The 234,279-nt window shown below is 31.7% G+C and overlaps 1 protein-coding gene and 4 long non-coding RNA genes across 7 annotated transcripts; all 5 read left to right on the top strand.

Moving 5' to 3' along the window:
- The first annotated feature begins 7,902 nt into the window (after positions 1–7,902).
- LOC127706906 (low-density lipoprotein receptor-related protein 6-like) lies at positions 7,903–180,310 on the top strand. 2 transcript variants are annotated; one of them, XM_052211636.1, is made up of 5 exons: positions 7,903–8,025; positions 135,799–135,973; positions 159,505–159,717; positions 173,574–173,686; positions 179,409–180,310. In XM_052211636.1, the coding sequence occupies exons 1-5, from the start codon at positions 7,965–7,967 to the stop codon at positions 179,684–179,686; spliced, it is 840 nt and encodes a 279-aa protein (XP_052067596.1). In that variant the 5' UTR covers positions 7,903–7,964; the 3' UTR covers positions 179,687–180,310. The 2 variants fall into 2 exon arrangements, with proteins under 2 accessions (XP_052067596.1, XP_052067597.1); XM_052211637.1 differs by lacking the exons at positions 173,574–173,686; positions 179,409–180,310 and adding an exon at positions 167,706–167,757.
- Positions 35,714–41,463, top strand: LOC127706933 (uncharacterized). The gene is made up of 3 exons (XR_007984649.1): positions 35,714–35,865; positions 39,717–39,829; positions 40,911–41,463. It is a non-coding gene; the product is annotated as an uncharacterized LOC127706933 (long non-coding RNA).
- Positions 180,311–181,023: 713 nt separating the features above from the next.
- On the top strand, positions 181,024–186,659 carry LOC127706918 (uncharacterized). The gene is made up of 4 exons (XR_007984632.1): positions 181,024–181,131; positions 184,381–184,451; positions 184,900–184,985; positions 186,063–186,659. It is a non-coding gene; the product is annotated as an uncharacterized LOC127706918 (long non-coding RNA).
- A 17,199-nt stretch (positions 186,660–203,858) lies between these two features.
- Positions 203,859–207,226, top strand: LOC127706920 (uncharacterized). 2 transcript variants are annotated; one of them, XR_007984635.1, is made up of 3 exons: positions 203,859–204,098; positions 205,003–205,089; positions 205,618–207,226. It is a non-coding gene; the product is annotated as an uncharacterized LOC127706920 (long non-coding RNA). The 2 variants fall into 2 exon arrangements; XR_007984634.1 differs by lacking the exon at positions 203,859–204,098 and having other exon boundaries at positions 204,577–205,089.
- Positions 207,227–219,657: 12,431 nt separating this feature from the next.
- On the top strand, positions 219,658–226,244 carry LOC127706916 (uncharacterized). The gene is made up of 3 exons (XR_007984629.1): positions 219,658–220,066; positions 223,560–223,660; positions 225,542–226,244. It is a non-coding gene; the product is annotated as an uncharacterized LOC127706916 (long non-coding RNA).
- The last annotated feature ends 8,035 nt before the right edge of the window (positions 226,245–234,279 follow it).

The raw sequence follows: 234,279 nt of genomic DNA, 5'->3' as shown, positions 1-234,279 counted from the left end.
CATTAGACTTAAATATATTTGTTGTCGACGCATGCGCTCTATGTTTCCTTTCCAAACAATCAACGTAAATTTAACTGTTTTCATTGAATTTTCGCGGAAAATCAAAATGAGTGTTATTTGTGACGTCATAAATAGAACGCAAAAACATAAATTTTCAACAAAATGATGTTTTCCAATCTAGTCATTATATTAACTATGATTCCTTGTGACATTGGTCAATAAATCCTAATTGCAATTTTCAGCTAGAATAAGGGACCATTTTAGGACCTTATCGAACCTACTCCTTTATGATTTGATGCTATTTTGGACGAAAGATAACAAATAAAAATGCACTTGTAATGTTTAACGGATATAGGCATTCCATAATGATTAAATCTAATGCAGATGTGTTTGTCACAAGGTCGTATCTAGTGATAAGAGGTATACGCTCTGAGGTATATCATATTTTAAATTGTGTTTGATAAACATCATTGCATTTACAAGCGATAAGAGATTGTGAAATTTGAAATATGAATAAATATAACTGTACTATGAACGATATATTAATTTAACAATTATATACATACACATAACGTAATAAAACATTGTTAAGAGGAAACAAAAGATGATGCAAAGCAATACAGTACATAAAGAAATTATGGAAAGTGGATGTAACTATACAGAAATACATACACATATTTGAAAACTCTTATAATTTACTTCTTGTCAAACTAAAAAAATATCATTTAATTCGCACATTCCTAAAGCAATAAGAGAAGGTTAAAACATTTCAGAAATGAAAGATATGTCATTGTCTTTATAATACTTGTTTGACCTTAATAACACATAATATAATTGAATCAGACTATCTACACAAAGACCTTGGATTGATGAATTTATTATGTGAAATATTATGTATTGAATCTTAAAGACAAAACAAAACGATGAATTGTATCAAAGTTCCAAAAGAAAATTGTGTGTAATGGATGTGTTTCACAAACGAATATACAGTAACCCAAAATAAGATTGAAATCATAATTTAACATGTTTATTGGTTTTTTTTTAAATCATTAATATAATTTTGCTCGCAAGTAGGAAAAATTACTAATTTAGACTTTCCTTTCAGAATAGTTCTTTTCCCCAAAAATTAACCAATATAAAAAAGAAGATGTGGTATGATTGTTTATGAAACAACTCTTCACAAGGGACCAAATGACACAGAAATTAACAACTATACTTTAGGTCGCCATACGGTCTTCAACAATGAGCAAAGCCCATACCGCATAGTCAGCTATAAAAGGCCCCGAAACGACAATTGTAGAGAAAACTAACGGCCTAATTAAAATACAAAAAATGAACGAAAAACAAATATGTAACACAGCAACAAATGACAACCACTGAATTACAGACTTGGGACAGGCACATACATACAGAATGTGGCAGGGTTAAACATGTTGGCGGGATCCCAACCCTCCCCTAACCTTGGACAGTGGTGTAACAGTACAACATAAGAACGAACTATAAAAATCAGTTGAAAAAGGCTTAACTCATCAGTTGGATAAAAATAGAAATACATCTACCAAAAACAGGAATGGACGAAGTTCTCTTGATTATTATCTGTTTATATTATATGATTGTCTGTAAGAATAGACTTAAAAACTTACATACTGCACTATGATATACCATGGCAGAATTTTTTTAATTTACTAAAAAAAATAATAAAATACAAAATACAAATATGTAATACGGTATTTGGGTATATGCTATAAAAGGAGCAAGTCTCAATATAACTTAAGGTTTTATCATATCTGATAAATCCTCATATGCATGAGCATTGTTAGATGTTGTTTTTCAATGTCAACTGATGTAGTATTCTTCCTAAATCATTTTACTTTTTTCGGAGTCAATTTCATCAACCACAAAATCTGGACCAGGGTGTTAGTCAAGTGTTTTGTTGTCAGACAGTAATCCTATGTAGAAGCTAAGGTACTGTCTTGGATTAACACCTCAAGTAAAAAGTAAAACCTTCTTCCTAGCAGCTGGTACAGTCTGTTTAGCTTTGCATTATATTGGCCTGTGCCTCCAGCAAATTGCTGGATGAGTTATCTAGTGTTTTCTGTAACGGTCATCTTTACGAATAGGGTCATAAAATTTATATTTGAAGGATATGTGATTCGGGTCTTTTCAAATCTCCACTATTTCAGCCATTTTATTGTCTTCTTTTAATGTTTCGCACGAATATTTTAAATAGATACAATATAATTGCTGATCTTTTAATAATAATATTCAGAATTTGGAAATGAAAAAATATTATTAGCTTGAAAATTGTATGTTGATATAAATAAATGTTCTCGTTTTAAGATTTCTCTAATGTGAATGAAATAAACATTAAAGATATTTTGTGTATTCGAAGCGCCAAACTTTTCGAAAGCCGTGAATGTTTAAAATGGAATGTTAGGAACTATATGATAATGAGCAAAAAGGAACAAGACCGAAATGACCAAATATTTCTAGGTCGTGCATATCTTTAGAAGTGTTGTTTTTGTAAAAGTAATACATTTTAATGAAACCTCTTTAATTTTTCGTTTGCTGTTAGTCTATTATGAGTTGAGATTTCGTTTTTTATTCTAAATTTTGAAATCTTTTTTATATATAATTAAATTATCTTTTATACAATAGAAACACATTTTGTGTTTTGAAAAAAACCCAACCTTAATTTGTTTGAAGTTTTGTATGTTTAAAATATTATTTGGATACTTCATTTGTAAATTATAAAAATCATAATTGAATCATGATCATTGATCTCTTAACTAAAAAAAACATCTATGTAACAGCAAAAAAAAACAAAAACGATGAAATCATGATATTACTGCAACTTAATTGATTGAATTTATACTAAACTAGAAAAAAAGGTTTAATTTTCAAAAATAAATTTTATATTTCTTGAATGTTTTGTAGCATTACACATTCATATTACCATGATTACAGACATATCTAACGATAACATTGTTATTATATCATGTACATAATTCAGAATAAATTCTTTTAATTATAATATTCATATATAAACCTTAATTTACATACACTTTTCTAAATTAGCTTAATATAAAAAATTCCATATCAAAAACCATTAAAAATTATACAAATTACTTGTTTTATTCTCTATTGATGTTTATCTTATATACTATGAGGTCATGCCAGATACACTTGATTGACTTTACTTGGTTGATGACCTGCTGATATTCACTTCTCTTTTACAGCTGTAACCCATATTGTGATGTTGTATGGGATGTGGTATAAGGTGTTAAGATAAATCAATTAAAATGTTAAATGCAATAAGCAAGTATTTCGAGATGCTGTGTTATGGCATACGATTTTGCAGACGTTATTTGTTATTAGGAATGCAACACAAATTATCTACAGATACTGTGTTGTGGTTCTCAGGGCAAGCTTTTTAATTAGGGACTCTGTGGGAATTGTTTTTAATGAAAAAAATACACAAAAAACATTAATTATTTGAAATATATATGAGGTAGAAATATACTAGGACAAGAGTTTTCATTTTTATGTTTGACCTTTGACCCCAAGCATCTGCCTGATATTCTTGAATATATACCTTTTGTCTGCCAACATTCCAATTTACAATAAAACACACTTAAAAACATAGTAATATAACTACCGCAGCACACATCATACAAAAAATGAGCAGAAAGGATGCAAAAACTAACTACTTTTTATAGCGTATGACCATTGTACGTGGAAATCTTATTTCGCACAGGAAAATACGGGAAACTGTACTAGTTAGCACAAAACATTAAAAAATTATTCCGCCGTTTTTGGATCGTTCTTCTGAATCGATAAATTATAGTTCTTTGCTGCAAATCCTCATCTTCAAAGGCATTGACAGTTTGTTTGAAAGTGATAGTCTTCTCGCATTTCTATGTTTAATTACTTGTGACGTGTGAACGAAAAAGATAATAGATAACTGCATACGAAAGTCCAATGATCCAACTATTTTCTCCATAATTTTGCAGTGTGTGATTGTCCGCGCGAAATGCACTCGTTATTATTCAATTCTTTTTGAACGATTATTTGTTTACGAAATGTAAAGTAATCAGGTCAGACTGGTTCTGTTTATGTTGCAGTGTAAACGCGCTAGATTAAATAAGATCGATCTCGATCGATCTTGCTTGTGCAAATGTAAACGCGAACTGGTCTTTTTAAGATCGATTTAAATAAAGATCAGTTCAATTTCGTACAAGTGTAATATTTTAAAGAAGACGTGTCTCATGTAGTATGTGTTCCGTGACACAAATTCAATTTGAATCAAATGCTTATCATAAATGTTTCCTTCAAATTTAATCAATACTGAATGGTAATAACTGAAGACAATCAATAAAAAGCTTTTATAGCCGACCATAGGTTATCATTTTTTCTCATTGTTGAAGGCAGTACGTTTGCTTATAATTGCTTACATCCACTTCATTTGAACGTTGATGGATAGTTGTCTCTTAGGCAATCATATCACATCTCTTTATTTTTATTTTGTTTGTATCCATACCATTTTAAGATAAAACATGATGTTGTTAATTCTTTTTTGCTTGTTTTGCTTATTTTCATTTTAATTTTTCGTTAAATGATTTGAACTTTTCTTTTTCGTCTTGTTTTATGTTTGCATTGTTTTGTTTTTGTTTTGTTTTTTTTGGGGGGGAAAAGGGGGTGAGGATAGTTATTTTTTTCAACATTTTTGACGAAACCTAGACAATTACAAGTTTTATTAAATTGTGTGAATTCAAGTTTACAGAATATCCTGCACAGTACCTCAAACTATTGTTTTATAAACAAATGGAATTAACCCTTATCAGGTATCTATAATGACAACATTTCATGAAGTTGAAACGAGCGAATCTTTGTCGTATTTGTGCAAGTAAATATGTATTCGAATTTCTAATCTGACGAATTGACAACAATGGATCGTGAATAACGCAACCATTACGTTCGTCAGTGTAATTTTTTTAGCAGCAATTAAATGTTTAACTGACTGCATGAAGATGTGAACAGTGAATAAATCTAACGTTACGGTGCTTTTATGGTTCTTTTAATGTTGGACCTTGCCGCCGTTGACGCACTGGCGCCTCGTCATTTCGTAACACATTTACATAAACTGAACATTGTTTTAAAGATAATATGTTGTAGATTGCGGGGAGCGATGGATCATTGAAAAATATGTGAACACGGAGTATCTTTTCGGGGGAAAACTCAAAATTTTGTTGATCAGAATTAGACACCTTATTGACGAAATTGGATTAGGATATCTACAAAATTTCACTGTTCTCAACTTCAGGATGATGCATGCAACATTTTGATGTCTGTTTACGTTTCTATAAATAGCGTAGGTCCCGATAGGATATTAAATTGTTGCATATGAAAGCGAAAAATAAACGTTGTGGATAATATTACCATTTTTCACATTGCTGTGAAATAAAGATACAAAAGGTACAGTCTACAACTTTCAGCCTAGTTTGAAGAGCTAACATTCAAGTTTCCTGTGATATTTTATTTTTAACTGACATCGAATGAAAAAGTCCCTAATTTAATAATGAGTAGTTAACTTGCATCTACAAAGTAATAAGAGATAAGTCTTTCATGCTGGCAGACTTTCTATATTGAACTGATAATAGATTGATGAACATGTCGATTAAAATTTTACATTGTATCCAATTGCCCTAAAAAAATTTGAGAATATTCTTTAATACCATTATGTTTAAAAAATCAATAAATCTCAAAACTGCTAATTTTTCAGTTCAGTAGTTGTTGCATTAATCCCTCGAAAAACTAATGACTTTCATGGAACAGATATTAAATTTTGTTCGCATTGTTTAAAAATGACAATAATTCAATTTTAGGTACTTAAATCAACGGAAATTGACGTCTGGAATGTACGCAAATTTATATTCATTTGAAAAAACCTCATTACATGATTTTGTAATAAAACATAACTTGAATACTTCTCTTCCTCGATATATATGCAGCAGTAGATAGTTCCAAAATAATTACATCTTATCTGCAGATGACAAATTGAAATAAATTTGTGTAATTTCATTAATCCTGTTTAATATAACAAGTATTGCCAATATACCAAGAGGTACAAAATGTATAAGTGGTTCGCCTGGGTTAAATGTCTGTTGATTGCTAGTTAACAAGACAATTAACATTGTTGTTTAAAATTTCAAAATGTGATTATTCAATATTCATTCTTTGAGTGACCTCATAAGTATCCGAATAATTCACAGTAAAATGAAAAAAAAAAATATATATACAATCAGGATTTAAAATATAATGAAGCATCAAAAGTACTTAAGAAATTACAGATTTATTCTTATCTCATGTGCAGATATGAATACTAATTCTATATGGCTCAAACCCTTATAGTACAGCAGGAAAATTATAGATTTAGCATTTTTTTTGGTTGTGAATGCACGTTTAAATGCCATAGATACATCAAATAATGAAGGTAATACATGAAAAATTGAAACTTGATGAAATGACATGGTTCAAAATGTGTCTGTGCTCATGGTTATTAAATTTCAAGTATGGAAATGTAATAGCCGAATTATTCAATGATCCAAGAGTAAATCGTTATCTGCATATTTTTTTCAAAGATGATAATAACACTATTAACTTCGTGCTTTTGAAGCCGTTCCTGGTTTTACTTTCACCAGGAGCGTTCAAATAGAAAATTAGTAAAGCTAAGGATAAAGAAGACGAGAACAAATTCAGAGCTGTATGGCCAAAAGGAACATAAAAGTAACATAACTTATGAAAGGTCAAATTTGTTGCAGGGAGTCACAACCTTTTTATTGTCCTAATTTCTTAATGTTTCAACGGAAAGTCATGTCATTACGGAAGCACTGACAACTGAGTTGATGACATTCACAATTCTCAAGCAGTGGAATCGACCAAGTGGTAGTTAATGAATATAACATTATTAATGTCATGCGTCCGATTTACTTTCATGACGAACACTCAAACCCAAACTTTTAAAAACGGAGGATTAAACTACCACAATACGTGATTACCGGTATGATTGAAACGGATCTACAAATGGCCAAAATAAATTGAAGCTCAGCTTTGCCTGAGGTAGTAAAAACCTTAGTTTATCTCACATTATATTTTTTGTTAAATAAGGAAAGACAAACAAAATTGTTACAAATAAGAACGTTTTTATTTTCTTTCCTTTATAAATGTATGCTTGTTTTTCCCATTTCTTTTGGGAATTTATGCACGCAACATTGTGAAAAGCCAAACACCATGAAATGGGAATTTCCTGAGGAGTATATATGTTAATATGGGCCTTAGCTGTTTGGGTGTAATTGAAATAAGAAGATAATATTTTGAATTGATATCGTATTTTCTCATGAATTAAACATGTTAAACACACTGCTATTCTTCTTTCGGACAAAAGACACATTTGTTCGTAGGATATAATGCACGAGTACGTAGAATCAAATAAATAAAAAGATTGTTATTCATGATAAGATACGTTGTGAAATTCTAGCATGCATGCATGTTTTAGCAATCTGTAAATGTCAAAACGATTATTTTTTCTTTTTTTATTTAGCTTTAATGTGACTGATTATATCAATATCACTAATCATTTTGTGTTATCTTATTTGATTTAATATACAGGTTTACTTGCATTTAATTTAAGATAAAATATACCCGATTAACGTAAAATAATAATGCATCTGTTGTTAACATGGGGAAACAGGAAAATATGAAGAAAACTAACATGAGTTAATATAAATAAGGTCCTTTTTACACTACTTACAGATTAAATTTCATCATGATTATTATTACACATCACAAAATTCATCCGGAAGAAATGTACGCTTAGGTAAACACACTATTGTGTTGGTTTAAAAACCTAAGATTCGCGTTTACAGGTCTCACTAGTCAAATAAAATCATTGCACTGACAAAAAAATGGAAGTAAAAGTCTGGTTTTGTATGTGTATTTTTCTCAATTGGATTCTGCTGGCATCATGTAAGTATTAATGTTTGATGTATTTTATTCGTAAGCGTAATAGAATTAAAAGATATTGTCTACATTAACTTTTTCTTATTAAATCCACTGTTATTTGGACTCTGGTGGATAGTAGTAGTTGCAAACATACCACATCTTCTTATTTGATATCTGGCGAATTTAATAAGTAAATAATTAAATTAAATACAAATGCGACTAGTTTATAATAAGTGTATAGTGAGATATGGCTATATAATAAATAGATTCAAATTACATTACGTTTGTATGTTGCCTGACATTATTGTTTATGAAATCAGAAAATAAAATATTTATGCATAACGAGGGCGGATATGTTCTGAACAAGAGGGGCACATTTACATGCTTTACACATCTGCTGATTTTTTTTTAATATCAAATATTTATCTAAATTTGACGACGTAGATTATTACATAACTGAAATAACATATCGTTTGGGATTTCAATCTATAGGGAATAAATTTCTAAAATATGTTATAGAAGTTTGACATTTGAAACCGAGACACAGGACAGTGTCATAATTTTGTTTCATTTTGTATTATTCTGATTTGTGTTGCTTTGTTTTGGTTTTGCTTTATCTTTAAAATTTTAACAAGTATAAGTTTAATTGAAATAAAGACACCTCTATCAGCTACTTTATGATCATGTTCTGACACCACAACAATAACAATGCAGTTTATTTATCCATAATTTGTCTTATCGACTACAGTAGTCATTATGTATTTGCAGTAACCGCTGCAATCTTAAAGTTTACGAAAAAAAATATGACCAGAAGAAATATGTGTTAAAATTTAAAACAGACAGGCTGTGAATAAAGCAATGAAATGATCACAATAAATTTAACATCATTTACAACATCTGATACGATTGACGAGAACACTTGTTCCAGCAGTAGTGTTTACACTATCTACCCAACATTATGTTTATAAACAAGTCACAGATAAACGTTGTTCGACAGGAAAGATCAAGTTTTAATTACATGTTCTGTTAATACAATCAATACATTTATTTCTGGCGAATATGATATAAGTTGTTGTCATGTTGAACATAGTACCATGCAAAACGGAAAATCTTAAAACTGTAGTTGTTGTCATACAGAGGAATTATTTATGAAAAGTTTATTCGCCATCTTGTTCTTTTTTAAATTGGTAAGTCCTTTTAAACCTATCTCGTTTCAATAAAACTTTATCAAGTATATACACCTTAAATTATACTGGCAAATACAAGAATAAAATTGATATACGAATTGAATTAAATACCCCTTTTTTTCGTTTTATTACACTTTAACATTTTACTTAACTTTTTAAATGCAGTTAAACGTCCAAGGTACTCGAACTACTTCAAAGATAGACAAGTATCAATATGTATATTTCAAATAAGTAGAGTACTTTTACATCAATTTCATAGTGTTTTTTTGTACCATCAAAAACCCATTCTAGATTGTTTAGTCAACTATTCAGCGTATTCAGTTACATAGAAGATTGTAGACGACGTTATCTAAAACATATAAGTCAAAAAAAAAAAAAAATCAAGAAATTTTAATGGAAGTATAGCTGATGTTTGAAAAAAAAGAAGATTTTGTGCATTAGGAAGCTTGATTTTTCTCTTTTTTAAAATTATGTGATTAACATTTTGAACTGATTTTTTTAAAAAGTAAACACCCTTAAATGTTCTGTAACCTTTAACTAACAGAAAGAAATGCAAAATGTAACGTCGTTGCAGATCTTCAAGCTGAACGATTCAAGTATGATCCCATTACCGGGGTTGAAAGACGAAAGTGATTAAACAATAAATTCCATTTGTTTGTCGCTGACGCTCTTTAAACAGTTAGAAGAAGACACCAAAGGGATATTCAAACTCATAAGTCGAACACAAAATAAAAATGACATAGCGAAAAAAGAAAAATACTAACAGACAAACAACTGTACACAAAACACAACATAGAAAACTAAAGACCGAGCAACAAAAACCCAACCAAAAACCAGAGGTGATCTAAGCTGCTCCGGAAAGGTGAGCAGATTATGCTCCACATGTGGCACCCGTCTTGTTTCTCATGTAAGTTCAAACCCGATGTCAAGTCTTATTCGGTAGGTCACATTCGGGGAAAAAAGGACGGGATTATGGTTACAATAATTTGAACATATCCGTCGTCATCTGTGATACAGATATGTTAAAACATTCAATTACCGTGTGATGGTGTCCGTAAAATTAACGAATAGATAAATTCAACTTCACCAGTTGAAAGTCTGCCTTTAACAGCTTCCTTGTGGGCAACAACCTTATGTCAATGAAATTATGATATGAAATTTAAGCCCTGAACTCTTCTATATTTTCATTTTAGAATGTGTACAATTGAAATAACCGAAACAAAGTCAGCTATATATTGAGTTGTGCATGTATATGGTATTCAGCTGAATATTAAGTAACAATTATACTCCATTTATTCCAGATGAAACCAAATCAATCTTGATTTATATGTACACAAATTATATGTTCCATATATAGGAACTTCTTTTAAAGAAGTCTTTGAACTCATCCATGTAAAAGTAAATGTACACTAGTCTTGTCAAATTTACTTACACTCTCGCTTAGAAATCAGTCATCTAAAAACTGGCAATCTTGGTTAAAGACTACAGATTAAAAACTGTTCAGGTCAACAAATGCATCTGACTAATTCATTTCTCCCTTAGCATCCAGCGGCTTATATGTCGTACATATGCAGGACCCTGTGCAAATGTGGTCGGCCCGGATCAACGTAAAGATAAGTAGAGTGACACATGAATAAGATCATTGTATTTTGAAAATGCAAAACATATGTCTTACAAGAATATAATTGCACCATTACCCATATCGTAAGGTAACCGATATAAGCGTTCCTTTTATCTCCACGGGATACGAATGCCGAAACCATAAAACAACAATAAATCAAAAGGCAATAAAGGCCATCTAGAAATAAATACTATATGTATTGCTTATGTATATACATTCCCATTATACATGCAGCTAGAATGTTCAGTTTTCGAACATGTATACATTTCAACTCTAATAATTCTTCAATGATTTTTTTTGTATAGATTATCAACCCAATGTACATTTATTGCTGGTGCCTTTTGGTTATCATAATTTGAACCCCTACTTCTAAGGGTATGTGTCTAATGAGTCAAACCCTAGTATTTAGAACCTCAATTTAAAGTTATACATGGTTAATAACAACGGGTTACAATAAGTAAACAAAAGAAATACTGTATGAAATGTAATCGTCTTAGGTGTCTTGTATGATTATTTTGTGTTGAATAACAATGAAAGGTTGTTACAAGTGATACTTAATATACCGGAAATAATACACTCGGTAGTTACTGAACTACAGCGCACGTTTTATATGATTTTTACAAGGTCATTGAATTGTTTTTTAAAAATGTCAAATATGTTTATAAATTTGACGACGAAGTTTATTTCATACAGATAATAAATCACCACGTGGAAACACAATCTACTTGTTTTGAATTTTCATAATTCAAACCCTCGATACGAGAATGCGTCATACATTTGTTTCGCTTTATTTGATCTGATTTGTTTTGCTTTGTTTTTGTTACGATTTGTCGTTAAACTTTTAATAAATATATTTTCAATTAAGAAGGAATACTGCCTTATCAGCTTCTTTTATAATTGTATCTGACATCGTAACGGTATACATGTAGTTCAGTCATCGGTAATAAGTATTCATTGTCTTATTATTAAGCTCAATCCAAAAATAGGTTCAGGAATAAATGTTGACATTTGAAATATGCTGGACATGAATGCATCAATGAAACGATTACAAGGAATGTAACACAATATGCAGCGCATGATACGACCGACAAGACCATTTGTTCATGGACTAACTACCTAACATGCATATGAATACATAAGGCATAGATAAACGTTGTTGCATGGATCAGTTATTGATCATCAGTACCATTACTATTCCGCATATTTCGTTTCTGTGAAATATGATGTATGTAGTTGTCATGTTAAACAAAGCGCGATACAAAACGTAAAATCCAATACTTAAGTTGTTGTCATATAGAACCTTTTTTGGCAAAATGATTATTCCTCAACTTATTTTCATATCGTTTAATACATTGCAATTCTATTTCGTTTCAATTAAACGTTAGTAAGAAAGTACACATTGAATGATTTGTCTTCGAACCTTTAAATAAATACCACACTATTATTGCATTGCTCTGACTTTACATCTTTACAAATTGACTGACATTTGCAAAGGTTCACCATGAGGTTCACCATGTAATAATGCCAGGAACACTTGTTATGACTTTTCTGTTTATTCTGTTATTTCTTTAACTTATCCTTTAAGTCTGATTCCAATCATGTTATATTCGTCGTGTGTCATTACCGTCCGGAAACATATAGTGATATGTTATGTTTTATTATATCGGTAATTAAAGTCCCGATGTTGAGATATATTTTCTCTGTTCATGGTTTGTAAATAACTGTTTTTTGTTTTCTTTTCATCGTTTTCCGTTTAATAACATTGCAATATCAGGTTCGTTTCGATTTATGATTTTATGAACTTTTTCATCGTATGGCTCTTTTTGTTTGTTATTTTTTTGAACTTCATGATCTTCTATTTAACATTAAGTTGTTTTTTTCTTTTTCTCATTGAATTTCTATTTATAAGTACAATAACGATATATTATCAAAATATCCATAAACAGGGCAAACTTTTTCTTTGTCTGTGAATAAGGAGTTCCAAATGTACTTAGGAGCTAATGCTATATAGCCACTTCTGATGACAAAATGTTACTTATGGTTCGTTGCAGTAGAAATTGATGATTTTTAATTTTTAAACATACCTAAATGGCCATTACACTTAAGACCGTCAATGTTTGATGTGGTTTTCTGCATAAAGTGTCATATCAATGAACTCATTAATTGTTTGTTCAATGTTGATGGATAGCAGACACGCCATGAAGCGTTGGGAAAGTTGTACGTTCTTGAAATGCGGTCATGTGAAATATCATACGAAATATTGCGTTAGAATTAATCAGAAGGAGTAATGTCGAATTTTGGTTAAAAATTATTAATTACTACTACGAGTTCAAATGGGTATCATATCTGAGTTAATTGTGTTGACAGGTACAATAAAAAATGGTCTCACAGGTACTTCCAAAATAATCTCGAATGTAACAAATGATGAACAATTCGAGAAATTTTCTAATTAAAAGTGTTGCTACATTCATCTGAAATAATAACATGAATAATTTCATGCAACATGAGAGCTGTAGTTTTTTCTGTAAACAGGAAAATATTCGTTTATATAGAATGAACAAGCATAACTCTACAAACATAATGGCTTTTATCAGCACTTGGCCTAAGATACATTTAAGAACCCCTCGTGTATATATAGATTATTAAATGCCAATAAAATAATATTGCAATTATAAACATTCGGTTATTTGTAAAAAAAGTGTTGATAACGTAAATGCAAAGTTCATTCGATTTTCCCTTTAAACGAAATATTTCGTGCAGATCGATTTAAATTTCAATTGTCGTAGGTATATTCATCAGATTCATCACATACTGTTTCTCTGTTTTGTTTCTATTGTTGTAATATTAAAATGACTATTAGTATAGGAAAAAAAAATGCAGAGTATATTCTAACTATAATTAATGAAGATCTGTACGATTTGTACTCGTCATCATGAGCTGTCAAACCAAATTTTGTGCTGTATTCATTCGTGTTGGCTTTGAACTTAAAATGCTTTTTATCAAATATAGCTAAAACTACGTATTTTACAAGAACTCAGGATACGATTTCATAGATTAAATTTGAATGGGAAAAGAACATATTTTCATAACATTTAATTTTGTTTGCAAAAACGGATGCCATTAATTCATTAGTTATTTGTATGTCAATGAGACATACACCCAATGACAGGTAAACAAAAGAAAAAAAATCGTCTACTACAAAACGTGTTTTTCATAAAAAGAACACAACAAAAAACAGGTGTCAGTTTATATTTCTTCCTCAAGTTAAACCGAGTCGGAAAAGTCAAACGTAACATAAATTTCAATAATTTATCGACCATTCGAAAGAGCAAAAAAGAGATTATTTTCAGATGAATCACTTATCAAGAAATGTCCATTGAAGACATAAACATTGGACTCTCGAAAACGTTTCTTACTTAAAAAATATGTCATCTTAATTTATAAATCGGTAATGCAGAAAAATATCATGTTTGTTGGTTTATTTTATAGAAATGATTGATTGATTGTTTGCAATAGACGACATGTGACCCGAATTATGCCCTTTTTTACGTCAATAATCAAGGCATTTAGTTGTAGCCAACGTTATAATATAATGTTTTCACATACCAAATCCTATCACCAAACGCTAGTAAGACATAAATTAGAAACCGGAAAAACCACTCGCTTATATGACAAATGAAATGACCGCCTCACAAGAACAAGAAATAACCCCTAAAACACCACATGACGTCACAATGCAATTATAAGCATTGTACATACAATACATCCCCGCCCTGATACTACGCAATATTTAGTATATCACATTAAACATTGACGTCATACATATTAATACCAAATTTTGGATTTCTTTTTTGTCTTTTAAAAAATATCAATTTCTACTAAAACAGACGCTGATTTACTTTTTTCTCCAGAGTGTCTATATATAATTGTATCTATAGTACTGTCTTTGTTTAAATTCAAATGCAACAAAGAAGAAAATATGTCGTGTTACATAATATGTTGATCAGTATATCGTTAGTGCATTTAAATATTTGTATATCAATCAGAGAACAAAAACTTCCTGTTAAAAGAAATTCACATGATATCTCCTTTCATCTTTTGATTTGAAATAAAACGAATAGATAATGCAAACAGCAATGGATACAACAAAAATAGTATCACTGTTGTTGTTAACACATTTTAAACATAGTTAAATTATGTAAAAAAAAAACAGAACAACATTGCGTTGTTTGTGTCCATTTATATGACAAAAGTATTGCATAAGTCATAAATAGAGCTGCAAGGAAATAATCATAAAATACAGTTTCAAGTGTCAATATACAATACCATTAGAAAATTCTGATTTTTTTTTAATAAAAAAAGAATTGTACTACACCATATCAATGATTACACATGTCGGCAAACATCTCAAAAGCTAACCAAACCTTTAAACAGACTTATTCGGAAAGGATATAGTTACGATACTGTTGTCAAGTCATTAAGGTTTGCATATTTTGGTATTAATATTGATTCACTCATAGGGTCTTTGCATCGGAAATAAACACATTTATTCTAAAACCAGTTGTTGGCATGATACGGGTTATGTTCTTCTCATATTATTTAATGATGGTATGATACTTAACCTCTAACGGGAGGGATTGTACTTGATTTCCATATGATGAAGACATAATCTTTCAATCAGTTTAAATGAGGTCTGGAGCTGGCATGTCAGTAACTGTCAGTAGTCCTTTGTTCAGTTATGTATCATTGTCATTTTGCTTAGTTTCTTTTGTTACCTTTTCTGACATCGGAGTCGGACTTCTTTTAAACTGAGTTTACTGTGCGTATTGCTATGTGTTTCTTTATTCTACATTGACTAGAGGTATAGGGGGAGGGTTGAGATCTCACAAAACATGTTTAACCCCGCCGCATTTTTGCGCCTGTCCCAAATCAGGAGCCTCTGGTCTTTGTTAGTCTTGTGTGTTTATTAATTTTAGTTCATTTGTTTGTTTTAGAGTTTAGTGTGACGTCCATTTTCACTGAACTAGTACACAATTTCATTTCGAGTCCAGCTGAGGACCACCTCCGGGTGCAGGATTTTCTCGCTGCGTTGAAGACCCATTGGTGGTCTTCGGCTGTTGTCTGCTCTTTGGTCGGGTTGTTGTCTCTTTGACATATTCCCCATTTCCATTCTCAATTTTATATTTGTTATTTTTGTTAAATTTGATGATACTGCACAAAAATCGTAAAAAATACAATGTATTATACAAAAACACTTAAAAAAAACAAGACGAACCACATCTAAATGCTTTTTGAACTCACATACTCCAATAACATGTTCTAAAAAAGTCTAACCGACCAAAACATTTCAACAAAGACCAATTCGAAGACTACCTAGCATGCATCGTTAACTCTATCTGCATGTTCGTATTTCTTTTCTAAATTTTTTGTTGATGGATTTAGCTATATTAAAAAAGTGAGGCTCAAGTACATCTGGGAAATATCACCTTAAATTGATTTCGCAAATTATTTTAGATCTCTGTTGGTCATATAGCTTCTTCAGTATCAGAGTATTTACACATCCTTGGATGTCTCTCTGTTTAACATATAGATTCTCAAGACCTGTTAGTTTAGACATAAATGTGTGCATTTTTTTTAGCGAATCTTTGATAAAAATGCGTATCTAATTATAATGCTATCTTAAAAGTGTATAAAGGAAAATTAGTACTGAAATAATGAATGCGATTTTTTTTTATTATTGCGAACATGATACAGTTGCATTTTTTTGCAATAATAAAAAAATCTAGATTATTTTTGAATTAACAGTATTCAAGTATTTACACCTCCTTGGTTTTATCTCTTTTAGTCATATAGCTTCTCAAGTATTCAAGTACTGAATTATCTTCGGTTTTCTCTTGTTTTGTCATATAGCTTTTCCAAATATTAGATATTTACATGTCCTAGGCATTTTCTCTCTTCGAAAAATAACATCTAAAGTAGTCGAGTATTTACACATCTCTGGAAAAATGTCATGATATTTTTTATAATTAGGTCATACTTCAACTTGTTTTATTAATTAATAAATATCTTAGGGCGTATTGTTCCTTTTTTTAAAATGTTCTTATTCATTTATATTTTCGATATGACAAAAGCGTAAAAAAGAATAAAATATTTAATAGTTAACGCTGTTCACTTTTCTAAGTTTTATTCAAACGTTCAGCTTTTAAACTACATGTATACACCTGAAATAAAATATATAACATAGGTATCAAAGTGGTACCATGCTGTGACTAGGTGTAATGCATAAGGGTATTCAAAATACACGTGCGTAACCCTGTTGGGTTAAGTTTGATAGTTATAGCGCATCTGGATTTTCAAACAAATGAATAAAACTAAATAGAATAAATAAATGAATATATACATAAATAAATAAATAAATAAATAAATAAATAAATAAATAAATAGATAAATGATATAAGCAAATACATTAATTTGATAGATATATAAATGAATAGATAGATAAATAAATTAATACATAAATTAAAATATAAATAAACAAATAAAATATCAATAAATAAATAAATGAATCAATGAATAAATGAATAAATGAATAAATGAATAAATGAATAAATGAATAAATAAATAAATAATTAATAAATATCAATAGATATATATTCATATCAATAAATAAATGATAAAAATAAATAAATAAGTTAATTAATTTAAAATTAATTAATAAGAAAATAGATATATAAATGAATAAATACATAAATTAACAAACAAAATGTTATTCTTTTTCCTAAAAATGTTTTAATACAAGTACATGTCATATAATAGTACACAGGATTTGTTGGTCAGTAATATAAATATTTCATCTTTTTCTCTACGACTTGGTTAAAGAATCTGTCCTTTGACGATAAATGATACTGTCTGTATTTTATAATGAGTAATAAAAAGGGTCCTTACAGCTCACATCCTTGGATTGTAGATCGTAACCCGTCTTGGATCGATTAAACTTTTCCAATTGCTACGTTTTAGTGGTCTGATACATACAAAACATGAGCCTATGTTGACTATAAAGCCTGAAGACACACCGAGCAAGGTTTTCAATGCGCTATTTATAAGGTATCTCTCCGCAGGAAGACATGTGATGCTACCCAGACACATTATTCTGGCTCCGTGGCGAACAGTCTTTGTTTTTATTCTTAAATTCCGCGTGCTTAGCGGAAAAGAAGCAAATGAAATTTGCATAGTCTTTTATTTGATACGATGACTGGGGATAAAACCCATGACTTCTCGCATTCTAGTTTGCAAACTGAACTCAACTTTAAGAGATCACTTATTTTGTTTTTAATTGATAATATTAAAACTTGATTATACAAGTTCTAAACCTCTTTTCAAGCTAAAAATAATTTCAAATCCTGAATCGGACTTATGACAGCAGTTGGTGACTTTATAAAGCTATCTAAAGAGTAGCGAAAATGAGGTCCATGTCCATCTAAAGTTACATTATCATAACTATATTTTGTTTAGTTTTATGTGTATACATAATATAAAGTGGACAATAATTTCAGGTCTAAAGGATTTGGCATTTATTTTTGCGGGCATTCGGGATTTACACTTATTGGGACTCGGGAATGGATGATTTCATTTTTGATAATTCTGAATTCACTGTTTATTTTTGAAGAATCATACAAATCTATTGATTGTTGTCAGAACCCGAACATTTTGTATTTAGTGTAAAAATTAAATTTAAATTAATTATTTATATGTAATCAATTATCTGTAAGTCATTCATATTTATAGTTTATATCTTTAACAATACAATACGGTGATTTTTTCGCGTGTATTTCCCATTCGGCAAAAACTATACACAGCGAAAGTTCAACCTGCCCATTTTGCCATCAAATCGCCAAAAAAGCCGACGCGAAAAAAACACAATTAACGGTATTTTTTGTAAAATTCGTGGTATGTTTTATCATGATAAAACGAAACATAGTTATATGATAATGTAACTTTAGATGGACATGGGAAATACCAAATGTATATAAAGATACAATTGTGCTAGAGAAATAGAAAAAAGATACACTTCTCTATATATAATTCAATCTAGAATAATTGAAAATCATCATAAAGGTATTTCTCTAACATGATAACCCCGAGCCGAATTATGTATGTATACATTACATGCTTACACTATTTGGATTGAGGTATCAATCAGAAGGTAGAATAGAAAGTCACAATTGCTTTTTGCCCTTTTTGGCAGAGATTTAAAAAATCATAATCCCTTACATATCAAATACATTTGAAGCAAACATTGAGATTTCCTTTATACATTCTTAGTAAAGAAACATGCTTCCAATGATACTTCTGAACTGACTAGCTCCATAGCACCAATAAATATATATCCTTGTCAAATTAATTTAACCTTTTTTCAACATTGCAAAGGAATAGGTCGAACTTATGAGTATTATTGATTTTTGATATCGTTCGCCTCTATTTCAGGAGCTTAGTGAACTCATAGACATCTATATTTCTGTTGCACTGAGGTGGGCTTGGTGTTTAAACACATCACTGTATGAAGTAAATTATTTTATCTGATAATATTTCAAAGCTACGAAAATAGACGCTTTATAACCAAAAACTTCCACGACTGTTACGAATAAATGCCCACAGGTAATTATTTGCTGTAAGAAGAAAGTATCGACAAATAACGAAATGAATCCTCTTACATAAATCATATTACATTCGGTGTTGAGCATTCCCCATGAAGGTTAATCCTGAAAAGTGCTTCGGACCAAGGATTTATGAGTAATATACGTAGCAATTTATAAAGTATTTATTTTCATTTTTTTTTCTGTTACGTTTAAAATTTGCAATTTGTTTTCAACCAAAAGAAATAACAATACATATTTAATTTAGAATAAGGACTACCTTTTTCCTACTAATTTCTAAAATTCACACAATACCCGTTTCTTTCAAATCTGTTATGTCAAATTAACGTTTATAACCTTTAGTAAATATGACCTACAGTTGTTAATTTCTGTGTTATTTGGTCCATTGTGAAGTGTTTTCTCATTGGCAATCATACCACATCTTTTTATTTTTATAAGTATAAATTCTTTATCATAAAATACAGGCGTCAGAAATTATTTGGGGAATTATCAAATATTTCAATATACGATTGATAAGTAAATACATAAATAGATTATAAACATTAAATATCAATTAGAAAAATAAAACAAGAAACATTTATAGACGCATACATTATTGACATGGTCATAGAGTATCTTATAGTGTATGTTAATGTGTATGATTTTATTGGATACGAGATGTTGTATTCAATTATCTGTTTCTCCAATATATTTAGTTAAAGCAGGGATTTGTTTGGACGTCTTATATGCCAAAATAATATTCTGGAAGGGTTGCAAGCCCGCTCCCCCAAACCTGAATCCATCTCTTAACAGCCACATCAACTTTTATGAAATTGAATGTATATAACATTTGTACGACGAATATATACCTTGTTCAATTATGTTTGAGTCGGACTTATTGGGTGACTTCGAACTACATACAAGTGTACGTGTCTGGCTTCAATTGTAAAAACTGTTAAAAATAGAGCTCAATTTTTAACTACAAAACTGGTCAACTAGATCTGCAAATAAGTCACTTGGCTGAAAGTGTCTGTCGCCTTCAAAGACTGTGTATACTCATGTTTTGCTTTTTTTGGCAAAGAAAATTGTAGGTATAGAGACATTTTAAACAGGAAAAAAGCCAGTAAGATAAGGTATGCATACTGGTAAAAGGGTTCAAATCGTCAGATGAAGCATTATAGAATGTGTTGCCCTGAAATAGTACGACAAGTGCTGCAAATAAGTCAACCTAACTGTCTGAATGCAGTTTTGGGTAAACGTCAAAAGTGGTACTTAAATAATCGAACAACACTATCAACAGATATAGAGATCAATAAACGGTCTCCGATGATTGGCAAGAGTCAATAAGTTCAAATGAGTGAACTGCTTGTACATGAATTGAACAGCTACTGTTGTACAAAATCATTCGAGATTGTTTATTTATATAAGAAGATGTGCTATGAGTGCCAATGAGGCAACTCTCCATCCAAGTCACAATTTGTAAAAGTAAACCATTATAGGTCATAGTACGGCCTCAACACGGACCCTTGGCTCACACCGAACAGCAAGCTATAAAGGGCTCAACAAATGACTTGTGTAAACCATTCAAACAGGAAAACCAACGGTCTAATCTATATAAAAAACGAGAAACGCGAAACACTTATGAACCACATCAACAAACGACAACAGCTGAACATCAGGTTCCTGACTTAGGTCAGGTGCAAACAAATGCAGCGGGTTTAAACGTATTAATAGGCGCCAACCTTTACCCTACCTGAAACAATAGTGTAACATCACAACATAGAAAGACACACTATAAAGTATCAATTGAAATGGCTTAACTCAATTTAAAGACATATTAACAAAAACAAGTGAATATACACTGAACGAATAAATTTGATCTATGACTCAATGTAAATACAAAATTAATAAAACAAGGGGGTTAGATGTAAAACAATATCAAAAAGACATCCATAACCTAGGACAAAATGCCGCCAAATAAAATAACGTACACAGGTAAATACAATAATTTTGTTGTAATGTATACATGGAGTACGGAAATAGTTTTTAAAAAAATAAATAATTTTGTTGTTCCTAGTACGAGAACAAAAGTGAAAATTTATCTTTATACTTAACACTTATCAAAGGTGGTATATATTAAAAATAGTGAGACTAGATATAAAACTGAATAAGTAAACATTAAATAACAAAAATGCATAACAAATTGTATCAACAGGTCAAATTAACATAAAAGTACGATTTGAGAGTACTCGCAGTTACTGAAAGCTAGTTAAAGGCAAAAACAATTAATAATAAAAAATCATGCATCAGAGACTAAAATCAGCTAAAACACATCCCAGGGATTTAGTTTGTTAACGTCATGGACATTCAAAAAAGACATGACTTATGCAATGCCAAAAATAAAAGTATCGACAGGCAGTAAGATAGTTAGGAGTTAACCTGTTAATAAATATGTATAATGCAATATATAGATAGAGTAATCTCTATATAGAAAATAAACGTGGATGTGTACTTATACATCCCAAAAACCGTTTGAAAAGAATACAAATTTAGTTATGTTTTAATTTGCTGATGACAAAATCGCTATTTGTGCCAATGTAAACTATGTTCAAAAATCTAATTACAACATTAGTACGATAACCTTTACTAATAAGTATGTTTAAAGATTCGATGATTTTACACGGATCACATAGTGATTTCCGCGCTTTTAGTAAAATATTACCCTAAAATTTAGGATGTGAAATACCGTAGGTACAGCCAAATTTACTAATCAAATCTTTGTATCTATGAACGAATTTAGTAAAAGTTTTAAGCAATTTAGTCAGCTATACCCAGCGAACTGAGTTACCTGAACAAGTGTAGACGACGTTATCTACAAATTAGATTACTACATATATTTTTTAAGATATATGAGTGAGGAAATGCTAAAATGTACATTTAACTAGCAAAATGAAACGCAAAATGTAATGTCGTTGCAGATCTTTTCAGTCAACGATTTAAGTATAATCCCATTACTTGGTTTGAAACAACTGATAATAAATCAGTCCCATATTTCGTCGGTAACGCTCTTTAGCCCATCCGCATTTTTAGGTCCTTTCTCTTTTATATGAAAAGACTTCTAGATTCTGTTCCTTTTTTTCACCACTTGTTGAGGTTGAAATTTATGTTGTTTTTTTTCGAACAGTTTTTGGCATATTATTTCGAACAGTTAATACGATTTCGCAGTTGATCCTGTTTAACCGTTAACGTTCTCATGCGAGGGTTATCTTCCCGTTCACTGTTGTTCTTGTTATTGTATAGGAGTTATTTCCCTGAATCTTTTGTTTCCTGCTATCATTAATTTCCCTGTAACCGTAAAAGCAATCGACATTTTTTTCCTCCAAATGGTCTATACTTTCTTCAAGACGCTTCTTTCAATATTGTTGAACTAAATACGTGATATACACCATAAGCTATAGAGAGCTAAAGTCTTTTGATATGAAGTCATTTGTTAATTTGGAGGAAATGTCAGTCTGGTCATGTTATTAATCTTGAACTTTGATTGTAATTTTTTTCCACAGAAACTGTAACAGAAAATAATAAAAGGCTTTGTCAAAAAATTTGTTACGACTTAGCACGACTTTGAAGTGGTTCGATGACCCCTTACATATTTGAAATCAGTCAAACTCCTCGATCATTTATCTAAAAGACTTAGGGTCTTTTAATTTGAACCCATGGCATATGGTCTTGACATTGAGATCAAGATCCGCTGTCAATGTTGTGTTCTAGATTTTGACTTTGCTATTACTCCATACTGTTTCAGGATAATATCATTAGGTCTTTTGGATGAAGCTGAAAGGCATACCACCATGAAAAGATGAATCAAAAGTGAGATAATGTAATCATGTTAATACCCCTTGAATGTGAAAGTAACTAGGAACCAAATTTTCTTTGAATCAGTCAGAAGTAACCTATGTACTGAAGTGGCATTTTTTATAGACCTGAAGAATCCAATTACCTCCTTTATCTTAAAAAAAAGTAAACACTTCATATGTCTTAAATTTGTGCAAGACAGGTTATCTTCGAATACCATTTTTTTTTAAATCAAATCTACTTTATAACAGTGCATTTGAACCTCTTTTTATTAAAAAGTGAAGTAGAAAGACCTTCAATTGGTATCTGAACAATTGGATTTTAATTGATTTAGAAAAAGTAAAATTTAAGATTAGAAACAAAATCAACCTCTAGTTGAGTTGTATTTAATATTAATTTGTATCTCAAACAACAATCAGAAACCTTTTTTTCAGGCGAAAACATATCGACCGTCTTGATTTTAGTATACAAACATAATTATTTGTATTTGTTCATATTTAGGAACCCTATTATAGAAGTCTTTGATATCGTTTATATTCAATCAATAACGAAAACATATTTGGGTAATGACGGTGGACAATATTCAACTAGAGGTCATATTTTGTATGCTAACACAGACAGGTCAAATACATATCTAAATTTAAAGACGAAGATAATGACATAAAGATACTGGAATAGGTCGCGGGAATACAACCATTTTATTGGGTTTTCTAAAAAAGATTTGTTTATTTTGATCTGACATCGTTAGCGTTATTTTTGCTGGTCTCCGTCCATAACTTAAAAAAAATCTTTAAAAAAAAACTACAGAACCACTCATCATTGCGTTAAACATAATAATTGCAATTATTTTCCAAACATGATAATAATATTTTCTGTTGTACCGGAACTTATCGACGAATCATTTGGCTTCAAGAGAATATTTTCAACGCGTAGGAACACAATCAAACCAATATTAATTTCGAAACTTGTGTAGATTAGCTTAATATTTTAAACCGATATGAACAATCCGTCATAGGCGTTATTGATAAGTCTTGTGTAGTCGAAACACGCGTCTTGCGTCCAAACACATTAGTTTTATATCTTTAATGAGATTTTACCAGTTTATTTCTATCTTATTATTAGTTGAAGTACAATGAAAAAGGAATGTTGCTGTGTGTATTCTCCCTCTCTGTCGTTGAACAGCACAGAGTAAAACTTATATCGTACAGTTTAAAGAATTAAAACGAACATGTAGAACATTACACGCCGATAAAGTATATAAATAATAACAAATAAGTCAAGGCGACGTATGTTTTCTGTGCTTTTGTTCCTATTCTTTTAACATGAACTTCAAACTAAATATTTTTAAAACATTTTTTTTTCGTGGGATTGCTGTTTCATTGAAACACACATATCATCTCGTAACGCATTTAATGTCTTGTTACATATGATCTGGCTACTTAAAATTGTTGAAAATTTCAAAACAACATATATGTTCCTGTACCAAAGATTCAAAGATTGTTCTGTGTGTTCCTTGTTAATATAAGAAATAGGGGGTGTGGGATGATTGTAAATTACATAACTGTCCACTAAAGTTCAAATGAAGTGAATGTAAGCAGTTATAGACAACCGTATGAAATTCAACAATGAGAAAAACCCATACCGTATACATTGTATAGTCGGCTGTAAAAGGCACCGACATGAACAATATGAAACAATTCAATTGAGGAAACTTACGGCATAATTTATCAGCAACAATTTATGAAAAACAAAAATGTCAGACATGAACCAACGACAACCAATAAACTACAGGCTTTTGACATTGAAGAGACACTCAAAGAAAGTGGCGGGGTTAAACATGTTTGCTGGCTTCAAACCGTCCCTTTAACCTGGGAAACTGGTGTACCAGTACAAAATGAGAACAAACTATACAAAGCACTTGCAAAGGTCTTACCTCAACAGATCGACACAAAACAGAGGTAAGGAATTTATACATCCCTCACAACGTACAGATCTGAAAGTACTCAATTCACAGAAAAAATAGTTATTATTATTTAAGATATGTTCTCCGGTAAATACCTGTACCAAGTCAAACATATGACGGTTGCTTTCTTTTCTGTCTATTGGTTGGTAACATTTGATTTCGGTATTTTTGTAATTGGTTTTTAATTCAATGACTGATTGGTATTTTTCTGACGTTCGATGGCCTGTATATTTTGTTTGCGAAAAAATTGACAATACATAAGCGAAGTCAGGAACAGCTGAACAAGGGTGGACAATTCCTCGCTGCCGTGATAACAAGAACGCTTATTTTCGTAGTGGAGGACATTTAGAAAGCCACATTTGTAGCCTTCAAAAATTTTTTTCGAGAGATTCCTAATGTCAGTGAGTGTGGTACAGAACATTGGTTTTTAAGTTTTCCCTTCGTTTAATTATGTTATGTGTGTATACATCATGCACATCACAACTGCCATGCAATGCCTTTTAATTGAGTAAGAAGGCATAACTTTGTTAAAATCCTCATTACTTGACTCATGCATGTGTAGAAATATTAGAGAGATTAACTGTCTCCAGAAAAAGATATTTGCACATGGTGTGTATTTTGAGTATATCAGTATTTATCATCACTGACATATGTGTTGGTATGATTTTATGATATATAATTAATGTAAATAAATATTTTTGAAATAACTAAACGCAAAAAATTGAATTACCTGAAAAAAAGTTGAAATAAGACGGCTTTAAGTCTCCCTCCTTTTTGAGTTTGAGTCTACTGAAGGAAGTTGTGTCTGTTTAAAACGAGAACAATATAACTTCAATGTGTTCACTTTGTGTTGCAATGTTTACAAATTATCTGGTGGTCTGCATATTGATATTGTCAAATATCAGCTTCGCGCCACACTATGAAGCTTTAATGTCGAGTGAGCACAGCGAAATAGTTCAAAAAGCTTCATATTGTGTCGAGCAGCTGATATTTGTCAATATCAATATGATGACAATCTGATAACAGATTTATTGGAATGTGTTTGTGTTAACATTTTGGATATAGCTATGTACATTACCTGTTAAGAAATTACAACAAATTTTGGAAAATTGCAACACTATTCCATATAGCAGTCCAAAATATGAAGTCGTCCAAATTATAATTGCATATTGTTATTCCAAACTGTTTGTCAATAAAGGTTTTATTTTGTAAATATTGCCGGTATTTGTAATGATCATTCCAGGTTATTTTGATAATACTGAGATCCCTTTAATTTGTTATGTTTATAAAAGATTTACCCGGAAATATGTGTTCAATTATAGCGAGGTGTGTAAAGATGTTAATATCAGTGACAATACACCTACGTCATGAAATTGCAGTAATTCCAAATACATGTATGGCCCCAGTTCTCGTGTTATAACAGGCGACCTCAACATCGTCAAGGACCGAGAGTTGAAATATCTCCTTAGTGAAGGACCTAAATATCGTCCCCGTCAATTTTTAATTGGAGTGAGTGTCGTAACATCATCCACGTATCACTCTGTACTTACTGCACGAAATGAATAAAACGAGAAAAAGCTGACAAAAAATCCTTAGATTCTTTTTTTAATTCAGTAATTAACATAGTCGACATTCGTATTAAACATTTTAAAGAACATTTTAATCCTAACAACAACCATAATAGCCCTATTTCTCGTATCAAACATAAGCTAAAAGAACTCGCCAATGAATTTGTTTTTGTCCCGGCTGAATAGGCTGCTAATACTATTATTATTGTTTGACGTAAATTTTAATCATAATTTCATTAAGAAAACATTCACACATCTAATTACATGGGCATTTAAAAAGTCAGAATGCGAAAATATATGTTCAAACTCTTTTAGGTCATTTTTTTAGTAACAACACACAAATGAACTATGTCAATTGGACCTGCTTTGATATAATAACTGCACTTGAATTTTTACTAGAAAACATTTTTGTTCGCTATGAAATTCCGTATATCGTCAAGGTATCGGAATTCCAATGGTGACTAACTGTGCACCACTTATTGCGGACCTGTTTTTGTACTATTATGAGTTACAATTTATGACTAAAATCAACAAAGACCAATCGAAACAACATCTGATACAAAAATTTAATAACACTTTTAGATATTTGGATGATATATTGGCTCTCAATAATGACGACTTCAGTATGTACACTAGAGAGATTTATCCTGCTGAACTTACTTTAAATAAAGCTAATACTGACAATGAACACTGCCCGTTCCTGGATCTTGATATCTAAATCATTAACGAGAAGCTTAATACCAAAATTTACGATAAAAGAGATGATTTTTCATTTCTTATTGTTAATTATCAATTTCTAGATGGTGACGTTCCCTTGTCACCATCTTATTGTGGGTATACATCTCAGCTTGTTCGATTCGCTCGTGTATGTAACAATGTATTTGATTTTACCGAAAGACATCTCTGTATTACTGAAAAAATTATTACACCAGTGTTTTTGATATCACAAAATAGTCAAAACATTTACTAAATTTTATCATCGGTACAAAGACATCATATAAATCAACATGCAGACATCTCATGCGTTTAGGTATTTCACATCCAATCTTTTATGGTGATATTCTATACAAAGCACAAACAATTCGTCATTCACCTCAAAAGCTAACCAAACCTTTAAACAGACTTACTCAGAAGAGATATAGTTACGATACTGGTGTCAGGTCATTAAAGATGACATATTTTTGAGTTAATATTGATTCACTCATAGAATCTTTGCATCGGAAATAAACACATGTATTATAAAACCAGTTGTTGAAATGCTACGGGTTATGTTCTTCTCATATATTTTATGATGGTATGATACTAAACCTCTAACAGAAGGGATTGTGCTTGATTTTCATATGATGAAAACATAATCTGTCAATCAGTTTAATTGAGGTCTGGAGCTGGCATGTCAGTAACTGATGGTAGTCCTTTGTTAATTTATGTATCATTGTCATTTTGCTTAGTTTCTTCTGTTACCTATTCTGACATCGGACTCGAACTTCTTTTAAACTAAGTTTTACTCTGCGTATTGCTGTATGTTTGTTTATTATACATTGGCTAGAGGTATAGGGGAGGGTTGAGATCTCACAAAACATGTTTAACCCCGCCGCATTTTTGCGCCTGTCCCAAGTCAGGAGCCTCTGGTCATTTTTAGTCTTATATGTTTTTTTTTTTATTTTAGTTCTATTATATATTTCGGAGTTTAGTGTGACGTCCATTTTCACTGAACTAGTAGACATTTTTGTTTAGGGATCAGCTGATGCCCGCCTCCGGGTGCGGGATTTTCTCGCTGTGTTGAAGACCCATTGGTGGCCTTGGGCTGTTTTCTCCTCTTTAATCGGGTTGTTGTCTCTTTGACACATTCCCCATTTCCATTCTCATTTGTATTGTGTATTTTGCATGATATAAACACGTGTTTTTCTTTGGGTCACCAGTAAACAGGAAGATGGCTGGATCAGTTCGGATCAAATGTATAAACGTCGGTTCATTCATTTCGACGTGGTATCATGTCCGCGTCAACGTTATTAGGCCGAATTAGCGTATTTGAAGTGACAAATAATTTTGTATCGTCCATCATCGATAGTTATTTGTAAAGGAGACATAAAAAGTTAAAATCACATTAAACTTTAACTGTGTACGTGAAGTTTATTACATATGTATTGTACATTTTGCCTTTTTATCTATCGTCTTGTTTGAAGGTTCTTTTTCCTTTTTTATCCATGGCGTTGTCAGTTTATTTTCGACTTATGCGTTTGAATGTCCCTAGAGTATCTTTTGCCTCTCTTTAGTCAGGGTGACCAATTTAAAACAAATAATGTGATCTCGAGTTACATAAAACTGTAGGCTTTACACAATTAAGGGCCTTGTAGTTTTGATTTTTATGATAACTGAGTATTATGATCTTTACATTTTTTTCAGTTTTCGCAGAAAAACTGTTGTTTTCAACGGACAATTCTATTATGGAACTTGATGTTGAAACACGCAATGTGACTGTACTGTTTGAGTATGGAATATATTATGTGTATGCCTTGGACTACGATTACAAAAACAGATACGTGTATTTCGCAAGATTCAATGTCTATGACATCGTTCGGTATGTACACTTTTACATAAGGGAGCTATTGAATTAAAATGATAAATCATACATAGAGCAAACAAATGTAATAAGACTTCTTAGGGTGATATACATGTATATGGACATCTACCTTCTGATTTATACCACTGTTAAACGTAAAAAGTAACCTAAAACAGGGACAAGGTTGAGGCTTGTTTTCAACATTTCAAGATTACAGCCTGTTATATACTACTTACAATCCTTATAAAAAAAGTAGGAAAATAAACTCGATTTCAGTTAGCGTAGAATATTTAACCGTTCTTATGTCATGAACTATTTGTTTTCCGGTGAAAAAAAAATAGATTCTGATTGCTTGAAAATCTGTGCTGCACAAGAATTTTTTTCATTGACAACTCGCTGCAATTCATTTGCTAAACAGTCTTTTGGAACAACGTTTTCCTACCATTCATACACGTGGGAGGCTAAGCTAGCTACAAAACCATGTTCAACCTATTATTTTCTTCAAAAATGGCTGTACCAATCCAGGTACATGACGGTTGTTTTCCACTCGTTCAGTTGGTTGATAAAGTTTCACGTTTGATTTTGTCAGTTTTGATGGACTTCCCACTTTTTTAATTTTACCATGGAGTTTGGTACTTGTCTTATGCTTTATTTCCGTTGGCACTAGTTCCTGCATAGACATCAGTCCACGTTATCACTACGGCCAAATATCGATTTGCTGATCAGGATGGTATATTTTAATTGAATATTTTGGTATGAAAATCAAATTGATAAAAAGTGAGTTTGGAAACACATGTCAGTGCCATTGCTACTTAACGAAAAACGTTCGATGCCTTAACATGTTAAGCAGATATTTCATTTACGGCTTAGTTGACAATTCTGAACCCTTAACCATTTTCGCCCAAATACAAAGTTTTTAACTTAGAAAGTAAGTTGTTTCTGTCTTTCGGATTTGATTTAATGTAACTGAACGCAATTTTGTAGATGCAGATGTAGTTGATCATTGAACAATTCATCCGATTTACGTATATTCAAAACTATCATTCTGAATTGGGCCGTTAAGAGTTTTTTTCTTGGGTTACACTTCGACAGACTATGTGGCAGAAACTACTTTTTTAACCTGCGTAAATTAATTTATGTGTATTAATTCTAATTACGTATGAATTATACTAATTAACAGGAACAACATATCCATATACTCTAGTTGACCTCTCCATTTGTCAACGATAATTGTATTTTCATTTTAGTCAACTGGTATTTGCAATTTTATTAAATAGTTAAAATGTCAATTTGTCGACCTGTCAACTTATCAACCTGTCCACTTATTAAGATATAGATAATAAACTAATAAGATGTTACATTTAAATAGAAATGTTACGAAAAGGTATATACTCGACGCTAAGGTTGACAAATTAGACTTTAAATACAGGGACCGAGCCAAAACATTGATTATCGATTCAAAATTTAAATCATATGCGTGATGTTGACCAGCTATCATACACGCGTCTTGGATCATTCGTTTTCATAATTTGGAACGTCGTAGTGTAACATCGAACAGTTCAGTTGATGGCAGGTTGGGACGAAGTCCGAACCCGGCTTAAAGTACGGTGATGTTGGTGCTGGCGGTTGGTCGAGCTGGGTTTCGGAAAAAGGGGTACCAAACTGTCTACTCAATACCTTCTACAGTTTCCAACCAAGATCCTTAAAACTTTACAGGTAGATTGCACATATATTGCAGTTCTGCACATGCTATTATGGAATTGTTCGGGGAATTTTTACAATTCATAATTCACAAATATATAAATATTCAGCATATTTGATTTTATTGTTGTGATTTTCCAGATCATAGGGTACATACAAGCATATCAATCAAGTTACAAATACATACAATACAATATAATCATGATTTTTTATACAATAATAGAACATTCTCTATTGTTTACGAATATTCTGGGCAAAGCGGCCATTTGAGTCTTTGATCTTTTTTTATTAGCTTACTCTTGAGTAGCAACCCTCTATCAAAGAAATCATAATAGGATAAACAAGTCCTGGCATATCGTATTAACTTGGCGATATGTAATTCGTATGCAGGTGCTGTTGGACTGTTAACGTTGCTTCATAGAAGTCAAAACATGGCACACTTTCAATTTGAAAAATATAAGACAAGGAACTGATGGCAATGGAAATTATCGATCCAATTAGAAATTAGACGTTAATATACTGTAAGAGTAGTACACTTTAAATAAAATATAATATTGTTTGTAGATAATTTTCTAAAATTAGACAAATTAGTCATCATCACCAGTCTCATGGTCATGCAGCAATTTTCCCTTTAGTTTATTATGTTTGCGCATTACGATAAAGATAAACAAAAGCAGGTGAAGCCAGGTTTAAGGTAAACGAGAAGGGTAGTTCTTAATAAAGGTAGTAGTATAAGATAATGTCCTATGGAGCTTTTTAAACTTGCATTATAAATGTAGCAGCTCAGACAAAACTATAAAAGGGCTAGAGTAGTTATCAAGTTATGTGTAATATACATGAACATTTTCGTTGAAAAAACGAAGGTTCACGTAAAGCTGATCGTGAATAAGTGACGATGATAACATGTTACTAGTTTATGAGAAAAAAAGATCAACTCTTGACATTACAAAGTATTTTCTAATTCTCTCCTTTACAACGAACGTCCTATTTCTCAACAATGAGAGTGAAACTAATAATCATAACTGCAGTTAAAGATATCCCTAGATGCATATTGAGTACGAATAATTCAGCGGAAATACTTTTATCCTTATTTGAGCAGATGAAAAGAAGATTTTAGTATTTGAGTATTTCAGTTTGAGTACATATAGAAACTATAAAGGGAGCGCTAGTAAAATTTTACTTTTTGCGAGGTTTTCATTTACTGAAAAATTAAACACTTTAGAAAACGGAAGATTTCCATAAAACAAATGAAAACCATTAATTTCCGTAAGTGATATCACATCATGAATAAATCAGTCGAGAACAAAAATCATTCCAACAATTACATGAAAAAAACTTTTTTATTGATAGATATGTTCAGGAATATTTGTTTTCATACTTAGATTAACATGATCCATTTTATTCTGTATTTTCTTCTCTCTGCCCACAAATGAGCTCCAATTTTTAGTTTTTTAAAAGGGAAACTACGATTTTCCTTCAAGCTTGTCTATGAGTTAATGAAAATGACAGAATATGGTTTCTTTGACTTTTTGAACGCTCCCGTAAGGACACAATGACACCGAATGGCCTTACCGTGTCGAACGGAACAGAGGAAATCATCGAAAAACGAAGCGTCAAGCATGTGGAAGGAAAAGTAAGAGACAAAGACAAACCAGGGACACAATACAAACAATAAGAAACTTCACGCTGACACTAGTCACAAACGCTAAACACCTACGGTCTTTTTTAAAACTGGAGCAGACATTCTAAGATCTTATCTGAAACTACAATGCAACTTGTTTCAAATATCTTGATAAACATATATGTATAGTAGTTCTCGATTGGATGAAAAATATTGATCCTAGCAGATATGAAATTAACAATTCTTTCTTCTTTACCATATACATCAGATGTAGTGAAAAGAAACACACATTACCGATATATTCCTGAGTAGGTAATAAACATATATAGATATTTTAGATCATTTGAAAGGTATGCTGAGGGTTTGTGGGGATGTAGAGGTTTCAAATTTGGAAATATGGACACTTTTGCCAAAAAATCAGGAAGCTTAATCCTCGGGACATCTGCAAAATAAATCCGAAAGAAAATAGAAGGTGCATATCTCCTATGTATATGCATATACAGTGTGTAAATTTGAACGCCTTTAGGTTAATATTCTGAGAGTGATAGGAGGCACGAAATGGTACCCATTGTACCACTAACCTGCATGTCAACCTGCCCTCAGTCTGGGGGTACTTTCATCACATTTTATAATAAGCATGTCTTTTACTGTTTGCAACCCATCCATTAGTTATGACCTCGAGTAAACCTTCATGTTAAAAGGTCCGTCGATATTGATTTTGAAAATGCAAAAAATAAAAATACCATGTATATATAGCTTTCATTTATATGGGAGGCCAGGGAATTTGTTTCTCTCATATTTTCTTGCGGTTCCCTTCTCTCCTTTCTTTTGGATCAATTTCCTTTCTGCAATCCCCTTGTACCCTGTTAGTATTTCATTTGGAAAATATTATGGAACTTATAAATTTCATTCCTTAAGTAATCAATTTTATCGAATACTAGTTCCATAAGGAATATTGATACTATAATTGATTATCTATATTCTATGATTGTCTATAATAATGCTTCCAAACAGACATCTGTTAAACAGTTCTATATTCAGTTTAAATGATACACAGGTAATTTAAATCTCTAAACCAATTTTGTGTTTTAAAATACGATTTACCCACATTTAAAGTCTAATATGTCAACCTCAGGGCCGAGTATACACTATTTCGTAACACGTCCAATATAAACATAAAAAAATTAAAACATATTAATTCTATTAACGTGAATACATATTAAATAACCGGAACTACATATCCATATACTTCTGTTGAGCCAGTGTTGCCACTAGTAATAGTAAGATTGTATTATTTTATTAATACTCAGGCCTAAGTGCCTACATCATAATGCAATTGCGTTTTTGCTATGAAAGAGATATTCTAAAATAGAAATAAAGAAAGTCGCAAAACGATTTATTATAAACGAATTTTTTTATTTATGTTATTTTATGTTTTTATAACTGAGACTTCTATCAAGTACAAGTAAAAGTTTTGCCAAGCAATAAATAAGAAGAAATAATGTATTGCTAGGTCATTTTATGATGATGTTGATACTGAATATAATATGCTCTTCACAGGAACAGAAAAAAACGGTGACCGACCTACTAATGAGATTTATATATAGTTTTATAATTGTCTTTCTCCTGGTTAAGCTTAGAAGAAACAATTTATCAAATCATGTCAATTTTTCCTAAATTGATGACGTTCGGATACAAATATTGAAGATTATATTGTCATAGAAACTTCAATACACGTGTGTTAAGTTGACCAAGTTCCAAATGATTATTTTATTTCAGAAATGTTTATATTTAGGTCTTTCCACTTTTCCGTGGAAAGACCTATTGGTTTTGTTCTGATTATTATTATTATTATTTTTTTCTTCCGCTTAATTTTTTTTCCTTCGCTGTTTTTTTGTTTCGCAAGATGTCGCTTAGACATATTGTATATGATATCGAACAGTTAATACGCTTTTGAAACTGACACCGCGTAACCTTCAACTTTTCCATGTAAGAGTTATCTCCCCGAACACTGTTTTTCTTGTTATTACTTATACGTCGCAACCGCAAAAGACACCGACTAATTTATTTTACCAAATTGCTCGTTATATCCTCAGGATGATTTGATAAATTTTGACCGAAGCTATCCAGAGACTCCATATGAGAGTTATTTCCCCTTATGCATTTGATATAAGTGATGTCCATTTGTTACTGAAAACCCATAACTTATAGAGACCTGTGGTCTTTTGATTTGAGGTCATCGGTCCAAAAATAAAAAGAAAATAAGGTCAAGGTCAAAGGTCAAGGTCATATTCTAAATTTTGATATTTTTGCAGAATTGTTAGTTGCGACATGTCGTAACACGTAAATTTTAGTTGAAAGGGTACGTAGACATTCAATCTAATATTAGCTGTATGGTAATATAACTCATTAACAATATGTAGTAGAGACCTAGAGTGTTTTGATTTGAGGTCCTTGTTTCATGACCTTGATATTTGGGTCAAGGTCAAAGTTTGATCTGACGTTCTAAATTTTGACCTTTGCTTTAACTTTTAATGTACGCCTGATAAAGCTATGGTACTTTGTGCATTAAGTTGCAAGCCATATCACCTTGAAAAAATCAACCGGAAATGACCTTTTGTAAACCGGAAGTAGCTTTTTCTTGTCCATATTTAATGTAAAAGTACATAGACCCATATATTTTTGGAATCACTGTCAAGTAAACTATCAAATGATACCGGAAGTGCCTTTTTCAAACCGGAAGTAACAAACTATCTCCCTTATTTCACACAAAAATGTATAGAAACCATATATTTTTAAATTCAACGTATAATAAGCTCTCATTTGGCGCTGAAAATTACATTTCTAACCGAGTTTTAATATTTTTCACATCAAAATATATCGTTTCGGGTGGAAAGACCTTCAATTGTTCTCTGAACAATTGGTTTTTAATTTATACAGATTTCCTTATCCCCTAAAGAATAGAACATTACAGACAGTTGTCCAGAAAGTGTACTATCCCCAGTAGGAATAGCTGTTGATTCAGCCAATGATCATCTCTACTGGGTTGATTATACCGGACACAAACTCTCAAGATGCAATCTAGACGGAACTAATGTAACTGTGTTAACTTCTTCCCTGAGTTATCCATTTGTGGTACGACTTGATGTTACAAACAGGTATTACGTTTTATTTAGAAAATTCAGCAAGACATTTGCTTTTTTTTATAAAAAGTATGAAAAATCGTCCAAGACCAAAAGAGAGGTAAACGATATCAATGGGGCATTCAAACTCATAAGTCGAAAAATAAACTGAAAACACCATGGCTAAATAAAGGCAACATTAATATACCGCTGTACAATAATCATTAATCGATTTAGCAAAAACAAAGCCGGGTTTCAAACCAAAACTGAGGGAAACACATCAACTATAAGAGTAAAACAATGGAACAACAGAAACACTGAACTGCAACAAAAACAAACGCCAACATACATACATAGAATCAGAAAAAGACCAGCAGGCAAATAGCAATACACAAAATACAACATAGAAAACTAATGACATAGAAACACGAACACCACTTAAATATGGGGCGATCTCAAGTGCTCTGGAAGGGTAAGTAGATCCTGCTCCACACGTGTCACCCGTCGTTTTGCTCATGTGAGTACACCCCGGTGATTAGTCTTATTCGGTAGGTCACTTTCGAGGAAAAAGGAAGGGATTGTAGTCACGACAATTGGAACATATCAGTCGTCATCTGTCAAACAGATATTGCATTATGGTCAACTAACCCGTGATGGCGTCCGTAAAGTTTACGAAGGGATGATTTCAACTTAACTCTTTGGAACTCTTGCTTTAATAGCTTACTCTTGAGTAGCAACCCTCTATCAAAGAAATCATAATAGGATAAACAAACCCTGGAATATCGTATAAACTTGGAGATATGTACTTCGTATGCAGGTGCTGTTGGACTGTTAACGATGCTACATAGAAGTCAAAACATGGCACACTTTCAATTTGAAAAATATAAGACAAGGTATTGATGGCAATGGAAAGTATCGATCCAATTAGAAATTAATCGTTAATATACTGTAAGAGTAGTACACTTTAAATAAAATATAATATTGTTTGTAGATAATTTTCAAAAATTAGACAAATTAGTCATCATCACCAGTCTCATGGTCATGCAGCAATTTTTCCTTAAGTTTATTATGTTTGCACATAACGATATAGATAAACAAAAGCAGGTGAAGCCAGGTTTAAGGTAAACGAGTAGGGTAGTTCTTAATAAAGGTAGTAGTATAAGATAATGTCCTATGGAGCTTTTTAAACTTGCATTATAAATGTAGCAGCTCAGCCAAAACTTTAAAAGGGCTAGAGTAGATATAAAGTTATGTATAATATACATGAACATTTTCGTTAAAAAAACGAAGGTTCACGAAAAGGTGATCGTGAATAAGTGACGATGATAACATGTTACTAGTTTATGAGAAAAAAAAGATCAACTCTTGACATTACAAAGTATTTACACATTCTCTTTTTTACAACGAACGTCCTATTTCTCAACAATGAGAGTGAAACTAATAATCATAACTGCAGTTAAAGATATCCCTAGATGCATATTAAGTACGAATAATTCAGCGGAAATACTTTTATCCGTATTTGAGCAGATAAAAAGAAGATTTTAGTATTTGAGTATTTCAGTTTGAGTACATATTCATAACTAGAAAGGGAGCACTAGTAAAATTTAACTTTTTGTGAGGTTTTCATTAACTGAAAAATTAAACACTTTAGAAAACGGAAGATTTTCCATAAAGCAAATGAAAAACCATTAATTTATGTAAGTGATATCACATCATGAATAAATCAGTCGAGAACCAAAATCATTCCAACAATTACATGAATAAAAAACTTTTTTATTGATAGATATGTTCAGGAATATTTGTTTTCATACTGAAATTAACATGTTAATACGCAAATATTTCATGTCTATTTAAAAAAAAAAAAGATTCCAAGCCAGGGGATTTATATAAACAGTATGTATAGGTATTGTTGGGCATGGTCATTTTCAAAAATAGACTTGGAAAATAGCTTAAAATGATATATTCACAATGTATTAATTGCTACTTGCTAAACATTTAATGACATACATACAGATCAAATTTATTCGTTCAGTGTATGTTTACTTGTTTTTGTTAATATTTCTTTTTGATCTAGATAAACCATTTCAATTGATATTTTATAGTGTGTCTTTCTATGTTGTAATGTTATTCTACTGTTTCAGGTTAGGATGAAGGTTGGCGCCTGTTAAAACGTTTAAACCCGCTGCATTTGTTTGCACCTGTCCTGAGTCAGGAACCTGTTGTTCTGTGGTTGTCGTTTGTTGATGTAGTTCATAAGTGTTTCTCGTTTCTCGTTCTTTATATAGATTACACCATTGGTTTTCCTGTTTGAATTGTTTTACACTAGTCATTTTGGGGCCCATTTATATCTTGCTGTTCGGTGTGAACCAAGGCTCCGTGTTGAAGGCCGTACTTTGACCTATAATGGTTTACTTTTTACAAATTGTGGCTTGGATGGAGAGTTGTCTTATTGGTACTCATACCACATCTTCTTATATCTATATACCGCATATTCATGAATAAAACAAACTAAAAAAAAAAAAAACAACAAAAAAACTACAGACAATAGGTACTGCTTAATGAACAAGATGAAGTAGTTTGTTGGGTGTGATCGAATCATCTTATGTCGCCTAACTAGTTGTTGCAATGGTTCTTGAAAAGGCGGAAAGCGTATCGTTTTCTCTACATGAGGCATTCTGATTGAATGTCACCAGTCAGAAAGATTGCGTTTTTATACTTTCCAATTAATTTGATTCTTGTGCAGAACAATAATTAATTATAATGAGTGCATATACAAGAGCTTTTTACCATCTATATGATAAAAGTAAATGATCAAGCTACTGAATCTTTAATACAAAAAAAAAAACGAATATGTTTTAATAGTATACTACATTTCTGCGTTGATTAACAAAGGTTGAAATAAGATTGAAATTGTTATTAGGTAATAACTTATTATCTTGTATTTCTATTGAATAAGTGCTGAGATGTACTATTAAAATAGTATTATCATAAGGAAATGTGGAATTGTTGATAATGAGACAAGTACCCGAAAACTTGGCCAAAAAATTCAACATTAGAGCATATTGAAATTGTTGAAAATGGTTTTACTCCTCAAATCAAAACTGAAACAATTTAGTTTAAGTTAGCATTTAAAAAATTAGTAGTCGATTTCCATTTTGTTCAGTAAATAAACAGTTTACCAAACATATTTGCTGTTTTTCAAGAATTTATCCGGAAAGGGGTTTAATACATGTTATAGTAATGTTTTGAAATGCAGAAAATGTAATATTTTTTTACTGTTTTGATGATAAAAACATCTGCTCCAAACCAGGAATTAAATAGCTAGGGATATAAAAAAAAACATGTATTTTATATCAGTTACGGGCATTAGTATGAACAGCTACTAAAATCATCCCAATCTTTTGTAATGTTGTTTATTTTAATTAACGAAAACACCTTCACACACACCCACACACACATATATATATATATACGTGGGATAATAGAGGTCACAGTGACATAACCAATGATGCGTATACAATTAAATTACCACACCAACAATTTTATCACATTAATGATAGAAATGTTCATAGAAAGCATGACCTGATATATTGAAACATGATCCAGGTGACTTCTATTTGCTAGTTAAACTCATGTTGAGTTAGATCCTGTTTTGACGTGTGGGTTAGCATGAATTCCTCAAACATGAAACTGATAAAACACTTAATTTTGTTACCAATTTAAGGGACAATTTGATATAAAAATAAGCAGTTGTTTTATCATATCCCCCATGTATTATAGTCAGCCTCTCTCGTAATTGTGTATAAAGAAACAACACTAATATACTGAAGCAAAATTGAACTTGCAACTTTGTTTTCGTTAAGTAGTCACTTTGATCTGTTTTCTAGGTGGATGTATATAGTTGAACGCAATTTAGGAATATCGGAGTCTAGATTCGAGTTATTTGAAAAACAGACGATCGTTAGCTTTACATCAATACTTGTTTCTTGTATGGACATAGGTACGTTGTTTCTGGTTATCACTGTTGTGCTATTGCTTATCATGTCACAATGTGTCATGTTTTATTTGTAAGATAATGTTTGTGTTTTAATCCATAGTCAGTCCAATTGTATATCTATCTGTTTAATTATGTTCATGAAAATATGTACCAGCAATAGTCGTGCAAGCTTTCCTATATGTAAACAAAATACAAAACATCAAATGATATAAAAAAAAAGGATGAATAAGCAATTTTTATGAGAAAAAAAAACAATGCCTTCAATCGTGCATTTGAATTTGTAAGAAGATATCATACTAAGCATTTCAGTAACATGCACATAGAATTAAAAAAAAACTGAAGAATATGTTGTATAAAATTTAATTGATGGTTTACAGCATGAACTTTGAAAATATTGTTGGTCTTTTGTTATTAGCGTGTCGCGGATTTGAAAAGACACTGGGTGGGAAATTACTTCATGAACACAATGTTAGTATCATTTTCCATATGAGTTTTACTTTAAATTTATTTGGCTTACATTAGGTTTGACATATATACTCTACAGTATCGATTGGTTTTGAACAATCAAAACGCATACAGCTATCTTATATTAAGATCGATCATTGGACTGCATTTAATGAAATACGACAATAAGTACTAGTATGTCACTTGCTGTAACTATCTTTAATCATTAGATGTAGAAATAACTTGTGAAAATTGAAGAACAAAGACTGTGTGTAGATTAAACTTGATTAAACTTAATATTAAACAGGTCAATGTACCTGTAAGTTTGACGTGAACTTTGTTCACGATCTTATCTTGTCTATGTATCATATAGAGAATCTACAATCAGAGTCAAATAAAATTTAGTTTCTTACAAAAGGTTATTTTTTTCAAAATAAATTTGTTTACGCAACATGATGTTGTGTTCTTTACGATTATAACGTCATGGAACACATGCAGGAAAAAACTGGTTCAACCACTTTTATCCGAGTGCATTTGCCATGCACTTTAGCAACGAATTTTTATCAAAATTAACCTCATGTGGCGCTCGTACATTATTGATTACTTATAATTGTTAGACCTATTGTTCCAAATATTGTAGACCCTGATGAAAAAAGACTGTATTGGATTAATCACGATGGTGACATAAAATCAGCTAAGTATGATGGTTCTGATGTTAAAAAAATTATTTCAACAAATCGTTTTGGATACTATTACTACGCTATTGGTGTCTTTGGTGGCTACATTTACTATGCTAACGAGAACGAGTTGTTAATGCTGGATAAAACACCAGGATCAACGTCGACTGTTTTGTATAATAAAACCAGCCAGATTAACAGTATATTTGTATTTAATCAATTAGGTATGTGAATACTCGTTCAATGACAAGCAATAGCATACACCAACTTGGTTAAAAAAAACCTTGTAATAGCATACTTGAGTATTTTACAAACGATGTTAAGAATGGAAGTAATTCATACATTATCATTATTAGGCTGTATTTAAAATATCCAAACACGTGTAGTAATGCATAAATTAGTTATGTGCTTTGACGATGTGTCAGTTATATGGGATACACGTCTGTGAAAGCAACCCAACATAATAAATGCCATAGACAGCCGTTTTTAATTATTAATCCGTTTGCAATCAGTTGTCATAACTAACACAACAATACTTAGAATTATAATTAAAGTTTATTATTTTTTTTTTAAATTACATTTTGTATTCATCTTCTTAACTCAACTACTGATGCAATATTGTCTTTTATTGTGTTTTTATAATGATTGCTAATTGCTTGTTGCATTTTGAAGCACGAGTTCACGTGTAAGTGCGTTGTGGTCACTTCCTTTTATTATCAGCTCTTGACGTGTTAACTTGTATTTCTTATCAAACAATTTGTGAAAAATTTAAATTTAATGGATAATTTTGGGCTGGAGTGATTTCCTTTTTGCAATTTCGAACTATACGTTTATGTTTAAGCTATTTTATGCTTACATTCTAGACAAACGTACAGTTACCTTTTGACCATTCTTTCATTCGTATAGATTACACGATTTTGTTTTATGCAATGCACGTAGCAGTTGGTCAAATTTATCTTTTTGTGTACGTTTGCGATCAAAATGTACTTATTTACCGTACTTATGGAAAATGATAGCTGAATATAAACCCGATATTGTATTTTCACAAGTTACTGGATGCTTAATAGCATATGACGTGGTACATTTAAAAGCATAAGGCATCCTAATGTTTGCAGAACGCCTTATGTTTCTGAATGAGACATGGTTCATTAAATACAAATACAAAATTTTATTGGCATACGCTCATTAACAAAGAATGGTTAAAACCTATTTCATATATATATATTAATACTACTAATAATAATAATAATGAAAATAATAACGATATAAACATACATTATAGAATGAAAAGTTACATACTTATATATGATATTATTAACTATTCCATACATTTAAACACTCTTATATGAAAAAGGCAGACAGTTTAAGTAATACGCTAAGCTATTGTTTATTGTGTTACACACCAATTTGCCTTACTTGTTTTGGGTAAGGTGGACGATATCTTAATTGGTGCAGACGATGTGGTTGCTTGTACTTATGACCTCTATGTATTTGGTTTTGCAATCATGTTTTTGTGTAGTGTTTATTGTTTTATGCTATGTCATGAAACTCATGCTACTTTTGTAAATCTCGTCACTGTGCTTGGTTTGGAGCAAAAAATTTTGTAAGTTAGCCTATTTGCTATAATGGTCAATATTTTAATGTATGCACGTGTACCTTGTTTGCTTTATGTTAACGGTATAAAAAGGATATGTCTCTTACCTGTATCGCAACCCAATGTTTATTTATTACAAACCAATTTGTCTGTCTTTGCCTGTTTGGGTAATGTGGACGATATTTGATTGTTGCAGAGGTTGTGGTTGCTTGTACTTATGTCCTCTGTGTATTTGTTTTTGCAGAGGTCGTCGTAACTTGGACTTATTACCTTTGTGTATTTGCTTTTGCAAACATGTTATTATGTAGTGGGTATTGTTTTATGCTTCGTCCTGAAACTCATGCTACCTTTTTTGCAGAGGTTGTGGTAGCTTGGACTTATGACCGTTGTGTATTTGCTTTTGCAAATATGTTATTATGTAGTTGGTATTGTTTTACGCTTCGTCATGAAACTCATGCTACTTTTTTTTGCAGAGGTTGTGGTAGCTTGGAATTATGACCTTTGTGTATTTGCTTTTGCAAATATGTTATTATGTAGTGGGTATTGTTTTATGCTTCGTCATGAAACTCATGCCACTTTGTTAATTTTGTCATGGTGATTGGTTTTGAATAAATTATTTTGTAATTAATCCTTTTGCTACATGTATAATTGCCAGTATTTTAAGACATGTAGCTAGTTTCACATGTTTGTCAGTATTTTGATACATGTTTCTAATGTATGTTTACTAGTATAATTCATATAGTTTGGGTTGCGATGAACTTAATTGATAATCTTTATACCAATACTAAAGCATTGTATGGTCGTTTGCTTTTAATTTATAATAGATTTACTATTGCAAGTAACAATGGACAAAACATACGTTATCAATACACCGATAATAGTTTAAAGTTCATACTCTCCATTTAATACCTGATATATACATGATATATGTTTAATGGTTGATTGATTGAAGAAAAAAAAGATTAAAAAAAAATTTAAAAAATTAAATTATCGCATATTATACCTTTACATGTGTTATGTTTGCTGTTCTAGAGTTAGATCGAGTTTGTTACATAATGACAATTTTTGTTTTTCATTATTTTACATTTTAATTTTGTTTATTTCATGTTTTAAGTATGGACGAAGAGAACCGAGTCTGGTATTCATATACGTAAGAACTTTCGCCCATTGAAGGAAATATGCAATAAAGCTTGATATCAACAACGTACATATACTTTTATATATCAGTGGTATGCCATAGTTCCGATAATACAAACATACGAATGTTGATGGGCCGGTGTTTCACTGACGTTTATGAAACATACTTAATTTTGAGATTAGAATTTTGATCTGGATGTGCGAGTCGTATCAACAATAATCCTTGACTGGCCAAAGTCTACGTTGACTGTTTTATCAATACTAAATTTCAAAAGGTGTCTTCGATCAGCATTTGGATACACAACTGGACCCTAGTTTCAATGAAAGTCTGAAGCACCAGTTGCAAGCTCTTATTCTACCACCTCTTTAAAGTTGGCTCTGTCGTTAATTGATTTCGACTCTCGGTACTATACAGCACCTAGTTTTAGAAAAAAAGACTTTTGCTGCAGCTAATGGGTGGAATTCTCGTCTCCGTAATTCAAGGATTGAAGTCGAATGCGTTTATGGAATTTTACAGGATAAAAAGGATTAAGTTAGTAATATAATGTTATGCTTTAGCTGTTTGGGTCAGTATTGCCTGCCAGAACGTTTATGATCTTTATTTCATACAATTACAACTATCTTGTTTTTGGTCAGCATTGCCTGCCGAAACGTTTGATGATCTTTATTTCATACAATTACAACTATCTTGTTTTGGGTCAGCATTACCTGCCAAAACGTTAATGATCTTTTTTTCATACAATTACAACTATATTGTTTTTTGGTTAGCATTGCCTGCCAAAAACGTTTACATGATCTTTAGAAATAAAATGCTATGCTTCTGTTTTGGATCAGTTTTGCCTGCCAAAACGTTTATGATCTTTATTTCATACAATTAAAACTATATTGTTTTGGGTCAGCATTACCTGCCAAAACGTTTATGATCTTTATTTCATACAATTACAACTATCTTGTTTTGGGTCAGCATTGCCTGCCAAAACGTTGATGATTTTTTTTTCATACAATTACAACTATATTGTTTTGGGTCAGCATTGCCTGCCAAAACGTCTATATGATCGTTAGAAATAAAATGCTATGCTTCTGTTTTGGGTCAGTATTGCCTGCCAAAACGTTTATGGTCTTTATTTTCTACAATTACAACTATCTTGTTTTGGGTCAGCATTACCTGCCAAAACGTTAATATGATCTTTAGTAATAAAATGCTATGCTTCTATGTTGGGTCAGTATTGCCTGCCAAAACGTGTATGATCTTTATTTCATACGGATTGGGTCATTATTGCCTGCACTCCTGACGTCTTTACACAGTATTAAGACTGTCAATTTTAAAATTAGATAGGCTACTATTGAATTGATTTTGTTTAATTTTATAGCTCAGTTTAACTTCCTGTATGTATACATGAATTGTTTTTAGATCATGTTATGGTTGTCAGCGTTGCCTATTTAATTTAAAATTGCAATTTTTCAAATTATATAATATATATAAAACGACTTGATGGTTTATCCCAATTTTGTACTAGATGCTATGGTCTTCAGAGGTCAATCTATCAAAAAAAAAAAAAAAAAAGTTATTATATTTACCTAACCTGGTTAATATTTTAAAGAATATTTCTCTTTTGAGAAAGATATAAGGGTATATGTGTCAATAGTTACAAATATTTACTAGGTTTAAAATTTACATCTGATGGACTTTTAGCGCAAGGTAAAGACTAATTATACAAAAAATCACTAAGAGCTCTATTTTGTTTTCAAAGATATTTTTTTATTTTTCAACTTAATTTCAACCATACAATATAAACCTTTTTAAATGTTCGGCAGTGAAATTACAGGTATGTTCAGAACAAGCTCTTCAGCATACCAGGAAGAACATTAATATTTATTTCAATAATTTATAGCAATGATATTTATTATAATTTTTTGTCATTTTTTTTAGAAAAATCAAATTCCCGATATATATGAAGTGTATTTTAAGTGTAAATTAAAAGTCCTCTAGCTTCGCAGTGCTAAGTAAATTTGATAGATTTCCGTTACATTTTATAGTGGTATAATCAATGTGAAATATTACTATTAATATCGAATGCTGGTATTCACCCATTCATTAAAATTCTAAAAAGCTGAATATTCGTAATTATGATGTAAAGCTTAACTTTTGTATCAAGTCATCAGTTAAGCAAAATTTTTCTGAAGTTTCATAACAATTGGGAACACAACAAAACTTTACTGAGAATAAAAAAGTTCTAAATTAGATATTTATTAACTTATTTAAATTTAAAAACTTGTTTTCCTTAAGAAATTTATCTATATTTATACAATTTCGATTGAAAAAAAGCCAAATGTAAATTGAGAATCAGTGCCCATGATCCCATAATAGAAAGAGACAGATATAAAACTTCCTATTTAGAAAAAAGTCAGGGTTTTGTAGACATGTACTTTTATTTTGCTTGAAGATTAAAGATGAACAACATTGTATTATTAGTTGTCCAGGATATAATTGATTATGCAGAAAGATTTAATATAGAGGGGGCACTACTATTTTTAGATTTCTCAAAAGCATTTGACTCTTTAGAATGGGATTTTATGATTTCAGCTTTAAAAAAAATTTGGATTTCAAAATTCTATGCTTAAATGGATTAAGACTTTATACACAGATATTAAAAGCGCAGTAATAAATAATGGATGGATATCTGAACCCATTAACATTCAACGTGGAATCCGACAAGGATGTCCGTGCAGTGCGATAATTTTTGTTATAGCAGTAGAGATATTAGCCTGTAAGATAAGGCAAGACCATAATATTAAAGGCTTTGAAATTAAGATAGATGGGAAAACACATTCATTAAAAATCAGCCAACTTGCAGATGACACGACACTTTTTCTAAAAACACAAAAAGACATTTCAAAAGTTTTAAATATGATTGAAATCTTTGGCACATTATCAGGGCTTAAATTAAACAGATCAAAAACAGAAGGCATTTGGTTGGGAAAACATAAACACTGTAAAGAAAAATATGAAAACATCAACTTTACAGACAAACCAGTGAAATGTTTAGGAGTTTTTTTTGGTTGTAATAAAAATGTGTGTCAAAAACTCAATGCTGAAAAACAATTAGAAAAATCTGAGAAAATAATTAAAAACTGGGAGAAAAGAAATCTAACATTATTGGGAAAAATAACAGTTATCAAATCACTGATTCTACCCAATATTACTTTTTTAGCATCTGTTTCACACATAGAAAAAGAATATATTGATAAATTTAAAAAAATTATTTATCAATTTTTATGGAAAAGCAAAATAGAAAAAGTTAAACGTAAAGTATTAAGCTATGAATTGCTAGATGGTGGTCTAAAAATGATTAACATAGATAAATACATAGAATCCATCAAAATTGGATGGATTAAAAGATTAATATATGGAGATTTAGCCAACTGGAAAGTTATACCATTATTTTATTTTAATAAATTTGGCAAGAACTTCCTTATCTTTCATATGAACATTGATGGCATTAACTCTATTCCAGGTTTAAATAAGTTGCCAGAATTTTATTTGAATGTAGTAAAAGCATGGGTAAAAAACAAAAAAATAGAGCAGCCTAAAAACTTTAAATCTATTCGTCAACAAGTAATTTGGGGAAATCAATTCATTAAGATAAAAAAAAAAAGTCTTTTATTTCAAAACTGGATAAATAGCAATATCATCTATGTAAACGACATTATAGATGAAAATGGTAACATATTGGAGAAACATATTTTGCAAAAGCTCAGGATTAAATATAATTGGATGTCAGAATTTTCTCAATTGAAGAAAGCCTTTCCAAACGAATGGCTTAATATTTTACAACAAGAAAATTCAAAGAAAACTAAAGTAAAAACAAATTATGTTTTATACATTAAGAATAATTGTAATTATATAGAAAAATTAGAAAATTTAGACACTAAAAAAATTTATAATATATTTATTCAGAATGAGATTGAAATGCCTGTTGGTTTTAACCGATGGAAAACAGTGTTAAAAATTGAGTATATTCATAGTTCAACATGTAATATATTAAAACTTGTTCATCATTATTTGAAAGAAAATAAGTATAAAGTGTTTCGTTGGAAACTGTTACACTTTATTCTACCTTGTAAAACTTTATTAAAACAGTGGAATATCTGCAATACTTCAAATTGTCATTATTGCAATACCACTGAGGATTATGATCATATGTTTCTGAAATGTCACTTTCTTGATGACTTCTTAAGTAAAATAAAAAATCTTCTTGAAAAACTGAATATTGATAATAATATTCTAACATTGAAGAATTTAGTATTCGGTTATAAAATTAATGATGAACAATATTATGAAATCAATTATTTGATTACATTAATAATGTTTTGTATATATAAAGCTAATTACATGTCTGAACAGAAAACAGAATCTATAAATGTGTATGCTGTATTTAAAGCAGAATTTATGTATAGTTACAAACTGCAGGCAAAATGTAAGAATACAAAATATAAATGTATTCTAGATAAAACTGCCAAATTGTTAAAATAATTTCTTTGTTTGAGAAGTATATGATCTAGCAAAAATAAATGGATGAATAAATTAATAAAAGAGAAAAATTTTACGAATTACACATCTGGAACTGATCAAGTAATATAAATTCTACCTTTCACCGCTACTGTACATGTACATGTGATGATTGACAAACAAATGATTGATAACGAGACTATTTACCGTTACAAAAAGAAGATTAAAAAAATGAAATATTTATTTAATCTTAATCTTCTTTATACTACAGAAAATTTTTAATTCAGACATACCTGTGAATATGCTATATCACATCTGTTTATTTTTTTATTTTTTAAGTCATGGCCGGTGTGACAATATTTGTTTCAAAACCAGGAAGATGTTTGATAGAAAAACAATTCACCCGTTTACGGAGGAAATATGAAAAATTTCCGGAAACAATACCCAAAAATAAATTATTGCTAGATGATATATATAGTAAATTGTAAAACAAATAAGTACCATTGATATATACTTGTTAATTTCATTGCTGATAATTTTATAATTTAGCTGTTAAATTAAAACTAATGTTAATTTAATATAATGATGCTTACCAGAAACAACCCTGGATTTCTGGTATTAACAAACAGGGACTCTTTACTGGAATGCTGGACTAGTGAAGTACATTGTTAACAGCAGAAAGTGCAATAAGTTGTTGTTGAATAAAAAAAAAAAAAACAAATTGTCTGTACTAAAATATTTAGGGGATTATGTATTAAATGTCTTGATGTAAGAAGAAATGTGAATGCATATACTTAATAACGATGATAATTGTAACTTTATTGCTGTGGTCCTGTCCGTAATAAAATTTACACCTTAAAATCATGTTGATCAGTTAGAGATAATTAAAAAGTAATATATGTAGGTTTATGATTATATGAACTTTTAAAATTTCACCTCAATGTGGAAAAGTTTTACAAAAATATAGTGTTAATTTTTGGTGTATGTGATTGTCATGCTTCCAAATTCAAACAAGTTATATATAAATTGTATTCACGTCGCCAAAGTCCTCGGGTGGGGGATCCAATCTTTCAACCTAAGAGTGGATTTGGGGCAGATTTTTCTCCCCACCTTTGCTATTCTTTGTCATTTATTCAATTGATATGATTTTAGTTGATGTATTTTCGTATTGATTATGTATAATAATTTCATATTGATTCTGAACTTTTATGTCAAATGTTTTATTTGCAAAATGTATTTTTTGCATTTAATGATTTTGAAAAAATGACCTTTTTTCGTCAATTTAGTTTTTATATCATATAACAAAACAAGCTCAGACTCTGGTCCGTGTATACATTAGTATGTTTATGGTATCTAACTGGCTGTCTTAAATAATTTTTCATAGTAAATTTGTTCATTTCGTCAAACGAATAAATTTTTATTGAGAAAGAAGGAAGATCAAATTAAAAACACACATACATATAATTACAGAGCGGTCAACACAATAATACTAAAATAAGCCATTATGAAAAACGCAAGTCATCGACATTGAACATTTTGAGGTAGGGTCATCTGGAAATGGTATACTGACATGTTGGTTTTAAATGCCGCGTGATTGTTAGTTCCTATTGAAAAAAAAACAAAAAACCAAAGAATTAGTGATATTTGTACCATTATTTTTCACTGTTTACGTTTGGTATTTTCATACATAACTTCGGGTATTACCAGTTTTAACTATGAAGTTGTTCTACCTCCAACATGTCCAAATTATGTACAGGTATATTCTGGGCATTACACAAGATTGAGTTTTCTTATACTTTGATAAGTTGTCGTATGGAATTTGCTCTGCATTACAATTACTTAAATTAGAATGTAAGACTGCAAAATTTTATACAAAACACAGAAATCGGTAACCAACATCGTCATGTAAGAGCAATAACGTTATGAAAGCCTCTGATATATTTGGTTAAACTTATAAGAAGGAAGATGGTAACAATATCAGCAATTTTTGTTTTGTGTACTTTCTCTAAAATTAAATGTTTTATGTTTCTAATATTTAATCATTATGCTTTGTTTCTAGTAGTTTCAAGTTGGTTGACCCAAAATCATGGTAATAGCTTACATCGAAAATAGACAACGTGAAGCAATATTATTATACGATTTCATACTGCAATTAGCACAGCACACTATTGACAGGTACTATATGGTGAACATTGCAGTAAGAAATCATTAATTCTACGAACATGTTATAGTTAAACAGAGTCCGTATCTCTTGCTGGTCATGGACTATACTTAATTCCGTACAGTGAATTCAAATTAATAAAAAAAAAACTAAAACTAAATGGCAAAAACATCTATTTGTATGATTCAATGAACAGAACAGCAAACGATCAATGTGACGCTTGTCTAAACACCAGATTCAAAACACGTGTAGACCAACTGATGTATTTGTTGCTTCAACTACAAATCACATAATTATCATTTCGCAATAACCATCAATTCGAATGTGATTGTCTATTAATGTAAGAACACAAATGAATGTCTGAATATGCATGACATTTATAAGACAAGCAGTGTGCTGATTATTATGGATGTATACTATTTTTGTGCATACTAATATATATACCTGTTAGATTTAGAAATCATACACATACAATGCACCAATGTGTTCAGTTTGTGTAATTATTTTGATATTATATTTCAATGTGTAATCTATGAAAATAATGGATTCGCAAAATCCATCCTTCTAGATTGAAATCGGAAAGCAATACTGTAAACCAACTTATTTTCGCGGATACTTTTCGCGTATAGCCATTTCAAGCCCACTTCGTGGCGATTTAATGTTGCGATTTACAAATTTATTTGATAAACTTTAACAGGAAAGATCAAATTTTATATATTCGGGCCGATTTATATTCGCGTTATTTTTTCTAGTCATGAAAATTAATGAAATTACATCACACCAGAAAATTAGTTGGTTAATAATATTCTTTGACGTAAACATAAACTTCGTAGCGTTGGTCATGCTCAGTTCAGAGCATTACATATTTTGAATAAAGCGATGCATTTCAGTTACAAATATTTTGTTCTAAATGCTTGTCACTATATTTCAGGATGGTTGACTGACCGAAAACATTTTTGATGCCGATATCTATCGATTGAAACATGGTCAGAATTTTTCCAAACTTTACATGGTAAGTTCATATCATAATTTACATTGTAATCATTGTAATTAGCTCAGATGCACTTTACTTTAACAATTTATATGTAAACCATCACTAAGACCTGTATTAGGTAGACATTATCTACAAAGCAATCGGTTAAAATATACTGGATTTGAAGGATAGTTTACGTTATAAAATGATTTATTTTCACTGTATATAAACTCGTTGCACTGCATCTCTTACTTTTCCCAACAACTTTTGGTACACGCCAACTTCCAGCAATACAACATATTAACAGTTTGTGAAATACACTTATAAATGGTGGAATAGAAATAGAAAACACAACATTTCTCATTATTTGATAGCAACGAAAATCGTTGCACATAATTTCTAAAAATCGAAATAATTTTCTGTAATGTTAATGAAACACGATTGGAACATGTATTCAGTAAATGCCATTTTGTCATACTGAGATGCGTTTGTATCTGTCTACGTATATCAACTGTCATAAAAATCGACAAATCTGAACTGAACATAATATTTATACTTGACCATTACACTTTTGATACAACCGACACTCGTGACAAGTGTTCTTGAATAATGTTCCAATTTTGTCATGTCTGAGAAATTTACATCAGTATTTTTACACAATCTTAATTTACTGATGACTTTTGACTTATACTAGAGATTGACAGTGACATCGTATATCATATCCATTTTTTGTTTTTAATTTTAGGTGAACATGGTGATACTGACTAGTCAAAATACTGCAAAAAAAGTGTTTACTGACTCCCTCAAGTTAAACAATGTCAACGAAAGGCTTTCACGTATTTGAGTCGAAATCAAGAGTGAACGTCTACGGATTGCTCTATGTGCTACAAAAACTAGACAAGTTTATTCATAATCGGTCCTTGTACTGTTTACCTTTTAGGTCAATTTCAACTAGACATGTGTTATGCATTAAATCTGTTCATACTATGCAATTAATTTCGCAGGAATGTTCATATTTAGAATAGCAAACGGAGGGGTTATTATTTCACTTAAATGATAAATGAAATAATCTATTAATTTCCCGATGATCCCGGATATCTATATTTGATATAGCGAAAGAGAAAGCTGGAGTTGTCACTGAAGTAGTAAATAGATTTGTTAAATTATGTTCCATTGAACTAATAATGTTGTTTAGAACAAAGTTATACAATTAGTTAATCAAATTTCTTGTCTTTTTTATTCAATCTTTACACACAATTCAGCTGATACATTTTAATTTTGAAAAAAAAAAACCAACATTTGAACACGAAGATAAAGTTTGTTATCACACATGTAGACGTTTACAATAGCACATGTTTATCTTAATCTTTATAAATCAAATCACATCTACAATTTGTATCATCAAGATGCAATATGTTAGGTAATCTAAAATTATGAACATTTCGAAATCATCAACTGACATTCCTGCAACAAGTAATTTGTAGGTGAAAATATCTTGATCTAAAAAAGGCATATAGAGAATATCAGCAATCACAGATTAACATATTTGAATTAAATACAGTTCCAAATATTAATTGATCGGTTTAAAGTTATCCAAAACTTAATTTTTGTTATTAAATAACACAAAGCGCTTAGATAAATGGTAGGTTTGGCGTCTGAAAAGTTCTTTTTTGGTTTAAAATAATAGAAGGATTTTTAATATTTTGCATTTCTATGGCAATAATGCACATAATCAAATTAATATAAAACTGCACATGAAAGCTCAAAAGGTGCTACTCCTATCGTCGTTTCCCTAAACATGTTTTCACAAAACACAAAAAAAAAAATTAGTCCTATTAATCTTATTTTGAATTAACATTCATGTTTACGTTGTATACAGGTTTAATGCTGTACCTGTAAAAAACTGATTAAAAACGGTATTTCACATCCTAAATTTTACGGTAGTATTGTACTTAAAGCATGGAAATCACTATGTGATTCGTGTAAACTCATCAAACCTTTAAACAAACTTATTAGTAAAGATTATCTTACCAATGTTGTAATTATATCTTTGAATATAGATTACATTGGCACTAATATCGATTTTGTCATCAGCAAATTAAAACATAACTAAATTTGTATTCTTTTCAAACGGGATGTATAAGGACACGCACACGTTCATTTTGATCTAATTAAGAGGTTAACTCCTAACTATCCTACGGCCTGTCGATACATTTATTTTTGGCATTGCACAAGTCATGTCTTCTTCGACTGTCCATGGCGTTAAAATACTTAATCCCTGGAATGTGTTTTAGTTGATTTAAGTCTTTGATGCATGATTGTTTATTATTAATTGTTTTTGGCTTTTATCTAGCTGTCAGTAACTGCGAATACTATCAAATCGTACTTACTTGTTTATTTGACCTGTTGATACTAATTGTAATGCTTTTTTTGTTATTTAATGTTATTCAGGGCTATATCTGGTCTATATACCAGCTTTGATATGTGTTTGGTATTACTATAAATGTTCACTTCTTCGTACTATGAACATCAAAATTATTTATTTGTAAAAATGTTTCCTTTCTCCGTTTGAACTATACACGTATACCTAACAACAGAATTATTTTCATTTACATGTGTTTAAAGTAATTGAAAATGGCTGATATTTTTTGTTCAAACATATTGTTTTTCTTTAATTATCTAACATTTCACAGCGGTATACCATGTTACTTTAATTATTATTCCCTTTGTTTATTTTGTTTGTATTTACATTGTATCATAGATCAAATTTATTTGTTCGGTGTATGTTCACTGGTGTTAATATGTCTTTTGATTGAGTTAAGCTATTTCAATTGATATTTTAAAGTGTGTCTTTCTATGTTGTGATGTTACACTATTGTTTCAGATAAGGGTGAAGGTCTGGTACCATTAAAACGTTTAAACCCGCTGCAATCGTTTGCACCTGTCCTAGTCAGGAATCTGATGTTCAGTAGTTGTCGTTTGTTGATGTGGTTCATAAATGTTTCTCGTTTCTCCTTTTTTATATAGGTTAGACCGTTGGTTTTCCCGTTTGAATGGTTTTACACTAGTAATTTTTGGGGCCCTTTATAGCTTGCTGTTCGGTGTGAGCAAAGGCTCCTCGTTGAAGCCCGTACTTTGACCTATAATGGTTTACTTTTATAAATTTTGACTTGAATGGAGAGTTGTCTCATTGGCACTCATACCACATCGTCTGATATCTAATTAATATAAGTTTTTACGTTTAATGTAAAACATCGTCTGTCTAGCAGTTCCGTTATATCTTTTAATCAGTGCATGTATTTTCCTCATCCATAACTCTGATTCAAATTACGATATACGAATTTGGATATACTATTGTCTCTTATGATTTTATGAGCAGTTTAACTTTGATAAAAGACTTTAGATTTCAATAACGAGCAATTCCCATGCTCAAAACTACAAAAGTCCTCGACATGAAAAAAAATGCAAAACAATTAAGCGGCTTGATTTATGACAAAACAATCAGCCCCAAAAAGATATGACAGAAACCAACCAACATACCACTAAATAACAGCCTCTTGAAATTATGCAGGAATATATAGAATGTTGCGGGTTGAATATGTGTGTAGGCTTGAACCCTACCCTTTCCTTGGACAGTGGTGTAACACCATTACATACGGAGCAACCGTTAATATAAATTGGAAATGGTTCGATTCATGAAATTGGAACGAAGCACAAAAACTACTAAAATAAAGACAACATGCACACAGTACTGATCTAAAAGCAGTCGCAGTTGCTGAGAGCTAGTTCAAAGCCAATAACAGCTTATAAATAAACCACGTACTTGACTAAAGTAAAAGGCAGAAAACTGCCAACAGATTTAATGTAACGACGTAAAAACAGTGAAAGAAAGTCTTATATACTTACTTCTTCTGTTATCTATTATAACATCGGACTCAAACTTTTTATTAAATCAGTGTTACTGTGCGTATTGAGGTGTTATTGTTTATTTCACTTGGAAATGTGATAGCACTTAACATGTTAACCCCGTCGCAGTTATGCGCCCGTCCAAAATCAGGAAATAAGCCTTTGTAATTCTTGTAAGTCTTGTGTTTTATTTCTTTTATTTTGGTTCATTTATATTTTTCGAAATTTTGCATATTTAGTGTGGTGTTCATTTTTGCTGAACTCGTATACATTGTTTAGTGGCCAGCTGAATGCCTCCATGTGTATGAATTTTTCGCTGCGTTGAAGACCCAAATGGTGGCCTTGGTCTTGGCCTATTTTTGCTCCTTGATAGGATCGATGTCTCTTTGACACATTCACCGTTTCAATTCTCAATAACTTTCTTAAACTATCCTGGATTTCTACCAAACATGGACAGAAGCTTGTTTATGATCATAAGATAGTATCCAGAAGTAAATTTTGTTTAAAAAAATCTTGTTTATTTTTATTTTACTTATAAATGGACTTTGTTTTTCTGCTAGTTAACATTATATTCACTCTCTGATTAAAGTTTCAAAAATTGTAATAAATTTCTTAAACTTTCCTGGATTTGTATTAAACTTTGACAGAAGCTTGTTTATGATCAAAAGCAAGTATCTTGAAGAAAATTATGTTTTTCCGTATATTACTTATAATTCTTCTTCCAGTTAACATTACATACAGTCTGCAATTAAAGTTTTTAAAACATTTACAAGATTCATAAACCATCATGGATTTTTACCAAACTTGGACAGAAGCTTCTTACAATGGAAATATAGTATCTAGAGGAAAATGTTTAAATATGTTTCCCTATTTTTGTTGAACCTGCGACTTTCGTCGCAAAAGCGAGACATAACAATCCTACATTCTGTCGTCGTCGTCGGCGGCGTCCACAAATATTAACTCTGTGGTTACAGTTTTCTTAAATTTTAATAACTTTCTTAAACTATCCTGGATTTAAAAAAAAAAATGGACAGAAGCGTGTTTATGATCTAAACGTAGTATGCAGAAGAAAATTTTGTAAAATATTTATTTCTGTTTTTCCGTATTTTACTTATAAATGGACATAGTTTTTCTTCCAGTTAACATAACATTCACTCTGTGTTGAAAGTTTTTAAATTTCTAATAACTTTCAGCCAACATCCTGGATTTTTATCAAACTTGCATAGAAGCTTGTGAATGATCTAAATAAGGTCACAGGTACGTTAAATTATGAGTTCTATGTATTACATATAAACTACTTCAGATGTTATTGAAACTAACTTAGATGCAGAGAAGTCCAAACACAGGTTAACTTAGTTCTTCTTCATGTCAAGCTTATTTTTATATCATTTCCTGTCATGCTAATGATGATTATGAAATTACAAAATAAATAAAGTTAATATAAAAAGCAAAAGAGAGCAGACGGAATATTCCGGAAAATTGAAGCTTACAAAACCTGGCATAGCAAAACAAATCACTGAGTTAATACCTAATTGATAAAACGTTAATACATCTACATATCATAAAACAATGAAGAAGGCCCAAAATAGATATCTTTTTAGGAACCTGTAATGCATTGAACAAAATTTCAAGAATAAAACTTTCTCGTCCGTTCTGGGCAAACTTTTCGCTAAAAAATTTTTGAAGATCGGAAAACAGCATTACATCAAAACAACAATATGACTGCTATACTGATCGACTTCGCAAAAGCGATCAATTGTTTTTCTTGCAATTAAGGTTTGATGTAAAATGAGTTGATGGTACCAAATGGTATCTGTTATATCAAACAAAAAGCATTGTATTAAAATGAGTTCATCTCTATTGCATATGGATCGAACTTATTTAGGATTCCTCGAGGGTCAAATCTAGGTGCTATACTATTTCATATTTGTTTATAGCATCAATCAGGTATTTACTCAGTGATTTGTTTTGCTATGCCAGGTTTTGTAAGCGTCATTTTTCCGGAATATTCCGTCTGCTCTCTGTTGCTTTTTATATTAACTTTATCTATTTTGTTATTTCATTTTTTTATTTCATTAGTGTAAACATATTTTACTAAATAATTTAACTACAAGAATAAGTAAATACGAATTAAACTAATAAGCAATAATTCTAGTAGCAGTATTCTTATATAAATCCATCGCCATTTTTTTTTGTAATATAGACAGTTCTCTTTGTAACTTTTTAGATGATAACTCACTTTTCTATGCAAGTTATGCAATTTAAAAAAGATTTCATATTAAAATTTGTTCAATTAAACAATTAAATGAAACAATATCCCGTCAGTTTTAATCGGAACTTTAATTCATGCACAGATGTTTCAATTTACAAAGAATTATATTAAATGGACGAATCATAAATGTAAGTGGTAAAAGATTATGATTTAATTGAATGAACACATCGCTAATATTTACGTTCACTATATACAAACAAAGTTGTTTAACAAGGACATGAATTAATCTAAAACGATCAGGTCGATTAAAGATAAGTTATTCTTTAATGTTCGGTAACATGATCCATTTGTAACAAAAAAAAACACGCACACTTACACATATATGAAAAAGATAGAGACACAAACTTATTTATGTCGGTCTTGCAGTTCATGCTATAAGATTTTCATAAACAACCACATGTTCCTGAAACAAAACCTTAAATTGAGACTAATATGTTTTACTGTCAACATTACCAGTCGGTGATAATAACATCTTATTTATATACAGTTTGTAGTTTGATCTGTATTTGTCAGTAATGTCCTTTCAAAAAAAAAAAAGATACGAAAATTAATATGTGTTCACATGTCAAGTCTGAATCGGTTAAGTAATCAAATGAACCGTTTGACATTAAATTTGGCAGGCGGACAGCTTAAATAAATAAATCGTTAAACGTATTGACTTGTTGAAGTACAATTATCCAAATTTATGTTTTTTACATTGCCCAATGTTTGTCAAAAGAAGGAAGAATTGTGTCAAGAAACTCAGTAATTTTATTCATATAATACCCTTGATAAAACTTTCTTTTTCGAGTAGTTTATGCCGTAAGAAAGTCAACCTTTCAAATGTTAAGATAATTTTACTGAAATGACCTAAAAATTATTTTGCTAAATATGTGAAGGCATTTTAAAGATTGAACATGACATTTGATAAATTGTTACATTGTTATGTTGTTTTATGAAACTAGGTTAACATTATGAAATTATTTAACTTCGTAAATCAAATAGTCAATATAAGGACAATTGTCAGGTCATGTTCTGCACGATTTGTTAAAATGTATCTCATGCAAATAAAACTGATACATACATTCACTTATTTGCATATCTATTTTGTTACCGTATTAGAAACTTATTAATTACTTGTCACTAGTAACAATTCATGTGAAGTTACAATTAGTGATTAAATACAAAAAATTTGGATGAAAAAAAGTTAAACAATGAACCGGTTTTAATTAAAATATTATATTTGAATTTAAATTGTAGGAAGATATTTAAAGAAGCATTTACATATATGTATTTTTATTCCACATTGACCAGAGGCGGAAGTTTGCGATATCAAAAAACATGTTTAACCCTGCCAAATTGTGGCGCCTGTCCAAAGTCAAGAACTTCCAGCCTGTGTTAGTCTTGTGTGTGTGTTTTTTTTAATATTTGATCATTTGTCTGTACCGGAGTTTAGTGTGGCGTCCATTTCGCTGAGCTAGTGTACTGTATTGTTGAGGGGCCAGCTGAAGACCGCCTCTGAATGCGTATTTTCTCGCGGCAATGAAGACCCATTGGTGGCCTTGGACTGTTGTCTTCTCATTGGTCGAGTTGTTGTTTTTTTAACACATTCCTCGTTCCTATTCTCTAGTTTATAACTAATTATTGTATAACATCATTCCAGTGATTACCATATGTATCCATGCGAGATAGAAAGTTTGAAAATTTAAATATTGAATGTAGATAAATATATCACTTAACGTGCCACAATAGCAGAAGCTATTTTCTTCTGATGATATTGGTTATGCTGAGTGCAGTGTTAATATAATGAGGTGAAAATATGTCAAAATACACTTATGTGGCATATCAAAGGAAAACAAACAACATGTGAGAAAATTTTGAAAACCAACTTAAAAGCAGATTCCAGAGGAGAAATATTGACAAGGTCTGAACGTCCATATTGTCGCAGGACAATCCACGTTATCAGTTGCATATACAAATAAATTAGCAGAAAGAATAGTCGGTTACTTAGAGTTGTTGTTGGGTCATCGACCAGTTGCTAGTAGACAAACAAACAAACATAATTTCACGTTTCGGAAAATAAAACTGGAAATCGGTTAGCAACTTAGTCACTTTGGCTATATCTTATATAGCACATAACTGTAATTAAAAACATGTAAATCAAAAATGTTGAAAGGGATAAAAAACAAGTTGTCACCTTGAAGTTGTGACAGACATCAAGAAAGGTTACATTAAAAACAAAAAATGAAGTATAAGAAAAAACAAAGGGAAACGCTTAAACATCCAATAAGTTTTGGTTTCAGGATAAGGTATAGTTTGACATGAAATGACTATCACTTTATTTAAACTTAATACAAAACAGCTATGAATGCCTGAAGTTCCAAAATTTAACATAGAAAGCAAGGGGGCTATTAATTAGTGGTGTTATTCCTTTTAGCGTGTTCAGGTAACTTTCAAATTGTTCAGGTTTTGATCATTCTTGATAAAGGTTAATCCAGAAAGCGCTTCGTTAGCATCCTTTTTGAAAGTTTTTATTTTCATACTAAATGAAAAAAAACACACTTTACTAAACAAAAGACGTTGTATTGTTGTTAATTATTGACGCGTAACAAACACTTCTAACAGATACAAGACCACTTCGAGAAACCAGAGGTTTCAAGAGGCAAGCTTTTTCTTCGGTTGAATTTGCATGAAATCAATAATTGTAAAAGAAAAGTCCACCGCTTCTGTATGTAGCCGCTTATCAATTTAGTTAAGAACTTGTTTGTTGCAAATCATTTCCAGATTTAAAGAACTATACACTAAATTGGTATACAGTCGGACAGTTAGGGATAACTGCCGATGTTCTCCATGTCGACACAGACTGTTTGAATAAAAATGAGAAAATTATGAAGACTGATCTACAGGAAGTGGAAACTGTATTTTGTATTTCAAGTCTTATTTTCATTCCAAGAAGTGTATGGGTCGAAAAAAATATAGGTCACCATATTGATGTCAACAATAATGACATTGAGCAAATATCATACCGCATACATGTAGCAAGTTACAAAAGGCACCGATATAACGCATGTTAATCAAATCGAGAAAACTAACGGCCTGATTCATGTGAAAAAACACCCCCCTCCCAAAAAAAAAAAAAAAAAAATACAAGAAAAACTAGGTCGTAATTGTGATACGATAACTCGAACATATATGTGGTCATATGTTATACATATATTTCAAACAGATGAATTTCAACAAGACAAACTACAACGAACAAAACTTTCCGCAATCACATTAGAAAAATCTAAATTACTTGTAGTTTAAAAACATTCATGCAAACTGGCCTTATTTATACTGCCACTGTTTGTTGAACAAATACGATCTCCTATTTATAAAAGCCTCCTTGGTTTTTATTCAAGATGTGTCAATACAAGCAAAAAAATACATTGAAAATATAAAATCATGCTATACATTTTGCATGATCAAATGAAATGACTTTATAAATAGATATGTATGTCATAATATTTAAACTGCGTAGGACAATAATTATGAGAAACCTAATACGAAATACGGAAACATTTTGTGTTAAAGAAAAAAAACTAAGTATGTCGTGATGTTCTATTGCAAATGTATTTTTGTTTGCATTCACACCTTTTGAATAGAAATGAAGGATGATTTTTTTAAAATATGGATCTGATTACATCTAGTTAAATAAACATTGACAGATACAACAAGGACATTTTGCATAAACTTTTCTTATACGAGCGAAAAATTGAAAATCGTCAATTTAATAGTATCCCACTAATAAATATCATAAATAAACAATAACATGTTTTTTTAAACAGAAAAGTGTTTGATAGATTTATAGTCAAAACAGAAATGTCTCATATGTATTGTAACTGTTTCCGCAATCGATGTGATAACAAGAAATTATATTTCAATACAACCTGTCAACATGACAAGACAGTACTTTATGGACAGTGGATGAAATTTGTTTTATTATCTTTATTCCCTTCAACCTGTTAAATACTTATGTTCATTCTTTTGTTAAGATCAATCTGTATCTATCATTTCTTATACCTATACCAAACCAATTGCAACTAAAGTTTTAAATTACAAACACGTGTTGCAGGAACTCAATATTGACGACTGCAAGTCTAAACCTCCTGATTTCACCTATGCTAGTTTCCCATTCATGTATAATGTTGTTTGTATAACTCAACGAGCTAACTGTACTCGATGTTTTGTGTACATGGTCATGGATGAAAACTTTGAATCATTTGATGTAAATTTATGGATATTATTGATTCCTTTAAACGACATGACAACAATGTGTGGAACGAAAAGTCTTAAGCAATTGGTATGTATAAGAAACAATGTATAACAGAAATACTGCACTAAAAGGCAAATTAAAAAAGAGAAGTCTATAAAAAAAAATAAATCAAACGGAACGGGTGAAAAACAACTGCCATATTCGTAACTTTGTACAGGCATTTTCAAAAGATAATGGTGGGTTAAACCTTGTGTTTTAGCTAGCTAAACCGCCTACTTGTAAGACAGTTGTTTATAGCTTCGTTATATTGACGAAATTAGGTGGGCAACCCAACACAGGCGTAGAGCTGAAAATAGTTTAAATCCGAATCTTTAAGCTTTTATGTACCTTCCTTAAGTTCCTAGAGTGCAGTAGGATTTAGGAAGAGCTGATACGAAATTGGATTTTTTTTTGTATTTCTAATGATTGATTGGTCATTAATGTAAAATGTTTGACAAAACCATGGATTCACAACATCTGTAAACCAATTAATGTTTTTGTCACTTCAAATAAAAATTACAGAATTATCATTTCATGGTAATCAATAACCTTAATGTAGATTCCGTGTTTGCTTATTATAGTTAAGACACAAATACGTAGAAAAATGCTATATGAACTATGTCATCCAATAAAGATCATCACAAACATGATTGTTTTTTTTTGCAAAAAGCATGATATACAAAAGACATGCACGTGGAATAATTATAATAGATATATAATTTGTGAATTTACAGTTAAACTAAGTGGTGCAATATAATTCAATTGAAAAACAAAGCAGAAATACCAGACCGAAAGGTGATCTTATTTTCTTGGCAAAAGTACACGTACATATGAATATTTCGTTGGTTGCTATATAAAGAATTTATATAGAAACTAATACGTGTGCACACTAATTGGTATGCCTGTGATATTTTTACTGCATACCCAGACAATGTCTACGTACGTGAAGTTTCTGAAATTTTTCTGATATTATATCATAATTAATGATGATTATAGATTAGCAAAATGCGTCCCTCTAACTTGAAAATTAAGTAAAGAAATAGTTACTTCATTATAATTGACCAAAGACATGTGTGTCGTGTTCAGTTAAAAAATGCATTTCATTTTTGTAAGAAAGTTATGCATTTCAGTTTCATATAATTTGTTTTAAATGTTTGGCACTATATTTAAGGATGATTTACTGACCATATATGTTTTTGGTAATATTTGGATGCCTGCATCTATCTATCGAAAAGTGGTCCGAATTTGAAAATTTTACATGGTAAGTTCATAATCACTTTTTATACTGTTATAATCAAGGGTATTATCTTATTTTCGCTTAGATTAGACAATTAAAAGCATAGCATTACCAAGTATTGTATTAAGTAGAAAGTATCTCTAAATAAACTCATCATATATACCGGGATTAAAATTGTGTACGCTAGACGCCCGTTGCGTCTGCAAAAAGACTTATCAGTGACACTCGCATCGAACAGGATAAAAGACCACATAGAACGAAGTTAAGGAGCACCGAGGACTCAAAATTCCGAATTTGCCAAATACAGCTGTGGTAGTCTATTCCTGGGTAGAAAAATCCTTAGTACTTCGATAAAATTCAAATGTGTGGTAAACATTCAATTTATACTTATGACCATATCAATGATAATTCATGTCAGAAGTGTTGACTACTGGGCTGGTGAAAACGTCGGGGAGACAAATCCACCAGAAGTGGCATCGACCAAGTGGTTGTAAATATGCTTGCTATAGATACCTACCCCATTCCTTGTCATTTGAGATTAACATAAATCGACGGAAAGTATGCACACAAAAATACCGAACTCCAAGGTAAATTCAAAAAGTATTCCTTAAAAACTTACAAAATCATTATTTGGACTGTATCAACTAACATAATCGAGTAAAATGGAACAAAATGAACATAATTATCCAACAGATGCCATTTTTTCTAGATACTCACAACTGCATTTTAATTTTCAAAGTATATGAAATCTCATTAAAATAACAAAAAAATCTGAATATCGCACATATGTATTATACATAGCCTTAAGACATTTGATATAATCTATAATCCTGATAATGTTTGTTATAACATTTTTCAATTTATTTCGTGTTTTAGATAACTTACGTACTAAGTAATTTTACACAATATGTGAACAATCTTCATTTACTGATAACTTTTGAATTATACTAGAGATAGCACATTATTGAAACATATCTGTTTTCTTTTATTACAGGTGAAGTTGAATGGTTAAAATACTGAAAAATCAACGGAAGAGAGTTCCAAAAGTGGAGATTGACATAACTTACATTCGATAAAAATTGTATAAATAATTTTAAAAGTGAATTAACTTATGAACGGAGAGGACGTTGAAACAACATGGTAACGCAAGTGGGAATCAGAAGATAATATATGGATGAATGAATCCTACAATGAAGGTAGAGGCGACACATAAGGGAAATTCAAACTAAATATTCGGAAAGAATCATGTAATGTGATTTAAGTTATGGGACATCATTTAGTTTAATCAGCACATTTTTTGGTCTCTGGTGAAGAGTTGTTTCATTGGCAATTACCACATCTTCTTATGTCTATACAGACACTACTGATGTGTAACCCATACGATTGTGTGGCTAACTAAACAATTTTCTTTCAATTGAAACTGATATCAATACTATGTCAAGAAACATGTATCATGGCTATCTTATACTAACATCGATTTACATTCAAAATATTTACTTTAGTCTTTTTGTATATGTAATACTAAAGGTTCTTCCTAGGTATGACACTATTAAATGATCAAACCCTTTACTACACGATTTTGAAAATCTTTTTAATACGTATTTTGAAACAAACAAAATGTCTCATTCACCAACATTATCAATAGATCAATACAAATGTTTCCTATTTGCAAAATAGAAGTGCACAGATTAAGTTGTGTAGATACGTTTATGTTACTCTGGCATCGCCTTAATTTCAATAACGTTGTGACTCATTTAATGGTTTGACGAGCAAAACTAGTGATATTCAAATGCCACTGTTTTTGCCTTTGTATACTTTGACTATTACATTTCCAAAAACAAAACCAACACATTTTCTTTAACAATTATCAATAAGGCAGACTACGTACATAACCGTAACCTAAACATAACAAGTATTCGAAACTTTCAAGTGAAGATTGTTGCTCTAACGAATGTTCACCTTCACTTTAAACCGTTAACCAGTTAGATATGCTCGAAGAAAACTGTTGTAAGCGCGCATTTTAAATTGTGTGTGAAACACGTGAAATATATACTGAAAAAGCATGTACACATTTATTATTTTTTAAAATATCAGTTTTCTGTCATCTGCTGACTGTTTTAGAAGCATTGTGTTCAAATGAAACATAGAAAATGGATGCAAAAATGACCAATAGAAATGTGTTTGTATTGACAAAAGACAGAGTCTAATTTTACACCAATATTTAAAAAAAAAATCCTGGTATTATAAGAATATACGTAATGTAACTTAAAGCAGACAATAATGCTGTATCATCCGCTGTTTAATTTTTCAGTTGTCAAGGCAATTTTGAAATTCATTAGCTTTATATGTAGTTTTTGTACAGGTCATATGCATTTAAAGTATAGATGTTCATTGTTTTTTAATGTTAATCATCTAATGTTTATAACACCATCTCAAATACATGATATGTATGATAAATGCCAGCATTATACATGTTTATTTAGCAGAAAAACAGCTGTGGTGTGTGCAGTTTAAAATATAGATATGCAATACTATTAACGTTATTGTTATACAATTATTTTCCTCGTAAAAACAAATGACTAATAAAATCAAAATAATGTATCATTAAATATACAACCAAATCGTTTGTGTTTATTGTAAAGTGACGGACAATCTTTACAGAAAGAAAAAAAAATGTCTTGACATAAAATAATGAGATGTGGTATGGTTGCAATTTGAACAACTCTGCAGTGCAAACGACTTAGATTAAGCTAACTCTAGGTCACCATTTACACTTCAACAATGACCAGACCCATACCGTAAAGTCAGATACAAATTGTTAAACAAAACAAACAAAAACAACGGCCTGACTTTTAACATAACAATAAACGAAAACCAAATATGACAGACAGCAACCAACGGCCACCATGACATTACATGCACCCTTCTTTTGACAGACATATGTATCGTGTTCGTGAGTGCTGGGACTGTAGTCTGACTTGATAACACACGAAAAGACTGTAACATGTATGGATATAACATTACTTGCAGCCACTACAAGCTAGTTAAGAGCAAATGCCAACACATAAATGAGTCATATTCTCTCCGACTGTATTTCATTACATTGTCAAATATACTTAATTTTGCAGGTAAAAAGAAAATGCTGATACAGCTTTATAACATTTCTAAATTTCATAACCGGGAAAACAACTCCTTAAGTTGTTTCCCTTTAAACGTAAAGTATACCTGCTGAAAGGATGTCTGTGTCAACGTTATAAAGTAATCACTTGTTAACAGAGTTAAACACAATGTAATATAAAAATGAAAATAACACTTTCACATTTAGTGCGTCCGCAGCGCCTTTTGTGATTTAACTTGATAAAGAACACTCCAACCTAAAGAATTGAAGCCCCGAATGAATAAGTACTTTAATACTCGATGACTCAAATTACAAAAAACTGACCAACAATTTATAGCAAATTACGTACAGTCAACTTTGCAAAAATTATTTTGAAGACAATACCAGATTTCATACACCATCGATATCTTAATATACATCTATGACCAACAGAAATCAATAAAACACATAAAGCAAAGAAAGACTGTAATAGAATATAAATTACGATCGAGTACACTGTTCTTGCATATAACATATATAATGGTTATTGATTGCTATCATGGTTTTCAGTTAAACACGAACAGTGCAGATTTCAATCAAGAAGTCAGAGGTTATCATAATTATTGTTGAACGTGAATTGAAAGGATAAATATACCTGAATTTTTCAAATATGTCTGGATAAAAGAAGAGAGGTAGGATATACATCAACGAAACAGTGACATAATGACTAAAACAAAAAACAAAAGGGCAACACAGAGCCTTCTGTAATATAATGTATAGTTCTGGTTACATTTGTTGTGCCTTTGAACAGAAAACAATCAACTGTTGACAATCAACATCGTGATCAAAGTCCAAATCATATACACAAAATACACCCAAAAAAGACCAAGGTACAATTTAAGACAACTACTGTCGATGATTTGGAGTGGGATACGTCAATAAGTATCTGCTTATAGCATGACCTTTTTTTGTATAAGATTGTTATTCATTATATACACTTATGTTTGATTTACCCCAAGGCATAGCTTAACGTTTAAAGCATAACGTTTCGAAATGTATGCTACGTAGTACGGGTTTTGCTCATTGTTTAAGACTGTACGGTGACCTATAGATGTTAACATATACGTCATTTGGTCTCTGGTTGAGAGTTGCCTCATGGATAAGTATACCACATCTTCTTATTTTTATATTTTGGATTTGGTTTTCTGAAGCTTTTCATAAACTTCTCATCTGATTTGGTCTTGTAACTGTATTGATTCGAGCGCCACTTATGTAAACAGAACGCGTGTCCATCGTACACAATGCTTAGCCTGGTATTTCAAAAGAGTTTGAAGTATCATTATGTTGTAAGTCTATCATCTTTTGTAATCACGATCCGTAGAATATCAAACCGTTCACAATAGAACACTACCATTAGATGAATAGCCATTATTTCTTAATAAACGGTGTGATTCATTTTGGCCGCACAAAATAACAAATTACAATATATATATTATAATCTAAAGTATGCTTGCAGTTTCTGAACACAGACTTAAAAAAAATACTCTAAAAATGAGACAGAAAATAAAAAAAAAAGGTGACCAATCCGGTATAAAAAAACACACCGTAGCCATGATGATTGCTCTACTTTATTGACGATGTCAACCATTAACGAAATAAACATTCAGGGAAAACATTATGCAGGGCAATACCCAACAAACTGATAAAAAGAAGCATTTGATAATTAAACTAATACACAAATTAAAATACGTGACTTTAAAGAGAATTAAAACAGATTGATTGATTGGTTGTTGGTTGCTTAATATTCCATGGCAAATATGTCAGGCATAGTCAGGACGAAGATAGGATTCAGGATATCTACCAACATATGTTAGCTCTATGAACAAAATTACTGTAAAAAAACTCAATATGCAATTTATTTTGTTTTAATTCCTAAACTTTGACATATACATGCACACTAAATCTTAATATTAGTGATAAAATTCAAGTACACGTTTAACAAATGTATAAACTCTATATCCAATCTGTAACGACATCCGTTGCTTAGATTTTGTTTCATAAACAGATGAATTGATTTAAACAAATGTTATGTATTATAGCAGATTGATTTTCACAAAAATATTGTTAAATTTATTGTTTCACTTTGTACATGTTATAAATGTTGGTGCACACTCAAATGTCATTATACATTTGGACTTGGAAACGGAATTTGAATACATACATTTTAACAGAACGCTTGATCTGTTTGGTATCAACAACGGATTCATATGATGATGCTGCAGTTTTAAGATATAATGTAACAAGAGAAATTCTTAAAACCATTTTTCTCAGTTCCGTTTGATTTCTTGATACGAATTATATATCAAAATAATTGACGATGTGCTGATATACATGTCGTAATTGATTGTAAACGCTATTTCCTATGTTATACTAACGAGATGAATTATCCATTTCTACTTAAAAGTAGCTATTTATAATTGTATTGATAGTACACCTTAAAGTCCCTGTTAAAAGACAGTGTAAAAAATAAGAAAATATGTCGTGTTACAAAATATGTTGATTACTATCGTTAGTGTTTATTGTAAAATAATGAGAGAAAAAAAAACTTCCTGTCAAAATGAAGTTCTCGTGATATCTCTTTTCAGCCTTTTGATTTGAAAAAAAAAAGATAATGCAAACTGGGTCCTACTGAAATGTATTCAACAGAAAATATAATCACTGATATTGTTTAAACATTGTTAACATAGTTTAATTCTATTAAAACTATTTCAAGTTATAACCTTGACACAGAAAAAATGTTTTTGTTGTGCCCCTTTCCATTCATATGAGAACAGTTTTGCATACGTCATTAATTGACCTCCAGGGAAATAATCATAAAATAAAGGTTTAAGTCTCAACATATAATTACAACGCCCCTTAGATACAATGCCTAAAACGAACTTCAGTTGTTCGAAATACAAAGGATTGTAATTTCGAAATAATATATATTTCCGTCTTTTTCACGATCATCGTATCTGTGAGGTAAAATGTTTTAGTATTGTTAAGAATGATGTAGCTGCATAAAAATCGTCTGAAATGCAATGTATAATAAAAATAAAATAAATTGAACAAACAAATCAAATCTTAATCTGTTTTTGAATTTATATACTCCAAACGGTTCCACAAAACATTTGGAGACAGTGTAAAAGAGGGACGAAATAAACCAGAGGGACATTTAAACTCATAGATCGAAAATAAACCGAGATCGCCATGTAACTGACCATAACATTTCAGAAAAGACACATCCAAAGACTATTTTGCATTCGTTGTTAACTCTATCATGTCTATCTGTATGTAGATGTTTATTTTCTAAAATTTTTCTTGATATATTGAGTAATAATTAGAAAGTTCGATTGCCAATGCATTAGGCAGATATCACCGTAAGTTATCTTGGATCTCGGTTTGTTCATACAACTTCTCTAGTATTACAAAATTTACACATCCTTGGTGGTCCCTCTATCCTTAAGTACTGCAACTTCAGATATTAATACGTTAATGTTTTTATTGAGAATCATTGATAAAAATTCGAAATCGAAATTATGTTAGGTAAAACATATGTATACAGAACTGAAATGACGAATACGAGTTATTACTAGCTAGCAATCTGATAAAGTTGCATATTCGTATTGATAAAAACATAGTGACCTATCGTTGTTAAGTTCTATGTCATTTGGTTTCTTGTGGAGAGTTGTCCTAATGGCAATCAAAGATATAGGAAGATGTAGTATGAGTGCCAATAAGACAACTCTCCAAGTTACAATTTATAAAAGTAAACCATTACAGGTCAAGGTACGGCCTTCAACACGGAGCATTGGCTCACACCGAACAGCAAACATACCACATTTTCTTATTTTTTTATTGCAATTTATTTTTGAATTTACAGTATTCAAGTATGTACACATCTCTGGTCATATAGCTTATCCAGTTTTCAAATATTTCCAAATCCTTTGTTTCCTCTCTGCTGGTCATATAGTGTATCAAGAATTAATTCAACCAGTAACACAGCATTGACATATTCTTGTCTGGTCATATAGTTTCGTAAGTATTTAAGTATTCAAACATTTTCGGTTTTCTCTTTTGTTTCCATATCTTCCACAGATCCTGAAAAATACATGCCACTGGTATTTGTTCATTTGGAAATATAGCTTCTCAAGTATTCGAGTATTATAAAATTAAGAAGATGTGGAATGATTGCCAATGAAACTACTCTCCACATGAGGTCAAATTACACGGCAATTAAAAACTAGATGTCAATTTACGGCCTTCAACAATGATAAAATCCATATCGCATAGTCAGTTACAAACCATGTAGAAAAGGCCCCAAAATGACAAATGTGATATACAGCAACAAACGACAACCACAGAATTACAGGGTCCTAACTTCGGACATTTACATACAGACTGTGGCGGGGTAAAACAATTTGAAGGCGTTAACCCTCCCCTAGCATGGGACAGTGGTGTAACAGTACAACATAAGAACAAATTATAAAAATCAGCTGAAAATTAACACATTTCTGAAATATTTTTCACTAAAGAATCATATATCTATTATCAATGGGGCATACTAAAACTGTTTTACTCATAACTAATAGATTGAGGCGTATATTCCTTCCTCACAAATACAATTGGACATGATATTTCACACCTGGTCCTCAATGTTATATCATTATGTCAATCATAAAGGTATCAGATGTAGGAATCATTCTCATTTTAGCTGAAAACTGTAATTGAAAAATGTAACAAGTATGATTTTGTTGTGTATTATTTTTTCTGGTGGTTGTTGTTTACCAAGTCACCAATATATAGTTTCTTGTACACAATTTGTTTTTTACTTCTGCTTCGAATTACACTATCTAGCTCTTGACATTACTGGTGTTTGTTTCGTCATGTGCTGTGATTATTACTGCTGAATGAAAAAAAACCTACTCTGATGTAACTTAAATACATTTCAAAGTAGATTGATATGTTTATTAAATTGGGTTTGTTTTCTCTATGTGGAGGTATCCATGGTATTGATACACTTGAATTTACGTTAAAATGTTTATTTATCCGTGATTATACACTTATTTCTAAGATATAAGGTCTTGGTGGTTGGTACTGCTGTTATTCATTAAATGTCACCCCTTACCTTTTGTTCAAAATGTAATACACTGACAATACAAAAACAAAGTCTTACTGACAATACATACAACAGGAAATAAATGAAATTGTCAAGGTAACAAAAAGGTGACCGTATAGATAACATTTAAACGAAGATCAATCCGAACACCACTTTGTATATATTGTCAATTTATTTCCATGTAGGTAGTCAATTTCCTAAATTAATTGTCGATAAATGTAGGAATAACTCTTGCAAGGTATATTCAACATTTTTGAGGATGTATGTTCATGTTTGGTGTACATCAGATATAAAACTGAAATCGTATTACTTTAAAAAAAGCCCCGATATTCAGACAACTCATTACTCCGACATCCCAATAGTTGCAAACCCCATTGTTTCAGTATTCAATAGTCCGACACCTATATATTGAGACCGATGATTTAAATAATGAGAAGTTTAAGACATAATGTCCGGTATATCGGCTTAACAGGTAACACACATTATAATGAGTTTATTAAAACCTTTTTTTTCAGCAAATGAGGTGAAAAGAACAATTGCTTTTTGATTATTTTAGAATTTGTACAGTTTAAAATCCGAAACAAAATCAAATTTTTATTGAATTGTAGTGATGTTCAGCTAAATTTTAAACAAAATCATCAGTCTGTAGGAAACCCTATGAAAGAACTCTTGAAACCTAATTTGGTCATAAAAATAAAAGGGCCCCACTTAAAAATGTGTAATCAAATACTTCATACATGTTCGTTTTAGACGTTACTTTTATAAGTATTTATGATAAGTTTATATACAACCCGACGTCAGTGCTACTGCTGGTGGATTTTTTCATCCCAAGGATATCACCAGCCAAGTAGTCAGCACTTCTTTGCTGACATGAATGAGCATTGATATTGTAAACATTAAATATTTACTGTTTACAAAACTTGAAATTTTTCGAAATATTAAGGATGTTTCTCTCTAGGGATAGATTACCTAAGCTGTATTTGGCAAAACTTGAAATAGAAATTTTGAGTCCTTAATGTACATCATTTCGCATTTTTATCTTTTTTAATTCGAGCGTCACAAATGAATTTTTTGTAGAAGAAATGCACGTCTGGCGTACAAACTTTCAATCCTGAGAAACGACACCTATGCATCGGGGGCAAACACTAGCGGGGTGTAAGTATTTGCGTAATACTAACTATACAACATATACAACATATACAGTGTACGTAAACAATCACATCATAATAAAATCCAACCTTTGACAATAAACATTTATAAAAATGAACCTTTTTTCCGACATCATCACCGAACACAAAGGCAACGTCGCCGATGATTAATTGCAGTTTATAAAAGCTATGCAACTCTGAGAAACACCCCGGTTTCAGCAATGGGAAGAAAATCGTGCAAGACAGAAATGAACATTCTCGAATATCAGTATATGCCTACATGTAGCATTCCAACAATACATGCAAAACATATTCTTCAGTACAATATGTTTGACATGTATCACTATCTTTCAATTTCGTGCGGATTAACATATCATTCAATGGAAGACAGTTTGTTTCAGCTAGAGAGGCTAAAAAATCGTCCACTTTTGTTAAATAGGATTGTCGTGCTTGTGTAACGTAAAATGAACTTTAATCATTGAGGCTTCGTTTTTCAACGATTTAGGACTTATTACAAGCTTTTTTACCAAAAAACTTATTAAAAATGTTTATATACACATTTCAATGTATACATTGGTGTATTCCAGTGGACTAGAACATGCCAATAATAATTTTAAAATGTTCCGTTTTTGATAATTTAAGTTCGTTAAAAATCATTTTGCAATATCTTGTATCAGAAAAAAAATCTATCTTTGCAAATTATGTGACCCCCTGACAGTCCTTATAATTTGCTAAAGATTCTCATCCTAACTCTGATAAAACGAAGCATTTAAGAAAGTTCATTTAAGGGGGGTACATAACACCTAAGAAAAGATAACTCTTACTCATAGTCTATTTCAGTGCAGCGTTTTAAAATCCACATGCAATATGCAACAACTTAAAAGATCCTGATCAGAATGTTTACAGTGTTGCTAAGAGCAGATGTACACCAAGAATTCCAAATGGTGAAGTTGAAATCATCCCTTCGTAAATTTTACGGACGCCATCACGAGTTGGTTGACCGTTATGGAATAACCGTTTCACAGATGATATCGGATATGTTCCTTATGTCGTAATTACAATCCACTTCCTTTTTCACCACGAATGTGTCCTACCGAATTAGACTATTTACCGGATTTGAAATAACATGAGCAACACCACGGGTGCCACATGTAGAGCAGGATCTGCTTATCCTTCCGGAGCACCTGAGATCATCCCCAGTTTTTAGTGGGGTTCGTGTTGTTTAGTCTTTAGTTTTCTATGTTGTGTTTTGTGTACTATTATTTGTCTGTTTGTCTTTTTATTTTTGGCCATGGCGTTGTCAGTTCATTTTCGATCTGTGAGTTTGACTGTCCCTCTGGTATCTTTCGCCCCTCTTCTATTGTTATTCATTTAATCTTTTAATCCATTTATAGTTACACATTTTCCGTAAATTTTAGGTTACACATAATTTATGTATAACATGTGAATTTGTGTGTTGAAAAAACGCTGGCATGTTTTTTTATGCAATTGAAAATTTTAAGCCATAATTTATATGGATATAAAAAGTCAGAAGATACCAAGGGGATAATCAACCACTAGTGCATCATTTACAAGTTGAGAAACAAAGACAACAACAAGAAAAAAAACCCCATCAGATTCAGCCCACAAAACATTACATGTAAACTTACAATTTAGCGTTCTTAAATTTTTCTCTATAAGAACAAAGCGATATCATTCAAATCTCTGTGTTCAACCTTGCAGGTGTAGAAAAAAACCAAGTATCTTCTACATGTTCTACTGTGTCCGCAATTTTTGGAGAAAGTTAAGTCTGAATTTAGAAACATGGTTGAAACTGAAAAAACACATGCATGATAAAAATAGAAAATAGAGAAGTAAATTGTAAGGGGGCACACCCCCTCATGATGATACAGCCACATGCAAAGATGTAAGGTTAAGGTCAACAGACAATGAAGTTATGGCCGGGTTGTATTTCTTGCAAAAAAATACATTAAATTGACCTTGAGGTCAAATTTGAAGGTCACATGAAGGACATCATGATACAAGACACTTAACCTCATGATGATACATCTACATTCTAAATATGTAAGGCCTAGATCAAAGACAAAACAGTTATGGCCATTATGTACTATCAGAGTGTATTTTGCGCTTATTTATTGAATCAATTTGAGGGTGGGGTGTATTTAACTTTAATACGAAAAAATCTGGCGGCTAAATTTCTATAATTTTTTGCAAGAATAACAGACTGATATAGCACTACAAATGGTGGGAGTCTTGCAAAATATTACAATTAAATATAATTTTGTTTTGTTAACCCGTCCATTTGTATTGATTACACTTGTTATTGAATCTCTGTTATCCAGACAGCTTTTGCCGATATCTTGAATAATTCAATCAAAGGGAATTGATTGAATAGCACAATGTTACACCATTTGATTAGGGACTTTCCGTTTTGAATTTTCCTCGATGTTCAGTATTTTGGTGATTTAACTTTACACTTTATCTTAATCAGTTATTTTTTTACTTCTTGTCACTAATTCTAATGAGGTAAATGACTCATCAAAGATACCAGATACAATTTGAGTTATCTAGGCCCGGCGTACATAATCCTTAGTATTTCGAAAAATGTAATGTTTTGTAAACAGGTGATTTATGATTATGAACAAATCAATGATCATTTATGTCAATACAGACGTGCTGAATACATGGCCTTTGATACCCTCTGGGAGAAAAACTAGCAGTGATATCGACCCAGTGGTTGTAAATAAACTCATCATAGATGTATTTTGTAATGAAACAATGCATATTAATCCAATATGGAACTGCTAAATAATAAATCCCGTGAAGTCAAGTTTAAAATGAACGGAATCTGATCAAATTAATAAAGCTTTATCTGACCATTTTAATTCAGTAGGATCAATGCAAAATAGCAAAATCGAATTAGTTACCGATGTTGAATCTTCGATGTAAAAAATAATTTAGGCAGATACACCTTTATTGCTTTCAATAGATAAGCAAGACATAGTATTTGACTTTGAATGCATTCCAGTAGAATGGCAAAAAGGTATAATAAAGTTATTTTACAAAGGAGGCTCGGTTCATGATTTGGCTAATTACAGGGGCATAACTTTAACTTCCAAATAAAATTGAGAAAAAAAAGATAAAAACTGTTTAGGTGAAACTGGAGGTGCCTTTAGAAAAAGAAAGAAGAGTTGAACTGTATTTCACATCCTAAATTTTACGGTAATATTGTACTAAAAGCGCGTGTAAACTCATCGAACCTTTAAACAAACGTATTAGTAAAGGTTATCTTACCAATGTTGTAATTAGATCTTTGAATATAGTTTACATTGGCAGTAATATCGATTTTGTCATCAGCAAATTAAAACATAACTAACTTTGTATTCTTTTCAAACGGGATGTATAAAGACACACCCACGTCCATTTTTATCTATTAAGAGGTTAACTCCTAACTATCCTACTGCTTGTCGATACATGTATTTTTGGCATTGCACAAGTCATGTCTTCTTTGACTGTCCATGACGTTTTAATACTAAATCCCTGGGATGTTTTTAGTTGATTTTAGTCTCTGATGCATGATTTGTTTTATTATTAATTGGTTTTGGCTTTTAACTAGCTGTCAGTAACTGCGAGTACTCTCAAACAGTACTTTCTTGTTAATTTTACCTGTTGATACTATTTGTAATGCCTGTTTGTTATTTAATGTTTCACGGTTATATCTGGTCTATATACCATGGTTCATAAGTGTTTCTCGTTTCTCGTTTTTTATATAGATTAGACCGTTGGTTTTCCCGTTTGAATGGTTTTACACTAGTAATGTTTTGGGACCCTTTATAGCTTGCGGTGTGAGCCAAGGCTTCCTGTTGAAGACCGTACTTTGACCTATAATGGTTTACTTTTATAAATTGTGACTTGGATGGAGAGTTGTCTCATTGTCACTCATTCCACATCTTCTTATATCTATTGTAATCATGTGTTCATCCTTCATGGACTCTGCTCTTTCAGAAATAAAAAGAAAAAAAAACTACTTTTCTAGCTTTTTTAAATATATCCTCGGCTTTTGATAAAGTCTGGAAAGATGGTATGTATGTCTTCTTTGGTATTTAAATAAAATGCTGGAAACTACTGTGTTCTTTTTATAAGAATGTAAGTAACAAATGATGTCTTTTTTCATTACGAATCAGACTGGTTTGATCAAGAAATTGGCCCAAAACAAGGATGCATTTTATCTCCTACATTATTTTTATTATAATGTCTGATCTTGTCTCAATGATAAAAGAAAACAATCTCGATATTAATGTAGTGGCTGTAGTAATTAGTAGTCTACTATTCGCGGACGATATTGTTTTACTAGGGAAAACCGAAGTAGAATTAAAAATCTGTTGAATATTGCAATTCAATTAGTTTCAAAATTGAACATTAAGTGTATTGCAAAAAAATCAAAAGTCTAGATGCAAGATAAATACGTAATGCAAATAATAACTCATTTCTAGAGGATGTTTTAAATGAAAAAAATAAATGAATACAAATACTTGGGAGTTTATTTCTCAAGAACGATAAAATTTAATCATCATATTTAGAAATACGTAAAGAACTTTGAAACGAAACTTAACAATATAATTTGTGTCTTAGGAGAACACGGTGACTTGAATCGGTTTAATTTTGGCTGTACTTTGTGAATTTCGGTTATACGTCCAGCATTGCACATGCTTGTGATGTGTGGTATCCCACGTCAAAATCCTGAAAAGAAATGATAAACAGCTGGCAGTACAAAGTCGCAAAACTTATAATTAACTCTTAAGGGGGTACCCAACACCATACCCCAAAAAGACCTGTCGTCTATGTTTTTTTGTTTTTCTCTCATTGATAAACTAGGCCTATCTAAACATCTTATAAACATTTCAAAAGATTTGAACCATAGGTTTAAAAGATTTGGCAACTCGAATATGGCACCTTTTACATACTAATATCGGCGAAATGTGGAAGTTTAGAAATATGGGTATAGGGGCATATATATTAATATTTTAAAAAAATAATTCTTAATTGACAATAGCATAATTTATAATTATAACGGAGGTGAATTTTAATTCACCGATACCCTTTACCTGTAAGTTTTTTTATTCTGGATTTAAACTTATGTCTGAACAAAAAAAGGGGGTATCGGAGTCAGTCCTCAAAAGTCATGTGATGTGTCTAGTATTTGAAGAAGAAAAAATGTCGTTCAACTTTCCACTAGTAGTTAGATGTTTTACCACCAAATCATAGTACGTCACATCCGGTTGAATACGATAAAGGGTCGAACACAATATTTCCGTGAATTTGTCAATTGTAGGAAATGAATCCTACATTAAATTGCAGTAAACACATTCTTAGTCTTAATGGTGTATTACACCTATTAGTTTTCCTATCTTAAGTAAATATAAATGCATATTGTATACTTCTTTCCGACTGAATGAGCTTCAATAAGAAAATTGTCAATTTTAAAGCCTAAAACCGGTTTTTAAAATTCACTTGGGTACAATTTCATCTTTCATTGAATAAAGATCAATTATGATGTCATATAATTTAAAAACATACTTTGTTGATATAAAAGCCGAGTGATTGAGTTTTACGAGCCTTATAAGTTGAATCAAACAAAGAAAGCCTTGCGTTGACGAATATGGGAGTACGAATATGGTGGTGTATGTGTTTATTAGTTCACTGCGTACCACTGACATCATGTAAGTATAATTCTTTATCTTATTGTATTATTCATCTATTCTATATTGCATATTCTGAGGCATTTTGTTTGAAAACATATCAAATAGTTGTTAACTTTTGATTTTAATTTGTTCTTGTAGTAAAGATATGTTTCCATCTAAAACGAAAATCTACTTGCATATTGCACAAGTGGAAGATGGATGAGTTCTAAAGTCTGTTTATAAAATTATTTCGAGGTTATGAAGACATCATACTTATTGTTTATTTGCGAATAATACTTAAGCTTTTGCTTGTGTTGAATACATATACAATAATTTCTTTATTTTGATTGAAATTATGAACCGCCATTAGCATGAATAATCACTAAACAAATGTTGATCTTTTGTACTTGAACGTTTTGTATTTTCCGTGGCGCCATTAATTAAATGAAACGAAACTAAGATTCCGTAATTTGTATTAGTTTATCATGTGACGTAGTAGAGTTCAATCCATCAGAAAGGTCGATCGGTCCTATCCGTCCGATCCGTCCGATCAGTCAAATATTTTTACCATAAATCTGACGGATTGGTGACGCGAGTTTGACGCGAACTTGACTGATCGGTGACTGATCGATGACCGCTGATTGATCGCTAAAATAGTAACGCCTAAGGTTGCAAATACTGTATTAAGTAGCTGATAGAGCAGTATTATTTTGTGTATTAACGTTACCCTGTAACAGTTTTAAAGACAAATCGACATAAAAATGGAGCAGATGCAAGCAGGTCAAAACAAATAAATTACACAGTTTTGAATCGTGGTTTCATATGAAAAAGCTTCAAGACCAATCGAAGAAAAACAAACCAAAAGAAATCAGATGATAACAAAACAACCCAAACCTATGACACAGTTTTGTATCGAAGTTTTAAATGTTAAGGTACTGTGTTAGAAATTCAAACTGGTGGGCTGTGTTGACGCGCACTAATTCATTGTTCTTCACGTCATATCTTACGTCGCCAATTAAAGATAACATATTTGACATTTTTAAAGAATTTGCTCCATTACAGATACATGATTTGCTTTATTGACTCGATATGAAAGATATTAACACAAAATATAGAAAAAACGTTCAGACATAAACAATTAATACACCTAGTTTAAAGAAACACACACTTAGTCTAATAATCAAGTTAAAACGTTTTGGAGTATTATTTTATAGAATTTTTGTTTGTCTTACATATGGTTATTTCATTTTTTTTTCTGGATGGTAGGAACCGTATAATTCTCCTTCCATTATTAAATTTCTTATAAAAAACTGATCTTGAGGCCTTTGAAATAACAACTTACAAATAACATTCATTATTTTTTATCAAAAAAAGAAAAATTATTAATTTATACATTGCGAACAACATTTTCGTATATTTTCTCTGATATTCTTTTAGTATAATGGAAAAAAAAACCAATCCTGAACTACAAAAAGTACAAAAATCCAATGGCGGTCAATAATTTCCATTAAAATAAAACATTATTGCATTCTTATTCAACAAAAACAAAAGTTTATGCATATATATCCTTAAATTATTCACACCTTATACAAAAGTACTGATCTAAATGCATTTATTATGTCTGATTGCACTTGACAATGCATTATTTCTGGTATAAAAGAAGAAATATTTGCATTTTTATGCAACACGAATAAAATATTAGTATCTTTTCCCTTGAATTAAGCATATCTTATGAAAAACAATCAATCTTGATGTACAACAAATACAGAAATCTAATGGCGGTTCATAATTTCTATCAAAATAAAGAAATTATTACATTCATATTCAACAAAAATAAGAGTTTATGCATATTTATCCTTAAAATTTTGACATTTTATACAAAATTACTTATTTAAAGGCAATTATAATGACTGATTGCAAGTGACGTTGCATTATTCCTCATATATAAGAAGAAATATATGCATTTTTAAGCAACACAAACAAACATTTTGTATTTTTTCCCTGAATTTCAGCATAATTTATGAAAAACAACCAATCCTGATGTACAAAAAGTACTGAATTCATATGGCGGTTCTATCAAAATAAAGAAATTATTGCATTCGTATTCATCACAAACAAAAGTTTAAGTGTTATTCTCCTTACATTATAAAATTTCTTATAAAAAACTGATCTCGAGGCCTTTGAAATAACTAGTTACAAATAGTATTAATTATTTTTTATCAAAAGAAGAAAAATCAGTAATTTTATATATTGCGAACAACATTTTAGTTTATTTTCTCTGATATTCTTTTAGTTTAATGAAAATAACACAATCCTGAACTACAAAAAGTACAAAAATCCAATGGAGGTCAATAGTTTCCATTAAAATAAAAAATGATTGCATTCTTATTCAACAACTCAAGAGTTCATGCATATATATATCCTTAAACTATTCACATCGCATACAAAAGTACTGATCTAAATGCATTTATAATGTCTGATTGCACTTAACAATGCATTATTTCTTATATAAAAGAAAAAAATATTTGCATTTTTATGCAACACGAATAAAAAATTAGTATCTTTTCCCTTGAATTAAGCATATTTTATGAAAAATAATCAATCCTGATGTACAAAAAATACAGAAATCTAATGGCGGTTCATAATTTCTATCAAAGAAAAGAAATTATTACATTCATATTCAACAAAAAAATAAGAGTTTATGCATATTTATCCTTAAATTTTTCACATTTTATGCAAAATTACTTATTTAAAGGCAATTATAATGACTGATTGCAAGTAACGTTGCATTATTCCTCATATATAAAAAGAAATATATGCATTTTTAAGCAATGCAAAAAAACATTTTGCATTTTTTTCCTGAATTTCAGCATAATTGATGGAAAACAACCAATCCTGATGTACAAAAAGTACTGAAATCAATTGGTCGTTCATAATATCTATCAAAATAAAGAAATAATTGCATTCCTATTCAGCACAAGCAAAAGTTTAAACTTTATTTATTAAAAATTCTCATGAAAAATCTTACATGTATCTTGAGGCCTTTGAAAGAACTAGTTACAAAATCATTGCCTTTTTTTTTATCAAAAAAAGAAAAATTGGTAATTTTAAACAATGCAAAAATCAAATGGCGGTCAATAATTCTGATGAAAAATCGTTCATGTATCTTGAGGCCTTTGAAAAAACTCATTACAAAATCATTGAATTTTTTTTTTATCAAAAAAAGAAAAATTGGTAATTTTCAACAATGCAAAAATCCAATGGCGGTCAATAATTTCCATTTAAATAAAGAAATGATAGCATTCTTATTCAACAAAAACAAAAGTTAATGCATATGTATCCTTCAATTATTCACATTTTGTACAAAATTGCTTTTCTAAAGGCATTTATAATGTGTCATTGAAAGTGACGTTGCAATATTTTAGAAATAAAAGAAGAAATATTTGAATTTTTAAGCAACATGAACAAAAATTTAGTATCTGTTCCCTGAAATTCACCATAATTTATGAAAAACAACTAATCCGGATGTACAAAAAGTACTGAAATCAAATGGCGGTTCATAATTTCTATCAAAATAAAGGAATAATTGTATATGTATTCAACACAAACAAAAGTTTAAGTATTATTCTCCTTACATTATTAGTTTCTTATAAAAAACTGATCTTGAGGCCTTTAAAATAACTAGTTTCAAATAACATTCATTATCTTTTATCAAAAGAAGAAAAATTATTAATTTTATACATTGCGAACAACATTTTCGTATATTTTCTCTGATATTCTTTTAGTTTAATGAAAAAAAAAAACAATCCTGAACTACAAAAAGTACAAAAATCCAATGGCGGTCAACCGTTTCCATTAACATAAAAAAATTATTGCATTCTTATTCAACAAAAACAAAAGTTTACGCATATATATCCTTAAATTATTCACATCTTATACAAAAGTACTGATCTAAATGCATTTATAATGTCTGATTGCACTTGACAATGCATTAATTCTGATATAAAAGAAGAAATATTTGCATTTTTATGCAACACGAATAAAAAATTAGTATCTTTTCCCTTGAATTAAGCATGTTTTATGAAAAATAATCAATACTGATGTACAAAAAATACAGAAATCTAATGGCGGTTCATAATTTCTATCAAAATAAAGAAATTATTACATTCATATTCAACAAAAAAAAGAGTTTATGCATATTTATCCTTAAATTTTTCACATTTTATACAAAATTACTTATTTAAAGGCAATCATAATGACTGATTGCAAGTAACGTTGCATTATTCCTCATATATAAGAAGAAATGTATGCATTTTTAAGCAATGCAAACAAAAATTTGCATTTGTTCCCTGAATTTCAGCATAATAGATAGAAAACAACCAATCCTGATGTACAAAAAGTACTGAAATCAAATGACCGTTCATAATATCTATGAAACTAAAGAAATTATTGCATTCCTATTCAGCACAAGCAAAAGTTTAAACTTTATTTATTAAAAATTCTCATGAAAAATCTTACATGTATCTTGAGGCCTTTGAAAGAACTGGTTACAAAATCATCGCATTTTTTTTTTATCAAAAAAAGAAAAATTGGTAATTTTAAACAATGCAAAAATCCAATGGCGGTCAATAATTTCCATTAAAACAAAAAACAAAAGTTTATGCATATTTATCCTTCAATAATTCACATTTTGTACAAAATTGCTTATCTAAAGGCATTTATAATGACTTATTGAAAGTGACGTTGCAATATTTTAGAAATAAAAGAAGAAATATTTGCATTTTTAAGCAACACGAACAAAAATTTAGTATCTGTTCCCTGAAATTCACCATAATTTATGAAAAACAACCAATCTGGATGTACAAAAAGTACTGAAATCAAATGGCGGTTCATAATTTCTATCAAAATAAAAGAATTATTGTATAAGTATTCAACACAAACAAAAGTTTAAGTATTATTCTCCTTACATTATTAGATTTTTTTATAAACAACTGATCTTGAGGCCTTTAAAATAACTAGTTTCAAATAACATTCATTATCTTTTATCAAAAGAAGAAAAATTATTAATTCATACATTGCGAACAACATTTTAGTATATTTTCTCTGATATTCTTTTAGTTTAATGAAAAAAAAAAAACAATCCTGAACTACAGAAAGTACAAAAATCCAATGGCGGTCAATAATTTCCATTAAAATTAAAAAAAATATTGCATTCTTATTCAACAAAAACAAAAGTTTATGCATATAAATCCTTAAATTATTCACATCTTATACAAAATTACTGATCTAAATGCATTATTAATGTCTGATTGCATTTGAGGTTGCTTTATTTCTGATATAAAAGAAAAAAATGTTTGCATTTTTATTCAACACGAAAAAAAAATTAGTATCTTTTCCCTAAAAGTTAGCATATTTCATGGAAAACAATCAATCTTGATGTACAAAAAATACTGAAATCTAATGGAATTTCGTAATTTCTATCAAAATAAAGAAATTATTACATTCGTATTCAACACAAAAAAAGTTAAAGTATTTTTCTCCTTACAATTTTGAAATGAAGTATGAAATTCTTATAAAAAAATGCTACTTGAGGCCTTATGATTTTCAATAAAACATACCACGTTCAAGTACAAGAGAATATTAAGTAATACATATAAAGCTTGAAAAGTAATTTATATACTAGTATTATATATGTGTTATTGCAACCAGTTGATTAAAAATTAACGAGTAAAGGTGTCTTCGTAGAGGTCCGCGTTTATCGAATGTAAATACTGTGGAGTTCGTTTTACATACGAATTTTAATTATATACGTATCCGTCCAATCCGTGCATATAATTACTTTACTGATCGATCGATGACCGTTGTCAAGGTAACTCTCACATAGCTTATTTGACGTATCTGACGGATTCTATGGGTCATCGATCACCGATCAGTCATCGATCAGTCAAACATCCGTCACCGATCATTCACCGATCAGTCAAGTTCACGTCAAACAGTAACGCCTAAGGTTGCAAGTACTGTAATAATATTCTGACACCGAGACATCATATATGTAGTATAAAAGCCCATAATTTATCAAATCGACTACAGTCATCGTTTTGTGTTTGCCGTGTAATTGATAGGAGTTATAAAAAAATGTCCCTATATCTGTGTTAAAATATGTCCGACTTGAATGCATAAAAAAAACGTAAACAATGAAGTTAAATAATACACGGCGTCTGATACGGTTGACTTAGATACTTGTTCATGCAGTAGTAATGCTATAAACTGCATTCGTACCTACCATTTATATTTATAAAGAAGCCACACGTTAGGAATAAACACACCAGTTATAAAACACTCTTCGAGTTGCGGACAAAATCAACCCCTCTTTTACTCTCAATCGATTTATGACTTTAGAACAGCGGTATACAACTGTTGCCTTTATCTATCCATTTCTACGTTTGTATTGGAGTACACCATATATCTCTGGGCGATGGAAACTTTTAAACATAGGGCCACTTCTTTCTAATTACCTGGGTTATAAAAGGTAGACTATATCCATGTGTTTCTCAATAAATGCATTTTGTGTCTTTCAAACGAAAGACAGGAAGTACTCTAAATAATAATGCACGTGCGTTTTGTGCAAAGCATATCCCTTATTGTCTTTTGATGTATCTGCATACAAGAAGTAGTTTCTGACAGACCAGTAAAATGTACACACGCTACAGCCTATCACTGTTTGGTAGCTAATAAAGTAAAACATCTTCGTTAAATAATATTACATAGTAGTGTGACATTATTTTGAAATTGATCATCATATCGAAATATCCAAAATATCGTCAAAAGGTGTTTGACACATTCGAAACTATTGACCTGCCTATTAATTATAAAGATATTCTGTCCTTTTGATTAAATGAAAAGTGTTATCAACATATTTGTTGGACCACTTGTCAACACAATTATAGTGTAACTGTAATATAATGTAAATATTGATACCGATTTGATTTAACCTTCCAACTGAACGAGCAATGAGAAATTAATCAATTGTATAGCCTATGACCGGTTTTTAAACTTCATTTGTGTACACACTATTTCATTGAAGAAAGATCAATTATCATATCAGGGAATTGAAAATCCTATTCTGTTGACATAAAAGCCGGGTGATTGAGGTTTACAAGTCTTTTAAGTTGAATTAGGTATGATGAAATCCTAGCATTGACGAACATGGGAGTCAGAGTCTTTTTTTTTTTTCTTGAGTGTATTACCCCACTGCGTATCACTGGCATCATGTGTGTATAATTCGATATTGTATTGTATTAGTCTATTATTCTATATTATGTATTCTGATAACAAAAATAGAGATGTGGTATGATTGCCAGTGTCTCACTACAACTTTCCACCAATGTTTTAAATTAAGTGGATGTACGCAACCGCACGGCTTTCTACAATGAAAAAAAAAACATATTGTATAGTTACCTGTAAAAAACGTCGACATTGAGAGATGAAACAATTCAAATGAGAAATATAACGCTATAGTGTATAACAAAACAATTTACGTAAAACAAATGTGATAGACATGAACCAACGGCAACCACTGAACTACAGGATCCTGACAATCAACAACTTATGATTTTTTTATTTTAATTAAAAAGCTTGACATTTGAAACCAAAATACGTGAATAGTTTGTATTGGTTTGTCTTGATCTGATTTGTAATGCGTTATTTTTGTTTTGATTTGTTTTTGAACTTTCAATAATAATGCATCTATTGGAACAAACGAAATTCCCTTTTGTCGTTTTCGTTACTTTTCTTATTCTTTCAGTTTCCGTGTATCGTTCATTACGAATTTTGTTCATAAACGAAATTGACTGATTGTAAACGTGTAGTGCTGTAAACGTGTGAGGCTTGTCATTTCATATATGAACTCTTAAATCATGTGTAGACGATGGTAGTATTCTGAATCGAACATTTATCCATTGTGTTTCATAGACAGATTTTGTACTTTAAAAAATAACTGTATTACGCGTATTTTTCTACATCTACAACAATGAAGACACTCACACCATCCATACTGATTATATCATTTAACATGCATTTAAATATAAAAACATAATTGTGAACCGTTAAATGTATATAACAAAATAGTTGTATCGGGCCATTATACTGTCTTGTTTAAATACATCATGTGAGACTGTCTTATTATCAAGATAAATATATATTTTTAACCAGTTCAGTAAGTGTGATGGCTATATAAATACAGATACCGAAACTTGATTGTGTGGCACATGTGGTATAAAAGAACACACTAGCCTGAGGTATCAAAACTACTGAATATGTGGTACGGGTCAATATTTTGAATAAAAAGAGGACATCTGGCCCTCTACATTGATGCAGACATAATTTTGTAGTCATTGTGTTCAAATATTTGTTTTATACAATCCATCCTGACATAAACAACATAACTCATTCATTATGCGGCTAATTAAATTGATATAATACGCAGGGACGTTAAGGGCGTTTCAAGAAATATCCCATTTTTATACACAGGAAAAATCATATTGAACTCAAAGTTAGTTTCCTTTGCTTAAAGGTTAAAATGCACGTCAAAAGCGTAAACAGAGGGAAAAGGGTCTATTCTGAATCACATTCCAAACTTTTATTTATAGAAAAATATAAATACACTAGTGTCACGTGACTTCAAACTGAAAGTAAGGACATTTCCTTAAAAAGTCAAAAGGGCAGGTGCAAGATGAAATCTGATCGCCCTGGTTTTTGGCTCCCTGTAATCAGGATAACTTATTTTACTGGAAAAGTGCTGTGCCTAGTTTTTAAAAGAGGTGTTGTAAATAAAAAACAATAAAACGTTGAGAATTTTTTCGATTTATTGACTTGTTGGCACTTCGGGTTGTGAAATTTCTTTTACACGAACGCTATATAACTAGGCACAGCACTTTTTGAAAAATTTGAAATGTGGCCTTTCTACCAATACCAGAATCAAGTGGGTTGGTATAGCTCTTGCACCTGTCCTTTTCAAATAATTCAGCATGAAGTAGCATTATCGCCTTGAAATGCGAGAGAAAAACGTTTGAATGACCTTGCAGTAGTCGGATCGTCTGACGGAAAAACTCAGTGTATTTTTTGTACTCACCGTGAAGCGTTTCATATAATAACGTCATGTTGGAGCGAATAAACAAATATTCTCTTATTGCTTGCCTAATTTATTGAAGCTTCCTATTCAGTATTGGGTTTTTTTCAGGGAATTTTCATTGTGACAGGCTGGACTTTCATAAAATAGAAAATTTACATCTTCTTGCATTCCGCCTCTTGTGTATATCACCGCAAATGGCTGAAATGGCAGAAATGGCAGAGGCGGATTCATATGGGCTCTGATCCCTTGTGTATCAACCTATGGTTAATGTATACACTTCGTATATGTCCATAACTTCGATAAGTGTTGGAACACGCAGCCCCCTCCCCCCTTTTTTGTCAAAATCCGGAATCCGCATCTGGGGTCATAGTGCAGTTCTCATTTTTGCAAATGCAAGTTCATTATATAATTAATAGTATACTATAAAGTCTCTTCTAGTGCTTGTTTATTGGGAACCATTAACATTTTAATGAAAAAAGTTGCATTTTCATACAGAACTTTATACCAAAATTCATGATTTTTTTGTTTGCTCTTTGTCATTGACAATGTTTAAATCATAAATATTAACTCCTACCTGCATATAAATATTCACATTTTACTAGTTGAATATCTCCTGTATCTCAAGTGTGATTGGTATCAATTTGTAAATCATGATTGGGAGGTCTTTTTGAAATTTTATTCTGGTGGGGTAGGGTAATTTTTTTGCCTATGAATGAATATGAATTTTCACCATTTACCAGGCCAGTATTTTGTATGGCTTGCTTTTTTTATAAACAAAAGCTACGGCATTGAGTACCCCATACTTCAAACAAATGTACCTTGAGCTCTCATTGTTTATGCTTACACTATATCATAAAGCGATAACCGGTCAGACAAATATCGGATGCATAAATATACACGACTAATTTTAATCGCATCTGTGAAAAAAACCCACATCCAATTAGTTTCACATACATGTACATGTACCTATGATTCAATCAACAACCTTGTTATATATATCATCTCAATTTCTCAACCTTATAATTTACATTTATACCATGAAGTTGGAAATAGTGACCTATTTTTTCTGCTGCTCATTTCATATTAAATCCCTGCCTACCAGTGTTCACCAATACAAATGGACAGCCAAGAAATAGCCAAAAGTGCTTACATGACATTCAGCACAATTAATCAATTGTTTTTTCATTATCAAGTGCCATAATATTTTAAGGTTCATCTCAAACATGTCAAAATCAGAAAACTTATTTCCCATCACCTGCTGAGATTGGAGGCAACTGAATGGTATTTCTTTTCTGTCAGAATAAAAGAAATTCTATGTACCATATATACTATAAATACACAGAAATGACTAACTCAATCACAATTAATACATGTATACACAATCCAAAAGTTTCAGGCAGTGTCAGGTGAATGAATCATGACATAGCGGACAGGACAAACTAGTCAACATGGAAATTAAAATGATGTGTAAATGCTTATAAAACTACTGCCTACAAATATCATTGACAAGGGTACAATCAGTGGTTAATATTTACCTGAACCAATCACAAGAGTAAAACAATGACTTAATTGTAAATCAAAACTTCATTGGCAATTATACCAGATCATCTTTTTTTATATCAAATTCTAGCTGCAATACATAAATATGTGTGCAATTTCAAATATGTCATGAAAGAAACGACAAATTACATCCATGAAATATAATTTTGTTAAATGAAATCCTTTTTTGAAACTCCAATTGTAAAAAATTTCACAAATCTCCAAACTGTCCGTATTTATTTAGAATTCATTTTAACTGAGGTAAAAGCTCTTTAAGATAGTAAACATCAACTTCAGTGATACATGATGATGAAAAAGAAGCTAAATTGTCTAGTTAATTTTCCTCTGTCTCTCAGCATCAAAACACTAAATTCCAATTCATTTGGTCTTGAAACAGTCAATGCTTCTGCTTAGTACATATATGATATATGTACATTATATAGAATTGCTGTCTTTTTTCTACTTTTCATGGACTTATTTGGTGGCTTTCTAAACAAATTTTAATCAGATCTTCCGTAATGGCCATGATGAGTTATAAGGAAATTTCTACTGCAGGTCATCATCCCTGAAATATGAAAATGCAAATATAATATATACTAAATGAAATTTTCAACAAGTGAAAAGTAATCAAAAGTTAGTGCAAACAAATTTCTTCAAGAAGTTACTGTTAAAATGCTAACAAAATAATTTCCCTGTCCTTATTTAATAATGTCTTCATTCATCATTTGAACAAGGATTTCATTTTTCACACACATTTTATTAAGGTGCACTACATGTACTTTTATAAAACTTTAAAGTTAAATTAAAAATAAACTGTTATCACAGAGATATGTCTCGCCTTTTTGTAATTTTGATAATGCAAATGTTGAAATTAAAAAAGCAATACTTTAACATGTAAGTTATGCAAATATTCAGTCGATGAACCATGACTAAAGGTACATGGCTAAACAATCTCCATGGAATGAGATGTGGCAATGCTAATACAACTGCATACCAAATACCATTGACTTATTATAAGTCGTTCCCTTTAAACAAACCTAAACACAAACATTAACTTGTAAACTATGTAAAAGTTTCAAAGTCAATGAACCATGATCAGGGGTGGGGCTATATAATCTCCATGGAAACGATACTTGCAAATGCCAATAAATTTGCACACCAAATATCATTGACTTAACATTAGCAGTTCATCTTAAACTGATCTAATCACAAACTAATACATGTAAACTAAGCAAAAGTTTCAAAGTAAATAGACCATGACTGAGGGGGCGAGGCCAAATATTCTCTTAATGGAAATGAGATGTGCTAATGCTTATACAACTGAACACCAATTAAAATTGGCCTACCACTAATGGTTCCCCCTGAACTGACCTAATCACAAACAAATACATGTTAACTCAGCAAAATTTTCAAAGTCTAGACCATGACTAAGGGGTCGAAGCCAAATAATCTCCATGGAAATGAGATATGTCAATGCTTATACAACTGCATACCAAATATCATTGACCTACCACTAGTGGTTCCCCATAAATTGACCTAATCACAAACTAATACATGTAAACTATGAAAAGTTTCAACGTCAATAGACCTTGACTGAGGGGGCGAGGCCAAATAATCTCCATGGTAATGAGATGTGCCAATGCTAATACAACTGCATACCAAATATCATTGACCTACCACTTGTGGTTCACCATGAACTAGACCTAATCACAAACTTATACATTGTTGACGCCGCCGTAAACAGCATACCTATGTCTCGCTTTTTGACTCCGTCAAAGCGAGACAAAAACATAGATGTGCCTATAAGATGTATTATGTAATAAATATTTAAATTTATGTATTTATGTTAATTTACTTTGTTTTGTATCTCCCTTTCCGACAGGAATACTTCAATATCAATATCAGTAATCCACAGCTAAAAAAATTTTGCTAGCAAGCTCAGTATATTATTGTATTAATATCTGTCATGTCTGTGTAAATAAGTTTTATTGATGGTATTGATTGATACTTCATTAGCATTGATTAAATTAAGAAATTATCATGATTATTGGGTACATTTATTTTTGCAATTTTTGAAGCATGGACAACAATGTGAGATATTTATAATTGCGATTTCAGAAAAATCTGCATACTTATACAGTTATACATGTATGTATAGATTTCAGAATGTGAGTTCCTTTTATTGCGATATTCAAAGTTGCCTCATAAAAACATTGCAATAATTTCTGAGTTTACATCATACAATATTCACAGGTAGTAACCTAGTCATATCGAGGAGCGTTTAGTAAAGTGATTTTGTCAAAGTTTGGTTAAGTTGAACATGGTTAAGTTAAGTTAATTCCCCGAACGATTGCCTCAGTTCTAATCAAACGAGCAAATAAAAAACAAATAAGATGTTTGAATTTGTATTGTAAATCAAACGTTCTACATTGGAATTGTTGTTTTCAAGAAGTTAACGCAGATTAAACAAACTATCGAAATTGAAACGGTGTGGTTAAGCGATGACATGGTTCGGTTAAGTGTCTAGAAATTCGTCGTGGTTTTGATCAAGTTTGTCATGGTTTAGATCCAAATTAATATATATGTGTTTCACCTCAATATTGATAGTTTGTTTGAAAACTTTTGTAATTAAACAAAGTTACACAATTTACCAACTAACTTAGAAGAAGAAAAGCATTTAAACCAAATTTGGAGGGTGTGATCGGCATACATTAAACAATTTTATTTTTCGTGACTTGTCTTTGTATGCAATCATACCACTACGAGTGTCTTGTAAAAGAATTTGGAATAAATGAGCACTTATGTAATCCCACATCCAAAAAAATCATTTGACAAGGATGAGATTTTGGTTCCATTAATATATCCCCTAGAACTAGAAATTATAGAAACAACAGACACGGCTTCCTCTGCCTCCTTTTTAGACTTATGCATTGAACTTGACATCAGCAGTCATCTCAGTACCAGAATCTATGACAAACGAGACGATTTTAATTTGAAATTATCAATTTCCCCACCTTAGTAGCAATATACCAACTGCACCTGCATATGGGATATACATTTCCCAACTCATTCGGTATTCAAAAGCTTGCAGCTGCGACTCAGACTTTGGAAAACGTCACCAGTGTCTAAGCAGAAAGTTTATGAACCAGGGGTATGTCAAAGAACGTCTCGTCCTTTTTCTAAAAAAGTTCATCGGAAGATACCAAGACCTTGTTGATAAATATTCCTTATCAACTTCACAAACAATAAACGATGGACTTGAAGTATAGATTATAGATACTGTCGTTGTTTGTCATCTTAATGACGTCTTATAGTTTTCTTTTATTTGTCTTTGTAAATTATTTAAACTGTTTAGTCTATTTTTGGCAATATTCATTTGACGTGGCTCGGTACTTATACATCCCGTCATTGTGTTATTGTGCTATGGTAAATTTTTGTATTCTTGTCTTTCGTTTTTGCTGATGTGCGTTGTCTGTTTGTCTTTTAGTTTTTCTTTGTTGACATATTTGTTTGTGTTTATAGTGATTAAGATTATAACACAATGCTGACTGCTGTAACCCTATTTTTGACATTTTTACCTATTATGTCTGTATGTTTTGTTCATACATTGATGTCAATATAAAGGAATTTTATGCGACTGTCATACAAGTGAGAGGTTTAGCTGGCTATAAAACCAGGTTTAATCCACCATTTTCTACATACGAAAATGCCTGTACTACGTCAAGAATATAATAGTTGCTATCCATTCGTTTGATAGTTTAAACATTTGATTTTGCCATTTACTTAGGGACTTTCCGTTTAGAATTTTCCTCAGAGTTCGGTATTTTTGTTATTTTACTTTTTCCTGCAAAACAGTGTATAACTTAAATAGCCACTGCTCTTTTAAACTAGCTTTCGATATGATAATTACAAAAACAGAAAGCGCTGCTTCTGTTTCACATAGAATATTTTCTCCGTATGTCCATAATTGACTCTGCCGGGGATATCGCGAGCGGCATCACTTGTAAAATAGTTAAAGACGTCTACTTAAAGTTGCAAAACGTATCAGCTAGTCAAAAAGAAATTTTTGTTTTACATTTGTTTTCTAGCAAAGTATACATCTGTTGTTTTATTTTGAATCAGTCTATGGTGAATGAAAGGAGATGTGGGGGTTACACGCCTATATATGATATAGTAACCCAACTACAAAGCTATCCAATTGATATTAAGACGACACCATATAAGGCTTCAACCATCCGCAAAGCAAAATGTTAACGCGTGACATGGACAAAAGTTAAAACTTATTTGTTCTATAAAATATTAGTGAAATCAAAATAAAAAAGTACTCACAGAGTTCCGAATTTAAATATATTAAAGGTCACAATTTCGAATTAGAATGAAGCCGATATAGTGTCCATTTTTATGAAAATGTGATTATGTTTTTGTAGTATTGTATACGTTGGTTTTCTCATTTAATTTTTTTTACAATTAATTTTGTCGGAGGCTTTAATAGCTTGCTAAGAGGTATGGATTTTGCTCATCATTGAAGACCTTTCGGCTACATATAACGTCACAGTTCCCAAATTGCACCGAGTACCCAAATTGTACCTATTTAGCAAAAATAGCAGCGAAGATCTTACAAGTTTTCTTAGGGACTAAACAATTTGCATTTTTTCATCATTTGACATTGTGCACGTCTTTCAAATAGGTAAATATATTTAAATATTCACAAAACGTTCACAGTATATATCAACAGATGAAGTGTTTACTGGAGAAAGTAAAATCTGTGAAAACGTCGCCATGCGAAGTCCACAAAAAGTCATCTTTTAAAAATGAGCAAATACAATATGTTACAGGCATCAATTTCTTGAAATATTAATACCCATTTTCTGTAACCACTTAAACTTTTTCGGCACACATAGTCACCGATCTTTCTGAAAATTGGCTGATATGTATATCCTATTAGCCTAGTCAGAAAAATAATGCCAACCGATATATATATTGGTTGGTTACCATGGTAACAGCGGAGAAAGTTGGGAATTTTGGGAAAAATACAATATTTGGTGTAGTGTTGTGAAATTATGCGGCTACATCTATTAAAAAGAAACAGAAAAAACAATTAATTTCAGCCTTTTTTTAATCAAAAATCAAAAAAAGTTATGGGAAATCTACCTAGAAACATCTGAAATTAATTTCTAAAAAATGGACATTGTGCAATATTCCTCACAATACGAAATATCTCCCTTTGACGGGTTACACTAATGACTGGACCAAAACGAAAATGCTAATAACTTTTTTATTTCTTAAAAATTTTGTCAAATTTGAATTGTTATAAATTTAGTCCATTTAAAACCTAAATATAAGAAAAAATATAGAAAACTTTTAAATCTTCATAAAAAGTGACCTGACAAACGCTGACAATGACAGGACCAAATGAAAATGCTCATTACTTTTTTATTTCTTAAAGGATTTATGTTAAATTTGAAATATAATAAAACTTGATCATTTAATATATAACTATATGAAAAAATATAGAAAAAAATATTAAAAAATTCCGATAAATTCCGAAATCGTGACCCTTCTAACGTTGACAATGACCTGACCAACAACAGCAATGACCTAACCGATGACAATTTCTGTGTTATTTTATATCATTAAAAAAAAGGGGGAAAATATATGTTTTTGGGTAAAAAAAAACTTGACCTGACCAACGTTGACTGTGTCCTGATCGTTGTACTACCTAATACTTATTTATATCTTATAGGATTAGCTTTAAATGTATACATGTATAAAAAAAACCATTAAGATTGAATGGTAAAGTCTTTATCAAATAATAAAAAAAACTGGGATAAACAGTTTAGGGTACTGAGACGGGCACCATGTCATTTAAACTTTTTATGGTATTGAGTAGTATATTGTATTTTACTGTGTTGTAAATTATGTTGTATATTACCGGTTATAATTTGACATGTTTGATCACAAATATAAAGTAACACACAGAAGGTGTGAAGTAGGTCAAAAATTCATGTTAGTTGATAAATCCAATATAATTGTTTTTTAATATTTTCAAAACCGTAAATAATTATTTCCACGTACAACTTAAGGCATGCCCGAGCCTTGTGTAGGATATCTTGGTAGTTTTAAATATTTTCATAAAAAAAAAATAAACATTTCGCGGACTACTTTAGGTATGCCCGAGCCCCTGCATGCACGATATCTTGGTAGTTTAAAATATTTTAATAAAATATAAGTAAACATATTCAACGACTTAACTTGAGGTATGTCAAATGTTCTCGAAAGTCAATACATTTATCGTTTGCTAATATGTTTGAAAAGCATTTAATATTTTCTTATTTGACAAAATTAATGGTTCAATCTAAGTGTTTCTATAAATTTGATGCAAAGCCTATTACATATAAATAGGTATAAAGTCATTTTTCCTGGTCATGATAACGGTCAGAATATAGGACAGAAAGTCACAGACAAAAAGTCAAAGACAAAAAGTCACATGTATTATATGTTATAAACATTGAGTCCTGTTTCAAAGTAAAATTTAATTTTTTTTTGTTAAAAGAAAGACAATATACTAATTTTGAGAAACATCTTTCTGTAATGGGCTTTCAGCATGTTCAGTGAAATTCAAATTATATGTACATGTATATAATTCTTTTAAAGTTACCCTTTCACGGTAAAGAGTTATCATAATTTATGGTCAATATTTTTTAATTTGCTGCTAAAAATACATAAAGATAATTGTTATTTTCTCAAATTTCAATAATCCAATGCCTAATAATAATGTTAAGATAGTGCTACCATAGGCGGATCTAGGGGCCCTGAGGGCCCGTCCCCTCCTTATTTATTGGAAATATTTGGTTGATTACATATGGAATCACTGAAGCAAAAATGTAGCGGGCCATCACTTTAGGCAGTCAGTGGGACCCCTCATATGAAAATGGTCCAGATGGTATATTCCCCCCCCTAACTGCTCGTTTTAAGACGGCAGCCACCATCTGACAGATTTTCCGCGGGTCCTCGTAGGGAAACGAATCTTTTTGGAAAAATTTTGAAAATTCCTCCCAGGCCAGAACGGCAAACAAGAAATGTTTTGGGTGGATATCAGGGACCATCGGGTCAACGGCCGACAGTACCCGCCCTTGTTGGTTACGCCTTTTGTTTGCTAAATAACCCTTGTGTTAATTCTTTTAGGGGCACCCAAGATGACTTATTGAAATTTCTGTCCTTGTCGAATTGATCCCGATTTCCAGTGATATTTCAAATTGTCCGCCTTCATCCCAGCCTACCCATATTGCCGGACCTTTTTAAAATTGTCTATTATTTTCCACTTCACCTCAAAAATGATCTTCATGTAGATACTCATCATCCAATAATACAATAATATTCAAAACGTATAGCTATACATGCTTTGCCATTTCAACATTGAGTTTAATAATGAATAAGAAAAATAAACAGCTCATAACATAGGTATTTTTTCCTTTATAGAAAGAAATGTTAGATGGTCAATTATCATTTACCTAGAGGACCAACGTCTGACTCTTTTTGTTCTATTTTTTATTGTGTTGATGTGTATCAAATTATTGCCTTTAATTAATTTTGGGTCAGTAGATTAGCACTGGACCAACAATGTTCCTATTAAATTTATTGATTTTGTTCTCTTCTGAAATATGCATGAGATATTTGACACTGGACACAAAGCAAACCATAACTAATCGATCATTTCATTTTTACAAAAACTGTATACATTCATTGTTATATGTATCGAAGTTCATTAAAACGCATTTGTAAAAATTAGTACTTATCCGTATTTTTGCAAATGAACTACTTGTTTCTATGGCAACACATTCAATGGCAAATATTGTACAATTGAGTATGTAATTTTTTAAATGACTTTATTTATTTTTTTTCTAGATTGAGTAATTTGTTTTCTTGTATACTTTTTATGATCATGAAAACAGACTGAAATTTCTTTATAAACAGCACTTTTATCCAGAATAGAGAAATTGTGTTTGTTTCCTTCAAGTGGTAACACCATTATCAAAATACTATACTAGCAAAATCATTTATATATACACATGTGTGTATACAGTGAAACTTAATAAGTGTTTTAGTTTTCCTACTTTTGTGCACATTTAAGAAACTAACTGAAACTTTTTTCAAAATTGTTTTAAACTTGTGTATCAAAATGAAATTGTTTCCATAGCAACACAGTTAAAACTATAATACCGTTATATATGAATATTTTTAAAATTTTGATGATTACAATAATTTCTACATATTGTATATTTATTTTTTTTTTTCTGACTGCAGAATTAGGTTTTAAAACATTTTTTTTCAAAATTTTCAAAAAAACAAATTTTTCTGAAAAAATGGAAACAAAGCATTTTGTATCCATGGTAACAAAACATTGAGACATACTTCCCCATTACTTTTTCGCATCATTGATAAGATAAGGCTATGATATTTATGAATTCATGGTTGACTTTAACTCAGGTGTCCGCAAACAATTATGGTGAGCATTCAAAAATGACCTCAAAAGGGTATTTTTTACCTAATGCAAACCACATAAAAAGGGGGGCATATGTGATTATGATTGAAATGGAATATGAAAATATCAGTTATTAAATTACATCAATAAAATGCATATTTTTAATAAATTCATAAAACAATATTCATTCTCTTAATTATTTATTATGAAAAATTATGTTGAAAATAGCCTTTTTCAGCTTAAAATCATAGATATTCAGAAGAGGTAAAACTGGTCATCGGTTGCTATGGCAACTGAAATGCTTTGCAACCAAAATTTTGCCATTTTTTGTTTATTGCATCAAGACTAGTAAGTGTGTGAAGTTTGAAGAAAATCCATGACCATGCGTGCCACACTCCCTATATAAGAGTAAACATTGTTACAGAGAACCAGTATTAATAGCTAGCATGGACTATTGTCAAATTGTTCTAAATGTTTGAATAAATAACACAAAACATCAGTTATTCGATTTTTACGGACGTGAATTTAAGCATAGATGCAATTTGGGTACTCCTCATAACCGAATCATGGGTCGTTTGGAGGTCGGTTCAAACCAATTTTTCTATAATTCAATATGGATTCAAAATTTAATTGGTGGGACTATATAGTAAATAAGTATGTATCTACAAAATAAACATAAAATGGAAACTTTTGTCTTGATCGTAAAAAAACGTAGGGGATGAAACTGTCAAAATAGGTGCAATTTGGGTACCCTCACGTATGATAACATCTACGTCATTTTGGTCTCGGGTGGCTAGTTATCTCATTGGCAATCAAACTGCATGTACTTATTATATAATACTACATTGTATGTGCGTTCATATGTCCTTTTGGAATTTCCAAATAAAACAATTTTATAAAAAAAAGTATATAAATAGTAGTGTAATGTCTGTTTATTCCGATCGTTACTATTCCATGTATTCCTTGATACAAGACAAGAATCCCATAACTGAACCATGTCGAACATGAAATAAACCATGACACCAATGAACCAAACCATGACACTGAATTTTCTCTAATCTTAAATTGTGTGCAATGGTAGCTATTTTTCGGAATAATTGACGGCAGTTTTATATTATAACGAAAGATGTGATGTAACAGACAGTAAGCAAACCACTTTTCTTTGTGCATTAGAAACGAATCACAACTTTTGAATTTTAACATACGCAAGCATTATTCTGTGTCAAATTATTAACTATATGCTAAAATCTTTGTTGTACTATCATATTAGCTATAAACAAAGATACTTACCAGCTTGGATTTATGGTCAGAAGTTCCTTTAACAAAATATTCGAATGTTTATATTTGGGCATTGTTTGTTATAAAAAACGCTTAACACCGTCATGTCTAATTTAACCAAACTATGACAAATTCACTGTACTAAATGCTCCTCGATATGACGAGGTTACTACCCGTGATATTCTTACAATGTACATGATGTAAGAACAGAAATTTATTTGCACAAATTATAAAACAGGAAGAAAAAGCCAGGCTCGCTAACATGTTTAACCCATCCACATTCTGTATGTACAATGTATGTTCCTGGAATTCAGTGGTTGTCGTTTGTTGCTGTGTTACATATTTCTTTTTCATTCATTTTTGTTTACATAAATTAGACCATTAATTTTCTCCTTTGAAATGTTTTACATTTGTGATTTTGGGGCCTTTTATAGCCAAATATGCAGAATGGGCTTTACTCATTGTAGAAGACCATTCAAAGACCCATAGTTGTTAATGTCTGTGTCATTTGGACTATTGGGGAGAGTTGTCTTATTGTACAATAGTTAGCTGATATCAGGATAAACAATTTACCTGTCTATAGTAATAAAGCTCTCCTAATAAAACCATTACTTTATTTCATCAAAGCTGGAATGGCATACTGTATCTTGTAATTGACAGGGGAGCTAAAAAAAATAAGAGAAAGTAATTATTTAATTACATATAGGTACTTTTTTTAAAATAAGGAGCATAAACATATGTCTTATGATTCATATAATTGTTAAAATAAAGAAATTACGTCTGCCACACAACCCTAATTTGATATCAGGATTTCCTCCATAGATATATAAATGCCTATTTTTTCTTGGAGTTCTAGAATTGCTGCATCCTATGCCAAAATAAAGAGCTGTTCTAAAAAAAAAAGCCAGCCCCCCCCTCCCCCCCCCCCCAAAAAAAAAAATCTAAAACAAACAAGTGAATCTGTGAGCTACTAATATACCCCCATATACCCTTAAAGTTAAAGGTAAACAAAGGTTGTTGAGTGATGAATCTGAAAAAGCATCACACGGTATAGCTGACCATTTGCTGACACATATAAACCCTAAAACCAAATTTCAGAAATCCTTGTAATGTTCCTGAGAAAGATGCAAAGACAAATATTCATGGGATGGACGGACTGACTGACTTGAGGATGTACAGACAGAAGTAAAACAGTATACCCACCCCCACTTTTTAAAGACTAAAAGTGGGGTATAAAAATAAAAAAAAAAAACTTGCGCACAGTGGCACAATTCATGAATAATTCTTATGAATAAAATCCCATAACTGGAATAAGTAAAATATGTTCCTGAGAAAGATGGAACGAAAAATATTCATGGGACGGAAGGAATGACTGGCTTGAGGATGTACAAACAGAAGTAAAACAGTATACCCACGCCTACTTTTTGAAAGACTAAAAGTGGGGGTATATAAAAAAAAAAACAAAAAAACTTGCGCACAGTGGCACAATTCATGAATAATTCTTATGAATAAAATCCCATAACTGGAATAAGTAAAATTTAAAATATATTAAAAATCGTAAGGGAGCTTACGTTACATTTCAGCAAGTTTCATGAAAATGTGTTAAAGCGTTTTTGAGACATTGTCCAAAAAACGCGATAATTTTGACCCGTCATTATGAATAAAGTCCCTATACTCCAAAACCAGGTATCAAAAATATCTAATAGAAATGGAAAGGAAACTTATGTCAATAAATTTAAACAATTCACCAAAGTTTCATGAAGATTGGTGAAAGCTGTTTTGAGTTATCATCTGAATGATTCATCAGCAAGGCATTGCTCCAAATAAAAATATATTTCTTTCAAATATGTGTGATAGCTGTTATTTAATTTATGATTATCAATTTTTGTTTAATTTGTGTTCATGGTGTCTGGTTCATTTTAACCGTTACGCTAGTTGGTCCATAACAATTGATCATGTCATAATTTTTTTTCTCAGCAGTTGGTGGTAGACTTACTTTCAGATCAATAAGAATATGAGACCCCCCTTAATCTATGGGTTCCTACAGAGCTGTGGCCTTTTCCTTTTATAAATTGATTTTGTGATTTGCGTACTTTAGTAATTCCACAAACTGGTCTGTTGTCACAGAATAAACGACATTATTAAAATGGGGAATTTTTCTGCCTCTCTGACCCAAAGAAAATTTTATAAATGGGTCCCTTCTGTTTACCGGGGATATATCTTCGAGTAATGGATTTAATTCCTGCCAACAGGGATACAGTTCAGATATTTTATGTAATACTCTATTTTTAGAACGATGATGCATGCAGTGTTCTATTCAATTTAAATACTGTTTTACTTATATATATATGTAGGACTATAAAGTGAGATGGGGACACTAAAACGCGATGGTCACGCTAAAGTTAGATGGTTTGATACGCTAAAGTGCGATAGTCTGTGCTATTTAATGGAACACGCCCAAGTCCGATACCGCGATACGCTAAAGTGCGTTTTTTCGCGAAAGTATTGACGTTTGCAATGTTAAATCGCATTATGACGCTACAAGATGTTTGTACAAACAAAAATGGACATGCCGGTAAACGAATATGTTAGTGCAGATACAGATTTTTTAATAGACAAGAAACAAATGATCCCAATCCGGAACATTTTTGGTCGGTGCTAGAAGAGTGTGTATGCGGAGGAGTTACTTCCCAAAAAATCATCCACAGTAACAGAATGCAAACCTTTGATCCCGCTGTGTCGGCGGGGACAAACATGATTCTGTCAGTATACTGGAAAAAAAAATACTTTTCATAAACATAGACTGAAACTGACGTTAGTTAGGGGAAGGTGTATACCATAAAAGAGAGCGAAAATGGCAAAATACACCAAGTGTCAAAGTATTTAATTCGTCCCATGTCATTTACTGGAAAAGCATATAGCTCTTCAACTGTTTCGGTACTTATACATCCTCGGATTTCAAATGTTTGGCTTTGAGCGTTCCTGATCAAGGTAAATCCAGAAAAGCGCTTCGGACGCATGATATTATAAAACGTTTTGTTTTCAATTTTTTACTTGCGTGAAATAAAAGCTCCTTTTGAACTTTGCAATTGAATAATTTTGTAAAAACAATTTTTTAAAATATGGTTGGTCATGTCTGTAAAAGAGATGGATACTCGTCAACAAGACAGTAACATAACGACCAGAGGTGTAGTATCATAATATGATTGCCAATGCGACAAGTCGCTATCCAATGCTAAATGTCATTCATGTAATTAACTATAGGTTACTGTATGGCTAACCCCGCAGATAGTATTATATAACGACCAAAGAGTATCAAAACGACCAGTGTATAACAATTCAAACGAGAAAGATAACGGACTGATTAATATACACAATAAACTATAAACAAAAGAACAGATAAGAAGATGTGGTGTAATTGTCAACGAACAAATATCCACCAAAGACCAAATATCGTTGATGTATGCACCTAATAACGTTATGACCTTCAATGTGGAGCCTTGGTTTACGTCGCATAGAAAGCTATACAGGATCACGAAATGACTTGTGTAAAACAATTCAAAAGAGAATAACAACGTCATGATTTAGAAACAATACAATAAACGAAAAACTAATATGAACACAGCAAAAAACAAAAACCATTGCCTGAATCCCATTCCTGTTACACCATCGCACTTTAGCGTGTCATCTGATCGCACTTTAGCGTCTGACACCATCGCACTTTCAAGTCCTACATATATATAAAAAGAATATGTCAAAGTGGGCAGTCTTGATGAAATGGATAAGCAAACTACATATTAATTAGTATAATATTATTGTGTCATGAAAAGCTTCTTCATTTTTTTGCTGTGATTCCTTCCTAATAATGACGGTCATAGGAACATGAGGAAGGCGTCCCAGTTAATCATTAACAAAGCCTTTCAAGAAATTATAATATTATTTTAACTATGTATTAAAAATTGTTCTATTTAGCCAGCAATTTAAGTACATAAACTTGCAATTGGTTATATATATATATTTCTGACTTGGTAATGATTTAAAAAATACTGGTTCACAGATAATAAGATAATTTATTCAAGGCGCACAGGCACTGTCCAGGATATTTCCAAATAATTACCCAGATACTCAGCCTTCTGCAGTAATTTTTAATGGACATAAAGATGTAATCATGTTGCTGTCACCTTTTAACTTCCTTAACAGCTTAGGTTGCATCCAATTTCTAAAAACTATTATTTATAGTACATTTAAATTTGAAGTTCTTTATCACATACATGAACCATAAATATTCAATAGAATTGCAAAACTTTTTTGACAAGCATGAGAAATAAATTGTACAACAGGAAACATGGAAATAAATAAGGGGAAACATGTAGCACACACATCGAACCAAACACGAGATACAAGTATAATTTGAGAGGTCAAACGTCAAAACAAGTGAAATAAAATATAAACACTGGGTAAATAGAAAACATTGCATAAAATTAACCCTTTACCGCCCTTTAAAATTCAAAGTTGATTAATACCAACAGCACTAAGCAGAAAATAATATAGTATGGACTTCACACTGATTAAATGGTGGGAGTAAAAGTTGGAAAGAGGGGGGGATAGTCCAAATAATTTTGACGTCTTGCAAGGCTTCCTTTTATAGCAAGTTCGTGTGCCCTGTGTTACAAATTAAGAGCTCCATGCTTTGAAAGTAGGGGTCATGGCTCCAGCAATGTGGGTGTCGGAGAGAAGTGAACGGTGGAATCCCCCCCCCCTATCCCTGAATGGCAGGTACCTGCAATACGAAAATAAGAAACGCATTTCAGGGTAAATGTTGAGAATGGGCTCTCGGTATAATGGAGGGATCTTGTTTCATTCGATATTCTGTTCATTTATTCGATAAATTATTCAAATTTCAGATATTGGTTGCAGTCTAGTTTCGTTTTGACCACCATGACTACGTGTATATCATGCTTGCCAACACTGAACTCGTTTTTATCTATAAGTATACATTTATTTTTATTTCTGAAGCGAATGATTAACAAAACAAGCAACGTATGTTTCATAAATAATACATATTTGGAGGCTAACACTTACTTTTCTGGTTAGATTTTCACATAGAAGAGAAAATAATTTTCGCTGCAAGGTTCTTTCCATTTTGCAAACTACAAACATCTATTTGACGGCGATCGTCTACTGATTGGTTTATCTGCAACAGGAGGCGGGGTCCACAAGCCGACAATCTCGTCAACAAAAACAGCTATTGCAACTTTTTTCCATAATAATTAAAGCACAAACATACAATATTCGTGTTTCGATAAACAAATTACATCATATGGATACCCGTTTTTGGTTAACAGGCATGTATGTAATTTGATTTCATACAGTTTCATCGATAGACGCAGCTTACGGAATCTTCGCCATTAATGAATATATGAATACATAATGAGGTCCTTACGGGGTTATCTGCCCCTGACAAAATCTTATCGAAATTGCCTTAACATCGCTGAGTAAAGTGCAAATTTGGTCAGTTTTGGTTAATGCGGTAAAATAATGTTGTTATACGATCCAGTCTGTTATATAGATACAATGGATAAGCGTGGATTCTTGAAAAAGAAACCATGAGCCCGGAAGGTGAATGGTTTTTTTTCATAAATCTACGCTTATCCATTGTATCTATAACTTAAACTATTGTGTTTATTTCTTTTCAAAATTAAAGCCTTTTCTAAATTAGAAGGTATTATAAGTGAGTTTAAATAACCATGTTATCGTGTCCAACGATGCATTGATAAATCTCAGATCACAATTAATTGGTTAACAAAATACAAATATAACACTTCTACCTTTAAAGATCTTTATATTACCAGGCATATGAATATTATCTGTTTATACAAAATAAGACATATTCGAAATTATTTCTAATAAAATTGAAAATGGAAATGGGGAACGTGTCAAAGAGACAACGACCCGACCAAAAAGCATATATAAAGTATATATAATAAGTATGTTATCGAAATTTTTCGAGCACTCTAGACACATCACGATTTTCGAGCATAGTAATTTGCGAACAAACCTTTGTAAAATTATGTAATTAAACAGATGAAATCATACTATATTTATGAAACAAAAATTGACAAATAGAATGTAATCATTTATGTTTCAAACATGTGAAAAAGCCAATGATAATAAAAAAAACCGGTAAAACTCGCTACTACAGTCCTTGGATGGTGTAAACTTCCCACTCACACCATACACCATTACACCATTCACCATACACCCTTACACCATACACCTTGTGCCATTACACCATACACGTTACACCTTTGCACCAGTAATTTTGATACCTCAGGCTGACTCATATAACAAAATTATTTTAACGTATCAACCAAAACTGACCATATTTTCACTTTATTATGTAAATCTATATAGCCGCGTATTAAATCAGCAATTTTTTTATGTCAGGATGGATTGTATAATACAAATGACAGCAACATTGCAATACAACTTGTACAATGACAAAAAAAAATTTGTCCCCATCAATCTAGATTGCCAGCATGTCCTCTTTTTATTCAAAATATTGTCTCGCAACAAAATTTCAGTAATTTTTATACCTCAGGCTGACAAGTATATCAAAATTATTTTAACGCATCAACAAAAACTGACCATTTTTGCACTTTATTATGTAAATCTATACAGCCACATAGTAAATCAGTAATATCTTGATGTCAGGATGGATTGTATAATACAAATGACAGCAACATTGCAATACAATGACAACAAAAATGTGTCCCCATCAATCTAGATGGCCAGCATGTCCTCTTTTTATTCAAAATATTGTCTCGCAAGAAAATTTTAATAGTTTTGATACCTCAGGCTGACTCGTATAACAAAATTATTTTAAGCATCAACCAAAACTGACCATATTTGCACTGTATTATGTAAATCTATATGTAGCCGCATAGTAAATCAGCAATATTTTGATGTCAGGATGGATTGTATAATACAAATGACAGCAACATTGCAATACAATGGAAACAAAAATTTGTCCCCATCAATCTAGATAGCCAGCATGTCCTCTTTTTTTCAAAATATTGTCTTGCAATAAAATTTCAGTAATTTTAATACCTCAGGCTGACTCGTATAACAAAATTTTCAACACCATCAAACAAAACTGACCATATTTGCACTTTATTATGTAAATATATATAGCCGCATTATAATGCAATAATATTTTGATGTTAGGATGGCTTATATGATACATATGACAGAAATATTGGAAAACAATGACTACAAAATCTCGTTCGCTTTAATTTAGAGTGCCAGTATTTCATCTCTGTATTCGTAATATAAAACTGTCACTAAAGTCAGTATCATGCAGTATTTGTATATCCCACTTCCATGACTTCTGAATATGGATGGGTACATCACAGATACCTTTTGGGCTATTGTGTGATGGGTTGGTCTGCGTATAAATTAGTCGTGCTTGCTGAGGTGTGATGATTTAAACTCAGTAGTTCAGGATGGTTTGTATAATAAAACTATTCCACCACATCATCCAACACTGTGACTGACATGACAGATTTCATTTGTACTTTATAATGAAAAGTATGAGAAGTTCTCTTCTAGGAAAAGTATACTGTTAGTATATTATGTCGGTTGGTTGATTTTGTTGGTGGCTAAATATCAAGTGGCAAATATTTCATTCCTGTTCACATAAGTATTTTTTTTCGGACGTTCATGATATCATTTATAATCCGTAAAGACAAATCTAAGGAAATTGACGAGATTGTTCATAATTATACAACACCTTATGTGCAATAACACTGTACAATTTTCCTTTGAACATTTTTTGGAAAACAGGATAAATCCAAGGCAAACAAAGGTGAATTACGATGAAATATTTATAAAGAGACTGTCAAAAATGGGGAACGAAGCAACTTTAAAAATGATGTTGATAACCCACGATATAAGAATATTGTTCCGATGCGTGGATAACCTTTGTATCCGCCTTCTAGTTTAAATAAAATCCTTTCTTTTATGATAACTGCATGTGATCACAAGTGTGTAATTTTATAGCCATTGTTTAATGTACATAAGAATATGAAAAAAAAAGATTTTTTAATATGTGTATAATATATATAACATAGAGTCTAACGAGTAAAGTAATTTGCTATACTGGGAAAAAAGAACAATAGGATTATCATTATTGTTTATGTTTACAATCCGAAAAATTCAAATAAAATGAACTTCGGTTTCAACCAATGAAATGTCGTACACCATTCATTCACACCATTCCCGATCGCACGTTACACAATCACACCATTCCCCTTACACCATAGCACCATACACCTTCTAACATTGCACCATATGCCATACACCATTACACCATACACGTTTTTTTGGGAAGTTTACACCATCCAAGGGCTGTATTACAAAAATATCCACTATAACATGCAAATTTAGAAAAAAAACAGGATAACTTAAGAATTGGAACAACAGAGAAAATACAGGGATTCGAACCTAAACCGAGAAATCCCTATAATTAACTCATTGGTTTTAACCATGCTAACCTCGCGGCTACCAACTCATACTATACGACTGCCTATTTTGTCTATATAAAGGTACAAGCCCTGTGTGTCCGATGAACCGATGTATATCAGATGTTCATTTAAATACATAAAATAGACATCTATAGTGTAACCAATTGGTAGCCGAGAGGTTTCGTCGATGTGTTGATGTCAGTCACACATAACAGATTTCAAGGAAGTGTTCGATTCCCAGTGAAGGCATATAAAAATTACAAAAGATAAGGTAAGTTTTTAAATTAATTCCATTAGTGAACAGAAATCAGTAAATTAGCCGATTCAAACTTAATGAAATTAGGCACACAAAGGAAACGATTGAATATAATTTGGTGAGTCAATTTCAGCGGCAGATTTAGGAAGCGTTGATTCTAGAAAAAGAATCCACGGTAAATGAATAGGCTGACGTCACTACAATGGTTTAAGAGATATAGAAACTGCTTATTTTTGGTGATGGTTTAAATTTGTTGAATAAAAAAAAGGACATGCTGGCACTGTTAAATGATGCAGAAAAAGAAACATTAGTAATGTGCGCACTCTGAATTATAGCCGACCTTAATATGATAGATATTAGTAACTGTACATAATATTGCTTTCATTTTTTAATGAATATTTTATATAATCTAAGTACTGTGCGTTATTGACATTGTTCGTCGATTTTATCGGACAACCAAGTTTTAAAGATTAATGCTACATTTTAAAACAGATGATCAGAACTTAGAGGGGGGACGACAGCCTAGGTGCCGTGTGCAAAACTTTTCATTACACGTGGTACGATGTCAGCTTCCGTTTGGCAATTTTAGATATTGAAAAAAAAGATCGATTTGTACGTGTTTTAAAATCAACTCTACTGAATTCATGGAAAATATAGCAAGTTTTCTTACAGAAAGATTTATTGATGATCGGAAATAATGTATTTTTTACTTCTTTTGGTAAATTGTATCTTTAAAGATTGTATTCCGTAATCATATGGCGGGACTTTTATCTGATGTCTATAAAAATACAAGGCACAAGTTTTTGTTAAAATTTCGTGAGTTTGCCAGTAGAAATCATTGAAATTTATAACCGTTAAAGAACATTGTGCATACTACTTAACACATAAAAGGTCTCCTTAAGTCTCGATCCGTTGCTGCATGGTACGACACTAACAAACGACGATTTTCAAGTTAAATTCCAAATATATTTGTCAAATACGTGAGTAAATAAGTAACCCTTAGGCATAACAACTACTTATTTGTGTATTTTGATTTTATTTCTCTCGAAAAACTATGTAATAAAATAGCTTCTTTAAAAATGTGTATAATTTGTGTATTGGTCGACTTCGTTATCTGTTTTCCTTTTTTTATCATAATTTCTACAGAGAAATAAAGAACGAGAACAATATTTATAATTTTGTAACAAATAAAAGTTGGTTCCAAATTAAAGCTTAAAATTAATCAATTGAATTATTTTAATGTCCATGCCGTATGAAATAAACCCTCGGGAATAATCAGTTTAATACGGGGACAAGTATAACAAATGTTTGTGTATTCCCGACAAATAATCAAATAATGACAACTACAACATACGTTTATTATGTGTATATCAATGTATATTTTGTAACAATTACAACTGTATATAACTGCTTATATGTATAATCTCAGTCAACACATTTCGAATGTCCAGGTGATGTTAACGCCACGAGATGTTTGTAATAAATGACACCTTATCACCGTGACCGATTGATAATATAATACAAATCTGCCTGCTGTGTGCAGAGTGTCGTCCCTCCTCTGATCAGAACTTACACATTATATATGAAATATAGGTATATACGACTGAAATAATTTGATATTTATTGAAATATATATTCAAGGCATATTGGCAGTGTGTATAACCAATATCGTTTTCAATTTACAAAAAGGCAAATCACGGAGAAATTGTATAACAGGCAAAGCTGTATGCGTACTTTATTTACGAGTTTAAAATGTATTGATAAATCAAGAAACAAAGACATTTAGAAATATTTTATGGATCGATGTAAAGTGGTCCTGGTTACAAATTAACTTAGTGTTGAGAAGACCAGTCAAACGTCAACTTGATATCGGGGTTGGTTCGATCGGAGTTGTCAAAATCAGAGTTAACTTATTGCAGGACTGGTTTCGACGTTAACTTATAAAAGTAGCGGACCTGTATCAAAATTAACTTTTTCGGCAGTCATAAAACATTCCTAGGACGAAGTTTGCTTTTCACGTTAACTTAAATGCAATACGAGGACTGATCAGAGCAGTTAAAATACTGTTTTGACATTTCAAAATGACCGGTTAGCAAGTTAAATTGCTGTACAGGCTAGTTTTAACCTGTTTATTTACTTTTGACTTTAATTATTTATCCCTTGTAATTTTTTATTAACTGTGTATTTGCATTCAGGTGTCACAGGTCAAATGTATTCGTTCATTGTGTGTTAATTTACGTTTTTTGATTGAGTTAAGCCTTCCAATTGATATTTTATAGTGTGTTTTTCTATGTTGTGGTGTTATACTATTGTTTCAGAAAAGGTAGAAGGTTTGGTACCATTAAAACGTTTAATCCCGCTGCAAATGTTTGCAGCTGTCCTAAGTCAGGAATCTGATTACAGTAGTTGTCGTCTGTTTATGTAGTTCATACGTGTTTCTCGTTTCTCGTTTTTATATAGATTAGACTGTTGGTTTTTCCGTTTGAATGGCTTTACACTAGTAATTTTTGGGGCCCTTTATAGCTTGCTGTTCGGTGTGAGCCAATGCTCCGTTTTGAAGGCCGTATCTTGACCTATAATGGTTTACTTTTATAAATTGTAACTTGGATGAAGAGTTGTCTCTTTGGCACTCATACAACATCTTCCTGTATCTAGGACTGCACCTATAAGAAGTTGTTCAATGTTAAGAGATAACATACACGCCATGAAGTGTTGGGAACGTTGTATCACGTTCTTGAAAGGCAGTCATGTGAATGATCATCAGGCATATTGTAGTATAATTAAACGCAAGGAGTGGCGTCGAATGAGTGTATAACATTGTACGAGCTCAAATGGTAATTAGGTCTTTCCACGTTTACGTGGGAAGACCTATTAATTTTGTTCTGATGATATTTATCATTATTTTTTTTTCTTCCGCCAAACCATTTTCTTGTTATATATAAAAGTGGTTTCGCAAGATGTCGCTTAGATATTTTGGACTTTATATCAAACCGTCATTGAGCTTAGGAAACTCAGCCTGTTAAGCAAAATATTTTTTTTTATTATAAAAGTTTTATCCCAAAACACTGTTTTTCTTGTTAGTGTTTCTGTAATCTAAATGATAACGACAAAATTATGTTCCCTTTTATTATTGGCTGATTTGAATGTCGTCTTATAGGAGTTATAAACCTTTATAACTAGAATTTATCGAACTAGAGATAAAGGATACTACAGATACAGTTAAGTGTGCCTCATATCTTGACATACATCTAGAAATTGACAATGCGGGTAGGTTGAAAACAAAACTTTACGACAAAAGATGACTATGTTGAACGAATCTATCCCATCGAACTAGAGATAAAGGATACTACCGATACAGTTAAGTCTGCCTCATATCTTGACTTGCATCTATAAATTGACAATGAGGGTCGGTTGAAAACAAAACTTTACGACAAAAGAGATGATTTCAGCTTCCCATTTGTGAACTTTCCATTTCTATGTAGCAACATTCCAGCAGCGCCTGCATACGGAGTACTATATATCTCCCAATTGATACGATATTCCCGGGCTTGTATTTCCTATCATGATTTCCTTGATAGAGGATTGCTGCTCACAAGGAAGCTACTTAACCAAGAGCTTCAAATGGTGAAGTTGAAATCATTCCTTCGTAAATTTTACGGACGCCATCACGAGTTGGTTGACCGTTATGGAAAAACCGTTCCACAGATGATATCGGATATGTTCCTTATGTCGTAACTACAATACCCTTCCCTTTTCACGAATGTGACCTACCGAATTAGACTATTTACCGGATGTGTAATAACATAAGCAATACGACGGGTGCACCTTGTGGAGCAGGATCTGCTTACCCTTCCGGAGCACCTGAGATCACCCCCAGTTTTTGGTGGGGTTCGTGTTGCTGAGTCTTTAGTTTTCTATGTTGTGTCATCTGTACTATTATTTGTCTGTTTGTCTTCTTATTTTTGGCCATGGCGTTGTCAGTTTGCTTTCGATCTATGAGTTTGACTGTCCCTCTGGTATCTTTCGTCCCTATTTTATAACCACTGGTTCTATGTCTCTGCTGGTGGACATTTTGTCCCCGAGGACATCACCCGTCCAGTAGCAAAATTGCATGAATTTACAAAGATCTAACAGGATACTGGCTCGGACGTCGCCCAGTATAAAAAGGTCCGAAACAGACGTCACCATGGACACGATGTCGTCTGATGAGGCAGGTGTCCCCTCATCACCAGACATGACAAACATCCCAAACATGACTCATTCAGATAATCATACTAGTGACAATAGCAATAATACACATACACAGCCATGTTCAGTTCTCCTTGAAGACATTTTGGATTTTGATGACTCTGAACAACACTGTCTCATTTCGAAATGTGGAACAAATGGCTGCAAAACTTGTTAAATTTTAATAACAGATGCTCAATTCACTAGCAATTTATCTAAAAAGTCTTATTTTACTAGAAGTTACGATGATCTGAATTGTAAATCTATAAATGTCGTTTACGGATTAGAGTGTAACCTTTGGGGATTGGTTTACGTAAGTGGAACGAGAGAAAGGCTAAACAAACGAATGTGTGGCCATAGATCAGATATCAACCTCAATGCAAACGACATTCTGTACCAGCATTTCAATCAGCCTGATCATTCCATAGTTTCTATGACAGTTCGTATTATCGAAAACATATACAACAAGACTTACAATCCCCAACTTGCAACGCTTCTCCGTAGACAAAAAGAGGAATACTGGATTCGACAATTGGGAACTGCGACACCAATTGGTTGCAATGACAAACTTGATGGTATAGGTATTTTATCTAGTCCTTCCTGTAGCTCGGTGAATGTGATGAATATTTTCAACTCTACTCATCGACGTTGACGCAGTCATGGTCATCGTCATTATACATCACCTACTTTGCATGATGTCTCTATTAATGACTTGCTGCCATTTATACAAATGCCGTTAGGTATTCATCACATTCGCACGAAACTTTATTCATTACCCCTTTCAAAACTTTATTCTCTGTTCAATTTATGTTTGGAAACCACTGTTACAAACCCTCATTCAAACCAATACAAACTTACAGCTATCATTTCGGATATTGCACTCTGATTCAAACAAAAAATCTCTGAAACTGACATTTTCAAGATGTTTGATTTCTTGATTGACAACATATTTGTTACGTTTGGAGGACGTGTTTTTTCAACAGACTGTCGGAATTCCAATGGGAACCAATTGTGTCCTTCTTCTTGCCGACTTGTTTCTTTATTATTTTGAGGCTGACTTTATACAGGAACATCTTAGGAAGAAAGAAAAGAAGATAGCAATATCCTTTAACTTTACGTTCCGCTATATAGATGATGTTCTTTCACTAAATAATACAAAATTTGGTGACTATGTTGAACGAATCTATCCCATCGAACAAGAGATAAAGGATACTACAGACACAGTTTAGTCTGCCTCATACCTTGGCTTCCATCTAGAAATTGACAATGAGGGTCGGTTGAAAATACAAAACTTTACGACAAAAGAGATGATTTCAGCTTCCCAATTGTGAACTTTTCATTTCTATGTAGCAACATTCCAGCAGCGCCTGCATACGGAGTATATATCAAAACTTTATTCTCTGTTCAATTTATGTTTGGAAACCACTGTTACAAACCCTCATTCAAACCAATACAAACTTACAGCTATCATTTCGGATATTGCAAGTCACAGACTTTGCAAACCAGTTCGCATTGGAAAAGATGAAAAAGAGAAAAGATCTTTTGTTAAACTTTCTTTTGCCAACAAATGTCTCGATGGCGTAAACTTAGGCAATATCCTTCATCATAAATTAGTTCAGTCAAAATACCTCCTTATTTTAAAGATCAGTCTGTACCAATAATTTCTTATACCTATACAAAACCAATTGCAACTAAAATTTTCAATTACAAACACGTTTTGCAGGATCTCAACATTGACGACTTCAAGTCTAAACCTCCTGATTGCACCTGTGCAATGTTCCCAATGCACATATTATCCGGCTGGCCACATTATTACTGGAGACCTCAACATTATCAATAACACTTGCCTGCGAAATTTGTTATCCAAAGGTCCAAAATATCGTAAGCCTAAATCCATCAATTGGAAAAACAACTTCAAAATACTGATGGATTCAGTCGAGGATTATGCCAGGCAATGGGCTAAACGCGAGAAAGAAGACGTAGATACTCTTTCCGAATGGATTAAGGCTGTGAGGTCGTTGATACAAATCCGAATTAAGAAACTAAATAGGTCTATCAATACCCACGCTACGTCATTTTTTAAAGACCCAAATGTTGCAAAACCCTTGTCCTATCTCCATAACAAATATGTTGTTGTCCCCGCAGATAAAGCCCCAAACAACATCGTTTTTGTGTGTAAATATCATTACATAAACTGCTTGATAAATGAATTAGGTATTGACAATTCACTTTGAAACTCAACATATACACTCACGACACTTCCCAAAGATGAAATCCTGGAAAATCATAGGTCTGTTCTATGTTCCTTTTCGAATTTCAACCAAAGATGATCAACTGGATCTTCCATCACTGTATTGGATACTTTAACTACATAAGTGTCCTTACAAACAACGGTAAATTGCTGGGTCTTCCAAGTGCTCCACGAAACCTCTTTCTAAATTATTAACATCTATTTTATCAGCAATCAAAGCCGGACTCTTAAATTATTGTGAAACTGCCTATTCTAGAGGTTGCGTGAATCAGATGTAGATGCTAAAAAATTCCATAGATCTTTAAGAGTAAATACAATCTAAGACTCTCTCATCTTGCAATAGTATTAAAACATTTGACTTTTCTACACTTTACACAATTATTCCCCATTCCAAACTCAAAGACAAATTGAAAGAGTTGGTATTACTTTGTTTCATTTAAAAGAATGACGAACGTAGATACAAGTATCTTGTCTTGGGGAGGAATACATAATACTTTGTAAAGAATCACTTTGATTCAAACAAAAAATCTCTGAAACTGACATTTTCAAGATGTTTGATTTCTTGATTGACAACATATTTGTTACGTTTGGAGGACGTGCTTTTTCAACAGACTGTCGGAATTCCAATGGGAACCAATTGTGTCCTTCTTCTTGCCGACTTGTTTCTTTATTATTTTGAGGCTGACTTCATACAGGAACATCTTAGGAAGAAAGAAAAGAAGTTAGCAATATCCTTTAACTTTACGTTCCGCTATATAGATGATGTTTTTTCACTAAATAATACAAAATTTGGTGACTATGTTGAACGAATCTATCCCATCGAACTAGAGATAAAGGATAATACAGACACAGTTTAGTCTGCCTCATACCTTGGCTTGCATCTATAAATTGACAATGAGGGCCGGTTGAAAAAACAAAACTTTACGACAAAAAAGATGATTTCAGCTTCCCAACTGTGAACTTTCCATTTCTATGTAGCAACATTCCAGCAGCGCCTGCATACGGAGTATATATCTCCCAAATGTTACGATATTCCCGGGCTTGTATTTCCTATCATGATTTCCTTGATAGAGGATTGCTGCTCACAAGGAAACTATTAAACCAAGAGTTTCAAATGGTGAAGTTGAAATCATCCCTTCGTAAGTTTTACGGACGCCATCACGAGTTGGTTCACCGTTATGAAATAACCGTTTTACAGATGATATCGAATATGTTCCTTATGTCGTAACTACAGTTCCCTTCCCTTTAACGAATGTGACCTACCGAATTAGACTATTACCGGATTTGAAATAACATAAGCAACACGAAGGGTGCCACATGTGGAGCAGGATCTGCTTACTCTTCCGAAGCATTTGAGATCACCCCCAGTTTTTGGTGGGGTTCGTGTTGCTTTGATTTTAGTTTTCTATGTTGTGTCATCTGTACTATTATTTGTCTGTTTGTCTTTTCATTTTTGACCATGGTGTTGTCAGTTTGTTATCAATCAATGAGTTTGACTGTCCCTCTGGTATCTTTCGTCCCTCCTTTATCAAAACAGAATGTGTCGATATGTTTTTGTAACTCATAAATCGTTAGCAGTATAAACCTAGAGTCTTGAGGTCAAGGTCAATGTCATGTTCTCAATTTTATTTATGCTTGTGTTTTTGCATTTTCTTTGACTCTTTTAAAGATATATATATTCAGTCTGCCAAAAGTTAAGCACCACCTATTTTTATTGCATCGAAATGTTTTTCATTTAAACAAATCAGTTAATCCTCGAAAAAGAGAAAATATTCATGTAGCAATTTTGCTAAAATATACCATAAACAAACAGCAGACTTAAGTTTGTTCACGTATGCAGGTTCTATGCATTTGAAATTTGCGTTCATAGAAATAGTGAAAATTACACAAATCAGAAACGGAATTTAAGTTTCACTGTGATTTTATTTTTTTACAAAAATTAATCACCCAATATCATTAAAAGTCTCTACAAATAAATGTTCGGCAAATTTAATGTCAATATTTGAGTCAATAGGATGTGTAACACCCTTTCTTACAGTTCCATAACACGGAGTCTCATACTCTGTACACGCCTTCTGAACTTTAGTTGAGCAAATTGATTCCATTCAGCAACAATTGCGCTTCTTAAATCGCTAAGATTTTGCAAAGGTGGATCTCTGCGATTGAGATGTCTGCCAATGGCATCCCAGACATGTTCGATAGGGTTCATGTCTGGAGACATGGAAGGCCAAAAGATAGTGTCAATGGCTTCTTGCTCTTTGTACTCGGTTACAATCCTTGCCCTGTGTGGTCTAACATTGTCGTACATCCACAAGGGTCTTGAAGCAAGTGGAGGATTATCAAAATGAGGGACTACAATGTTTCTTAGCACCAAATCCCTGTATGTCTGTCCGTTCATGTTACCCTGCAGAATATGCATACCCACCTTACAACAGTATGATAAGAAACCCCATACTGTAACACCACCAGCAACGTATGCAGTCGTTGGGCAAATGTTGTTTTGGTCATTAGCAGTTTTATTTCCACGGCAAACTCGTATTCTGCCGACTATTGGTCGTAACAGAAACTGACTCTAATTTGACCAATGAACATTTTGCCAGCTTCTCATGTTCCAGCGTCGATGGTCATTAGCCCTTTTAAACCTGATTATACGGTGCCTGACTGTTAGGGCAGGTCTCTTGACAACACGACATGCTCTTATGTAGCCTCTATGAAGTAGACGGACCAATGTTTGAACACTAACATGACCACCTTGACGCCAGTGGTGTCTAAGTTGTGAGGCAGGAGTAAATGGGTTGGCTTTAGCGCAACCAATAAGGAGTCTGTCATCACGATCGGTAGTTAAACGGGGTCTTCCGGACCTTGGTCTATCATTTACAGTTCCTGGGTCAACATGACGTTGTAAAAATCTGACAAAGACGGTGTGTTTAACATTGAAATGGTTACCTATGCAACTAGTGCTCCTACCGGCATTTGACAATGTCAATTGCTTGTCAAGGTTCAGTCACATATAACTTCCCCCCTGCCATATTTCACAGTGACTTGGTGAAGGTCAAAGTTCACCTGTACGCGGGGCAGTAGAAAGATGATTTAAAGGCATTGAAACAGTGCATTCGAAAAAGTGCAGATGACCTTTAATAAAAAAATTGCTTGACTTGTTGATCGAATTTATTTTTTTTGGTCGTAATGAATTTTCTTAGTGTATGTTATAGGCAATTCATAACACCAAACATAAATATTTTTTCGCAATAGTTAAAAAAATATTGCCAGTTATAATTAGGTGGTGCTTAACTTTTGGCGGACTGTATATAAAGAACTAGCGCAAAATGGTTGCTTTATTGTGATAAAGATATGATGAATTTTGTCTCTATCAATCCAATAAAATCTTATAACAGTTAATGCCCCTAAAATGTTTCAATTTTAGGTTAAATAATTATTACTTCAACTTGAAACTTGATTCATATTGCCTTTTGCAAAAAGTTGGGTTACACATAACTTCAACAAACTCAAGCGGATGTGACCTTGAGTAAACCGGATGTAGCCATTTTTGTACTTTTTCATAGAAAAGAACCTAGAAACCATATTAATTTGTTAAAAGACATACATTCACTTATTATTTGAGACTGGAAGGGACCTTCAATAAATCGGAAATATATATTTATCACCCTTATTATAGGCAAACATATATAGAAACCATATGTTTTGGAATCAGTGTAAATACCGCTTTCATATTAGACCAGAAGTGATATTTTCTAAACCGAAAGTTGCAAGTTATCTTTCATTTTTCAGGCAGAGATATATAACAACCATATATTTGTTTTTAATTTTTTTTAATAAAGCAATCAAATAAGATCTAAAGTTACATTTTGTAAACAAGAAGTAGCAAATTATCTTATTTTCTGACAAAACCATATTTTTCTGAATCAGAATGAAGAAACCTACCATTAGACGCTAATAGTAACTTTGAGTAAACAGAAAGTAGGTTATTATTAATTGCTTAGACAATTGATGTGGAAAGACCTACAATTGCTCTCTGAACAATATGTTTTTAATTATATATGAGTTAAATGTGTTTACATGTACTTGAAAAATAAAACGATTTCTCAGGAACATTATATTTCCAAAACAATCGTGAATTTTTACAAACGATAAAAAATGAGTTCGTACAATTGTTGTTTCATTCATCAAGAATAATGTTTCAATTAAAATTATAACAGTGGATATATATCAATTGAAAACAATCAAATACAACTCTACAAACATACCAGTTTTCATCTGCGCTTGGCTTTAGATACATTAAGGAACCCCTCGTATAGACTTTATTGAATGACAATTAAAACATATTGCAATTCAAAACAATCTGGTATTTTTTAATGTTGATCTCTTCAATACGTACAAGTAATTATCGTTAGTTTATTCAATACTGTGTACAAATGAGAGAGAGAAACAAAAACTCCCGGTTAAGATGAAGTTCAACGGATACCTCCTTTTTTAGCCTTTTGTTTTAAATAAAACAAATAGATAGTGCAAACTGAACAGAGTCATATTGCAATGAATAGACCAGAAAATATAGTTACTGATATTGTTGAATTTTTTTAACATAGTTTGACCATATCAAAACAAGTTCAAGTTTAAAACTTTACACAGAAGAAATATTTTTTTTTTTGCCAGAACTACACTGTAGAGATAACAAATGGTTTTTTTTTTTCAAGAGTAAATTAATTATTTCGTTTTGTACACCATGCCGAAATGTACTCCTTTACACCAATAAAGAGCACTAATGAAGACTTCGGGTTTGTTTCAAATGGAATGTGTTCTATCCCAAAATCTACCCTATGAAGAAGTAAATCAAACAAGGACAAGGTCTAACAGTATAAGTATAAGGGTCTATTCGATTTTGTGTTTTTCAATATATTAAGTAAAAGTAAGACCTTTTTTTTGGCGTCCTATAAAACAAAACTAGAATGACACATGTATGAGATAGTACGTTGAAAAGAGTGAACACGTATGCCTTACATGAACACTGTAAAACAGTGACCTATACCGAAAGTTACGTTTTTAAAGACATTTTCTGTCCACGGCATAAAATACCAACAAACCCCACAAAAAAATGAAATACAAGTCAATGCTGGCAATTTATAAGTGAAAACAAACAACATATGTACGTACTGTGTATATACATCTCAAATGGCAGCCACACTTTTAAATTTTCTTACATGTTTAAATTTAAACTCTACTACAGTCTGAGTTTTAAATAGAGATGGTCAACCCAATGAACATTAATCATTTGAAATTGTAAATGGTGGTATTTCGCTAGTGGCTTTTTTTAGTCCTATGTTATACCCCGAATTCTGAGGGTGTATTTTTAATTCACTTTTAGTAAAAAAAACATCATCTAAAGTTTTACACCGGGTTAATAACTTTAGGATACAATTAAAAAATAAACAAAAGAGCTCCTTTATGAAATGTCGTTATCACAGGTATCTTAGATAGTTTTTATGCGTTTATGAAAAGAGTTTGTAACAATTGATAGTAAATTTACCGGACAAAATACGAACTAACAGTAAGCTTACATCAGCATGTTATGCTGTTGGTATTAAAACCAATAGATGCACGGTAACAGCGTCAATCAAACACAGTTTAACAAAATGCCGGTACTGACAGAAATGGAAGTACAAGTCTGGTTGTGTATGTTCATTCTACTTCACAGCATATTTCTTGCAGCATGTAAGTATTGTTGCTAAATATTTTATATTCGCAAGCTCTGCAGCAGTTAAGGAAGTGTTTGTGAGACGACTGTCTACCTTTAGTTTTTTTTTATAAAATCAACATGGAATTCGGAATAAATCTAATGTTATTACAAAAGTATATTCGGGGTCTTACGGTTTGCCTTTTGTTCAAAAGGTTTGTTAATTATTTTAATATATTCTCTTTTTTTGCATGTATTTTAAAATCGACTGAATAACAGTTTTATCTATATATCGTAATTAAACCATTCTTTTTTTAGATTAAAGATATATTTCTTATTCATCTATCAAATCAGTCGAAAAAAATGAAATATTTGACAAATTTCAAATAGAATAAATAAAAATAAAATCATTTACCCGTTAGGTGCCTCATCAACCCCAATCATAAATCCTTATCAATGTACAAACGATAGTGTATTATTTTTACTACAAATGAACTTGATTTTTAACAATTATAAAAAAGCGTGTCCGGCAAATGACACATTTTGAATTCTTAAGTGAAATTATAATTGAGCGTGTTGTTTTGTATTTTCTAACAACAAAAAAAACTAGACAATTTCCCTCTGTTCTTTAATTTTCTAAGACAATTTTCCTCTATTCTTTATTTTGTCCGTTATACTCTATTCTTATTTTATATTTTTTTCGTTATTTTCCTGTATCTATACTCCCTTTATTCGGAGCAACCCCAACCTAAATATACATATGCTACACAGGGTCTATAGGTCATCGCTTGTGCATAGATACACATTTTTCATAACAAAGGATGTCCTAGTTCATTTTTATAACATTTTAAATGTCCTCCTAATAATACATCTAATAGTTGCCGCTGGACATTAACAGCTAACTATAAATTCACGTCATATTCTTAGTTTTGTTATAATGTGTAAATCAAACACAAAACCACTCAATCACATCCCTTCACTACAAAGTCTAGCTTTTGCACATGTAAATAAGTTATTTTCATTAATCTATTTCAAAATAATTTTAAATAATTTTAAATCAAACGGTCATTTTACATATTTGCCAACAAGAAAAACAGTTATTTTCATTTTTTTTTAAACAGATCGATTGTTTTTCAATGGTCGGTACCTGACAGCATTTATAAAATCTATCACCATTTTAGCCAGTTAGATAGCTACATAGAACAGGGAAAAAACGGTGTCTTAGAAATACACGAGACTCAATTTTCCAATTTCTGTTGTAACGTGGTTTAATGCGAAAAAGGTAACTCCTGAATACTGCATTTGTACCCATCAAGCATTTGGGGTTAATAACAAATATATGGTAGTCTCTTTTACTTTACTTGCAACGAATTCGACTAAATCATGTTTTATTGACTGTAATGATTTTTTTTATTACTGACGAATATTAAATATTGATCCCTAGATTTTCAAATTTTGTCGTTGTTGGGTTACTGTCTGATTTCGCAAACCTGTCATTTTATGGTCATTATTTTTTGCATCTAATTGCACCAATTTATTAAAAAGATATTAACGCGACATAATCGCAAGAGAGTCGTTACTAGACCAGTATTTTTTTTCCTATAACACTTCTCGCAATTCCCCTTGGAGTAATTGTGCTTCTCTTTTGACTAAATATGGCCTTGTCTCAAAAATACAATATAATATAGAATATAATATAAAACTGGACTGGAGTGAAGAAATGGAAAGTAGTAATTCCGAATTTTAATTGAATGTTCTAAATCTTTGTGTATTTCTGATATATGATTGTACAGACTTAAAAAATTCTTTGTTTTGCTGAAATGAAAGGTCACCGCCACCAGCCAATAGAAGCAACATGGATATAGAATATCTTTCTAATTATGAAAACCAATATTTCTCTTGCTTCGCTGTGAAAAGGGCACTTACAAAATAATGAATACTATATTCAATAGGATGGCCACAGCTGCATGCCCGGATTGGGTTTAATATTAACAAGGTTTAAATCTGCATTTGAAGAACTGCACATATTTCTCAAACGTGTATCAATAATAGTAAGATTTCTATCACCACACCTAAAATAGGAAGTGCGTAGCTACGTTTACGTCAAATCGTTAAAATTGCTTTAAACCACACGAACATTGATGACATGTAATTGAAGATAAAGGAAACAACATTTATTTTCAAATCAGATGGTATCATACCGGTGTTATATATTTGTTCATTTTCTTTCAAAGTCTGAATTAACTGTGAATAAATACTCAGTTTTCTATTGTCTACGGCAATTTATCACATATAATACCGTGTCAACAATTAGGAAGACGTGTTTGACAGTCTGAGGGAGACAACATCAAGGATTTCATAAGGCACTTAATCTTACTAAGGTTTTCTTTATTATATATAATAGATATGTATCCGAGATACGATACGTAGTTTTCTTTTTTATATTACACATGCTCATCTATGATGGGACAATTTCTAATGAGAGAACTCAACTAGAGACTAAATAACGTAGAAATTACTAGTTAAAGGTCATTGTACGGCCTTCAACAATGAGAAAAATCAATATCGCATAGTAAGATATAAAAGGCTCCGAAATGACAAATGTAAAATAATTCAAACGAGAAAACTTACGGCCTAATGTATGTGTCTCAGAGATCTGAGATTACTCCCAGTTATTGAAAGCTATCTCAAAGCCCATAACACTCAGGCGAAAAAAAACTTGTATCTAAGACTAAGATATCAATCGGAGGTGGCCTGTTGCAATTTTTCTGTCCTATCGAATTTACCCTACTTTTTCAGTGGCAGTCTAAATTTCCCTACCTTGATCATGTTGATCTGGATGGCCTCTATTACAGGACCTACCTTTTGTATTAAGTGTTAATTTGTTTTCGTTTTAAACATGCATGAAATGTTTGCCACTAGACGTTAAGCAACAAACAATCACTCAACCATCAATCAGTACCTACCCAACTTCCAACGCATTTAATATAAAGACGTCATTAACATTCAGAGAAAAACATGACCCTGTGCAATGCCAAAATATAGTATCGACAGTATAAGTACAGTAAAATGCTCTGCTGAACTGAAGATTTTTATTTTTTTGTTTCATAGACTTCCGTAATACTGCAACATTCTTATCTTTACTCTTTACTATCGGGAAGTTAAACTAGAGTGTGAAATGAGAAAGATTTGAAATTGTGTACAAGTTTTATTTCATCTTTGGTGGGTTTATGTTGTTCAAGGTAATTTTCGGTGCAGTGCTGTGTGGGCTGTTATCTTCTTAATTTTCATTTGTTATTTTCTACCTCTGTGGTACACGATTCTGTACTTTTGCATTGCTCCTTGACATATCCTGCTTCTGTTTAAACCTTTACCACTAATATCTAAACTGGTTTTAATAAGATAGTGTCTCATTCTCTGAATTTGTTATACAGGAATTCGTTTTAATATCAGTTCTATAAGCATATAATTAAACTGCTTTGTCTCTTCACACAACTTATTTTTTGGACGGAATATGCATCAATAGGCACATACATGTACCAGGTTACTGATATGTAAGTACACATTATGTGCTTTTGACCTCCACAATAATTCTTAAACAAACCTAGATGTGCAAAGAATATTTTTGTTGTTGGGTTGTTGTCTCATTGACATATACCCCACATTTCTTTTTTGTTATAGCATCTGTGCCTTTTCAATGTATTGCAGATGATATTTGCGAACACATTTTTCACAACAGGAGAGGTGATATAGTGATCACAGAATGAGGACAAGTAAAACTGAAACAACACACCAGATAAATACAAACAAGCACCATTGTTAAAGGACTGAAACAAACATAGATGATGACCAATATGAGCCCATAACGACTAGTGTACAAGTAGAGTTAACATGTCTTCCTTCTTATGCAACACATTTTGTAATTTCATGTTAACAATTTAATATGTTACTTTCAATAGAGTGGAAGAAATTTGTGAAACGAAATAATTTGCTTTTTAGTACTGTCAAGTTATATATTCACAGGGGTGTTGTGGCATAGATGAACATTTGCTCTATTTTTTTAACATTATGCTACCTTTATGCTACAAAGGAAACAGTTGAGATGTTTTAATTTTGTTTCTTATGTGTTCACAAGGCAAACAATGTAAAATGTGACCCTCTACACTGTTTCAGTAAGCGTAACACAAAAGTGCTCATTTTTATAAAATCTAGAACTGAAAAAATAAAAAAAATATGCCCCTGGAATCCGTTTTCTATACCCAAATCCACACGACAAAATTATTTTGTAAAAAACCTGCGTAATTTATTAAAATTGTTCATTTTCGCAGTTTATACATGTCCTGATTCTGTGCTGGTGGGTCCTGATACGTTGCTGATGATGTTTGGTAAATGGTTGGTTATATTCAAAACAAACGTTACAGAATCAATAAAATTGGGCAGATAATTGTATTCCATCGGATTTGTAACTCCTATTTTTGCTTTTCCGCATCTATTTGGCTGTTTAATACTCGTTTTCAAATAATCGTAACTTATATTACATAAAAGGGATACATCTTCCTTCCAATATCAGATGAAAATATATCTAATTAGAATAGTTTTATTTAAGATATTAAACGCCCCTAAATTGATAATTCTCTACATAAAAAATTGAAAACAACACGTGTAATAATTTCATGCGTCCGAAGCGCTCTTCTGGATTTATCATAATATGATAACTACGTAACAATTAAAAGGTTTTTGAGGTAAAGCGACATTAAAAACGACAATAAACGTTTGACTGTTTAATTTCAATTAAATATACGAGGTAAGATGATCTAACTACTGGTGCCTCTAATTTCTTCCTTAATAAATACACTGTCTCCAATACATTTCGACTGGATGAAAAAAACCACCCAGACTTGCTTATCATACATGAGTGATAAAAACTGACTAGAATGGAATAAGATGTGAACAATTGCAAGTCAAAGTATGACCGTCAACAACGAGCAAAAACCATAACGAATGCTAGCTATACAAATGAAAACGATTAGAAAATGAAGACGTTCGGCCGTCCTGATTTAAAATACAACTTTGGAAAACAAAATATGATAGATTGCAACCATCGACAACAACTGATTTTGGGCACTCATGACAGGGCTTTACAGGTTTGTTTGCGCTCCACACCCCTCCCCACCTCAACCTAACCAACCCCTTCCCTTTCCTCCTTTATTGGTACAGTTGTGTAACAACACTTAAAATTGAGAATGAAAATGGGGAATATGTCAAAAAGACAACAACCCGACCAAAGAGCAGACAACTTAGAACACAAAATAATAACATAATAAAAACACAAATCATTGAACCTTGAGTACTCGCAGCTACTGGAAGCTGGTTCAAAGCCAATAGATAAACCATGTTCTATTAGATTGAAAGCTCAATCGGTAATCAACAAATTTCGAAAAACTTAAGCTCACATTTTAATTTTTCGTTTAGCAGAACTTTAAAACTGTGCAGTGAATCTTGTGCTCACAACAGTCATTGTCATAAATATGTATACATCAGATATCAGACATTATAGTGGGCATGTGGAAGATACTAAGTAGTTTTTATTTTATTTTTACCAATGTATCGAACATTTCAAGTTAAAAAATTCCACAATACTATATTCATTTTGTGTGTCAATTTGTTTAGACAAAACAAAATTGTAAAAACTTACAAGAGAGTATTTTTTTTTAAATGAAATTAGTATCTGTCGATTTCTAGATTTATGCATAGTATGTATTTTAGATGACACTTTTTTTTTTGGTCGTACAATACCTTTTTGACTATCCACACGAACCCCAAGTGAACTTTTTTCACTTGGGGTTCGTGTGGATAGTAAAAAAGGTATTGTAATCGACTAGTGATGGATTGTTGAGACTTGTTATATGTCTATACATTGCTGAAAATTGTAAATATGCTTAATAGATAATAGATACATTTTTCTTATAAAGAACAACTTTTAAATCTGCAGCAATTTTTTTTATCAACAATTTTAAAATTTCAAAACTATTTTGCTCAAATTTAGATTACAGTAAATTATAAATATTGATAACCGATAACAGCATTCTAAATTACCTTAAATGAAAAAAACAGAAAAAAAGTGAATTCAAAAATTAAAAAAAATCCTGTAAACAGGGGTAATTTTTTTTCTTCATAATATAAGTTCACAACAATGTCAATTTTATGAAAAAAAGATAACAGTTAATTAGTCAATAACAGTGAACAGCACATACATCTTCAAAATAACAGTTTACAAAAGTTAAAAAAAATGCCTAAAACACCTCAACAAAAGAAATACCCCTCTCAAAAATCAAATTAAAACAAAATAGGCTCAACTATGCTCATATGAAATATCCACCAAATATATGCTAGGTATATTTTCTATGAATTACACAAATTTTCTGCATCAATGATCCTGAATATTTGCCACTTTAAACTAGAATATAAAGGCACAGAACCAGGACATAGGTGCACAGAAGCAGGACCGTTTAACCTAATCACCAGCACGGCGTCACGGCAATTTAGTTTGCAATAAAAAAATGTTGTAACATTCCTCGCATTGTACTTAGGACATATCCGAGAAACATTAAGCAACAGAACTTTTGTTTTTTTGCCGTTCTGATACAATGTAAACAAACCCACCAGCACAGAATCTGGACCCACCAGCACTAGTCAGGACCGAATCACCACCACAGAACATTATCTCGAAGGACAACCTTACCCACAGTGTAAATATGTATTAATAAATTAATAATATTTTGTACTTATTTACAAAGAATAAAAGGAGAAATACTTTTGCTTTTGTTTTTTTCTCTTCCAATAAAATTATTTGCGGGTTTTGATGTGCGTCAAATCAGGGTCATTTTTATATAAAATCTCGCAAAATAATGACCAATATTTTTGGCACATTCCCGTTCACCCAATTATAGGAAGTGACCCCCGAGCTTTACACACGCTGTGTTTTCTTTGAATTATTTTATATCGACCTGAAAATGTATATAAGCAAGCTAAAAAGAGCCAAATAATGACTAGTGTAAAACCATTCAAACAGGAAAACCAACGGTCTAATCTATACGAAAAACGAGGATCGAGAAATACTGATGAACTACATCAACAAACGACAACCACTGAATAACAGGTTCCTGACTTCGGAGAGGTGCAAACAAATGCAGCGGGTTTATACGAGTTCAAAGGCCTAATATACGAATAGTTCCAGAGACTTAAGTTACAATGTTCGTACTATGATCAGAAACGTGTTAATTAAGAGCAAAAGATATATTTTTGTCAGAAAAATATGACGTACCAATTTTAATAGCTGAGAAAATATCCTTTTGTCAAATGATGAGAACATTTTAACATTTGTTATACTGTGGATTCATTTGTATTCGTGGTATACCAATTTTCGTGGGTTTCGTAGGTCACATCGAACCACGAATTTAAGAATTCAACAAAGAATAATCCCGAGAAATGTGTATGGAGTTCTAGTATAGTGTTGACTAGCGATAAACAGCGTTACATAACACGTGTTTTTATTGAAAGAAGATACAAGTATTTTGATTAAATCAATAATAAATATATCGAATATCAAGGATAATTTACTTTTTAAAATTGATTAAAACTGTTCTTGGAAAATAACTGCAAGTTGTTAATTACCGTCTCATAGTTTGGTTTACTGGTGATTAAAAATCAATAGGATTAAGTATGGGGATATTTTTCGTAGGTAATATTGTTTATGACAGGAACATTTATTTTCACACCGTTTACTTTTATGACTGTTTATTATATCGTGATTAGGGAAATGAGCTTTCAATCATAGAGTTTTGAATGCCTTATAAAATTCCGACAATAATTTATAAATTGTAAAACAAACAAATAATTAGTTGTCTCTGTCTATTATTGTAATCAGGTAATAGAAGTTTTCAATGAACACTTTAACTTAGGATGACCAAGCGAGGATTTTGACAATTCAAAACTTTTTCAATGAATTCCTTCTTTTTTGTTTGTTTTATTATTGATTATATGATCTCCAAAATCAAACGTAAATCCACGAATTACTTATTTGAATTTTTTTTTTTTTTTGTAATCAGCGATCCACGAGTTTACGTATACCACGAAACTTCTTTTTTTCTCTATCCACGAAAATTGATACCCACGAAAATAAATGAATCCACAGTACCTAATACTTCATAATCTGTTTCTAAAACGACTTACTCCTCTGAATATGCATGAAATGACTGCCACTGGACGTTAAGCAACCATCAATCGATCAATAACATTTTGCTTTTAAAATGAATTAAACAATATAATCCACAAGTGTATCCATCGATTGGTGTCTGTTTGGATAGTAACATATACCGAATTCATTTTTGTCAAGAAATATATTCCTTCGACGAGTTCAAGTATATAAATAAATTCATAGGTCATTATGTGGTAGTTGAAATTATTCCGTGCAATCATATTGTGTCCAACGTTGTCTTTCAAACATATCAAATATTGTATCCACTGTTTGCTGTTCGTAGTCTGTTAATCCTCTGTCTCTAAATGTTAACCCCCCACTTAGGTAATGACCAATCATAAGGAGATTAAGAGGGGGGGGGGGGGGGTTCTCGGGACAAACATTTTTCTTTTTTTTAAAACACTAAACATTTTTTCTATATTCTATCATTAAAGTAACCGATGTATACTTAAGATTTTCAGCTATAGATGTTGAATTAAAAAGAAGATTAAAAACAATAATCAATCCCAAAGTATTTTTGATGGTAAACATATCTAATATCTGGGTTATTTTTTTATGCAAATTATTATTTTTTCATTTTTTTTTAAGATAATAGTGTAATCAGATATGTAATTTGATACGTGTCTTACGGTTCACCGATTTTCTGCAAAATCAAAGAAAACCCAGCACGTGCCTAAACATTGTTAAATTATTCATTTATTTGTGATTCTTTTTCGATAAAATGCATAAATACCAATCTCTAACATAATATGCAATTTTTTACATGTAATAGCACTCTTTCTAGTCCTAAGTGACATATTATCAGTCCTTAATGCACTAAGGAGTCCTTAGCAGTGTTAAGACTCATCCGTCCCCCTTGAAGAAATTTAGATAATTCTGAATAAATGAATCTATCTCCGTTTTCCTCTCACTTTCTATCAGTCATCATATTTGGGTATTTTTCAAATAATTAAAATTAAGTTTTTTCGTGAAGCATTTTCGTATCCTACTTCGTGCGTACAGTGTGATACGAGACATATATATATACATGCAAGCAATATATAATAGACAAAGATTATACGAGAAAATGTAAAAATGCATTGAAAGTATTTTTTTTTCTTCATAATCGTAAAAATGCACAACGCATAAAGTAAACATGGAATAGTTCCGCCCAACATAAAAAAAATATCGTATAACGTGTGAAATTTAATTTTACTCAAAAACTATTTTAATAACATGATATGATATTCATAAGCAATAAGGATAATCCAATCATGTTGTTGATTTGATAATTCACGGCTGAATAGTTGTGTTATCAGTGACACGTGCCCTCAATATTTTATAAAAATAATAAATATCTCTATATCATTTTATTCTGGTATCACCTAAGTTGAACAAAGGTATACAGAAAAACATATTATTTAACATTATATTGCGTTGTACATTTGTTGAGGAAAGATTAAATATGGGTTTTATTACAACGGTATGATCAGTACAGCCGACAGGTTAACATTAGAAAGAATCCAGAACTCTCGAAGTTCGTTTTCAAAATTTACCAAAATTAACCACTGAAATAAACAGCGTTCAACGAATATATACAGTCATCCTGTGTGCATAGACGATAACTATAAAGAGTCCTGAGTGCAATTTGTAAGTCCTGGTTGAACTCAGGAGGTCCTGAGCAGTGTTTATTTTAGTTGATTGATTATCGGTTGTTTATTGTCCAGTGTAAACTATTTCGTACATTTCTATGAAGAAAGTTTCTCATTCGTAGGAAGATTTGGATATTTTGTGCACAATGTAATCTAAAGTATTAACTCCGTGATTAAAAGTCAAACTATATAGTTATTAATTTTCTTCATATTTCTTAAAAAAAATGAATATCCATATATAATTCAAATCTGGTTTGGATTTGTTTTGTGCTCAATAGAATTTACTACGACCGATTAAATTGTATTGATAATTTTTGGATCAAATGTGATGAGGTTTATATTTAGGTATGTTCCGAGCAGGGAAACAATAAACTGGTAAATATGAGACCATTCAGACTTCTTTTAGATGAGACACGTCTTCAAAATTGATACAGTTTAAAATTTTGGGAGTAAAAAATTGAAAAGTAAACTTTTTTTTTATTGTTAACTTTGCACTAAAAATGTATATACAAGCCTATTCTATTACTCTTCCTCTGAGCAAATTCTTAAGGGAAATCTATATTCAATAACCCTCCCAAATATGATTTGTTTTAAACCTATTTTAACGTACATCAAACGGAACTTAAACTGTAGGAGATCACAGTGGATTTAAAAACAATGAGACAGCATCACATAAGGACAGCTAGTGGGCAACATATATAATGTTTACCAATAGAAAAGTGTATACACAACATGCCAATTTCTAAATCATCCCAAATTTCTATATCAACATGATCATTGTGAATAAATTTACCCAGAAAAATGGAATACATGCATTACATGTCTTTGATTTAACAGAAACAATAATAAAGGATCTGGCATTAAAACGCGATTCTCCATATAATTTAACAATTGAGGAGAAAGCCTGAATATGAAAAGTAAAACAATTTTAAGGTTACCAATCTTAAAGTTTTACTACTTAAAGGTATATTTCCCACTTCTTTTACCCTACAAAAAAATTTTCCTGGGAGCCGTTGATTAAATGAATCCGCCGAATGTAAAAAAACGCTCATGTATAATATTATTATGCAGTCATATGTTTAAACAGTTATGAGCCAATCAAATCGGTTTGCACGTTAAATAAATATTAGATATTATTATAAATTTTGCTTAAGAATGATCCAATTATATTATCAATCTAACAATATAAATCATTCACAATAAAAATCAAATATATTAAATGACTGAAGCAATTTTATAATACTAAAGGAAAAACCTTTATTGTTACAATATTTCCGAAAACAATACGGCATTGATAAACAATTATGACAAACCAATCAAACATTTGTTGTTTGAGATTATTCATGGTTGACTAGTTGTAGAACCAGTGGCACGTGTCCTAATTATTAAGACAAGGGACAGAAAAGTATTAAACAGAAATAACCGTTTTTTCAAAACCATATTATTAAAATTCACTGCATGATTTAAACAGCTTAAACATATTTTTTTTTCTTTGTGCGTATACTATAAAGTGTCATGAAGGGCTCTCTTCGCAAAACAATCTTACTACAAAAGTTGATAGCAAGTTATAGTTTAATGTAAATGACTTACAAGTATTTTTCTCGTTAGGTTTCTTGTGAGATTGACCGATGAGCGGCTTTTAACAAATACCGAAAAAAAAGAATATGGCGGAAACGTTAATGGACAAGCAACCCAACGAGAAAAATAAAATTTAAAAGGCATCTATAACTAGTTTAGAGTTGGAGAAATCACTAAATACCATGTGATTCTCTTTAGGTTTCTTTCGTTTTTTGATTTATGAAGAAGTCAATTAGAAAAAAAAAATAAGTAATTGACTCCTAAAAAGAATACAAATAAAAAAAAAAAATAAGTTTACAAATACGTACCTAGGTGCATTTAAAAAAGCAACATTTGAACTTATTTTTATCATTTTTTTTAATTCTAATTTTATTTTTATATATATTAAATGTTACCCGATATGGAGTTCTCCGAAAAGGTAGAATTCACTTGAATCGGTATATTTGGTGAATATACATATATCACACGTACTATCTACATATAAAATATACGGAAATGACACGGCTGGGATATTGTAAAGTTACTGAAGGAAGATTAATGTCAAATTCATATCCTCGGGTGAAGAAATTACCGGTTGGTCAGAACGGTTATGTGTACTTTATGCCAACTACCATATTGAAAAGGTTTGAATCTCGCCCATTTCTTCTTTTCTTATAGTATGAATTGCGCAAATAAATGGAACTTAATTGTGCCATATTTACCTCTAAACGATTAACCTATTTACATGTAACATTGGAATACTCACTTGAAAGGATGTTCGAAATTAAGAGTCTAATAGAGGGCTCAAAACCTGTCCTGGTTGTAAATATTATAAATTCAGCCAGGCTTTTATAGAGAAAATGGAAAAATTTGATGGAATTATAATGCGCGCTGTCAAATCATGCTTTCCAAGGCTATTTACAGATGACTCGTGCACAATCATTTCGAATGGTGAATAAGATCACATACATGAATTAAGCACTCAGAAACTAGCTTGTAAATACGAGAAAGGAGTCATGTTTGTTATTAAGTAAATATCAAAGTAACAGTATATAAGTCTATAACATTTGCACAATTATATGCTGGTTTTAATTGGCGCAAATGAAAGCTGCAGTTTTCAAAATACAGTGACGTAAAAGAAGAACTTGCGTAATTAAGTTTTGGGGCAAATAATTCTTGTTTCAGCACAAATGGATATCGGCCTTCAAAACACCGTTTGTACACTAACAAACGTGTATTTATCTTTTACACTGTCTAATCCTATCTTTTTTTTGGGTAATATTTTTACAAATTCAAATGTGAAGTCACTTTGTGTGTTTTTTTAGAATTTCAAATGTGACGTCACTTTGTGCGTTGAGGCTTTGGCTAACTCGGCTATGTATTTTTATGTGTTGGATTTAGTTGTTTTATGTAATGTATCCTTTTTTATTCTGTAGTTAGTCCCCACTTCGGTTTTATCATGTATATCTATTATATAGTCATTTTATAAAATTTACTGTTTGCAAAATTATAAATTATTCTAAATAATAAGGATGTTCTTGTCCCAGGCAGAAAACTCTGGCCGTGTTAGGCGCAATTTTTTGGAAGTTTTGGTCCTTGTTGCTCTTCAGCTTTGTACTTGTTTTGGCTTTCAAATTTTTTTCATCTGAGCGTCACTGGTTGGTCTTGTGTGGACGAGACGCACGTCTGGCGTATTGAATTTTAAGCCTAGTACCTTTTGTTAGCAACAATTCGTGTGTTTCTTTGTCCTATATGTTCTCCCATTTATTTGTATTGTGGTCCTGTCATGTGATGTTGTCGTTTTTGTGTTGGGTTTGACGTTGCCATAAAAGCGGGAGGTTTGGCATGCCACAAAACCAGGTTCAACCCACCATTTTTTTCTTAAAATGTCCTGTACCAAGTCAGGAAAATGGCCATGGTTATATTATAGTTCGTTTCTGTGTGTGTTACATTTTAATGTTGTGTTTTTGTTGTGTCGTTGTTCTCCTCTTATATTTGATGCGTTTCCCTCAGTTTTAGTTTGTAATCCGGATTTGTTTTTATTTCTATCGATTTATGAGTTTCGAACAGCGGTAAACTACTGTTGCCTTTATCTGGCATGAGATTAATAGTTTTGGCAAATTGTGTATGATTTTAATTTTAGAAAGTAATGAACAAATAAGAAGATCGTCAAAAACCTAAGTGAATCGGAAAATGAGCTATGCACGATAAAAGGAAGTAGTTTGGTGCGTCGATATGAAATTTGACAGAAGCATGTAATATTTGTAAGATTGCACTAAGTTTTTCTATAACAACCATTTGTAGAACTGATTCTTTTGATCCTTCAAATATGTGTAAAATGATTGATATTTATATTATTTAGTCTCTTTCATATGTACAATTGCAGTATGTTTATAAATTATGTAGATTTGTATTTGATCATTGATTGCATGCATAAAGTCCAGTGACAAATAGTCCATGTTTTCGTTCAAATAACAAAGCAACAACTTTTAAAATACAATTGTTTGGTTATTTAAGGTGATTCGATCTTATTAATTTGCGTTAAAGTTTGTGAAACTTGGACAGAAACTTACTTACCTCTTAAATAAAGAAATAAAAAAAAGGACGATTTTTTTTTTCATTTTGTATTTTATTCATACATGGACTTAAGCACTTTTTACAGTCGAAATTACAGTTTTAACACCGACGGCAGGAATCGCAAGCGACGCTGGTTCGATAAAAGTCTTCACGAATTTTTATATATCCCTGGCAATCTTCGGTTTATACCAGACTGACATTGAGGGAACAAATGCCATAGATATCTTGTCTTTTTTAATTCACAACATGTTTTTGTATAAGAGTTACAAACTTAATAGGTTTTTGGTTTTCTACATTTATATATACAACGTGTATACAGCCTCATTTATAGAACATTATATATTATTTATTGTGTCAAGAAAATATTTGTATCAAAGAAATATTTAGTGGAGGAGGAGGAGGAAAGAGAGAGAGAGAGAGAGAGATTTCGCGGTATTTGGTCTCATGTTACTCATGTCAAAATGTGATGGAAGGAAATGTTTCCCCTTCGTTTTATATAGCAGGGTATTCAATAATGTAATGATATTAGTTTCAGATTTGTTCTCTATCGGTCAGAAATGGTTTACAGTTCGAAATCTACATAGAGTTATAGTACATGTAAATTAAGTAAAATGCAACTGCTAAACGTTTCTCAATGACGATAAAACGTTTACAACCAATACAGTTTTTTACTACTAAATAAGTTTTATGTAGAATAGATAGTTCACGTTCCATTGAACTAAGGGTATTTTTTCGGTTATTTTTTTTTAACATTTTATAAGATCGAATTTGAAATGTTATTTACACAGTGATTCAAAATATCAAAAAGACATTAAGAATTACGCAATTAGTATAAAACAAAAAAATATAATAATTAAGATAACTTATTTGCTTTAATTAACAATCGAAATGTTTCCAATCCAATTTGTCCAATCTAATATAGTGCAAAGGGTGACTAGGAGGTAGAAATAAGGTCACTACAGGTCTTCTTTCGGCTGGCGTTACAAAAACCTTGAAAAAGTGTGGTATTCGTTTGGTTGTTTGGGATATACAAGTACGCAACCAACTATCAATCAATACAATCTAATAGTTATTTTTTTTTTAAATTAAATTATTTTAACTCAAACAATACAATGCAACAATTGAAATAACTTTTTGAAATAACACCCTAACATATATTATACGTTTAACATAACGATATACCATACAATAGATGAAACGCTAAACGATATCTCATACCATACGATAAACGAGACGCTAAACGCGAAACCATACCATGTACCATACGACAAATAAAACGCATAACGATACCAAGAACCATACGATGTACAAAACCCTAAACGATGACATTTACCATACGATGAACGAACAATGAATTCGAACGAATGCTGACCGAACTCTATACTAACGATTCTCGAACGCTGTACGTACGATTCCCGAGTTTTAACTTTTACGTTACAGGGACTGTATCATATGACTTACAGCAATATTGGCTCAAAATGAATACAAAATGTTGTCGGCTTAAATCTAGAGTTTGCCAACATGTCGTCTTTTTATTCAACACACTTAGCTTATGTTATTCGTGATTTCAGTTACATTTTGTATGTGTCGTCCCGAACATTTTGTCTCAAGTGTATTTGATGGGAGTTATTCTAAAATGGCATGGTATATATGACAAGTGTCAATACTTGTTTTTTTTTTCATCATGTGTCACCATGTTGCTAATAGTTCTCCATATATAACTATGGTTCTATGGATTCTAAGTAGGTCTTCATTAATTCTACCATTCAAATTAAGACGACCCGATTTGTCATCAAAGAAAATTACCATTGTAACTAAAACAGTTGTATTGAAGAAGAAATAATATGTATGAGCGTACATTTATATTTGAATCTCAAGTGTTCAAATCTTAACGTTAACTCCGTTATCTTGTCTGAAAGTATTTTGTGTCTTTTTTTCCTTTGTTACATAAAATCGTGTAATTCCGAAAAAGACATATATCTAAAAGAAAACATTTTCGATAAGATGATTATTCTAAAAAATGTTGCATCCTCCCTTACCAGTCCTTTTTGTGTTTCTAAATAAAAGGTAAGCAGTAAATATTATAATATATATATTAAAAATAAAACCTTCACTTTGTGCGTGAAGTTCATTAAAATATTTTGTAAATTATAGACATGTAAACATATTTGTCTGTCGTCTTGTTTACATCTTTATTTAGTATAGTCATTTTAATAAGATACAGAGATGGCGAGTTACCTAAATGTATTGTAGTTTAGATTTTTATGAAATAGTTAGGATACTTATCTTATTCTCTTTGTTTCAGCTTATTCAAGAAAACTTTTGTATTCAGTCCACAATGCAATTATGGAATTTGATACTGATACACACAATGTGACAGTACTGGTTGAGCACGGAGGTGATTATGTGTATGCCATGGACTATGATTACAAAAACAGATTCATTTATTTTCCAAGATACAATACCCGTGACATCGTTCGGTAGGTAACCGTTTATTCTGATGACGTCAATAGTATGGGAAAAATCGACTGATTATGTTAAATGTGTGTATAGGGAAACGCATAATTCATAACAATTGTTATAAGACTTTTTTCTAGTGATATATACATGCATCTCCGTTCTCATTTACCACAACGTTCAACGAACAATCTGTCTTGTGTCATGAAAAGATTTGTTTTCATAATATCGAAATTCATTGTAAACGGAATTATTGATATAATAGTTCTGACATGTGAATATTTCATTGACAAATTGTTTGTCATCCAGGAGCTGCATTCAATAATTAAATCTACAAATCCTGATGGGGTTTGATTAGTGCATGCACCATCATTCGTTCATCTTTTGCATTTTTTTTTTACTTGTCATATTTTAAACCCTTCATTAATTTGGGTCATAAATTAACTTCAGATACAAATTCTTTATCAAAAAAACAATGTGTAACCTCACATCATCGAGGACAATAATTTAAGCACAGCCATAACATGTCAACGCGACATAGGCATACATTATTTGACAGTACCACTAATTAACGCTTAAAACATCCAACCTTGTATATTAAATACTTTCCGAATTCAATTTAAAAATGCATTTTGTAACTAGTTTCTGCATGCTGTTAGCGTAAATCGAATACTTTTCAAATCCACTTGAAAGAAAATCGATATTTATTACATGTACTATTTTCCGGTATCATGATGTAGCTTTTACGGTTGATCTTTTGCTTTCATTTTTTGCAAAAAAATGTATATACCTTTATTCGTATAAATATTTCGACTGTAACCATTAATGATAACTTACCGTACTGATATCCAACAGATTTATACTTAATTCACAACAGCATTAAGTTTATTTTGGTAATTTCTAAAAAAAAACAATCATTTTGATAAAATCACTGTTTACTTGGATAAGTGAAACTACCAAACAGGGAAAATGTCAGTCTTGTTTTTGTTTTGTTGTAAGTTTTAAAAGATAAGAGATATAAACTGAAAAACAAACTATCAATTCTGCATTAAAATAAGACCAGTATGTCCACCTAGATATACACTGTTACAATAACGCGATATAAAGGGTTTCCTAAAAAGTCAACAACAATATCATATTTTACGTGCAGCCCATGTTTTATTGGATTGAGAACATGGCTTTGTATCCAAAGCTAATGAAGAACGTCATATTATAACTCCTTTTAAATATTTTGTTTGACAAGCTACAAAGACACTGTTGATATAAGCATTTTACATAAACTTCCTATATTCAGAAAAGAAATATAGGTGTGAGAATACTTAAAATGTAAAGTTAAATATACATTACATTTCAGAGAGACATAGCGTGTGCAAGAAATGAGTGATCAGCACTACCGATTCTCGAACTCGCCCAAGACATTTCGTTTATAAACTTATGTTATATATTTCATGATTAAATTTCAGGAAAAGTAGATAGGAGAGTGCGGACACACCTTTTTCAAAATAATTGTTATTTTCACGGACTTGTCTCTGCGAAATACTAGTTTATTTTGACTGATATCAAACTTGTTCGAAACAATGCTCGTATTAACCTTTGATGGAAATTATATTTTAAACTAGCAAAAACTGTACATTTCAGACCGCTTAAAATGCAATATAATAAAAAAAAATTACATTTCATAGAAACAGTTTCTGTTCAAATATTTAATTAGTGCTGATGTTAGAAGTCGTCCCAGATATTACTTTATTAAATCTTTATTATAGGTTTCATCATAGTCCTACAATACATGTAAACTTGAGGGCACTTACGATGAAATTTTCCACATAACTATAATTTGAAGTGGAATAGTTTCTTGATAATAGTTGCCTGGCACTGACTATCTAATTTGTTCCATGACATTACTAATACAAATATGGTTCTCATGAAAAAACCTTCAAAGAATTGTTCACGTAATAGCGCTAACAAGACCGGACAGACACACGGAAGGAAGGCACTAGTATATGTTTGTCCCCCGAATGATCTAATATAGGGGACAATAAAAAATGAATGGAAAAAGAGTTGAATTTGCTTTGATGACATATTGTTGAAACATCATATACAGAATACAAATTCATAATGTTCGACGCAAACAAACTGAGCCATACGTTTGGCTATTACTTTCAGGTCATTTATGGTCAGATAGCTCTTCTACTGTTTCGGTTCTGATACATCTTGGTTTTCAAATATTTGGCTTTTAGCATTCCTGACGAATGCTAATCCAGAAAAGTGCCTCGAACGAAGGAAATTGATAATTATTTTAGACATGTCACCAAAAAAGCAAAACAACTGGAACACATTTTGTGCAACTATTAAAAATGATTCAAACCTTATTTATACAAAATTCAAGATCGAACAATTAACATGTTCAATACTTTCCTCAGTTAACTCCATCAAATAAATCCCCAGCAGCGTTTCAAATCGTTCCTCATTCTTTAATTTAGCACATATTACAAAAAGCCCTCAACAGACAGTCGGTTAAGAAAGCCTCAGCTGTCATATATTACTAAACGTTATACTAAGGCATGTAAAGTTAAGACAGCGTAATGAATTGAGTCATCCAAGTGCTTACCCTAAATTGTGACATGCTAACATTTGTAACATTTAGAGGCCAACTGAAGCCACCCCCTTCCGGGTGCGGCATTTTCTCGCTGTGTTGAAGACCCGTTGGTGGTTTTCGGCTGTTCTCTGCTCTTTGGTCGGGTTGTTGTCTCTTTGACATATTTCCCATTCTTAATTTTAAGATGAATTTGCGTTATGTTGACTTCCATGAGAATGGCTTATTTTATAGTATTGTATTAATAAGTCACTATATTATGATGATGTGCACATGGTGAAGTTGACGTTGTATGATATAAGTTTGCAGATGGATAATGCTCAGTCATTTCGATTGATTGCTATGATTACAAATAAAAGGAATAGTTAAAATGTGTGGTGCTGACTTATCATTTACTTTAATACACATTGAGCTGAGATAGTTCGATGTTAAACTATTGCGATATAATGACAGGTTTATCATACAATATATTGATTTAAAACAACACGATGTGCAGTTGACAGTACATCATGTTAAGTGAAGATATAACGACGCTTCAACACTATAATGAAACGAAAGGCTTATCAAACACATGCTGACTCTAAACTAAAGAATGTAGAGACGGAAGTACATGATGATATATAATTAAAATGTTACGATAGGCTTACCTTATAATTTGTTGACTCAAAATTACAGGATGTAACATTGCACGTTATTAAATTTAAGATACGGTATCACGATGGTTTGTCAGTTCAATGTCATGATAGGCTGTCCATACAAAATGCTCACTAGAAACTTCACAACGTACAGTTGAACGGATGTGATGTTGAGCTAAGCTAATTATGGTCTTAAACCAAAGTTACCTTAAGAACCATATTTCGGAACATATTTATCTATGATGTATATTAATACATATAACATATTATCGGAGCCTTATAAGGCTTAGAGATCTGAGAGTCAAAATTGACTCCTATAAGTTCAAGTCTATGTCAGAGTTATCAGAGAATTTAAGTTTACCATACCCTTTTCCCTGAAATAGAAAATAAGACACTGTACAGTTCATTATATTTTTAAAAGGGGTTGAAACTCTACGATATGGGTGATGCATTTCATAATATTTTGACTTGTACTTATGGTAAGTTTCTTATATCTTATGACGGTCTGCTTAATCGCATAGTTTGATCTATTTAATAACTATTCGTCTTTCGAATTGAAAATACCTGAATATTTAAATATTGTTATTGATTAACACTCGTTCTTTTTCAACAGATATCTCATTTCAAGATACATACAAAAATAGATATTGATATATGTTGTTTAACATTGTGACATTTATTGCTCTCTAAATTCATTTCAACATCTCCACCAGAAGTGTATGTTCATTTTTTTCCTATCCAGACATTGAGTGTTTTACTGGTTGGTTATTGAGTTATGTCTTAATGTTTGTGGTTTGAATTCTGTAATGTCGGTACATTTCACATATGCCTTATTTGTCATTATAGTAGAGTTACTCCTGGTTCGTCTACAATGTGTTTGCTTTATGTTATTTGTTTTCAAGTGTGTTAACTGTTTGGTCTTACTTGATCTTGTCTTATATTAAAGTTATTTTATTTTTATTTTCTATATGCATTAATATGTATGTTAAAGTAAAGATAACTAAGCATCTAGTTCATTTATATGATTTTAAGTTTAAAGCAACTATATGCACAGGACTTTTTTCTCTTTCTACAGTTTTGATTTTGAAGAAAAACCAACATGGTTAGAAAATACCAATAATTACACCATTACTAACACAATTCAATAATTTTATTCTGTTCATGGTTAGAAAATACCAAAAATAATAGAGATTATCAAAATTTTATATTTTCAATAATCTGGTTTAATTCAATCAAATATATGTGTGGGTGTGTGGGTGTTGCAGCCTGTAGCTCATTGCCATATTTGGCATGGCCATAGATGGCGCTCTCAGGTGGAATTTGAATTTTGGAATTCCCGTATCGGGCACTTGTTAATTTGCTGTCGACAACAAAGCAGGTGCTGCAGAAATTAGTTAAATTATTTAAACGAAAAGATGCCAAACAAAAGAAATGCCAGGGGATCGCCATCAAGGGCCATTGGAAAGAAGAGGAGGACGACCAGCAGGAAAGAAGGACAGGGAGTGCGGAACGAAGAAATCACTCAAAAGAAGGACGGAGTTACACGGCAAAGAATGGTCAGTAAAACACAGGAGGTGGGACACGTGGAGACACAAGGACTAGAAGAAAATGCTGAAATATCATCAGGTAATGAGTCGGAGGAGGATGCACGGGCATTCCTCTTTTTTAGGCACGACCCGTCACACAAACATTTTGAAAAGGCAAATAATTCCTTTGATTTCACTCCGACACAAGAGTCTAGCATTCATGACACAGCAGGGGAACACGTGCCTTTTAAAATTAAGTAAAAAATTTGGGAGGGAAAGTTTAATAGAGCTTCATTATCTTTTGAGAACGCAAAAAGAAATTGAGGAGGTTGACGAGGGCGATTTGAAATTAAAAAGGGGGAAAATTTGCATTGAAAAATGATCGTCGGGTGTTTATTTGTCCATAAATGAATGGACTTCAGCATTTATGGTTTTTATGAGTGTCTACATTGCGAAATACAGGACACGGGCACAGAAATTGTTAAAATATATGCGCGATATAAGATTAGAGGCAACGAGGTCAGAAAACTGGGCCACCTATGACGAGCAATTTAGGCTAAAAATAGAAAAGAATCCAAATTTATCTTGGGGAAATATACACGGTGAATATTGGCTATTACACATCACATCTCCCACAGCACAAAACAATGTGTCAGTGCAATGACAGGGTTATAGAACAAATACACAAAATCGTGGTCATTATAACTCAAATGCAGCTACATTTTCAATCACTAACACGAGAACACATCAACAATCACAGGTAACTAGTGGAAGTGTAAATATGTCATGTAAATACTATAATAATGGTAATGACTGTCCCTACTTCCCTCGTTGTAGGTTTAAACATGTATGTGAAATATGCAGTGGCAAACACAGAAAGGCCCAATGTAATAACCGGGCTCAAGGAAGAAGTAACAAAAAAGTATTAATCTTTATTCATTAGGAAATACTCCTGTTAAAGTATCGGTCTTGGAAAATTAATTAGAATTTTACCCACATAACAATGTAGCACATGAAATTATATCTGGTTTCAAATATGGTTTTTCATTAAAATATTTTGGCTCTAGGGAACCATTGGGAGAGTTCCAATTTAAAAAGTGCATTACAGCTACCCAACATTTTTAAAGAAAAATTAATGAAGGAAGTTAAACTTGGTCGCATTGCTGGTCCTTTCAGATACCCGCCTATTCCCACACTTCAATTATCACCAATGGGGCTAGTGCCAAAACAGGAAGGGGATTTAAGACTTATTTAATATTTATCCTATCCTGAGAATAATTCAATAACTGATTGTATTGATAAAGATCATTGTTCAGTGCAGTACAGTTCAGTGGACGAAGCAGCATGCTTGATTAATAGACACAAAACATTTGCCCGTTTAAGTCAGTGTGATGTAAAAGCGGCTGTTCGCTTGTTGTCATTTGCCCCGCAGGATTTTGACTTGTTAGGGATAAAATTTCAGGATGAATATTATCTTAATAAAATGATGCCAATTGGGGACTCAATAAGTTGTGCCATGTGGGAGAAATTTGCAAAAGCTTTGCATTGGATAATACAGCAAAAAAGCGGAAATGATAATATCCTCCATTATTTAGATGATTTTCTTTTTGTCGAGTCGAGCCAAACATCAAAAGTTGGCAATACTTTGAAGATATTCCAAGAGGTATGCGATAAGATAGGTATTCCTCTTGCTAGTGACAAGACTACTTTGCCTACTACATTACTCATTTTTTGGGGGTATAGAATTTTATACACAGAATTTAATCATGCGGCTTCCAAATGAAAAACTTGTCAAACTCTCACAAAAAATCAGAGATACCTTAGACAGTTCTAAAATAACTCTTAAAGATATGCAATCTCTTCTTGGGCTCCTGAATTTTGCTTGTAAGGTGGTTGCTCCAGGCCGCACCTTCTGTCGCAGACTTATAAATTCAACAATCGGGGTAAGAAAATCATATTACAAAATTCGAGTAAACAAGCAGATAAAAGCTGATTTGAGAAGTTTGGTTAGACTTTTTAAAACAATACAATGGTGTCCCTGTAATAACCGACAATGTATGGGTTTCAAATGAAAAATTCGAGTTGTTCACGGATAGTGCAGGGGGGTCCGAAGGTCGGTATGGGATCTATTTTGCAGGTCAGTGGGCCCAAAGCATATGGCCAAACATTGGGTTGAAACTGGAATCACCAGAGATATGACATTGTTAGAGTTGTTTCCAGTTGTAGCAGCACTTATGTCCTGGAAATCATATTTTGTTAACAAAAAAGTTATTTTTCATGTTGATAATCAGGCGGTCGTTCAAATCATTAATATGAAAACTAGCAAATTAAGTAGAGTTATGACTTTAGTAAGACAAATGGTTTTAATGAACTTACAAAACAATACGTCAGTTAAGGCAATGTATATCCCTTCAAACAAAACCAAATTGCTGATTGTCTTTCTCGTTCTCAGTGGGGGAAGTTCAGAAGCCTAGCTCCAGAATCAGACCAGTGGCGAACCAAAATTCCAACACAGATCTGGAACATTTAAGTCAGGTGGCGGATTATATTGTCAATCAAGGTGTGTCCAAAAATACACAAACATCATACAATTTGGCTCTGTCAAAACTTTGTAATTTTAGATCATCTTACAAATTGAAACAGCATTGGCCAGTGCCAGTCAATGATTTGCTAAATTTTAAAGTTTTTTTGTCAGTACAAGGTCTTTCTGGGGGTACCATATCATCTTATATATCAGGAGTTTCATACCATCATAAAATACAAGGCATACAGGATACTACAAAATTCTTTATAATTGGCAAGGCATTAGAAGGAATAAAAAGAATTCAAGGAGGGAAACGTAATGACATTAGAGCACCAATTACAGTGCAATTGTTAGCAGATATGATAGGTTGTTTAGATAAAGTATGTAAGAATAAATATGAATTTGCTTTATTTTCAGCAGTTTTTTTCAGTTGCCTTCTTTGGTTTGCTAAGGGTAGGGGAAATCACTACTTCAAAAACTAAGTCTGTTATAAATGGCTCCAACTTAACAATTTCTGATATTTTAGTTAAGAAAAACTCCTGGAGCTAATGTAAGGTAGCCAAAAAATGACCAAAAGGGAAAGTCCGTTACTTTATTGATACCTGAGAACAGAAAAAATTACTGTCCGATACGACTCATTAACGAATACTTAAAGGTACGACCTACCTGTAACAATAAAGATTTGTTTATTCATTATAATGGTATGCCTTTAACTAGATACCAATTCAGCAGTATACTGGAAAAGGCTTTTCATTTTCTTCATATTAGTAAAGGTCATTTTAGGTCACATAGTTTTAGAATTGGGGGAGCCACGGAACTAGCCAGGCAGGGGGTCTCAGAGGAGGTAATTATGAAATTAGGCAGATGGACATCGCATGCTTATTCTCGCTATATTAGGTTGCCATTTTTCTAGTTTAAAAAGGCTAACAAGCTACAAGTTTTCACAGGTCCCAAGATTTTATGGATTGTTGGAAGTTCCTTTGTTCATTGGGCCAATGTAGAGGCGAAGAAATATGGTAGGACCAACCTGGGACTGGAGTCCAAAGGTGTTACAACATACTGGATTGGGCAACCTGGTTTACAGATTAAAGATTTGGACTCCCTACTGGATGCAAAAAGAAAATTTTTACCTTCTCCTAATTTTATTATTATTCACTGTGGAGCTAATGATTTGACAGATTTAGAATTGACAGGGAAGGGTTTAATTGAAAATGTAAAATGTTCTATCCTACATGGTATTGGATCTATACAGGATAGTTTGGAGTAAACTTGCGTTTCTTTGATTTGGACATTTCCGTTATTAAGCACTTTATTTATATAAGGACTATTGTGATTTAAGCAACCAGAATGAATTTAAGTTTATATTAATTACCAATTTTATTAATTAGGAAGAAAACAAGACATTTTAAAGAAATTAATTTTCTTCTACTATCCTTAGGCGCAGAGTCAATTTTGAATGGGGGGAGGTCCAGGGAGACTGGTAGTGGTTGGGGAATTATTTCACTCGGTCCTTGCTCTGGGCCTGACAAGTTCTACAATTTGCAGGTTTTAAAAATGTGGTTAGTGGTAACGGTGGGGTCTACAGATGGGTATCTCTGGGACATCCTCCACCTCATCTTATAGAGGGGAGGCCTACACCTGCGAACAGGTGGGGCACTAATAACTGGAGCATCGGTAATACGAGTGTTTTCCCCGGTCACTCCCAATGGTAGGTGGTGGTGTAACCGTGTTTAACTACCAGGTGTTTTATGACACTATGTCAACATAGGTCAGCTGATAGCCATTGTGTATAGGTAATCGGTAGTCACCCTGGAGCCTCAACAAAATATTATAAAATACTCTATAGCCAAAGTAATGCCACAAAGTAAAAATGTATATTCTAGTCATGAAAATGTAAATACAAGTTTGTGTAATTAAATGTATGTGTAATTAGAATGATTGTTTTTGTGTAAGTTGTAAAAGTTATAAATGAAAAACAGAGGATGGAACCTCTACACAAATGAGTATAATATACAGAAAGTCTGTAATATTTTAATTTTGGTATTTGTATTACATTAACAACAGACAAAGGGAGACAACTCTAGAACAATTTTTAATCACTTTGTGATTAAAGGAAGGACTTCAACATAGTTTAGAAAATACGTCAGCAACTCGTGATCGTTGTTCGTCATCTCATTGTTATTCGTTCAGTATTAATATAGGGTCTTCTTCTATGAGTATTGCAATTAATAGAGATTATCAAAATTTTATATTTTCAATAGTCTGGTTTATTTCAATCAAATATTTGTGTGGTCGTGTGGGTGTTGCAGCCTTTAGCTCATTGCCATATTTGGCATGGCCATAGATGGCGCTCTCAGGTGGAATTTGAATTTTGGAATTCCCGTATCGGGCACTTATTAATTTGCTGTCAACAACAAAGCAGGTGCTGCAGAAATTAGTTAAATTATTTAAAACCCGCCCACCCTCCCAAATAAGAATAGTTGCTGCTGTTTTTTGTTTTTTATATTTGCAGGCACTAGTTTGCTGTATTTGGTTGCAATATTATGGTTACCAGTATCCAAGCAGTTCCTCCATGGTATTGGACCAATACAGGATAGTTTGGAGTAAACTTGCGTTTCTTTGATTTGGACATTTCCGTTATTAAGCACTTTATTTATATAAGGACTATTGTGATTTAAGCAACCAGAATGAATTAAAGTTTATATTAATTACCAATTTTATTAATTAGGAAGAAAACAAGACATTTTAAAGAAATTAATTTTCTTCTACTATCCTTAGGCGCAGAGTCAATTTTGAATGGGGGGAGGTCCAGGGAGACTGGTAGTGGTTGGGGGATTAGTTCACTCGGTCCTTACTCTGGGCCTGACAAGTTCTACAATTTGCAGGTTTAAAAATTGTGGTTAGTGGTAACGGTGGGGTCTACAGATGGGTAACTCTGGGACATCCTCCACCTCATCTTATAGAGGGGAGGCCTACACCTGCGAACAGGTGGGGCACTAATAACTGGAGCATTGGTAATACGAGTGTTTTCCCCGGTCACTCCCAATGGTAGGTGGTGGTGTAACCGTGTTTAACTACCAGGTGTTTTATGACACTATGTCAACATAGGTCAGCTGATAGCCATTGTGTAAAGGTAATCGGTAGTCACCCTGGCGCCTCAACAAAATATTATAGAATACTCTGTAGCCAAAGTAATGACACAAAGTAAAAATGTATATTCTAGTCATGAAAATGTAAATACAAGTTGGTGTAATAAAATGTATGTGTAATTAGAATGATTGTTTTGGTATAAATTGTAAAAGTTATAAATGAAAAACAGAGGATGGAACCTATACACAAATGAGTATAATATACAGAAAGTCTGTAGTATTTTAATTTTGGAATTTGTGAATTACAATTAACAATAGACAAAGAGAGACAACTCTAGAACAATTAAAGGAAGGACTTCAACATAGTTTAGAAAATACGTCAACAATTCTTGATCGTTGTTCTTCATTTCATTGTTATTCGTTCAGTATTAATATAGGGTCTTCTTCTATGAGTATTGCAATTAACACCATTACAAACATAATTCCAATTTTATATTAATGTTCGGGTCTATAATAGAACTAATATATCAGGCAGTGCGTGCGGCGACTTTCCTCAATGACAAAAACTTTTGTTATAAATGAAAATCCAAGATATCCACATCATCCATTTTTAATAAGGTATTTTGTTTTTATTTCTTGTACAAATTATTGTCCTTGGGGAACTTGTCATCATCAATCAACTGCAATCGTGTTTTTGCATAATAACTATTACCATGAATCAGCCAAATATCTGATTACATGTAATTTGATTTAATCACTACTATTCAAAATACCTTGTAATTCTGATTACTTTTTGATTATATTCTGATTGATTATTTCAGAGATTATTGATGATAAAGTGTAATGGCCATAACTAGTGACAATATGTTTATGTATATACGTTGTTAATCTTTGTAGTTATCATGTTTTTTGTTAAATTGATGAACTTTGAGTTACAGATGGGTGCAGTCCTAGCCTGTAAAAAAGTTAACTTGGAGCAGACTTGTTGACTGCTTTCCAAGTTAACTTAAGACAATTTAAGCAGACAAGCAGGTTAACTTCGTCGTTGGTTGACCAGACCTACGGTCTGCCTTTTTAGGACAGCTGAAGATCTATTGACAGGTCTGCTCCAGACCAGACCTGTGGACAAGTCTGTTTTTGACCAGTCCTCAGGACAGGTCTGCCCCAGACCAGACCTGTGGACAGGTCCGTTCCCGACCAGACCTGCTGACAAATCTGCTATTGACAAGGCCTGAGGAAAAGGTCTGCTTTTGACAGATTACCGTGTTTAAGACTTTTCATAATGTACCTGAGCTTTAATTATGTAAAAAATAATCGCATTGTTCTTTTTTTCCAGTAAAGCAAATTTCTTTACTCGTATAGACTGTATAGATATTATACACATTAAACAAAATATTTTTTTTCATTTCATATTCTTATATATATATTAAATAATGGCTATAAAATTACACACGGCTATCATAGAGAAAGGAAAGTGTTTTTTTTTATTAGAAGGCAAATAGAAAGGTTATCCAACGCATCGGAAGCCTTTTTATATATCATGGGATATAAGGATCATGCGGTCAAATAGTTTTGTTATACAAACTATCCTTTACTAATTACTTCAGTGACGGTTCAATATTTTAAATACAGAGATGAAATGCTGACAATTTAAATTGATGCGGAAAAAGATTTTGCATTCATTGTTTTCCAGTAAGCCCGAGGTATCAAAACTACTGAAATTTTGTTACATGTCAATATATTGAACAAAAGGAGGACATGCTGGCTTTCTAAATTTATGCGGACAACATTTTGTAGTCATTGTGTTCCAATATTGCTGTCATTTGTATTATACAATACATCCTGGCATAACAATATTACTGAATTATTATGCGGCTATATAGATTTACATAATAAACAGCAAATATGGTCAATTTTGGTTGATACGGGCTAAAAATTTTGTTGTATAAATCAGCCTGAGGTATCAAAACTACTGAAATTTTGTTACATATCAATATATTGAACAAAAGGAGAACATGCTGGCACTCTAAATTAATGGCGACAAAATTGTGAAGTCATTGTGTTCCAATATTGCTGTCATTTGTATTATTCATTCTATCCTTACAGAAAAATATTGCTGATTTACTATGCCGTTATATTTATTTACATAATAAAGTGCAAATATGGTCAGTTTTGGTTGATGCGGTTACATAATTTTGTTGTACAAGTCAGCCTGATGTTCAGTGGTTGTCGTCTGTTTATGTGGTTCATAAGTGTTTCTCGTTTCTCGTTTTTATATAGACTAGACCGTTGGTTTTCCCGTTTGAATGGTTTTACACTAGTAATTTTTGGGTCCCTTTATAGCTTGCTGTTCGGTGTGAGCAAAGGTTCCGTGTTGAATGCCGTACCTTGACCTATAATGGCTTACTTTTATAAATTGTTACTTGGATGGAGAGTTGTCTCATTGGCACTCATACCACATCTTCCTATATCTATATACATAATAAAGTGCAAATATGGTCAGTTTTGGTTGATACGGTCAAATAATTTTGCTATACGAATATCAATATATCATGTATTTCGAACAAACGGAGGCAGGCTGGCACTCTTAATTTATGCCGAAACAATTTTGTAGTCATTGTGTTCCAATATTGCTGTCATTTGTATTATACATTCTATCCTTACATAAACATATTGCTTATTTACTATGCTGCTATATTGATTTACACAATACAGTGCAAATATGGTGAGTTTTGGTTTATGCGGTTACATAAGTTTGTTTTACAAGTCAGCCTGAAGTATCAAAACTTCTGAAATTTTGTTACGTATCAATATATTGAACAATAAGAGGACATGTTTGCACTCTAAATTGATCCGAAAACACAATTTTGCAGTCAGTGTGTTCCAATATTGCTGTCATTTATATTATACAAGACATCCTGTCATAAAATATTACTGAATTCGTATGCGGCTTTATAGATTTACATGATAAAGTGCCAATATGGTCAATTTTGGTTGATACGGTCAAATAATTTTGCTATACAATTATCAATATATCATGTAAATTGAACAAAAGGAGGACATGCTGGCACTCTCAATTCACAGGGACAAAATTGTGTAGTCATTGTGTTCCAATATTGCTGTCATTTGTATTATACATTCAATCCTGACATTAAAGTATTCCTGATTAAAAATACTATGCAGCTATATAGATTTACATACTACAATGAAAATATGGTCAGTTTTGGTTAAAGCGGTCAAATAATGTTGTTGTACCAGTCTACCTGAGGTATCAAACTACTGACATTTTGTTACGTATCAATATATTGAACAATAGGAGGACATGTTTGCACTCTAAATTGATTCGAACAAATATTGCTGATATTTGTATTATACAATACATCCTGACATAAAATATTACTGAATTATTATGCGGCTATATAGATTTACACAATCAAGTGCAAAATGGTCAGTTTTGGTTGATACGGTCAAATAATTTTGCTATACGAATATCAATATATCATGTATATTGAACAAAAGGAGGACATGCTGGCACTCTAAATTGATGCCGACTAAATTTTGTAGTCATTGTGTTCCAATAACGCTGTAATTTGTGTTATACCTTCAATCCTGACATAAAAGTATTGCTCTTTAAAAATACTATGCGGCTATATAGATTTACATAATAAAGTGCAATTATGGTCAATTTTGGTTGATACGGTCAAATAATTTTGCTATACGAGTCAGCCTGAGGTATCAAAACTACTGAAATCTTGTTACGTATCAATATATCAATACATTGAACAAAAAGAGGACATGCTGGCACTCTAAATTTATGCGGAAACAAATTTGTAGTTATTGTGTTCCAATATTGCTGTCATTTGTATTATACATTCTATCCTGACATAAAAATATTGCTGATTTACTTTGCAGCTGTATAGATTTACATAATAAAGTGAAAATATTATACGATTATGCATTGGAATATATATTCAATGCCCGTTATTATTGTAACCAATATTTTTTTTTTAAAATATAGAAAGATAAATTTGTATATCAAGCACAGTTTTATGCGTACTTTATTCACAAATACATATATTTAATAGACGTCTTGATATCACGGAAGTATTAAATTGACTTTATTTTTCTGCAAGAAACAGACATTACAAAATATTTAAAAAAAAAACCGATGTAGAGCGGTCCTGGTTACGAGTTAACTTATTGTTGAGCAGACCAGCCAGACGTTAACTTAAGATCAGGTCTGGTTCGAATGGTTCAAAATCAAAGTTAACTGATGTTAACGTATGACCAGCCAAACGTTAACTTGAGATCAGGTCTGGTTCGAATGGTTCAAAATCAAAGTTAACTTATGTTAACCTATGACAGGACTGGTTTCGAAGTTAACTTATATCAGTAGCGGACCTGTTTCCAAGTTAACTTTTTCGGCAGACATACAAACAGTCCTAGGACCAAGTCCGCTATTTAAAATTAACTAGATTGTGGTTCTAGGACTGGTCAGAGCAGTCCTAAATCCTGTCACAGGTTCACTTTGATAAGTCCAAATTACTGGTTATCAAGTTAACTTGATGTACAGGTAATGACTGCACCCATCTGTATCATCGTATGGTATATCAACAACAAGACTTCATAAAAAGTGCTATTGTTAAAACCTTTAAATATTGTGCATGTTGTGGATTGGGAAACAAGTAATTGCAACTTATATTCATCCCTTTCCACTTTGCTGATTCAAGTGCTACCGTTTATTATTTATATCATTCAAATGGGTCATTTTGAAAATTTTTATAATCAGATACAATTATGTACCCCATTCAATTTCAATATGGTCGCTTATCCTTAATGTAATAATAATTTTCATTTAGTAAATATGGCATAATTCTTTTCGATTCAACTATAAATATGTTGCATATCATTCTTTGTTAAAAAGGACAAGATATTATATTATAAGTCGTTATTTGAGATAACCTGGGGACGCCGAAGCTGATCTCAAAAGCCTTACAATCACTATCATAGACCACAACAAGGGTTGGTCAACAGCCGACAGACTTGCTCGGGTAAATTTTTGGATAAGGAAGTTAAGGACAGTTTCCCCAGAGGGTATTAATGAAAAAACATAGAATGAGTCTCTATCATCACTTGTGTCCAGTAACTCAGTATCCTGTAAAGGACTCTTATAGTTTTTAAGGAATTTATCCCAAACATCAATGGAGAGAAAAAATCCCAGCGTTACGTTATTGATTCGTGATAACTTGTATAACGATCAATATTACTATTACAGTGTAAGAACCATTATAATTCTTACTGATGAGGTACAATTAGTTATCCGAAATATTTAACATTTGTTCATGATTTAATTGTTTGACGATGTTGTACCCTTTTAGACTTGCTTATTATATATTATAGTTGTAATGTACTGTATCATAATTATATGATTCATCGGCTCGTAAGATTTATCGTATGCTATTATTCAGACATTATATATTATATATATGTTCATAAAGTTGTAACACAATCATTTTTAATTATTTTATTCTGGTATCACCTTAGTCGAACAAAGGTATACAGAAAAACAATGTTTTTTACACAACATTCAGTTGTACAATTTTTGAGGAAACATGCATATGAGTTACATTATAACCGTATCAGAAGCAGCCGACAGGTTAACATCTGAGATTATCCAGTTTGTCATTTATAATTCTAACAAATTGGCACAATTTGCTAAGTTTAGATTGCTGTTTTTGCTTCATAATATCTTAAAATTAAATATATATATATATATATATATATATCAAATGCGTTTTGTGAAAATATACTTTTTCACTCATTTGGTCTTTTGGAAAATGTTGTTTGTGCTGTATTTAGACCCCTCTACCATGAAATTTGTTTTGCATGCACACGTATAAAAAATGCAGGTTTTATCAAACGCAATCATAGGTTTGAACGTTGTTTTCAATTTAGACTTGTTTATATTTTTTCGTTTGGGCTTGTTTTATATTTGCCTTCGGGTTTATATGATCCGTTCATCCTATTTTGACTCTTTCAAAATTCAAGAGTCTATCCTAAATTGAGGTAAATTATATGGCCTTCCAAATACCGTTTCGATTCCTTACATCACTGAAGAGACATTAATTGTCGAACTCCGGATATGGTGTACAAATTTTTGCACCTCATGTTTGCGGTATACCATCTTTTCCGCAAGTTTATTGTTTTCTGTTTGGTAATTAATTAATAACAAGATCTATTTTGTTACATCTTGTGATCCGTTTATTTGGCAATCGCCAATGGCAGTCAGCAGGGTTTAAGAACATCAGTTATTCGACCTGCTAGTCAAATGCGTTTTGTTAAAATATACTTTTTCACTCATTTGGTCTTTTGGAAAATGTTGTTTGTGCTGTATTTAGACCCCTCTACCAAGACATTTGTTTTGCATGCACACGTATAAAAATTGCGGGTTTTATCCAACGCAATCATAGGTTTGAACGTTGTTTTCAATTTAGACTTGTTTATATTTTTTCGTTTGGGCTTGTATTATATTTGCCTTCGGGTTTATATGATCCGTTCATCCTATTTTGACTCTTTCAAATTCAAGAGTCTATCCTAAATTGAGGTAAATTATATGGCCTTCCAAATACCGTTTCGATTCCTAACATCACTGAAGAGACTTTAATTGTCGAAATCCGGATATGGTGTACAAATTTTTGCACCTCATGTTTGCGGTATACCATCTTTTCCGCAAGTTTATTGTTTTCTGTTTGGTAATTAATTGATAATAAGATCTATTTTGTTACATCTTGTGATCCGTTTATTTGGCAATCGCCAATAGCAGTCAGCAGGGTTTAAGAACATCAGTTATTCGACCTGCTAGTTAAATGCGTTTTGTTAAAATATACTTTTTAACTCATTTGGTCTTTTGGAAAATGTTGTTTGTGCTGTATTTAGACCCCTCGACCAAGAAATTTGTTTTGTTTTCACACGTATAAAAATTGCGGTTTTTATCCAACGCAATCATAGGTTTGAACGTTGTTGTTTGTATATATATACAAAATTGAGAATGGAAATGGGGAATGTGTCAAAGAGACAAAAACCCGATATATATACAAGTGTAAATTGAAAACTACGTTCAAACCTATGATTGTGTTGGATAAAAACCGCATTTTTTATACGTGTGCATGTAAAACAAATTTCGTTGTAGAAGGGTCTAAATACAGCACAAACAACATTTTCCAAAAGACCAAAAAAGTTAAAAAGTATATTTTAACAAATCGCATTTGACAAAGAGGTCGAACAACTGATGGTCTTAAACCCTGCTGACTGCCATTGGCGATTGCCAAATAAATTGATCACAAGATGTAACAAAAAAGATCTTAATATTAATTAAATACTAAACAGCAAACAATAAACTTGCGGCAAAGATGTTATACCAAAAACATGAGGTGCAGATATTTGTACACCAGATCCGGATTTCGACAATAAATGACTCTTCAGTGATGTTAGTGATCGAAACGGTATTTTGAAGGCCATATAATTTACCTGAATTTAGGATAGACTCTTGAATTTTAAAGAGTCAAAATAGGATGAGCGGGTCATATAAACCGGAGGAAAAATATGATACAAGCCCAAACGAAAAAATATAAACAAGTCTGAATTGAAAACTATGTTCAAACCCATGATTGCGTTTGATAAAAACCGCAATTTTTATACGTGTGCATGTAAAACAAATTTCGTTGTAGAAGGGTCTAAATACAGCACAAACAACGTATTCCAAAAGACCAAAAAAGTGAAAAAGTATATTTTAACAAAACGCATTTGACTTACAAGTCGAACAACTGATGTTCCTAAACCCTGCTGACTGCCATTGGCGATTGCCAAATAAATTGATCACAAGCTGTAACAAAATTGATCTTAATATTAATTAAATACTAAACAGCAAACAATAAACTTGCGGCAAAGATGTTATACCACAAACATGAGGTGCAGATATTTGTACACCAGATCCGGATTTCGACAATATATATATATATATATATATATATATGAAAAATTTGGTAAAAGAAGAATCGATCATTTATAGTAGAAGACAACCGAAAAATTTGAAACGTTACAATAGCGCGATTCGATATAGTTGAAAACATAGCATCCGTAAAAATGTGTGGCGATTCACGCTGTGGAGTATGTTCCAGAGACAATTATAATTATTTAGAAATCGGCAGTACGAACTATTTCAAAAATGGTAAGAAATTTACAGTAAACGCAAATATGACTTGTAAATCAGAAAATTTACTCTATTGTATAACATGTGTCAACTGTAAAGAAAATTACATAGGTCAAACAGGAAATAGTGTGTGCGAACGGAACGGGTCAGGATCCATTAACATCAAATACGGCAACCCGAGTACAAAAAAATTCCGTTGAGCGAACATTTAGACATTTTTGCGGGAGGAAAATTAAAATTTTTCCCGTTCATCAAATGAACGGAACCAATAGAAGAATACCGTGAAGAACTAGAAAGAAAGTTCATAAAAGTGTTTGACTCCATGCTTATTGCTTAGCAGTTACATGAACAAGAACGTTGCGTCATAATACTAATATGTTACGAACAATGACGTTGCCTCATAATACTAATGTGTTCCCCATAACGACGTTTATAGTCTTGAAAAGTCCAAAGATGGATGAAAGCGGTAGACAATGCTGCTTTTAAAACTCTTTTTGTGTATTTAATTTTTAAATATATATAAATGACTAAATAATAGCCAACGATAAATCTTACGGGGCGATGGATCATATAATTATGATACAGTACACTACAAAATATAATATATAACCAGTCTAAAAGGGTACAACATCACCAAAACATAATAATACAATGAACAAATGTTAAATATTTCGGATAACAGATATCCTACATCAGTATGATCACGATGTAAAATGAATCATACCAATCTATTCTGATTATAAAACTATAGCAATCTTGACAGTTAAACAGTTTTACCCGAACATCATATATAGAGACGCTAGTACAATTTTGAAATTTCCCAAACACGACACAAAGACTCAAAGATATACCTAAAATAAAATTTAGTGATTTGCGATATGAACTGGCACAACTCTAAAATTCCAAAATGACGACAGTTAAGATGTTACAACAACTGCGTGGAAATACATTCTCAATAAACAGCACTGACCGATCTTTGTATACCATCTTTGCCGCAAGTTTATTGTTTTCTGTTTGGTATTAAATGTTTAATTAAGATCCATTTATTACATCTTGTGATCCGTTTATTTGGCAATCGCCAATGGCAGTCAGCAGGGTTTAAGAACATTTGTTGTTCGACCTGTTAGTCAAATGCGTTTTGTTAAAATATACTTTTTCACTTTTTTGGTCTTTTGGAAAATGTTGTTTGTGCTGCATGTAGACCCCTCTAACAAGAAATTTGTTTTTGCATGCACACGTATAAAAATTGCGGTTTTTATCCAACGCAATCATAGGTGTGAACGTTGTTTTCAATTTAGACTTGTTTATATTTTTTCGTTTGGGCTTGTATTATATTTGCCTTCGGGTTTATATGATCCGTTCATCCTAATTTGACTCCTCAAAATTCGAGAGTCTATCCTAAATTGAGGTAAATTACATGGCCTTCCAAATACTGTTTCGATTCCTAACATCACTGAAGAGACATTAATTGTCGAAATCCGGATATGGTGCACAAAAATCTTTGCACCTTTGTTTGAGGTATACCATCTTTGCCGCAAGTTTATTGTTTTCTGTTTGGTATTAAATTTTTAATTAAGATCCATTTATTACACCTTGTGATCCGTTTATTTGGCAATCGCCAATGGCAGTCAGCAGGGTTTAAGAACATTTGTTGTTCGACCTGTTAGTCAAATGCGTTTTGTTAAAATATACTTTTTCACTTTTTTGGTCTTTTGGAAAATGTTGTTTGTGCTGTATTTAGACCCCTCTAACAAGAAATTTGTTTTTGCATGCACACGTATAAAAATTGCGGTTTTTATCCATCGCAATCATAGGTTTGAACGTTGTTTTCAATTTAGACTTGTTTATATATATATATATATAAACTGTATAAAAAAAAACAGTAAAACTAATATATAGATGAAGGAGAATGTACAAGAAAATTATACATATATATATATTAATGCCACACAAATTTAATTTCTTGTTCTATGGTTGTTTTCACTCCCAAAAATTGGGGCGAGCGAGCGATTTGAAAATTTTAATAAAAAAAAATAATTTGCAAATATTTAAGGCGAGACTCGAAAAGTAGAGGCGAGCGAATAATATTTTCTTTTTGTAAACATAAAATCCTAGGTTCTGACAAGATTGATCAAAACAAGATCGTATGAAACTTGATTTGACATTTTTTTAATTTTCAACTGCTGAAGTGTTATTTTCCTTTTCACCTAGACATGTAAAGCCCCTTTTGAATTGCAACATATTTATGACTTCTTGTATTTCTGTTAGTTTCTGAGGACATAAAATCTTGAACTTAATAATTGAATAAATATTTAAACTGCTTTAAATGATCTCCATTGATTTTGTTGTACTTTTTAGTGTTTTTGTGATACATGTTGGTTATCTGTATCTCCGTCGTTTTGGTGTTCTCATTTTTGTTTTTTGTTCTTTGTCTTTTTGGTATTTTGTATATAAATACGATGTGATATGAGTGCCAATGAGACATTTATCCATTTAAGTCATAATGTATTTGAAGTTAACAGTTACAGACTACAGGTCAAAGTACGGCCGTCAACACGTGGCTTTTGGCCCAGATTGAATAGCAAGCTATACAGGACCCAACATGACTAGTGTAAAACAATTCAAACAGGAAAACCAACGATCTAATCTTATACAAACGGAGCAAACCAACAAACGACAACTACTGAACAACAGGCTCCAGACTCAGGACAGTTGCATAAACATGCAGAGGGTAAAAATAGTTTTGTTCTGCCGGCAAACGATATTTCAGTTGAAGGCAACACTTCTCCTTATGCGTTCTTTATTCTGACAACGATAATCGGCATCAAACTGTCCTTGCCTTTGGTAAAAAATCTGTGTAAATGCTAGAAACAGTTTAAAAGTTCGCTGTTTAGAAAAACAAACATGTGCGGGGAGGGGGGCCTGAGGGTCCGTGGAACGAGGAAATAAATTGGTGTGGCCTAAAGAAACAGATTTTATAATTTTCTTGTACATTCTCCTTCATCTATATATTAGTTTTACTGTTTTTTTTTATACAGTTTATATTTTCATTTCTTACAACTCTTATTTATTCTTATAATTGAAAATTAACCTTTGCAATAAAACTACTATCACTGGCTGTTTGCAAATAAATATATGTATACTCTGCTATACTCTATAATTGTAATACTGTTGTATAGCTGTCCATATGCAAAATGTCTGAGCTATACAATACACTATCAATTGTTTATTGCCGGTCATCTATACATACAGCCGAAGGAAGACACCCGAATTTAGACAAATAGTATTGAAGGATCAGAACAAAATTTCCAGTCCTTGACTTACACCATGGACCACAACGAAAGCGAGTAAATTTTCGCCTCTGTACAAAATACACATTTAAGGGGAAAATAGAAAACATAACTAGTGTTGACAGCTAATAAGGTCAAAAAGAATATCAGTGACACTTATGTTTTTTTCCAACATATTCCTAAGTTAATAATTATCGTTTCTTTATCATAAAAATTGGCTTGACTTAAGATTCAAGCAGATTTTTATGTATTATTTTCTATTGTGGCTGAACTGAAAAAAACCTTTGTGCATTCTTTGCCAGGATGACCTTATTTTAGAATAGAACACTATGGGAAATATGTAACCAATGTCTTCATCTAGAGAACCATTGAATGGAATGAAACCAAACATAGCTTTAATGTTCCCTCTGAGGTGCTTACCCGGTAATATCCAGGTTTTCGATTTTGTAACTGATTTGTCATCCAAGATGGCCACCAAAGGGAGACCTAATTATAGGAAAAACATTTAAAAATGTTCTTATATGATCAACTAAATGGAATGAAATCAAATATGACATGAAAGTTCCTTCTGAGGTGTGAACCAATTAGTGTTGTTACCTTTTATACGATTTGTTATCCTAGATGGCCTCAAGAAGGGGCCTTAGTGTACCATAAGAACCTATTGGAAATACATGAAATTTTCAAAGTGTCTTATAAAGAAAAGCTGAATGGATCCAAAGCCAAGGCTTTGTTTAGAAGGCCGGTATTTGACATTAATTACTGACTTTTAAATACATTGTGACCTGAATGGAGACTTGTCTCATTGGCACTAATACCACATGTTCTTATTCATCATATTTAATTGTTCCTAATGAGGCGCCTACACAGTGTTGTTACTTGTTGCCTAGCTGTTATTTAAGTAGGCTGTAGGGTTGTTGCCACTGAATTGATAATTTATGGACATGCTGCTGTTTTTGGTTATTATCTTGAAGATAAATAATACATAGAGAGAAATTAATAAGATTTATGTACTCTTATCTTGCCATGTGTATTCATGATGTTTTGAAGTGCGATAATATAAAAAGAGAAGAGAGAGTGCCATTGTGTACATATTTCCTCAGGAAATGTCCAAGGTAATATGACCAAAATGTTTAATTTACCCCTTAATGAGTTATTACCCTTTTAAGTATTTTTTTTTCTTTTCGATAATTTTGATAATCTTCTGTTAATCTTAGTACAAATGTAACTTGGCCAAACAAATTTTTTTCTTAAAACATCATCAAGTTTCATATGACATATGACAACTTACATTAATAGTTTCAAATAAGTTTGAAATGAAAGATAACATTAGTGGATTTTGAAAAAAGGAAAACAATGGAATACTTATATGTTTTACTAGTACTGGTAATGTTTTCGTTATCATGTACAGCGTTAATTGATATCTTAAAATAAATATTTCTGAACAATCGTTCAAATTAGTGGCACAATCTTAAGTTATCTCTTTGAAATAAACCCCATCGATTTGTCATTGAAAATTATTTACACTATTCCACTATGATCATGATGTAATGGATTAAACATTGTGTGTGTGTAATATGAATCAGACATTGGAGAGTTTTAAGTGTAAAATACATATCCTTTGTTTTTCTATTAGATCAGTAAAGTTAATGAATCTATTTAATGCCAATGACTTTTTATTATTCATACAGATTTCCATATTCCTCGAAGAACATAACATTACAGACAGTTATCCAGTCATTATCATATCCAATAGGAATAGCTGTTGATTCAACCAATGATCATCTCTACTGGGTTGATTATAATACACACAGACTCTCAAGATGTAGTCTAAATGGAAGCAATAGGACTGTTCTTTCAACTCTATATCATCCCATTGTGATACGAGTTGATGTAAAAAACAGGTATTAATTAAGTGTTATTTTTTTAGGAAATAAGCAAGAATTACTAAATTGTGTTAACCAAACTATACAACTGTTTTTTAGTCAGGTCTTACTCAAAAAAGCAATATCATAATGTATTCCTAACTGTATGTGTGAATGGTTAAACCATTTTATTTCATGCTATGACATCGAACCATTTGAAGAGAAAACACATTGCCTCCGCGATATGTCATTGAAGATGAATGGACAATATTGTATTTTTGATGGCTGCTACTGAACAGGAATCATTCGAACTTAACAGGTAGTACTAGCGTAGCTCGAGTAAAATTAAAGACTGTCAGCATTTAAAAAAAGTTTGTATCTTTTTCGAGTTTCAATGATCAAAAGATGACACACGTTTATGATTGTTACAAAACGAAAAAAAGACATAGAGAGCATATGGATATTAATATATTATACGATAAGTTCAATATTGACAAATATAGTATTGAGGGTATATATGTTCACAACAAAAGTCTCATGGTATTGCCAACACCCTTTACCCTATGTTTTTGAAGCCACTATCTGTTAAATTTAAAAAGTTTTGTCATAAGGGTATTGCTAAGAAGGATTTGGAACAACAATATGTGGAAGTGTTTATGATAAAAGAGTAGGTAAATTTTAAATAAAGATCAAGGATAAGACCACGTCACTTGGAGCTTGAAGCAGCAAAGCGCTTATTATAAAGAAAATCATCAAATATACTAGGATTTAGATTTAACGCGCGTCTCATCTAGAAATGTTAGTCCTGATATCTATGATGAGTATATTTGTATGCCAGATGAGCATTTTGTCTACAAAAGACTCACCAGTGACAATCGATTCCAAAAGTTTTAACATACTTAATTAAGACAACAATGTAACTGTCACTGTGGAACTATGCTATGTTTAATAGGGGTAAACAGTTTGACAAGACCCTCACAGATGGGTCAAATAATTGTTGCAAGATGTTAACATGTACAGATCAAAATTATGTTCCTAATTGAAGCAATGGATAAAACGACCCGTGCGTGGTTGCGTTGTGATACATCAAAATAAATTTGCTTCTAGTAAAGTACACTTATCAACGATAATTATTTTCGAAGGCTAACACAAACTGTAATAAAAGCATGTCTTAATAGCAAATTTGCAAGAAACTTTTAATAATAATAGTTCTAACAGGTAATTTCGAACGTATACAAGGTACCCGAATTTCTAAATTACCAACCGTAGTACGAACTGGGAGCAGTCGTTTAACCTTTGAAGAAAATAATTGATGTGTTCACTTAAACTGTGCAAGTTTCTATAGGTAATTATACCGCAAAAAAAAAAGTGTATATATTTATCGTCTTTCCATTTTGGAATGTTTCTGCATGCTGTCAAAAATCGTCTTAAACATGTATGAGACAGTTTTCCAACAATAAAAGTACGAAGAAAGAGTCAAATTAGCACGGATGCTAATTAACTGTTTCACGGACACGAGTGTTAGTGCAATTTACTATAACTATGTTACAATTATTTTAGTTATTTTTAGGTAAATATTCTAGACGTTTGCGGTATTTTTTTTATGGGCAACAGAGGAGTTAATATCTATTTTCTACGAAAGCCGAGAAGGATCATTCGGAATTCAGAATTCAAAATTCAAAATTCAGAACTCGCAAATCAAGAAAGATAATCCTGTTTTATTGCAGTTGAAATTAAACAGAACAAATAGCATTTTAATCGTATGACTTGATCTGATATATACCGTAGATTAATAATATAAATATGCACATACAAACAATAAACTTTTGAAAGAATATGTGCCGACATCATATCAGACAAGTGAAACATTTCTTGTAATCACTTATACTCGGGTTAGCGTTGGATATCGAGTGTCACTCCTTAGAAGTAGGATTTAGAGGACTATATTTAGACGCAGAATAGGCTCTTTTTTTAGGGGGGGAGGTGGGGGGTGTAGGGACGCCAGGTGTTCCCTGCTTGGATCCGCATCCGCTGATAAATAAACCGGGCTTTTAACATATATTACTTTCAAACAGAATGTTTTTAAATTTAATGAATCCTATATCTGATACCAATTCCAAATTCCGTATGTCAAAATGTTTGCATTGATTTAGATTGTAGGTGAACCTTTTCGTGGCAAAGGTTGTACCATCTTCATTTATACAGCATAAACATATATTGCGTCCGCTTTTCGGTGTAGTGAATGAGACTTATTGTCAGTTATCAAATTAGAGTATAGGCAGGCAAATCATGTCATGCCTCCACTGTGGTGACTAATCGATGGAGATTGTAGCGATGTTTTTTTTTATTCACACAGGGAGGAAATTGTGAATCCTATGCTGTTAGAAATCAAGCATTTCGCATTGTGTCAGAAATGACTTTTTTTACATTGTAGATGACGTGCTTACATAATTTTTACAAACTATATTTGATTGTTTTATAAGACTGCAACTATTCTTTTAAAATAATTATTTACCGATTTAATTCTGTTTTCAGTGAACTTGAAATTGCCTGTGTAAAGGGCGAATTGTTTTGCAATGTTCCCAGATATTAATTTTTACCAAGGGCTTCTAGATATTTTTCTTTGTATTACAATACTGTCAGTGGGAAATCTAGTGTTGAAATATTACCTCCCCTGTAAACACTTAAAACTTGATCTTTGCAATGTTGGTTCAATTTAAGCAAGAAAACTTATTAGTTATAAATTCACAAGAAAACGTTCTGGTAAATAGTAACAATAAAAAAAGATTTGAAATAAAAAACAAAATTTCCATAAAAAGTTATCATTTTCATCCTAAAAGAGCAAATGATAAGTATAACAGGCTGTAGAAGTTTTGTGTAAAACTGGGTTAAAATAGTCATTTGCGAAAAAAAATCCTGCAGAACTAGCTTTAATTTATGTTTCTATTGGCAAAATACCTCCCTGGAACATCCCAATTAACCGCATATGTATCATATGTACATATTGGTTCAGCGGCACTAATGGCATTTGAAGCAATCCAGTTTTTTCATATATTGACATCGGGGCTTTTTATACGACCGCAATGTTTTTTGGCGTTCGAATAATGTTATGGCGATGTCAGCGTTGGCGAACGACGACATTTAGATTCGCAGACAATGACTTGAGTATAAGTGTATAGATCCTTATGAAATTTTAGCACAAGGTCCCATACCACAATAGGAAGGTTATGATTGATTTTGTGGAATATTATCGTATCCGTTTTAATTATGGTCCTAACATGATCCAAAAAACAAGCATTTCACTCGTTTATAGACAATAAATTGGTTCGTAGACAATAACTTGAGTATAAGAATTTAAATCTCTATGACATTTTAGCTCAAGGTTCCATACTACAATAGGAAGGTTGGGCTTTATTTTGGAGTTATTGGCGAAGCTGTTTAGTAACTAGGGGCCAAAACAAAATCAAATTTAGAAAAACATCAATTTACAAAGGGACATAACGCAAGAACGGTTAAAGTTACGCCATGCAAATCCAATCTTTATCTGAGTTTGGTAGTGAAAAGCATTGTGTATATTTCATACCATTTGGTTGAAGTAAACTAAAGTAAGAGAACGAACACAGACGTACAGTCGGACAATGGTTAAACAATAATGCCCCCTCTGCCGCAGCTAAAATTATTTCAGCGTCACGTATTTGTATATCTCCGTATAGGAATAGTCCATTTATAAGAATGAAGTAGACTGGAAAGTGTGGGTGTGTGGAAAGGTAGGTGCAACTTCTGAATGTGACAAACAGAGTAGTGTAATAGTCTAAAAGTTAGTCATTGTCCTCTTTCATATTCAGGAATTAGTTTAAATTTGTACATTTTAGCTTAACATTGGAGGTGGACATAGTTTCCCCGTTTTTTGTCCCTGTCTAACTAATAGAAAAAACAAATCATAGAAAATAGGGTACAAAGAACCAAGCCCATCATATTGGAGTTGCATTCGCTTGGGGAATGCTACTTTTTTAATTTTGTTTTATTTTCAATTTAATTTAAGTAAAGTTTCTAATTTGTTCAGTACTTTAACTTATTTCTCCACTTTTTAACGTATTCGTGCTTTTTCGTTTGATTTAAAAACAAGAAAAGTGTATGACCGATGCCCCTGTATTCCAATTTTGAATTAATTTTCAAAAATGAAATGTGAAAGAAGAGCCCAATCCTTTAAGCGCCTGTTATTTGAGATCTTGTAGAATTCCGGAACTATGAGAAAGTACCTCAAAGAAGTGAATAATATTTTCTTAAAATTTTATTATGTTTACAGTTTGAAAACATTATTAATTTTCCAGCATTCCCAAATACGTTTGTCATACTAATATATCATAAGGTGTTCTGGTAATTTTTAACATTTGACAACGTTTTCATTTTATCAGTTTTAAGCGTGAAACAGATTATAACGACTTTAATCTTTGACATGTTAACGATAAGATTTGCATCCTTAGTAATGGGTGACTATTTAAAAAAAAAACAGGAGAACGATTTTCAACTTTTGTATGTTCAAAATTACATGTATGTGTATACATGTTCAATTTAATTAAATGTGTGGTAGCCCTTTTCTACGCCCCCTATGTGTTTGTTGACTGTATGTCGGTCATGCGAGTGTCCAGACGGTAGAAATACAAAATAAATTTTTGCTGCTTTTTGTGCATTGTTCTTGTATATCATAAATTTATGATAACAATGTTAGTATATCATATCGATGCACATCACTCGCCCCTTTATTGGTGACTTATTATTTATTAGCTACTGATCTGCATTCTCAAATCAATTGAGGTCACCGACCGATCGTCCTGGCTTGTCGAGTTCAAGTGTAGAACGTGTATATTTACAGTGTTTATTGTTTGCATTGTTTTTTTAAACTTTGTACTTGTGACAGTTTTGTGAAATTGTTATAAATGAATTGTGAGCTTACTTTGGACTTTTGTATAATATTCACCGATTCAGGACAACCCATAGACTTCATTAGATTTTGTATTTACATATTTATATATATTTTCAAGACAATTATCTTTATGAATGTTTAAAAGGGCACTAGCTACGAGATATGTAAAAAAAAGAAATATTTTTTTTTGTTCAATCATTAATGGAAGTGAAATAGTGAAATAATAATTCGCTTTTAGCAGCCAAAATATGCTTAGAAACATCGATGATGGGCTATTCACTCACAAGTCAAAAATCTGTATTCATGTGACCTTCAATGTAACCAATTAGCTAGAATTGGTAACGCATGAATTATGCGTGTTCAGTTATTAACAGGAAAAGAATGTCAACATTAAAAGTGATACAAAGGTAAATCATTTGATTCACTAATTCGATCAACAAAACTTCTTATATAGGTAAAAACGACGATTACAATATATTGTTAACCTATAATATGGAATTAAACAGATCTAGAAAAATCCAATTGCACGAGTTCGCTGTCTTTTTATAAATATATTTATGTTTATAGTCTTTATATGACCGACGGCTGTCTTCGGATGTCAACTCGAAAGTGAAGTCATATGAGACGAGTTTCTACAAATTTGAGGTTGTCTAAATAATTCAAATAATGCATCCATATAAAATGAAATAATTCTCGCATACACGTTTTTTTTTATATTTATCAAACATCTATAATTATTGACAAATAATTTTTCATTCAGTGGTTGTTGATTGCAAGCTTATTATTTTCATGTTTGTTGCCGAAGTTAACCGGATCATGACATTGATAAACAATAAAAACAGTGCACGTGGAAAGCATGAAGTGAATTGAAAGAGCCATGACATTCGTTTTTATATTTCCGATGTGTTCCCATTTATTATTTAAACTATTCATTAACAATTTTTATAAAAATTGTTGTATTAAATTTGTTCTTTAAGAATCTGTTATTTCTATTTACCTTCAAAAGCATGTGTTTACATTCTTTCATTACGGTTTTCCCCCTCGGCCTTGCCAAGCGCGTTGGTCGAAGTTTAAACTTTCACTGCATACGGGAAATCATCGGCGAATTAGTGTCTGGGAGTGCAATAATAAAATATCGGTACATTTATGACGATTTACTTCATATAAAGGATGTTCGTTAAAAAGAAGTTTACATTCACTTCTCTTAGATTAACACTTAGCCATTCAAGTATATGAAACATATTCAACTTTTTTTTTCAAATTTGAGGTTTTATATGACTTTATTAGATGGCGTCTAGACAATAATACACACAAAACGGTGATACATACTATCGTGCCTATGCCTTGCAAATTGTTTATTTCAGACTTTTTTAAATTTTGATCTACGTTTTATTATGTTAAAAATCAAATATGAGAATTCGAGTCAAATCGATGAACATGCATTTGACAGTTAATGCCCCTTTAAATTAAATTACATAATGTAATGAAAAATAAGTGTCATCTTTCGTTTAATCACAGACCGTAATTCATAAACAACATAAATGAAAATCGTCAAAAACTTGACTCGTTTTCGATATAACAACACACAATTATCACAATTTTCTAAAGGATACACACAATCTGTCTGTTGTATATAAAAACTCATAATAATAACTATATTTTTCCTGTAGAAAACCGGGTTATGAAGAGGTAGTTATTTGCCTAACTTCCAGTGGCAAATATTTCATGCATATTCATGACGAGATAAAAATAACAATCTATACAAAAGATGTGTCCTGTAATAGGTGGTCGATCGAGGGCGAAAATTTTGGAATATCACTGGAAATAAGGATATATAGGGTTAGGACATAACTTGGGCCTTGCAACAAGACCCCTTAAAATTTGGTACAAGGGTTCTTCGACTTAGCTTATGTAAATCTATGTCAACGAACCTGATATAACGATACCACAGGTACAGGATTGTTCAGAAATTGACAAGAGTCGGTTGACAATTAAAACATTCCAAAAAAGCGATGATTTCAATGTTTCCATTGTGAACGTTCTATTTCAGTGAAGCGACATTCCAGCTGTTCCTGTACATTGAATATATATACGTTACGATACGATACGATAGTATAGGGCTTATGTTTCATTTCCTATTTTTCTTGATAGAGGGTACATGCTTGCAAGGACGCTGTTTTATCAAGAGTTTCGAATGAAGTTAGATTTATCCTATGAAAGTTTTATCGATCCTTTGCCTATGTTAATGGGTTCGTGTTCTTAACAAACGTTATACCATATTTTTCAGTGGTACAGTAAAGTGATATCTTTGTTGGCTTTCGTAAGCGCGGTGAAACATGATAGATTGAAGTAGGATTTTTTGGAGTATTGAAATTTGAATTTTGAATTTTAAATTTAGAGTTTTGAATTTTGAATTATGAATTATCCTTCTCGGCTTTCGTAATTTTCTTATGTTTTCTTTTTAAAATGCATTTCTAGATATTAATAACTAATTTTAAAATCATGCTAGAACTAATGAGAAATCAACACAATTTTGTCATATTTACGTATATAACCAACATCAGTTTATACTCGAGATAAATTATTACGTTTTCTATATGTAAACAAAACAAAAACAATACCAAGAAACAAACAGAACCGCAAATCTTTGCTTTAGAACCAAAACGCCGTGTTATTTCAGTTCATATAAGGTCTTATTGGTTGATGCACATGTAGACTAACTAAATAATATCATGTAGAATAACTAACACAGTGTTTTAGCTACGGTTAAATCGTTATCAAAGAAACAGGTACGGTAGTTTTTGCTTATATGTTTTTCTATTTCAGTAATGCCATCATAATGAATAGAATAATCTGCTGCATTAAATGATCCAGCCAAAACAACACTTACGGTTAAGTAACGTACCAACCGTACCTGATACGTAGCAAATCGGAACACCTCTAATTAATGATCATAAAATACGTCGCTTATCGCAACAAATAAAATTAACATAGTATCATAAAATAGCATTACTTCGTTGATTAACATAGGTAAACAATCATATTAGAATTTGAGTTAGACAAAAACTTGTGATTATTTATATCGTATCTATTTAATATTTAGATAACATTTAAAACAATTATGGCAGACATCAAACAACGACCAGCACTGGATTTCGGGCTTCTGTCGTATAGACAGACACATAATTATGTAATTGGTCAGAAAATCAGAGACAAAACCTTATCTTCCTTGATTTCACATACAAACGGGTTTCTTTGATAGTTGGCTAGTCTTCTACAAGGACTCAATAGTTTGCAGGAAAGCTGTTTGAAAAATAATTATTATGGCAATAATCAAAACAGAATTACCACTTAATGTTATTCTTTGTTTATGATATAATTCGCTGAGTATCGCAGTTTTCTACATAAGAAAATGCCTGTACTAAGTCAGGAATATGAAAATTGTTATCCATTCGTTTTATTTGTTTGAGCTTTTGATTTTGTCTTTTGCTTAGGGACTTTCCGTTTAAAATTTTCCTCGGAGTTTGGTAATTTTGTTATTTTACTTTTTTCACAATTAAGATATTGAATAAATTCATCAAATGCCAATCTTATTCTATTGATCATTTGTTATGTACGCCATAGATACAAGCACATATTTTGTATATCTATGAAGTCTTATCACAAAGACACCTTTATCAACAAAACGGATTGATATACGGTACACTCGCAATTGTTTAAAACAAATTTTTATGCAAATATTCATTAGGCCTTATACTCATGAAAAAATATTGCGTTACATCGACAGGATCACGCACATAGGTGCAAAAACTCAGACGACCTTATATTAACATATTTTGTTACAACTATGCTTTGTTTAATGGATTAGACTTAAACCCTCACTTGAAAATATATTTGGTCGTGAACTCCGAATTCTATGCCCATAAATAAAAATGATTATCCTATTTCGTATAATTATCTTCCATCAAATAATTGCTTTTATTAAACATGACTTGTATTGACTCTTTTGACCAATCATGCTTGACCAATCATGATTGACCAAGATGTCACCTGTTTCTCCTTAGCCCTTGTGCATAAAGACTTTCAAACTTTTTCGACTTGGGTTACATCTAGTATTGTGTGACCTTTATTATATATCTATACATGCTTTGTGATAAAAAAAAACTTTCCAACTAAATAGCAAACAACAGTGTCACAGGATGATCCGTGCATGTATGTATGCTGTACGCTTTTCTTTCGTTGCCATTATGTAAACATAATGTGTGTAACCGCGTTCAGTTCAATATCTACCACCAATCAGTTGTTACATTCTGTGTATTGTGTGTCTTGTGGCGGATATATTATTCATTATGGCCGCAAGAGAAATGAAACAATCTGATTAGTTGAAATTTAACAAAGCTTGTAACATTGCAGATTGATTTGATGGGCAATACTTACTAGAATATATGCTAGAGAGTTTTAGATATACATTTATGCGTTGTAACTATTTAGTTTTTAAACAGTACTACTTTCTAGCATGTTCTTTTTTGACGGGACCCGATTACGTTGTGTTATATCTTACAAAGTCAATCTAAATTTATTGCAAATAATTCATCTCAAGCTGGTGCAAGGGGCTGTCTCAAACTTGCAATGAGTTGAGAGTATTTTTGATCCATGTTGAAGGCCTCATTGTGACATTGAGATGCAGAACAGCATAAAAAGCGCTGTGTCAATGCTTACTATGTGTATTTTGCTGTACATGTACTGATTTTATGTCCAGGATGGATACTCAATATCCTTTGGTTTTTTTTTCTATTATAGTATGAATAAAACATGTAAAGGAACAAAGATTATCTATATATCAGGAGGTCAAACATTATATTATAGAATTTCAGATGAATAATAATCAAAGATATTAATTAATGCATCCAGTTAGAATAAGTTCCTTCTCTGAATTACACTCGCATTAGTGACAGTTACAAACCTTAACTTTTTAACTATCATGCATGTGCTCCTTTGCAATGATTTGCGTTAGATTGCATTTTGTTATTCAATTTTTCATACGGTGGTTGATAATTGTTTTTGGAGTTGGCCTGGTATTTCATAGAATTGTGGAAACTTATATGTTTATTCAACAGTTATCAACTGACCATGACCTCATTTCAAAAGTTTTTTTTTCTTATACCTGATTTAACTTTTATCAAATACATTCATCAAAATGTGCAGTTTTTGATTTACCAGAAAAGCCAACTCATTAATTTAGAATATCATTTATTCACACTGTCAAAACGATTTTTTTTGGCATGTTGGACAAATTAACATTGATGCAAGAACATACTCAGAGGTATAGAGAGAGGGTTGATATCTCACAAAATATGTTTAACCCACCTCGCCGAATATTTGCGCCTATCCAAGTCAGGAACCTCCGGCTTTTGTTAGTCTTGTATGTTGTTTTTTAAAATTTTGGTTTCTTCATTTGTATGTTTCATTGTTCAGCGTGACGTTCATTTTCGCTGAACTAGTATACTATGTAGGTGTCAGCTGAAGCCCGTCTACGGGTGCGGACATTTTACATTGTGTTGAAGACCAATAGATGTCCTTGGGCTGTTTGCCGCTCTCTATTCAGGTTGTTGTCTCTTGACGCATTCCTCGTTTCCATTTTCAATTTAACATTCAAAACTGTGACAAATTTAGCACAGTGATACAATCTGTAGAACTGGTTTTATCGGTAAAACATTGATTATATTTTGAAGAAAATTAACATAGCTAAATATGTATTTGCAGAAATTAATGGACACTGACGGTCAAAAGTCCTGTAGAAACTTGTATTTTGGTTTTCACAAGAAAATGTTTCCTCGACAATTTATACCGTCTTTACACGCTTTACTTTGGATGGGTAAAGACTAATTCAGATATTTGGGATTTTTTTCTTATTACTTTTGATAGGATTTAAACTAAACTGTGGTAACTGCAAGTTCTCGTAGATTGGTATTGTGTGTTATAGGCCTTGAGTTATTTGTGTTTTGCCTCTGTCTATATAATGAGGTTTTTTAACTGAGTTCAAAAGTTCTTATGCTTTACCAAGTGTTTAAGGTAAAGGTTGGGTTGTGGCCTTTCAAATATGCTTAACCCCGTTATATTATACATGTGTATGCCCAAAACAGGCGTTTATATAAAGAAAAAAGAAGATGTGGTATGATTGCCAATGAGACAACTATCCACCAAAGGTCAAATAAAGTGGAATTAGGCAATTATAGGCAACCGCGAGGCCTTCAACAATGAGAAAACTTATACCGTTAGGTTGGCTATAAAAGGCCCCGATATGAAAATATACAACAATACAATTGAGAAAACTAACAGCCTAATTCAAAACAAAAATGTTTACGAAAAACAAATATAACAAACATGAACCAAAGACTACCTCTGATCTACAGGCTCCTGACTTGGGACAGGCAGATACAAAATGGGGCGAGGTTAAACATGTTTGTGAGCGCTCAGCCCTCTCCAAAACATAGGACATCCCTGTAACAGTGCAACATAAGAACCAACTATAAAAATCGTTGAAAAAGGCTTAACTCATCAGATGGATACACACAGAAGTACATCTATCAAAAACACAAAGTAGTTGTGGCTGCGTACTAATACATTCCAAAAACAAAAAAGAAAAAAGACAATAAGTACAGATCTAAGAGTACTCGCAGTTACTGAAACTTGTTAAAAGCCAATAACAACTAATGCAAACAATATTGTATCTAAGACTAAAATATCAATCAGTACACATCAAACATCCAATGGATCTAGTGTACAGACGTCATTAACGGTCAGAGATAAACACGACCTTGTGCACTGTTTAACTATAAGTATCGACATATTGTAGTACCGTGAAGGTGCATATGTGTAATATTTAGTATGGTTTTAATTCATGGATCACAAAATCAATATTTAAACCAATAAAAAACAATATTCAAAGATTGAATTACATTGTGGAATAGGTAACCTTTTATAATAAGTATATTTAAAGGTTGGATAAGTTACCCGGATCGTATCTACATGTCCTGACTCGGTTAACAACATATAAATTTCTATGTAGCAATATTCTAGCTCCGCCTGGATACATATTATATACATTCCAGTTGATACGATTTTTAGGGCTTGTATTTCCTATCATTTTATTCTTGATAAAGGGTTGCTGCTCACAAAGAAGCTTTTAAACCCAGTGTTCCAAGTTTTGAACTTGAAATTATCCCTTCGTACATTTTACGAATGCCATCACGAGTTGGTAAACCGTTATGGAATATTCGTTTCACAGATGATAGCAGATATGTTCTAAATGTAGTAACTATAATCCCGTCCCTTTTTCACGAATATGACCTCCCAAATTGAATTTAGTACCGGGTTTGTACTAACATGAGCAACACGGCAGGTACCTCATATGGAGGAAGATCTGCTCACCCTTCCGGAGCACCTGGGATCATTCCCAGTGTTTGGTGGGGTTCGTGTTGCTCAGTCTTTAGTTTTCTATGTTGTGTTTTGTGTACTATTGTTTGTTTGTTAGTCTTTTTCTTATTTAGCCATGGTGTTGTAAGTTTAATTGCGACTTAAGATTTTGAATGTCGCTTTGGTATCTTTCACCTCTTCTTTAAAATGTGACCACTTAGGGCAGGGTATTTGGCCAATATTGAAAAAGTTATTGAATAACAAACACAGATATAAATGGTCTTCCTTCATGTGTGTTTTGCGTAAATAATTCAACATTGTTCCTTTTGCAAAGAATGCTGACGCAAATACTCCTAGTATTGCGTCCAACATGCAAACGAGACCAATGAAAAAGCACCTTTGATAGCTAAAGCATCTCTTAAACACCATAGATATGTTACATGTATTGTGAACATTTTAGGGAGTGCCCAGAATTAGAACATATCTACCCACCCACAGATTATTGTATGGTAGATACTTTACCAGTGAATGCAAAGATATATATGTTCAACAATCGTTTAATACTACATATACAGAGTACAATAATATTTAGAAGGATATACATGACCATTTATATCAAGAAAAATTATGTTTCCGTCAATTTTAACACAGAACCCTTCCTAAACGCTTATTCAGGTCATAGTTTCCATATGATTTAAATGTAATGAATGAGACCATTGCTACTGAACTTAATGTCTTAAAAAGAAACACATATTGCACGACAGCTGGCCCTCTTCTATTTTGAAGTCACGATGAAATACATGTAGTTATGCAAGACATTTCAATATGTGTTATTGCGCTCTATTTCAGCAACATTTAGTTTAACATAATTTCTATCCTTTACCAATTGTACATGTAATCAACCGCAACTTAGATAAAATGATTAAATCCAATGTATATAAAGGATCACTATTAGCGCTTCTTCGAACATTATAGTTAACCGTCTCAACTTTCTGATTGGTTATAATTAGCTCATAGACATTTGCATAAGTGTTGAATTTTTAAATCATTTTAGCTCCTGTCATTATTGAACAGACATAAGTTGTCGAAAGCGCATCTTTAGCAGTAGAATCGGTTCCGTTAATGATATTATTTCATTAAAATGGTTATTATCACAGCGGTCTAATTTGAAGATGTCATATCTGCCAACATGGCCTTACTACCCATGTCTAGTATTGTTTTAGTTAACTTTGTCGTTATAAACGTTTAAAGTACCCCAGAGTGGTTTTGGTTTCCCTTAAATGTGATTTTTAAAAGAAATTAAATTACCAGAATGTCTTATCATATTGATAGTAGACATATTCATTTAAATCAAGGGTGGACTGAGATATGAAAACATAGTCATGATGAGTTGTTTTTGGTTGTAATATTCATATGTTTTCATTTTCATCCTCGTGTAGCATCGTCCGCCTCTATTGTAATTGGAAATGAAGAACGTTACAACACATTTATACTCATTCACGCACTGATCCAGCAACTTTAATTTCTGTTAGTCACACTTTGATTTGTCTTTCAGGTGGATGTATATAGTTGAGAGCTTATCAGGAATATCTAAGTCTAGATTCGATCTATCTGAAAAGCGGACGATCGCTAACTTTACATCAAAACCTGTTTATTGCATGGATATAGGTAGGTGGTCATCAGGTATATTTGTTAAAATGTTGCCTGAAATGTGACAATTGGCATTTTCTTCACTATATGATTGGATATTTATGTTCAGATTTTTGTATAATTATGTTAATGTAAATGTGGACATTGTGTCATAGATGGATACACAATATCCTTATGTATTCTTATATATGTACCAACACTTATATACCTATATTGAGTTATTTTCTTTCAGAACCATATGTCATTCTTTTGAAGAATCAACCCGGACGATACCAAGTTTCAATGAAATTTGCTTCAAGGCATAAAATAATGACCTGTGTTAGGTCATTATTTTGCCTGATTGAAATGCAAACTATAAATTACTTAAACATTTAATTCGTTTGAAAGTTATCGTATGTTGTAGTCAATTGCGTTTTTACTTTTTACTTAGGTTTAAGGCATACACAATCCTTTCCTACGTTCATTAGACTGAAATACCAAACATCGTTCTTGACGAACATTTTAACTTTCGAAACAAATAATGTGAAGTTTGATAATTTATTGCTACAATAAAGAGACATTATATGAGATGAATTTAATAATACAAAACTTATTATAACACTTCTAAAACAAGCCAGATTGATCACATTCGTGTGTAGGAATTTGAAAAGGGGATCCCTTTAGCAAGCCAACGTATGGAGTAATATTAATAAAACGTCTATGCATTTATCATAAATGAAGCTACGTAAGCCCCCCCCCCCCCCCCCCTAAATAAGCCTCTGATCTTATTGATTCACACTGTATTTTACTTTGACGTATGATGGGTATTCGTTTTTCGTATTACATGTACATGTATCACGATTGCGTGTTCTCTTTGTGTCAGTTATTAACTTTTCACATCTATATATATACCATTTATTCTATCAAATGACCAAATGACCAAATATTATTATTTTCTGTAGAATAACAGACACGTACTCTATAAAAGGGTGGGTAGAATATAATATTTAGTTTTTAATCTCAGCTTGAAAAAAGAAAAGTTTTCCAGACAAAAGAGAGAAAACTATTATTCTGAATAGTTCGTTAAACATTATTGAAAAAATATTTGCTTTCCGCGATAAAATTATCAAGAAAAAAAGCCAAACACATAGCATCCCTATTTCGTTAAGTTGATGGAATAAATTACTTAAAAAAAGACTTGTATTATTTTATACCCCGTAACTATTCATTTACTAAAGTATTCGATTCTTCTTGCAGTTGCAGTAATATTCTGATTGTAACTGAATACTGATTTCTGGAGTTTATATATAGGCTAGTTAGTGAGGTTTTTTCTCATCATAAAAGAGCCGTAGGGCGAATTTAAACCTGAACGCAACAGAAAAGAATATCCCACGTTAGTGTGGTCGGTAAAATAGGATGCAAATCCTACAAATCTTTGCAAACAATAATATTTTCGACGGTATAGAAGTCAGATAATGCATATTTTAAGGGTGTTCTTGCCTCGGGGTGTCAGGATTGCCCAAAGAAAGACCTCCCGACGGTCGGTCTTTTGTTTGATCGATCCTGACACCCCTCGGTGTGTTATACGACAAGAAAAACCTTAAAATATGCATGATCTATAACTGAACGTGTAAGCCATCCAATTTGTACACCAACATGAACTATTGGAACGGACATATCAGGACATCATAAATGTTCTCATGAAAAACGTTGCCGTTTACTTTTCACTACCATTATGAGTGATAGCCAAATAAGAAGTTCAGTAACATAACCATAGAAGCAGAATAATGTCTGAAAAAATCTTATTGCATATAAATGGGGATGTCGTCTTAACAAATAAACACAGATTGCTTCTCAAAACGCTAGGAAAATCTTTGTTTTATATCAAAACATCTAAGCCTTAAAACTATAAAACGTTAGGTAGATTTCACGTTCAGGTAAGAATTGAAAAAACAGTGAACAGTTTAATTAATAAGAAACTTGTGAAACAAGGACTTTACAGTACACATGTCAGATTTATCTACATTTGCATAGTTTTAGGTTATAAATGTAAGTTTTTATATATGACATGTCATGGTCCTTACTTACGTTCAAATACAAGCCCAAAACTTTGTTCATGTTCATTTATCGATTTAGCTGTTAACATATGAATTGGACATGTAGATAAGTTTGATTCTTTAATTACCATATTTATTGATCATATCCAATAACGTTAAGTAATTCATGATTCAAGTAGGCTAAATGTTTGAACTGCGATATAATCTGGTTTTTAAACATTGAACATGTTGAACGCTAACTTATTTGGAAAGCATGTGGTAAAGCAGCTTTGATAAGGAAAATTATGTTATGTGCTTATCATAAACCGTTAGGAGATTTTATTTTTTAGTCTGATTCATAAACATGTTGTACACGTTATGTATATTGAACGTCCGGTCATATTGTCATGCTGTGTTTGTTTGCTGGTGCGTTTTAAGCAGTAAGGAACTTTGCATAGTTTAGTAGAATAAATTTTAAATATATGATCACGCCATTATTATAATCCTAGATAAAACAAATAATTTATAAACAGAGTCCAAAAAAGGTCCTTTTTAGAGCATTTTGTTTAACATATTTAAGTTATAATGGAGTCAAAGACTATAATGGTCAGACAGTCGGGTGTTTGTCTGCACTAAACTGCCTTTGAAATTGATAATGTGGTCCATTTGAAGACTTTTTTTTCTATTGAAAAAAAATATAGAAAGTCAAATTACGGTAGATGTTACTGTTTATAAAAAAAGAATGTGCTTTCTTGGCAGATATGTTTTAATCGATACCTAAAACAATCAATTCAGCGAGTCGTTGTGTATATGATTGGTCCTGATTTCATTTTATTTAATTAAACATACACGAAACACGTATATATATTCTGACGAGGGGTTGATCTCTCTTGTACAGTTGGCTGATATTTTTTGTAAGAATGACCCATTATATCTTGAAAATATATGCTGGTTTAATATAATCTATACATGTATGTCAATGATGCTATTGTTTCTGGTTCTGACACAAAAAAAAAGATATTCGGCACTTGGGTCATTTTTCAATGATTACAACAAACCAATATGACGATTAACCAGTTGATCCGTCACTGTTTAGTTTACACTAAATGAAGCATTAGTATTCCTTGATTCAGATTCCATGGATAGTGTTCAACAGCAGCTTTGATGAACAGAGAGTGGCATCTGACACTTTGATAAACAGAGGGCGATGTATCAATTTAAGGGTTAAGAGGGTTCATCCTTTTAAGAGGATTCAATCAAACATTTTATTTCGGTTGAGAAGACATACATTAAGATGGGGAGATTTAATTACGAGAATATGAACATAACTGAGTATTGTATATTGACTTTGGAGTACATACAGGATATTTAGTTAAATTTAATGGTCTGACAGTGCTTCATTTTTTTATGAATCATAGTCGGAATATTTGTAGCAGAAATGAAAAAAAAAACTGCTTTCTTGCTGTGCCGTCAACATCTTTTTTTGTCACTTAAGGATGTTTATTCGTACATACATATGCACATCTGAGTATCAGTATCAATAAACATATTTTAAGATAAACGTGTATTGCAGCAGCTTTGTTTTGGATTGGAATGTTGCACTAAGAAAGTTCATTAAATCTAGGAAGTTTGTCTGTTCCTGAAAAAGAAATAGAATATGTATTTAACATATTAAATATAATGTTATTATGGATCTGAACTTCAAAATATGTATTTCAAATAAGGAATAATTGAACAGATGATATTTAATGAATTTGTTTTAATAATCTGTTGATTTAGTTTGGTGTACTATATTATAATTTTGTATTTCAAAATGTTAACCGGACAACAAATATCAATTCTATAATCGTTTTGGACTATTAGCTGAGATTCAAAGTTGCAATTCCTACCACTTGGCTTTGTCTCAAAACATGTGTAAAGTAGCAACTGTCCTAAGTCAGGAATCTGATGTTCAGTAGTGTCATTTGTTGATGTGGTTCATAATCGTTTCTCGTTTCTCGTTTCTTATATAGATTGAACCGTTGGTTTTCCCGTTTGAATGGTATTACACTTTTTTTTTGGTATCAAATTATAAGCCTGGTACATTTGATAACTACTTGCACTAGTTATTTTTGGGGTCCCCTGTAGCTTGCTGTTCGGTGTGAGCCAAGGCTCCGTGTTGGAGACCGTACTTTGACCTATAAAGGTTTACTTTTATAAATTGTGACTTGGATGGAGAGTTGTCTCTTGGCACTCATACCACATCTTCTTATACCTATGCAGCAGGAATCTGCCATATTCTCTCAATGCATTGTTCAACTAATTTCATACAGTCTATATACCTACATGAGCGCCTTTCAAATATGCAATATGTACAATTATTTACAACTGTTTTCTCAATTTATGATACTTGTTAGCTACAGAAACCCATATCTTATTGATATAAGATTATACATCAATGAACTTGAAGGTATGTCCTCGTCATGATTTTACATACTGTCTGCAGATAGTTTGTCTTAGTATTTAAAAACATTTTTGTTCACGGCTAAGTGTACAGAACATTCGAAATTCTGATCACATGATTTTACCTACAAATTGGAGGAACAAAACATGATAGAATATGTAAACATTCATGCCATTGCAGGGGTGTGGACATATTTGTTGAGACCCCTTGCACTTGTCCCAGGGAAAGTGTATAACAAATTCTAAATGTCCGGAAGAAAAGCTACTTGCTCTGATTTCTTAATGAATTTTGGAATGAAGATGTATTTTGTGGTAGATGTGTATATTTCTTAAAAAGTTTTAAACACAATGGAAAAGGTATTCGTGGTTTCTGTTTGTATGTGCGAATAATAAATGTTTATAAGTAGAGTATGCACCAACGAGATAGAAACTAAACCAAAAAACAACTTTTAACTAAATAATCTACAAGCCAACTTTGCAAATTATTTGTTTTAGTGTTAGCTTACATGCACCTGGGAAATTATATCATGACTTACACTTCTTCTGTGAGCCTGTGCAAAGTGTTAAAGTTAATGCAGAAATAAAAAGCATACGATTGGTAAATTATTGAATTGTTGTTGCTAGAACTAATCTATGTTTCTTGTCAAAACCAAGTTCTTCAATCAGCAGTTAATTTTTTTATGAGGCGACTCTATTCCGTTGGTCAACTTTCCAACGATGACCTATCTCAATATGCGTATCCAACTCGACTGGTCATTTAGTTTCATTCTTGAGAAATCAGAGGTCGAAACTAATAATGACGATTCCCAGTGTATCGTTGCTATAACCTGATTGACGATCCCAGACAAATGGGAAAAATCGCTGAATACTAACGAAAACCAGGTCTGCATACTTATTTTTTTTTGTTTGATAATCGATCTATTACTTGATCATTGATGTTGCTTTACCTAAACATGTTGCTTTCCTCTTGTTATTTAATATTTTTCTACTTTGGTGAATAAATTTCGAGGACTTTTCTATATGATTATGAAAATAAACATTGTCAAGCAACGTTTTTTTTTAATTGTCCACGGGCAACAAAGACACAAACGGTCGGTCAAATGTACGAGTCGGGCAAGTCGGGCATAGCATTTCAACCGGATTTGTTTACTTCATGGTTCATCTAAGTGATCAGTCATAAAGTTTACACCAGATTTGAAAATACAATAACTGAACTACATTGACATATTATTGTTGTAAGAATGAATTATGATTTATCCACCACTTGTTTTAACATACTGTAGATCCGGATGAGCAAAGACTGTATTGGATTAATTACAATGGTGACATGAAATCAGCTAAAGACGACGGCTCTGATGTTAAAACAATACTTTCAACAACTCCTAATACATACTACTATGCTATTGGTGTCATCGGTAGTTACATATATTATGCCAAAAACAATCAGCTGTTAATGGTATCTAAAACATCAGAATCCACGCCGACTGTTCTGTACAACGATGTCAACCCTATTTACAGTATATTTGTGTTTAATGCATCAGGTATGTTCATAACAATTTAAAATTATTTGTAACGATGCCATAGTCATCAAGCGATTTGGGTTAACTCGTCTTTAAAATATCATATTAAAGTATTATACACACAAGCTTAGACATTTAATACTAGCAATGTAAGTGAAAGTAATACGACACACGGACATTGCATACACACACAATACCTACTAGTTGTTCATAAAAACTGAATAAAGGTCATATGTGTATGAAAATAAAATCAATGTTGATTTTAAAGTGCACATTCTGATTAAATTTAAATGCGCATATATTGTTTGTCTCCATATTCTTAAAGAATACTACTACATTTTTTTTTAATCTGCATTACATTCATGTAACATGTGAAGTACAGCACGAATGATTAATTGTTTTGATGATGTTTTAATTAAATGGAATAAATATCTATGAAAGCAGTCAACCATATTTATAGGACGTAGAAAGCTATTTGAAAGAACAAATCCGTTTGTATTCAGTTGTGAATTGTCATAACTAACTGACCTGTACTTAGAATTATTATTAAAGTTAATCTTGCAAATATTTTTAACATTGCATTTTGTTTTCACATCTTATAATTTATTATAGTCCTACATGTGTTAATATTGTTTATTTCGATTTGCTAGTTGCTTCCTAATTTTTCATATTTAGCTTTTTACTTAGTATATACATATCTTGTTATTCTGATTAACTAAATGTACATATATTGATATTGATATTTTTTGTTGTTTAATATTATTTTTATTTCTTTACTTCACTTCATCTATTCACTGTTTTTGATAATTTCGTGGAATAAGGTGATAAATCTGTTATAATGGTTAACATAACAACTTTTGACAACAATTTTGATAATTAAGTATCTTTAATGTTTATGACTAAAATTGCATTTAATAAAATTGAGCGACACAAACAAGAGGTAAGTAATTTTACCTTAAGTTCTTAATTCTAATCAAATCAATATACTACTTTTCCCTATAAGTATCTAAATACAATAATGTCAACTGTTACAACTTTTCACTGTTTATTTTTTATTGAAAAGAATTGCGTTTTTAATCATGTTGATCTCAATCAAATAAATATACTACTTTGCCCTCTTAGTATAAAAAAACATGTGGTATCATTGTCAACTGAGACAACTCTTCTTTTTTTATTTGAATAGCATTATCAAGATTATGTTGATAAAATCAGTTTAATTCACCAAATCTCGTGGTTCGAAAAAATGATTTGTTTCCCTATTTTATACAAATGTACTTTTTCTAAGTCGTTTAACACGCGAAAATATAAAAATAAAAAACAATCTCTGAGAGCTTTATCAACACTTTTCTTTTTTGCATTTTAATTCATCTTATCTGAGTGTGGTGCAGCACCGTCAGTACCGGATTGACGTCAGGGTGAGATGTATAGATCATACAATCAGCAACATAACATTGGTATAGATCATAGATGTATCAACTTAACAAGGGTAAATTGTAGAATACCAATTTCTTCAGTGATGATGTATTTTTGTGATTTTTATCAACATGTTAACATTTTTTCGTCAAATTCTATTATAACAGTAAATTAGCATTTTGTCAGTCCAGACAATTCGTATTGTTACAGAAGGAAGAAATATTAAGAAACAAATTATTTATGGTATATTAAATCAGCTGTGAATTATGAATATATAATATGGCGCATGTTTCAAAGCTACATATTGAAAAACTTATAAACAAAGACCGGTCATCACAATATATTAAAAAAAAAAACTTTTGGTTAAACAACTTTAGGCATCAAAGTCATGTCATCCGGAAGTGTTAAACTGACATGTCCTGAGTTCCGCCAGATTTGTAGTCCATCCGATGTTTTTACCTTTAGTGTTGTTTTAACAAAAATCGCATATATGAACACTCAAATCGAAAATTGTTTGGTAATTCGAATGGAAAATCGTATCACGTGAACATAACGTTGTACAATTTACCAGGGCGAAATCATCATTGTTAAACCACGTTTGATACGGTAATTATATTAAACAATCTTTTGGCTCCTTTATGTTGTTCATTATTTTGGATTTCAAAACAGACATTTTCAGAAATCATCAACTGTTACTTTTCAATTTTTGCGCTAGGTATTAATTTCAATTCGGGTATTCAGAATTTTTACAAAGAATTAAGTGATCTGTTTGGGTCTTTTTCTGCATCCAAAATGTCCAAATTATCTACAGGTATGTTTTGGGCATTACATCAGATTAAGCATTTTTATACTTTTTTGAGTGGCTGTATGAATTCCACTTTTCATTACAGCCACTTTTATTAAGTTGTAAGACGGTAGGATTTTATAGAAAAAGTAGTAATGTGTTCAGTATTGTCAGTTATTTACCATATAAAAATACGTAGATATGGTATGATTACCAATGACACAACTCTCCATCAGAAACCAAATGACTTAGAAGTTAACAAGTTATTGATCACCGTACGGCATTCAACAATGAGCTAAACCCATACCGCATAGTAAGCTATAAACGGCCCGATATGACAAATTTTAAACAAATCAAACAAGAAAACTAACGGCGTGATTTATGTACAAAAAAATAAATAAACGAAAAACAAATATGATATACAGTATCAAACGACAACCAACGCATTACAGGCTCCTAACTTGGGACCAGCACATAGAGAATGTGAGGGAGTAAAACATGCACCTTTCCCGAATCTGAAATAGTGGTGTAATATTGCAAAATCAGAACAGATTATTAAAAGCGGTAAACAAGGGATCAACTCGTCAAATCGTTACCATGTTTGTACTTTCATTTTGTTATAAACTATAGCACTGTTTTAGGGTTTTTCAAGCTGATAGTTGTCGTTTTAACTATATGTTAGTTATCTTGTCGAAATTTGAACGGAGGAATATATATGTTAGCGTTCGAATTGATTCTCACATAGATTTTATTAAACAAAACACCCGCTTATTGTTAACACACTAGTTTTTGTGTCCTGGTGTTGACGTCAAATCAATGATCTTATTCATATTCAGATTGATAGAGCGTGGTCTCCCCTCAAGTTAGCAGAGTATTATTTATAATATGAACGTCGGAATAAAAAAGGACGATTGTTTTTTGTATAAAAAACAACGAAAACTGCAGAAAAAATATCATTAATGATAAATGTATATAATTTCGATTGGTAAACATTGCATATAGGTTGCATTTCTGTAAATATTGACAATGCAATTTCCCATAGGAACTCCTTTTACGGCTAAAACTCTACCACTTTTACTATGAAATTTTGAAAAAAATCATATCCTAGAATGGAAAGTTCATATGCACTACTATTTTTTTCAAAGATCAAAATATAGGGCTGTGCGGCATATTTTCAACGTTTATATGCCCTGAACTTCTAAGAGTTTAAACTAACACTAAATTTCTTAGCTACCCCTATCTTAACTGTAGGATTACCACATAACACAATATAAACAATATGCATATGTGTATTTACTAGTAACATTCCCAAGTTATGTCTTTATGAGATGAAACATAGAAATCATAACTGGGAACCAGTATGTAAACAAAATTAATTATCTATGAATATTCTATATCTCCCCAAAAAAGGCGTGGTTTGAGAAACAGCTGTATTTACAAAGTGCAACCTATATGATGTTTGTGTATCTACCCGCAAGACAATATTGCTCTGAATCACAGTTGTACTGAGCGTTTTTGAAAATATATTAGAGCAATTTTGTATTACTGATAATTGTTGCTGTTACATTTTCTGTTTTATCTAAAACAATAATTTTCGAGATAATAACCACTACACGACAATTAGTAACCTGCCTTGTCATGTAAAGGTATCAACTATTATGGATGCGTCTGATAGATTTGGTTTAAATTAAAACAAGGAAGTTGTTAACAGTAGTAGCAATTTTTCTTTCATCGTTTTAATTGTTTTCACCTTCATGCTTTGTTTCATGTTGTTTCAAAATGATGGTGATAACGCACATTGCTATATGTGCAGTAATAATATATATCATCTTATAAAATCAAATATTGTACACAATGACAAACATTAAAACATGCAACATTCGAAATTAAAAACATTATTGTTCTATTCAATTCTGCGTTCTTGCAATGCTTCACTCGGCAAAAACATATGAATGTGCGAGCCATCTGTACACATTTTGTGTTAATGATATTGGTAACGCTACTTCGGTTCATTGGATGTAGGTTAGTAGATATGTTTGATGTATTTAACGACGTGTCGACAGTTTGTCGTGCTAATTGCAGTGAGAAATCGTTGAGTGTAAGAATACGTTATAGTAAAACATTTATTTTTGGTTGTTTCATAAACTAATCTTAATGTCATAGTGTGCAGACAAGTTATAAGGAAACGCAACAATGGCAAATACATTGATTTGTATGATTTATTGACAAAATCTGCATTAAAGATCAATTTGAAATTTGGTCAAACACTGGATTCAAAACAACTATAAACCAGTTAGTGTGCTTGTTTCTTTAATTACACATTAAAGTATTGTTATTCGCAGTAACCATCAATCTGAATGAAGATTCCTTATTTGCCTATTCATGGAAGTATAAAAATACGTAGACAAATGCTGTAACAAATATGTCTTTGATCATTAAGTTAAGAGCATCCAAACATGATAATTTGCAATGCGCATAACATGTATAAGACATACACGCATGTTAATTATAATAGATATTTACTTTATATATTTACAGATTGAACTAAAGTGCAGCAATGTTATTCTAACGTCAAACAAAACTGAAATTTTACATAGAAAGGTACAAATGTAAGTATAACGTGTTGATTTGATACTATTAACAAATGTGTCATTGTCAGCTGAATATCCGGTGGTTGGTTTATGAAATATACTAAGACATTTGCACAAGTATTTATATGTGTCTATGATATTGTAAGTGCATACACATACCTGTGTGAAGTTGAGTAATTATTCTTATAGTCTTTGATTCTTTATGAAAATTATGGATTCGGTAAAACTACCTCTCTACATTTTGATTGAAACTGAAGGAATATAAATATAAACATAAGGAGATGTGGTATGATTGCCAATGAGACAGCTATCAAACCAATATTTAAATGAAGTGTTAACTTCATTAATGTTTAACAAATTATGTAAGTAATGTGCAGTTCAATGCATAACATATTTTGAATGAAGATATGCATTGTATCTGTATATAAAGTGTTTTAATTGCGTGCCACTATATTTTATATTTTAGGGCCGTTTACTATACCTTTAAAATTACTGTGTGGATGCAAAAATCAATTATTGAAGCTTTGTCAGTATTTAGCTCAACTTTGCATGGTAAGTTGATATTATTATATACATTGTTATCGAGGTAATGATCTCAGATTCATTTACTATCTTTTATAATTACAAATAATCCCTTTATCAACTCTTGTATTAAGTTGACTGTATCACTAAATCAATTGTTGTTCTTTTATTTGAGAAAATAACATGCAAATATCAACGGACAGTAAAGGTGTATTACCACTATTGATTTTCCCCTATTAGTCTTTGTTAAATTTGAACTTTTCAAAAATTGTGCATAATTTATCTGTGTTTCAAATAAAGAAATACTTGGCATGAGTAAAGTTTTATCTTGTCCAGTACTATAAACAAAATTTCATATAACATGTCATTGCATATCAGAAAATAACCATCATTGGAAATTAATCAATCGAATTTTCACCTCTTTTTACCTGTGTACAAGCTTTAGTAACCATGTAACCATGGCAATCATACCACAACTTCCTTTTTTTATGTAACCGCAAGTTTCCAAAATATTCTATAGAAACATCAAATAAAAAAAAATGGTACTTTTAAACACGCAAGATGAATGTCTATGACACAGACATTTTTTACTGAAATGAAATGTAGGATTAATTTCCTACAACTGTCAAATTAAGGTAACATTTTTTAACCCTTTTTCGTATGCAACATGATGTGACGTACTATGATTTTGTGGTATTACACCTAAACGTAATCGAGTTATATTTCATTTTCGTGTATGATCTTTTTGTATACAAGAACGTTTGCCTGGATCTTGTATTACCTCAAACAAGTGTTAAATCATTAAAACATCTAGAAATACAACCAATTAATAATTTGTGAAATGCATTTATAAAATATTGGAAAAAAACATATCATCCTATGAATGCAACACTTTTAGAAAAATCGCAATAATTATTTGTAATTGTATTTGTATGTATATCCCTCTTTTGCAAAATGGTACATGATGTTCAGTTTATGTTATGTCTTAGAGAATTAACAACAATACAATCTAAATTTGCTTTTTAAGATTAACTTATACTACAGAAATGACCATGACATTGTATATCTTATGTGTTTCTTATGTGTTTCTTTTGTTTTTTATTTTAGGTCAAACTGAATTGATAAAACGCTGCAAAAGCTGTTTAAAAATCCATTAAAGTTTACTATGTCAACGGAAGATAAAAATTTTCAAAAGATGACAATGATTTGATTGATATCAGGAACAAGATAAATTTAAGAACAAAACTTGAAAACAAACCGAAAGTTCTAAAACTCATTAAAGGATTAGACGTTCGCATATTTCGATTGAAATCACGAATGAACAAGGGATGCATGAATTATACAATCAACTATTGTATGGATAATATTCGCATGCTCTTTCAGTAGACAAGGATTTCAATGTTACGAATTTTGCAACAAAATAAAACATATGTGATACACCAGGACATTTCCTGAATGTTTATGAAATTTAAACATCGGTCAACTACTGCAGCTATAATTCATCATCAAATGGTTAACAGTTTTACAGATGGATATTACTTTTTCCCGAAGATTACCAGCCGGGTAGCTTAACTGCATGCGAAATATCAAAAGATGAATCTATGCGCTGGATGACACGTCGTCATGGATAAAATGGTGTCAGTGGGGGTGTTGTCAAAAACACAACAACGCCGAAAGAAATAGGTTTACTGTAGGTTCATTTTAAAAGATTTGTGTGCACTCAGTTGGGATTTGTCATTACTAAATCACCAATACTTAGAATTGTTTTTAAAGTTAATCTTGTAAATATTTATTACATTACATTATCTTTTCATATGTTTACAAACATTGTATGATTTATTATTGTCCAACATGTGTTTATATCGTTGATTTCGATTTTGCTAGTTGCTTCCTAGTTTTTTATATTCAGCTTTTTACTTAGTAATACATATCTTGTTATTCTGATTAACCAAATGAGCATGTGTAAATTCATCATAACATTGGTTTCAATGCGTTCCATGCAAATTGCTTATGCAATGTTTTTATTATATAAGTTAAAGTTACATTTGTATTCTATAAGTTTTGTATTGTCTTCACTGATGAAATGTATTAATATTGGTATGTTTTTGGTGTTTAATTTTTCCGACTGAAGTTGCTATAAATGAAATTGTACGACACAAACAAGAAGTAAGTAATTTTACCTTAAGTTTTTAATCTTAATCAAATCAATATACAACTTTGCCCTATTAGTATCTAAATACAAAAATGTGGTAGTATTGTCAACTGAGACAACTCTTCACTGTTTTTTTTATTGAATATAAATACGTTTTTAATCATGTTAATCTAAATCAAAGAACTATACTTCTTTGCCCTCTTCGTAAAGAAATGCAAACATGTGTTATCATTATCAACTGAGAGAACTCTTCATTTTTTTTTAATTGAATAGCATTATCATGATTATTTTCGAATATAAACGAATTTAATTCAACAAATTTCGTTGTTTGAAAAAAATGTTTCTACTTTATACAAATGGACTGTTTTCTAAGTTGTAAAACATGCGAAATTGTATTTATAAAACACACAGTCTGAGAGCTTTATCAACACTTTTGTTTTTATTTTTCATTTTCATAAATCTCATCTGAGAGTGATGCAGCACCGTCAGTACCAGATTGACGTCAGGATGAGATGTATAGGTCATATAGACAGCTACATAACATTGGTATAGATCATAGAGGTAGCAACTAAACACGGATAAACTGTATAATATTAGGGTCTTCAGAGTGCTGTATTTTTGTGATTTTTATAAACATGGTAACAATGTTTGATCAAATTCTATTATAACAGCAATTTTTCTTTTGTCTGTCCAGGAAATTGATATTGGTCAAGAAGAAATAAAGATTAGAAAACACATGATGTATGGCATATTAAATCAGTTGTTAATTCTGAATATATGATATCATGGCGCATCTTTCCAAGCGAAATCTTGAAACACGTATAAACAGTCCACGGTCAACACAATAATACTTAAAACAAACTGTTGACTGAAAAAAAGTCGAGCCATTAAAGAAATATCATCCGGAAATGTTAAACTGACAAGTTTTGAATTCCGCCTGATTTGTGGTCCATCCAATTCCTTACCTAAAAAAATCGCATAGTGTGAACACTAAAATTGGATATCGTTTGGTAATTCCCAAGGAAAATCGTATCACGTGAACAGAACGTTGTACAATTTACCTAGGCGACATCATCATTGTTAAAACACAAAGTTTAATAAGGTAGTTTCATTTAAAACCGTTTTGGCTCAATTATGTTGTAAATTATTTGGGATTTTTAAACTGACCTTTTCAGAAATTATTATATTGTTACTTTTCAATATTTGCGCTAGGAATTTACATCAATTCGGGTATTCGGAATTTTGAAAAAGAATTAAATGATCTGTTTGGGTTATTTTCTGCCTCGAAAATTATCTTCAGGTGTTTTTTAACCATTACACAAGATTGAGCATTCTTATACTTTTTTTTTTGTATGAATTCCGTGTTTCATTAAAGGTACTAACATTAAATTGTAAAAACAGCAGGATTTCATAGAAAGAGTAGTAATGTCTTCAGTATTGTCAGTTATTTACCATACACAAATACACATACACAAATACGAAGATGTTGTATGAGTACCAATGACATAACTCTCCACCAGAGACCAAATGACTTAGAAGTTAACAAATTATAGGTCACCGTACGGCCTTCGACAATGGGCAAACCCATGCCGCAAAGTAAGCTATAAAAAGCCCCGAAATGACAAATATAAAACAAATCAAACAAGAAAACAAACGTCGTGATTTATATACAAAATGATAAACGAAAAACAAATATAATATACAGTATCAAAAGACAACCAATGCATAACAGACTCCTGACTTGGGACTGGCTAATGTAGAATATGGTGGACTAAGACATGAACCTTCCCCGAATCTGGAACAGTGGTGTAATGAAAAAAATTAGAACAGACTGTACAAAGCGGTTGAAAAGGGATAAACTCGTCAAAGTGTTACCATGTTTGTGTTGTTTATACTTTCATTTTGTTATAAACTATAACGCTATTTTAGTGTTTTGTATGCTGATAATTGTTGGTTTTTAAGTATCTATAGTTATACTGTCGAAATTTGAACGGAGGTATATATATGCTTACATTCAAATTGATTGTCACATTGATATATATTGTAAAAAAAACAACACCCGCTTATTGTTAACAGATTGTGTTTTTATTTCCTTGTGTTGACGTCAAATTCATGATCTTATTCATATTGAAATTGATAGAATGTGGTTTACCTAAAAAGCAGGATATCATTTAGAATATGAACATCAGAATAAAAAAGGACGATTGTGTTTTTTTTACAAAAAACTACGAAAACTGCAGAAAAAAATTATCTTCATTCATGATAAATTTATTTAACTTGATTAAATTGGTAAAAAATTAATATATGGTATTTGTATATGTACCCGCAAGATGGTTTTGTTCTGTTGAACAATATTACTGAACATTTGTGAAAATATGTTAGAGCAATTTTGCTGTTACGTTTTCTGTTTTGTCTAGTACAATAATGTTCGCGATGATAAAGACAACACGGAACTTGGTACCTAGCTTCGTCATGTAAGGACAACAACTGTTATGGATGCGTGTGATAGTTTTAGTTAAAATATAAAAACAAGTTGTTATCAATTGTAGCAATTTTTGTTTTGTCGTTTGCTATCTGTTCTTGAAAGCTTTCAGTTTTTTGTTTTAACCTCTATGCTAGTTGAATCAAAATGATGGTGACAGCTCACATGGCTAATATGACCACGCGTACGTGCAGTAAAAATATATATCATGTGTTTAATCTTAATCAAAGACAAACATTAAAACCTATAATTTAGAAATTGAATATCAAATATGTGTGTAGTCATTAATAAAGATCATCCAAGCATGATAGTTTGCATTATGCATGACATATGTTAGACATGCATGCGTGTTAATTATGATATATATTTACTTCGTTGATTCACAGATTGAACCAGAGTGCTGCAATATAATTCGATGGTCAAACAAAACTGAAATAATAGGTCGAAAGGTAAGCATAACGTGTTGATTTTATTATTTTAACAGATAGTACTTGAACAGCTGAATATCCGGTGGTTGATTCATGAACTAAGACATTTTCACAGGTATCTATTTGCATGTGATATCTTAAGTGCATTCACATACATTTGTTAAGTTGGGTAATTATCCTGTATATTATGTTTATGAACATTAAGGATTCGGAAAATGCACCTCTCTATATGTTAATAGAAATTAAAAAGAGTATTGGCTTCATTTATGTTAAACAAATTATATAAGTAATGTTCAGTTTCGTGCATTAACTATTTTGAATAAAGCTATGGATTTCATTTTAATATACTTTGTTTGTAATGCTTGTCACTATATTTTAGGACGATTTTCTATACCGTATACATTATTAATTATGTATTGATGCCTACGTCAATCTATCGAACGTAATCAGAAATTGACAACTTTTACATGTTAAGTTGATATCACTATATAAATAGTAACCAACGTCATCAGCTCAGTTTCACTTATCTTTTACTATTAAAAGCATAACATGATCAACTCTTGTATTAAGTAGACAGTATCTCTGAATCAATAATTGTATTTGAGAAGGACAAAAACAAAATATCGACGGAAAGTAGACGTAATCGAATCATACTTTTTTTATTCTGCCTTATCTTTGTATATAAGCTCGTTTGCCGGAATCTTGTATTTCCCACAAACAAGTGCTAAATCATACAAACTTCCCGAAACAGAACCAATTAATACTTTGTGAAATGCATTTCTCAATTATTGGAATTGAAATAAAAAAAAAACAAAAACACATATCATTGTACAAAGGCAATACAGAAAATCGCAAGACTTATTCGTATCTGTATTTGTATGTATATCTCTCTCATGGAAATGGTACATGATAGAAACATGCATGCTACACATGATATTTAGACTTAGTGAAATGCGTATAGATATACCTACGTATGTGTATTCCAATAAAATGTTATACAATTAATACAATCCATATTCGGTACATATTATGTATACTTGGCCTTAAGACTTTTGAAACTATCGATAATCGTGATAATAGCTGTTGTTCAATTTATTTCATGTCTTAGAGAATTGACGTAAGTACTTTTAAATCTAAATGTACTGGTAACGTTTAACTTATATTACAGAAATGACCATGACATTGTATATCATATATGTTTCTTTTGTGATATTTTAGGTCAAACTGAATTGTTAAAACGCTGCAAAACGTGGTTTATACATCTCTTAAATTATACCCTGTCAACGAAAGACAGTCCAAAAGGTTAAAGTTTACTTACTTAATTTGAAATAAAAGACTAATATAAATGGGAATAAAACGATACCGAAAGAGCTTAAAATGATGAACGAATAAAACGTTTACACGTTTAATATTAATCAGGAGTGAACTGAGGATGTATGAATTATACAATCAAATATCGTATGGATAATATACACATACTCTTTAAGTAGACAGTGATTTCAATTTCATGAATATTGCGCCAAGAGAAATAACATGTTTCCCACCATGCCATTTCCTGGCTTCATTACGAGATTTATACATCGGTAAAATACTGTCGCCTTAATGCCTTAACTCATCATGAAATGGTTAGAATATCTACCGATGGACTGTTCTTTCCCCGAGGATTTACCTATGGAAAGTTTTTTTCCCTAGGATTTACCTATGGACAGTTCTTTTCGCGAGGATATACCTATGGACAGTTCTTTCCCCGAGGATTGACCATTCCGGTCACTTGTTTGCATTCAAATAGTAGAAGAAGAACCGATAAACTAGATGATCCGTCGTCAAGGATGAAATGGAGTGAATGAGGTTTTGTCAAGGACACAACAACTCCGAAAGAGAAAGAGTATGGCCCTAGGATTGCTTTGAAAAGATGTCATGAAAAAAACTTCAGTTTCGAATTTCAAAAAATTCAGACTAGATTATGTATAGTCATCCAAGTGCTGTTCCACATTCAGATAAATTTGATCCAGACAATTTCTAGTCATTTAATATATTCATACTGTGTCATGACTTTTGCATGAATACTAATGTTTGAAATAGCCAATGAAACGGCTGTCATTTCACTAAAATAGCAAATAAAATTATTTGAAAAAAAATTGTAGATAGAAAACACAAATTTATACAATTGTTTAAAGATTATCATGGTCTTTTTCAGTTTTCTTTAACAAATAATAGTTTTGATAACATTGAAATCTATATATACATTAAAATATAATCTTTTCTTATCGGTACACGTTTACTTATCTTAATAATTATAAAACGAATCATAACTGCATTCAGTTTTATCAAGTTGTTCTCATCATTGGTTATCTTTAACAGTGGGAATTTCGAAATGTGAACAGACATGTTTGTAGCAAGTCGACTCTAGATAACAATATCGTCAGATATAAATGCATATAAAGATTGCAAGGAACCAAACATTAAAAATTTTAATAAAATACACTTCACATGTTCAATTAAGCTTCTTTGCTACAAAACTTTATTTTCTTATAGAATCACAAATATCGCAGAAGTAACTGGCATGTCTCACGTCTTAAATAATTTGTCTTTGGTTAAATACGGTAGACTCATTTTAATATATTGCACTTCTACAGTAAAGAATGCACAGTGTCAGGATATCATAGAAGATCAAAAGTTGCTATATTTCTGTTGTTGCCTTTACGTTTTTGGACAAAGTGTGTGGGCCTTAGGATCTATAATATGATGTACACCAATAAACATATTGTATGCATGTTCAAAATATATCTTTCTTTAATATATAGTTTGATATGTTATAGTATTGGCTTTTTTTTTGTTTATTTTTGTAATAAGTTATGTTTCACATTTATTCAGCTTTCTGTATTTAGGAAAAACATCATACATTTGTTTAGTTTGAAAACATTAATGTTGCTGCTTAAACGCGTCTGTAAGCTTCGACTCCCCCCTAACGTGTGACAGAGGTATAACCACATAACATAAGCAAATACCGTAGACATATGTTGGGAATGCTCGATGCATGAGGTTGGTACACAGCACAAACACTAATAGCATGAAGGCAACATACTCAAAAACATCTAATGCACAAATCATGTTCTACTTGACAAAATTATCAATCCGTACATATATAACAGACACCATATACAATATCTGAACAATACACACCCATGTTAACCACAAAGGGACAGAATATGACTGTGAATAAGTAATATGTAATGTATTGTCGAAAAACTTATGAATATAAACAAGCATAAAATCACAGGGCACCGTGGGGGTATTCCTCCTATCTTGACTTATAACTGAAGTTGACAATGACGGTCGGCTGAGAAAAGCACCGTAAGACAAAACAGATTATTTTACCTCCTTATTGTGAACTTTCCATGTCTATGTAGTAACATTCAAGAAGCGCTTGTGTATGGAGTTGTTATCTCCCAGTTAATACAAAATTCTAGAACTTGCATTTTTTATCATAATTTGCTGCTTACAAGGAAGCTATTAAACCAAGAGTTGGTTGATCATTGTAGAATATAGGCTTCACAGATGACGAATGATATGCTCCGTGTCTCGTTACCACACCCCATGTCTGTTTTTCTTAAATTTGGTCATACTGAATTAGACGTTCACCAGATTGTTGTGCGTTTGAACAGAAAACAATCAACAATAATCGTTAATTATCCATTTTTAGATGGTGACGTTCCCTTGTCACCATCTTACGGTGTTTATATATCTCAACTTGTACGATTCGCTCGTGTATGTAACAATGTTTTAGATTTTAACGAGAGAAATGTATGTATTACTGAAAAATTATTACACCAGGGTTTTCGATATCACAAACTAGTCAAAACATTTACTAAGTTTTATCATCGGTATAAGGACATCATTCGTAAATATAGCTCAACATGCAGACTTCTTATACGTTCAGGTATTTCACATCCAATTTTTTATGGAAACATTCTTTATAAAGCACAAAAATGTCAGTATTCACCTCTGAAACTAACAAAACCTTTAAATAGACTTATTAAGAAGGGATATAGTTACGATACTGTTGTCAGGTCATTAAAGATTGCATATTTTGGCGTTGATATTGATTCACTTATAGGGTCTTTGCATCTGCACTAAACACATTTATTTAAAAACCAGTTGTTGGCATGACACGGGTTATGTTCTTCTCATATATGTTATGATGGTATGATACTAAACCCCTAACGGGAAAGATTGTGCCTGATATTCATATGATGAAGACATAATCTTTCAATCAGTTTAATTGAAGTCTGGAGCTGGCATGTCAGTTAACTGCTAGTAGTCTGTTGTTATTTATGTATTATTGTCATTTTGTTTATTTTCTTTGGTTACATCTTCTGACATCAGACTCGGACTTCTCTTGAACTGAATTTTAATGTGCGTATTGTTATGCGTTTACTTTTCTACATTGGCTAGAGGTATAGGGGGAGGGTTGAGATCTCATAAACATGTTTAACCCCGCCGCATTTTTGCGCCTGTCCCAAGTCAGGAGCCTCTAGCCTTTGTTAGTCTTGTATTATTTTTAATTTTAGTTTCTTGTGTACAATTTGGAGTTTAGTATGGCGTTCATTATCACTGAACTAGTATATATATTTGTTTAGGGGCCAGCTGAAGGACGCCTCCGGGTGCGGGAATTTCTCGCTGCATTGAAGACCTGTTGGTGGCCTTCTGCTGTTGTCTGTTCTGTGGTCGGGTTGTTGTCTCTTTGACACATTCCCCATTTCCATTCTCAATTTTATACTTCACAATCAATGTCCAAATTATATATAAAAAAAAACCTGAAGAGACCAAGGTACAATATAAGACAACTACCGCCGACGATTTGGATTGTGATAAGCATGCCATGCAAATGAGAAATGTTTAAACTTGTTTTTCACCGACCCAGTAAATACCACGCGTGTGTTGACATGGTATTTTAATGATGCTGTCATTTTCATAAAGTATCTGCTTATAACATGACTTTTTTGTATAAGATTGTTATTCCATCTATACATTTATGTTTGATTTACCCCAAGGCATAGATTATTTTAGCCGTTTTACGCACAACGTTTCGAAATGTATGCTATGTGGTACGGGTTTTGCTCATTATTTAAGACTGTACGGTGACCTATAGATGCTATCTTTCACGTCATTTGGTCTCTGGTGGAGAGTTGTCTCATGGATAAGTATACATCAAAAATATGACTAACCTGTTTTAGATTAACTTCTCAAAATACTGTAAGGTCAACAGTGAACGGGAGAACTTTTTCGCTCTCCTTTTCCTGTGATATTACCTGAAAAACTCAAAACCTGATATATGTGGTAACTTGAACCCAACTTAAGTGTGGTTGGTATTCAATATGTGGGACAGACGGGTCGACAATATTACAAAAGAAATCAAGAACACCTTTACCGCTTTCGTAGACCCAAAAAATTCAAAAGTGTGTTATATCAACATTTCGATAAGCATAATCACAATCTTAAAATTATAAAATTCCAACCCCTCGAAACCATTCAGAAACAACCAGGAGAATCACACAAGCAATTTGAAAAATCACGTGAAGTTCGCGAATTATTTTGGATAAAAAGACTTCAAACAGCTTATCCTCTTGGTCTGAATGACAAAATATTAGGACAGGGGAACATATCTAAAACTTTTTTCGATGTCATTAATATTGTTGATAAACGACTTAGAAATAATAGGTCTAATGGTAAACGCAAACACCGTATTCAACGTATTAAAAATCGTATAAATTATACACTCGCTGATCTGTTATCTATAATAAAAAATAATAATGGCAGACATCAAGAATTATGCAAACTGGGTCAGATACCAATAAGTAAATTATATGCTATTTTTCTGGAGTGTGATAAAATTTCTTTTTTCAGCCCGTTTTATGAATACACCCGTATTATTACAGCTTTTTATCATCACAGGCTGTTTTCTAGTATCGATAAACCTGAAAATCATAAACCACATTTTCTTAAATTAAAATATATAAATAGAGGTATTGATTTTATTAACTTATCTAGCATATTCAATGACTCTTCCGTCTATAGCCAAATACTTCCATATTTTGATAATATAGAACCACCCATTATTTCGTATTCTTATAAAAAACCGAGCAGAAGTTTGATTTTTAATTATACCTCAGTTACATCAGACGTCAATATAGAAAATACTGTTCCTTCCCCTTGAGACTGTGAAACATCTAGTTTTAGATATGTTCCCTATGGTCATGTTATTACAGGAGACCTCAACATCGTCGAAGACCTTGAGGTCAAAACTTTTCTAAAGAAAGGACCGAAATACCGTCCTCCATCTACAATAGATGGAAACAGTGTCGTCAGGTCTTTAAAGACGCTCTGTCTGCCTACTGTAAAAATTGGTGCAAACGTGAAAAATCTGATAAAAAATCCCTAAAAATTATTTGAATAAAATTATGAATACTGTTAATATTCGAATATCTCATTTTGAAAACAATTCTGATATTAATAATAGGGTCCATGATATTCCCATATCTAGAATAAAGAATAAACTCCAAGTACTCGCAGAGCGGTTTGTGCTCGTACCGGCAGACAAGGCAGCCAATAATGTAGTGGTGGTATGACGCATATACTACACGGAAGTTCTTCAAAACGAAATTATCCATTCTTCTACATTCAGGTCCGTACGCACCACTGAGAGTCAAATCGTTAACAAGCATATCACTGCCACTACCCAGCTTAAAGCCTCTTCCGAACATTTGAAAGTCCCTACCATGTACTGGTTACCGAAATTACACAAAAAACCATTTAAATTCCGTTTAATCTCCGCATTTAGTAAGTGTTCTACTACTAATATATCAATGCTTCTTACTACCTCCCTTACTACTATCAAAGAACTGGTTATTAACTTTTGTAATATAGCTTATGAAAATAATGGTATTAATTATTTTTGGGGTGTTAAAAATTCTTTAGAGGTTTTAGATAAAATACATGCTTTTGATGGTCCTCTTGGTTCTGTTGACAGTTATGATTTTTCTACTCTCTACACTTCACTTCCACATAATCTAATAAAAAAAAAAAATTCATAAAATTTATTTGCTGTAACTCGTTTTAAGCCTTTTTCTGTGACGAAAAAGGAAAGAATGCTAGATACACTTACTTGAAATGTGAGGATATGATTGAAGCTTTAAATTTTCTCCTAGATAACATATATGTACGTTTCGGCGATAAGTGTATCGTCAGGTAGTAGGTATTCCTATGGGCACTAACTGCGCCCCTTTAATAGCAGATTTTTTCCTGTATTGCTCTGAATCTCAGTTTATGACCAAACTCAGTAGAGGCACATCATTGTTACATGTGGTTGGTACATTCAACAATACCTACCGTTATCTGGATGATATTTTTTCGTTAAATAATACAGAGTTCTCTAAATATACTACCGAAATTTTCCCAAAAGAACTTACTTTGACTAAATCTAACATTAACAGCAGCAGTTGTCCTTTTCTAGATTTAGACATTTTAATTTCTAAAGGGAAACTCTATACTAAAATTTACGACAAAAGAGACGATTTTTCATTCCCTATTGTTAATTTTCCTTTTTTGAACGGCGATGTGCCTTTCGCTTGATCATACGGTGTTTATATATCCCAACTCGTTCGGTATGCCCGTGTGTGTAGTGATGTCATAGATTTTAACGATCGTAATCAATGCATCACTGGTAAATTATTAAGTCAGGGATTTCGTTACCATAAATTACTTAAAACTTTTACTAAATTCTTTCATAGATACACAGATTTGATTAGTAAATTTGGCTGTACCTGAAGAAAACTTATTAAAAAAGGTATTTCACATCCTAAATTTTATGGCAATATTGTACTTAAAGCGCGGAAATCATTATGTAATCCGTGTAAACTCATGGAACCTTTAAACAAACTTATTAGTAAGGGTTATCGTACCAATGTTGTAATTAGATCTATGAATATAGTTTACATTGGCACTAATATCGATTTTGTCATTAGCAAATTAAAACATAACTAAATTGTATTTTCTTTTCAAACGGGATGTATAGAGACACACACACGTTTATCTGTATCTATAAAGAAGTCATTCCTAACTATACTACTACCTGTCGATACATTTATTTTTGGCATTGAACAAGTCATGTCTTCTTTGACTGTTCATGACGTTAAAATACTAAATCCCTGGGATGTATTTTAGTTGATTTTAGGCTCTGATGCTTGATTTTTTATTATTAATTGTTTTGGCTTTTAACGAGCTGTCAGTAACTGCGAGTACTCTCAAATCGTACTTTCTTTTTAATCTAACCTGTTGATAGGATCTGCTTACCATTCCGGAGCACCCGAGATCACCCCCAGTTTTTGGTGGGGTTCGTGTTGCTTAGTCTTGGGTTTTCTATGTTGTGTACTATTATTTGTCTGTTTGTCTTTTTATTTTTGGCCATGGCGTTGTCGGTTTGTTTTCGATCTACGAGTTTGACTGTCCCTCTGGTATCTTTCGTCCTTCTTTTGTAATGTTTTTTTTGTTATTTAATGTTAACATGGATCTTGTCTATATATCAGCTTTGATTATTTGGTATCACTACAAATTTTCACTTCTTCGTACTATGAACATCAACATTATTTCATTTTTCCTTAGATGCTGTTCTTGGACCTGTACAGGAAGTTTTATCTAGCACTAATTGTATAGTTTTATTGTTGATATTCACCCCACGTGTACCAAGTGTTAGATTAGTTTTATTGATATTAAAGAAATTTCTTGGTATTCCTAAACGGAAAATTTTATACACACAGAAGAAGAAGTATACTTAACAACAACATTATTTTCATTTACCTGTGTATAATATGACGCAGGTTTCTTCAAAAGTGATGATTTTCTAAAAATTATTTGACATTTCACAGTGATATCATACTTTAAATTTGTTTAAACCTGTTTATTTACTTTTGACTTTAATTATTTATCCCTTGTACTTTTTTATTAACTGTGTACTTGCATTCAGGTGTCACAGGTCAAATTTATTCGTTCATTGTGTGTTTATTTACGTTTTTTGGTTGAGTTAAGCCTTCCAATTGATGTTTTATAGTGTGTTATCTATGTTGTGATGTTATAGTTCAGAAAAGGGAGAAGGTTTGGTACCATTAAAACGTTTAATCCCGCTGCAAATGTTTGCACCTGTCCTAAGTCATCTGATTACAGTAGTTGTCGTCTGTTTATGTAGTTCATACGTGTTTCTCGTTTCTCGTTTTTACATAGATTAGACCGTTGGTTTTTCCGTTTGAATGGTTTTATACTAGTAATTTTGTGGGGACATTTATAGCTTGCTGTTCGATGTGAGCCAATGCTCCGTGTTGAAGGCCGTACCTTGACCTATAATGGTTTACTTTTATAAATTGTAACTTGGATGGAGAGTTGTCTCATTGGCACTCATACCACATCTTCCTATATCTATCATCTTCTTATTTTCATATTTTGGATTTGGTTGTCTGAAGTTTTTCATAAACTTCTCATTTTATTTGGTCTTGTAACTGCGTTGATTCGAGCGCCACTTATGTAGACAAAACGCGTGTCCACCGTAAACAAATGCTAAGCCTGGTATTTCAAAAGAGTCTAAAGTATCACTACGTTGTATGTCTATCATCTTTTGTAATCATGATCCGTAAAATATCAAAGCGTACATAAAAGAACAACATCAATAGATGAATAGCTAGTATTTTTTAATCAACGGTGTGATTAATTTCGGCAGCACAAAATAAATAACAATACATATATTATAATCTAAAGTATGCTTGCAGTTTCTGAACACAGACTTAAAATACGTACTCTAAAAAAGAGGCAGAAAATATCAATGGTAGAAAATCCATTGCAAAAAAAAAAAAAAACACACACACCATAGCCATGATGATTGCTCTACTTTATTGACGATGTCAATTATCAACGAAATATACATCTCGGGAAAACAATATCCAGAGCAATATCCATCATAAATTAATCACCGGAAGCATTTCATTATTACTTCAAACTCTGATACACAAATTGATATACAAGACACGGCGGAAACAACGCAGTCAGTATGGTTTCAAACTTATCAATAAGCCTATAAAGAAAAGTAGAAGGGGCAGATTGATTGGTTGTTGGTTGCTTAACGTTCGGTGGCAAATATTTCATGCATATTCAGGACGAAGAAAGGATCGAGGATATCTACATATATATGTTAGCTTATAAACAACATTACTGTAAAAAGCTCGCTATGAAATTGATTGTATTTGCATTCCTTAACGTTGACACATACGTGCACAATAAATCTTAATATTTCGATAAAATTCAATAACACTTTTAACAAATGTATAAAATCTAAATACAATCTGTAACAACATCTGTTGCTTAGCTTTTGTTACATAAAAAGATATATTGATTTTTAAACAAAAAAATTGTTATGTATCCTAGCAGATATATTTTCACGAAAACATTGTCTGATATGTTGTTTCGCTTTGTACATGTTACAAAGTGCCGTGCAAATTTAAACGTCTTTGAACCTTTGGACTTGAAAATGGAATTTGATTACAAATATTCGAACAGACCGCTTGATCTGTTTAGTATCAACAACGGATTCGTATGATGATACAGCAGTTATAAGATGTAGTGTTATGTTGGTTTGACTTGTTATCCCACATTAACTATTAATTTTCGTTCTACATACGATAAGTGACATTGATGAACAGGAGAATTCTTGAGACCATTTTTCTCAGTTCCACTTGAATTCTTGATACGAATTATATATCAAAATAACGCTTCTACAAACCGTTACTGACGATATGCTGATATGCATGTCGTATTTGATTGTAAATGCTATTTCCTATGTTAAATGGCTGAAACATTACAATAATATGGTGCATGTGTGCTTTCCTTGTTTACGTGATACGGTCAATTTGTGTTGTCCTTATAGTCTTTATTGCCATGTCGAAATAGACTTTCCATATAGGGTTTTTGACAAAGTATAAAGTTGAACCGAATACTCGCATCAACAAATATTGATAAAAATCAACATAAAAAAAATCCCATCTTGTAGCGAAACATCGTTTTGGGTTAAACCTTAGCTTATTTAAAACAAATAAAAAAATAAAGACGTGATCCAAAACTAGTTTTTTTGGGGAGTTTTGTAATCTGGGGCAAAATACAATAATTTTGAAGTCCTATTGAAAATATTTAACACCGAATCATAAGAACAAATCGCCACGTCCAGCAAACGCATATCGTATGAACACCGGAATGATGCTATTTAATAGATTTATAATAATTTTCGATTTTCGAATTCATAGGGCTGAAACACGACCTTTCCACTTATATATTTGTTGTATATGTGTTGCACTTCAGTGTTTCTGTTGTTCCGTTGTTTTCCTCTTATAGTTGATGTGTTTCCCTCGATTTTAGTTTGTAACCCGGAATTTTTTTCTCTCAATCGATTAATGACTTTTGAACAGCGGTATACTACTGTTGCCTTTATTTTCCCTTTATACAGTGTCCCTTTTCCCTATACGTAGGTGTGATTTAAGAATTCCTATGTTTTATAAGTTTATTTATCGTCAATTAGCATGTCACTACTTAGAAATGAGAAGTTGACGAAAGGACACGACCTTCTATTTGTTGGTCGAAAGTGTTTAACTGAAATATTTGAAATGCGATGAGACATTAATGATTGACGAGCAATATGCGTATGACAAAGCTCAAATTATGTTAATAATGCATACTTACGCATGTTGTTGGTTGACGATGATCGGTTGTTCTCTCTGGGTACTCAAGCATTCCAAAGTATTAAAGCAATTGGATACAATGATATAGTCAATGCCACTGAAAATTTCTTTTTAAACATCAACAAAGAAACAAAAATGCAAACGAGGTAATTGATTGAAAGATGTTTCAATTTATGACAGACATTTATTCATAGGTAACATCATACTAAGTTTATTTCTATTCATGTTAATGTACCGGTTAGGCTCTTTACGTATTGCTACATGTTGACTGCGTTTGACTTTGCAAACCGGATGATGCTTACATATCAAGGCACACCTATCTTGTCGATGCACTTGGTATCTTCCCAGTTTGATGACAAGAATGTTTTCGAGGTTATGATCAATTGGTTTTGTAAATTCAAAACGGATTTACGAAATTTGAACATCAATACACTAATGTAACCTCTTTTTACAGACGTTTGTATACCTCAAATATCTGAAATTAAGGAATTACAGTCCTAAATTTGAAAAGTTACAATCTTTAATAGATATAAGAAGATGTGGTATGAATGCCAATGAGACAACTCTCCATCCAAGTCACAATTTGTAAAAGTAAACCATTATAGGAAGTACGGACTTCAACACGGAGCATTGGCTCACACCGAACAGCAAGCTATAAAGGGGCCCAAAAATGACTAGTGTAAAACCATTCAAACTTGAAAACCAACAGTCTGATTATATAAAAAACAAAAAACGAGAAACACTTATGAACCACTTCAACAAACGACAACCACTGAACAACAGGTTGAGGTCATTTTAGGGTCGAAATGCAGTTTTACTGGTGACGCGGAGCCCGTAAAATGCCCAATTGGAGGTAGCAACTGTTCAACTATATTATCCAACTTCATATGCAAATGCATTATATAATGGCCTAATGCATTAGATGTTAAAAACATTATTGATATAAAAATAGTCTTAAACTCAATGAATAATTTCAGCGTTTATACATTGTGACAAAGTATGGCATTATACGTATGAAACATGTAAATCTGAAAGCTATTTAATTACATTGTCCAGGCTTCACGCTTCAAATATGGATAATGTCTCACCGGAATCAAATTGATAGGCGTTATTTTATTTTAGATTATATTGTATTCATCATTAAACATTTTTGAATATCACCAAGTAAATACGGCTGCTTACTCCTTTTTAACAACTAGTCAATTGTAGATTTGACGGTGAAAAAGGATGTTACATTCTAAATGCATTTGGAGCTATCGCTTGTCTGCTATACGAGAGAAAATCCAAATTGATTCATGAAACATCGTCCATTAAATTTATCATAAATTTATCATACGTCCGATCTTACTTCATTACTTGTTTCCGTATCAATGCCTGGAATATTGATTATTTATAAGTAAAGGTACGTTAATGACGAATTACTTGTCTTTCATAAGATTACTGGACTATTCAAGAATATCGCATTGATAAAATAACGGACTATTCAAGAATATCGCATTGATAAAATAACCAATTATAAACTACACCCCTTATCAAAATGAATCTGCGCATGAATGCAGTGACAACTATTATTTTTAATGACGATGATGAGTAAATACAGGAATACCTGAGGAACTATATGGCAACCTTATAAAAAAAACAAGAACGTGATAATACTTGAACACAAAAGAAGCTTTGTAACCAAAGGATAATTTAAGTAAATATCGAAATCCGTTTAAGGGGGCGTTGCATAACGTACTTGGAGGCACACTTTCTTAATTTCATCAATTTCTTAATGAATAATTAAAAAAATGAAATTTGTATATACAGGTAGAGGTAATGAAGTATGTTAGGTATTGTTCGGAGAGGTCTCTGTTGGCAGTTTGAATCTCCCGACTAATCTTTCGTAGTATGTATACTGCTTTGTATTTCATTTTTTGTGTTTATTTGGTCATATTGTAATTACACCTTACTTAACAATAATTGTGAATTCTAGACAATATATGGTTTTCAATACGTGTCGGACGAATAGTTCAAGGTAAAATCAGCACATACTGTTCTCTGTTTTGTTTCTATGTTTGTAATACGCAGGTAGGTTAATGTACTTTAAAAAAAAACTGGCACTGAATATCGGTGTTTGCATCGAAATCTAAATCTGACGTCATTTACCAAACTACGCGGAATCTGATTGGCCTGATCGTTCCATCAACGTCAAGGTTGGGCTTGCACATCACGTCATACTTCGTGATCATCAGCTGATCGGGCACCTTGTCATGAGTGTCTTATCAAGTAAACACACGTTTCAAAGATGGATATTGCTATTATTTTGAGGTAAGTTTGTTTCAAATTATCATATTCTTTTACTGCCAAAGGCCGTATATTTCATTTCATTGAAGGAAGATTATACATCTAGATCAAAATGTACCTTTCTTTAAAAAGGGGTGTTAATTTTCACATTTGGCGTTTTTCTGGCTATTTAAAAAACGGCAAGGACGAAAGGCAGTGTTTATAGAAAGTATAATTTTAGGCAAGTCAAAATTACTTTACTAGTGTTAAAATAATGTGGGTGCTTATGAAAAAGTGCTGTCAGACTGACATGCCATGGCCATATTAGATCATATTATTGTGGAGGAAAACACTTCCATATATTTTGAGCATCAATCTTCAAATTACTCTTTAAGCATCATGATTGTGTCCCATTTTCTCTTAGGTATTTGATTTGTATAATCATTTACATATTACAAATACAAAGAAGGGGGTCAAAGAAAGAAAAAGAGAGCATAGCATTTTTTAACTACATCATGGCACAGTGTGTGCAGTCATGCCAATAGCTTGTCTAAATTTAGTAAATTATCATTATAAGTAGGAATTTGATATATAAAAATAACTAGCTTTTATAATTATTTAGTATGATGTGACCATTTTTCAAACACAATATTAATTTCATTCATGTTTTAAAATCTCATATTAACATTTTATTTCATCACTTTTTGTGTTCATACATAGAGCAAATTTGATTTATTGATTTATTGCACTTTATAAAGTGATATAAACATATTATCATTATATTGATTAACTATCAAAATTGACATGAGTTCTGTCTGTTGTAACTATGATGTCTAGTACAGATTAGGAGGACACTTTTGTTTATCAAAAGACACTTTTCAACTATTTAGAGTGGTATGGGCTTGAAATATTCCAGTTATGATTGTAAAGTTATCTTCTTCTTTTGTAGAAAGATTATCACTACACATTAGAATGAAATTTCTAATACCCAGAGAAAACATAGTTTCCACAATGCCAAACAAGAGGTCTCCAAAATGTAAGCATTGATATTATTATATTTTTTTGTGTGTACATAACTGTTATGCTTCCCTCAGTTTCATTCAGTCAGTGCAGATGAAGTAATATAAATAAGCATATTGGTTAATCAGTGATTATGTCTCAGAAAGTATCATTTTTAGTATTATGTAGTTTAAACTATATAATATATATTGTTATTTTAAAGAAACTTTTTAATCTGGAAATGTATTTTTAACTAAAAGGTTACATCCAAGTTAACTGTTATGCTTTTTTATAGGAAGATAGAATTGAACTTACTATTTTGTATCAGATCATATATGAGGGTCTGGATGGGGTCCTTCATTTCTGTATTCTTTAATTTTTTAGGCCATTTCTCTCTAATCTTTATACATATTGCCCATTATTCTCTATTCTTTATATTTTAGCACCTCATTATTCTCTATTCTTATTATAAATTTTTTTGTCCATTATTCTCTATTATGTAAACTCCACACCCTCATATATCAAGTATATTTTATCCAAATATTGTTTACAATTCTATTTTCAGCACTTTGGTGACTTGTAAGCAATGGTATTATACCACACAATGAAACTGTGAGAGAAAAAGACTGCACTTCCTTTATTTTGAAAATGCAGCAAAAGGAAATTGTGTATCATATAAAAACTACAGAGATGATTCTGGATCTATGCATGAAAAGAGAAATGATAGAAAATATATATGTGAGAATTAGTTTTTGATATATATCAAAGAAGACTGATTACTGAGCTGTGTATAAGATAATTCATGACATGTTACACGTGAATTAAAGGAAAATTGAGGAATAATGCAATTTTCAGTATTGACAACAAATTAATATCAATAAGTTGAACAATAGTGTTTCTGGAACATAGAAGACAGAGAAATAAAAATATAATCAGAGGAAAATACTGTGTACTTGTTTAATGTGGGGATTTACATACAAAAGGAAATTGTCAGATAAAACATGTTATAATATTGTGATGATTTAAAATCTGTGAGAAATGAAATGTTTATGACTATTTATGACATTTATTACTAAGATGTCAAAACAGACTGATAGCTTTAAATAACAATGTGTAAAGCTGATTTGTGGCATACAAAAAAGTGAATTTAAAATAAACCAGTTGAAAAACATTGAAGGCAAACAATGTTTAGTATTACAACAAATGGATATCAAACAAGGAACCAACAACTAATTTGATTCTGGAACATGTAAGACAGAGACATTTCAAAGGTTTGAATGTGATTTGGATTTATTGAATGAAAAACATTAGTGTAGCAGGATTTGATATTTTCAAAATAAAGTGTGAGGCATTATTTAGATCAGAAATATATGAAGATTCATCAGACATCTTTATAAAACATTTAAATAGACATTTATTATTTTACCATTCATTTATACTTTATTATGAATTGAAAAATCAAAAGCTTTATTACAAATCATTGTATAGACATTATTTATTTACCCTTGTCTGGCAAGATACATAAACATCATAATACAATGAGTATTATGAAACATGCAAGTTTTTAGTGAAAGTACACATTTATGTTCATGTATATAAAGATAAATAAATGTTTTAGAAAATTCTCTTTAATATTGTATGCTATTTGTTTTCTTTTATCATCCTTCTTAAATTTTTGGGCTAACTACTAGTACTTGATGTACTTTTTTTATTTAGTGTTAGAAGTTTAGTAAGTTTTAATCTTGGACAAATGGATTCAGCAGTTAAAGAAATAAAATTTTTAATATTTTCTGGGCTTTACCACTGTCTCTTATTCAGCAGTTAAAGGGGATAATGAATGATACATATTTCTCACAGCAGATTTGATTTCTTGAGGTCAACTTAGGGAGCTACCATTTGATTTTTATGGGGGGGCTAGGATGAAAAATTTTGTCCTGCCTATATATTTTTCCCTCTATTCAGTCCTGCCTTTTTATTTTTCACTCTATTCGGTCCTGCCTTTTTTTTATTAGTTTGTCCTGACTTTTTTTAACCTAAATTGTCATCCTGCCTTTTTTTTTTGCAAAGTGTCTCATCCTGCCTTTTTTTTTTTTACTCAGAACTCCTGTCCTGCCTATTTTTTTCAAATTTCATCCTAGCCCCCCCCATAAAAATCAAATGGTAGCTCCCTTACACATTTTAAGAGAGAAATATCATGTATTATATGACTAATAATGTCTCTGATTTTAATAAACCCTTCATTTGCAGAATGACTGGGTTTTGACAAGGAAATTAATTCATAATGTGCACAATATTTATTATTGTTATAAAATTTAAGACTTCACCAGGAAATTGATAATTAAGGACCCTTGAAATAGCTTCTTTTTTTAAGTCAGTAAGAAAGGAATTGATCAACACCTTCTACATATAGACTTTAATACTTTTTGTCATTTTAAACTATAAAACACATCAGAATGGTGTCTCAACAGTATGACACAAATTAAAAACTATGCATAACCCATACAAATCCTTTACATTGTATATTCAAGAAAGAATGCTCACATTGTGTGTGAAATATAGAAGATGAAACACCCACCTCCTTTTTTTCAAAACGTACTTATTTAAGGGCATGGTATTTTTTAATAATTAACGAATGTTATTTATTGCCATATATGCGTGATTTTCTAAATATGCGTGCATGATATAATCAGAAACAACAGCGCAAGAATGTTTTTATCTTTCATTTATGAAATTCCCGTAAACGCAACTTTGGAATGTTTTACCTCGATTACCTCCCTTCCGCGATCAGTAAAGCGTTTATGCAATGGGCGTCATTTCAGACGGTATATGCGGACAACAAACAAACGAGTAGAACAAGTTACCAACGGCAATATTATTTCAAATCCTTTGAGTTGTTTATAGAAGAATTAGTCAGCTTATTGAAAATTGCTGAACGCTTGTATAATTTTTTGGTTAAATTGAAAATAGAGGTATTTTTTATGATAAAATTCATAACAACGGACGTGAATTCCTGGTTTTAATGTTGTTAAAATAAAGGGAAACATTTATCAGTGAGCGATTAGTAGTTTTTATGGAGTAAAAGGTATCTTTTACCGTACAGTGAAATTTCATGGCGACATTTTTAGTATGGGAACTTGTTCTACAGGCTAAATCATATGGGAAATTAGTCATATCGTAAAATCACGTGACGACTTAGACACCACGTGTGACAGCAGAAAATATTTTCTTGGTAGACGTATCACCAATGTGTACCACATAAACAAATCTGGAATCAGTTATTTTTCTTTCAAAATAAAAAATAAATAAAAAAAAGGGGGGATGCCTAGAAAATTAATAAAATCCGGCATTAACCTACCTGCGTATTAAAATGACTATTGTTATGGAAAGATACAAAAAAAAAGCAATGCAGAGTATATCTTAATCAGAATGAATGAAGATCTTGCTTTGAACTCATCATCATTCGCTAACATCATCTGCGCTGTTCTTCCAAACTGTTTGCTGCATGCACTCGCATTGGCATAGAATGTACAATGGATTGATCAAATATAGCTAAGTCTTCGTTTACAAAAACTTATGATAAGATTTCAAACTTTCGTTAAATTGTTTAGGAATATATTTACATAATATTTAATTCTGTTTGCACTAACGGATGACATTAATATACCATGTATTTTTTTGTCAATAAATAAGACTTAAACCCAATGATAGGTGCAATAACAAATCATCCGACGGCAAAACGTGTTCTTCATAAAAAAAAATTCACTCAAGTCAATAGAGTTTACATAAGTATCAATAATTTACCGAATATTCGAACATTATAAAAAGCAAAAAGATATTTTTTCCAGATGAATTATTTGAAAATCAATGTCTGTTGAGGACTTAAACATCGGACACCAGAAAACGCTTCCAACTAAACAAATAAGTCAACATTATTTATAGATCGGTGAAACTAATACATATCGGATTTGTTGGCATATTTTATAGAAATGATTCATTGATTGTTTGCTATTGACCAGAATGTGACGAATTATGCCCTTTTTAACTTGCCTTCTCCAGGAACTTAATTATAACCAACGTTATTATGTAGTGTTTTCATATATCACACACTATCGCCAATCGCTGGTAAGAAATATAAAAAAAAAGAAAAACAACATTATTGTTATAGTTCTTAATATGAGAAATGAAATGACAGCCTTCCAAGAACGGAAACTAACCATCCAAACACCAGTTTACGGCTCTGTGTACACGTATTTATAAACATTGAACAAAACATACATGCACTCAATAATACGACGCAAAATTAGACAATTTTTAGGATTTCTTTTTCGTCTTTTACAAATTATTCATTTCTAATTTAAACGGACGCTAATGTTACTTTTTCAACGGGAGTGGCTTTATATAGTTGTATCTATAGTACACTTTAAAGTCCGTGTTTAAAGAAACATGTAACAAAAATGAAAACATGTTGATCAGTATTGTTAGTTTATTCAAATATGGTACAATACTGAAAGAAAGAAAAAAAAACTTCCTGTTTAAATGAAGTTCACAGGATATCTCCTTTCAGCTTTTTGTTTGAATTACAACAAATAGATAATAAAACTGAACAAAGTCCCTTGAAATGTATTTTTCAGAAACATATAATCACTGCTGTTAATCCAGCATTTTTAACATAGTTTGATTAAATCAAAATAATTTCGAGACACACAAAAAAACATTGCGTGTTGTGTGTCCATATAGGAGAAAAGTATTGCTTTAGTCATAAATTGAGCTGCAATGAAATAATCATAAAATACAGTTTCAAGTCTCAACATATAATTAAAACGATCTTTAAAATATAACACCATAGCAAAATTGAGTTTTTATTCTAAAAAGAAGGATTGTACTGCACCATATAAATGATTATACATATTTTATATTTGTTAGGATGATGTAGCTGCAAAATGACCAAACACGAAAATCGCAAAAAATGTAATTATACAAAAACACATAAAATAAACAACACAAACCACATCTAATTCTTTTATGAAGTCACAATACTCCAAAAATGTTTACAATTTCTTCTGAGAAAGTCTAACTGACCAAATCATTTCAACAACGACCCATTCTAAGACTACCTTCTAGACAGCGTTAACTCTATCTGCATGTACGCATTTCTTTTCTACTTTTTTTTGGCTTGATTTAGCCATTTTTAAAAAGTGAGGCCCAAAGTACATCTAGGAAATGTTACCTTAAGTTGATTTCGCAATTTATTTTAGATTGGTCACATAGCATCTACAGTATTAAAGCATTTACACATCCTTTGTTGTCACTCTGTAAGTTAGTAAGTAGGTATATTGTTTATTATAGTGACATGCATATAATTGTATTACAATGGGTGAATTTCAGCGCACCCGGCTCATTGGACGTATATGTCACTTCAATGAAATTAGCACAAACAAAAGATTACTAAAGTAGTACAGTCTCTGTTTGGCATATATATTCTCAAGACCTAATACAATAGTGAAAAAGGTATCAAATATTGTGTATTTAACGCTGTTCACTGTTATTACTTTTATTCAAACGTTCAACTTTTCACCTATACAGTTGAAATAAAATTAATCGACATATACTCTGCCAAAAAAAAAAAAAAAAAAAAAAAAAACAGAAACGCATAATGGATTTTTTAGGATAAATATGTGTGGTCTAGAGCGCTAAACACAATGCAGGCGGTGTTGTTTCGATTTCCAAATATCATGCGTTCGAATCCCGGCGAGGGAAGAACAAAAGCTTGCTTCCACAAATTTGCAGATTTAACATTGTTGTGCTGATTTATAACTAATGCACGTCCTTGTTCGAACGCTTGTGATTTATAAAGCATTATTTTCGTTTTCTTTGGTTACGTTCATAATTTGCAACTACTTCTTTTCAAAAACGAAACGCAATTACCATACACATGTTATTCAAAAATAAGGACTACATTGCTTTCCTTCCAGGTAAACGCCATTTTAAATATAGTGTACGCAACAAACCTGTTTTGTGATTTTAAAACAATTGCAATGGAAACTGATTCTTCTTACCCACTATTAACGGGTTTCTCTTGCTGTATGTTCAGTTGATTAAGTATTGATCGTACAACAATGACCGTTTTGTACTGAAATCTTGATTCGAGAGGTAATGGAAACCAAATGTTATTCGGATATATGTAAACTGCTATATAATCAGGACATGGGAGCCCCGTACAAAGTACATAAGTGTTTATCAAGATATTTATTTATACTAAAACACTGATGTAAAGTTGAAGGCTATAAACAAATTATAGTGACAGTGTTGCTCATAGTAGTAAACCCATATGCTAAATAATAAATCTAGAAGTACATGCATATTTTTCCTTCGTTGTAGATCACAACGTCAATAAACGGATACAACTAGTTTATTTTCAAGATTAGATTATACTTTTTCAATTAGTTTATTTTGTTATGACGATAGGTTGCATGAATGAGGACTGTTCTTCGAAGGTTTGCTTTAAGTAGAATGTTTTTTTGTCCCAAACGATACACCTTGTATTAGTAAACTAAACTATGACATGGTCATTGAACAACATTAACGGTACCACTTTTTCTGAACCAGTTGCGCATTTCGACAATACATGTCTCTTCAGTGATGCTCGAGGCCAAAATATTTGGAAATCAAAAACTTATTATGAACAGCTATAATCCAAAAAGGAAATTTCTAAATTTTGTAAAAGCTATTTTTTATCCGTATTTTCATGCCAGTACCGAAGTACTGGCTACTGGGCTGGTGATACCTTTGGGGACTAACAGTCCACCAGTAGAGGCATCAAACGGTGAAAGTAACTACATAGAGTGTATTGTAGTATAAGTGAAGGCGTATGGTGTTTCTTGAAACATAATGTTGTATTCATTTATCTGTTTCTCTAATACATACGGTAAAAACAGATTTTTTTTTGTGCACGTCTTTTATGCCAAAATAATATTCTATAAGAGGTACATGCCCGCTTCTCCAAACCTGAATCCATGTATTTATATCCACATGAACTCTACTGAAATTAAATTTCTATTGATTTGTACTACAAATATTTATACAAATATTTTTTGAGTCGGACTAATTGGGTCCCTTCGGAATACATGTTTGTGTTAAGCTTAAATCATCAACACAGTTAAAATACAGATGAACTTGAAACTGCAAAAATGGTCAGCTAGATCTGAAAATAAGTCACGTGCTGAAATTGTCAGTCGCCATCAAAGACTATTTATACTTATGTTTAGCCCTTTTTACTAGGCGACACTTATTAATACAGAGAATTTATAAAACACAAATATGAACTCATCCTGTTCAGTAGTCCCTTTATATATTTGAAATCAGTCAAAATCATAAAACATGTACAGTTAAATCGTGATCCAAATCGCAAGAAAGCCTCTTTAAATCTTTTTTATACGAATGCAAAAAAAAAAAAAGAAAAAAAAAAAGATGAACATTGCGTTTATTCAGCCAAAATAAGAGCCAAAATGTAAAAAGTTCTTACATGTTTGAATTTCAACTTTAACACACTCTGGGTTTTTGATAAAGTTGTTCAACACAATGATGTATCTTTGATAGTTATTTTGCGTTGACTTACTTTAAAAATGTTACGTAGAAAGTTTGTAACAAGTGGTTATTGATATACTGGAAAAAAAATTACACCCGAAAGAAAAGACTGCTTATATTAACTGTTTCAGTTTCAATTGAATACTGTTTGTGAAACTTCTGGTACTAATAGACATGGAAGTAAATATCTGGTTGTGTATATGTCTTTTACTTCATTGCACACTACATGAATCGTGTAAGTATTATTGTGTAAGGTATTATATACGCAAGCTCTACAGAATCTGAGAAAAGCATTGCAAGAGTTCTGCCTTTTTTACTTTCTCTTATAAAATCTACAACATGTTGGTTGATATACTTGTCGCTTCAAGTAATCTAGAAGGTTAATGACCAAACTGATCATAAATACGTGTACATTTTAATAGATTTATATTGAGACACGACTTCATAAAGAACCATTTCACAGTCCTTTGTATGAGTCCTTAAAGTTTTGCCTTTTTTGGGGGGGAGGGGGGGGGGACATTGATTATATTAAATCAATATTCAAAATATGTATGAGTAACGATGACGGAAAGTGTTACAAATGGAGGTCATATTATGAATGTTTATACAAAGAATTGAGTTTACAAAAAGAAGTCAAACATATGCTCTTTGGTCGGGTTGTTGTCTCTTTGACACATTCCCATTTCCTTCTCATTTTTTATATATCTAAATTTGACGACGAAGATATTGACAAAAGAGCATACTTCACGGCTTAAAAATAAGTATTTGCAGAACAACAAAAACTGATTTTAATTATAAGCAATTGTATGGCAAATAAAACAGATGGTGTGGAAATTGCACCTGAAAGCATGAAATTGGGTACTATCTTCCGGCGTTTGACTTTCAATTTTGTTATATTTAGCATGAGTAAACAGATCATCTATAGACAATTCAATACGGTTAAATTGAATACCGTGTTCAATATATTTTTTACTTGTATTATTTGTAATCGGGAATACACACATTTATTATAAAACCAATTGTTAGCGTGAGACGGATTATGTTCTTCTCGTGTATTCTATGATGGTATAATACTAAACTCCTAACGGGAGTGATTGTGCTTGACATAACTTTTAAACAGTTTAATTGAGGTCTTGTGCTGGCGTGTCAGTAACTGCTATTAGTTCTTTGTTAATTTATGTTACCATTGTCCTTGTGCCTACTTTCTTCTGTAACCTATTCTAAAATCAGAGCTTCACTATGCGTATTGATAGGTATTTGTTTAATATTCTACATTAACTAGAAGTGGAGGAAAAGGTTGAGATCTCACAAAACATGTTTAACCTCGCAGGATTTTTCCGAATGTCGCAAGTCAGAAACCTGTGGTCATTGTAAGTGTTGTATGTTTTTTTCAATCATATGTTTCGGAGTTTAGTGTGAGGTCCATCTTCTCTGAACTATTAAACAATGTAGTTTAGGGATCAGGTAAAGTCCGCGTCCGGCAGCAAGATTTTTTTACTCTGTCGAACACCATTTTGTGGCCTTAGGCTGTTTTCTGCTCTTTGGTCGGGCTAACGTTGTCTTTTTGATAGTTATCAAAGGTACCAGGCTTATAATTTGATACGACAGACGCGCGGTTCGTCTACATAAGACTCATCAGCGCCGTTCAGATCAAAATAGTTAGAAAGCCAAACAAGTATAAAGTTTAAGAGCATTGAGGACCCACAATTCAAAACAGTTGTGCCAAAATACAGCTTTGTAATCTAGGTATACGGAAATCCTTAGCATTTCGAATAATTTATACTTTTAACACATTCCTCGTTTCCATTCTCAATTGTATGATCCAAACTTATTTTATTGAGTAAGGCTGATACAGTTGGACTTTGTTTTCTATTCCAATTTACCTTTGACTAACCTTACCAACTACTTCTTATTTGCTACTGCATGTGTAGAAATAAACGTCATTTATGCACATTAAAAATGTAACTGTAACATGATGTACCTGCAGAAAAACTGTCGATACTTACATTCTGATATAAAAGTTGCAGTGTACTTACATTAATGGTTGATATTCACGTTTATATTTTTAAGTTGTTCCCCTTTTGATATAACCTGTAGAGAAATGTTTAGATGTTTTTGGAAAATTATCCGTTATACACTCATACACACAATACAACAATAAATACATGTCAATGTATCTTTATCACGATAATCACTTGTTGCATTTCTTTAAACGAATAGTGTAGTAGTGATTAATATTTGACTTGTGAACACTTGATATTGTACATGTTCCCGATGAAGCAAACACGTATTAATGTAACGAGCATACTTTATTAGGTTCCAGCTATAATTAGTATACGAATTTTGTACAAAAGAACATCTGATAAAAGCAAATAAAACCGAAAAGTAAGTGTATATAACTTAATGATGTGTGAAAGGGATAAATTAATACAAAACTAGTAAAAACAATATACAACTTACAACACCCCAGAAAGATAAAATGAACGTTTATAAAAGATACATTACGATAATTACAATAAAAGCTATGTTACTATGGCTATAGTTTGATGCTTCTAAACTTTAATTGTAGTCTAACACTTAATCCTTTCAGCCGTTGAATGCGTACTAGTATTTGTTGATACTAGTAATATTACTAATGCTGTATAATACAATTCCCATAGTCAAGTAAGCTCTTTGAAGTCTTTGATTCAAAACACCAACTTGTCATCCAATCATACATATCGGTTGGATAAATAAAATGTTTGACCTCTTAAATAGTTGTGCTTGGGTTCAATATTCAAGACCCTTTCTAAAAATTATGTACTTCTATGGCAAATACTTCACATCATCAGGATATCATGAAACAGTATCAGAACGTACAAATGGTACTATATGTACCACAGTTTGTCTTAAGGTTTTTGCATGATTAAACACAAAGTCTTATGGCATAGGTATAAAACGGTAGATTAACACCCATACAACTATTATATACAGGTATAACTAGATTTCTACTTATTATATTGTATAAACAGTTACAGTTTTGCTCTGTTTTTTTTATCGATTTTTTCTATATATATTTATATCATACCTGTTTTATAAGTTATATAAAAATTATGTTAAATTTCGCTACATCCCAATAAATAATATTTCACATGTATTCAGCTTGATACTTTTATTATGGAAACTGCATTTTTTAATTGGCGAAAATGATAATCTGACTGCTTACGTATGTTTGTCATAGCTTTGTCGAAGACGTCATTTATATCTTAAAAATCCATTTAATAACAAAAAATGTATCTCCCTCAGCCATAGATCTGAATCGAAGTCTGCATGTGGCTACATATTTGTTCTTGTTGATTGTATTAGGTTTTTGGTTTTTAAATATTTTCTCTTCTGGTACCACTGGAGAGAAATAATTGACGAAATGCGCATATTCTGCAGTGAAATTTGTACCGTTTATGATATTATTATATAATAAAAAATATGATATGATTTCGATGAGACAACGATCCAGATGAGTTCAAATAATGTGGTATCAGGCACCGTATGGTCTCCAACAATGAACAGAACCCATACCATATAAACAGCTATAAAAGGTCGTAGTCTTCTATAGCATTTGTTCACTTATTAGATCTTGCTGTACAATTAAAACATGAATGAGTGTCATTTGTTAAATCAAACTGTTTTCTTTATTTCAAAAGAGCTGATTGTAGATATTGATAATTTCAATGGTATTGAACGATAATCTTGTACACAATTCTACAGTGAAAAGGGGTTAATTACGAACCTATTTTCTATTGGAAAATATTTTCAAAAGAGAGACTTATATAAGTGTTATAAAATAATTAAACAGAAAGTACCTCATACAAATGATAATTGGTACTCGTAAATTAGCTACTGAGCAAGGTCGTTATAGAAAGATTGACAAAGACTAATGAATTTTTAAAATTTTGTTCTTTAGATTCAATTGAAGATGAAATTCATTTGTTAAATGAATGTCCATCATTCGAACAATAACGACAAGAAATTATTAATTCGGTTTTAAAAATATGCAATAATTTAAACAAAATGTAGGTAATGAACACATATGTATTTGTCTTTTTTCTTGTTAACATGAAGAAATATGCAACACTGTGGCTTCAACTTGTTATAAATGTTTTACAATAAGAAAACAACTATTATAGTTAAATCCATATTATGATAATCATTATCGTTATTGTGTTTTTTGTTTATTTGTTTACTTATATCTATTTGTAATCTTTACATCTAACATATAAAAATAAGAAGATGTGATATGATTGCAAATGAGACAATTATCCACAAGAGACCAAGGACACAGAAATTAACAACTAGAGGTCACCATACTGCCTTCATCAATGAGTAAAGCCCATACCGCATACTGCCCTTTAATTATGGGTAAAACAAATGTTTTATAAAGTATGTACATAAAGTATGTATGTACTAAAATAGGTACTGAAACACCAGTTGATATATATTTAGAAAAATACGTGCAGATTTTAAGATATCATTTTCTCTGTAGAGAATCCAGATGTTGTCTAAGCATACACAATAATAGTCGGCACTCGAATTAGATTATCATAGGACTATGCACACAACAATGCATGACAAACGGAACGCCGTTTTTATTTCCATTATAACCTTTGATTTCCTTATTGCCTATATTTTGTATGCTCCTGTTTAACATGTTTATGGGTTGTGCATTTCTTTTAAAAGGTATGTTATCATATGTCTGTTACAAGTCAAAAACCTTGTCAATTGTTGCCTTTATCACATGATGTCTTTGTTATTATTCATACGTCTTTTAATCAATATAAAAAGAAGGAAATATGGTATGATTGCCAATGAAACGACTATCCACCAAAGTTCAAAAGAAATGGGTGTAACCAATTATAGTCACAGTCTTCAACAATGACAAAAACTCATACCGTATGGTCGGCTATAAAACTCATTAAAAGACCCCGACATGAAAAATATGAAACAATTCAATTCAGAAAACTAACGGCCTAATTTATAACAAAACAATTTACGAAAAACAAACATGACAGACATGAACCAACGACAACCACTGAACTACATGCTCCTGACTTGGGACAGGCATATACAGAATTATATAAGTTAAGGGTTACACATGTTTTTAAGCGCTCAACCCTCCCCTATCCTGGGACAGTGGTGTAACAGTACAATATAAGAACAAACTATACAAATCTGTCTGTTGAAAAAGGCTTAACTCATCAGATGGATACAAATTGAAATATATCTAACAAAATCACAGAGTTGACGTGGACTGTACTTATACATCCCAAAAACAAAACGACACTAAGTACAGATCTGAGAGTACTCGCAGATACTGACAGCTAGTTCAAAGCCAATAACCACTAATTACAAAAATCATACATCTAAGACTAACTTATCAATTAGTACACATCCACATCCAATGAATTTAGTGTAAAGACGTCATTAACAGTCAGAGAAAAACATGACATTGTGTAATGCCAAACTATAGGTATTGACAGATTGTAGTACCGTAAAAGTACATATGTGTAATATTTAGTATGGTTTTAATTTACTGATAACAAAATCAATATTTATACCAATAAAATTAATATTCAAAGATTTAATTACAATGTTAAATAGGTACCCTTTTAGAATAAGTTTATTTAAAGGATTGATAAGTTTACCCGGATAAAATCTAATTTTCCGGACTCGGTTCACAACATCATCGTAAAATTTAAGACGTGCTATTCTGTTTGAAATAAGTTTCTACAGATACAGTCAAACTTGCAGACCAGATCTTTTTATCTATGAAAAAATTTAGTGAAGGTTTTAAGATATTTGTGGTAACGAAAACCCTGACTTAATAATTTACTAGTAATACATAGATTACGCTCATTAAAATTCAAATCGTCACTACAGACACGAGCATACCGAACCAGTTGGGATATATAAACCACGTAAGACGGTGCCAAAGGAACATCGCCGTTCAAAAAGGGAAAATTAACCATATGGACAGACAATCATCCCTTCTGTTGTACATTTTTGTATAGAGTTTCTGGTGTAATACTGAAATATCTAATCTAGTAAAGGACAGTTATTGCTGTTGTTATCAGATTATTTAAAGTAAGTTCCTTTGGATAAATGTCATCAGTATAGTTAAGGAATTTTTGTTTATTTAAAGAAAACATATCATCAAGATAAAAGTAAGTGTTGTTTATCAATTAAATGGAATTTAGACGGTTGTTTACTGAGTTTGGCCATAAACTGTGATTCATAACAGTAAAGGAACAGGTCTACTACTAAAGGGGCACAATTGATGTCCATAGGAATACCTAAAATCTGTCGATGATCTTTATTGATGAAACGTACATACATGTTGTCAAGGAGAAAATTTAGTGCTTTAATCATCTCATCACTCCTCCAGTATGTATATCTAGCATATTTACCTTTCTCATTAGAGAAAAAGGCTGTATGTGAGTTGCAGCAAATACATTTGCTTCCAGATTTATCAAACGTCCATTTAATTAGATAGGAAACTTTTTGTTTGATAAGATTGTGTGGAACTGTAGTATAAAGAGTGAAAATGTCAAAACTGTCAATCGAATCAAAAGGACCATCGAAAGCATGTAATTTTATCTAAAACATCTCAAGACTTTTTTTCCACAAAAAAATGGTTAATTCCACTGTTTTTTTTTTGCCATTTTTACCTTTTATGTCTGTTTGTTTTGTTTACACATCGTTGTCAATATAATGAAATTTTATGCGACTGTCATACAAGTGAGAGGTTTAGCTAGCTATAAAACCAGGTTTAATCCACCGTTTTCTACTATAGAAAATGCCTGTACTAAGTCAGGAATAGGACAGTTGTTGTCCGTTAGTTTGATGTGTTTGAGCTTATGAATATGTCATTTGATTAGGGACTTTCCGTTTTGAATTTTCCTCGGAGTTCAGTATTTTTGTAATTTTACTATTTTCATATGTTTTATTACAAAAATTAACGATAAGTTATTTGGTAGTAGTTCGCAGCGATGTTAAGGCAATTTCGATAAGATTTTGTCAGGGGCAGATAACCCCGTAAGGACCTCATTATGTATTCATATATTCATTAATGGCGAAGATTCCGTAAGCTGCGTCTGTCGATGAAACTGTTATGAAATCAAATTACATACATGCCTGTTAACTAAAAACGGGTAGCCATATGATGTAATTTGTTTATCGAAACACGAATATTTTATGTTTGTGCTTTAATTATTATGGTTAACAGTTGCAATAGCTGTTTTTGTTGACGAGATTGTCGGCTTGTGGACCCCGCCTCCTTTTGCAGATTAACCAATCAGTAGACGATCGCCGTCAAGTAGATGTTTGTAGTTTGCAGAATGGAAAGAACCTTGCAGCGAAAATTATTTTCACTTCTATGTGAAAATCTAACCAGAAAAGTAAGTGTGAGCCTCCAAATATGTATTATTTATGAAACATACGTTGCTTGTTTTGTTAATCATTCGCTTCAGAAATAAAAAAAAAAACTGTATACTTATAGATAAAAACGAGTTCAGTGTTGGCAAGCATGATATACACGTGGTCATGGTGGTCAAAACGAAACTAGACTGCAACAAATATCTGAAATTTGAAAATTATAGAATCCCGTCAATAAATGAACAGAATATCGAATGAAACAAGATCCCTCCATTATACCGAGAGCCCATTCTCAACATTTACCCTGAAATTCGTTTCTAAATTTCGTTTAGCAGGTACCTGCCAAAAAGGGGGGGATTCCACCGTTCACTTCTCTCCGGCACCCGCATTGCTGGAGCCATGACCCCTACTTTCATAGCATGGAGCTCTTAATTTGTAACACAGGGTACACAAACTTGCTCAAAAGGAAGCCTTGCAAGACATAATTATTTGGACTACCCCACCTCCCCCCCCCCTCTCTTTCCAACTTCTTCTCCCACCATTTAATCAGTGTGAAGTCCATACTATATTATTTTCTGCTTAGTGCTGTATTAATCAACTTTGAATTTAAAAGGGCGGTAAAGGGTTAATTTTATGCAATGACCCAATGTTTTCTATTTACCCAGTGTATATATTTTATTTCACTTATTTTCCTGTTTTGAAGTTTGACCTCTCAATACATGTATCTCGTGTTTGGTTCGATGTGCGTGCTACATGTTCCCCCTTATTTATTTCCATGTTTCCTGTCGTACAATTTATTTCTCATGCTTGTCAAAAAAGATTTGCAATTCTATTGAATATTTATGGTTCATGTATGTGATATTTAAAAGAACTTCAAATTTAAATGTACTATAAATAATAATTTTTTGAAATCGGATGCAACTTAAGCTGTTAAGGAAGTTAAAAGGTGACAGCAATATGATTACAACATCTTTATGTCCATTAAAAATGACTGCAGAAGGCTGAGTATCTGGGTAATTATTTGGAAATATCCTGGACAGTGCGTCTTTCTCTGGAAAAAGCCTGTGCACCTTGAATAAATTATCTTATTATCTGTGAACCAGTATTTTTTAAATCGTTACCAATTCAGAAATATATATATAACCAATTGCAAGTTTATGTACTTAAATTGATGGCTAAATTAAACAATTTTTTATACATAGTCAAAATATTATTATAATTTCTTGAAAGGCTTTGTTAATGATTAACTGGGACGCCTTCCTAATGTTCCTATGACCGTCATTATTAGGAAGGAACCGCAGCAAAAAATTGAAGAAGCTTTTCATGACACAATAATATTATACTAATTAATATGTAGTTTGCTCATCAAGACTGCCCACTTTGACATATTCTTTTTATATATATGTAGGACTCTAAAGTGCGATGGTGTCAGACGCTAAAGTGCGATCAGATGACACGCTGAAGTCAATGGTGTAACGGGAATAGGATTCAGGTGATTGTTTTTGTTTTTTGCTGTGTTCATATTAGTTTTTCGTTTATTGTATTGTTTCTAAATCATGTCGTTGTTATTCTCTTTTGAATTGTTTTACACAAGTCCTTTCGTGATCCTGTATAGCTTTCTATGCGACGTAAGCCAAGGCTCCACATTGAAGGTCAATTGAATCATGTCGTTGTTATTCTCTTTTGAATTGTTTTACACAAGTCCTTTCGTGATCCTGTATAGCTTTCTATGCGACGTAAGCCAAGGCTCCACATTGAAGGTCATAACTTTATTAGGTGCATACGTCAACCATATTTGGTCTTTGGTGGATATTTGTTCGTTGACAATTACACCACATCTTCTTATCTGTTTTTTTGTTTATTGTTTATTTTGTATATTAATCAGTCCGTTATCTTTCTCGTTTGAATTGTTATACACTGGTCGTTTTGATACTCTTTGGTCGTTATAGAATACTATCTGCGGGGTTAGCCATACGGTAACCTATAGTTAATTACATTAATGACGTTATAGTTAATTACATTAATGGCATTTAGCATTGGATAGCGACTGGTCGCTTTGGCAATCATATTATGATACTACACCTCTGGTCGTTATGTTACTGTCTTGTCGACGAGTATCCATCTCTTTTACGGACATGACGAACCATATTTTAAAAAATTGTTTTTACAAAATTATTCAATTAGAAAGTTTAAAAGTGGCTTTTATTTCACGCAAGTAAAAATTTGAAAACAAAACGTTTAATAATTTCATGTGTCCGAAGCGCATTTCTGGATTTACCTTCATCAGGAACACTCAAAGCCAAACATTTGAAATCCGAGGATGTATAAGCATGATAAGTACCGAAACAGTTGAAGAGCTATATGCTTTTCCAGTAAATGACATGGGACGAATTAAATACTTTGACACTTGGTGTATTTTGCCATTTTCGCTCTCTTTTATGGTATACACCTTCCCCTTACTAACGTCAGTTTCAGTCTATGTTTATGAAAAGTATTTTTTTCCAGTATACTGACAGAATCATGTTTGTCCCCGCCAACACAGCGGGATCAAAGGTTTGCATTCTGTTACTGTGGATGATTTTTTGGGAAGTAACTCCTCCACATACACACTCTTCTAGCACCGACCAAAAATGTTCGGGATTGGGATCATTTGTTTCTTGTCTATTAAAAAATCTTTATCTGCACTAACATTCTCGTTTACGGGCATCTCCATTTTTGTTTGTACAAAAGGCTTGTGGCGTCATAATGCGATTTAAGTAAAGTTGCAAACGTCAATACTTTCGCGAACATACGCACTTTAGCGTATCGCGGCATCAGACTTTAGCGTGTTCAATAAATAGCACAGACTATCGCACTTTAGCGTATCAAACCATCTCACTTTAGAGTCCTACATATATATATAAGTAAAACAGTATTTAAATTGAATAAACACTGCATGCATCATCGTTCTAAAAATAGAGTATTACATAAAATATCTGAACTGTATCCCTGTTGGCAGGAATTAAAACCATTACTCGAAGATATATTCCCGGTAAACAGAAGGGTCAGTCCGCCCGTCCCATGAATATTTTTCTTTGCATCTTTCTCAGGAACATTACAAGGATTTCTGAAATTTGGTTTCAGGGTTTATATGTGTCAGCTATACCGTGTGATGCTTTTGTAGATTCATCACTCAACAGCCTTTGTTTACCTTTTACTTTAAGGGCATGGGGGTATATTAGTAGCTCACAGATTCACTTGTTTGTTTTAAATTATTTTTTTTTTTGGGGGGTGGCTTTTTTTTTAGCACAGCTCTTTATTTAGCATAGGATGCAGCAATTCTAGAAATCCAAGAAAAAATAGGCATTTATATATCTACGGAGGAAATCCTGATATCAAATTAGGGTTGTGTGGCAGACGTTATTTCTTTATTTTAAAAATTATATGAATCTTGACATTATACATATGTGTATGCTCCTTATTTTAAAAAAAGTACCTATATGTAATTAAATAATTACTTTCTCTTATTATTTTTAGCTCCCCTGTCAATTACAAGATACAGTATGCCATTCCAGCTTTGATGAAATAAAGTAATGGTTTGATTTGGAGAGCTTTATTATTATCATGATTATAGACAGGTAAATTGTTTTATCCTGACTAACTATTGTACAATAAGACAACTCTTCCCAAGAGTCCAAATGACACAGACATTACCAACTATGGGTCTTTGAATGGCCTTCTACAATGAGTAAAGCCCATTCTGCATATTTGGCTATAAAAGGCCCCAAAATCACAAATGTAAAACATTTCAAAGGAGAAAATTAATGGTCTAATTTATGTAAACAAAAATGAATGAAAAAGAAATATGTAACACAGCAACAAACAACAACCACTGAATTACAGGAACATACATTGTACATACAGAATGTGGATGGGTTAAACATGTTAGCGATCCTGGCTTTTCTTCCTGTTTTATAATTTGTCCAAATAAATTTCTGTTCTTACATCATGTACAATGTAAGAATATTGTATGATGTAAACTCAGAAATTATTGCAATGTTTTTATGAGGCAACCTTGAATATCGCAATAAAAGGAACTCACATTCTGAAATCTATACATATAACTGTACAAGTATGCAGATTTTTCTGAAATCGCAATTATAAATCTCACATTTTTGTCCATTCTTCAAAAATTGCAAAAATAAATGTACCCAATAATCATGATAATTTCTTAATTTAATCAATGTTAATGAAGTATCTGTACCAGCAATAAAATTTATTTACACAGACATGACAGATATTAATACAATAATATACTGAACTTGCTAGCAAATTTTTTTTAGCTGTGGATTACTGATATTGATATTGAAGTATTCCTGTCGGAAAAAGAGATACAAAACAAAGTAAATTAACATAAATAAATATTTATTACATAATACATCTTATAGGCACATCTGGGTTTTTGTCTCGCCTTGACGGAGTCAAAAAGCGAGACATAGGTATGCTGTTTCTGGCGGCGGCGTCAACAATGTATTAGTTTGTGATTAGGTCTAGTTCATGGTGAACCACAAGTGGTAGGTCAATGATATTTGGTATGCAGTTGTATTAGCATTGGCACATCTCATTTCCATGGAGATTATTTGGCCGTGCCCCCTCAGTTAAGGTCTATTGACTTTGAAACTTTTCATAGTTTACATGTATTAGTTTGTGATTAGGTCAATTTATGGGGAACCACTAGTGGTAGGTCAATGATATTTGGTATGCAGTTGTATAAACATTGGCATATCTCATTTCCATGGAGATTATTTGGCTCCGCCCCCTCAGTCATGGTCTATTTACTTTGAAACTTTTGCTTAGTTTACATGTATTAGTTTGTGATTAGATCAGTTTAAGATGAACTGCTAATGTTAAGTCAATGATATTTGGTATGCAAATGTATTGGCATTTGCAAGTATTGTTTCCATGGAGATCATATAGCCCCACCCCTGATCATGGTTCATTGACTTTGAAACTTTTACATAGTTTACAAGTTAATGTTTGTGTTGAGGTTTGTTTAAAGGGAACGACTTATAATAAGTCAATGGTATTTGGTATGTAGTTGTATAAGCATTGACACATCTCATTCCATGGAGATTGTTTAGCCATGTACCTTCAGTCATGGTTCATCGACTTTGAATATTTGCATAACTTACATGTTAAAGTATTGCTATTTTAATTTCAACATTTGCATTATCAAAATTACAAAAAGGCGAGACATATCTCTGTGATAACAGTTATTCTCATTTAACTTTAAAGTTTTATAAGAGTACATGTAGTGCACCTTATTAAAATGTGTGTGGAAAATTAAATCCTTGTTCAAATGATGAATGAAGACATTATTAAATAAGGACAGGGAAATTATTTTGTTAGCATTTTAACAGTAACTTCTTGAAGAAATATGTTTGCACTAACTTTTGATTACTTTTCACATGTTAAATATTTCATTTAATATATATAATATTTGCATTTTCATATTTCAGGGATGATGACCTGCAGTAGAAAGTTCCTTATAACTCATCATTGCCATTACGGAAGATCTGATTGTAATTTGTTTAGAAAGCCACCAAATATGTCCATGAAAAGTAGAAAAAAGACAGCAATTCTATATAATGTACATATAAGTACTAAGCAGAAGCATTGACTGTTTCAAGACCAAATGAATTGGAATTTAGTGTTTTGATGCTGAGAGACAGAGGAAAATTAACTACACAATTTAGCTTCTTTTTCATCATCATGTATCACTGAAGTTGATGTTTACCATCTTAAAGAGCTTTTATCTCAGTTAAAATGAATTCTAAATACGGACATTTTGGAGATTTGTGAATTTTCTTACAATTGGAGTTTCAAAAAAGGATTTCATTTAACAAAATTATATTTCTTTCATGAAATATTTGAAAAATCTGCAATAAGTTTGTATCTGACCAAGTGAGAGATCTACAAATAGACATATGATATTCAGTTGAACTGTAAACATGGTAAAGAAGGAGATATTCATTTATAAGACTTATATGAGTGTTTTGTTATTTTTATGGCAATTACGGGGAAAAAATAGTAATTGATTTAAACATTAATCCTACCTAGATATACATGAGATATACTATCATATACATGTAGGCATACAATTCACTTAAGAATATGACATATGATTGCCAATAAATTAACAACTCTTCATCAGAGAACAAATAGTCATATTATATATTGTCCACCAGCATGACCAGAGAACAAGAAGATCATATTATATCATGATTTATATTTCAATTTCATTTCATTTCATAACAGTTAACACAGAATAAAGGTATACAAAAAGTTCAGAAGCATAAAAAAGTGTTTTAATTGCAGTTGTTGTTCATCGTTAAGTGACTTAGTCATATTGATGTTGGCCTTCAATACTGAGCAAGACCTCTGTAACAGCCACAGAATGTTTGAACAAAAAAATTATCTATACTTATATATTTGTCTATACTTAGAAATCAGAATTTTTTTTCATTTTTTGTCTAAATTAAAATTGGTTATACAATTGTATACGTTTGGCAAAAAAAAATATAAATTTATTTAAATGATGGTATTATTTGTATCCAGGATTTTCTGAAACTGCAATAATTATAAATCTCGCATCTTTAATTGTCCTTACATTGTTCAATAATTAAAATTATCTTGAGAATAAATTTACTCAAAAAATTCTGAGTCTTTTTGAAGGATATATAAACTTGGCATTTTTGCGCCTGTCCCAAGTCAGGAGCCTCTAGCCTTTGTTAGTCTTGTATTATTTTTAATTTTAGTTTCTTGTGTACAATTTGGAGTTTAGTATGGCGTTCATTATCACTGAACTAGTATATATATTTGTTTAGGGGCCAGCTGAAGGACGCCTCCGGGTGCGGGAATTTCTCGCTGCATTGAAGACCTGTTGGTGACCTTCTGCTGTTGTCTGTTCTATGGTCGGGTTGTTGTCTCTTTGACACATTCCCCATTTCCATTCTCAATTTTATTGGAAACTTGCGATGGAATATTTTCACAGTTACTGTTTTAGAGATTCTTATATCTAGCATGTTTAGCAAAAGATGTTGGGTATACATGTATGGCAATGAGACAGCATCCCCAAAACAGACAGAAATTGTTTTGTTCTCAGTTTGAAATTGCACACATATTTTTGTATTACAGCTAGAATTTGATATAAAAAAAGATGATGTGGTATAATTGCCAATGAAGTTTTGATTTACAATTAAGTCATTTTTTTACTCTTGTGATTGGTTCAGGTAAAGATTAACCACTGATTGTACCCTTGTCAATGATATTTGTAGTAAGTAGTTTTATAAGCATTTACACATCATTTTGATTTCCATGCTGACTAGTTTGTCCTGTCCGCTATGTCATGATTCATTCACCTGACACTGCCTGAAACTTTTGGATTGTGTATATATGTATTAATTGTGATTGAGTTAGTCATTTCTGTGTATTTATATTATATATGGTACATAGAATTTCTTTTATTCTGACAGAAAAGAAATACCATTCAGTTGCCTCCAATCTCACTCAGCAGGTGATGGGAAATAAGTTTTCTGATTTTGACATGTTTGAGATGAACCTTAAAATATTATGGCACTTGATAATGAAAAAACAATTGATTGATTGTGCTGAATGTCATGTAAGCACTTTTGGCTATTTCTTGGCTGTCCATTTGTATTGGTGAACACTGGTAGACAGGGATTTAATATGAAATGAGCAGCAGAAAAAAAATAGGTCACTGTTTCCAACTTCATGGTATAAACATGATTAATGTAAATTATAAGGTTGAGAAATTGAGATGATATATATGACAAGGTTGTTGATTGAATCATAGGTACATGTACATGTATCTGAAACTAATTGGATGTGGGTTTTTTTCACAGATGCGATTAAAATTAGTCGTGTATATATATGCATCCGATATTTGTCAAACTGGTTATCGCTTTATGATATAGTGTAAGCATAAATAATGAGAGCTCAAGGTACATTTTTTTGAAGTATGGGGTACTCAATGCTGTAGCAAGCCATACAAAATACTGGCCTGGTAACTGGTGAAAATTCATATTCATTCATAGGCAAAAAAATTACCCTACCCCACCAGAATAAAATTCAAAAAGACCTCCCAATCATGATTTACAAATTGATACCAGTCACACTTGAGATACAGGAGATATTCAACTAGTAAAATGTGAATATTTATATGCAGGTAGGAGTTAATATTCATGATTTAAACATTCATTGTCAATGACAAAGAGCAAACAAACAAATCATGAATTTTGGTATAAAGTTCTGTATGAAAATGCAACTTTTTTCATTAAAATTTTAATGGTTCCCAATATACAAGCACTAGAAGAGAGTATACTATTAATTATATAATGAACTTGCATTTGCAAAAATGAGAACTGCACTATGAGTGACCCCAGATTCCGGATTTTGACAAAAAAAGGGGGGGGGCGTGTCCAAACACTAATCGAAGTTATGGACATATAAGAAGTGTATACATTAACCATACATTGGTTGATACACAAGGGATCAGAGCCCACATGAATCCGCCTCTGCCATTTCAGCCATTTGCGGTGATATACACAAGAGGCGGAATGCAAGAAGATGTAAATATTCTATTTTATGAAAGTCCAGCCTGTCACAATAAAAATTCCCTGAAAAAAAACCAATACTGAATAGGAAGCTTCAATAAATTAAGCAAGCAATAAGAGAATATTTGTTTATTCGCTCCAACATCACGTTATTATATATGAAACGCTACACGGTGAGTACAAAAAATACACTGAGTTTTTCCGTCAGCCGATCCGACTACTGCAGGGTCATTCAAACGTTTTTCTCTCACATTTCAAGGCGATAATACTACATCATGCTAAATTAATTGAAAAGGGCAGGTGCAAGAGCTATACCAACCCACTTGATTCTGGTATTGGTAGAAAGGCCACATTTCAAATTTTTCAAAAAGTGCTGTGCCTAGTTACATAGCGTTCGTGTAAAAGAAATTTCACAACCCGAAGTGCCAAAAAGTCAATAAATCGAAAAAATTCTCCACGTTTTATTGTTTTTTATTTACAACACCTCTATTAAAAACTAGGCACAGCACTTTTCCAGCAAATAAGTTATCCTGATTACAGTGAGCCAAAAACCAGGGCGATCGGATTTCATCTTGCACCTGCCCTTTTGACTTTTTTAGGAAATGTCCTTACTTTCAGTTTGAAGTCACGTGACACTAGTGTATTTATATTTTTCTATAAATAAAAGTTTGGAATGTGATTCAGAAAAGACCGTTTTCCCTCTGTTTACGCTTTTGACGTGCATTTTAACCGTTAAGCAAAGAAAATTAACTTTGAGTTCAATATGATTTTTCCTGTGTATAAAAATGGGATATTTCTTGAAACGCCCTTAACGTCGCTGCGTTACGGAACTCGTTAAAAGAAACGAAAGATTACTTTGTAAAACACTTACTAAATGCCCAGATGAAACGATATTTTACGTTTTTTTTTGTGTAGTTTATGTAACCAATAGATAGTGGAAACCTTCAAATGTTCCGAAGAGGCCTTAAGCTGAGCTGTGGTAGTGACATGATTATTTACTATATATCTCTCTGTGGAGCGTACGGCCTTGCATGTAGTTGAATGTATAATTTCATTATGTGTGTATTACTTACTCTTTTATTTTTTTCTAAATTATTTTCGAAATGTGATATGCGAATATCAACAATACATTTATTTAAATAGGAATCAAGTGACCTTTTGTCAGATTTCTCCCGTTTTCACCATTTTTTACGTCCAGTGACTAATATTTCATACATGTTCAGAAAAAAAACACGAATTTAAAAGTCAGGTATAGAATATCAAAACTAGAAAAGAGATGTGGCATGATTGCCAATTAGGCAACTATCAACCGGAGTTCAAATGAAGTAGTGTCAGCAATTATAACCAACCGTACGGCCTTCAACAATGACAAAAAACTCATACCGTATAGTCAGCTATAAAAGGCCCCGACATGAAAAATATGAAACAATTAAAACGAAAAAAATAACGGCCTAACTATATATATCAAAACCCTTTAAAAACAAAAACAAAAATGAATTGACAGATATGAACCAACAACAACCACTGAACTATAGGCTCCTGACTTTGGAGAATGTAGCAGGGTTAAACATGTTTGTGAGCGCTCAACACTCCCCTAAACTGGGATAGTGATGTAACAGTATAACATAAGAACAAGCTGTAAAAATCAGTTGCAATTGGATTTACTCAAAAAATCGGTACGAGACACAAAAACAACTAACATTAAGAGGATAAACGTAAAGCACCGAAATAAGAGTTTTTGCAGTAACTGAACGGCTTGTAATCATGCTCTCCTAGACTAAAGTATCAATCAGTACACAACCAACGGACTTAGTCATCCTTGTATACTAGTACCTTAAAAACATATACAATAAAGGTTCTCAAAAAGTGGTGGTCCGAAGGTTTTAACCATTGAAATATTGCAAGGACCGGCACAATTTTGGTATTTTGAAATAGAAGTAATAGTTAGGACCAGTATATCTTTCTTCAAGGACCAACAAGGAATACAGATTTTGAGAACTCTGCGATATCTTTTATATACAATGCTTATAGACAAGATGTCCTTTTCGATCATATACCAGACAAACATTGACAATATCTTGAATAGTTTAAGATTATTCCAAAAAAAATTTAATGGTCTGAGTTTTAAGCCGGATTTGTTTGTTAAAATTAAGTTAGAAAAACATAAAGAAAAAAATTCACATACACAGAGATTTTTTCCAACAATTTTCTTTGTTTTACTTATCATATAATTACATCAATGCCAAAACGGAGAACACTATTAAAGTCATGTCTACCGAATGAACTGACGTAACTAAATTTTCTAATAAATCACCTTAAACTTCGTTTATGTTATCCAACATAAAAAAATTCTACTATATTCGACGGCAAATTGAATTTTTGTTTTATTATTTCTTCTACAGAATATCTCCAGAAGAGGTCCAGATTCATTTTTTTTTGGACTCTTCACCAGAAGACATTCTGGAGATGTACAGAAGAGACCAATAAAACACGCCCCTGCCTATTAAATATAAAGACATTCTGTCTCTGTGATTTAATGAAAAGTGTAATCAACATATTTGTTTGACATTTGGACTAACAAAATTAAAGTGTTATTGTAATATAACCCCGTTCATAGACCTTGTTTAAACAGGTAGCTTCATTATCTAACGTTAATGTTGATAACCGATTTTGTTTGACTTTCCAACTGAATGAGCAATGATAGATCTGTATAGCAAAAGACCGGGTTTTAAACTTCATTTGGGTACAATATCTTTAACTGAAGAAAGATCAATTTTCATGTCAGATAATTAAAATCATATTTTGTTGATATAAAAGCCGGATGATTGGGGTTTACGGGTCTTTTAATTTGAATTAAGTATGATGAAATCCTTGCATTGACGAAAATGGGAGTAAGAATGTTTTGTTTTTTTCCTGAGTGTATTACCCCACTGATTATCACTGAAAGCACATATGTATAATTCTATATTGTATTGAATTATTCTAATATGCTATATTCTATATTCTGATAAAAAAAAGTATGGAGATGTGGTATGATTGCCAGTGAGACAACTATCTACCAAAGTCTTAAATAAAGTGGATCCGTACGGCTTTCTACAATGAAAAAACCCATATCATATAGTCACCTGTAAAAGACCTCGACATTGAAAGAGAACCCATTCAAATGAGAAATATAACGGTATAGTGTATAACAAAACAATTAACGTTAAACAAAAATGATAAACATGAACCAACGGCAACCACTGAACTACAGGATCCTGACTTGGGACAGGCTCACAGAGTGGCGGGGTTGTTGTAAATCACTTTTGTTGAAAAAATATTTCAACAAAAATAAAGTTTTTTTCCTATAACCCTACATTATTTCCACGTTGCATTAAGTTAAAGATATATTAAACCCTATATAAATGATGCTAGATAGATCTTCATGTTATAGCAGAGATAAGTACACCATACATCATACTTCAGATTCGTGCGTACAGATTCCAGTATTTGGTGATTAGATAACTCTTATTGTTTATTATTCAAGACGTTATTATTAATGATATGCAATGATAACAACAACGGTAGTGACAGTATGTGGTCACAGTTTTTTTTACCAAACTATCTAGTTTAACACACAGCTTACTAGATCACTAGACAAACAATTAAGATAAAAGCACGTGTTCACCTTTTATGTTGACAAACTACAAATCGATAACTCGATAACTATTGGGACAACACATAATTGCAATCCACAAATTTTCAATTAAATGAATCCTTTGAAAAACAGATTCGTAAATGTATGTGTGGTAGGTCCGTGGACATACAATGCCAAATGCCTCGGGTACATACAAAATATATGACGCAAAATGACACTAGCAAACACGTTGCGAAGTGTTGGTACATATATATAAGAAAACAACGGCCAAACACCGGTACACGGTAGAAAATTAACTTGATGTTCTTCATAAACTTCTTAGATGACAATTTTCAATATGGTGTGTACGAGGATCATTCTGGAAATATAAATAACAGACACAGCTCTTATATGTTCATATATTATACTAGTTTTTTTGCTACAACTATGGGAGGGTGGGATTTCAAATCACTTATTTATATCGTTTCTTTAAAATGTAGGAATAAAAAAGGTTGCATTAGTTTTATTCATTGTTTGTCATATAACTGATAAATTATTAGTTGACAGGATGTTGTCAAAAATGCAAATATGCTTACACAAATAACCAAATTAATGCTAAATCATTAAATCTATAAATATATGTTGTACGTACTCACAAGATATTATATTTCTTCTTAACCAAGATGATTATGAAACAGGATATGTTTATGTTTGTTTTGTCTTGGGTTATCCTTGATTGATGAGACATTTAACAACATGCATTTGTTTACCAAGCAGTGGGAAGTTACGAAGAAGTGTCAGAGTTTAAATATTAATCTCAAGCATATTAATAGTATCTGTTATGTAAAACTAATTTGATATTTTAACATAATATTATCATGACTTATATAAAGAGTATACAATTACTTTGCAGATTTTTCTGGTCTTCGGTATATATGCAATCTTATCTTAATCTTAAGAGAGCAAACGATTTGAATATGACACTACATAATTTAGATAATGTCATTCTAACTAAATGATATGTTATCGTCTGATAATCAAAAGTGAAAAGTCTGTTTTGTCATACATATGTCCGGGTGTTGTTATTATATTTGGATCAATTATATTGCTATTCATTTATTAATAAAACAATCTCTACGCATCATGTTTATTTTTAACAATTTTTAAATCAGTCAACAGCAGATAAAATAAAATTATACAACAGGATATTCATATTTCTTCTCCTCGTGTCAGCCTATCCTAAATTGATGAGACCAGAAACAACATGCATTTCAATCCCATGGGATTTTCTTTGTCGAAACGTACAGATAAGTGTCAGTGTTTAAATATGAGTCTCCAACATAATAATGATACCTGTCAAATGAAAGAACTGGCATGTAAAAACAATTTAATGCTTAAATATTATATTACCATAATTTATATAAAGAGTATGAAATTACCTTATAAATCATTCTGCTATTTGTTATATACGAAACGTGTCATCTTATTGTGATCGTTAGAAGTAAAACGGTTTGAATATGACACTATATAATCTAAATAATGCAATTTTAAATGAAATGAAATATCATCGTCTAATAAGCCGACATTAACAATCCGACTTGTCATACATAGGTCAGGGTTTTATTATGATATTACGATCATTGACATTGTAATTTATTCTTAAATCAAATATATTCTAAATCTACACTAATATAAGCATACTTTCAATTACATAAGAAGGAAATGTTTCATGTTATATTATTCTCATTCAAAAACAAAAATCTTGCAATTGAACTTGATTCTCTGTTTCCCTTTCCATGACAAAATTACCGATATATAATTTTTTCAATGCATTTGCCATAACTTTTTCCCGTTCCAAAGAAGATACTTCTTCAAAGTTTTAATTTGAAGGATATCGTTATTTGTATATGTGTATTAACATCACGTTTTCTCTGGAAACAAAACTTTAAATTCAAATCCGTGTAAATAAAAGTGTCAATTACTAATAAAAAGAAAAAAACTATAT

This window comes from Mytilus californianus, unplaced genomic scaffold, assembly GCF_021869535.1.
Source record: "Mytilus californianus isolate M0D057914Y unplaced genomic scaffold, xbMytCali1.0.p SCAF_6, whole genome shotgun sequence".
Lineage (NCBI taxonomy): Eukaryota > Metazoa > Mollusca > Bivalvia > Mytilida > Mytilidae > Mytilus > Mytilus californianus.
This window is presented reverse-complemented; position numbering and strand designations above follow the sequence as displayed.

What these genes read in the sequence shown, in the direction of transcription:
- LOC127706906 (XM_052211636.1), top strand. Translation starts at nt 7,965, where the DNA reads ATGGAAGTAAAAGTCTGGTTTTGTATGTGTATTTTTCTCAATTGGATT. An exon ending in AATACCCGTGACATCGTTCG is followed by an intron (nt 135,974 to 159,504) that starts GTAGGTAACCGT and finishes TTATTCATACAG; the next exon opens with ATTTCCATATTCCTCGAAGA. An exon ending in TGTTTATTGCATGGATATAG is followed by an intron (nt 173,687 to 179,408) that starts GTAGGTGGTCAT and finishes AACATACTGTAG; the next exon opens with ATCCGGATGAGCAAAGACTG.